General features: G+C 42.4%; 1 protein-coding gene and 1 non-coding gene across 4 annotated transcripts; one reads left to right on the forward strand and one right to left on the reverse strand.

Annotated features, from left to right (window-relative positions):
• The first annotated feature begins 20587 nt into the window (after positions 1–20587).
• On the forward strand, positions 20588–20661 carry trnar-ucu. The gene has a single exon. It is a non-coding gene; the product is annotated as a tRNA-Arg (tRNA).
• An 8738-nt stretch (positions 20662–29399) lies between these two features.
• cadm3 (cell adhesion molecule 3) lies at positions 29400–227121 on the reverse strand. Of its 3 annotated transcripts, none has more exons than XM_039741404.1 (11): positions 226775–227121; positions 219629–219760; positions 90514–90684; positions 87409–87561; positions 80472–80609; positions 40654–40821; positions 40406–40496; positions 33790–33962; positions 32388–32516; positions 31393–31518; positions 29400–30757 (listed from the first exon to the last, which is right to left on the reverse strand). In XM_039741404.1, exons 2-11 carry the CDS (start codon positions 219726–219728, stop codon positions 30639–30641), a joined length of 1368 nt encoding a protein of 455 aa, XP_039597338.1. In that variant the 5' UTR covers positions 219729–219760; positions 226775–227121; the 3' UTR covers positions 29400–30638. The 3 variants fall into 3 exon arrangements, with proteins under 3 accessions (XP_039597338.1, XP_039597339.1, XP_039597340.1); XM_039741405.1 differs by lacking the exon at positions 226775–227121 and adding an exon at positions 225821–225839; XM_039741406.1 differs by lacking the exon at positions 32388–32516 and having other exon boundaries at positions 29401–30757.
• Positions 227122–277209: the final 50088 nt, after the last annotated feature.

Genomic DNA, 277209 nt, shown 5'->3' on the forward strand with positions numbered 1-277209 from the left:
AGAAGACTTATTATGTCCAAGTCTTATTGTAGACTTTCTTCCTGAACAGTTATCAACAGAAGAAATGAGTACACGGGCAATCCTAGCACCGAGAAACGATGAAGTCAAACGAATTAACACGAAAATTGTCAATTGGTTACACAGCAAATTGGTTAAATGCATTTTGCCACAGCTTCCAATGTGCCCAGTGTCAGTCCTGTTATTTAGCTGGCCTTCTAGGAGAGCACATCATACAACAATACACTAGCCACAGAACACTTTTAAAATGACCCCAGCAACTTGTCGTACATTAAAGGAGAGGAGTCTGCTGCTTCTGAACCTTTTTGTAAAGCAGGACCCTGTCATATTTAGATGTCCCCTCAGGTTTTTAAAAGTCTGCCCATCTCCATATTCTCCCCAATTATGGTGACTGATCTCATGGGTTCCCCGGCTCAGTAGCCCCAAATGTTCTGTGATTCAAATGCAGTAAGAAGTTAAGCAAAATGACACCTTTTATTAGCTAACTAGACAGATTACAATACACAAGCTTTCGAGACAACTCGGGCCCCTTCTTCAGGCAAGATGTAATCAAAAAAGTGTCATTTTGCGTAACTTCGCCCTACATCCATAATGGCTAACATGGTACAACACCCTAGTACTAATTCAAATGCCAAATTTAGAACAAATCACATGCAATGTAAACTGAGCAGGACTCTAAGGTATACCCAGTTATTAGGTGCATAACATTGATCTTTGTCTTTAACTCGTCTTATGAATGAGGTCCATTCAGACAATTTGTATGTTTTAATAAATTGTGCCCCTCCTGCCCTTTGGTGGCACTGAAATACAATTCAAGAATTTATTTATTCTAAATTTTGGACAGTTGTGGGCAGCACGCTCCCATGAATAAGGCATTGGATATTAAAGCGCTGCTGGTTCATCTCCACTGCCAACTGCCTGTGTGGCTCCTAGTGAGTGGCTAAACCCACCTGAGCTCCCACCTGTACCCCTGAACCCTAGCACTGTGCCCCGGTAAGGTGTGTGCTAATGACAGAGGCTGCATTATAGAACATTTCTTTGTTGGCTCACCTCCTTTTCTAGATAACAGACCCTGTGGCTCCTTACAAATCAAAGATTGCACCCTGTCATCCATAAAAGAAGATTTGAAACGAAAGGTAGGAGGGCCTCTTTGGTGAGTCACCATAATGCCCAGGTCTCATTTTGATTTTACGTTTCATTTAAACACTTTATTGCACTCTGATGTCGACCTCCAAATGTCATGTGAAAAAGACAATTTCCCCTCGGGGATTAATAAAGTATACCAAATCAAACAGAAAAAAAATTGAGACTCTTACTCAAAGTTAGGGTTATACCAACTGAATTTTAATTATATGATTGTGCTTTATTAGTTTTATTTACAAACGTGTCTGTGAAATGTCTCTTTGTATTAAAGTCCATCCATCCATTGGCTCAGTTCACTTAATTTTGTTTCAAGTTTGCAGGGGCTACAGACTTATGCACAAGGCACCGACCTGCTGACTGCTCCCTAGTGACCCTGAACAGGTCTGGTGGGATGGCACACATCGGGGGGTAATGACCGGACTGCATTCGAAACCAGGACACCAGATGTGTGAGCGAGCTGCACTCCCCACTGTGCCAGGACGTTTGGCGATGGGCTGGATAGACACACGTAGGAATGGTTCTTGTTTTCGTATTTGATGACAAGATTGTTCACAGAAATGTAAGTGGAGAGTTCAGCTTTTCTGTGGCTTCTGTTCTTTTTAACACATTTGATGAAATGGAGAAATGGAGTGTTGATGTGGAGACAGTGTTATAGGAACCTAATACTGTAAGTAATGAAGCGGCTGAAAGACGGGCAGTGATTTATGACAATTGGAATTAGGAGTAGATGAGGGAGACTGTAATATATGCACTTGTCTTAAAAAAAAAAAGATTTATTAAAAGAGCTTCCAAATGTGAAGATTTAGGAGTGGAGGTTGCTGGTAATAAGAGCCGTCTGTAATAGACGACAAAGTGAAATGGTATGGACACATCATCCTGCTCCAGACTGTACTGAATAACGATAATTCAGAATATTTTACCTGAGGGAAATGCTGATAGCTGCAGTAAATGGCCTATTCGAGACACACAACCCCATTGCTCTTTGATGTTGTTTCATTCTGCTCATTTTGCATTGCAGTTCTGGTTAACCACGGGATGGCCTTACATTTACAATTATGTGTTTAGCTGCTGGGCATGATGGCATACAATGGTTAGGCCTGCTGAATTATTTCAGATCACAGCCTGTGTGAAGCCAGTAAGTTTTCTCTGTTGTCTTTGTGGGTTCTTATGTGGAATTTGGTTTTGCCTCTCACATCTTACCAATGTGTGTGTGGTGGATTAACTAGGGACTCTCAATTAGCTCTGCACTCCTGTAATTCACTGGCATACATCTGGGGTTGCTGCCCACATTGTGCCTAGTGGTGCTAGGGTAAGATCCAGCCTCATTCAATGAATGAATGTGTTTAGCATTGTGTTCTAAATTTACAAAGGTCTGCACATAGGCTGCAAATCCCACTGCGGGAATCCATGCGAGTTTTCTGGAAAACTCTGGGTTTGATCTCACAGCCATGCAGCTGATGTTGGGTATAAATCTGCCAGTGTGGGTGGAGTGTGCCCTGTGATGGACTGGTGCCATGTCTCTTATTGGTTCATATGTTCTGCATGAGGCTGCCCAACAAGCCAGGTGTGGAATCTAATGGACATCTATCTATCTATCTATCATATAGTGCCTTACATATCTATCTATATATTTATCATATAGTGCCTTACCTACCTATCTATCTATCATATAGTGTCTTTTGTATCTATCTATCTATCTATTGTGGAGCCGACCCGGACACAGACAGGCGGACATGTTGTTCTTCACCACCACACGTTTTATTTACAATAATATTTACAATAAATGGTCACTAAGACCCAGTCCAAAAGTGCACAAACCCCAACACACAGTCCTGGCCACACAAATGCCTCTTCTTGGGCCGCCTCCACACCTCTCTCGTGCCTTGTTCTTCTTCCACCCGACTCCAGCCCTGAATGAAGGGAGACGGCCCCTTTTATACTCTCCCGGATGAGCTCCAGGTGATTCCTGACACTCCTTCGTTGGCCACGCCCCAGCGTGGTGGAAGTGCCGGCAGCTCTCCGGGCGCCCTTTTAATTCTTCCGCCCAGCACTTCCTGGTGTGGTGGAAGTGCTGAGGTAACAGGTCCCCAAGGCATTGGGGCACCTCCTGGTGGTGACCACGAGCCCCTGCAGGGTGGGGCTTCCATGCCCTCAACTCGTGGCCCCCAAAGCAACCGGGAAGGCGGCCCCCACGTGATCCAGGGTGGGCGCAGACCCACATCCGGTCCATCACGGCGCACCGGCCGGGTCGTTGCCCCTGGTATCCCTGACAGTGTCCCACAGCCAGCGAAGACCACTCGGGAAGAGCGACACGTCCCGCGAGGGCAGCACACCCCCGAAGTGGGTCCTACTCCAGGGCAGCCGGGGTCCGGTCCTGTTCTCCAAACAGGAATAGGGGCGGAGATGCGGCCTGAGCACCAGCCCTTGGTGCCCTCCTGTGCCTCGTGCAGGTTGTGCTCCCCCCTCTTACCGGCACCCCCTCCGAGGCCTCTGCGCCCCTTTGTTCGGAGTCACTTGCTCCCTTGCAGCCTCCTCCAGCCATGGTGGCACCCGCACACCAGCGGAGAGATCTTGTGACAGGCGGTCCGACTCCTGAGGGCAGGTCCCCGACGAAGTGGGTCCTACTGCTTGTCCGGGGTCCGTCCCTGCAACAGAGAGAAGCACAGGGGCAGAACCGCTGCCTGGGCACCCTTTCTGTGCCACACACTGGCAGCGTTCCCCCCTCCATTCGACACCCCAGCACTTGCCTGTTCGGCAAGAGGGCAGCCAGAACCCGGACGCGTGCACCCAGCACCGCGTCCCAACATATCGGAGGAACGGACACTCAGCCTTCAATTCCTCCCATCACTCTGGGACCCCTGATGGTCTGAGACTCCTTATTGGAAAGAAAAAGCCTCTTTCCTGTCTGTGTCCCTACAGAGCAGCGCGAGACCACGGCCGACTCGGGGCAGAGGGCGCTAGGACCCGGGGCACTTAGCAGCCCGTGTCCAGCCAGCGTTGTCACAGACTCCCCCCTCGCCGCACACACAGCCCGTTGTGCCGCACCTACTGTCAGAGGGCTGCTTACTTGAAACTGATCTTTGAAATCACAGCCGTGTTCAGCAGACCCTCCCTCATGCTGTACGGGGACGGCAAGACCTACCTTCCCCGCTGTGCACCTCCGGCTGGAGAATCCAGCGCCGCGCCATCGGATCGCCAACCGTAGCTCCTCTATGGACGCGACTATCTTCCTCTCCAGTACCTGAATCTCTGCCCGGAGGGCACGTAGCACCTGGAACAAATGCTGCTCCGCGGGCTGAAGGCACGCATCCAGCTCCGCCAGAGCAGCCGGCAAAGTGGGGAAGTTAACCGACGCGGAGCCTACCTGTCTGTCAGCCTCCGACGCCGGCAACTTCCTTTGGGCCTCCTCCTCTGGCCCAATCGGGTCTCCCCCCTGCACGCGATGGACATTCCTTGGTCCTGCCTCTATGCAGTCATTGGCGGGCACGCAAGACACACCATCCAATCGCGTGCCTGTCAGGGGGAGGGACTTCTGGTCCGCGGCCATCTTGCCTTCCCTTCTGCAGCGGCGACATGCTTGCCGGCAGCCTTGCTGTTGCCAGCGCCCCTCGAGCTGCTGCGTCTCCTCCTCTGCAGCCCTCACGGCAGCCGCCGTGCTGTCGGAGCCCCGCAGACCGGCATGCGCCCGCCACTGACACAGATCCGGGAAGTCCCTGCCTGTGAAAGAAAAAACACGCCGCTGCCGATAGGCAGGGAACTCACCTCCCCGGACTTGTCCTTATGACTCCGGCCACGGCGCGCATGGTGGAGAACACTGCCCCCTTGTCATGCACGCCGCCCGCCCGCATCAGGGAAAAATGGCCTACTCGTGGACCCTTGGTGGTCCGTGGGGTTCCTTTACCCCGCGGGGCTGTGTGCACGCAGCACCCGCGGCACGTGGGTGGGGTCCCCTGCTGCGCCGGGCCGTCCACAACAAGATTTTGTTTTTCAGGACCCCGCCTTGAAACAGGTGGAGCATCCTGCCGACTACGCCAGATGTGGAGCCGACCTGGACACAGACAGGCGGACATGTTGTTCTTCACCACCACACGTTTTATTTACAATAATATTTACAATAAATGGTCACTAAGACCCAGTCCAAAAGTGCACAAGCCCCAACACACAGTCCTGGCCACACAAATGCCTTTTCTCGGGTCGCCTCCACACCTCTCTCGTGCCTTGTCCTTCTTCCACCCGACTCCAGCCCTGAATGAAGGGAGACGGCCCCTTTTATATCCTCCCGGATGAGCTCCAGGTGATTCCCGACACTCCTTCGTTGGCCACACCCCAGCATTGCGGAAATGCTGGCTGTTCTCCCGGCAGCTCTCCGGGCACCCGTTTAATTCTTCCCCCCAGCACTTCCTGGTGTGGCAGAAGTGCTGAGGTAACAGGTCCCCAAGGCATTGGGGCACCTCCTGGCGGTGACCATGAGCCCCTGCAGGGTAGGACTTCCATGCCCTCAACTTGTGGCCCCCAAAGCAACCAGGAAGACGGCCCCCACGTGATCCAGGGTGGACGCAGACCCACATCCGGTCCCTCATGGCGTCCCGGCCGGGTCGTTGCCCTGGCATCCCTCTATCTATCTATCTATCTATCTATCTATCTATCTATCTATCTATCTATCTATCTATCTATCTATCTATCTATCTAAGCGCTTAGACCTGCAATTGTACTATATATTCAGATATAAATTAATAATAATAGTTATGGAATATGCTAGTGAAATAAATATTACATTTTAGGTAGCTTATTTCACCCCTTTCTCTTTTTATCTGTACAAGTATACTGTATGTTGTATGTACCATCCATCCATCCACTATCCAACCCGCTATATCCTAACCAGTAATTTGTAAAATACTTTGAGCTACATTCAATATATGAATTGCATTATATAAAATGTATTATTATTTTTTTTTTATTATTAACAGTTATTGCAAAGATGAGCAATTAAAGCAGTGTACGTGAATTAAAACATAAGTTTTGTAGCTCTGATTAGACAGGTCAGATAATCAAAGGTCCACCTCTCTGCCTCCTTCAATTGCTTATTCCAGTTCAGGGGCACAAGGAGGTGGGCCACAGCGGGCCAAATCACAGGGTGTACTGTTTCATTTAGGGCAAAATATGATTGGGTACCCTCAAGTGGCCTGCTGTGAGTGAGCATGTCCAGTGATGACTTCTTCCACAGGGTATGGAGACACGAGTCTCTCAAACCAGTTTTAGGCATAAACCAGGAATGCCCGCTCTTCATAGTGCATCTCACGTTGTGCTAGTATAGAGTTGGCAATTAACCTGACCTGCACGGCTTTTGGATATCACATCAAGCAAACTTAGGGAGACCAATGAAATCCCACAAAGCTGTATAACTGAGCCCAGGTCCTTAAACTTACAAGGCAGCACAGTTATAAGTATGGCACAGATGTGTCATCCAAGATCAAATAAACAAATGAGAAGCTAAAGCCGATGTGTACTATAACTGAACAAGACGACTGAGCAGATGGCATAGCGGTTGCAGATAGTGGGCAGATAGTGATCGAGCCGTTCTAATCTTTGGCTTGTCCTCTTGGATGGCACAAGATATGTTTTAGCTGTCTTTCACTGTAGCATTTTGGGATGGCTCAAGATGGCCAACCACATACAGTAGCTCCAGCAGAATCTAGGGGATGATATCAGTCTGGCCATCAGGAAAGAACAGAGAGAGAGAAGGAGAGAAGGTGTGTTGTGTGGAATGAGGGTGAGCTGTGGGAAATAATAATAATGAGTTCTAAATGTCTGCTTGATGGCCTGGACCCTGAAAAAAGGAAGCAAATCTGAAACCATGTGGATAGACTTTTATCTTACCAGGACAGGCCCCGCTCTGGAATTAGAATTCCTTGTGATTCCATCTCCCCTTTCCTGCATGCACAGTTTTGGAATGAAGGTTAAGTGAGACCCACAAATCCTGATCTACACCAAGAATTCCAAGCAATTATGAAAATGCAATTTGGTTGTAAGCTTGACAGCCGCCATCGATCTTCTTTGTTGTCTTTTATCGTCTCCAAGGTCAGCCTGCTGAAGCTTAACATATCCTGGCACAGAACCCAAAATAGGAAAAAAAAAAAACTAAGAGCATAAAGCACAGAATATGAATGACAGAGGCAGACAGAATGAACTCTCAAGAAATAACTAAATCAGAATCTAAAATTAGGCTACACTATTAACTCAACTGTTTCCGCTATTTAGTATATGGGGGGAGGTGAATTGTGGTGGTTAACAGTGCCAGCTTACAGCTCCAGGAAGCGGGTTCAAATCTTGTGTCTGGTAACCATTTCATACCACAACGCAAAGACATGAGTGAGTGTTTAGTGTCAATGACATGTCAAAATTAGCCCAGTGTGCCCCCAGCTGGAATCATAAATAGGCTGGCATCTCGTTCAGGGTCGGGCCTCCCTAACTGTGACTCTGGATTAAGTGAATTCCATTCCAAGAAAGAAACCATCACAGTGCACACTCATTCACGGCAGTCCATCAGCAGGTATCCGATCGTATTTTGCCCGAGGTGGGTCATCAGGTTTTTTTCTCAGTTTCGCTAGATGGCGCTGTACAAATACAATATTGAATTTACGAACTGACATGAACTTCAATCTCCCCGCTCAAAACAAAAAGACACATCTGGAGTTCCGTTTAGCTTTCATTTTCTTTTCTCTTGTCTTCGTTATCAAATGGTCCGGTTCAGTTAGAGTAGGACAGGGCCCCTACTTCACGAATCAAGCGTTCTCTGTTTTCTTTCGTGTTTGACACATTTTGTATTTTTGCACTTTGCTGTTAACGCAGACTGCAGTCAGTGCTGGATTAACCATATAAGCAAAGTAAGCACATGCTTACGGCATGAAGGGTAAAGGGGGCATCACAAAAATTTTTCATGGCCGAATTTATCACATAAATTATTAAATTAATTACATTTATAGCCATTTTCAAAATGTAATGAAAAATGTATAATGCCTCCCTGTACCTCCCTATGCCGTCACTGTTCGTAGATGCCGCCTTACACAGTGCGTTCTGCATACTGGTGCCATCTACTATGGGGAATTCCCGTTTCATGGTGATTCCCTTAAACACCATGTTATGTCAAAATATTGTGAAAATAATTCGATTCAAAGCAATATGGTTTTATATTTTAAAATAATAGTTAATAGTCATTAAAAATTGTTATCACGTAATTGTTGTGTTTCGTGAATTATCTGTTATTTAACTTAAAATAAATTTCTAGTGCATAGAAAGCGTTATTTTCTGTTTTAAGCAAAACCAAAACATCGTCCCAGTTTGAGGAAAAAACATTCTGGTAAGTCTATTTAATTCTATTCTTGGATATTTTTAAATTCATTTACATTATGTAAAAGTGAAAATCGTACAGCTGATTTCTATTGGATAAAATTGTTTATAACTTTTTTACTAATAAAGATTTATTAACAAAATTTTCACAAAATATTCTTCAAATCTTGTACTAAGAATATTTGTAAATAGATTTGCTGAATTGACACAAAAGCCATAAATAAGTTAAACAATCAAAATGGTAAATCTACGGTTTTCATGTCAAAATGTTTTGTTTACTTTTGAATTTTCGATAATAAGATAAAATGTTATTTTTTAGTTTGTTATTGTTTAAATATTTTGAATTACTAGTGTAAGGGGGCACCAAAATTACTTAGTGCTTAGGGCATCTAAGGGTCTTAACCCGGATCGCTACACAGAAAATGAACTCAAAAGAAGGGAGGCCAGTCAACTGCAGGCATGTCATCTGTGAACGTATCCGACGATGTCATGTTTGTCCGGTGTTCAGGTGGCATCATGACGCTTTGTTCTCTCGCACAACCCACGCTCATCAGGTCAAGGTGCCCCCACACCAAAGGCACAGGCAGCAGGTGGACGACGAGACGCACTGGGCGGCGACTTCCAGTTTAATCAGGTCGGCCTGCCCGCAGTACAGGGTGGTCCAGATCTAATTATGCAGATCCAGATCGTCTGGATGACTTTGATTTATGCGCGGACGATTCCAGTTCATCGCGAAGACGATTATTCATGTCTTCGGTTCGCACACTTCTCGATTATCCGAGATTTTCGGGTGATTTTCTATGTAATAAACTTAATAAGTTATAGCGTAATGAAAATTGCATAATTAGATATGCACCACCCTATAGAGAGACGTAAATGCCCGGCACCCACAGTGTGGCTTCGCTTCCAGTTGCTTCATCCTTTTCCAATGATTCCAACATGAATTTGTATATTTTTTTTTCGTTTTAATTCCACAACGATCTGTTATGTCTCCTTATTTTGCAAGTTCGTAGTGACTTCTTCAATGCCTCCTCAATAATTGTGTGACCGAATACTCCTGCTATGCTCATTAGTAAGGCAGATATCAACTGCGTGCCGCTATAAAAGAAGAGTTCACCACCTCATTGAGGACTTCTGTATTAGCCACACTTGCAGTTCTCACACGTTGCTGACATCATGAATTCCAAGTTAATACAGAACTTGCAAAGGTCCACTGGCGATTTGGGGACTGGTTAGGCCAGGTCAGTGGACCTCACTGGGGGCAAGCAAAACAATAATGAGAACAAGGGTAAGGATGATGGATGGTGATGACATCTTTACGGCCATAAAATCTGAAGGCTTTTTTAGTTTGTCCTCTAAGATCTTACCACTGAGATCCTATTTATTTTAGTACTAGCTGTGTGTGGTCTTCGGAACAAAAAACAACCCGATTACTCCCTAGCAATTGTACTACTGTATATTTGTGAACTTGAAGAGGTGTCAGGTAACTCTTAGGAATTAACCAGAGCAGAAGACGTGGACCCACCTCTTGTGCTTGCTGCCCCACTGGCTTTTGTAAGGAGACACTGGCGATACCATATCTTAGCCTTATCTCTGGCACACAAGTCCTATTAATCTTTGTCTCAATAAAATATCCCCAGATAGACAATGTTTAAGTGAAAACTTCAAGCCTTGTACTCTATTGCTGAGGTGTTTCACTTGCACGTTTTTGAGCCGCGGCATTTACTGCTGTAGCAGTAGGGGGCGCTAGTGCTCCCTTGAACCCTCAGGTACCACGCCAAACACCAGGTAAAAGTGCAATAATAATTATTTTATTATAATAATGTGCACTAAGCACCCTCCACTCCACACTATTCATAAATAACCAATAACAAATACAATAACCAATCCTCCAGCTCCCAGACGCGTTGCCCTCCTACCACCCAGCTCAACTCGCCGTCTGAGAGCTCTCCCAGTCCTTTTATATATCCTGACCCAGAAGTGTTCCAATCCCCAGTCCATGTGACTCTCAATCACTTCTGGGTCAAGTACAAGTCCTTTTCTTCTCACCCCGAAAGCATGTCGCTCTTCTTCTGACGCACTTCGGTCCTCCCTGCAGCTCCCTCTTGCGGCCCCTGTGGTATCCAGCAGGGTCTTGTATAAAAACTACATAGTCCATGACTCCCTGCTGGTCTTTGGGGCACCTCCATATGTCAGGGAGGGCTCCATCTGGCGGCTTGGGGGACTTGGCCGGGATAAACTGCCAGGCATAGTCCACACTGTGTTTTGATGTTGTGTCTCTTCATCTGCGTCATTAGTATAACGTTGTTGTTGCGCAGCAGCGTTTGCTACACTAAGGTCTGTCGCAGTGAGAAGTGAGGTGCATGCAAGTGCCGAAAAAATGTAAAAGTGTACGCATGTGCCATCTAGTGGCTGTGGTTGAGTGTGACCAGAGCGGACTGCTCCATACACACACACACAGGTCTTTGAATGAAACTGATGGCCCATTTCACTTCTGTGAACCAGTAGGCAAGTCTGTCCAAATACCAAGGATCTTGTGACATGTGAATCCAGAAGGCTGGTGTCTTCTGTAATGCAATTTGGATTACTGGACTTAATTCACTTTCAGCTTTGAGGCTGCACTCAGGTACAGGATAGATCTAAACATCAGAGGACATTGATACCAAGGCCACACAGATGCTCTTACAAAGTGACCAGTGGATGACAGTGTGAAGGAGAGTGACGGTGGACAGGGACAGCGTGAGCCATTTTGGCCCCAGAGCATTTTGCTCCCAATATTCTTTCAGTGCTCATTGTTCATTACTTTCAATGTGTTTGTTTCTGTGGCACCTGAGCTTGGACTGATGATGGAGAGTCTTAGTCGATGAGGTAGCAGGTCTGAGGGGGACTTGGCCACCACATAGAGCATGGTATTTGCTGCTAACTAAGAATTCAGTTCTCACTACAGTGACAATTTGAGAACTGCATGACGTGTATGTGATTTAAAGATCACTTTAAATTGTGGCAAGGCCATTTAAACCCTGCCTCCTGGCTCCATAGGCAGTGCAGCACCCTTTAAAGATACATGCAAGTTAAAAGGGCAGGACTAAGATAAATAACATCTCAGTGGTAGTGGCCAAGCCAGGAGCTGAATCCTGATCCTTGCAGATGAGAGGTGATAGCAGTGTAGAGTTAAAATGGTAACTAACCATCCATCCATCCATTTTCTAACCCGCTGAATCCAAATACAGGGTCACGGGGTCTGCTGGAGCCAATCCCAGCCAACACAGGGCACAAGGCAGGAACCAATCCAGGGCAGGGTGCCAACCCACCGCACTAAAATGGTAACTAAAATAGAGAAAAAAAAGGATGAGGACACAGCACAGGTAGAGAAACTGAAGTCAGGGGACAGGGCTGTGAGATCGGGGATCTTCAGGTGGTTGGACTTGAGAGAGGTAAAATAAATGAACATTATTGTCAGAATTCTAAAGAAAATCGGTGACAATACAGTCAACTAAAAAAGGCACAGGATCTATCGAAGGCTCCTCTGGCGAGTAAGAGCATCCCATCTCTGTGCTCAAAATTTGGTCAAATTAGCCAATCAGCTTTCTTTCTTTCTTTCTTTCTTTCTTTGTATTGTCATTTAGTAAACAGGAGAAACTGAGAGAAAACAGAAATGAGGTACATTATTGAACTTCCCTTCTAGGATCAATAGACTGTGTTATCTAATCTATCTATCTATCTATCTATCTATCTATCTATCTATCTATCTATCTATCTATCTATCTATCTATCATATAGTGCCTTTCACATCTATCTATCATATACTGTAGTGCCTTTCCTATCTATCTATCTATCTATCTATTGTAGCTACTTCTGTTTGAGGTGTTAGGGATGTGCAAACGGCAGCTTCATTAAAGACATGAAGGTCAGTCAGTAATTATCTATATCCTAACTACAGGGTCACGGGGGTCTGCTGGAGCCAGTCCCAACCAACACAGGGTGCAAGGTAGGAACAAAGCCTGGGTAGGGCGCCAAGCCAGCCAACCGCAGGAAACACACACACGGGACAGTTTAGGATCACCAAAGCACCTAACCTGTATGTCTTTGGACTGTGGGAGGAAACCCATGCAGAGAACATGCAAACTCCACAGGAGGACCAAGGAAGCGAACCCAGGCCTCCTAACTGTGAGACAGCAGTGCTACCACTGCGCCACCGTGCCGCCCCAAGACATGAAGGTCTTTTGTGAATTATGGTGGCAGAGGCAACATTGTATTCATTGCAAAATTGAGGAGAGAATAAGTCATTAAGTAATGAGTGAAATTCAAATAGTGATGTTATATGTAACGTTGCAAACAACTGCTTGGACAGTGTGTGGAGTAGGAGAAGTGTACAGTAGGAACAACGGTGATGGTGAAATAATTTCCAAAATTTCAGACATTTGTTTAAGTCTAAGTGTGGCATAACTCCACCATTGCTGGTCCCAAGCCCGGCTGGAAAAGGAGGAGAGTTCAAACCTTCTATTGAAACGCCAAGAGAATCACAACAAATTCAACTAACCAGCAACGGAGGCCGATCCCCTGTGACACTGCTGGAACAAAGCCTATCTGTGGCCGTCCAACACCCGATGCATGGCTGTCTATTCAATGCTAAGATACTAACACGAATCAGAACATGGAATGTACGATCACTCTATCGAACGGGCTACCTTGCCCAGGTGCTCCGAGCGTTCAATGACTACCACCTCCTTTAGGCCTCACCGAGGTACAATGGACGGGGTCAGGATGCATAATTAATGATGGAAAAACGCTTCTCTACTCTGGCCATAGCACCGAACATGCGCGTGGCGTTGGACTCCTAGTATCACCACCCGCTTCTGATCCCGACAGGTGAAAGTCACAGTCATCCAGGAGCTCCAAGATGAGCTGACGATCACACCATGCCACGATTTGCTCCTTGTCATCGGTGATTTCAATGCTCAGTTAAACGGCGACCGTTCGGGCTTCGAGGCGACAATGGGTCTGCATGGATCAGGCGCTCAAACAAACGACAACAGCGAGCAACTGCGCTCACTCTGCGCCATGAACAATCTATGCATCAGAAATACTTTTTACCAGCACAAAAGGATCCATAAGATGATGAGGCGGTCTCCAGGAGGACTATACAAAAACAATCGATTACATCTGTGTCAGCAAAAGATGGTGCTCGTCCTTGCTAGATGTGAAAAGCTGGAGCGGACCAGACGTCGGCTCTGACCATAATTTACTAGTCACCAAATACTGGCTAAAACTTCTGCGATTGACAACTAAACCTCAACGACCAAGACCTTTCAGTGTTACAAAGCCCAACAGTTCCAACTCGAGCTCCGAAATCGCTTTGAAATACCCACAGAAACAGACAGCGAAGAATCGATTGAGGATGACTGGACACGACTCCACCAGACTGTCATCAAAAGTGCCACAACTACAATCGGTTGAAGACGAGGCACATACCGAGAACGCTGGATAAAAGATAACACTTGGGACCTAATCGGTGCACGGCACCGCTTGAAACAAGATCTCGATTGGGAGCCCCCAGGACCTGGTCTCACCGCGGCAGAGGAGCGCTACCGAGCTGCCGATCGAATGGTCAAACGAAGCTGCCGCCAAGATAAGCGCGATTGGATCGAAAAGAAAGGACATGAGGCGTAAGAAGCCACGGACAGGAACGACATTAAAACACCATACAGGATCGTCTGAGAGGTAAGTGGTGCGCCCAGTGGGAGAGGTGTACCGATCAAAGCAAAGGACGGTCACCTGTTGCTAACCACCGAAGCACAAGAAAAACGATGAGTCAAGCACTTCGCTGAGCTCCTGAACCAACCAGAACCCACATCAACATTCGCAGACGATCTCTTAACACCGGCAATTGACCTTCCAGTCGAAGTTGGACTAATCACACCAGCCAAAACCAAGTCGGCGATTGCAGTCCTTAAGACTGGTCGCACACCGCATGGACGAAATCGCTCCCAAAATGTTAAAACATGCAGGACAATGACTTATAGACCATTTTACATCTCTCCTTAACAGGTGCTGGGAAACAGCGACCGTCCCAGAAGACTGGAGAATTGTAAAAATTCCAAAGAAAGAGAATCTCGCCGACTGCAACAACTGGCGTGGCGTCCTGTCCGTCCCAGGCAAAGTGCTGTGCTCTATCCTGCTCCAATGCCTACGCCAAGCTGTTGACCATCTACTCCGCGAGGAACAAGCAGGGTTCCGTAACGGGAGATCCTGCTCCGAACAAATCTTTGTCCTACGAACAATCATCGAACAAAGTACCGAATTGCAGCAAAAACTGTCTATAAACTTTATCGACTTTACTAACGCCTTCGACAGTATTCACTGAGAGACACTATGGAAAATTGCCAGAGCCTATGGCATCCCAGTGAAGTTAGTTAACATCTTACGAAATATATACCATGAGTCGAGTTGCTACGTACACACGGACTACGGCATCTCCGAGGCCTTCCGGATCGACACGGGTGTGCGCCCAGGCTGTATCATTTCGCCATTTCTATTTCTGCTGGTACTTGACTTCATCATGCGCTACACCCTTGGACACAATGACCATTGCCTTCAGGGCTGCGATGGGAGATGAATAGCAGATCTGGACTTTGCGGACGATATCACTCTACTTGGCCCCACCCAACAATCCCTCCACAATCTCACTGAACTACTACAACGTGAGGCGGAAAAAATCAGGCTCCGAATTAGTGAGGCCAAGAGCAAGGTCATGCACATCGGCTATGCACGTGCAAACATCACGGTCTCCATCGGCCAACAACAGCTTGAGGAAGTCGACTACTTCACCTACCTCGGCAGCACCATGGCACCTGACGGGAGGACAGACATCAACGTAGTCTGCCGTATTGGGAAAGCGTCATCAGTAATGCGACAACTGGGACCAATATGGTGATCCAACGCCATTACACTGCCAACAAAAATGTGACTGCTAAATACGATCATCATCCCTATGGCGATATATGCAAGCGAAACTTGAAATTCATCTGCAGCGATCACGAGACGCCTGAACGTCTTTCAGCAACGCTGCCTACAGTGAATACTGAAGGTCCCCTATCAGGAGCACATCAATAATGATGAAATCCATCAATGAACAGCTACCCAATCTCTAGCGAGCACTGTAGCGGAACACCACTTTTGATTTGCTGGCCACATCCTCCGGCAACCAATACATCGCCTTCCAAAGATCGGACACCCACCCATGATACACAAAAGCGTGGCTGCCCAAAACAAACATGGCAACGTTCTTTCAACAAAGACCTACATGCTATAGACCTATCACGGGATAAAGCCGAAGCCGCTGCCGCTGACTGAATTCGTTGGCGATCTCTTGCCGCCCAATGCGCCACCTGGCGTGGGAGGAACTAAGTCTAAGTAAGGGTGGCATGGAGGTGCAGTGGTGCCGCTTCTCCCTCTAACATCTGGGGTCCTTCATGTGCGGAATTTGCATGGTCTCCCTGTGTCTACATGGGTTTCCTCCAGGTGCTCTGGTTTCATCCCACTGTCTAAAGAACTGCAAGTTAGGTGCATTTTCAACATTAAACTGGCCCTGGTGAGTGTGTGTGTGTGTGTGTGTTTGTTCACCTTGTGATGAACTGGCGACCTGTCCAAGTTACTAGCTGAGATAGGATTTGGTAACCCCCTGCCACCCTGTTCAGGACCAATTGGGTTAGAAGATAACTGTTTGAATTTATGTACAGAGTTGAAAGAAGTGTGTGGTACAACCTCAGTTCTAAAAAATCTGAGACAATATAGAAAATGCTAATAAAAATAACAAGGATTCATTTGTAAATTCCCTTTGACTTGTATTCAAACAAAAACAGTGTAAAGTGAAGGTGTTTCCTGTTTAATGAGTCAGCTGCCTTGTATGTTAAAGCTGTACATTTATTCTGAAAATGGGATTGGCTCCTGCAGACCCCCGTGACCCTGTGTTCGGATTCAGCGGGTTGGAAAATGGATGGATGATGTCACATTCCAGAAAAGCTGGGATGGGGTATTTAGGACAATAGCAAGGTGATGTGAAACAGGTGAGGCAGTTGCATTCAAGTACATAAGGAGCTTCCATAAAAGGTCTTGTCCTTCAAGAACAATAGGTTAAGCTTCGCCATTTTCAATTAACCCAGAATTTTAAGAGCAACATTCCCCAAAGAGCAATCTGTTGGATTTTGGACATGTCACCCTCTAAAGTGTACAATATAATATAAAGGACTTGAAGAATCCAGTCAAATCTTGAAGTATAAAGAGGCTAGGCCAAAAGCCATTTCTGAATGCTCCTAATCTCCAATCCCCTGGATCTCCCTGTCTTAAAAACCATCTCTCGTCTTTAATGGACAGCAGCTGATGATACTCTGCTCTGACCTGTCATTCCCTCCGGAGGACCTCACGGCATTGTCGAGAATCACCGCCCATCTCACTGATATATTAACCTGGATGAAGGAGCACCGTCTCCAAGTCAACACAGAAAAGATGGACCTGCTTGTTCTCCCTGTCTGTTCAGCCTCCAGTCTCTGTGCAGTTTGGTTCCTTATCATTAACACCCTCTAGGATGGTGGGGTGATGATCAATGACCAGCTGTCCTTCAGGGACCATTTTGTTATGGTCTCTTGGTCTGGCAGAATTCACTATATGCAATATCTGCCAAATCAAATGGTATCTGACAGAATATGTAGCCAACTCCTGGCCACCACCTTGGTCTGGTCATGTCTGGATTATCGCATCTCTCTGCTGGCAAAGTACGGGCATGTGCCACCAAGCTGCCTAAAGATGATTCAAACTGCAGCAGCAGATCTAGTGGTCATCAAGCCAAGGTGGATACTTGTCATTCCTCTCTTCAGATCATCAGACTAGTTTTCCGTGGTTCAAATGCTTGATGCTTGCTTGCAGAGCTGTCAGTGGAGTAGCCCCTACTGTATATATATGGAGACACTTTTGAGCTCCAGTCTGCCGATGAACAGCATCTGGTGTTGGCACCTCTGTCTGGTAATAAATCTCAGTCCAGACTCTTTTTATGAGTACCTCCAAGCTGGTGGAACAAATTGCCCACCTGCCTCTGAAATCCCAACTCCCTCGATGTGTTTAAAAAGCATTTGAAGATTCTTTAGTTTGGTGAATTTCTGTCTAACTGGTTTTTATTATCTAAGAATTAGGGTTAGGGTTAGCTCATTTGTATGTCTCTTCGGAGGTCTCTTCTGAGCTGTCTGATTATGGTTACCCTTGACCTGTCACACGCATTCCCAAACAGTCCAAAGACTGATGTTTAATCAGTTATGTTGACCTCTTTAGCAAGTTAATTTGGATAAAAGCACCTGCTAAGCAAATAATGGACAGCATAAAATGGGCTCAGAAAAATGCTTCACTAAACCTTTGTTAGTCAACACCATTTGCTTCTGCATCCATTGATGCAAGTTAACACTTTACTGTGCACAGCAGAAGCCGTACATCAACACTGTCTGGAGGTGCTGCTGACTTCTCTGGATGTGGTCTCATCAGAGATAGAAAGTAGCACAGTGGGATTATGTTTTATGGTCTGACAAGTTGGAGAAAAAAAAAGAAAATAGTCATCATCTTCTGCAGGCCAAAGAAGAAAAAGACCATCTAATCTGTTATCAGCACCAGGTCCAAAAACCAGCGTCTATCAGTGCCCAGAGTATGGGTGACTTGCACATCTGTGAGGCACCATTAAAGCAGAAAGACAAGTACAAATCGAAAAGCAACATATGCTACCATCCAGACGCACGTCTTTTCCAGAAATGTTTTCCAGCATTACAAAGGGAAACCACATTCTACCCAGATTACAAGTATAAGGCTAGCGTGACATACTGGAAGGACCAGGAGAGCAGATGTGTACAGGACACTGCCACACCCAGAGTGCTATATTGGCAGCCCCCTTGGGTTGCAGTGGCGCCTCGGTTTTCTGCAGGGCTCCATGGGAATTGGAGTTTGGCGCAGCCATGTTGGTTTCCCTGGGGGCCACCAGAGGGAGCTGCAGAGCCCTACTTTGGGTTTTACACCACACCGGGGAGTACTTCCAGATAATGCTGATGGGCCGCCTAAAGTGCTCCCAGGTGCAACATAAAAAGGACCACCTCACTTCAGAGTCGGAAGGAGGAGAAAGAAAGAAAGAAAGAAAGTGTGATATTGACTGTGCTGTACATGTCGGAGACTTGGAGAAACGTTTTCCACATCCAAAATAAACGTGTGTTGTGCTGGACTCGTGCCTTGTGTCTGTTGTGTAGGGTGTTTGGGGAGTCGGTGCACCCCCTGGTGGCCACACTGCAGGTACTTAATTGGTCCTCACCTGTGTGACGCATTATTAAGTGCAAAATACCTAAAGGAAGGCTCAACCAAAGAGCTGCGTTAATTGATGAGTGAGAGAAAATCAACCCAACTTGTGCCTTCAGGGTGTTATTAAAAGAAATGGTGATGTTGCAGAGTGGTCTCCTGAGCCAACTTGTTGGAGTATGTTGCAATCAGCAGATTTGACATGGCTGTAATATTTCAAGAAAAATATTAAATTCACACGGTAAAACATTAAATAATGTGTTTTAAATACAGTACAGGTCAGCTAGAATTTGCACATCACTCCTTTTTGCTTTTATTAGCATTTTCCATACTAGCCAAACTTTTTTAGAATTGGGGTTTTATGTGGCTAGAGGATTAAATTCATTCATATTTATTTAATAATATATGCAGAGTGATAAGCAATATTTTATGGTTGTTGGATCTGAAAAAAAATCCTGTATAAATTATATTACCTACGTTATGCAGTACATATTAATGTTTTGGTGTTTGCTGATGAGGACGAATAAATATTATTTCAAAATAAAATATCATATAGTGGCTTGATGCTGATGTGTTTTTAGTTGGCATATGACTCGGATGCCGGCCCGCTTTACGCCAGTGGTTCTCAACCTGTGGGGCGGGCCCCCCTAGGCGGGCGCGAAGTAACAAAAAGGAGGGCGCGAAGATGTGAAAAAAAGAAAACAAGAATTAAAAAAATATGAAAAAAACATCTGTTGAAACCAAAACAAATTAACTTTAAGTGCATTCTGATACTAGAACAATAAATACAGAGTTAGATAAATGTCGATAAAAGTTAAGTAGGTATAATAAAATATGCATCTACATTTCAAAAAAATGTTAGGGGTCGCGATTAAAACTGTTATGAAAACTCGGGTCGCAAATACTTAAAGGTTGAGAAACGCTGATTTACGCTTTTATCGCAGAAACGTTTAAGTGGCACTGGCTGATTTTAAATTGGCCCCGACCGAAGGTGTGCAGGTGTTCGGTAACGGAGTGTCCTCACGACCAGGGTTTGTTGATGATCGATGCTCCAGGAGGCACTGACAGCCAAATAATTAAGCATCAGATTAAGGCAACGTGAGCAGTTCTTCCACACAATGCGCACCTTACATGGACCCCCTGACTTTCACTTGCTTCAAGATATTTAGCGCCGATGATCCTTTCTAATCAAATGACGTTTACGCAATAGTGGAGATCGCCTTAGAAACCGAGCAGATTTGTGCGCGTAATAAGAAATGGCAAGAAATGAATCAAGAAATACACACAGACTGCTCCGGTGGAGTCCTCTATGGCGTGTAGGAGCCACTAAAATGAAAGCAAACAAAACGAAGGGCGAGCCGCTTTTCGGCGTACCGTTAGTAACCGCTCACCACCACTCCCACTGCACTTGCACCTCGCCACATCGAATTCCCATGCTAGTCAAGCATCCATCCGTTCATAAAAAGCAGATTGGCTCACCAAGCGTCTAAAACGTCTAAAAAAGGTTCCGCCCAGGTAACCGACTGTCACCATGCTGCAGCAGTGCGGGCCCGGTCTCGAAATGGGTCACTGAGCGCCATTGTGGCTCCTAGCCGGCCGTTTATATCTCGTTTTTGCATCAAGCGACGGAGCCGAAATGGCGAGCGGCGGGCTGAAGTTCTCGTGCGCGCCTCGTCGCTGGTGCTGATGCTGCGCGTGCACGGCGGCTGAGAGGAGGCAAACCTATACTGATGGATTTGGCGATGTTGTAGTTGGCTCAGTCTCTGTGGCGCAATGGAATAGCGCGCTGGACTTCTAATCCAGAGGCTCCGGGTTCGAGTCCCGGCAGAGATGGGTTCAGGTTCGGCTGAGACCCGCTGGGGGGCTCATATTTTAAACCCATTTACATGCCCTCCCCGTTTCTATTATGTAAGTTTGCTCTTTTCGTGTAAAATTATACTCCGTTTAGGTTAGCATTACGGTGCTACTGATTGACATGAAGATTTTCGGATTTCGGAATGTTCTCAGATTTGATTTTTTGGTGTAATTAAGCCCTGTGAAGCCTGCAAATGGACGACATAAAGCTAATTTCAGAACAGAGATGTTCCCATTACCTGCTTCAACCCCTATGTCTTTTAATGTCTAATTTCACCTATAGTAGCGCATAACTCTTTGATTTCTACCAATTTGGAAAATAAAATCATAACAGGATGAACTACTGTAGAGGAATTCTCAAATCTGGGATACCCTGTCCCAGTTACCTCACGAATATTTAAAATATTCAGCACATGAAAATACAATGAATAATTAATATAAAGAGCAGTGGCCAACTCAGCATAAGCGGATTAATTCACCGGTATAGGCCAATGCAAATGATTTTAGGTCATATTTTTAATTTCTGGAAATTCCTTTTGCAGGCTGAAAACCATTCATTTTCTCTGCCGAAAGAGATTAGAAGATCATGTTTTATTCATCCTGCCTACTCGATTTGCTCCAGTGACAGCTATTGTCAGCACCATTGTTTAAGATGATTAATAGGGTCAGCTATGACTTGGAGGAACTGGTCTAACAGTTGTGACCAAAAGACACCAAACACCCTTCAAGAAGATCTGCGTCAGCACTGCGTATAGTGGCCGCAGCCCGCACATGAACCTTATCGCTGCTTTATTGCTAATACCGTTAGGTGTCCGTGAATTTAAAGGCAAGCGAATGTTCAAAGGTGCAGCTACCCAATGCGTCTTTGCCATGATGCAGCAAATCAAATGTGCCAGTGTCAGATTAAACAGAGACAAGCAAAGCTGCCCTGTGGTGCCAGTTAATGACAGAACAGGAAACACATTTATCAAACCCTTCTGGTCCGGTGTAGGGTCGCAGGGGGCACTTTGGAATATGCAGAATCTGCCTGCACGTCCTCGGTGATGTGGATGGAAAACTTTCACACACACAGGAAGAAGATGCCAAAGCTGGCACAGACAGTGAGTGGGTGTGCAACTCAAGCGCACGATCCTGGATCGGTAAGGCAGCTGCACGTGTCAGTAATAGAGTCAATATTAAAGTTGTAAAAAGAGGAAGAAGGGGACACGTATGAAAATGTGTATCTGAGCATCCTTTTTAAAATTCTCAGTCCTCGAGAACCTCCTTCAGAGTGCCGGCAGATCGGGCGAGTGGAAGGAACTTTTGGGAAGTGCGTGCTTCATGTTTCTGGGACAGCCAGGGAGGGTTTCGGGTTACGTGCTTTTAATCAGAACGCGAGCAGTATTCCATGATGGAGCAAAATTTGTGCCGTGCATATTTCTATGGATATGCTCATAAAAGTTAAATCTTCAGTTTAATTAGTTTTTTATATAACACGCGTCCCATCGGCAAGCTCAGAACACTGTGCACATTATAAAAATACAAAACTGTTCAAGTAAACCCCAAAACACCAGGTAATGTACAGATATAAATAAATATATACATACTCTTCATCCAGAGTTGGTGTTTTATTAGGTTCTAATGGTAATCCAAGTAAATGAAAAAGAAAGCTGGCAACAGATGAAACACAAAACTAAAGGGTTTAGAAAAAAGAAACCACGGGCCGGCTTACAGTTCTTATAGGATAAAGCAAATCAGACTTTGGGGAAGGTGCCCAGCTTGCCACATAAATGCCCACAAATCCAGTGGAATATGGCAAAAGACCAGCAGGAAGGCTAACATCACCCTTTAACTGGGGGCTCCAATTGTAAGGCCGGGGGGGACAACCTGAGATCAAGGAACAAAAGAATGAGGGAGACCTGAGATCACCGTGAGGATGACCATTCATATACCGGGCCATGTGAAGGAGACACAGGTGGGGAGAGGTAAATTCACAAAGTTTCAATAAATTAAATGACTATTTATGAAAGCTCATTCTGAGCTCTGCTTTATGCTTACATTATTCTGTGCAGCAGCATGGATTCTTCATTTTTGCTATGATTCATAAGCTAGATTAGATAGATAGATAGATAGATAGATAGATAGATAGATAGATAGATAGATAGATAGATAGATAGATCGATCTTTAGGTTCTGCTTTCCTCATTAGACCCCGAGTGCACGTGCCCACCACTTCTTCTCCAGTGCAGAATGAATTCGTCCACGACTCTGATCATGCAAATCGACTCCCCCGGGGTACTGTTATTATGAAATTTTGCTGCCATTTCTAATATTGTGTGACTGCAGCTATCGAAAGCGACATTCTCTTGGGCAGTATGAAATCAATCTCCATATTTTGCGGCGCATTTGAACTTGCTCACTGATAAATTTGATCTTAAACGGCATAGATTTGACGTAATTACAGAATAACAAAAAGGCAAGCTTAAAAAGAAAACAACACTTACCGTTATTTCGAAGATATATGACAATGGATATGTTCAATTTATTTCTGTCTGTGCAAAATAAGATGCTGAATATGACAAATCGTGTAACTGACTGTGTTGTTTTAGGGAAAAAACTGTTAAAAAAAAAAACACCCGTACGATTCCATAAATTAACTAGAAAACACTGACAGAATAAGAGTTACTAAATGGCAGTGCCCATTAAACCGGTACTTAGCTTCATTAAATTTATAGGTTTGCATTCTTTAACAATCGGTAAACTGGCTGTAAATCTGCAGAAATAACGCTCTTGAAATAGGGCGAATTTCAAATGTGATTTCTAGTGCATTTTCAATTTTCTTGATGTCTGTTTATTGAACGCATCTTTGGCTTGACGCCTGGCACAGAGGAACAACGCACTTCTGGCAGGCACGACATGCTTGCTTATGAACTTCTTAACAGCCTTTTGCTCTTTAGTCGTCAAAGTGGACACCGATTGGTGGAGAATGTAGCGATGAAAACTCCTGCGCGTGTGTAAAATAACCGGACATGTAATTCGCGGCGAGTCTACCAGCTCCACTGCCATGCCTTTTAATAAAGCTATTCACTTTAATGCACGCTTAACACATAGAAAAGAAATAAAGGAGCCTGATAAGCATTGCATTATTGTGTCTCTCGTATAAGGTACCATCATGCTTCGTCCTGGGGTATCTTCCAGTTTTATTTCACAGCTTTCTTGCTTTTGCTCAAATATCCACATCCACATGTTAAACTTGTTCTTTCTAAATATTGCATTCCAGTCAGCCGCCCGCACTGTGCGGTTAGAAAGAAAAAGCCGCTCAGCAGAGGTTGACTTAAGAGCTGTCCAGGGTGCTGACTGCTGAATTCAAAGGACAGGATACGAAAACAACGCTCCACGTCCACTGAGTGCATTTGTTGTTTATGTATATATGGACATTATATGGAAATTTGTGTACAGTATTTTACATATACAGTATATATACCACTGTTCAAAAGTTCTAGAACACCAAATCTTTTTCAGTTTTAATTGAAATGTAAGCAGTTCAGGTCTAGCGAATAACCTGAAATGAAACAAACATAAGGGGTAAACTGCCAGAATTAAAATAAAAAAAAATATTTAGGTTACTAAAAACTGAAAACGAATGTAATTTTCAGAGTTTTACAAAAAACTTTTAACAGAGAACAAGTAATGGTGTGTGTGGCGCAGTTGGTAATACTGCTGCCTCGCAGTTAGGAGACCCAGGTTTGCTTCCCGGGTCCTCCCTGTGTCTGCGTGGGTATTCTCCAGGTGCTCTGGTTTTCTCCCACAGTCCAAAGACATGCAGGTTAGGTGCATTGGTGATTCTAAATTGTGCCATGTGGTGGGCTGGTGCCCTGCCCGGGGTTTGTTTCCTGCCTTGTGCCCTGTGACCCTGTAGTTAGGATAGAGCAGGTTGGATAATGGATGGATGGAAGTAATGGGGTTGATAACTTCCAGCTTTTTGGACCAATGGAAGTTAATTAAACCTTGCAAGTGGATTCAAACAATTTCTCCAGGTGTCCCACCTTGTGTGCATTACTTACAAACCCTCTGTCTGTATAAAAGCAACATTGGAACAAACTGTGTTGCTATGCCCCCTGAAGCATTACTTTGACAATATTGCATGGTATATATTGCTATCATAATGGCGGGGAAGGGGCATTTAACAAAAAAGGCTGCCAGACCATTACAACATTTAGAAGTGTCACTCTCCGTTTTAGAACAATGGCAAAGAAGGCCAAGGTGTCTGTGAGTAAAGTTTCCTGTGCCATCGGTTTCAAATGGAACTTGGCTAATGGAGAAAACTCTGACAGAAACTTCGGGCAGACCCCCAAAGCCACAGCAGAATCAGAAGACAAGTTTCTGAGAATCAGCATCTTCCAACACAGCTTAACAGTGGCTGAAGCAAATCTCATGTTCTGTGCTTTAATTTCAGAGTACACCGAGATATTAAATTGCATACATTTCAATACAAAGGGAGAAAATGGTTCGAACGTTTGACCATTTTAGCAATGGCTTTCCTTGTTGCCTCTCAACCTGTGAATCCTGCAGCTTGAAGTCTTCTCTTCACTGTTGAAGGTGACTGTATGACTAGAACCACAAAACTGAATGAGGACGCTGTACATGGAGAACTGACACACCACCTCTTGGGGATGAACAATGTTGTGCTTGAGATGAGCTGCCAGCCTGTGGAAAGAGCAGGTCAGGGACCTTCAGATGGCAAGAATGGCACATGCAGCCTGGAGACTTTCTGTGCTTTACTCGATAACTGGTGGTGTTATTTTCCATTCTAAGTGGCACTGACATCTGTTACAAGCTTCTCCATCACAGTCTGGTATTGCAATCCCTCTGCCAAGGACAGGGTGCAGCTACAAGGGCGGTGTGTGTACCACTGCTTGTGGACTTTTCTCAGATGAGGATTTCTACCTTATGCTGGTAGTCCTGTTTCTGAGAGCAGAGTGTGGTGGGCTCACTTATACATGTAGTACAGGAGGCAGCAGCGTTCATGGATGTTTAACTCTTTAAGAGATTGTCAGGCAGCAGGGGAGTGTTGGCATTATGACCTGCCAGAAAGCTCTTCACTATGTAAGGCTCACCTTGTCCTTCAAAAACAGCAAATGTCTAAAGGGATTTAAAGGGTTGTCCTCACTTTGACGACACAAACATAATCTTCGAATAAATTTCCTACAACAATTAAAAATCAAATTCAAATAATAAGGAAAATACCGTGACAGACTGTTGAAGTGTTGACCTGACATGCCCATCTCCAAGTGGTGTGCTCTGTGCGTTCTTCTCACACACACACATATAAGAGCATAAGAAGGGTGTTGAGAAGTGCAGGGCCCAAAGGTCACATTTCATGGCCAAATCCTCATCTGTCCAGCACAAGTGGCAAATGACGTTCAGCATCCACTAAATAACGTTGTTTGTCTGGGAAACACCCGTAAAGGTTGCGAATAATTACAATCCCTCGAGACTTCATGAAAGCCAGGGAATGTCTGAAATACATCAGGAGTTCAAGGTGACTTGGTGTTTAGCATACACCACTTAACACATATTTTCAAATTTCACAAATCTTCTTCTTTCGGCTGCTCCCGCTATGGGTCACCACAGCGGATCATCTTCTTCCATATCTTCCTGTCCTCTCCATCTTGCTCTGTTACCCCATCACCTGCATGTCCCCTCTCATCACATCTTAGGCCTTCCGCTTTTTCTGTTGCTTGGCAACTCCATCCTTAGCATCCTTTTCCCAGCATCTCTCCTCTGATAAATTAATTTCAAATATTGAAATTCTGCTCAGTAAATGAATTTACACTGAATATCACTGGTTATCTCTCCATTTCCCTTGACACCTAATGGGTCATCCTTACCAAGATGAATGTCCTAAGAGCTATTTGTTAGTAAGAAGGAGTGACATGGTGGTCCAGAGGCCCCAAGACCCCCGGGTTTCAAACCCCACAGATGTAAATTGGTGACCCTAAACTGGCTTGGGATTTATTGGATGGGGGTTGAATTTTGTTTTTGTATTTCTATTTTTATTTATTTTATTTTGGACTATCAGTTATGATATGTGAATGTGATGGTGTGGGTCAGCTCCACACTTCCTGTTCCTCCTCTTGATCCCGGATATCTGATAGTCGTAATCAGGCAAATGAGGACACACATATAGCAGCAAGGGGTAGGCACATAAAGTGATTAATGCTTTCATTAAAATCCAAAAATGAAAACAGGGCAGTGCATCAAATCATCTTATAAATAAAGAATCCATAAAAAAGTGAACTGTGGAGGTTAAAATCCAGAATAAATAAATCCATCAAAATGAAGCTAAAATCTCTCCCAGGAGGCTGTCCTTTAAAATCCCTGAGCCCTGGTGCTTCCCTTTAAAACCGACGTCTCTCTTCTGTCTTTTCCTATTTGTAGCACACAGGCCCGTCATCCAATGGGCACAGACCACCCTCTGTTCCTGCTCGTGTCCCATGGCGTTCCATGGGGTGCTGCTGAGCCTTCACTCCTTTGACTCCTGCTGCCATTCCCTGGCCTTGTGGGGGGAGACCCCCGGAGTATTGTGGGTGCTCCCTCCCTCCAACCTTCAGCCACATACTCCATCCCCGGGGCTCCACTCCCATCTGCCCGCTCACTCACTTTCACCCCGGCTCTCTCTCACTCATTTCTGCTCTTCTTTCCATCCTTTAACCTCCTCTCTCATTCTCTTTTGAACCTTTTTCCTTTGCTTCGTTTCGTCTTTGCCCTCCTCCTGCATTGGCTCTCCCTCATATGCCTCGATTGGGCGCAGCGCCTCAATTGTGTGCCACGGGAAGCCAATGGAACAATCAAGGGGGACCACACCCTCACTTGCAGGCGCGTCTCACCCCATTTACTCCACCAACCTCCTGCAGCGGCGTGAGTGCGCACACCCACGGAGATCGAGCCGGCCATTCAATTATTTCTGTATTTAATATCCGACCACTCGCTACTCGATGGACCCTCCACTCCACATGGTATTATATGCTTTATCTTGAAAACAGAGTAAAATATTTCAAACTAAATAAATAAGCAGGTCTGACATGTGTGATGCGCCCATTGATGTCATGCCCTGCCCATCCCAGGCTTTAGCATCATGCAGGGCGGTCTTAGCACACGGGCATGCTGGGCAGTTGCCCAGGGGCCCCATGCTAATCTACGTATGTATTTACATTTTTATTCCTGTGAGTGGTTGTGTAGGTAGGGGTCCCAGTGCACTGCTTTGCCCGGGGGCCATTAATGCTGTTAAGACACCCCTGGCAAACTGGAATCAGCGTCATGGCTGCTGTGTGTGACTTTGAATGCTGGGTGAGTTTAGGAATCTCAAGAAAAAAATTGGGGGATCCACAAAAACAAACCATTTCAAATGTGTTTAGTTTCATAAGCAATATGGCTTTTATTTGTAACGTTGTATTTGTTTGTTTTTTTCTATACATAAAACAGAAATTACAACCAGATTGAAAACAGGAAAAAAAAATAAACTCTTGCGTGTGTTATTTTACATAGGTCAAACATAAACCATCCAGATGATATGGGCACAGGAGGAAAAAGAAAATGAACATTTAAATTTACATAAAACACCAGGACGTTGAAAACATAACCTTTTTCCTCAATATATAAAGAAAGGGTCAAATACTGAGGTTCGGACATTATTATTTAGGGTTTTTTTTTTTTCCCCTTTGAACTGCCAATGCAAACACGGAGTCCAGTTAACGTCACTTTATTTGAATCGTCTGATGGGACACGAGGCCTCTGCGGCCTGCTCGGTGACAGCGTCTCGAATTCATTAAACGTCGGGACAGTTCACTGTGGATAGAGGAAGAGCTGTCATAGGAAGATTATTAATGCAACGTTCTTAAAATGAAGGAACAGGTTTTAATCAACACAATGTAATAATTAACAACAAAAATCTCTTTAAACAGGCATATATGACACAGAGAGAGCGACTTAAAAAAATATCAATCAAACTGTACAATGAAAAATGTCCAAAAGGTAAACATCACATACAATATTCTTGGGTCTAACTGCTAAAATGAACAAGTTAGTCATACAGTAGATATTACATTTCGTACCACTTTTAGCCATTTTTGGGTGTTCGGATAAATCTTGCAATTTAGGCTTGCATTACCTAATGACGCTGCACCCATGCTGATGCAAAGTTACAAAACCACCTCAGTGTTTGGCTGTTGATTAAAGAAATGAAATATAGTCCTCATGATACAGGTGTGTGTGTATATATATATATATATATATGTATATCTATATATATTGAAAAAGGAAGACTGCTTTGAGAAAGAAAGAAAGAAAGAAAGAAAGAAAGAAAGAAAGAAGATAGGAAAAGGTCTTTGACAAACTTCTAATCTTCAGCCAAATCAAGCACCCACTCACAAATTATATAACACAACAATAAAAATAATAACTAGACTAAATCTAATAAAATTATTTGCAGTAGATAGTTTTTGTTGAATAATTTCCAGATAATCCATTTAGATATGTAATAAAAAAAACAGGCAAGCATTATAATATATACTTATATATATACTGCGTTACCAAAGGAAGAGATTAGATAGATAGATAGATAGATAGATAGATAGATAGATAGATAGATAGATAGATAGATAGATAGATAGATAGGAAAGACAATATATAATAGATTTGGAAAAATTAATATAATAGATAGATAGATAGATAGATAGATAGATAGATAGATAGATAGATAGATAGATAGATAGATAGATAGATCGCATATTTACAGTAACTGCCAGGACATCAAATTGTCTTTTGTAATACAAAGTTATGTTGTATACAACATGTTTTTCCCGTCCACTTCTCCAGAATGCCTCCGACCGGCATGGGAATGTATCATTTTTAGTATTTATGTTCCTAATATATGTTGAAGCCATTTAGATGAAAGATTGTGCCCTTCGTGACATCACAAGGAGCATCCCTGCTTTCAGCTGGCTCACTTTGAAGTATGATCCCGAGACCTAGGCAGACATTGGCTACTCTGTATGAATGACCCCTCTAAAAGAAGACATTCCCCTTTTGAAAACAGATATCGCTCTCCTTCTGTGCCTGTCAGACAGTTAGTAGATGATCCTCGTTGCCACGCTGCAGAAGCTGGTTCTGCGTGATTTGTTTGCAGATATGTAAGACAAATGCAGCTGAATGGGGAGGGGGAATAAAAGTGAGACCTGCAGAAGGGGCACAAAAGGGCAAATCCCATGCATCTCTACAGAACACAACAGGTGGATTTCCTTTCATTGGTTTCTTTAATATGCTACTTCTCATCTACTTATGGTCACCTGTGGGACTCTTGACAGGCCACCTGAGCCACGCTTATCTTTGCTTACCCGCCTGACATCATGCTGTGATTTTAGGCAAAACTGACGGCATGGCTTCAGGGCATCATAGTAACGCAAAGATGTGATAGAGTTAAGGAGGATAAAAACAGTTTGGTCCAATCTGACTGCCCCCAGCAGAGGGGAATCAATACATTTGAAATTGAGGGCTGCCTGTGTCCTGTTTGGGTTAAATCTGTTGGCAGCCAAGCTGGCAAAGATCTGAATGTTGTGTCCATAAGTCCGTCTCGTACAGGGGAAGGTAGTTCAAAAACAATGAAGAGTTAGTTGCATATGCCTCGAAAGACAGACAGGAGATAAGAGATTGGATAGATAAGATAGATAGATAGATAGATAGATAGATAGATAGATAGATAGATAGATAGATAGATAGATAGATAGATAGATATGTTTGTTGACCAGCTAATTAAGGACCGACACTGCACCCCCAACCCCCACCCCCCCATGTTTGACTGTCCTCGCCCATTTCTGGCTTATTTCATGTTGTTTCAATCTCCTCTTGTTTTGTTTGTTGGTTGTTGTTGTTTTTATTTATCACACTCCTGTTCCTTCCTCCCTTGCCCTCTCCAGTTCCTTAGATGAAGTACTCCTTCTTGTCCTCCACACCAGCCTGTCCCCCTTCAGCATTAATGATGGCCGTGTCTGCGTCTGCGGCGTCGTCTGAGCCCTTCGCTTCATGCGTCAGGTAGGTGCCTGTTGGAGACAGAGAAGGTAACAGCAAGTTAGTCAATCAGGACCCCCAAACCACCCCACTCCCTGCTCTCACTTAAGCCAATATTCAGCATAGGCAGGGTTTATCAAGAGGAGGACAGTGAAGGCCATTTACAATAGGAGGGTATGTCTCTTTTGTTGGAAATGCTGCCCAGCTTGTGCTGTGGTGTCTTTCTCACCCATTCTGGGCACACGTGACAAGAGTGCTGCTAAGTATGAGGCCTATCCTCATACTTTTTGGCTTGGAAAGGCCATTTTAAGCTGGTCAGACAGTTTTAACAAAGGCATTTTAGGCTTTTATCAAAGTGATTTTATAGGTTCAAGATGGACGCCCTGTCCAGACAATGGGGCAGTGTGACTTGTCGACAGCCTGCATGTTAGTTTAGCCGCTGACCTCATGCCAGTCTGTCATATTCACACTGTAGTCATCGCTCAGCACAACACCAGTGACCATTTACTTAGTTTTTATTAATAGGACACAACAATTAGTAGTGCAAATGGGAGCCACATCTCCAAACCTAAGTGTGAGCATGGAAGTTCAGTGCCAGGGGTGAAAGAAGTCATGTTTATGAGGAACGTACCTCATGAAGGGCCATGAAGGACTCAAAACAGTTTACCTTTGTGTCTGATGAGGTATCGCCCCAGCACTATGAGAAGACAGAGCAGGATGAAGACAATGACGGCCACGACTCCACCGATCACCGCGTGATCTATACTCGAGGATGCAAGAATGGCACTGGGATCTGGCAGAGACAGACAGAGCAGTCAGCGGTTGTCTCATCTTACAAAGACAGTACCTCACAGACAGAGAGAGACAGAGAGAAATCCGGGAAAACAGTTTTAGACTCACAGACAAATACAAACAGGAACAGGCACAAGGAACACCTTAGACAAAGATAGACAAAGAGCAAACCAACAGCGAGACAAAATGAAAGTGATAAGTAAATAGGTACGAGCCAGTGGAGACACAGAGAGGTAGATGCAATGGAGAATGGTACCTGTGACTACAGCGGTGGCATCTGACCGGTCAGTTGGCATGAGCAAGCAAAGGGGTGGGAGAGAAAGAGAGAGAGAGAGAGAGAGAAGGAGAGGGAGGGAGGGAGGGGAGGTGGGAAGGGAAAGGACGGGATGGTGGAGTGGACAAAGCATCAAGGATGGTGATGGGTGGGTGGATGGATGGGGAGAGGGGTGACAGAGGCAAAATGAAACATCTGATTTCATATGTCAGACAAAATCAGAATCAACAATAAGAGACATCATGGAATGGAACAAGCCGGGCACTCATTCGGTCTGCCTGCCTGCCTGCCAGTTATGTGCATGACATGACCGCTTCTCTCTCCCGTCACAAAATGGTTCTTTCAGGTTGCCATCCAAATTTTACTTGACTTGACACCCTTTAATGGCTTTTTCTTCTGTTTCTTTTACAGCACTTCCAGCACAACCTTAACACGGCTCAGGGGCTCCATTCCTAAAACACCCAAAGTGTGACCGCTAAGGACCACAATCGCTACGCACACAGCAAAGAGCCACTCGGCCTTCCCATTGCTTGACTTCAACCCTCTTCCTTTTCTCATACACTCTCTCATTCTCTCTTTCGCTCTCTCCATTTTACCTGCTCTCCCAATGGTATTGCTCCTGGCCGAGCTGGCAGTGGGCGAAGGTGACTCCCTGGCTGGTGGAAGAGCGCTGTTGACACTGGTGAAGGGAAAGAGCGAAGGGCGAGAGAGGGCAGCATGGACATCTGGGAGTTGGAATGAAAAACAATGAGATGGAGGGGGGTGCACAGACATGAGAGGGTGAGCAAATTAGAGATAGATAAATAGATAGATAGATAGATAGATAGATAGATAGATAGATAGATAGATAGATAGATAGATAGATAGATAGAGTATGAGTGATGGATGCATTGACACAGCAGCGGGAAAAAGTAATCAGTTACATGGGATGAAGACCACAAGGAAGGGATGGTGGGTAAAAGAGCAAACAGAAACATAACCAAAATAAATTAAAATGAAATTGTATGAATTCAACCAACAAAAATCAAGAAGATGGAACAGAGCAGCTTTATTCCTTCATCTTCCTCCTCCTCCTTCTCCCCTCGCCCCTGATCTCCCCAAGTTCGTCCTTTAGTTTCCCCCTTCCCCTCACCCTGACTGACCCATAATTCCTTTGGGCGGAGGGGCTGGGGTTTGTTCATTGGCTCAGTGAGGATTACATTTTAGCTTTCAGGGCTCCCTGTATGACCAGTAGTTGACCAGTAGTGGCCTCACTTTCGGATACTGGGGTCAGAGGAGGAAAGAGTGAGAGTGAGAGAGAGACAGGGATACAGACTGAAGGAAGTAAAGAGATCCGTGATGGACAGAAGGGGATGAGTTTGTGTTTTCGGGTGTGTAGTTCTGCTTATACTGTACAGTATGTTTGACTGACCACACCTGCTGCCCACCTGCAGACCCTGTCCCCATTTTCTCCATTCTCTCTCTCACTCTCTCTTCTTTTTCTTTCTCTCTCTCTATATATATTCTCTACTCCTCAGAAAGTCCTGGAGTCTGCCCTATAGCGCTTTACATAACTCATGATCCAACCTGCTTCTCTGGACCCTTCCTTTCATCTCCAGTACTTCTGTGCTTCTGAAAAAGGAACCAGACAGATAAATTGAAAGGCAGTGAATGGGACAGAAAAACAGACTGAGAGGCAGACAGAAAGATAAATGGACAGGCAGGCAGACGGAAAGACAGAAAGAGCGCTTCAGGCAAATTGCCAGATAAATCTCAGAATAAGCAGCAATGAGAGGAAAAAAAGCATTCGGGCAGAGAGAGAAAGAGAAAGAGAGAGAAAGAGAGAGAGAGAGAAAGAGAGAGAGAGAGAATGAGAGAGAGTCTCGAGAAAAAGGACTGAAGTGCGACTGAAGCCCAGAGAATTTCAGCCAGGAGAGCGGCCCTCGGAGCGACCGAGCAACCACCGGTGCTTCTCATCTGGAGAAAGTCACGTCACGGCCACTTAGTAAAAAGTCGTACCTTGCACGTAAAGCTTGTGTTCTGCTGATCCAGAGCCCATTGAGTTGGACGCCTTGCAGACGTAGACGCCATTGTCAGACTTGTTCAGAGCTTCAAATCGTAGAAAGTTATCGTCTGCCTTTGCTAGCACTGGAAGCACACTGTCCTGCTTACTCCACTCAAATTTGGAAGGTCTGAGGGGAAGAGATAGAGAGAGACAGAGCGAAGGACAAAGAGCACAGTTTTAGTTTTTATTATAACAAGCTCTCCAATACACTGTCACGTCAAAGCTTTTGGCAGCCATTGAAGTCAAGCACTGGAAAAAGCAGTTATAGAAACGATTAATGGGGAATCAGGAGTACGGCGCCAACTCCTACCTGCTCTGTGCCATAGAGTCCCAGCTCTGAAGGTGTTTAATGAGAACAGATGGACTAGGATTTGTTTCATTTCCATCTGTATCACTAACACTCTGCATCACGGTTGTCTGAAGATGAAAGGCGGTAATAACAACAATGCTAATAATAAAGGCTGCAGAAAGGCAGCAGTGTTATGATTATTCTTAATAAATACAACAGGCTGAAGAATGATAACAATGCAGATTAGAAAGCAACAGCGGGCAGAAGAGGGCAGGAGTATCTAAAAAGTAATACAGTCCATGGAACAAATTCAAGGAAGAAATGGCAACAGGGCCTTCCATTAATTACATAATAATATTAGTAGGAAATATTGCAGGCTGAAAAAACGCTGCACACAACGGCAAAAAGAGCCAGCCAACATACTTACTATAGCAGTCAGGGTATGGTAGTGCAATTCACAAGAGTGATAATCGTGAATATCTAATTTGAAGGGTTTAAGCCTCAGCTTGATGTAATTGGCATGAAATTTGGTGTTAATTTTAGGCACTAATTAAGTTTTAGTTGGCACAGATAGATAGATAGATAGATAGATAGATAGATAGATAGATAGATAGATAGATAGATAGATAGATAAAGGCACTATAGATAGATAGATAGATAGATAGATAGATAGATAGATAGATAGATAGATAGATAGATAGATAGATAGATAGGAAAGGCACTATATAATAGATAGATAGATAGATAGATATGTGAAGGTGATGTATTACAGAAAGATAACAATGAAAGGCACTATATCCATCAATCCATCCATCCATCCATTATCCAACCTGCTATATCGTAACTACAGGGTCAAGGGGGTCTGCTGGAGTCAATCCCAGCCAACACAGGGCACAAGGGAGGAAACAAACCCCAGGCAGGGTGCCAGCCCACCACAGAGGCACTATATTAGACCAACAATTATACAGTAAACTGGTACTTTATTGTAATAATCACACGCACCAATGTGTCTGATTAATGTAACACATACACCTTTAGGATTTAAGGTAACCAAAATATCTCACTCCAATTATATTTAAAATGGAACCTTTTTACCGGGTGACACAGTTGCTTGGAATTTGGCTTGGTGATACATCATGGATATAACAAAAAATTTAATCTAATTAACAGCACACTAAACAATCTCTCACACGGTCACAACATTATATGCAGCAGTGGTGAATGATAATATTTTGCACAAATACATAAAACAATTTGGCAATGCAGGAATGTATTCATGATCAGTAATATTTAGTATAAAGTAACCGTATTGAGAATAAGCAGCCCTGAATACTGTAATGTTTTACTGCCTTCATTCAAATCAGGACAGCAAGGACAGTAAAACTAAGAAGTAAAATTCCAGTCCTTAAGTCACTACAATGGCTTCCAGTTCATTTTATGGACACATTTAAAAAGCTTGAGTTGGCATATAATAACAGCTATTACCTTACCCGCCTCACTAATGCCCATATTCCATGGCATACATTGTCATCAAGAATCAGGCCTGATTATAATTCTAAAAACAGATAACATTGATGAAGTGTAAGAGGCACTAAACATGAGGCCTCCAAACTCTACAAACTGATCATTAGAGACTTCAAAAATGTAATCCATGCTTAAAGACCCTACTGATTTGTTTACCTGTATTATGTAAGTTTGTATTTATTTTTTTGTAATTTTTTATTTGTTTATTTTTTTCTTTGTATTTTTTTCTTTTAACGTCTTGTAAAGCACTCTGGGCTACATGCATTGTATGAAAATGTGCTACATAAATCAATGTTGTTGGTGTTGATCTAAATTTGGAAAGGCCTCATTGGCCTTAGCATCTAAATCAACATTGAAAATGCAGTTTTTCCACAGAGCAGACATGACACTAGCATTGCTGCCAAGGCTTCTTATTCCTCTGGTTAACGACTGTAGCAGACATTTCGAGTGAGCCTTACCAAGTCTTTATCATTCTCTTCCTTTTCGTCCTCTCCTTCTCTTGACATGATTGTCCTAATCTTGCTCTCCGTCCACTTCTTTCCTATTCTTCACCAAACCCATTGACGTTTTGCTGCACCTCACTGCACTGTGGGAAGCCCTCAGAGGAGCTGAATGACCACTCGGCCATACTAGGCTCACCCTGACTTGTGCCCCAGGGGTTTATCTTTGTGGATCTGTGTAGACAGGAGTTTGTTTTTTTCTGGCTTGGCATAATTTATCATCTACTTACTAACTACAAGCTTTCAGAAACCAGGGGCACAACTGTACAAGGGCAAGGAGTACATCATGTAAGCGGATCTGTGTACTCCGTTCAAAAAAGATAAAGTTCTGCATTTTAATACTTTCTTGTTTATCAGGGTGCTGGAGAGTGATGTGACAGTAACACTGCTCCTACATTTAAGCACTTTAGGAATCCAAATAAAAAAGGTGTGTGTCTGTATTTCTGTTTGCCTCCTGCCTACAATTTCTATTGTTTTTGTTTTTATTGTGAAATATTTTGTGCTTAATGGTTACAACGCAATACAGTTAGGTCCATAAATATTTGGACAGAGACAACTTTTTTCTAATTTTGGTTCTGTACATTACCACAATGCATTTTAAATGAAACAACTCAGATGCAGTTGAAGTACAGACTTTCAGCTTTAATTCAGTGGGTTGAACAAAAAGATTGCATAAAAATGTGAGGCAACTAAAGCATTTTTTAACACAATCCCTTTATTTCAGGGGCTCAAAAGTAATTGGACAATTGACTCAAAGGCTATTTCATGGGCAGGTGAGGGCAGGTCTGTCGTTATGTCATTATCAATTAAGCAGATAAAAGGCCTGGAGTTGATCTGAGGTGTGGTGCTTGCATGTGGAAGATTTTGCTGTGAACAGACAACATGCGGTCAAAGGAGCTCTCCATGCAGGTGAAAGAAGCCATCCTTAAGCTGCAAAAACAGAAAAAACCCATCTGAGAAATTGCTACAATATTACGAGTGGCAAAATCTACAGTTTGGTACATCCTGAGAAAGAAAGCAAGCACTGGTGAACTCAGCAACACAAAAAGACCTGGATGTCCACGGAAGACAACAGTGGTGGATGATTGCAGAATCATTTCCATGGTGAAGAGAAACCCCTTCACAACAGCCATCCAAGTGAACAACACTCTCCAGGGGGTCGGCGTATCGATATCTAAGTCTACTATAAAGAGAAGACTGCATGAAAGTAAATACAGAGGGTGCACTGCAAGGTGCAAGCCACTCATAAGCCTCAAGAATAGAAAGGCTAGATTGGACTTTGCTAAAGAACATCTAAAAAAGCCAGCACAGTTCTGGAAAAACATTCTTTGGACAGATGAAACCAAGATCAACCTCTACCAGAATGATGGCAAGAAAAAAGTATGGAGAAGGCGTGGAACAGCTCATTATCCAAAGCATACCACATCATCTGTAAAACACGTTGGAGGCAGTGTGATGGCTTGGGCGTGCATGGCTGCCAGTGGCACTGGGACACTAGTGTTTATTGATGATGTGACACAGGACAGAAACAGATGAATGAATTCTGAGGTGTTCAGAGACATACTGTCTGCTCAAATCCAGCTAAATGCAGTCAAATTGATTGGGCGGCGTTTCATTATACAGATGGACAATGACCCGAAACATACAGCCAAAGCAACCCAGGAGTTTATTAAAGCAAAGAAATTGAAAATTCTTGAATGGCCAAGTCAGTCACCTGATCTTAACCTAATTGAGCATGCATTTCACTTGTTGAAGACTAAACTTAAGACAGAAAGGCCCACAAACAATCAGCAACTAAAAGCCGATGCAGTAAAGGCCTGGCAGAGCATTAAAAAGGAGGAAACCCAGCATCTGGTGATGTCCATGAGTTCAAGACTTCAGGCTGTCATTGCCAGCAAAGGGTTTTCAACCAAGTATTAGAAATGAACATTTTATTTCCAGTTATTTAATTTGTCCAATTACTTTTGAGCCCCTGAAATAAAGGGATTGTGTTAAAAAAATACTTTAGTTCCCTCACATTTTTATGAAATCTTTTTTTTCAACCCACTGAATTAAAGCTGAAAGTCTGCACTTCAACTGCACCGGAGTTGTTTCATTTAAAATTCATTGTGGTAATGTACAGAACCAAAATTAGAAAAAAGTTGTCTCTGTCCAAATATTTATGGACCTACTGTAACTGTATTTGCTCAACGTCAGACTTATTTGGACTGAAATAATAAAGTATTACTATACCAGAAAAAGATATCACTAACCACAATAAATCTGCACTAAGAAAAAGCAAACAATATGAGGAAGATCATTACAATCAGATACAGAACAGTTTCAGTACCATATGGCTACTGATCACAAGCATATCAACAATAAAAGTAATACTGCTACTATTGAAACACAGATATTGTGAAAAATCAAAAGTGTCAGTACTTTCATTCATTTCATTTCATTTCAAAATTCAACAACATCATCTCCTGACCCTAAGTGGGACTGAACAGACCACAAAATCTGCCCTAATATTATTAAAGCTGTACTGTATTTGCAGCATTACTACCACAATTTTTCTGTCCCAGAAGTCTGTCTCTTAATATAGAAAGTTGCTATAAAAATAAAATGTATTATTATTATTATTATTATTATTATTATTACAGGAAGGCAGCTTTATCAGATTATTTTCTGGCACTATACAAAGCTGCCAGTAGAGGGCAGGAGTAAACTAAGAAAAACTGCTCAAGAGGAGCTCAGAAAGAGCTCAATGAAGACAGAGCCCCAAAAAAATCAGAAACAAGCCTGCCTTTTAGTTGGAAAAATCCTTCATTTGTATTCCATAATTTAGGATTATCAAAGTGATAATAAATAATGAGCCTAAAGCCTAAAACGTAATACAAAACTCCTGAATGAAAAGCTGAAAGCAGCTCCTCATACAAGATGCGCACACATCACAAATCCTCCAAACTCAACTTGTTGTCAGAACGTCTAAAATAAATCATGTCAGCTGCAATGCGGCTTACCACAAGGGGTACATATGATGGAAACAAGGAAACACTTCTTCACACACAGGGCCCCCGGACTTTGGTTCAGGACAGGGCTGTCTTAACGTATAGGCACAAAGGGCACTGGCCAGGGGCCCCAGGAGTATAGGGGCCCACGATGATTCTGTTATCTATGTACAGTATGTTTCTGTTTTGCTATCAAAACAGGGGTCCCTAGCGCATTACTTTGCCTGGGGGGCCTATGATGCTGTTAAGACAGCCCTGTGACTCCAGCCATGTTACTAACGCCAGCTGCATTGGTTGATAAATGAACTGAAGGATAGCTGGAATGGTGAACCTCCTAACCCTCTCCTTCGGGACAAGTGATCTTTGTTAACTATAAAAAAGCCATTTCTGCCCCATAGAAGAAATAGTGAACTTCAGTGCTACTTGATCGAGATGAATCAGATTCTACAAACAAAAACCTGCTGTGTAGAGGGATCATTGGCAACACCTTCCAGTTAAGCAGAAATACGGGTGAAGTCTCCTGCACATTGAAGAGGGCAGGGATGGCTGATAGAAAACTGCATGCGATACAAGAATTTGGTTGGGGGTGAAACTGCCACCCAGGAGGTTCCAGTGCTCACAGATGTAGCAGTCAGCAGGACTTTACTGGGGCTCAGTGACAAAGTGGCTAAGCTAAAGTGTTGCTGTGGCATCACTCAGATGCCTATTCATTCGATGGCCTGCCGTCTTACTCTGCTCTACTCCTTGGAGTCTCCTTCACGACTAATATCAGCCACTCTAGATGAGGTCACCTTGTTCCTGACCATTGTCATTCTCACCCTCCAATAACTTTCTGAACCTGTGCCAGTGGAATACACCTGACACTACTTCAGCTCCCGGATGCCCCACCACCAAAGGACGTGGATGCGAAAGGCAAAAATGCAGAAGAGAGTTGGCTCTCTGCCTCTCTGTTCACCTTGAAAAGATTACCACAGCCGTTCAGCCTAATGTGGAACATCTTCAGCCGTATCATTCAGTGAGTCCCTGCAGTTCACTGAGCATTTCCAGATAACCACACCGGAGATGGTGTCTCTGATCCAGCTTTGATATTCTTCTTCCCAAGTCCACCCCCACCACACACTCAAGATGTAGTCATATGGACCCTTGATATCCTCTCCACAGTACTCTACTGGGCACTCACCTTTACACAATGAAATAAAGCAAACTTTCTAAGCAGAATACGATAAAAAGTAAAAGATAATATAATAAAATATTAAACTCGTCTTACTCTGGGTTGCCATAGCCATGGCATCGCAAGTAGAACTTCTCCCCCTCACGAGGCATGGTGGGTTCTGGTTCAATAGTTACTGAAGGCTTGTCTGAGGAAGAGAGAGAGAATGGTAGGCTGTAAATATGGAAAACCTCGACACAAGTTGCAAGCAGGCAAGTAGCTGACAAGACTCAGTATCAGATTGGCTAGACAACTAAATGAACCCCCTCCACCCCCTCGATAATGACAAAGAAATAAGCACTCACATTGAACCCTAATGTTCTGCTTGCTTGTCTTCTCAGCCTGCTGCAAGGATGGATGATCAACAGAGCAGGTGATGTCCACATTGTCGTCTGCCTGAGTGACGTTCAGCTCAACATTACTGATCACGGTGAATGTCCTGCCATTGGAGTCTTGTTCTGTATGACTTTTGCCTAAAGAGAGAAGATATTGAGACAAACCATATACCGTAGATTCAAGTCAGTGAAGCCAAGGGACACCACCCTGTGTGAAACCCAACTGCACTGAGGGCCACACACTCACTGCAGGCTGATTTAGAGTCTCGACCTAATCTTTATGGAGTATCGAAAGGAACCCAAGTGTAATTCAGAACATTAGAGTAAGTGTCACGAGGAGAGGTTCTTGAGCCCAACAATCTTGACATTTCTATTCATCCAATTTCTCCAAATGAACATCAAGTTAAGATTTGAAGATCCCTAAAGTTATACTCTCTACTACACCACTTGGTAATTTATTCCATATATCCATGGTTCTCTGCGTGAAGAAAGACCTCCTAACATTGGTGATAAATTTGCCCTTTACTGGATCCCCCGTGTTCTTGTTGAAGAATTCCTTGTAACGTAAAAGCTGGGATCTACTGGACTAATTCCCTTCATCATTTTAAAAACTTTAAACATGTCACCTTCTAATCTTCATTTGCTTAAACAGAAGATTCAACTTCTTCAATCCCTGCTCATAGCTTCATACCTATCTGTCCCAGAATCCTCCTAGTCTCTCTTCTCTGGTTTTTTCTAGCGCTGCTATGTCTATTTTGTAATATGGAAACCAAAACTGTACACAGTACTCCAGACGAGGCCTCGCCAGTGCATTACGCAGCTTCAGCATAACCTCCTTGGACTTGTACTCCACACGTTAGGGGTGCTAATGTAACATAACATCGTATTAGCCTTCTTGGTGGCTTCTGTACATTGTCATGACGTAAACAGTGTCTAGTCCACTATGACTCCCAAGTCCATCTCATAGGTCCCAGTTTTAGACCTTGCACTATACCTTAAGAAGAAAGGTGCTTAGTTCAGTACATATAAAAACACTTTTCCCCCATATTTTCATCTCGCCAATGCGGAAACTACAGTTCCTATTAGGCAGCAGGAGTGCACTGGGGATGATGGGAGGATGCCTCTATCATTGTGCACAAAGGTTAAATATCACTTGAAAAAGTGGGATCGAATCTAAGGCTGCAGCTACAGCGTTTTCTTCTCAGCTAAGTTACACTACCTGTACATTATTTGTTAATGTATAAATCTATAAGTCTTTTTGTCTCATCATTGAGTTGTGTTTAGCCATGTTGAATTTTCAAAAGACACTGGTCCCCATTTGGTCCATTTCCTGAGATTTGGAAAATCGCATGTGAAACAAATTCTGTCTGTAACTGTATGTGACGTTACATTTTTCATAACCAACACTGTGAGTTTCAGGCCAGGTGAAGACAGTGACAACCTGCTCTGTGATAGATAAACGTGTCGATAGCAGCTTGATTGCACTGTGTGCGTGTGACACTAAATCTGAAATTAACTGATGACACAACATTTTTATCAAAGCAGCACCTTATACATTTTGAAAAATCCAACACTGTTGTACACCTGCATATCGTTACTAAGTGCATTAGAGATACGCCTTGATGAAACATAATGAAGCGTGACTTTCAGAGCATGTTGCTTTTCAGAACGGTGGATGGCGTACTGATTCTTTCTGGCAGACATTTACTGATGTCCATTTCCTGATGAGGCAGTTATAATATTAGAATGTGATATACAACACTGTGGACTGAACAGACTTTGAATGATGTTATAATATTATCAAATGCTGCTACTGTCTAATAATATGGAGCCGTCCTTCCGCTATCACCCACTAAGGATGCTGTCACGCCTCAAAGCACACACTGGCTGGTCCTGTAGGTTTGCAAGTAGATCTTGTGAAGGACAGCCATCTCAACCAGAGCTTCTTCCAGCTTTGGGTCTGTTGTTGCCAGCTCCAGCACCCTACAATCCTCTTAATCTTCATTTGCTTAAACTGAAAAGTCTCAGCTTTTTTAATCTTTCTTCATAATTCATTTCCATGTAGCCCTGGAATCAGCCTTGTCACTCTTCTCTGGAGATTTTCTTGTGCTATGTTCATTTTGTAGCCTGGAGACCAAAACTGCACACAGTACTCCAGATGAGACCTCACCAGTGTGTTATAAAGGCTGAGCAGAACCTCCTGTGACTTGTACTCCACACATCAAGGCGCTATATAACCTGACGTATTGTTTGCCTTCTTAATGGCTTCTGAACACCATCTGCCAGTTGATAGCTTAGAGTCCACTATGACTCCTAAATACTTCTCATAAGATTCTCAGACCTCCCATTGTGTATTCAAACCTAACCTTTACTTCCTACATTTACTTACATTAAATTTTATCTGCCACAAACCTGCCCAAGCCCGTGTGCTGTCCAAGTCCCTCTTTAATGATTCAACAGAATCTAGATAATCTGCCAGTCCACCTAGCTTGGTATCACCTGCAAATGTAACCAGATTGTTGTCGAAATCATTTATATATATTTAAAACTAGCAAAATACCCATCAGGCAGATTGTTGTCGAAATCATTTATATATATTTAAACTAGCAGCAGAGAAGTAGTGTGTTAAAGAAGTTATGAAAAGAAAAGGAAACATTTTAAAAATAACGTAACATGATTGTCAATGTAATTGTTTTGTCACTGTTATGAGTGTTGCTGTCATATATATATATATATATATATACACATACATACATACATATATACACATATCTACATATATATATACTGTATAAAGCAAAATCCCCGCGCTTTGTAGCGATGAAGAACTGCTTTAAAATTTTTATTAAGAAGAAAAGAAAACCTTTTAAACTGAGTGAATATATACCAATCGGAATATATACATATATATACATATCTACATATATATATACATAACATATATACACATATCTACATATATATATACATATATCAACATACTGTATATATACACATACATACATACATATATACACATATCTACATATATATATACTGTATAAAGCAAAATCCCCGCGCTTTGTAGCGATGAAGAACTGCTTTAAAATTTTTATTAAGAAGAAAAGAAAACCTTTTTAAACTGAGGAAAAATATACCAATAACTATCTGTTAAGGATCTCTTTGTATACCATGTTGTCAGTTCAGCAGTCCGGTTGTAATATGACCAAGCTGTGCACTGAGCTTACTTTTGAGAATGCAACGTATAGTTGTCCAGGAGAAAAGCAATGTTGCCTCAAATCAATGGCAACCTTTTGTAGGGTCTGTCCCTGAGACTTATTAATTGTCATCGCGAAGCAGAGCCTTACTGGAAATTTGAGGCATTTGAATTGAAATGGGAGATCAGAGGGTATAACGGGTATGCAAGGAATATATTCAGAGTGGGGCGCTCAGCTGTTTTTTTGTGTAGCTGCCTTCACACAGCTTCTCTGCTGCTTTATAAATGAACGCCATATTAGGCCATCGTTTCTCCTTGCTTCGCGGTTCTGTACTGTTTTATTGTTCGTTTATTACGATTGTTACAGTTATTATGTAGCTATTCGAGACTTACTTTACTGTTCAGGTACCCATTTCCTTTATTTAATCCGCGGCTTGTACGCTATTTTTTGTTCGTTTATTACGATTATAGATATTTATTGATTCCCTTCTTTAGCTGACTGCCTGCTCATATAAGGCGCTCCGCTGGTTTTTTGTGAAGCAGCCTTTACACAGCTTCTCCGCTGTTTTATAAACGAACAACATACTGTATAAGGCCATCCTTTTTCTTTGCTTTGCCAAGGAAGCTGCCTTTCTATTTAATAAGGCCATTGTTCGTTTATTACGATTGTTATAGTTCTCTTTATATAGCACATTGTCAGTTCAGCACTCTGGTTGTAATATGACGAAGCTGCGTGAGCTCACTCTTGAGAATGTAACGTATAGTTGTCCAGGAGAAAAGCAATCTTGCCTCAAATCAATGGCAACCTTTTGTAGGGTCTGTCCCTGAGACTTATTACTTGTCATCGCACAGCAGAGCCTTACTGGAAATTGGAGGCATCTGAATTGAAATGGGAGATCAGAGGGTATAAAGGGGATGCGAGGAATACATTGAGTGTGGAGAAACTCTAGAGACAGCGTGTGTATTAACTTGTGGATTTTTCTGTGAGTATTTGGTGGCAATTTGACGAAGTTGTTTCCGCAAGACGGCGTTAGCTGTGGAGCTCAGCTCGGAGCATATTCTTTTCCTACCTTGTCAATTGTGTAATGCGTTTTTTGAACAGGTTTGATGCATGGAAGTGATCACTCGTACTGCGTTCAGTCAGTTCACATGAGCTGCTCTCTTGTGTGATGTTGCGATATCCACGGCTTTATTTAATGTTGGCTAAGACCCGGCACTTAAAAGTTTCTCGCAACAGCAATTTTAACTCCGTTACAAAGTGATCCAAAGTCTCGTTTATACCTCGTGTCTTCTCATTAAACTTGTATTTCGCGAATAAAGTATTCGTCGAAGGCATGACAAACGGCAGCGGGACCGTGTCTATAAACTTAATTTAAACTTACGGTTTACACCGTGCTTTGTTTCAGCAGTAGCTGCACTTATGAATATGCTTGTATGCGGTTTTTCTTCAGCGCTCTTTGGAGCTCTTCCTTCTTTTCTACGCACTGCGTTCACAGTCAGTTCACGTGATTACGTGGGAGGTGTGATGATGTGACACACGCAGCTCCGCCCGCCACGGCCATCGAGCTAAAGTCCATTACAGTATATGGAGAAAAATAGGTTCCAGTTATGACCATTACGTGTAGAATTTCGAAATGAAACCTGACCAACTTCTGTAAGTAAGCTGTAAGGAATGAGCCTGCCATATTTCAGCCTTCTACCTACACGGGAAGTTGGAGAATTAGTGATGAGTGAGTGAGTGAGTGAGTGAGTGAGTGAGTGAGTGAGTGAGTCAGTGAGTGAGTGAGCGAGTGAGTAAGTGAGTCAGTGAGTGAGTGAGTGAGTCAGTGAGTGAGTGAGTGAGTGAGGGCTTTGCCTTTTATTAGTATAGATAACAGCAGCCCTAGCACCGACCCCTGCTGGACACCACTCTTAACATCACCCTCTGCTTCCCGTGTCTGAGCCAATTTTATACCCATTTACACACAACACCCTGAACTCCCACTTCTTATAGTTTGATGCCCAACCTCTCAGTCCAGATAAATAATATCATATGCTCACGTTGATCGTGTCCTTTTGTTGCTTCCTCATAAAATTCCAGCATGTTAGTAAAACACAACCTCCCTCTTCTGAGCCCATGCTGACTGTTTAGTAAAAACTCCTGTTCTTACCAAGTGTTGCTCAATCGTATCCTTTAAAATTTTTCCCATTAATTTTCCTCTAATGCACGTTAAGCTTACTGGCTTATGGTTTCGTGGATCTGCCCAGTCACCCTTTTTATTTAACAGGATAATATTTGCCATTTTCCAGTCCTTCAGAATTTCCCCACTGTGCAGTGACTTCCTAAAAATATACGTCAAAGGTTGCTATCTGTACTTGTTAGCCTCCTTAAGAACTTGAGGGTAAATATTATCTGGTCCTGGTGATTTGTTTGATTTCAGCCTATTTAATCTGAGCAGCACTTCACCCTCTACTATTTCTAAATTATTCAGTACCTCCTTAGTAGTCCCGTTTACCACTAGGAGGTTGTCTACTTCCTCACTTGTGAAGATCTCAGAAAAATGCGAGTTAAGAGCATCTGCCATTTCACTGTCTGTATCTTTTAATTCCCCTTTATTATTCCTGATGCACTTCATCTCCTCCTTGACTAAAATAGTGAAAGAATCTCTTTGGGTCATTTTTCACCTTATCTGCTACATTCTTCTTTGTCTTTAAGTCACCCTAATATCCTTCTTAATGGTTGCCCTCGTGTTTTCATATGCCTTACGGTTCACATTGAAGTTATTAGTCTTATATGCCTTATTTGTCTTTTTTGTTCCTTTGCATCTTCTTTTTCAACTCTTTATCAACTGACTGCGGAGTTTTTTGTTTTTTTATTTCCTGCTAATTTCAGATTTAGGTATGTACCTGTCCTGCATTATATGTAACACGTTTCAGTCTCTTCCTAAACACTGACCACTGTATTATATTATAATCACTTGACCCCAGTGGCTCAATCACCTCTGCACCCTCAATTCTGTCCTTATTATGTCCAGTTATTTTCCCAAACCTGCTAATCCAGATGTTGTAGCCTATCCCAGCAAGCATTAGCACATCCATCCATCCATTATCCAACACGCTATATCCTAACTACAGGGTCACAGGGGTCTGCTGGAGCCAATCCTAGATAACACTGAGTGCAAGGCAGGAAACAAACCCCCGGCAGGGTGCCAGCCCACCACAGGGCACACACACACACACCAAGCACACACTAGGGACAATCGCCAATCCACCTAACCTGCATGTCTTTGGACTGTGGGAGGAAACGCAAGCAGACACGGGGAGAACATGCAAACTCCACGCAGGGAGGACCCAGGAAGCGAACATGGGTCTCCTAACTGCGAGGCAGCAGCGCTATCCACCGCGCCACCGTGCTGCCCGCATTAGCACATATACATTAAACTAATCACATATGCAATAAATATATATTGTTTCGTTTTATGTAAAGAACAAAACATTTTGACAAAATACAGTTCGATCAAAAAAAAAAAACAACTGTAATAAATTTGCACAGCAATCCATAAAACTCAGCACTCAACCCTCATCTGACTGAGAGAATTGTGCAACAGGAGACTCTGCTCCAAAGAGTTTTTTTGTATATAATAAAACAGAAAACAAATGAAAAGGTTTATTTAAATAATAATACTGGTGACAAACTACGGCCGTCTAACAGATCCACCGCCCAGGATTTGACTTGCCGACTCCGATGTCGTCTGGGTGGAGTTTGCATTTTCTCCCCATGGCTGGGTGGGTTTTTCTCCAGTGACTCATAAAGATGGCAAGTTAAGTTTGGTTGTGCATGAGGGACAATATGACCTGTTTTCGGTTGCCAGGATGGGATTTGGCCCCCATGACTGGTATTTTGAAGGTTTTGTTTATATGGATATGTGGCACTTTGGCTGATCCTTCAGTTCAAATCAATGCTCTGTGGGTCAGGTATGGCACAACAGAGATGTGTCTCATGTGCACATTTAAATCATTCAGTTTCAGCCAGAAATACAAAAAACATAAATAGCACACAACTGCGGATTTTTAATTTTTTTTCCACTGGGATAGTTAGTGGATGCCAACTTTAACACTGGCACTTTAATTGGATTAGCTTGAGGAGAATCTCTTCATTTAATTAATTCTACCTACATCTAAAATTCTGGCAACAGCTGCAGTAGACATGGCTCTTATAAATGATGGAAGCTTCCCGGCACCAAAAACCGTATTCAAATGCTGCATGAAAAACGGGACTCGTCGAGATGAAAAAAAGATTTTCATAGGAAAGCAGAAAGCGTATGAAAGATAAGCTAAATGGATGAATGCCTAGAGCTGAGTCAGATCACATTCCCCAAAACAAAAGGACACCAACAGAATACAAGGAATGACTTTCTAAAAATAAATAAATAAAACAATTAGAATGAATGAGTTGTCTGATTTGGTACAAAATATTCTCCATCCTTGATGCCTTTTTTTTTCTTTCTTTCAAGCTTTGGTGTCTGCAAGACTCTGGAAAGCAGAGGGAGACAGCTGTTTGGCACATGCAGTAATGGATGTGTAGCTTCATTGTGACTAAAAGCAGTTGGGGTGATCGGAATGAGGAGCTGTTAAGTTAATGGACGACACTGGGTAGTGGAGGTGAATTGCCAGTGAAGAATTAATTCAAAGTAGAGACGATGCAATGTTACTCAACGTTACCCCACCAGGAAGTCTAAAACCTTCAAATGTTATATACTGCTCAAAAAAATTAAAGGAACCCTTTTGAATGAGAGTATAGCATCGAGTCAATGAAACTTGTGGGCTATTGATCTGGTCAGTTAAGCAGCAGAGGGGCTTGTTAATCAGTTTCAGCTGCTTTGGTGCACTAGAGGGGCAACAATGAGACGACCCCCAAAACAGGAATGAATGGTTTAACAGGTGGAGGGAGGCCACTGACATTTTTCCCTCCTCATCACTTGTTTTGTATTTGGCTACAGTCAGTGTCACTCCTGGTAGCATGAGGCCATACCTGAACCCTACAGAGGTTGCACAGGTAGTCCAACTTCTCCAGGATGGCATATCAATACCACGTGCCATTGCAAGAAGGTTTGCTGTGTTTCCCAGCACAGTCTCAATGGCATGGAGAAGATTCCAGAAGACAGGCAGTTACTCTAGGGGAGCTGGACAGGGCCATAGAAGGTCCTTAACCCATCAGCAGGACTGACCAGCATCTGCTCCTTTGGGCAAGGAGGAACAGGATGAGCACTGCCAGAGCCTACAAAATGACCTCCAGCAGGCCACTGGTCTGACCAAACAATCAGGAACAGACTTCATGAGGGTGGCCTGAGAGCGCAACATCCTCTAGTGGGCCCTGTGCTCACTGCCTGGAGCTTGATTGGCATTTGCCATAGAATACCAGAATTGGCAGGTTCACCCTGAGCACATGTGACAGACGTGAAAGGGTCTGGAGAAGCCATGGAGAATGTTATGCTGCCTGTAACATCGTTCAGGATGACCAGTTTGGTGGTGGGTCAGTGACAGTTTAGGGAGGCATATCCATGTAGGGATGCACAGACCTCTATAGGCTAGACAACGGCACCTTGACTGCCATTAGGTATCGGGATGAAATTCTTGGACCCATTGTCAGACCCTATGCTGGTGCAGTGGGTCCTGGGTTCCTCCTGGTGCCTGACAATGCCTGGCCTCATGTGGCGACAGTATGCAGGCAGTTCCTGGAGGATGAAAGAATTGATACCATTGACTGGCCCCCACGCTCACTCACCTAACCTCAATCCAATAGAACACCTCTGGGTGTGACATTATGTTTCAGTCCATCCAACGACGCCAGGTTGAACCTCAGACTGTCCAGGAGCTCAGTGATGCCTTGGTCCAGATCTGGAAGGAGATCCCCAGGACACCATCCGTCGACTCATTAGGAGCATGCCCCTCAAATGATGTTGTCAGGCATGTGAATTTCCCTTTGGGATTAATAAAGTATCTATCTATCTATCTATCTATCTATCTATCTATCTATCTATCTATCTATCTATCTATCTATCTATCTATCTATGCATTCAAGCACACGGGGGCCATACAAACTAATGAGTACGATTTGGAGTTGCAGCAATGAAATTTCGTCAAAATGGACTAGCCTGCCTCAGTGGCGTAGCGAGGGGGGTGCCGAGGGGCCATTCCGGCGGCGATCAAAAGGCACGGCAATCACCATGATATTTAAATTTTAAAAAATATAGGTATATTTGAAACTGCAAATCGCGCACCGCGCTGATTCAAGCCAAGCAGACAGCGCGGCTACGGAAAGGGTGGCAGGTGAAGCAGGTGGTGCAATAGAAATTTTCTCAGACGTTTTTACAGCGCATTGTAGAGTCAATCTACGACAGTATCTAGTGACGATAAAACCTACCTAAGTGAATTTTCAATAGACAGAGTATCTGCTGAAATTCGAGAAAGATTCCAACAGTTGCAAAATCTAGCGCAAAAATATGATTTTTAAGACCTGAAGTGATATTGAGCAGGGACGAGCTTAACTTAGACCAAGCTCCTCAAGACATTAATAAAGAAGAATTTCTACTTGAGCTGCGACGCCTACAAGCTTTTGTAGCTGCAACAGACCCAGACTGTAAAAGAACTCATTAGGTCCGCTCTCTGAGTTTATTAAAATATATTATTGAGTCCAAACTTGAAGATGGTTTACCAAACATTGTCATAATGTTGAGAATTTTTTTAACACCTGCCATTAGTAATGCTAGTTGCGAGAGAAGCTTCTCTAAGCTCAAATTAATCAAAAATTATCTCAGATCAACTATGTCCACGTTAAGGCTAACAAATTTAGCTATTCTGGCAATTGAACATGACATACATATTGATATTGACAATTGTATAAAAGATTTTGCTATTAAAAAAATACGAAAAGTAAATTTTTAATCAATAAAAAAATTTAATGCAGCTTTTTTTTATTTTGTCTATTTTTTTTAAGAATAACTAAATAGAGGGGCGGCAAATTTCCGGTCGGCCCCAGGCGACGAAAGCCCACGCTACGCCACTGGCCTGCCTACCACCTCATTTTTTCACTTTGATTTTCGGGGTGTCTTTGAATTCAGCCCACTGTAGGTTGATCATTTTCATTTCCATCAAATGATGTGACATCCTTTCGTTGCTAACACATTACCCAGTCGACATCAGAAGAGACTGACAGCAGGATTTTTTCTCCCATCGAGATCTGACGTGTTTTCAATGTGTTCCTAACTCTAACCCTAACCCTAACCCTAATTTTTTTTGAGTTTATTAACAAATCTTCACACTTAAATTAACAAAAACACCACATAAGAAAGTGCTTAACCAAAAAGGAACTCAACCTCAGTTACAAAAGACGCTACAAAGGTGAGTCCTGATAGGGTGATAGCCAATCAGTAGTCTGTATCAGCCCTAAAGGAGTTTTGACAATTAGCTCTTTGATATGCGAACAACACAGGCTGACTAACAAAGTTTCAAAGAGGCCAAACTGCCGGTACATTGTTCATAAACATTGTTACACGTATAAAGGGGATCAGTCTCAAAATTAATGTCAGCATCATGTAAAACACAGGCAAACTGCATCAGCAAACGCAAGTTGAAACTCTCTGGCAAGGATATATGGACTCTTCACAGAATAGTTGATATTGCGCAACAAAAGTGCAGTGTCAAAAATGATCACAGAACTGAATCAGAACCGCTTGGAACCACCTTCAACAAAAACTGAATGTCGCAAGCATAACAGACATCACAATTAATGCAAAGGCTAAGCCACAAAGATGCAAATCCTGGTGTTAAAAGCCCAAAACCTGCACTCCTGAACAAGTAAAAAATATCATCTGCAGGCTCATCTTGCTCCCTATCTCCTACATTTGCATGGGTTTATGTCTGGGGAATTCAAAAGGATGGTTTTAACTCAAAACATCTTTTGCCAATTGATAAACGTGCTGTTTGATCTGTAATGGTGTGTTCAGCCATTCTGTGTAATAAGGTGTGATGATTGCTCTACGTATATGGAAATAAAATGCCCAAAGAATATGCAGCCATTTTACAGGACCATGCGCTCCCTATTTATTTTGTAATGGAACTGTGAGTTTTTATGTGTTTCACAAATCCAATAATTGAACATAATATTGTACTGTGATGATCACTGAATGGTTTAAACTTACCTGGCAGACTCATACAGTACTTCCAAAAAGGCCCACAAAATAAGCAATGTGCTGTATATAAAATAAATATACAAAACTGACAAGTGACTAAAGAGACAAATTTAAATTACTGCCTGCTAATATATTACTGTAAAGTTACAAATACTCCCAGGGCTAGATAAAAACTAGAAGCCTTGTTGCTAGCCTTACTGCTATATTTGTGTACATCCCATGGAAAGTACAGAATTTTTAACCCATTTTCCATTATGCAGTTTTAATGTGAAGCATTTAAGTCTCAATTATTGCCTTTCCTCACAGTCTGTGTATGTATATGTGTGTGTGTGAATGTATTGTGGACTATAGTGGGGACTACAGCTCCCAAAAACCAGCACAGAGAGCCTCAGACACTGGTATAAAATGAATAAAGAGATGTTATTGTGGGAAACACTTCCTCTGTAAGTATTTCCCACCACAGCCACAACTACAAACACTGTAGCAAAGGCACAATACAGCCAGAACACAGCATCTCTTTGTCTCTTCTTCTCTCTCTTTCTCTTCATCACCTCTCTGCCTCCTCCACTCCTCTTAGCGAGCTTTGTCCTCCTTCCTCCCAACTCTGGCTCCCCAAGCAGTGGTAAGCAGCACCCTTTGAGTAATCCCTAGAAGTACTTCAGGTGTCCCAAAGGCTTGGCTGAGGAAGTGAGAGCTCCATAAGTAGGGTTCATTAGTCCCCACAGAACCCAACAGGGCTGAGTTGAACAATTTCAATTCCCATGGTGCCCTGTGGGAATCCTTGGCGCTGCCGCAATCTAGGAGAGCTGCCATCTGGCAGTCTGGGGGAGACACTGTCTTCTGTATGCCGTCTTCCCCAGTTCCCAGTTAAAGGCTTCCTGGCTAGGTAAGAATCCTTGCCATTCCTCACAGTATCTATCTATCTATCTATCTATCTATCTATCTATCTATCATGGGGTACAGCCCGGACACAGACAGGTAGACATGCTGGTTTCACCACACACACGTTTATTTACAGTCTTATTTACAGTAAAGTGCACAAACCCAGAGCCTCAGCACCAATCACCCCTTTCAGTCCTGGTCGCACAATAATGCCTTTCAGTCTTCAGACCGCCTCCACTCCTCTCCTCCGAGCTCCGTCCACTTCCACCTGACTCTCGCCATCGAATGGAGGGAGGCGGCCCCTTTTATGCACCCCCGGATGGGCTCCAGGTGCTTCCTGAGGAGCCTCCGCTGACACACCCCCGTGTGGCGGAAGCACCAGCTGTGTAACCGGAAGCCCTCCTGGTGTGGCAGAATTGCTGAGGTCCAGGGCTCCCAAGGCATTGGGGCACCCCCTGGCGGTGACCACGGGCCTCTACAGGGTTGGGCTTCCAAGCCCTCTACCCGTGGTCCCCAACACAACCAGGGCGGTCGCTCCCTCGTAGTCTGGAGGAGGCACAAGCCCTCCTCTGGTCCTCCTGGGCGTCCTGGCTGGGTAAAACCCCCAGCCGTGTGCCACACTATCTGTCTATTGTCACACATGCACGCATGGGAGGCAGCAGCAGGGTCTGGTTGATTCAGAAGTACCGATATGTGGGGCTAATAATGCACACTAATGCCTTTTCTCCTTCCTTGCAGGAACAAATAAGATCTCATCCACTTCCTACCAGCTACAAAACACACCCCTGATAACAAAATTTCCTCCCTCCTTGTCTAGACGGTCCTCCTCTTCCTTTCCTTCAACTATAAAAGAGCCACCTATTCTTCCCTGTGGCAGTCTTGTGTTGGACTCAGTCCAGTGAGGCTACTCTCATCTAATGTTTGTTTTCTTTATTACAGCGAACATTACAATATACGGGGCAGATCCCCCCCAGATCTTTATCTTTTGTCCTTGTCTTTCTACACTATCTATCTATCTACACCACTAAACATGGTTTACAAACCATGATAATTAATATAATAAGATGCACTTGAGCCAAAATTCAAATGTCACAGCACAAGGTCTAAATACTTTTATTTTATTTTATCTTTCATTTTTAATAAATTTGCAAAAGTTCCTAAAATCTTGTTTTGGGAGGCCTAAGACAATGGACTGACTGGCATGTGTTCTTTAGCTTTGTTGTTACTGTTGTTTGTCTCACTTCTGCCTTCCTGGCATTGCCGGACACAGCATGTGTGCCAGTGATAGCCTCTTGTTACACGACTGGCTTTGTTAAAGCATTTCTTGAAGTAAAAAATACTGAAAGAGATCGATTTTGTTTTGTTTTAGAAAGGATCTGCAAAGGCTTTAAAGTTGCGCCCTTGTTAGGAAGGAGGTTTCATTTCTTACGTGAAAGGAAATGAATAGGTTAAGTGTTAAGGTGGAAAAAGAACAAATGAAAACCTTGGTGTTGTATGAAATAAAGAACAAAGGAAAGGTTTGATGTGATGTAGGAAATGAAAAAATGGAGAAAAGAGCAAGAAATGCTGAAGTGATTGGCAGGTAAAGAAGTAAGGGAGAGTGTGCTTACTTACATCGTCTTCAGTGAGGAGTGCAGTGAGGCTCAAGTGGGTGGTCTCAAGGGGTCTTGGCTACTTTGCTGAGGTGAATCAAGCACTATAAATATAAAGCATGAAGGATAATATCTAAAGGGGGACTTTGATCGACGATACTCCTTGGAGCAAAGAAGGAGAATTGATTTGTTTCTGATTATCAGGCAGCCTTCCAGATGTGTCTCTCTCAAAGTGTTTTAGGTCTTCCTTGGCACAAGCACACTGATTAAGGAAGATTCTCTGGCTCTGACTTTGGTCTATCATTGACTCATTGTGCTTAACCTCTGCCACTTCTGTCCAACGAAATTGTAAAAGTGTGCCCTATGAAAGGTTATTATTAGCAAATAAATATAAGGAGTAAGCAAACAGGTTTGTAAGTCAGGAGGCTAATATGAAAAGAAACTAACTTGTTGGGACGGAACATGAAAAGCGAAAGGAAGCAACACAGAGGTAAGAATGGACAGACTTCTATATGATCTCTTATGGTACTCAGGCCATTATACACTACACTGCATATCTGATGACGTGATTTCCTCCCTCCTCGTCTAGATGGTCCTCCTATTCCTATAAAAGAGCCACCTATTCTTCCCTGTGACAGTCTTGTGTTGGACTCAGTCCTATGAGGCTACTCACATTTAACGTTTGTTTTATTTACTACACTGAACATTACAATATATATATATATGGAACTCTTATGTTACTCTGGCCGTTACACAGAATGGAAATAAACCCTATACACTATTCTGCATATCTGAATCGGGTCACCTCCATTACTCAAACCTGCAACTTCATATGTCTTCGACAATATAAAGTGCAACAGATAATAAAACCACAAATATTTAAGCTGTACACATGATGTGAAAATGCAAGCGAATTAGACTTTAGACCTTTAGAATTAGAATTCGACCTTAGTCTACTGAGATCATATTGAGAATGGCTCCGAGGCTAAGGATCTGCGCCGGTATCTAGAAGGTGGCTGGTTCAAATCCCTGCTAATGCTAAAAAAGATCCTTGAGGAGTGCACTTAACCAGCACTTGCTCCAGGGGCGCTGTACAATGGTTGCCCCTGCACTTTGACCCCAAGAGGTATGCGAAAAGTAACAAATTCCTAATACAAGAAATTGCACAAAGAGAAACGAAGAACAAACAAACAAGAATTCATGTCACTTTTTTGTACAACTTCCACTAAACAAACATATAGTAAATCCAAAAGCCAAAATGTCCACCATTGGTTTGCCAATGTTTGTGCTGTGGTCATCTGCAGGGTACCTCAGAATTCAGGCCTAACTTCTTTTACCAGACCCAAACATGCCTGGGTTCTGCGTTGACCAACCTCTTTGAAAGATTGGCATGTTCTGTGATATACCACCGCCATTAGTTTTCACAAAAGGAACAAAGATATGCAGAGACTGACAAGGGAACACTAGACATAAATTAGGCAATGGGATAAGTGAAATATCATGCCAACAATTTATACTGGTCATGGACCAAGTCACTCTAGAAGAAAGCAAAAGACAGATGATGACCAGGAGGGGTTTTTTGCCTGCCATCTGTATCATTACAAGACCTAACACTGTAACGAAGAGACCTTGTCTAGGGTGTATTATCTTGACGTAGTGAAAGTGTAGCAGGGGGTTGTTGTCACAAGTCTTTCTGCTTTTTCTTAATTGACTCCAAAGAAGTACAAGTTATAAAGCCAGGGAGACTTTCAGTTGTAAAGTTGTACGTCAGGAAAGACATTAGGCCCACAGGAATCCAGAGAGAGACAGTCATCACTCTTTTTCAGCCACATCCTACCTGAGGGTCTACCAAAGCCCAACTCGTGTAGTTCACGTGTCTAAGAATTAGGGAGCCTACCCAAGAGGCAGTGCTAAATACACCGAAACAGAGAATACATTTGAATTGGAAAGGCCAGCAAAGCCTTTAAAGTTGGTTTTCATTTAACCAAATTGGAAAGAACATAATGCATTATGTTTGTCTAGGGCTTGGTTTATTTTTATTTGATACCAGCCATCCCCCGTGGCTCCACCCGTGTAGTACTGAAACAGGACAAACTTTAAAAGTCAATACACAAACAGGCATCGCTAGCTAAGCGGAGACAAGGTCCACTCTAAAACGTGGCCAGAGGTAGAACGATTTGAATGGAGGCTGGCACGTGAGTGAGGCTGGCCATGCCCGGCTCTCCACTCCTGACGTCACGCTTCCCCATCCTCTCTGCCCTTAGCCTCTGTCTTGGATTAGTGCAAATATATCGCTCCTGCATACGACGCAAAATCAACTGAGGTGCTCAAGCAAATTATAGAAAAAAGCCCCATCTAAATCCGTTAAGTAGTTTTCTCGTTTGCTAGCTAAGTGGAGGTAGGGTACACCCTGAGGCTGGCGCGTGAGTGAGGAGAGCCCCGGCCACCTCCCCTCGGCCCGCTGTGTGTTTCTCGGATTCGCACAAATAAATCTGCACCGTAAGTAGTTCTCTCGTGAAAATAGGGCAGACTTACAGACAGACAGATGTTCGATTTTATCTATTGTGATAGAAGGCCGGCAGCTCAACCCGGGCGGGACGCCCACAGAGTGGAAGGATGGGTCAAGGCAGCCTCTTTGGGACACTACTTCCCCCAAGACGCTAGATGGCAGCCTCCCTGGATGGCAGCGGTGCCCTGGTTTCCCGCAGGGCACTACAGGACATGCAGTTTAATACCACAGCTCTGCTGGGTACCATGGGTTCTGCCAGGGGATGCTGCAAAAGAACCTGGGGAGTCACGTCTCACCCATAGCCTGCAAGTACATCTGGGCTTTCGTCCCCGTGACTGGGCTGAAGAAAACTTGAGTTCTCCTTCTGACCTGGCAGTGCTAGCAAGTCACGTGAATGGAAGGACAGAAGCACTTCTGTGTCGAGGACAATAAAAAGGACTGCTGTGAGTCGGGTGGAGGTGGACAGAGCTTGCTGGGAGGTGTGAAGGTGAAAATAGAGAGAGAGAGATTTGTGTATTGTGCTTATTTACTTGCCTGTTTACTGTGGCTGTGGTGCTTGGGGGGGCAGAAAAGAATTAAAAATACTTCTTCGTACTTTTAACATGTGTCCTGTAAATCTCTCTGTTGGGTTTAAAGGGGCAACAGCGACCCCTAGCGTCTTACAATATATAGAGATACTATAAAATAACGCATCCTGTTGTTTTTAATAGGTGTATTTAAACTGGAGGATTGTTTCTAATTGCTACCTGGCTAAAGATTAGCTTTATTTCCTCATTTAACTTTAATTCACATGGCGTTATGATCTTCTTACATTACAGTCGTTTTTTAATTTAACTCAAGTATGAGCCAGTTATGTTGTATGCTGGTGTGTGTATAGGTGGTGCAATGGCTAATACTGTTTCCTCATATATCCAATGTTTAAGATTGAACTCCTGCACCAGGTTGTGGTTTATGTGCAGTTTTCCTATTCTCTTTAAATCTTTGTTGGTTTTCCTCCAGGTGCTCTAGTTTTTCTCCCACAACCCAAAGTCACGTGTGACAGGTTGATTGGTGACTTTAAAACAGCCCAATGCTGGTCGCTGTTGCTTCACCTGGGGTTGCTTTCTGCTTTGCACCCAGTACTGATGGGATTAGCTTAATGCACTGAATTAGACAAGCTGGAGAACGCTATGTAGTATATACATGCACATGTCTATATATATACATATCGTGGTGGACAGCCAGGGCCCTAACCTGGTCGGGATGTCTTTACAATGGAAGGTTGGGGGAGAGAAAAGGCAGAAGGCATTACCTCCACCGGAGCACTAGATGGCCTCCCCCCTGGTTTCCAATGCTGCCTCGGACTCCAAAAGGGCTTCATAGGTTCTGGAGTTCGACGAAGCCCTTTTGGGTTCACTGGGTGCTACCAGGAGGTGCTGCAGGAGCTGCAGAGCTCTACTACATTGGGCTTCCACCACACTCATATTGGAGCAGCATTAAAGGGACCACCTCACTCCATTCATGGAGCCAGAGTTGGGAGGAAGAGGGACAAAGCTTGCTGGTGGAGGAGTGGAGAAGGAAGCAGAGAGACAGAGAGAAAAAAGAAGAAGAAGAAACGGAAGTCCTGTGTGCATTGTAACTGTACTATAAAGGCGGTAAACGATTGAAAGAGTTTCCCACAATGGAATAAAAGCCTGTGCTTTGCTGGTGGAGGAGTGGAGAAGGAAGCAGAGAGACAGAGAGAGAAAAGAAGAAGAAGAAACGGAAGTGCTGTGTGCATTGTAACTGTACTATACAGGCGGTAAACGATTGAAAGAGTTTCCCACAGTGGAATAAAAGCCTGTGCTTTGCTGGAACTTTTGTCTGCGTCTGTCTGTGTCGAGTTTGGGGAGCTGGGATGCCCTCTGCAGGCCATGATATATACACATACATACATACATACACGCATGGGGGACAGCTTACAGGCTTGAGTAAGTGTGATTACCCACCGAATGAGGGGTTGGCCTTGTTCTCTAATCCTTTCTCTCTTTCTCCCTCTTCAGACCGGATGACTGACATCCCCCTGATGTCACATCCTTGACCTGCACCTTCCTGTTGTCTCTACTCATAAGCCAACACTCACCTTCCTTCCATCAGTTCTGCATTGGACTCGTCTCTGTAAAGATGTGTTATTTTCTCACATCCAAAACTTCAAGTATACGGGGTTACCAAAGTGGTACCCCAAATGTTTTTTTGTGTTTTGTCTCCTTATTAAAATATTTACAGAGTGTAAAGTTGAATAACTCAATAACTCACTTAGCAGCAAAAGCACTATTTACTACATTAGTTAAAAAGCTGAAATTTGGTACAATTGGACATCTAGGCCAGTAGATATCCACTAAGACAGGCCATTTTGATATTTAAATATTTAAGGGTAAATCCCACCGCAGTAGAAAAACCAAATACGCCAAGATCTCAAAAATGCTTCCACTCGAAATGTGAGGATATTATAGAAAAAGGAGAATTACCCAAAAGTTTTTTTGTCAATAATTATTAATATTATGTTAACTGACATTCCCTGTGCTACATTTAGAGGTGACTCATGCAAACCAAGGATGTAGCAGAAATGATTGACATCACTACTAACCAGTAGAGTGGACGGATGACTGAAGAGGAGGCAGTGTCCTTGACAGGAAATAACAGATGCAATCGTGTTGGCCGTGTACAGTGAGGTTTGAAATGGACAGTGAAAGCTCAGAGAAGCTCCCGGAAGATGTGAACCTCAATGGTGCCAGACACTCTGGTTGTGAATGTTGATTTTGAGTCACTAGATGCAAAAATAGCGGGTAGAGAGAAGTGGTGCCCTCGGATCCAAGAGACAGCACCAGTTTAAACTTCACAGACAGGTCTATACTTCATGAATTTTGAAAGGAGACCCCCAACCCTCTAAAACTGTTCACATTTACACGAGCATCTGCTTACTTCAAACAGGGATGCCCCCCATCCCAGGCAGTCAGTTGTCATCCAACACGCTATATCCCAACACATGCCAATCCCAGCCAGTACAGGGCACAAGGCAGGAACAAACTCCGGGCAGGGCACACACACACACACACACTAGGGACAGTTTAGGATCAGCCTAACCTGCATGTCTTTGGACTGTGGGAGGAAACCCACGCAGACACGGGGAGACCCCCACCCCACCGCACCCTAAATTCTTTAAATATATACACACTTTAAACAGTGACATCCAACTGTGTAAGAAGCATCCATTGCATAATATTGGGAGTTATTTTCTTTCACTTTAAGCACTAGAGGAAACAATCCCAAAAGTAAAAACATTCAGTTCATTACATGGGCCTTCTAAATGGGCATCCTGTAAATGTCATTGCTGTTTGTAATGAGTTACATTAAAACATAATTCAGTGGTAGAGCTTTATTGTCTGCTTATGTCTATAGTAAAAAAATAAATTCAAGCTTGAACATACAACTGATGACAAACACGAAAAGAAAATTCACTGAACGCAAACAAGCGAAAATCATGAACATCTACAAATGACAGTAATATATATTTAAATCAGTAGGAATAATGTAAAAACACTAATACTACTAATATACTGTTTCAATTAAAATATTTCCTGTAAAACTGTTTTTTGCAATGACCACAAACAAAAGCCAAGTCACTAGGAAAGGAAGAATTGATACAATGCAGAACTGTTTTACTCATGTGTAACTGAATAAAGCATGTTCAAGAGAAAGGCAGCTCCAGTGACCTAATAATATTACTATTTCATGACTGACACCTTTATCCAAAGCGACTTACATCATTTGAGATACAACTGGTTACATTTCTTTTGTATTTCCAGTTGGAGGACTGTCAGGTGAAATGACTTGCTTGTGGTCGCACTGTGTCAGTAAGAGGATTTAAAGCTACAGCCACTGGGGCCAAAGCCTTAACCACTAAACCACACCACCTGCCAATAGGTTACGCCCTTGGTAAAAAAAAAAAGAAAACATATAGAAAAGTGTTCAGTTAGTTACATATTAATTCTGATATTCCCAGTTAAATGATGCCAAAGCCAGGTAACGCAGCTAGTAACTATATATACCCCAATGATAGATAGATAGATAGATAGATAGATAGATAGATAGATAGATAGATAGATAGATAGATAGATAGATAGATAGATAGATAGATAGATAGATAGATAGATAGATAGATAGATAGATAGATAGAAAATTGTGTTCCCAGAGGGAAATTTAGCTTTTTACAGAAGCTCTTTAAATAAATGCATAAATAGGCAGATAACAGAATAAATAAATAAATAAGTACACACACACAATTAGATCAGAACACACACCAGAATGACTACAAAGCAAGAAAATTAAAAAGAAAGAAAACTTCTGACTTCCCAGTGAGGTATTATGCAGGCACATTGCTGTAGATATAAAGGAGCCCCCATTGTGTTTCTTGACATGCTTCTACTGAATAATTAATTGGCTGAAAGTCCTCAGTGTGTCGGTGCTTCACAGACAGGATGTGCAGCATTGTTCATAATGTTTATTCTCTCATAACTGAGCTTGCCCTTTTAATTAGCTTGTTGATTCAGTTGGCCTCTCTTGAAGAGAAGTTACCAGCCCAGCATACCACAGCACAGAAATTGGACTGACCATCACAGAATTATAGAAGATGTATCTCTTGAGGGAAAAGAGCCTGCTCTGCCCTTTCCTCTCAAGTTCCTCTGTGTTCCAAGACCAGTCCAACCTGTCATTAATGTGGAACCCCATGTACTTATAGGAGTGCACCACTTCTACATCCACACCACAGACACTTAAGAACTCAAGGACAGACTCCGTCTGGTCCAGCAGCTTTTCCTTCACCTTTCTTGGCCTTCATTTATAGACTACACATACTGATGGTCATAGGTGCATGTGTCACTGGCCATTACAGGTCACGTGGTAGGAGTTGTTGATGTAGTAGGGATAGTGTGGAGACAGTATGATGGGAAATCTATTAAAAAATTTCTTCAGTGCATTCACTTTGTCAACATCCCCTTCTAGCATCTGAGCCCTGAATGACCGCTCTGAGGAACCTTCCCTTCTTCCACAAAGTTGAGGACATCATCAATATTATATTGAGCCTCCAACTTGGGAAAGGAGAGGTGCACCCCAGGGACAGGGACCGGTTGATGTACTCAAAACACCGAGACCCGTACGGTATACAATGGCAGGGTGACTGACGCTAATTCTGAAGACTCCATCGGACATCCCCCTGAAGAGATTCTTGCCATCGTTGATCTCGCCTCTGGAGGCACAACACAATTTCCTGCCGGAGGAATTTCATTTCATCATTTATATATTCTTTGATCTCCTCCTGGGAGCTGCTGATCTGAGCCTGCAAGGCATCTTCGCACCCACGCACACTTTCTGCAACCTCGTGGACTTTCTCGTCCAGCCAGGTGAGTTGTTGTGCTAGGTCTTCCCACGGAGGGAAGACATCCTCCAGACATTCCTCTTCAGGTTCATGATGATCTTCGAGGTACAGCGACTGTAATGGATCCACCATCGCCTGCACCCCTGAACACGCTCTGACCGTGATGTACCGTGCCCTGGCTACTCCTTCCTCACACCGTGGTGAAGCAATGGTGAGACGCCTGCTTTGGTTGTGCTGGGCAGATAGCTGAAGGGTCCACTTGACCGACTCCTTCCCAGAGCCCCTAGTCCAGAAACCAACATCTACAATAATCTATTTAAGCTTGAGGAATTGCGGCAGAGAATCCAACAGAGGTTGGTGAGTTCGACATCCAGATACGTCAAGTTATATAATGCCTGGTTTTAGGAGGTGCACTTTCAGCCAGATGATTTGATCTGGGTTAGAGTTCACCATCTCTCAGATGCTTGCAAAAAGGCCTAAATGGTTAGGTTAGGTCCAGCGCAAATTATTTTGCAAACAGATTCCGTCAATTTCCAGGTTCAGAGGGGTATTGGCACTAACACCAAGCTAGATACTGTTCATGTGGCCAATCTCAAGCCGTACTTCGGCCCTCCCTTGTCCAAGGTTGGTGGGGGGGGGTGTTGCGGGGCTACATAGTAATAGTATATTCTATGTGTGTGCTGAGTGCGTGTTGTTTTCATCATCCCGTTTACTGTCCATTATGTGTATATCAGTTAATGTTGTCCCTGTAAGTGCGGAGGGGATGGATGATGGAGAGAGACCACAGCCCAGGACGGATATCACCTGTTTACACACCAGTTTACATTTAAAAAAGAGGAGCGAGAGGCGACAAGGAGAGGCAGAGAGAGAGGGGAAAAGAAAAGAAGACAATTATTTATCCAACCATCTACAAACTCAAGACTGCTATTCATTGCTTTATTCCACTGCCTGCTTTTTCACCTACCGATAATTCATCATGACAGCCAGAGCCGAGAAACCCTGGGGTTGAAGTCGTTCCAACCGTTGCCAGGATGTTTACCGTGAAGTCATTTTGTTGTGGGGAGGAAGCATCATAACACCACAACCAGTTTCGATACTGCCGGACTTTATTTTGGGACACATTGTTTCACCACATTTGCAACTGCTGTGTTTTTCATATCTATGTTTGTATTTGTGTTGTGTGCTTTTGTTAATTGTTTGGGAGCAAGGGAGGGTTTATTATAAATATTTGTGTTAATGTATATATTAATTAGTCACTGGTGTTTTGGGGATAAGTGGTAATTTGCGCACACTTATACATATTTATATATTATTGAATATTTTTCTGTCTTTTACTTTACAATATATCTGTGTTTAATTTGACATATCAGTTTACTGTCTCTGGTTATTTCATCGTGTCGGGAAAATAAAACATCTTGTAAAGAGTACGGCTTGATATTAGAGCAAGGCATTCCAAGTTATAGTCTTGGTAGTGTAGTGGCCGGTGTGGGTAAGGGGTTGGCCGTTCCAACTTGAGTCCAGTAATTTATACCCAGTCCATTCCTGACATCTTTCATGTTTTTCTGAGTGAGTTTGTTTTCTATTTTAGCATTGCAAGCGTCCTTTCCTTCCCTCAGCCTTCTTTTAGTGCATGGTGTATGTCATTCAGAGCCTCTTTGTCACTGGGTTTGAATGCTCTCTTTTTCTCATTTAGAGGACCTTTAAGATCTTTAGTAATCCAAGACTTGTTGTTTGGAAAGAAACACACTGTCTTTGTGAGTGCAACTGTGTCGACAAAGAAGTTAATATAGTCTGTGATGCAGTGGCTGAGTGTCTCGATATCATTCCTACGTGACTGGCACATCATTTCCCAGTCTGCCATGTGGACGCAGTCATTCAGAGCCATTTCACCCCCCAGGCTCCACTTTCTCGGTGTCCTGGTGGTAACAGTTTGCTGTCTAATAACAGGCTTGAAGCTGAGAATAAGATGAATCAGGTTGTGGTCAGATTTACCTGAAGGTGTCAGTAGTTTACATTTAAAGGTGTCTTTAACATTTCAATAGAGCAGGTCCAGCTTGTTACTTTCTTGAGGGGTACAAGTCACAGACTCAAAGAAATTTGTCATGGCTCCTTCCAAGTCGCTGCAGGGTCGGAGTGAGTCATCATTATAATATTGGTGACAGAATGAATCGTTTCTATTGCTAAGTCCTCATTTGCAGAGGGAGGAATATAAACATGCTTTGCTTAGGATACATGAAGGTAATAACTTTTTTGCTAAAACAAATTTGACAAATCATATCAAGCAATGATAATGCCCTGAAATCGGGGGAACCATGTATACAAAGTGCTGTAATTGTTGCCATTTCTACATCATGTTATCGAACTGTATGCAAATATCCTTAAATGAAAGTCTGCAATGTGCACTTTAATTATGTCTGAATTGTTTTGATTTGTAATTTTAAACTGTGGAGCAGAGGGGTAAATCATTGCCTCTTTGTACCAAACATTATGGAGACACTGTATATCTATATACTAGCCATCCCCCGCGGCTGTACCCGTGTAGTAGTGAAACAGGACAGTGAGATTGGTCCTGCCCGGTACCCCACTCCTGACATCATGCATCCCCTTCCCTTCGGCCCACTGTGTCTCTCTCGGATTAGTGAGAATATATGGCTCCTGCAAGTGAACTATGATTCTAAGTGTGGTGACAGAAGTCGCAAAATCAACTGGAATGTTCAAGCAATTCCAGAAAAAAACCCGATCTAAATCTGTTAAGTAGTTCTCTTGTTTGCTAGCTAAGTAGATGTAAGATACGCCCCGAGGCTGTTGCATGAGTGATGAGGGCCCTGCTCCCCTCCCCTTGGCCCGCTGCGTGTCTCTCTTATTCGTGCAAATAAATCAGTACCACAAGCGAACTATAATACTTACCGCGATGAGCGAGGTCGCCAAATCAACCAGCATGTTCAAGCAAATTATAGAAAAACACCAGATCTAAATCCATTAAGTAGTTCTCTCGTGAAAAGCGGACAGACAGACGGACCGACAAACAGACAGACTTTGGATTTTATATATATAGAGATATATATTTATATATAAATGTGTATGTGTGTGTGCGTATATACAGTTTACATACTTATGTGTAAGTATCACAGAAGCCAAATTTTGCAAACATAATGTCCCTGCTACACTCTATCTAGCCCATTGGGTTTGTCTGCACTCAAACAAGGACAATATATTCTGCTCTCTATAATGCTGGTCTGAGTAGAAAGGATGTACCCATTCCCTCTAAGGCACCCATGGTTTGCCCATTACTGCTGCTTTTCTTTCTCTTATTTGGCAGTTTTGTTCTAAAATCTTCCGGAGTGCATCATTTGCAGCACAAGCTATTCACCTCAAATCTTTATAGACTTAATTAGCTCAATCTCTGATGTCCTGCAAGCTCTAATTAACATCGTGCAATCAATATTTAATGCAGTGGACTGCACATGCCAGGTACATGGACACATACATTTGTGCCATTTTCTTTTAATTGAATTTTTTTATCTGATCTGTATGTATTTTAATTGTGTAATGAATACTTTTCTGATTGCAAATCATGGGTGCTAAGGCTTAAATTCAAATGCTGAATCCTAACCTTTGCCACCAGCAGGCAGAGCTGACAAGATGGCAGGGGAGTTGGTCATGTGCCACTGAGAGGTATCACTGCAGCAGATGTTCTGTTATAGCAGAGAGGCCGACATGCCGAACTTCATGAAGATCTTGTCACTTGACAGCGATTTAGAGCTAATCTAGCTAGCCTACAATTTCCATGTGACAGTCCTAATGATAATCTCTCTCTTTTTGTATAAATAAAAACAAAAGCTAATCACGGGTAAGTCTAAAAAAACAACAATGTCTTCAGGTTTGCTTATGTGCACACACTGCTGCTTACTCAGTTCCCATGGGCGGCAATACAGTCTGTCGCTCCCTGGCATGAAAGTGAAGCTGATTCTGTTTGACATCGAATGTCGACACTCACGCATGCCTGATGGAAATTTAGCATCGTCCACCCCGCCCCCATCAAGGCAGCTCTTCGTGCAACACTTTGGGTTCTCTGGAGACATTTTATGGGGAGCTGGTGGCTTACGTCATGTGGGAGTTGCCAAGAAGGAAATCTGAGTGAATGAGAATGGTGATTTAACGCAGAAGCATCCAAATACAAAGGCTGAGGATGTTGGCAAACAGAGTAGATGAAATCCTGAAATGCAGGCTTATAGGTGGGTCAGCAGTCCGGTAGAGTGGAAAAAACTAAAGCACAAAAAGCTATGGTCTTACACCAGCAACGAGACTACTAGCCTTAAGGAGTGTAGGACCCACTCAGGCCAGCCCTCCCATGAGGCAAATGTCATGTCATTTCCTAACCTATGCCTAACCCAGTTGGCATAGGGCACAAGGCAGCAACAAACTCTGGACAGGGCCGCCAGTTAATGGCAGGGAGAACACATATCCACACACTAGTGCCAATTTAGCATTGCCAACTCATCTAACCTGCATGTCTTTGGACCGTGGGAGGAAACTGGAGCACCCGGTGGAACACCACGCAGACAATATACGTTAGGCAAGGCAGCAGCACTACCTCTGCCCCACCATGCCACCCAAGTAACCCTGATATTCTGTATATGCATTTTTGTTTTGTTTTTAGCATGGCTCCACAATCTGTACTAACCCCTACTTTCTCTGCTGTTCTTTTTCCAGTTTTCTTTGGTGGCGATCTGCACCACAACCACCTGATCAAAGCGCCATCCAGTCCCTACATTGATGGATTGAAGGTCCACATAACCATCTTCATCTGATTCTTCCACGTGAAGCCTGTAAACCATGAGGACTGACTGAGATCATTTATGTTATGTAGAATGCCCAGTAGGGGCTGGGTGGTCTCCTGGCCTCAGAACCCCTGCTCATCGGACCTTACTTTATTCTTTGTTACTTAGTGTTGCCTAATCTATTTTTATATTTTTCCTTTTTTTCTTTCTTCATCTTGTAAAGCACTTTGAGCTACATTATTTGTATGAAAATGTGCTATAGAAATAAATGGTGTTATTGTTTATAATTCAGTTTTTTTTGTTTTATGTTGATCCTACATAAAACGAAGCATAAAGACAATACACACGAGCACTCTGGTGAGTTCAGCAGCCAGTGGTCTCTTTAAGTGAATGGATTAGCCCCATCACTATCTGTGCACAGTTGCCATTTTCTTCTTGTATTTTTTTTGGGAGTGTGGGTGTTTACGGCCTTGTTCCTCATCCATGGGTACACTCTGCTCAGAGAAGCTTCTTGCTTTGTACCTGAAACTGCACCTGAAGGCTCCCCTTGACCCTAAATTAGGTTAGGTGGGCTAAAGAATATCATGCTATGTCACTTATTTGGTAGCAACCTACTATATCCTAACTACAGGGTCATGGGAGCCAATCCCAGCTAACACAGGGCACAAGGCAGGAAACAAACCCCAGGCAGGGTGCCAGCTCAGTGCAGGACACACACACACCAAGCACACACTAGAGATAATTCAGGATTGCCAATGCACCTAACCTGCATGTCTTAGGACTGTGGGAGGAAACCCACACAGACACAGGGAGAACATGCAAACTCCACACAGGGAGGAGGAGGAAGTGAACCCAGGTCTCCTAATTGCGAAGCAGCAGCACTATCACTGTGCCACCCAGTACCCATTTCTACAACTGATTAGATGCGACTGAACCAGCAGCTTTGAGTTTTCCAGCTCAACAACATTTTCTTCTTTTTCATTCAAAATTTGCTTCCTTGTCTTGCTTCACCAACTCCTGCCCTCTGCTTGTGTTTTTCATTAAGCTGGTCTATTGCATTTAGTTCGGGGCAAAGCCACAGTGCCCCAGTACACTGAGAGTCCATTTTATTGAGGATACTTACTGGTTGCTTACTCAGGGATGACCTTATCTTCACATTGACCACTGCTTAAAGCAACGGTGTGCATGCAACTCAGGCAGAGAATGAGAAAGAATGAAAATTTAAAATCCAGCTTTTTTGTGGGAACGAGATGGCCCACCACAACTGGGAACAGCAGCCCAGTAAGGGTTTACGCTCAGGACCCTCTCATATGTATATTGAGGAAGGACTAAAACTCGCAATACATTCACCTTATGGTTTGAAACATAAACTCATGACTCTTTTGTATAAAGTAACCTCTGTTGTGATCTGAGTATTCAAAAATGAATTTCAATTTTTACCAATTTTGATGTCCTTGCAAACACTATTCTTTGAAGTCAGTCAGAAAAATGCATTTGCAGAGCTACAGCCTGTCAACTAACGACCGTAGCGCTGAATGTCTAACTCATCTTGCCACATCACGAATGGCAAGTGGGAGCCAAAGACGTAACCCAGTTTCAATCCTGTCAATCAATAAAACAGAACGAAGCAGTAGTAGCAGGCTAAGGTAGAGAAAACCTGAACACTGGAGTGAGAAACATCACCCGGTGTGATGAATCCTGTCATGCTAATAGGGGATCCAGGATATGGCACCTCACCCTATGAATCTGTGAGCAATACACACACACACAAAGTGTCGGACATGTAGCCATAGTGGCATAATGGCAACAAGGTACCCATCTGCGAATGGACTTAGGTGAGGTGTACACTGCGCGATTTGCTCAGTTGTTACGGCGTCGGGAGTTCAGGTACCCTTCACCCATAGTGACTCATTAGGAATGACTGTCAATCGAAGGCTGCCATACACTCTGTCATTTTATGAGCTGTCACGCATGTGCGCATGGCAGGCAGCTAAAAGGCTCAAAAGCCAGTAATTCCTCTCCAAACCAGGGCATGGCAGAGTGCTTTTCCATTAACAGACCAATCACGGGAATTTCCGCTGGGTCTGATGACATCACTTCCGGGTCTGGCTCCAAGGATGTCACTTCCGGTTCCGACTATGCCACTGTAAAATGATCCAGACCACACAGGAAAGAGGTTTGCAACTGGCTGCCAAAATTGTGTTCAAGGTAGTACAATCAGTCCATAACAAAGTACCACCAGCATGTGAAAACATGACGCTTATAAATATGGCAGACACGCCGCTTTCACATGCTAGTTGTTCTTTGTTATGGACTGATTGTACCACCTTGAACCACAACTTTGGTACAATTTTGGCAGCCAATTGCAAGTATATGGGCGGCTACCCCCAAACCTCTTTCCTGTGTGGTCTGGATCATTTTACAGTGGCGTAATCGGAACCGGAAGTGACGTCCTCAGGGCCTGGACTGGACGTGACATCTTGATATCGGCACCGGAAGTGATATGATCGGACCTAAGCGGAATTTCCCGTGATCGGTCTGCTAATGGAAAAAGCAAGGATTAGTGCAGAATTGCCGTCTTCTGAGCCTTTTAGCTGCCTCCCATGCGCACGTGCATGACAGAGCTCATGAATGACTGGAAGCCTTTTGAACAATCTTATGGAAATGTGTGGCGAGACTATTGGGTGACACTGTACAGTATCCTCGCAATTTAACATTGTGAAGAATTACGTGATATTTCCTGTATCTCTTTTTTAAATACATTACAACCGTCAATGACTATGTCATAATTTTGTGGCAATTAAAAAAAAAAACAAAAACACTCAGGGACTCACAACTCGGGTTAAAATTTCACAGCATACACTCACTCTTATTCAGGAGGATAAAGCTTCATACCGCAAGGTTAGGGCGGTCATGGTGGAGCTCAGAACATAACAGTGAATTCAGCTTAGTGAAATGATCAAATGTCAGGGTCTGACAGAATTAAATATCAGGGGTCACTCTGAGGCATAGGCCAACAAGCCTGTGGTAGATTTGTTTTTTCCGAGTCTATGATCCAGTGAATTCAGATGGCACATGGATTATCATTAGTAAGTGTAGCTAATGAAGTGTCCACACGACATGCAATGTAAATACTGACCATGTCCTCTAAAATAACATTTAGCTGAAGTGTCAGTCCCTCCACATGCCTGACAATTACATTTGACTTTTTTGGCCGTCTGTTTTACTTTGACTTAAATACTTTTCTTGGTTTACCTTTTGTCTGCCTTGCGCGTTGCCTTGGTTGTTCTTAAAGCATTACCTTTCGACAGCCAAGACTTTACTGCATTAGCCCCTCATCTCACTGGGGACCAGCCTTACTGTTAATATCATTAATAAATCATGTGTTCGGTTCATACAGATGTGCTGCCTTACTTTTCTATTCATTGTGTCATGCAATGTAGGCCATATATATATTTTATAGCTGCACTCGTTTAGGCTGGCTGTTGTTTTTGACTTTAAATGCATTGATAACTCATCTATGTCATTTTGAGATGGATAATTGAGGATGAATAATTTACTGGAATTTTTCAGCTTTACAATATATCATCATCTTCATCATTAGAAAACGTCCTTGCAATGTCTCTGCAGGAAACTTCATACCTCAAGTCTCTGTTCACACTCTTATTACTCCCGCCATGCAATCCTCACTTTGTGATGAAGGCACTGCTCTCGCTGTGGGTAAATGTTTTTTCCATAACTAGCAGTATTACAACAAGCACCTGAGGCCCAAAATGGACACAATAGCTGCGTGTAATGCGTCTCGTAGCTCTTACACTAATCATGGCACTGGAGGGTAGTGACATGTTGCATAGCACAATTTCACTGTATTCTGTACTTTTGACAATAATGACCCAATAATATTCCTGTCCATCCAGTCATCTCTGTTTCAAGCTCGCCTTGTCCATGAAGGAGTCAGATAGGAGTTCAGAAGGGCATTGGACTCGAGCCCGGAAACAGCTCTGGCAGTGATGCCAGTCAAATGCAGGGCACACTCCCTCCCATACCCACAAATTAGAGTCACTAACCCACGTAAACTACACATTTCAGATCTGGGAGGAAAGTGGGATAACCAGAGAAGAATCCATGAGGGCGCAGAAAAAAGTGTAAGGTCCACGGTTCACCGACAAAAGCGCGATTGACAAACTCGCTAACTGGTTTTCGACAAATGCGCGCCGACAAAATCGCCATGACAAAATCGCGAGAGAGGCCAACAGAGTGGGACGCGTACGTGCACATTATGTACACTGAGTTTCGTTCCTCCGGAACATGTTGGGTCCGCTTACGATGAACTGAGCGAGAGTAGACCCGACAATCTCCAGAATGTTTATGATTACTGGGAGGACACTTACGTTGGTCGATTGAGATGCAATCGACGAGCCAACCCGTTGTTTCCTATCACCATGTGGTACATGCGAGAACGTGTTGCTGATGGCATGCCGCGAACAAATAACTCAGTCGAGGGTTGGCATAACGCATCGTGGAATTACCAGCAGTCAGGCAGCCAGCAAGTCTAAAAACGCTCAACTATCAAGACGTCTTGCTGCAATTCTTCCTACATATGCAGGGTGTGATCTTAAGAATATCTGCGTGCCGTGTCTCATAATATTGACTTCTAAAATTAACATTATTATATATGCTTTAAACTAGCAATTCATATTTAATGAAACTTTCGCGATTTTGTCTGCGCGATTTTGTCGACGCGATTATGTCTATCGTACAAATGTCGGGTCACTAAGGTCCACAGAGGCCAGAATTTGAACCATGCTCCGAATAGCTGTTAATAATCACTGGCAGCACTGTGCGATCATGGCCTTCAAATACAATCAAAACAATGTTTAATTTAACTTGACCACAAAATCTGAAAACACAGGAATGAAAATTTCCACACAGATTCATCCACAACAGCCCACACTGCATGGCTATTGTGTGTCTGAGAGTCACATGATCAACCCATTGCTTGCAGGCATAGAAGTACACCAAACCATAAAAAACGTAATGAATTCAGTTGTGGATGCTTTAGTTTTTGCTGCAAAATACTTTTGTCTGCCCAGAAACAGTGTGTCCTCCAGAGCGCCAGCACCTCATGCGGCTTTTCAAATGGCCACCATTTCCCTTATTTATTTTCTTACTTTTTCTTTTCTGGTATGCAGTAGAAGGCCATCCTTACCAGCAACTTTTTACCTTCTAAAAGTTCTTACCTTCCCATCTTATGTAGAATGGAAGTTTTATGCCATCATGCTCCAGCAGACCCCCGTGACGCTATTCGGATTCAGCGGGTTAGACAATGGATGGATGGATGGATGTTCATTCCCTAAAGGCCTGATGGCTAAACACCCTGATTCCTTCCCAACTCCACAAGTTTACCACATCAGCCCCATTTTGATTTCAAAACGAGCAATTCCCTCGACCAGTGCTCTGCAACAGGAAACATGGTCACAGATTCTATAAACTAATAACAGAAAAGAACAATGGCTTTTACAGGCATCACTGAACCTCTCTTTTACTTAAGACTTCTGTAACCCTATGCAGGGGCATCTGCACCTAAAATGTTTTTTAAACTGTTGAAATCTACCAGGTGGCACAGTGGTTAGATCTCACAGCTCCTGGGTTCAATCTGCAGGGCAGTCAGTGCTCGGACAGGTTTTATCAGAGGATGTTCATTGGGGAAGAGCAACAAGTGGTTGTGGGATCGGGTCCTCTGGTGGACTGCCATCCTCTGCAGGGTTGGGTCTTACCTTACATCCACTGCTGCCAGGCTTGCCCCTCAGCCCTCTCCTGAAGGAAGCAGGTTCAGAAAGGACTCAGGGCTTTTTGATGCAGCTTTCCTAATCTACCTTAGCTCTTTCAGGGCGGATGTCGACTTTTGTCAAAATTCAGGGGCAAAGGATGGTGATCAGCTGTAAAATGCGACAAAACTCACCATTACATTTTAGTTTGACTCTCTTTGCTAGAAGGAAAGATGATTTGACCTCAATTCCCTGTACGTGCATAAGTTGCAAAGAGCAAACAATCTCTAAAATGGCACTGACATCTGGTAAGAGACCAAAGCAAATGCTCAAAGTGCTCAAAAACACTCTGACCTGTCAGACTCCGATTTTGATGCAAGTGATCTGGAGATAGAGATCGAAAATGAAAGTGAGGTACCAGCTTTTGGTGATAGGTTCCCAGCTGATTGTGGTGCTGAACACGTTCGTGTAGCTGATGCGCTGTATGCACACTCTTAGCCAGCTTCTTCAATTCCGGCACTGATATCAAAACGGACTAGCGATGGCATTTTTCACCCAGTTGCTTAAGACGTACCCAGACTTAACCCTTAAACTGCCACATACTTGGGGTTAATGCAACCCTGGACGCCAAATACTTTTTTGCTGTACTTTTTGCAGCCGGAACTGATCCTTGCCTAGTAATTGGGTCTCCTGTAAAAATACTATTTTAACATTTAGACCTGAGTGAGAGAGTGAGAGAGTACTTTCTTTCTCTTTAATTCGTGATTCAAGCCTTTAACATTCCAGCTCACGAAATTAACTGTCCCATCATGGAGACATTGACTCTGAGTTTTTGATGTTATTTTATAGTCTTAACTGAAAGTGAGACAGCTTCGGCCTTAATTTCCTATTTCCCCTAGAGTTGTTGCCATGTAGCTTATTATTACATTGGTAGTTATAATTATAAAGATTAAGAGGATAGATTAGGTATACTGTAGATCAAGCCTGCTCTCTTTCTCCCCCTTTTTGCTGTACTTTTTAAGGAAACGTCTCAATTCACCAAGAAAAAGTGAAATTTTAAAGGAACACATATTTTCTTCATGCAAACAACATCACAATTACTGCAACACTGATCATCTGATCATTTCACACACTGCTAATGAACTGTAAAAATGCCATTGATGAAAATCAGTAAATCACTGAGCCAACTGCGCTTCAACTGGCGGCACGTCAGCACACAGAGGCCATCGCTGATGCCAGCAGGCTAGTCTAGTGCAGCGGCTGAATCCCAAGGACAGTGATGTCGATTTGCTAGGGGGCGCCAGTGGTCACAAGTTGGCTACTCAACGAATGTACGCCACTGACTGAGCAGCTCCAGCATGCTGGCAAATTGCACTGGGAATTGACTAGAGCCAGTTCAGGCGGTTAAACGACGAAGGTCACATTATTCACACATTGTGCCAAACGTCAGGAGGTGAAAAGGAGAAGGACTTCAAACTCCATCCACAATTATGAAGGTAAGATATGGACGTATTAGAGTCTTGTGTCTACTATGAACTTATATGGGATAAATATATGATTAAATTAGGCTTCTTTAAAAAGCAGAATTTCAATGAATAGTCATTAAAATGTATTCTGGGACAGATGAATATGTATGTAAACTTAATACATAATAGTAAGAGTCTGCTGGACATGTTACATTGTAAAAAAGCAAATGTCTCTGTCTGAGCCAGCAAACCGGTGAATGCCAAACCTCTGCTTCATTATAAGGGGCTCAATTTGTTTCCTCAGCTGGAGGATCTCCCCTCTGAGTGCCATGTTTTCATCAAGCACTAGGTTGACAACTGCTGGATCCAGAGGCGAAGCGTAGTTGTGGTCTTTGAGGATTTTATTATCCTTCTTCTCGCCCTCTGTTGGTCGCTTTCTCCTCTCCCAAACCCCCAGTCGTGGCCCTGTCTCAGACCCTGACTCACGAAAACCCTCTTTTTTAAAAATGCCAGTTACAAAATTAGGTATGGGGACTAACCTTAAAGCTCTCTCTCCAGATAGCAGCGATCCATTAGATCAGGTTTCCCATCGGAGGGAAATGCATGAAAACTAAGTACCTTGTTGTACTTACTTGACGCTCATCAGAAAGGTACACAACAACGTTCAGCTGTAGAGCTCTCTGTTTGCCGAAACTTAAACTTCTTTTTCTCTGACATTCTTGCCATTAACCAAAAATCTTAATTGCACTGAACTGACTGACTGACATCAGCACTAACGCATGCATATACCACCTATCAGTACACAGTACTTCATCCTTTGGCACATTTTGAATAAAAAAATCTGTCACCTGCTGGTAGCCCAGATTTGGGGGTATCAACTGGCCATTAAAAAAACAAACCACTGGAGAAGCAGAAAGCAAAACCCCACACCAGGAATCGTTCTGAAAACTGTGCAGTTGGAAAGCGTTTCATAAATTAATTGTGACCCGACATTTGCGCAATAGACATATTAGCGCTGACAAAATAGTGCTGATTAAAACGTTGTGTCAAAATCGCACAGACAAAATCGCGAAAGTTTCATTAAATATGAATTACTAGTTTAAAGCATATATAATAATGTTTATTTTAGAAGTCGATATTATGAGACACAGCACGCAGATAGCCGAGGATCAGAAACTGGCTCTTGGGACGTGGAATGTCACCTCTCTGAAGGGGAAGGAGCCTGAGCTAGTGCGCGAGGTCGAGAGGTTCCGGCTAGATATAGTCGGACTCACATCGACGCACAGCTTGGACTCTGGAACCAATCTCCTTGAGAGGGGCTGGACTCTCTACCACTCTGGAGTTGCCCCCGGTGAGAGGCGCCGAGCAGGTGTGGGCATACTTATTGCCCCCCGACTCGGAGCCTGTGCATTTGGGTTTACCCCGGTGGACGAGAGGGTGGCCTCCCTCCGCCTTTGGGTGGGGAAGGGTCCTGACTGTTGTTTGTGCGTATGCCAACAGCAGTTTGGAGTATCCACCCTTTTGGAGTCTCTGAGGGGTTGCTAGAGGGCATACCTTCTGGGATTCCCTCGCTTTGCTGGGAGACTTCAATGCTCACGGGCAATGACAGTGAGACCTGGAAGGGCGTGATTGGGAGGAATGGCCCCCCCGATCTGAACCCGAGCGGTGTTTTGTTATTGGACTTCTGTGCTCGTCACGGATTGTCCATAACGAACACCATGTTCAAGCATAAGGGTGTTCATATGTGCACTTGGCACCAGGACACCCTAGGCTTCAGGTCGATGATCGACTTTGTGGTCGTGTCGTCGGACTTGCGGCCATATGTCTTGGACACTCGGGTGAAGAGAGGGGCGAGCTGTCAACTGATCACCACCTGGTGGTGAGTTGGCTTCAATGGTGGGGGAAGATGCCGGTCAGACCTGGTAGGCCCAAACGTGTTGTGAGAGTCTGCTGGGAACGGCTGGCAGAGTCCCCTGTCAGAAGTAGCTTCAACTCCCACCTCCGGCAGAACTTCAACCACGCCCCGAGGGAGGTGGGGACATTGAGTCCGAATGGGCCATGTTCCGTGCCTCTATTGTTGAGGCGGCTGACCGGAGCTGTGGCCGCAAGGGGGGCGGGGCCTGTCGTGGCGGCAATCCCGAACCCGCTGGTGGACACCGCGGTGAGGGATGCCGTCAAGCTGAAGAAGGAGTCCTATAGGACTTTTTGTCCTGTGGGTCTCTGGAGGCAGCTGATAGGTACCGCAGGCCAAGCGAACGCGGCCGGTTGTTGCTGAGGCAAAACTCGGGCATGGGAGGAGTTTGGAGAGGCCATGGAGAACGACTTTGGACGGCTTCGAGGAGATTCTGGTCCACCGTCCGCGTCTCAGGAGGGGAAGCAGTGCAGTGTCAACACCGTATATAGTGGGATGGTGCGCTGCTGACCTCACTCGGACGTTGTGGGTCGGTGGGAGGAGTACTTCAAGACCTCCTCAATCCCACTAACATGCCTTCCACGAGGAAGCAGAGCCTGGGGACTCTGAGGTGGGCTCTCCCATCTCTGGGACTGAAGTCACCGAGGTGGTCAAAAACTCCTTGGTGGCAGGGCCCGGGGTGGATGAGATACCGAGTTCCTTAAGGCTCTGGATGTTGTAGGACTGTCTTGGTTGACACGCCTCTGCAACATCGCATGGACATCGGGACAGTGCCTCTGGATTGGCAGACGGGGTGGTGGTCCCCTCTTTAAAAGGGGACCGGAGGGTGTGTTCCAACTATAGAGGGATCACACCTCAGCCTCCCTGGAAAAGTCTATTCGGGGTTCTGGAGAGGAGGGTCCGCCGGATAGTGAACCTCGGATTCAGGAGGAACAGTGTGGTTTTAGCCCTGGTCGCGGAACAGTGGACCAGCTCTTCACCCTTAGCAGAGTCCTGGAGGGTGCATGGGAGTTTGCCCGACCGGTCTACATGTGTTTTGTGGACTTGGAAAAGGCATTCGACCGTGTCCCTCGGGAATCCTGTGGGGGTGCTCGGGAGTATGGGGTACCGGACCCCTGATAAGAGCTGTTCGGTCTCTGTACAACCGTGTCAGAGCTTGGTCCGCATTGCCGCAGTAAGTCGAGCCCGCTTCCAGTGAGAGTTGGACTCGCCAGGGCTGCCCTTTGTCACCGATTCTGTTCATAACTTTTATGGACAGAATTTCTAGGCGCAGCCAGGGTGTTGAAGGGGTCCGGTTTGGTGGACTCAGGATTGGGTCACTGCTTTTGCAGATGATGTTGTCCTGTTTGCTTCATCAGGCCGTGATCTTCAGCTCTCTGGATCGGTTCGCAGCTGAGTGTGAAGCGGCTGGGATGGGAATCAGCACCTCCAAATCCGAGAGCATGGTCCTCAGCCGGAAAAGGGGGGAGTGCCCTCTCAGGGGTGGGGAGAGATCCTGCCCCAAGTGGAGGAGTTCAAGTATCTCGGGTCTTGTTCACGAGTGAGGGAAGAATGGAGCGTGAGATCGACAGGCGGATCGGTGCGGCATCCGCAGTGATGCGGGCTCTGCATCGGTCTGTCGTGGTGAAAAAGGAGCTGAGCCGTAGGCAAAGCTCTCAATTTACCAGTCGATCTACGCTCCTACCCTCACCTATGGTCATGAGCTATGGGTAGTGACCGAAAGAACGAGATCGCGAATACAAGCAGCTGAAATGAGTTTCCTCCGCAGGGTGTCTGGGCTTTCCCTTAAAGATAGGGTGAGAAGCTCAGTCATCCGGGAGGGGCTCAGAGTAGAGCCGCTGCTCCTCCGCATTGAGAGGAGTCGGATGAGGTGGCTCGGCATCTGATCAGGATGCCTCCTGGACGCCTCCCTGGTGAGGTGTTCCGGCACGCCCAACCGGGAGGAGGCCCGGGAAGACCCAGGACACGCTGGAGGGACTATGTCTCCGGCTGGCCTGGGAACGCCTTTGGGATTCTCCCGAAGAGCTGGAAGAAGTGGCCGGGGAGAGGGAAGTCTGGGCCTCTCTGCTTAAGCTGCTGCCCCCGCGACCCGACCTCGGATAAGCGGAAGAGAATGGAATGGAAAAAAAATGCAGCACGCAGATATTCCTTAAGATCACGCCCTGCATATGTAGGAAGAATTGCAGCAAGACGTCTTGATAGTTGAGCGTATTTAGACTTGTTGGCTGCCTGACTGCTGGTAATTCCGCTTTGTATACGATGCGTTATGCCAACCCTCGACTGAGTTATTTGTTTGCGGCATGCCATCAGCAGTTATAACAGTTATAACCTAGCACATAATGTGTACATAATGCGCAAGTACGCGTCCCACTCTCTTGGCCTCTCTCGCGATTTTGTCGTGGTGTTTTGTCGGCGCGCATTTGTCGAAAACCAGTTTGCGGTTTTGTCGGCGCTCATTTGTCCGTCGCAGTTTTGTCGGAGCTCATATGTCTATCGCGCTTTTGTCGGTGAATGGAAATTAATAAACATCAACACTTTGACACTTGTTTTTTTGATTTAACTTATAAAATGGTTTTGAAAGAACACATTAAAGAGTTTCAATGGAGGTGCCAAACAATATTCAAAGGTTGTAGTCTTTGGGGAGCACATTACCAAGGTGTAGGTAAATGGAAGGGTATGTATACTTGACAGTACGCTAACTGCCAGAGGGGTAAGTGGACAGAAGGAGTGAAATGCAATACAGTACAGAATAATACAGTCTAGTGCCACTCGGTGCCCACTTACGTTCATGGTGTGGTTTGTCCATTTCCCACTCTAACTAATCACAAGTCACTTACCCTTACTTCTCAGACCACCCTGGCCTCTCTTCCTCTCTACCTCTCTACCATGTTAGCACTTGCAGCTTATACACCCAAATCCAAATTTATAGAGAATATTTCCAGATTGGATCATGTGTAACCAAACCCCTTGACTGCTCCCCGTTGTAAAGGAAAAGTGACCCATTATTTCTGATCTGTACCCTCACCATAGAGTTGTACTGCAGAGGAATTGAATTGGCTTTTCTACTTAATATACTTGTAAGGTTAAAACCTGTTGTCCTCTAGTGCCTCTGGGAAAATCCGCAATAGGATTCCTCCTGTTTATTCTAGGATTTGATAAAACTCAATTCTGTAATGGTAGTAACCCCATTTGGGGAAAGATGGTTTTGCAGATAGTGTCTGTTTTTATAAGATCTGGAAATAAAAATGAAATGTGCAGCTATACCAGACAAGAACATTCAGAAAAATAAAACAACCAAAGATGTCAGGCCAGCCTTTTCTGTGTCCTTGGAATACACAAGGTACATCGATAAGGTCGCACCTCACCGAACTTGCATGCTTGAATGAAAGCCCATATGCAAAGGCGTCCTTCTCTGCTTTCATTTCAGAAGAAAGCCCTTTTTTTCCCCTTGATGAAAATGAGTCTGCATCTCAGAGGTCACCGGACTACCACTGCTTTCTCCTGATTTTCAAGTCCTGTGTGATTTGAGCTTTAGTAACACCCTGCCAGTTTTCGTCAGATAGCCTTAGGCCTCATTTCTCTCTTTAAATAGCATTTTTCTTCAGATCCGGAGGAGAAGGCTTTTACAAGTGCAAGCTCCTGAGGAGGAAATTTAGGTTTTTGTGACCACTTAACTTACATTGGAAGCATTTTTTCCCTTCTGCTAAAAAGTGGTGGGATAATGAGACTATATTTACTGCTGATTACCTCGACTAATTTCGTTGCCACTGGCTGTTTGGTTTGATACGAATGTACCCAAAACGTTCCACGAAAGACTACACATCTAAAACTATAGGGTGAGAAAACAACCTGCCAGTAATTCTATAAATTGCTGCCCAGTAGATATGAATGGCTACAAAACAGAACTATCTTTTATGAATATGGCCCACAGTGATTTAGTGCCTATTTAGCTGAGTGATTAATGTTCAGATGACTGTGATATTTAGCTAATAAGGCATAAACATGCTGGAACCACGATTTAGTGTTATTAGTGCTTAGCTTAGCTTGCTGAGCAATCCTTTACAAGTGTGGTCCCTCCCTGACAAATGAAGACAGATGCGTCACCATGTCTCCACTCACCCTGTAGCTCCTCGAGTCCTTTAAACCATCTCAGTCTTGCGGCTGGTTTGCTGCCATGGGTCAGACAGGTCAGGTGTAACACCTCGCCCTCCTTCACTGGGCTGTGGTAGCCTGAAATCAGAGGGTTTTGTGGCACCCCTGCAAGAAAGAAAGAAATTCATGAGTGTAAGAATACCATTAGGCCGACACAGGCTCAGCTGGAGTCATCGATTTTACAAATCTTAACCTGTTAAGTGACACCACACACTGACCTAAGGAAGGCAGCAACCCACTCTGAAGAGTAGATGGGAAAGAAAAACAGATATAAATTTATTTTCATGTAGTACTTGAATACTTTTTTAATGTATACAGTAAGGCCTTGCTATCCACGGATTCCATTCCCGCAGATTCACTTATCTGCTACTATTCAAGTGTAACCCATTTTGTGACGCCCGCAGTCTAATCACATCAGGGGTTATATTCACAGCCACACGCAGTTGAAAAAATAAACTCTGAGAGGCCTATCGCACATGAGATGGAGCAAAAATCGGTCTGTGATGCCCTTAGATGTCCGAGGCTGCAAGCGTGCAACACTGAATGGATCGATGTGCATCTATCTGGTGCCAAGAGGTGTGATTAAGCTGTTAAACTCCATTCATGAAGGGGGCTGGAGCTTGCAATCGTTCCACAAGAATGAGGAATTCCCAGTAAGTGTAGGTCATAAGTGCACCAATAAAGTCCTTGCCCATTGTACACACCACCTGTCCCTGCTACCGATTGGATGGTTTGGTGAAGTCCTCGATTGGTGCCCTGCTGCCGTCGAGCACGGCCTCTGGCGGAGAATGTAGGATGATTGAACTTGACTATAGAGGAAGTAAAAGTCATAACATGGTTTTCCATGGTTGAGCTTGTGGAAGGAGCCTCAACATCATCTACCATCTGCCCAGTCCCCTCAGTCCCCGAGCTGGGGTCCCTAACCCTAACCCCTAACCTAACCCCTTTTTTCCAATAGAATCATTGCTTCATCTGTGCTTTCCGTATCTGCTGGGTTTATGAGGAATAGAACCCCTGCGGAAAACAGGAATTGACTGTTTTTTACTTTTTGAACTTATACACTAGAAGTGAGGCATTCATACAGAGGCAGACACTAAATCAATATTCATGTGGGTAATTCTCCAATGCTGAACACTCAGTCTTTACTTCATATAGCTCATGTCTAATGCAAACACCTCCCAAGCCACTTTTTCATAGTATAATTATTCTGATAATTTTTGCATTGTTGGAGTGCTGTCAGTTGAAGTGGCTTGCTCAAAGTGACACGGGAATTCAATCAGTAACGCTATGGTTTAAAGTCCAAGGCCTTAACTGTGGTAAGAAGCCCAAAGGATGGCTGATAAGTCATTCTCCAGACTGGATGTGAAAAGTAGGTCTGTCTAAAAGAGATTCCTATTTAGTTAGCATGTGATAAGCAGATGAGAAGTGCCTTTCGGCTCACCGCAGATTATGGACACCGGCAGGCTAGGCATGGACCACAGCAGGGGTCTGTGTTGCTTTGGAGGAGTGAAAGCTCAAACATCTGTCTTAGGTGATAGTGAGAATATAATAAGAGAGGATTGCCTCTGATTACAGGACTGTATAAATATGTACACATTTAATGAAGGATAAACCGCAGATCACCCAAGCAGAATAATAATGTGATGACAGGTCAACAAAATGTGTGCGCTTCAGTGTGTGAATTCCAAGGTCTGCTGCTAGATATTACAGTGTCCTTAATATGCTGTATAATTTGTTGAGATGCTGTGAAGATGGTCATTGTCTTGTCAATAGTATTATTTGCATGCTGCATGGCCCAAAAAACACCACACATAGCTGGTGAACATGCTGGGATAGCTAAAATGTACACCAATCCGCCGAGACATTAAAATCACTGACAGGTAAAGTGAATAACATTGATTATCTTGTTACATTGGCACCTGTCAAGGGGTGAGATATATTAGGCAGCAAGTAAACAGTCGGTTCTTGAAGGTGATGTGCTCAAAGCAGAAAACATGGGCGAAAGTAAGGATCTCTGCAACTTTATCAAGGGCCAGATTGTGATGGCTAGATGACTGGGTCAGTGCATCTCCAAAATGGCAGGTCTTATTGGGTGTTCCCAGTATGCAATGGTTAGTAGCTACTGAATGTACTCCAAGTAAGGACTAGCACCAGGGCAATGGGCGCCCATGGCTCACTAATCGGAAGTGAAGGTCAGCCTGTCGGGTTTGATCGCACAAAAGAGCTACTGGAGCAGAAATTGATGAAGATGTAATGTTGGCCATGAGAGAATGGTGTCAGAACATATAGTGCATCACAGCTTGCGGCATATGGGGCTCAGTAGTCGCAAGACAGGTCGGAGTACCGCCGTCCACTGCCGAAAGCACCAACAATGGGCACATCAGAACTGGACCAGGGAGCAGTGGGAGAAGGTGGCCTGGTCTGATGAACCATTTACCTTGCAGTGGTAAAATCTTGCTTTTTCCAGTTGAGGTGGCTGTCAAAAATCAAGCCTGTTTTGTCTAAACGCAACCTTGAAACAGAGATACATGCTTTTATAACTTCTCGTCTAGATTACTACAATGCGCTACTTTTTGAAATTAGCCAGGCCTCTGTTGCTCACCTACAGTTGGTGCAAAATGCCGCTGCTCGATTTTTAACTGGTACAAGCAAACAAGCGCACATTACCCCAATTTTGACTTCCCTTCACTGGCTTCCAGTTCATTTTCAAATTCATTTTAAGATTCTTGGTTTTGTTTTTAAATCCTTTAATGGTTGTGCCCCATTTTATCTGTTGGAACTGCTGCACCCATATGTACCATCTCGCCCTCTCAGGTCAGCAGACCAGATGCTTTGACTTGTCCCTAAGACATGATACAAACTTAGAGGTGATAGGGCTTTTTCAGTTGTAGCTCCAAAACTCTTCAACTATTTGCCATTGCACATTAGGCAGGTTCCTTCACTTGCTTTCTTTAAATCTTATTTTAAAACATAATTTTACTCCCTTTGACCCAATGTGAGATATTGACTGGGACCTTAGTTGACTATCTGTGTACTTTTTAATTATTAGGGAGCTTTGCCCCCTGCTTGCTCTGCTCACCAATTCCCCCCACCTGTGCTACTTTCATCTTCACCAAACAACAAAACTTTTAATTCTCGCGGATACGCCTCTTCATTGGGAAGAAACACTACTTTTCCCTGATGGCAACACGAATTAGACGATCTACAAGTCTCTGAATTAAAGTTTAAAGCCAAACAATATCTACATACTGTGGTGGGCTGGCGCCCTGCCCAGGGTTTGTTTCCTGCCTTGCGCCCTGTGTTGGCTGGGTTTGGCTCCATTGGACCCCCGTGGCCCTGTGGTTGGGATATAGCGGGTTGGATAATGGATGGATGGAATATCTACATACTTCTATCATATCCCCTATGTCAATATATTCAATCTCTTTTCGCTTTTACCTTTTCATCAATATCGTATTGAATTTTGATTCAATGTCTGGAATTACATCGTGACAATGCAACATAAAACTGCCCGTGAGTGAATATCGTTTCTTTATTTCTACAAGAAATGTGTCTGACAATAGCATTCACACAAATTAGAATTGATTGAACAGTGTGCGTAGTTAAGTGGGCAGCACTTTTCCAAATCTCTTTGCATAAGCTCTTGTCTCGCGGGGCCTCAAATTTTCTCTCGTGGGATTTCACTTTCACCAAACAACAAATCTTTTAATTCTCACAAATACGCCTTTTCATTGGGAAGAAACGCTACTTTTTTATCCTTGATGGCAACACGAATCTGACGATCTACAAGTCTCCAACTTAAAGTTTAAATCCGAACAATATATTCGATCCCTTTTCACTGTTCCACTATTTCACCAAGTAATAACTTCTGTTTGTTTGCGCTAATGCGATATTTACTATTATTTTTTTGAGACTTTCGAATTTTCATACTTCCATTCCTGCTCTGCATGATTAACCAATGTTTTTGAACCTCTTTACAAGGTTCTACTTTGTCATCTACTCTTTGTCTTTTATTTCCGTGGTTAAATCTCTTGGCACAAAGTCTTGTCTCACGGGACATGAAAGTGTCTCTCTGAGAAAATCACATCTCGTCTCCTTCCAAGATTTTTTTTTATAATAGAGAAATGAATTTATTTAGCTCATATGTGTTTCTTTTATCCTTTTGGTTATTGTGTGTCTTATACACTCACCTAAAGGATTATTAGGGACACCATACTAATACGGTGTTTGACTCCCTTTCGCCTTCAGAACTGCCTTAATTCTACGTGGCATTGATTCAACAAGGTGCTGAAAGCATTCTTTAGAAATGTTGGCCCATATTGATAGGATAGCATCTTGCAGTTGATGGAGATTTGTGGGATGCACATCCAGGGCACGAAGCTCCCGTTCCACCACATCCCAAAGATGCTCTATTGGGTTGAGATCTGGTGACTGCGGGGGCCATTTTAGTACAGTGAACTCATTGTCATGTTCAAGAAACCAATTTGAAATGATTCGAGCTTTGTGACATGGTGCATGGAAGTAGCCATCAGAGGATGGGTACATGGTGGTCATGAAGGGATGGACATGGTCAGAAACAATGCTCAGGTAGCCCGTGGCATCTAAACGATGCCCAATTGGCACTAAGGGGCCTAAAGTGTGCCAAGAAAACATCCCCCACACCATTACACCACCACCACCAGCCTGCACAGTGGTAACAAGGCATGATGGATCCATGTTCTCATTCTGTTTACGCCAAATTCTGACTCTACCATTTGAATGTCTCAACAGAAATCGAGACTCATCAGACCAGGCAACATTTTTCCAGTCTTCAACTGTCCAATTTTGGTGAGCTCGTGCAAATTGTAGCCTCTTTTTCCTATTTGTAGTGGAGATGAGTGGTACCCGGTGGGGTCTTCTGCTGTTGTAGCCCATCCGCCTCAAGGTTGTGCGTGTTGTGGCTTCGCAAATGCTTTGCTGCATACCTCGGTTGTAACGAGTGGTTATTTCAGTCAAAGTTGCTCTTCTATCAGCTTGAATCAGTCGGCCCATTCTCCTCTGACCTCTAGCATCAACAAAGCATTTTCGCCCACAGGACTGCCGCATACTGGATGTTTTTCCCTTTTCACACCATTCTTTGTAAACCCTAGAAATGGTTGTGCGTGAAAATCCTAGTAACTGAGCAGATTGTGAAATACTCAGACCGGCCCGTCTGGCACCAACAACCATGCCACGCTCAAAATTGCTTAAATCACCTTTCTTTGCCATTCTGACATTCAGTTTGGAGTTCAGGAGATTGTCTTGACCAGGACCACACCCCTAAATGCATTGAAGCAACTGCCATGTGATTGGTTGATTAGATAATTGCATTAATGAGAAATTGAACAGGTGTTCCTAATAATCCTTTAGGTGAGTGTATGTTGGCTTTTATTGTACAGCACTTTGGTCAGCCCTGATGTCGTGAAAGTGCTTTAAAAATAAATAAACAAATAAATTTAGATCATGTGGATGGCCGGGTGTGTGTTTGTGTTGTTTACTCAGGTAAGAGATGGCAGCAGGATGCACTATGGGAAGAAAGCAAGACAGCAGATGCAGTGTGATGCTCTGGGCAATGCTCTGCTGGGAAACCTTTGGATCCTGGCATTCGTGTGCATGTTATTTTGACACATGCCACCTACATAAAGATTGTAGCAGACCATGTATATCCCTGCATGGCAACAGTATTTACTGATAGCTGCAGCCTCTTTCAGTAAGATAATGTGCCCTGCCACACTGAAAAAACTGTTCAGGAATGACTTGAGGAACATGACAAAGAGTTCAAAGTGTTGACTTGGCCTCCCAATTCTGCAGATATCATTCCGATTCAGCATCTGTGGGATGTGCTGAAAAAACAAGTCCGATCCATGGAGGTCCCACCTCACAGCTTACAGGCCTAAAAGGGTCTGCTGCTAACGTCTTGGTGCAGACACCACAGGACACCTTCAGAGGTCTTGAGGAGTCCATGCATCAATGGGTCAACATGATGGGGACCCACGCAATATAAGGCAGGTGCTTTTAGCATTGTGGCTGATCGGTGTATATATGAGCAACCTGTCTATATTGAAAAAACATTTTACATAAGACCTTTTTCTACAGTAAACGCGCACACTGTGCATTTTAAATGTTTATGCCCATAGTCTTCATATTTCTTTTGACACATGATGTGACCCACTTGGGTTACAGGCAGTGTAGGAGGGCAGGGACTGCATGGTTATTGTTTCACAATGCTTTACTTATTATTAAAATACATGCCTACTTATCAGTGGAGTAAAAAGACAAATGGTATTTTCATTCTCACGACTCCATAAAGCTTTGCTATGACTATTGAACTGCAATGTACAGTCACTTATATGCTTGACAAATCTCTTTGATAGTGGTCATTTGTTTAATTGGATTTCATTTTATTTTAAACGATTAGGACCTCATGTCTTTTTTGCATCAGAGCCCTTCAAATTCTAGTTCACAAAAAATTCAGTAATTACAATGAACCATGAGGTGGCGGCCAGTAGACCACACTTTCTGTGAGATGGCCAGAAGACCATAAGACACTTTAATCATGCAGGTCTGATGTCCCTCTGTGGGCACTTGTTTTAAGTTTGCTTTCCAAATTTCTCGTATTTCAGTGTCAGGCTGCATAATCGGAGATCTCAGACACAAGCCACACATGCAGTTCTCACAGAGTTGGCACTTTATTAACCATTAAGCTGACAAACCTCTCTTTAAAATGCCACCGAAAACGAAGGTCAGGAAATCAAAATGACATTAAGCTCTGTTTTATATTTTTTCCACTTTTTTACTACATCATCCTCTTTAAATCCATAAGGCACATTTGAAACCTGTCCTACTGATGAACTGTCTGAAATTGGCTGACACAAATTGCGCTTACCTAGCACCGTGACAGTGGCCTTTGCTGTGTGGACTGGCATCGTGAAGATTGAGCAGGTGTATTCTCCCTCATCTCCCAAGTGTACACTTGAAATGCTGATGGTCAATTCAGTAGGAGTGGACTCCACCAGCTGGATGCGATGATCTCTCAATGCTGGGAATGAAAGACACAAAAAGAGGAGAAAGAAACATGAGAGACCATTTAAAGCAGAGAAGAGACCATTGACCTAACATGCAGAAAATAAGGCTTGGGATGGATGGATTATGCATGTTTCATTCCACCATTGGCATTTAAAAGGCACACAATAAACAGATGAACTTGACGACAAATAAACAAGTAAAAACAAAAGTAGGATTGAATTGGACAGCTGGTGAGGACTGTGGATCCCTAGAGTCCACTAGGAGGCTTTTAACAGGCCCTTGGGTAACAAAATTAAAAGGAACCAAGAGGCTGGTCTGTGCTGAGAGCTGGAGCCTTGGGTTCGGCTGTCTCCAAGGTTTATACCAACACATGTACAGAGTGCAGTGAAATTCTTACTTGCATGTGCTGAGTCCTTACTGCCCACCAGTATAGTATGTCTGTCCTGCTAAGGAGTAACCAGGCAGACCAGTGACATAAAGCACTGTGCAAAATACGGCCAAGCTTTGGACAGACAGGCCACTCATGGGGTTAAATAAGCCCATGCATGAAACACGTTTTACATGGCAACAAATAAAGTGGAAACAAGTTAAAATGTCTTGTTTTTATCAAATAAGGCTTCGTGTTAAGGAAATATTGGTGCTAAGAATCAAGACTAGAGGGCACAAAAAATATGAAGGTGCTTTGTCTTATTTTTGCAAATCTTATTAAGATCCAGTAATTATCCTCCACTGTTGGCATATAATATGGATTGTATCATGTAGAAAGAAAACTGTTCAGTTCTGCTTTATGTTTTCAATATGCTGATATCAGCAATGGGGAAAGACTAGGGTGCAACCTGGTGGTCTCCAGGCTCCAAGACGAGGTGCGCAAAGCACACCCAAGGTCCAGTTCTTGCAGAATTCATTTAATGTAATATGCACAGACATAGAGCCAAACAAACAGAGAGGGGGGCTTGAACATCACATGTGGTTCTCAATAAACAGCCTGCCGTATGTGCTGGAGTGTGGACATTGTCCAAGTGACCACCAGTGAAAAACTGCAAAACTTCACAAGAAGATGGATTTATATGACTAGATATAAACTGCTCAAAAAAATTAAAGGAACACTTTGAAAGCACATCAGATCTCGATGGGGAAAAAATCCTGCTGGATATCTCCACTGCTATGGACTGGGTAATGTGTTAGGAATGAAAGGATGTCACATCATTTGATGGAAATGAAAATCATCAACCTACAGAGGGCTGAATTCAAAGACACCCCAAAAATCAAAGTGGAGAAATGATGCGGCAGGCAGGCTAGTCCACTTTGATGAAACTTCATTGCAGCAACTCCAAATCGTATTCAGTAGCTTGTATGCATGTCTGACAACATCGGGGAGTTCATGCTCCTAATGAGACAATGGATGGTGTCCTGAGAGATCTCCTCCCAGATCTGGACAAGGGCATCAGTGAGCTCCTGGATAGTCTGAGGTGCAACCTGGTGGCATCAGAAGGACCGAAACATAATGTCCCAGAGGTTGGATTTACATCAGGCAAGTGAATGTGGGGTCCAGTCAATGGCATCAATTCCTTCATCCTCTAGGAACTGCCTGCATACTCTTGCCATATGAGGCCGGGGATTGTCGTGCACCAGGAGAAACCCAGTACCTAGTGCACCAGCATAGGGTCTGACAATGGGTCCAAGGATTTCATCCCAATACCTAATGGCAGTCAAGGTGCCGTTATCTAGCCTGTAGAGGTCTGTGCATCCCTCCCTGGATATGCCTCTCCAGATATATCATCACTGACCCACCACCAACCTGGTCATCATGAACGATGTTACAGGCAGCATAACATTCTCCACAGCTTCTCCAGACCCTTTCACGTCTGGCACATGTGCCCTACTTTCATCTGTGAAAAGCACAGGGTGCCAGTGGTGGACCTGCCAATTCTGGTATTCTATAGTAAATGCCAATCGAGCTCCACGGTGCCGGGCAGGCAGTGAGCACAGGGCCCACTAGAGGACGTCGGGCCCTCAGGCCACCTTCATGAAGTCTGTTCCTGATTGTTTGGTCAGAGACATTCACACCAGTGGCCTGCTGGAGGTCATTTTTTGGGTTCTGGTAGTGCTCATCCTGTTCCTCCTTGCCCAAAGGAGCAACCCATCATGCTGATGGGTTAAGGACCTTCTGCGTCCCTGTCCAGCTCTCCTGAAGTAACTGCCTCTCTCCTGGAATCTCCTCCATGCCCTTGAGACTGTGTTGAAGACACAGCAGACCTTCTGGCAATTACACGTATTGATGTGCCATTGTGGAGAAGTTGGACTACCTGTGTAACCTCTGTAGGGTCCAGGTATCGCCTCATGCTACCAGCAGTGACACTGACTGTAGCCAAATGCAAATGAGTGACAAAACAGATGAGGAGGGAAAAATGTCAGTGGCCGCCACTTGTTAAACCATTACTGTTTTGGGGGTCGTCTCATTGCCGTTCTAGTGCACCAAAGCAGCTGAAACTGATTAACAAGCCCCTCTGCTACTTACCTGACCGGATCAATAGCCCACAGGTTTCATTGACTTGATGCTACACTCTCTTAAAAAGTGTGCCTTTAATTTTTTTGAGACATAGAGTATATGTAGATAATACATACCAGTCTTATATTTTGTTTGTTTATTTATATATTTGTTATTATGTTAAATGTAAATATACAATGAAACACATAACAATGACATTCTATATCAAATGTTCAACATACATACTTAAATATAAATATGTATGGTAGGCCAAGTAAAAATAAACTGAGTTGAACCAAAGTCATGAAGAGGCAAGCAGAATGTAAAAGTAAAAAATTCAAATATTGCCTACTGACCACTTTTTGCTTTGAGGTGGTGAACAATCGTCATGCAGGAGCAGCAATGGAGACATTTAGGATAGGAAGAAGACATTAATGAGACAATGAGAAAGTTGACTAGATGGGCATGCCAAGGTACCTTTCTTCTCGCCAAAATACAGAGTCTGCTGAGTTGGGTTGGACCACTGTAGGGATGAGTTATCATTTCTGGCCACCCGGCAGGTCAGCGTAACTGTTCCTCCAGCCACCACTATCTCATCCGAGGTTACTGGCTGGAAAGTTTCATTGTTCGTCACTGAATTTAGTTGACCTAAGAAGAAAAAGGAAATGTCAGTCACTGGGTGCAGTCCATCCTCGTCCCTCCAGCTCATCCCAAATTACTCAAAGAAATAACCCCGATCAGTGTTACACAATGGCTTGCACATCCTGAACTCGACAATATGCGTTCTTATAGTCAGATCTCAGGTATGTTCTGTGTCTTGATGAAGGTCACCCATTGAGTTACTGGCAGGTTTTGATAGCAAACATCAGCTTCCTATACACCATGTGAAGTTCTGGTCCCCACACTACAAAAAAATGTAGGTGTGTTAAAGATAAGAGGATAAATAAAACATCAGTGGGAAGATGAGCCTTCAACTATGAGGTCTCGAAGCTGTGGAATGATCTGTCTGCCCCTGAAGAGATGCCCCTTCAGGCTCAGCTTTTAAATCCAAGGCTGAAGACTTGCTACTTTAGTCTGGCATACACTGATCAGAGTTGCGGATTAGCCGCACATACTGCATCTGTTTGTTAGCCATTTGTACAAAAGCGCAATCTTAATCCTTCTCTGTTCTATTCACCTGTTGGCATTTAGCTGTCATACTTGACAAAACTGCTGTACTGCTAACCCGCCAGACCTGCCTATGGTATGTGACACCACAGATTCTAGGAGCGTAAAATTCTTATATAATTGCCCAGGATATATTTATAATATAGAAGAATTCCCAGGTGATGGATGGCAAGTTGGCCTAGGTCATCAGAACTGTGGCTTTGTCTCTGGACCCCCCAGATATATATACTTTTAATCTAAGAATGTTTTTCCTTTCCTCTCTTCAATAGTCAACTATCCATAACTCAGTTATAATGTCAATTGCTTAACACTATCATTATTTTGTGTTAATCAAATTCTGTGTGTTTTACCTAATGTATGTGTTATCGTGATTAGGAGACAGTTTACGGGTTCAGATACTGTAAGTGCGTTTGCCTGCCGCACTAGAGGTTGCCGATGTTCTCTAACTCTTTCTCCTCTCGCTCTCTACAGAAAAACAGAAGAACCCTCAGGCTAACCATCACTTCTGGTCCCCAGACAACATCACTGCCGGTTCTGGTCTACCAGATCACACTCCTTCTGATGTCACTTCTGGTTCCAGAATGCCACAGACTTATGATGTCATTTCCTTCAGCCAACCATATAGAGTATACCGCCTTCTCTTTGCTGTACTCAGTTCAGTTTTGGACTCTAATCTGTAAAGACATATTTCACTTGCCTGACTCCTACAGTATATGGGGGGGGTCCCCCAAACCTTTGACGTTGTCTCTGTGTTTAATTTACAGTGTTCACGTATGCAAGTGAGATACGGTTTACAGCATTATCACTGTACACTTGGCACACAGCACTCTGCACTCAATGAAGAGTGCTATATAAAAAGAAAGAGAATTAAAAAAGAGATATAACAGCATTAGAGGAGTACCCAAGTGCAGGACTAAAGGGCATGTGCTACTCAGAAAATCAAAGAGAATTAAACCTTTTTAATCCTGAGGTGGCTACATCACTGCATGACACAATCCAGGTCTTCAGAATTCACAAAGAAACAGGTAAACGTAATTCAGTGAAACAGTAAATTACACAATTATGGTAATTAAGAGAAATTTCAATTACGACAGAAGCCAGAAAGCACTTCTTTAAACAAACAGTTGTGGCACTCTGAAACAATCTACAACGTCATCTATTGACAGCTTTCAGAAAGTATCTGGATGACATACTGGGACAACTTAACTGTTTTTAGGCAAATGAGCTTGATGGACTGAATGTTCCCTTCTCTTTGTCAAATCTTTTAAGTTCTTAATGAAAAAGAGCAGACCAGAAAGGCCAGCACAAACACACAATGGGAACAATGCCCTTTATAGCATTACGGAATATAACAATGAGAAATGATGTGTCCACCATATGACTTTCCCTACATTAAGATGCAACTTTAGTAGTAAAATATTGCAGGCCAATATTTTATTATGTTGAAAGAAATTAAACAGTATCGGTTGTTGAAAAACGATACAGCCTTCCTCGCCAACCGTGCACAAAATAATTATCTACTGTGATTGCTGATTTGGGAGCATAATCTTAGTCATACTGAGAGCACTACGTGGGTGACCCATGGGAATCTAGCCAGATTTGGGAACCCAAATGAGGAAGCAAATCTCCAAAACTGTAAGCAGCTCATTGATTTGACTGATGAGGATTGGGAAGCAGCCCAAGAGAATCCAAAACAGGCCATGAATTCTGGTGATGAAACCTGACCAGCTCATCCTCTCTGCAAGTGAAATTCCAAAATCTGAAGCAGTCCACCAACGTCACTGAAAATGGGAGCGAGACGGCGACTTGCAAAAATCTAACAATATGTAACACATAGAAAATATTATTTCTGAGTGGCGCATGTCTTTAATACCCCCATCTTTGGGATTTGAGATGAAAAAATGATTCTTAATGGAGGGAAAATTAGCAAGAGTACACAATGGCAGGGCCAAAAATCAACGTCAAGGACCTGGAGCAGTGATCCCTGCCACACGGCCACAGATTTCAAAAGAACATCTTGATCAATACATTGGTGAGGTCAGACAGGCCGTGGAAAGACTGTCCTTGAACCAACAGACAAATGACAGGAGCTGATCATTACTGAGCACGCTCACACACAGCACTTGGAAATTGAGGTGCCAACCAACACAACAGCATGTGAAAAGTCCACAAAGACCGAGAGTTTATCACAGAGTGGGCACTCCCGCCATGAACTGAATGAGCATGCAGGCTCTGTGAGGTTGGAAAGCTGTCCACCATGCTAACTGAATTAATGTACTCCTTTTTATATGTCTTAGTAAATGTTTCGTTTTAGAATTTAGCCATTCAGTGCTTTAATGAGGAGCTAAATGTAAAGTAGGAACTGTCCAACTGTTAAGAAAATGGCTAGACTGAATGCGTTCAGCCATGGATGTTCTCCTTGAAGGGGTCCTTTTCTGTAATGGGGAAGATGCTCTCTTAAAGTCTCTGGTGAAGGGTTGAAAACCCAGGTATGCACATAACTAAATTCTTTTAACAGGTACAGTATATATGCATAAAATATTTAATAGGTCAGTTTTTTTCCTAATGTTGCAAAAAACATCACATTTATTGTTTCAATGCTTTAATTTTCTTGTCTCCCAATAGGGTCATTCACAATATACCAGCCTACCTTCTGTGCTCTCTTCCAGTACAGCAGTATTGTGTAGAAGGACTTTACAAAAAATGAAGTCTGCTTCTGTAAGGCACATGCAGATCACACTCGCCAACAAAAGGTAAAGAACATTCAGAGCAGGCCCTCATAGTCAACTTCCCTACGAAAAGGGTCACACAGTTGGACTGGAGCTTGGCACGCCATGCAGAAGTGCACATTGTGGCAAACACACATGACAAAGGGTCAAATAAATGTTTTGTCACTCCAGTCCAAAATCGAAAGAATATTTAAAAAAGAAAAAAACAGGAACGAGTCAAATGACACAAACCGCACAGTATAGGCAAATGTATCCAAACGACTAAGGAGAAGATGCAGAATCCAAAAGACGAGCAAAAGATCAAAAACACTACAAAACACAAAGACAATCCAGAAGGACAGGGAGCTACTAGGCCTTTACAAAGACAGTGTGTATAATTCTAGAACAAAATGCTTTAAACAAGTTCTCTTTTATTTTTATTGCCCCCCCCCCCCATCAAATGATACAGTTCTAGTGTAAACATCGCGAATTCGGGAGGCAGAACCTCTGTGGTTTTCCCAGTTGATTCTGGGGTTTGTCAGAGGTGTGTTCAGCTCCTACTCTGTTCAATGCTTGTATGGACTGGGTGTTGGGCAAGGCTGTGGGGTATCTGTTGGTGAAGAAAGATTCACGGATCTTGACTTTGCGGATGATGCTGTGATGTTCGCGGAGTCAATGGAGGCTCTGATCGGGGCTCTTGAGAGACTGAGCGAGGAGTCCGAGTGTCTGGTAAAACCCAAGATCCAAGCCTTTAATGACTTCTTGGGCACGGCCATCAGCAGTGTGTCTGTCCGCGAAGAGAGGGTCGACCTCAGCAGTGACGTTCATGTCTCTGGTGACTCTTTTTATGAAGTCAGTAGACGGATTGGAAGAGCATGGGGGATCATGAGGTTCCTAGAAAGGGGTGTGTGGCGCTGCTGATATCTATGCAAAAGGAACAAATGTCCAAGTTTTTAGAATCCTGGTGCTTCCTGTCTTGCTATTGTGATAGACGGCCGGCTGATCAATCCGACTGTGACATCCCAGAACAAGAAGAATGGAGGAAGCCAGGATTTTCTGGATAATGCCTCCCCTGGGATGCTAGGTGGCAGCTCCCCTGGTCGTCAACGGTTCCCCGGATTCCCTCAAGGCATCCTAGGACATGGAGTCCGTTTCCTCAGCCCTTTTGGGGAATGTGGGTCCCACCAGGGGGAGCTCACAAAGAACCTGGGGTCTTGTATTGTTACTACAACCCGGAAGTACTACAGAGTCACGAGGAAGGAAGCCCACAGTACTTCCGAGCTATTTGAGAACTGAGGATTGGGTGACGAAGCTGCTGGGAGTGGAGGATTGTTTATTGTTATTGTATTTGTGATTATTGATTTGAGAATTGTGGAGTGTGCGGTGCTTTGTGCACTTTATTTGAACAAAAATATGAAATATTATACCGAGTGCTTTTACACGTGTGTCTTGGACGTCTGTCTGTTGGGTTTCATGGGGCAACAGCACCTCTAGCGTCCACACTATATGGTTGCGAGACATGGACGCTATCCAGTGACATGAGATGAAGACTGGGCTCTTTTGGTACTGTGTGTCTTCGGAGAATTCTTGGGTACCGCTGCTTTGACTTTGTATCGAGTCCCGAATGAGGCACATCACCTGCATTGTAGGGGAGCGTCAGTTATGGCACTATGGCTATGGACCAATGTAAGCAAAAACAGCATAACATTGCATTCTCAGTTCAGATTAATTTCATTCAGGGTCATGAAGGTTGCCAGGCAGGAGGTAGCCCTGGACATGAGTCCACTTATCGAAACACCAACAGAGGGCCAATTTATGGTAGTTAATTAACCTAATCTGCATGTCTTTGGAAATGTCATGAGATGGAAACCAGAGTATCCAGAAGAAAATCCACATTGTTATGTTATTTACAAGACTGTTATCAGTAACCAACCTCTTGTCTTTTCCCCAAATCAGCCCCCTTGTGTAATCTTCTGGCAACGAGTGTTGAAGAGCAACTGCTATTATGTTCAAAGAACCTCAAAAATCAAAAGGAAGTTTTTTCCCAAAGGCTGAAACTAACATAAAAAAACAGGATGAAGCATCTTATGAGGGTTGGGAGTTATTTGTCAAGCCAGGTGTCATGAAACTGGGGAGTTCTGAAAGCACAGGTATCAAAACATGTTCAAAGGTTGCCCAATAGAGGGGGGAAAACATCATCAAAAATCCTGACTAGAAACCCAAAAGGGCAGAGACAAATCTTTATTAAAAAAAAATGAAAGGTTTATTTTCACCAAGAGCGTGCAAGCACCAAGCTTCGAAGAACACAAGAGGATGCCTGAAGAGGCAAGCAAACAAGTCCCAAATCAGAATCCAAACAAACTGAAAACAGAGCAGAGGTTCACAAATCAGTAAACACGGTCCCAATACGAAATCCAGAGGCGCAGTAAAAAAACAGAACACAGGTTCAAACTCCAGAAAATCAAAAGGCAATAACTAAGACAGTAACTTACTACAACTCTCTAGTCCCTAGAACATTTGATATGAACCTCCAGGAAGTATGGAAGGCCCTCCCATAAATAGGGTGGAAGGCCATTCCTTTGGGGGACCACCCACAAAACACAAGGGACATAACCTAGGACATTATTACTTACAAATTAACACAAAGAAAAATGTACATAATAATAATCCAAATAAATGACATACAATTAGACACAACAGACCCGAGACATGACTTTGAATTCCCAGCCGGGGGTGAGATGCTGGCTGAAACATGACACCAGGAGGTGTAACTGTAATCGTAGTCGAACAAGAATTGCACAGTTGTAAACCAAAATCCAATTACTCAACCAGAGCCAAAACACCAACCTGAAAACTAAGTCATGGCAAAACCAGAAAATCAAACTCTGGACTATCTAACCACACCTGATCAGGGGATTCCTGCACTGCACTGTAATTTATTAACAAATCTTCATGACGCAAGTCTGGGGCCTGTTAACGGCAAGCTGTCTTTTTTCCAATGCTCCACCAATGATGAAATAATGGAGTCAAAATGACTATGAGGACCCTCTTCCCAGGGACGATGAATTAATCAATTCTCGCATCAAAACCAAGAGTGAGAAATACTGTGCTGCATTAAACGACCCGGTGTCTGCGCGCTACATTGCTAAAATTATGATCAATTTTCTGTTAAGGAGCTAACTCATCCAGGGGCCCATGGGAGTCTTAATCCAGCCTTGGTCAGGGAGGAGATCCTTATCAACCCCTTATCCACCCATAGCAGATTCTAAAACGGCAATGTAATACATTTGAAATTTAAACAAAAGAAATCTGAATTTCCTCAAAGAAAGAAATAAAATGCAAACTCATATAAAAATAGGGCTCAAAAATTAAGCTTTCAAAATACAAAACTCTCATGAAGCTAAAAAAGCGCTCTAACTTGCCAAAAAGGGTCTTCCAATGTAGGACACACAGGCCCTGAAATAACATGCAGACTCCATATAAACAATAACCAGATGCAGAACTCAAACCCAAGCAGCAGCATTTAACATTGCACCACCATGCCATCTTGTAAGGAAAATAAATATGAAAAATGATGTCCTTCTAGCCGCCTCATTATACTGGTAAAGTTGTTCCCTTCACCCTCACTCTGGTCATGTCAGTGATTGTGGACTCCACATTAAAAACCAAAGAACACGAAGTCAACTACAGAGAGGGACAGAAGTTGTATACGAATCTAAAAAAGTCAACCAGGCAGCACTGTTCAGAAACACCATGGTCACCAACAAGATACACCTAACAGCTTGCTGCTACTAAGTCTCTTTGTGTTTTGTTGTGATCTTCTGCCCTCCTCAGTAAATCTGTTATTCTTCATCTTGGAGTTTTCCAAATTTTTTCTTCTACTGTGTACAAATCCAGATATTATTCAAATCTTCCATGACTTCAGATACATTGACTCCACATTATCTCCAGATACTCAGTCAGCTTACTTTCTAGGTTTCCTCATTTTCTCATCATCTAACCTCCAGTCTTTTATTCTTTTTATACAATCGCCTCCCTGTTTTACACTCCCTTTATTTAATAGACCCTTTTAAGCACCACTGTCCCAGAGTCCTCCACTTCACATCCTCCTTATCATCCAATGCAGCAAAACACCTCTTGGCCTCTCTGCTCCACTGTGACAAATATCATCGATCTGGCAGTGCCACTCAAGACTGTTTGCAAGTAACTGCTCAAGTTCCTAAAGGATTGACAAACTAAATGAGCTCAAGACAATCAGGTGCAGGTTGGGACAAAAAAGGAGACTGTCTGGCCTCTCCATCCAGAGCAAAATTCTAAACATATCACCTTCGACTGTACCTGCAGCCAGAGCAAAGCACATCTCTCAGGTGATCCATGAAAGACAAGGCAATCCTAGTATCCTACTTGATATGATCACCCGGAAAACAGGGAAGGTTATTCACCCAGTTAGATCTGCCATGAAGATGACACCAACCTTCATTCCTAAAGTATTCTTGTTTCTTGTCATCCTTTCCCAATGTGCCTCTTCCTCTTAAAAATTTCCCAAATCCTGCTGCCATCTATTTTTGTTTAAAACCCTGATTATTCTCTAAACTCTTCTCTGGTTGCTGTAAGGGTTCAGCTGGGGTTCTCCCCCAGTTAGGGTTCTAATGTCTTTTTTGTGTTTTGGGTGGCTCATCACCCTTTAAAGGCTGAGGAAAGCCAAAGTCCCTTGTGGTTCATTGAATGTGCTCATGGTGTTGTGAGTTCCCACTCTTCTTCTTTCTCTGATTATTTTTTTGACCTAATGCTCTGTTTTTTATTTTATATTCTGGATTTGTGATTGGGATTTGTTTACCTTGGACTGCCATTTCCTTTTCAGATATCCAAAATGTGTCTTTTGTGCTCTTTGGAGCTTCACTGTTAAACAGGGCTTTTGTTAAATCTTTTTATTTATAAAGATTCTTCATTGTCCTTGCATGAGTAGCCATGCTTTGTAAGTTTTACGCAATGTATTGGGCATTTTGAGTCATTATTCGGGACTATTGAGCATAGGAACTCTTTAAGTCACAACCGTTCCAAACTGATGGCCCGCTCTCTAGATTCAGTACCCATTCATCTTCTCAAGACTTGCACGGCTGATGGTACTCCACTCATAATGTTTAAATTCATTATATTCCTTCGTTCTGGCTCTATTAGCTGCTCACAATCTTGTTAAAGCCAGTCGTTGATTCTTCTATTTTGACCGACACCACTCCAATTTCAAACCTTTTTTCAAAACTTTATATTTACTTCACGCTCAACTAACTCAGCGCCTCTTGAACAAATGTCTACTTGAATCCCACCAGTCAGGATTTTGCCCTCATCACGACACACACTCTTGGTGACTTCCTCCTTGCAGCTAACACTAGATTTCTCTCTCTCCTTCTTTCCTTCTTCTTCTTGACCTAACTGCTGCCTTTGATACTGTTGGCAAAAAAGCACTCAACTTATTGGGACCGCTCATTCTTGGATATACTCCCTCTTCTCTGGAAGTATCCAGCCAATTGCATTTAACACTGAACTGAGCTCTCTAGAGGTTCTCTCCTGCATTGTGCCTGAAGGCAGAAGTGTTTGGTCCACTTCTGGTCTGTAACTTTACACGCCAGGGTGACACCATATTTCATTTGCATATGGATGATGCTCAGGTCACTCCCCGTAACATACCAGACACTGACAAGTTCACTGCCTGCCTCCACAGCAGCAGCGTAGTGAGGTCAGCTAACATGAACTAAACCAAACTGCTTCTGTTCAAGTCATAAAGCTAAATCCCTGCAAACCTTTTCCACTGTCTAGTAGCCTTGGCATCATTCTCCATGGCACATCTTTAGCAGTCAGGTTGTCTTTCCACTACTCACATAATGTGCATCATCAGACACTTAGTCACAAATTCATCACCTCTTGATTGGACTACTAACATTTACCTTCCTACTCCAAGAATCATCTTGTTAGAACAAATTCAGATTGCTGCTGCTAGAGTTCCGATAAAAACACATCAGCCGAGAAATTCTTTTCTGATATTACAAGTTCTCTTCAAACATCTGCTTTGGTTTACAAAGCTGTTAACAGCAGCACCCGAGATTACTTGTGATTGTCACATGCCTCGTACTGGCCTGCTAGACTCCAGAGTTCCTTTGATGTCACACTTTTCACTGTTCTGGAGCTTTATTATGCAACTTCTTGTAATGGTTATGCTATAAATCGTAATGTTTTATTTTTTTTACCATTATTTACTCCATTGTTGGTGAGATATTCAAGTGACACCATTTTCGTATTTTAGCTATCATGCTGTGTATCACCAAGGAGATTGCGCTCTGACCGGGTGCAAGCACACGGTCTTGATGGCCATCTTATTGAATTTCACTAATTGTCTGCATTTTATTTTTAATAAACACCCTCTTTCTAGAATCAGTTTATTTGAGCGATGCAACGCCACAGCTGCATTAGATGTGCAAATCCATTTTAATGTCACCAGACTCAGACTTGACTTATCATTTTCACAGTCACCCCTGGCATCACCAGTTTGGCTGCAGGCACACTTATACCCCTTCTCCTTTCACAGAATTCCATCTCTCCATGTTCATGCTCATCGGTCCATGTTGTTTTCTAATGTCTTTAATTTTCGACGTTGAATAAGCTGCATGATACTGTATGGGAAAACCTTACGGTATGAATTTGTGAAGTGCTACAAACTGTGCCTGCCAATTTATCTAAGACATTCTGTACCGGTTGTAGCCAGAACAGTTTCTAAAGGGGATGATGAGATAATGACAGCTAATTCTATTTCTTTTTTTCTCTTTAAGAATTTATATATAAAAAGTCCTTTAAATGAACCAGATATTTGCCAAAGACTTTAAATGGTTTTACTATTTTGGGACCTTTAGATAATATAAAGGGATAGGAATGTTAGAAGAATATACCATTTATCTGTATGTTGATTGGTGTAAACTGAAATGTTTCTTGACTTTGCTATGCAAATGAACCTAACTCTTTTAGTCCCACTTCTTTGTTAGATTAATCAGTCTTGTCACAGTGTACCATGTACTGTACATGGTGGGCTCCATCAGGCTTGTTGTAATAAAGGACGTCCATCTTTGGAGACATTGTTAACGGTGACTCATAACTATTTATTTATTTACAGGGTATTTTTACTAACAGACATCAGTTCTTCTTCAGAAAAATATTGCTGGTGGGACTTTACTTTCTCGGCCATCTCACCAAATAGCCTCCCTTGTGCTTTCTAATGTCTCCTTTCATATCTTCTGTCAGTCGGTGTTACCTAAGATGTGTTCAATCTTTACTGAGTTGTTGAATTACCAGATGTCAAACCTGTAGCTGGTGTAGACTTCTTTCAGCACTTGTGCACTAGGGGATGCAGACACCCCGACAGAAGAATTCTGGCTGCAACTGAATGTTATGTATATGCTACAATCCTGCATATAAATGATCTATTATAGGCTGTTTGGGATTCAGCTGTGCTCGTCTTATCATACTGCACACTACTGATTTTTTATTAAGGTGCTGCTGCTGCTGCCTCTGCCAGTAAAGGTCATTAAATGTACAGCTAGTTGCTGTGAGTTTTACTTGTGCAAAGCCAAAAACAACTAAATCTGGAAAGAAAAAAATATCACTAAGCTGGTAATACTAGCCCTTGAAACCCTGCTACTCCAACCAACCAAACCTCTTCGTCTTCTGTAAAAGGTCACAATGACAGGCGGCTGTTTGAGGTGTCACAGGTCCTCCCCATCGCTAATACTAGAAAGTGTTTCTCCTGGGGAATTTCCATGTTCCCAGTAGAAATGAGTGACGTAGTCTCACCATTTTGCCCTGTGTCTTCTCCTGGGGCTTCTTCTAGTGTGCTGAGGCCATGACTTTTCTAATGGGGCATCTTCACAAGGTAACCAGACCACCTCAGCTGGCTTCCAGTTCTATCATGAAATCTTTTTATACCGTTGTGAACACCCAACCCAGCAAGGATGCATTAATTTTGACAGCTTGCACCCATGATCTTATTCTTTCTGTCAACAGAGATGGGAGTAGATTCATACAGTTAGGTCCATAAATATTTGGACAGAGACAACTTTTTTCTAATTCATTGTGGTAATGTACAGAACCAAAATTAGAAAAACGTTGTCTCTGTCGCAATATTTATGGACCTAACTGTACCTGGTGGCATGGATCATGGACTATCTTACAGACAGACCTCAGTATGTGCGTCTCGGGAACTGCAGGTCTGACATTGTGGTCAGCAACACGGGCGCCGCAGGGAACTGTACTTTTTCCGGTCCTGTTCAGCCAACATACATCAGACTTCCAATACGACTCGGAGACTTGCCACGTGCAAAAGTTTGCTGACAACACTGCTATCGTGGGCTGAATCAGGAGTGGGCAGGAGGAGTATAGGAACCTAATCAAGGACTTTGTTAAATGGTGCGACTAAAACCACCTACACCTGAACACCAGCAAAACCAAGGAGCTGGTGGTGGATTTTAGGAGGCCCAGGCACCTCATTGACCCCGTGATCATCAGAGGTGACTGTGCAGAGGGTACAGACCTATAAATACCTGGGAGTGCAGCTGGATGATAAATTGGACTGGACTGCCAATACTGATGCTCTGTGTATGAAAGGACAGAGCCGACTATACTTCCTTAGAAGGCTGGCGTCCTTCAACATCTGCAATAAGATGCTGCAGATGTTCTACCAGAAGGTTGTGGCGAGTGCCCTCTTCTACGCGGTGGTGTGCTGGGGAGGCAGCATAAAGAAGAAGGACGCCTCACGCCTGGACAAACTGCTGAAGAAGGCAGGCTGTATTGTAGGTATGGAGCTGGACAGTTTGACATCTGTGGCAGAGTGACTGGCACTGAGCAGGCTCCTGTCAATCATGGAGAATCCACTGCATCCACTGAACAGGATCATCTCCAGACAGAGGAGCAGCTTCAGCAACAGACTGCTGTCACCGTCCTGCTCCACTGACAGACTGAGGAGACCCCACACTATGCGACTCTCGAGTTCCACCCGGGGGGGTAAACGTTAACATTATACAAAGTTATTGTCTGTTATACCTGCATTTCTATCACTCTTTAATTAAATATTGTTTTTTATCAGTATGCTGCTGCTGGAGTATGTGAATTTCTCCTTGGGATTAATAAAGTATCTATCTATCTATCTGTCTATCTATCTATCTAATATGAAAAGTCTTTGACCATTGGTCAGAATGAAAGCATACTGTAATTGGAATGGTAAGTCAAGATCTTCATATAAGACTTTCACTCCTACTTAACCACCACCACCATCATGTTTCTATTATAATGGCTACTGCAGTACTGTCACTACCAGCCTTGTGACTCTCTAGTCAGAAAAAAACTTCTCCTCCACTCCTGCAAAGAGCAAGCAACTCTTTTCTGGGATAGAGTGGTGATCTCAAATGTAGAGGTGCTCATCCTATCCTTGCCACATTCAACTGCAATGCAGAGGCCAAGTAGAAGAAGGTGTTATACAGTAATGTTCAGGGCCAACAGGCAGCTAACTACACCCCAAAATGGATACTTCCTGTCTTGATTAGCTTCACTTGGAAACCATAAAGCAAAAGGGAGACAACAAGCTCAAGGTCCCCTACTTCTTGCCTCGTTCATATCTCCCCTGCCAGAAACCCCAGGTTTCTAGATGAATGAAGTGGGCAACTGTCTGTATTGTGTTCTGTTTATGGCGCTGTGTGGCAGCTAGTTAGTGGCCCTGCTTGATTTGCAGTAGTGTGCCCAACGGTAAAGGCCCACACAATCATTGTAGATGAGTTAATAGGATAAGCTTGTCTTTGCCAATCGATAATCACTTAGACTTTGATGCCGCCACTTATAGGCTATGTAGATGAGCAATTAGAGTTTATCTGATCTTTGTTCATCGCTATTCACCTACAACTAAAGAAAGGCTGAAATATCTGCAGCGATGAGCGATGAGCGTGGAGCTGAAAGTGACTGATGATTATTCATAAGTGTATTGATACAGCTAAATGGCTCACTACAATAAGCGGCTGATGCTCACTTGGCCTTAACTGGTCAACCGTAAAAAGTACTGTACGGGTGAGCACTGTAAGGGTGAAGAGGGATGAAGGTACTGACTAGGGCAGTCGTAAGAAATTAGAAAGGGAATAAGGCAAAAAGAACAGAAGGGAATGATTTGAAGGAAGGGGAATAAAGAAAGGGAAGAAATGAAAGACAAAAGTTATTGAAGATGACTGCGTCTCAGAAAGAAACGACAGTAGCTGTGGCGGTGGTGGTTGTGGAGGGAACGGAGGGAGGGCTATCTGGATAATGATGAGAACTGAAACTCAGCTCTGAGAGGAAAATGCTAAATATTTTAACAACATTATAAAATAATGATCTGGACATTTTTTAGCATCGTAATGCGGAAAAGTCTCTCAAGGCAAAAAGGAGTGGAGAGTGTTTTGAAACAATTTTGACTGGGGAGGATGAGGAGGAATAGTTGGGGGGTGCTGGGCTAGGGATTCATCTGACAGCTTGTCAAAAGTCATTTTACCATGGAGGAGACAGAAAGGTGAAGAGAAATGAGGCAGACGGACGGTGGGGTGAAGAGAGCAGAAACAGAGACGCACCAAAGAGAGCGAAAGATGGAAAAAGACGCAGACAGAGGGAGATGGGGGAGGTGGGAGCAATATGAATAATAGTTAAGGGGGCATATATGAGAGAGATGGCCAGCAGAAGCACTGGATACAATTTACAAAGACGCCTGTCAGTTACAAGCCAGTTCCCTTGGAGTTACATGCGACATGTTTGCAAGCTATAAAGACTGCTCGAAGCTCAGAAGACAGTGTTGGTGGTTTGTAAAGCCTGTACAGTAATCTCTATAATGTACTGCTTCACACACAGACCCACCCCTTAATTCTTCTAGAATGAAACTGGAAGTGAAAGAAAATCTCCATGGGGAAGGTAACAGTCCTAATTGCTGTAAATGAGCCATCATTCAGGCCTTTATTTAAAAAAAAATGATTCACAGGGGAGCAACACTCTCCCCCAGCAACAGAAAACCAGGTGGTGGTGGTGGCGGTGGGGTGTGAAGCTGCCTACAAATCTGGGCCACTGCACATAGAACGAAAGAAAGAAAGAAAGAAAGAAAGAAAGAAAGAAAGAAAGAAAGAAAGAAAGAAAGAAAGAAAGAAAGAAAGGACTACTCCTCTAAATGCTACAGCAATAACACCAACAATACTTCAGTATAAAATCACAGAGGTGAGTGAGAATTTTAATTTAAAAGGACATCATTTGAATGATGCTGGACTTTCATGGTGTCTGCATTGTCCAGCAGACATGTAATAATTGTAAGACACTATTTTTTTTAAATTGCTAAAAAAACAGGGCTTTATTACTGCAGTCATCTTCCCTACCTAAATAGCATCTGCAGAGTCACAGCAGGAATGATGGAGCAGAGTCAGACTTGGAGAAAGGGAGGCAGCGACATGAAAGCAAGGAATGGAAAGACAAGGATGTGAAAAATAAGAAAAGTGTTAGGAACCAAAGTAGTCAGAGATAAATTGAAATGAAATAAATATTCGTGTGTGTCAGCATATTACACATAGGGCCCCATTGCCAGTTGATCCATCCATACACTTAATTTAATTCACGGTCACAGAGGGCCAAAACTATCAAGTGATGGGTCACCAGGCCATTGCCGGGCACTCTCTCTCTCTCTCTCTCATCACCGTTAAGAACTGACAGTTAAGCTAACAAATATGAGAATAAAACTATTCCCACAGCTCTCTATGAGCTGACGCAAGGCCAGGGTCCAATCTGAGGCTTGCTGGCTACTGAGCATTCATGCCAGTGGGCTTCAGTAGCCAGGAGAGATGTTCAGTCGCAGTGCTCTTCTAAGTACTGTGTCCAGGTCCTCTTACCTGCCACTCAAGTGCTGCTTTATAGGAGGTGCAGCATGACACCCCCAACCCCGAGGTCTAAACCCTAAGCTCCTGGATCAGAATTCATCTCCTGGAGTTGTGAGGCAGATCCTTCATCTTACTTCCTCCACATTATTCTACTGAGTGGGGAGCAGTGAAGGTGTAGGTGAATTACTCATCATGTAGTAGGCTGTTCACTTCTAGTTCAATTATAAAACAAATTGCACCTTGGTGGCACAGTGGTGAATGCTTCTCCCTGGGATCTACCAGAGACGATATCTGTGTGAAGTTTGCACATGCAGGTTAGGTTGTGTTGCGGATTTAACTTAGCCTGGTGCAAAAATGGGTGTGTGTGCCCTTCAGTGGACTGACACTCCGTCATGGGAATTTTAAGAAGTTTTGAAGTTTTGGAAGGCAGTCAAACATGTTCTTGAAGTCCCAGAGTTCCTGTGTCTCAAATACAACAGAGCATGGGTCAATGACCAGTGAAAGAATGAAGAAACAGGGGTCTCAATAAAACTGACAAGAAGCTCCACTCTGATAACCACTGACCACCAACTGTACAATACAAGAAGAAGCACTGAACAAAGATGTTACTACCATGATGGGGTTCGAATAGACTGGACTGCAAGAAGAGCTGGTTCAGTAAAAGTGCAGTGGCCAAACACTCAAAACACACGTTCACCCTAAGACACATTTGTTTGTAAAAGAGTTCAGAAGATGTTGTCATGCCAGTAATTAACAGACATTAAAACACATTTGGGGTTGCTCCTAACACCTGTCACCTGACAGCTCAGAGGTGTTGTCCTCCATGTATAATCTACAAGAATCAAAAGCTGGGAAGTGACAAAGAAGAAAAGAGACAAGAAAGCAGGGCTGTTGTTTATTATAGGATTTTTTTTTTTTCATCAGCACTATATTCTTTTTTTTTCTTGCTTAGGTCAGTTATGCTACTTTCATTAATGACAATGTGCATTGAATACTTTGGCAAGACTGTGTGCTGTATATGAACAGGAGATATACAGATGGAAGATGACAGAAAGTTCTGAAGTGGGAAGGCTGAGCAGCCATAACAAGCTAGCAGCACCGCTTTACTAGCGTTTGGTGATAACTCCCTCGCGGCATGTCTCCACTCCTACATGAGCCATAGATGTTCTTCTTCTGAGCAGAGGACGGGCATTGGGTGGAAAACAAAAATAGAGCAGAGGAGAAGAGAGCAGAGGAGAGGAGAGACAGCTTCAGTTCCTTGGTCGTCTCTCTCTCTCTCTCTCTCTCTGTGGCTCTACAAGGTTATAAAACTATTTATATCTCAGAAGCTGTTCACTGAACGTGCATCTCTCTCTGTCTCTCTCTCTCTCTGCTCCTGGGTCTTCCTTCACAGCTCATCAGTATTCCTGCCCCTTCTCTCACTCTCACCTTCTCATTTTATCTCATTCTCTTCTCCTTCATAAATTCTACTATTTGCTCTAAACATAACTGTCTGCTTCATCTTCATATCATATAGCGCCTTTCTTATCAATCTGTTTTGTATTCAGTGCCTTATCTATCTATCTCTATCAAAAATATAGGAGAGTCCTGTGAACACTGAGAGGAGCAGCAAAGCTAGGCACTACCCAGAATCACATCCATATCTCCACATACTTAATACAAGGAGTGCAAAGCCTGTCTTAGTATTGACTGAAATTCATCACACCAACTTCAAGCATGGGAAACAGACATCAGGAAAATATAGCAGAGCCAGTCTTCACTCTAGCCACCTAGAACAGACATGTAAACTACTGAAATTATGTAATACCTCTAAAAATACATATATTACATAAACATTGTGTATAGGGTGGTCCAGATCTAATTATACAATTTTCATTACGCTATAACTTATTAAGTTTATTGCATAGAAAATCACCCGAAAAATCACTGACGACATGAAGAATCATCTTCGCGCTGAACTGGAATCGTCCACGCATAAATCAAAGTCATCCAGACGATCTGGATCTGCATAATTAGATCTGGATCACTCTTTATATTGTTTGTAAGGTACTGGTTCTTGAACTTTGTGTTTAATGTTTTGCACTGTTTTATTTTATGTGTTGCTCCAGACATTTATCTAGCTACTGTATCATATATTGTCATTTCTATCTATCTATCTATCTATCTATCTATCTATCTATCTATCTATCTATCTATCTATCTACCACCTCAATTCCAATGAAGTTTGCGACGTTGTGTAAAACGTAAATAAAAACAGAATACAATGATTTGCAAATCCTTTTCCACCTATATTCAATTGAATACACTACAAAGACAAGATATCGAATGCTCAAACTGATAAACTTTATTGTTGTTTTGCAAATCTTCACTTATTTTGAATTTGATGCCGGCAACACGTTCCAAAAAAGCTGGGACAGGGGCAGCAAAAAACTGGGAAAGTTGTTTTGAACATTCCACAGGTGAACAGGTTAGTATCTATCTATCTATCTATCTATCTATCTATCTATCTATCTATCTATCTATCTATCTATCTATCTATCTATCTATCTATCTATCTATCTATCTAATTGGAAACAGGTGTTTGTCATGATTGGGTATAAAAGGATAATATAATATCATCAAAAGATTCAGAGAAATCTCTTCACGTAAGCGGCAAGGCCGGATACCAACACCGGATGCCCGTGACCTTCGATCCCTCAGGCGGCACTGCATTAAAAACCGACATCATTCTGTAAAGGATATTACCACGTGGGCTCAGGAATACTTCAGAAAACCATTGTCAGTTAACACAGTTCGTCGCTACATCTACAAGTGCAAGTTAAAACTCTACCATGCAAAGTGAAAGCCATATATTAACAACACCCAGAAACACCACCAGCTTCTCTGGGCCTGAGCTCATCTGAGATGGACTGACGCAAAGTGGAAAAGCGTGCTGTGATCTGACGAGTCCACATTTCAAATTGTTTTTGGAAATCATGGACGTCGTGTCCTCCGGGCCAAAGAGGAAAAAGACCATCTGGATTGTTATCAGCGCAAAGTTCAAAAGCCAACATCTGTGATGCTATGGGGGTGTGTTAGTGCCCATGGCATGGGTAACTTGCACATCTGTGAAGGCACCATTAATAATGAAAGGTACATACAGGTGTTGGAGCAACATATGCTGCCATCCAAGCGACGTCTTTTTCAGGGACGTCCCTGCTTATTTCAGCAGGACAATGTGAAGCCACATTCTGCATGTGTTACAACAGCGTGGCTTCGTAGTAAAAGAGTGCGGGTACTAAACTGGCGTGCCTGCAGTCCAGACCTGTCTCCCATTGAAAATGTGTGGTGCATTATGCAGCGCAAAATACGACAACGAAGACCCCGGACTGTTGAGCAACTGAAGTTGTACGTCAAGCAAGAATGGGAAAGAATTCCACCTAAACAGCTTCAACAATTAGTGTCCTCAGTTCCCAAACGCTTATTGAGTGTTGTTAAAAGGAAAGGTGATCTAACACAGCGGTAAACATGCTCCTGTCCCAGCTTTTTTGGAACGTGTTGCAGGCATCAAATTCAAAATAAGTGAAGATTTGCAAAACAACAATACAGTTTATCAGTTTGAATATTTGATATCTTGTCTTCGTAGTGTATTCAGTTGAATATAGGTTGAAAAGGATTTGCAAATCATTGTATTCTGTTTTTATTTACGTTTTACACAACGTCCCAACTTCATTGGAATTGGGGTTGTATCTACCTACCTACTCTGGTATCACACAGAGAAAGGAGATGCCCTGAGCTGAGCCTCACCAGGACATGGACGAGGCAGGGGGACAGTGCACAATAAGCCCTTCATTTGATGACCCTCAAGGCCCACAAAGTTACCTGACAGGCACGAGTGATCATTACCAGGCTACAAGGTCCCTGCACCTCACTCATTGAGTCTTCCAGTCATTTTCAATACAATGTGGCACTCTAGGAGTTTTTCCACCGCACCCAAGACACGTGTCAAGTTAATTAATAACTCTACAATTTCTTTCATATAAATCAATATGCTTATGGAATAGAGTGCAATTCCATGTAAGCCAGAAAAAACAGAATTAAACAGATTTGATAGTAAATTGATGATTTTGAAAAAAAAACAATTGATATTGATTAGTGGGCTGTTAAACTCTACATTAATATGCTGTCTATACCCTCTGTAAGAATATAAGTTTATTGTCATGTTTACATTGTACAATGTGGTTCCTACATACATATCTAACACAGAAAAGTACCAGCAATGTAATACCAAAAACACACCATACTATAAACACAACATCAGAAAACAGACTCATCACGAGATATGGAGTTGTCACAAGTAGTGCCTCTTGTCCAATTAATAAAAACTGCTCCTCAATCTTGTGGTGTGAGTTCTAACAAATCAGAACAGAGAAAGAAAAAAAGTGACAGCACAGGATCACTGAGGCCTTTAATGATACCATTTGCTTTTCTGAGGCAGTGAATGTATATATATGATCTATATACCATGAACAGAAGTGTGCCAGTGATATTTGGTGCCACCTACACTGCCTTTTTGCAACCTGAGCTGATCAGGTAACAGAACCTGGATGTAATGCAGCCAATGAGGATGGACTACACTGTGCACCTATTGACGTTGGTGAGACGTCTGGAACTTCCCCAGTAGTCTGAATAATGAAACATTTCGAAGAGAAGAGTTTGCCACAGTTTGCCAATTCCTACCCACATCATATTTCCAAAATGTCATTGTCTTATGGCTAAGTCTGATATATTCACAAAAGCATGTTGTTAGTTCAAATACTACTTTTTACAGATGCTGTCACATTCAGAAAGTCACATATAATGCCTGTGCTCCAAATGCATACATTTTATATAAATAAAGGTGTGGTATGCTGACTTTGTAATTTGCCTTTGGAGAAAGGCATCAACCAAATCTCTAATGATAAAAATAATCACCATAATGCTTTCTTTAAACTATATCATTGGTGTCTTCTCCATATATCAACAATTATTACCTAATGAGTTTGTTATCACTTTACTGATTTTACGTTGTTAGCGGTGATCAGACCCAAGGAATGGGCTTGTAGGTATCTACTGAAAGCTTTAGCAAGATTATCATTAGCGATTCATTGAGCGACAGCAAGCAATAAAAGCTTTGAATGGATCTACGTGTGCTTGCTGAAACACTGTTACTGAATATGTATAAAAACAAAACAATGTCATTTTGGAAATACTGAACAAGAAGCAAATATATTAAATCTGCCAGGACATTAGATAGGAGATTCTGGCAGTTAGTCAAACTTTGTAGTCAGGAGGAACAATGCAGGATCTGTGCTAGCTGTGGAACAGCAGACCTTTTATCTCTGAAAAGAAGCTGAAGGAGTTTAGCAGTTCTAGGTACATATGTGCATGTAGAAATGGAGAAGGACGATGGCCACATATTCCTTGGTCTATTGTTGACCGTGATGCAAGAGAATGGGGATCCAGTCTGCTACCACAGGCCATTCATTTTGTTTCTTTGCCATTGAGTTGTGTTCAGATGCTTGTTAAGACAAGTCAGTTTGAATTGGGTAGAGGGATTTGTTAAGGGTCTCTTCTGGAACATTGAGAGTCACATCTCTACTGCTTGAAGATGATGTTGTTGTCTTGGTCTAAACAGACCCTGATTTTTAGACCTACAAAAGTGTGGGGTGGGTTTGGAACTCCAATCTGAGGCCACAGTTCTCACAAGAAAAGAGTGGCTATCTCTTTGCATGTTATTGGGTGGGATGATCAGGTACCCTTGTGTCTTATTCATGAGAGAAGTGAAATAAAATCATGAAATTAAAAGAAAAGTCAACACAGTAGAGGATGTTTAATGAAGATTGTAAAGAACCATGGTGACACAGTGGGAACTAAGTCTTTGGATGAGTGTGTGCCCCTCATCCTCACCTATGGTCATAAGCAAGAAGTAGTGAACAGAGAAATGAGTTTGTGAGAAGAAATTGTCAAAATGAAAACAAAACAACTGGGTATGGAGCTCATAAATGCAAGAGTACCTCAGAGATAAACTGTGGCTAATCTGCATGATAAGAAGTTACTTGAGGTAGTTTAGGCATACTGTATAACTACAGGATAACACCACCGGCCTGTGATGGTAATGCCCTTCTTCCAGATGTGCTGAACAACTTCTATGCATGGTTTGAGGCATAGAATGACGTGGTGGCAAGGAAGACCTCCCCTCCTCCCAACAACCAAGTACTGCAGCAGACATGAGGAAAACTCTACAAAGTGTCAACCCACAGATGGTTGCTGGAGCAGACAATATCCCTGGCAGGGTGCTCAGAGAATGTGCAGATCAGTTCACGGATGTTCTCAACAACATCTTCAACATCTCATAGCTTTTCATAGTTCATAGCTTTTAGTTCAGCATTCAACACAATCATTCATTGGTACCTGATTAGAAAGCTAAGCTTGCTGGGCTTGAACACCTCCCTCTGCAACTGGATCCTAGACTTCTTGACTGAGAGACTTCAGACAGACAGGATTGGAAACAGCATGTCCGGCATCACTACACTAAGCACTAGTGCTCCACAGGTCTGTGTGCTTAGTCCACTTTTGTTCATTTTACTGACTCACGACTGTGCAGCAATGCACAACTCGAACCACATCATCAAGTTCACTGATGACACGACTGTGGTGGGCCTCATCAGTAAGAACGATGAGTCAGCATATCGAGGGGAGGTGTAGTAGTTAATGGACTGTTGGAAAGCCAACAACCTGTCTCTGAACGTGGACAAAACAAAGCAAATGGTTGTTGACTTCGTGGAGATCGTCAAGAGCATCTGATTCCTTGGTGTTCACCTCATGGAAAACCTCACCTGGTCTCTCAGCATAAGCCAAGAAAGCCCAGCAGTGTCTTTACTTCCTGCGAAGGCTGGGGAAAACCAACCAGCCATGCTCACCACCTTCTACAGAGGGATTATTGAGCAGCTGTATCACTGCCTGGTTTGGGAATTGCACTCTCATGGATTGCATGACCATGCAGCCGATAATGAGGATAGCTGTGAAGATCATTGGAATCTCTCCATCACAGACATGTAATACAAATGCTGCATCTGCAAAGCCACCAGCATTTAGGAGAACCCTCACCCCTCATATAAACTATTCACCCTCCTGTTGTCTTAACAAAGGTACCAAAGCATTTGGGCCTTCACCCCCAGTATGTGTAATAGTTTCTTCCCTCAAGCCATAAGACTTCTAAACACTCAGGGACTGGACTGATAGCACACACACACACCTTCCCACTCAACTGGATCATGTCTTTATATTTATTATTATATTTATTATTACACTGTTACCTTCTTCCTACTTCCAGTGTCATGTTTACATCTCTTGCTTCTATTAAGATATTGTCACATTTAGGCACAACCTGCTACTTTCTTTTGTACCTTTAGATATCATAAATGTGTACTGGTCAGCACGGCACTGTCTTTGTTTGTACCACTGTCTGTCTTGTCACTGTCCTGCAATGTTTGCACAAGCATTTACATTGTCATGTGTAGCTTTTTCTGTAGTCCCGTGTTCTAGGTAGCACCGTGCTCCTGGAGGAACATTGTTTTGTTTCACTATGTATGCTGTGTATAGGGTCGAAATGCCAATAAAAAGCTACCTGACTGGCCTTGACTTGACTTGAGATAGGATACATACGATATCAGGCCTGGAGAAAGACTCAGGAGCTGACATTGTACACACTCACCGATAGCCTAAGAGCTCCTGGGACATACTCAGAAGTAACTGGTCACTGATGTTACCAGTAAGGTAGTCTGCATATTAATACCATAAAACTTATTTAGTCAGAAAGACAGAGTGAAGTAAAGAAAGGCTGTCTGTTTTCACAGAAACCTGTTTTCCTAAATAGGCTTTATTTTCAAAAGCGGTTAAAGTGAGGGTTAAAACACAAAGTTAGAACACTTTCTTACCAGTTAGACTCTAACAGCAATACCCAGAGTGACAGTGGTGTTATTTATTCATCTGTCATTGCTTACTCACTCTTAATGTACGTGAGCATTGCTACCCATCGCTAAACCACTAATAGTGAATCACCTAAATGTTTCTGGGGGCTGTTTAAACCTGTATGTGTGCTATGTGTTTAGCCATGGCAGAAGTGTGCAATATTCCCAGAGTACACTTGGAGAAAGGCTGTCTGGAAAACTGGCCTTCTCATTGAATAGAAAGTGAGGCCAGGTAGTAAACACCAGAGACGGTAGGACCAAAGGATGTAAGGACCAAAAAAGGAAATGCGTGGGTCTGTGCCCTCCACCTTAACGGTACGTAGTGGCAAAGGAGTGCAGACAAAGCAGGAGCCACTAGGGGAAGCTCTAGCCTGGTGTCTGTGGATCAAATGGAAGGCCGTCCCCTGATTGTGACAGAGACAGGTCTGAAGGGGATGGAGGGTATACACATCACCCTAGTAAAAAATGAAGTTCAAGGTCCACGGAGGCAGCAAGGCTCTGATTCTGTTGTTTATTATTACTTTGAGTTTTCCGTTTTCTGTGCCATATTTATTAACCTGTTGCCTCCATCATATTTTTTCTGGCCGCAGATGGGCTCCTATGAGGGTCATCTCCTAGCACAATTTTATCCTTGATAAGAAACACATTCGCTGCTGCAGGACTATGTGAGGGCATACTTTCTACCATTTTTGACAACTCACTCATAATTTCCATCTGTGCCTTGTGTCTCTGATTGGAAATTTATGCAAAGCAGCAGGTGCCATCAGGCCAGCTAACTATGCTTACAACTTCAAACATCTCTGCCTTGACTGTTATTTATTTTGGTTTGCTTATACCGATAAGATCCCACTTTTGTAAACTTTCCTTATAGCCTAAACCTCCACATTTCTCTGGACTTCACCCTTCTGAAATCTCACATAGAATTACAGATGTTGCCTTAGCCATAGCCTGTTGTGTTCTGTTTACAAACCAGTTGTGATGGTAATAACTCAAAGAGGTGACTACCCAGGTGTGTGGGACCTGTGATTTCTCATTCCTTGAAAGAAAGAAAGAAAGAAAGAAAGAAAGAAAGAAAGAAAGAAAGAAAGAAAATTTGGTATAGTTGGCAGGATTAAAGAAAGAAAGAAAGAAACAAAGAAAATTTGGTATAGTTAGTAGGATTAAAGAAAGAAAGAAAGACATTTTGTTATCTTGTGCCTAATACTATCAGAAACAGAGCTAGGGATTCTCTGACTCCATCATGGATAAAGTGGGTTCAGTCAGTCAGTGGATGTCCCAGACCCAATTGCTGAATCCCTAAGAATTCTCTAGAAAGAAAGAAAGAAAGAAAGAAAGAAAGAAAGAAAGAAAGAAAGAAAATGGATAAGTTGGTAGGATTAAAGAAAGAAAGAAAATGGATTAGTTGGTAGGATTAAAGAAAGAAAGAAAGAAAATTTGGTATAGTTGGCAGGGTTAAAGAAAGAAAGAAAGAAAGAAAGAAAGAAAGAAAGAAAGAAAGAAAGAAAGAAAGAAAGAAAATGTGGTATAGATAGTAGGGTTAAAGAAAGAAAGAAAGAAAATTTGGTATAGTTGGCAGGATTAGAGAAAGAAAGAAAGGACTACTCCTGTAAATGCTGCAGCAATAACACCAACAATACTTCAGTATAAAATCACGCAGGTGAGTGAGAATTTTAATGTAAAAGGACATTTTTTGAATGATGCTGGACATAAGCACCACATAATATGTTGCTGTCTCCGTAGCAAGAAAGAAAAAGAAGGAAAATCAATTAGCAGAAGCACAAAGAAGAAACGTGAACGCTGAGCGGCTCAGAGGCGCATGGTGGTTCAGAGACATAAAACGTAAAATATTTAAAGCAGCACTTTCAAGACAAGCATCACCGAGTTCCCTAGAGAAAGACAAGAGAGAACGAGGGAGTGGAAACGGGTGAGCAAGTGGCATCAAAAAGGGCAGAGTAAGAGTGATGACAAGGAGGAGGACAGGTGCAAGAGAATGAGGGGAAGAAGCGGTATGAGAAAACGAGGGCAGGAGAAGCCATGGAGAGAAAGGCGGTGCAACCTCAGAGACAGATGGATGAAAATGTAGAGTGGGAGGAAGAAACGGCGTAGGAGGGAAGGAGAAAAGAATGGGTGGAGGAAAAGAGAAAGAGAGAGAGAGAGAGAGAGAGGCAGCTGGACAAAGAGGGAGTGAGACAAAGAGTGGTTTGGTGTTTTTTAATTGTGTGTGTGTGTGTTTTGCTTCAGTCGCCCAGCTTTATCAGAGCGTTGCACTCCTCTCAGCCCTCTGACCTCTAGCCTTGGTGCTGGGGTTGGAAGGGGGGAGGGGGGGTCAGTAATTACAGTAAAGCAAGAACTTTGGTTGCTTAGCAACCAGACTGGAAGCAAAGTGTTAGGGTCATGACCTTAGCCTAATCGCCGAAGGAAAATCCGCCTGAACAGCAGCTCATCCCTGCTGGTTTGTCTGTCTGCTCCATTTTTGTCTCAGTAGAATCTTGAGAAGCAGCTGTTGGGGGAAGCATTTTGTGTGGCGCACGACTCTGATCAGTAACATGTTCATCTTGGAGGCACGCTGAGGCCAGCGCTTGTCCAGGTCAGAAATGCGGGCGGAGGCTACAGATGGCCTCCACCTGCATTTGTCACTAAAGATTAAGGCCATCTGCTCCACGCAGCCACTTCTGCCACGCGTCCTCTCTCTCTGCCATCCCCTTCGTCTCCCTTCATCTCACCTTCTTGCTTTCGTTCCCACCTCCCATCAATACTTCTTCATTTTCAACTATAAATATATTCTCATGTTTATATTTAGAGGGTGAGAGTGGCAGATAAATAGACCGACAGGCGCATTACTTTGCTCCTCACTTTTTCTTGTCTTCTTCCTGCATGTCCCAGCATCTGCCCCCCTCCCCGCCGCCGCCACCACCACCACGTGCCCAACATGTTTCTCTCTCTCTCCCTTCTCCGTGTTTTCCCTGCTGTGCTTCAGTAATATGCAGACCGCATAGATTAATTAACTAATTAGGGTCAAGCAACATCTCCTTACCAGCAGACAGGAATTACCAGGGAGGCATACGACTGTTAACCCTTCACTTTGCAGCTCGATTGGCAGTTACGACATTATAACCGTGGGGCCTGACTGGCAAGGTGTCAGACTGTTTGCATTCTGCTGTGAAATGTGTTTTTTTTTTCTTTTTTGCATCCTTATCACATCTCACAATGTATGAATATTTGCATAATAGTCGAAAACAGAAAAAACATGCCACAGTAATAAAGCAGTGGCAGGGTTCACCCTTTTCTCTGAATGAATGGCACACTTAGCGAGCGGTTTAATGGCTATTCATCATGTCAAACAGCTCACACCACCTGACTAAAGGGAATAATTACAAGGAAATTAACCCTCTATCTCCTTATTTTAGAAGGGCCTTGATTGGAAAACATAAGCCCCTGAATGTCGACGGTCTACTGCAATCTCACAACTGCCCGCACTTCCTTGGAAAGCACATTGCCTGAGAGGCATCCATTAACATTCTGTATCAGGTGTTGCTGTGATATCAGGATGAGGCCCGACTCTGACAGGGCTCAGTGCGGCACGGCTGGCCAAGTGAGTCGGACGCTGGCCATTGACCAAACATTTGGTGGTGTGCAGCTGTCAGACTCCATGGAGCACAAACGCAGGACGGTAAAAGCCCACTTCGACGGAAATGAGATTGCAATAATCAAGATCCCCAACTTTAGCAGACCGGCAGTAAGTTCCAGTGCCCAAGCAGCTGGACGGAGGCTCAGATCTCATTGCAGCAATCCATTATCCTGGCCTGTCCGCACAGTGCATCAGGATGACTTGGTGTACGTATACCAATGCCTGCATCGAGTGCTATGAAAAACACACAAGTCTAAATACAAAACACAAGAAATTGTCATCAGCTTTACAAAGCTAATTTAGTTTTAATTCATTTAACCAGACGGCACTCTCAGTGTATCAGTATCAATGCCAAAGTTCACGTGGGCATTTCTGAGGAGTGTGATTCACTGTAAATGAGCATCCTAATCTAAGTTTCAACTATGTCTGATATCAAATGTGTTCTAGCTGTGCTATCATCTCAGTCTCAGGGTCTTTAAATTTGACCTGGCAGTAAGTGTGACGTTGATGTTGATGAGACAACATTGGATTGTTTAAATCACACATGATGTATGATACTCTATTCTACTCTGCTCTGCTCTACGCTAACATTGCAGACAATGATGATGTCCACAGCCGACAATTTTATCATAGTTTATACAGGGTCGTTATTGTCACATGCACAGAGCACCTTCTAACTTGCATGCAACCTGTGACCACTCTCCACAGCCATGATTACCTCAAAACTTCTGTCTTTCTTATACTATACTAGCAGAAATACCCAGCGTTGCCCAGGAGGAAAATAAAGTGTTTTGTTTTTTTTTTTTAATTTTCTGGGATTGGCTCCAGCAGACCCCCGTGACCCTGTAGTTAGAATATAGCGTGGCTGGATAATGGATGGATGTTTGAGAAAAGTAGAATTAAAAAAAAACACAACTTTAAAAATAAAAATAAATTTTAAAACAATGAAGATTCACTAATGTGCTTGTCTTGCGGTCTTGTATGTATGTATGTTATCATCCAGTTGACACTCGGAATTGGCCAACTCTTATTTAATTTCAAAGCTACAGGGGCGCGGTGGCGCTCAAAAATAAAGAATGCTGGCAGTCACCTCCAGTTCGCCCTCTGGTGGTCGTTCCGAGTGTCAACTGGATGATAACATGCATACGATACCGCAAGATCACCACCCACCCTACCCAGAAGGGGGTGGGTTACGGTTGGTTTCACCCTGCAGTATTTATAGTCGACCAATGAGGAACATGGGTACCAAGTTTCATGAAAATTGCTCCAGGCGTTCGGACATGATGTTGGAACATACATACACACATTGACTTTTATATATATAGATATACCATCCAAATACAAATAATACAATATCAGTCTGTATTGTATCTTTGCCACAGTATACGAGGGGGTACCCGAAAATAACCGAAATCTACCTGGCGTGCAATCTTGACTTAGTTGCGAATTTCACTGCTAGGTGTAGCCTACTTGCAGTATTCTGTGGCAGTCAGCCGTTGCTCTGTATTGCTTGTATGCCATTCCGTGTCGGTTTTTCATGGTGCTTATTAAACGTGTTCTGCAATTTTTCTGATGGGTGATCATAAAGAACAACAAGTCTGCGTTAAATTTTGTTTTCTCTTAGGGAAAAAAGCTGTTGAAACTGTAGTGATGTTTGAATCGGCTTTAAAGAGGAAGCTTTAAAGAGAACACAGGGCTGAGGAAATGTCACTTGAATACCAACCAAGATCTGGCCGACCTTCCACAATTGGGAATGATGAAAACCTTGAAAAAGTTTGCAATGCAATTTACGAAGATTGTCGTCGGACTATTGAAGAAGATTTCTGAATTGACTTGTGTGTCTTGGAGTTCTTGCCACCTTCGCTACTCGCCTGATGTTTGCTCCGTGTGACTTTTTCTTGTTCCCGCATATGAAAAAAGAACTCAAAGGAAAGTGTTTTTGTGCCATGGAGGAAGTTAAAGAAAAATCAATGCAGGCACTGGACAACATTCCTCTTCAGCAATTCCAAAACTTTTTCCAACAGTTGCGACAAGTGCATTCATTAACATGGAGACTAAAGTTTCAGTAAGTAAAAATTATTAAAACTATTTTTTTTTTTTTCAATTCCGGTTATTTTTGGGTACCCCCTCAGTGTCTGATGTACCTATACTGTATACAAACCCCCAGGAGATCACGCTCACACCATGTTGACAAGCACTAAACAAGCAGATCTTGTTGTGCTGGTATTGGTGTGAGCACATGAATGAGGTACTCTACCTTTCCATCAAGATCATCTTGCCATCAGCATTAATCTTTGTGATTCATGGCTACTGATGGTGAAGGCTCAGCTCTTGATCTTGAGCAGTCTCCCGTCTCTCCTGCGACTGCACAGCTCCAAAGACATCCCAACATCAGTCTTCAGCTGGTGCCAATTGCCTGTATCATCCATTCATCCATTTACTTTGCTCACGTAACTGAACAATGCACAGATCTAGAGCCCAGTAGCACTGGCTGCAAAACAGGAACCAGTCCTAGATGGGGTGCCAATCCATCATAGAACACATTCATTTAAATCTGGCCAATCTGAGCTGAGTTAAGCTAAACTGTCCTTACGTAAGCAAGATAACAAAAAAGAGAGTGACCACTGCACCACCATCTTGTCCCATTCCTTATATTATTTTTATTGAATTATTTCATTGTTATATGTGATTGAACCCCAGTTAATGTCCAGTTCTCTGTAACATTATTAAACAGTGCGACCAAAACTGCCATACGCTTGAGCAGCCGGTACAGTAGGGTTTGTCCCCACAGCTCGGCATCTACATAAAATTTTGAAGAAAGACAAAATGAAGAAGAGTGTATCTGCTCATTTGAAATGGCACATGAAACAGCAAGGTGCATTTCAAAGCCTTAATACAGTCACGGAAACTGCCCGTCCCTGGTTCTATGCAGCAGTCTGGTGGGAGTCATCATTATCGGCGGCAAACAGAAACACATTGAGAGGTTCCACTTGCTACAGTTGACATTGATGAAGAGTGGTTGAGGTAAGGACCCTGAGGAGACACATCTGCATTTATATTTGTATGTACTAGGGGCCTGCGGTGGGTTGGCACCCTGCCCAGGATTGGTTCCTGCCTTGTGCCCTGTGTTGGCTGGGATTGGCTCCAGCAGACCCCCGTGACCCTGTATTCGGATTCAGCGGGTTAGAAAATGGATGGATGGATGGATGTACTAGGGGGCTTTGCCCCCAGCTCGGTTCGCTCGCCAACCCTCCCAGGCTAGCGCTACGTGCCAGCCACTTCGCATCTCTGCCGCTCGCGTATGTGGATTTCACTTTCACCAAACAACAAAACTTTTAATTCTCGTGGATACGCCTGTTCATTGGAAAGAAACGCTACTTTTCCCTGATGGCAACACGAATTAGACGATCTACAAGCCTCCGACTTAAAAGTTTAAACCCGAACAATATATTTGATCTCTTTTCGCTATTCCGTTATTTCATCGAGTAATAATTTCCGTTTGTTTGCAATATTGCGACCTTAACTATCATTCTTCTGAGACTTTAGAATTTGAGTACTTTCATTATCTCTAACCCACTCTGCATGTGTACCATGCCAACGTTTTTGAATTCTTTACAACGTTCTACTATGTCATCTACTCTTTGTCTTTTATTTCTGGCCCCGGGCATGGTTAAATCTCTTGGCACAAAGCCTCGTCTTGCAGGACGTGAAAGTATCTCTCTGAAAAAGTCACATCTCGTCCCAGGCTAAAAAGTCTCGTTTCGTCCCAGGATTTTTATTATTATAATAGAGAGACATATAGTATGGTGCTTTTGTTTTTTTGTTTTTTTGCGTGATGTACTATGCAGTTTGCCTTTTAATTATTTCAATTTGTACATTGCTCTCTTTGTAGGGGGTCCTTGCTTTGTACTCGCTGCTACACAGACAGGCTTCATCCTCCAAAGTGGATTAGGTAGGTTCAGGTAATGGATGGACAGATGGCTTGAATACAGCAGATACAGCTTGTTCTGCGACTGACTGCCAAGCTATTGCTGGGGGCCAACAGAGGGCTAAAGCAATTGTGTGGAGTACCCAAGCTAATTTCCAAGATAAGGGAGTGGAGTTCGACTTCAAGAGAAAGACATTTCCTCAGGAATGAGTTCAGTGGCTGAATGCGCTACAATATACGAGCCACCGCTAAACAATGAAATTCAAAATGATAAATAATCGTGCAGGCATGTGCCTTCTGATCTGTCTGCATTTCAATACACATCCACAGATCAGAAATTGTGAACAGCTCTAATTTGTTTTATTTATGTCTATCGCAGACTGTGATGTTCGCCCCCGGGAGGAAAGCACAGGGGGTGGATGGACTTTTAGTATTGATGCAAGTTCACATTAGGCACAAATCTTTCTTTTTTTATTAACAGATCGAAGAAGATGTTGATATTTTTTTATTAGGTTTCTCATTATTGTAGTGAAATACAATTCAAGTACTTGAAGCAATTTAAATTTAATCCATATTAGGAGGCAATGCAGTCTGAAGCGTTTCCCATAAAACAGAAGTTATGCTTGGCATTCTCTACCGATATACAGCTTCAGATAGATAGTAAGTATTATGGACTCTAAATTGTCAGCTGCTTTAACCTACTAGCACTCCAAATGTGAAAATGTGTAAGCTACTACAGTATACTGTGCACTTGTGCTTGGCTACTCGCTTCCGATAAATAAATGCATTTGCTAAATAACTTCAATGTAATACACTGGCCAGCACTGGGCTGCTTAATCAGCATCCTTCCGACTCACAAAGACATCTCGGTTAGCCTAATTCTAAATCAGAATCAACATTTCAATACCTAAATGAAATATTTAAAGCCAAACAAAAAAAAAGATTACCAATAAGTCATCACATATTACTGTTTTGTAAAATTGCTCCAGAGCAGCATGGCGTTCACTTCTGGGGTCTACCATAAACCTACACAGACTCTGCACAGTCCTGTTTCCTCTCTTGACATAAAGGATCAATTGAGCAATTCTGAATGAGGGTTATATCTAGATCATTTGAAAATGTCTTTTTCATAAATGGCTATTTGACTTATTATTCCATTATCAAGGCCGTATTTGACACTGACACCACGTGACATGGAGGGGTAGCTGAACCAGCACTGTGGGGTACAAATGCACTGGACACATAGCGTTCCATTGCAGGTCACAACTTTCATTCAGCAGAGATCACAACAATTATTCTTGGCAAAGAAGAGCAATTTATGACAGCTCTGGCAGCCAAAAGCCCCCCTCAGTTCCCTTTAGCTTTACTGTACAAACCCTTCAATCTGATTCCATAGCTTTATTAAACAGTGCATTAAAAGGTATCCCTGAGTGACACCAAGTAAAATGGTTTTCATTATGATATTGTTCAGACGAGATAAAAAGTGAGCTTTATCTCAAAATACTCCTAATTTGGCCTTGGACCTATAGCAGAATGGCAAAGTTCAGTTCAATTCAAGTTTAGTTTTCTATAGGATGCTTCACCGAGGGACAACTCCATGATTAAATTGCAAGTATAGATTTGACAAATTGCTAAATACAGAATTACTACACATAAAGACATGGATTTGTTTAAACACGTAGAAACAAAGTAGAAACAGAACAAGTCAAGTCAAGTCAAGTTGGGGAGCATGCGATGGTACTGTGTGTTGCCGCACCCACTACGTGACGAAACAACTCGGGATCCCGGTTGGCAACCCCCCAGGCAGACACGCGGTCCAGTCCCGCCCTCCAGAAATGACCCTCTATCTGCCGCAGTAAGGTGTAACGTGGATGACCCCTTGGCCTGGTCCAACCATTTGGGTCCCTAACAATTAGGATCTTATGAGCTGGATCACCCTTGGGGAAACGCGCCACATGGCCGTAGTGCCGTAACTGACGCTCCCTCAAAATGCAGATAATGTGCCTCATTCGGGACTCCATGAGCAACTACTCATTCGACAAAGTCAAGTCAAACCAACGGTAACCAAGGTTTTTCCGGAGAGACGCAGTACCTAAGGAGTCCAGTCTTTGTCTCAGGTTACTGGATAGTGTCCACGTCTCAAGACACGAAGCACCAGGACTCTAAAGACTTAGACCTTCGTTCTTTTCCATAGATATCAGGAGCACCACACACCCCTTTCCAGCAACCTCATGACACCCCATGCTCTCCCAATCCGTCTACTGACTTCATAGGAAGAGTCACCAGAGACATGAATGTCACTGCCAAGGTAAGCAAACCTCTCAATGTGGTCGACACTCTCTCTGCAGACAGACACACTGCTGATGGCAGTGCCCAAGAGGTCATTAAAGGAATGGCTCTTGGTTTTTATCACAAGCCCAGACTCTCAGACTCCTCACTCAGTCTCTCGAGCGCCCCAATCAGACCCTCCATTGACTTTGCAAAGATCACAGCATCGTCAACAAAGTCGAGATCTGTGAATCTCTCTTCGCCAACAGATGCCCCACAGCCGCTAGACCCCATGACCTTGCAGAACAGAACAGATTACCATAAATGGAAACCAACAATATATGTCTATTAATTACTTGTTGAATTGTGGCCATATGACCACAGAGGAGAGGAATAAAAAAAACAAGTCAACAGCACCCCTGGAGAAAGTAAACTTCTGGGGTGTCCACGGTCAGTTATAAGAGACGTACAGAGAGCAGGGATTCCAGTCCATTACAACACACACCTCCAAGTTTAATTTTCATTTTATTAAAATGTTTAGCTTATGGAAAAAAATCTAAAAAAAAAAAAAAAACAAGACTTGCGAAACTAAATTCAAGATCAAAATATAACAATGACACTCTGGTTCTGCTGTACCACTTATGAAATCCCATAAAACAATACAAGGAATTTAAAACAAGTAGTCCTTAGAATCACATTACATTCTCATTTTTTTAATACTAGTTCAACATTATTCATTGACCCTCACACCCACATAAATTCTACTGATCTCATAAACATCTATTCAACTGAAATAGAGCACACAGAGATTGTTAAATTTTGGGATGATCCAGATAAAAGGATGGCAGGACCTCTCCTTGGTTGCTACAGACCAGTAAGCTTTAAGTGTCTCACACATAAATTAATGGAAGCATTTGTTAAGGAAAAGATCGAGCTTCAGGGGGCAAGAAATATCTGTACAGTCTTCTCTATTTATCCAAATTTTCTTTATCCAGTACCAGCCATCCCCTTGTGGCTGCGCCCGTGTAGTAGCAAAACAGGACAGTGAGGAGGACCCTGCCCGGTTCCCCACTCCTGACGTCACGCTTCCCTCTCCCCTCTCCCTCAGCCTCTGTCTCGGATTACCGCGAATATATCGCTCCTTCAAGCAAACTATGATTCTTAACGCAATGAAATCAACCGGAACGTTCAGACAAGAAAAACGTTCAGTGGTTCTCTCGTGAAAAGCGGACAAATATACAGACAGACAGACAGATGCTGGATTTTATACGTATACAGATTTTGCTAGAATAACTCTTACTTCTTCCTACCACATATTTCGGCATCCAAACCATTGTTTTGCTGTAAGATACATTTCATCTGTCATGCCTCTAAAACAATTTTGAGTTGTGTTGCCCAGTAAACTTACTGCTCTTGGTATCCACATATACTGCTGGTTTTATGCTTTTGTTCTCTTCACTACAGCATGCACTGGGTGCGTTTATCACCCAATATCTGTGTTGTATATAGAAATGGTGCAAGAATTTGAAAGTGTAGAGTAATTTCTTTTTTATTTATAGCTACATTTTGTTCTCAGATGAGTCCACCATGCTGGTTGGCCTGGGAGTGGAGCCTTTCTCAGTGAGAGCCATTAAGACCCTGGTTTTTCACTCGATCCCAAGCATGGGTTACTTTGGAAAAATATTCCCACTGATGACTTCATTAACAGTATCTCAATTAGGTAACTGATGAATACAATTTTAAATCAAGGAGAAATCAAATATTGTTGGTTATATAGGTGTTTACAAGTGTTTCAGTGATATTTGGAGAAACTGGTTTGGTGTTTTATGATAAGCTACTGTAGACCACTGGGGGTGCGTACAGCCACCTTAACTCCGACACAGACAGGCAGGACACAAATTACCACACAGCACACCTTCATTTATAGGTGTGGGGGGCACTTTCTTCACTCCCCACAAGAGCAGAATTTACAGAAGATAAAGCACAATCTTTTTCTTCTTTTCTTCTCTCTCTTTCCACCTCCACTCCTCTCCTCTCCCAGCAAGTTTCGCCCACTTCCTCCCGACTCTTCAAATGGAGTGAGGTGGCTCCTCTTATTCAGGTCTTGGGAGTGTTCAAGGTGGCTCATCAATATTACCTGGAATCACTGCCAGGTGTGGTGGAAGTCCACTATAGGGCTCTGCAGCTCCCCCTGGCGGCCCCCATGGAAACCACCAGGGCTGTGCCAAACTCCAAGTCCCAGCATGTGAAAATCCATGGAGCCACAGCCACCCAGGAGAACTGCCCGCTAGCGTCCTGGGGGTAGCGCCTCGGGTATGCTCTCTCCCCTACTGGAGTTCCTATGAACACGTTATCATACCTTCCATTTAAAATAATAGAAATTAGTTTTCCAATTTTTCATTTTCCAGAACAGATCAAAATTTGGTAATGAGTAAACATGGGCCAAGGCAGTGGTGATCGTAATTCACCAATCTGCATAAATTCTATGAGGAAGTAGTAGTAGCATTTGATCAGTGAGGAACATACAATATCAATTATTTTGATTTTCAAAACGTTTTTATAGTTTACCCAATAAGAGTCATCTTGTGAAACTTAAAATGTTCAACGCATAGTACACAGATGGGTTCAAAACTGGATTAGACACAGGAACCAAAGGGTTATGGTGTGAGGAACCTTGTCAGAATTAGGTGATATTAGAAGTGGTGTCCCTCAGGGGTCAATGCTGGGGTCACTGATATTTTTAACATATATAAGTGATCTGGATGGAATATAAATAACATGTCGATTAATTTTGCAGATAAAAATAAACTAGTTGGAACAAATGGTAATCTAAAAGTAGTCAAATCTTTACAGAGGGACTTGGACAGAATACAGTCTTGGCAAATATATGGCAGATGAAATTTAAAGTAAGTTAAGTGTTACAGATGGGAAAAGCCATCACATTGGACCCTCCAGGTTGGAAAAACGTCATCAAGGAAGTTTGATTCCCTGCGGCACCCACAGCAGTGTGCGGACTACGGAGAAGACGCAAATCCGTCACCAGCTAGGGACAAGAGAGACAGATCTGAATATACGATAGGAGGTCAGAAATTTGGAATAACGGCTTTTGAGAAAGGCCCAGGACTCACCATGGACTTGTCTCAGTCCACATCCAGACAACATATGGAAGCCATTAAGAAGGCTAACGGGATGCTGGGTTATATCGTGTTAAATACAAGTCAATGGAGGTTAGACATTAGCGACACAAAGCATGGGTGAGGCCTCATCTGGAATGCTATGTGCTGTTCTGATCCTTGCATTACAAAAAAAGACATTACAACTCTGCATCACTTTATTCAGCACAACTAACTAAAAATAAATTTCTTGTCAACATACTCCATTTGCGGACTAGCTATTGCACCTGTGTCCACGGGACATATTCTCTCATTGGGATATGTCACTTGAATAGAACAACAAAGGAAAGAGCTGGGCAAATGTGCTGAATTTTCAACAGAGCTTTTTGATAAAGGCAAGCAGTCGGTGTCTGGAATGATGGATTTGGTCCTCAAGTCGTGGATGTGAACGCTGGAAACAACTTGCAGCACCATTAAAGGCCGCAGTTCAAGTACAGGATCCTGAAAGATGATACTAAGAGGCGTATTATCCTCAAGGTGACATATAAACCACATGACAATAATGACCAGCTGAATCCAGCAACACACAAGAAATGACCACAATCAGTAGAGGTGGGCAGAGCTGTTTACTTTCAAGGTCTGGTCACTGAGAGTCATATCCTATACAGGACACTCATATGGATCAGTCTTTTAATATTCTGATACACCTTCAAGGAGAACTGATCAACAAATAACACAGCAAAAGGCCACCCGAAATAAACTTTTAAAGCTCTGACCTAAATCATGTGGGCCAGGAGTTATCTCAACATCAGCTAAATCAAGTTATATATCAAATATAATAAAAGGCTACCCACAAACAAAGAAGCCTAGGTGGTCTCCCTGAGGCTAGCGATCTGTGCTGACATCTGGAAGGTTGCTGGTTCAAATCCCTTTACTGCCAGAAGAGATCCAAGTCCATTGGGCCCTTTTACCCTAAAAAATGACTCTGGGGTGCTGTAAAATGGCTGACCCTGCGCTCCGACTCCCAAACATTTCATGTGAGAAGACAATTTTCTCTTTTGGGGATTAATAAAGAGTGTCATATCAACGAAACGCAGCTCAATATGGCTCAGAGAATTAAAGAGAATGACGCCTGACTTACATGAAATCAGTTCTGTGCAGATCCTTGTCATTTACTGATTTTGAAACGTCTAGCAGAAATCACTTCTCCGGCAACAGTTTGGCACCGTGGAGCACTTCATCACCTAAGCTGTCACTGGAGAGTAACCACGTCCCTGGTTACACAGGCAGTACTAACAATTAATTATCAACTGTTAAGTCTCTCACACAAATAGCAAACATGCAATTTTCGCATATCATCAGTTGCAAAGTGCTTTTAAAATTTTCATGACGTTTCCACTCTTTTCACGTTATCAGTCATTTACTTTTTAAACTGTAGCTTTGTCAGACGCAGCATCACAATGCATTTTACGCAAACAGTTAAACACAACTTACAGAGGTGCCATTAAGAAGGAGTAAAGAGAACTTTACGTGACCTACAGGGAGTCAGAGGTGAGGTTGGGTAAGGAATGTCGCTTAAAACTCGGAGCAAAGGAATACAAGGAAATACAAGAAGTGGCAGACTTTTAATAACGATTGGTACTGGAGTTGAATTCCATTCTTGCCTTGGAATAACCACATTGTCAGACTCAGACTCTGGAGAGCTTCAAATCCACACTGCAGGATAGAAGCAAATCAGTATTAAAGGGGCAGCTATCACAGGCTGCTAAGCCTGGAGACAGAAATTAGATGCCACATACAAGAGTAAAAGGGTGGAGTGCCCTCTCAGGGTTGGGGGAGAGATCCTGCCCCAAGTGGAGGAGTTCAAGTATCTCGGGGTCTTGTTCACGAGTGAGGGAAGAATGGAGCGTGAGATTGACAGGCAGATCGGTGCGTCATCCACGGTGATGCGGGCTCTGCATCGGTCTGTCGTGGTGAAAAAAGAACTGAGCCGTAAGGCGAAGCTCTCAATTTACCAGTCAATCTACGTTCCTACCCTCACCTATGGTCATGAGCTATGGGTAGTCACTGAAAGAACGAGATCGCGAATACAAGCAGCTGAAATGAGTTTCCTCCGCAGGGTGTCTGGGCTTTCCCTTAAAGATAGGGTGAGAAGCTCAGTCATCCGGGACGGGTCAGAGTAGAGCCGCTGCTCCTCCGCATCGAGAGGAGTCAGATGAGGTGGCTTGGGCATCTGATCAAGATGCCTCCTGGACGCCTCCCTGGTGAGGTGTTCCGGGCACGTCCAACCGGGAGGAGGCCCCGGGGAAGACCCAGGACACGCTGGAGGGACTATGTCTCCCGGCTAGCCTGGGAACGCCTTGGGATTCTCCCGTAAGAGCTAGAAGAAGTGGCCGGGAGAGGAAGTCTGGGCCTCTCTGCTCAAGCTGCTGCCCCCGCGACCCGACCCCGGATAAGCGGAAGAGGATGGATGGATGGATGAATGGATATATAGGAGTACCCAGTAATGCTCGAGGTGGAAGAGAATGCTGGCGACAAAATCAATTCCACAAAGGAAAAAAATTGGACCCCAAACCAAAATTTCACTGACTTTAACTATCACTGGGAGTGCATTTGCATACCCGTGACAAGTCTCAAAAACTAGGCTCCCTAGTTTTATGAATTAACATTCTCATTAAATAACAACTAATGCGCACAGTTTAAGCACTTAAACATTTCACATATTAACTGAGGTCATCTTACTTATTTATGGAATAACTGGTTAATGCTTAACTGGTCAGTCCTGGAGGGTCACAGTGGTTGCAAGTGTTCATTCCAACCCAACTGCTTAATTAGAAGCCAATGATTGCAAGTCTCAGACCTTATTGAATTTTATGGCTTGTTGGTCTGCAATGTTAGGTTCTTATAGCGTAATTTTTTTCCTTTTCAAGGATAAAATCCAAATGATTTGAAGCCTCAAATGGATCATTTTCAGTCTGTCACATTTTTCTCTTAAGTCAGGGGTGTCCAACTCCAGGCCTGGTGGGCCGCAGTGGCTGCAGGTTTTCATTCTAATCCTTTTCCTAGTCAGTGTCCAGTTTTCACTGCTAATTAACTTCTTTTCCCTTCATTTTAATAGCCCTGGTTTTATGGATTCAGTCCTCTGAGTTGATTCTTTTCTTCTTTAAATGACAGCCAAACAGAAATGAGACGTGAAACGAGCCAACAGATGACCAGCTAAACTGGAACGTCCAACGTTCACTCCAACCAGTTTCTTAATGAGAAGCCAATCCTTGCTGTAAATTAAAGCTGTTATTGAATATCATGACTTGTTGCTGCTCTCATTCCGACACAGCAGACTGTTGATTTTCTGTTTTTTCTAAGACCACCGTAAAGATGTTTTGGTGACCTGAGCAGACCAACATGGCCGAGACACCTTCACCTTTCTTTATTTTCAGGTGAGCTGGTCATGTGGCGGCTTGTTTTTTTGTCTCATTATGGAAAAAGAAAGAACTAAGGGGTCTGAGTCACATCAATTAAAACTAAGACAAAACAAGTTAATCAGCAGCAAAAAATGTCTCACTAATTAAAAAGATGGTTAGAATAAAAACCTGTAGCCACTGCGGCCCACCAGGACCGGAGTTGGACAGCTGTGTCTTAAGTGATTTATTAAACCAAATAGTGCATGATGAACACACACAGGTGTGAATGGAAACAAGTCAGATGGAGACCCACTGGCACTTTTGTCATTTGCATCTTATTGCTAATAAGGAGCCATTAAAGACACTGAATGCAGCTGTTTAAGACTGAAAAAAGCAATTAAGAGGAGAGAAACTTAACAAGCGAGACCACTAAAATGAACTATCAAAATGTCACCTGAGCAATAAGTGCTTCAACAATTGACCTCTCATTAGGAAACTGGGGTGGAATAAAACCTGCAGCCACTGCAGCCCTCCAGGACCGACATTGCCCACCCCTGCCCTAAATGGCTGCCAATACATTATCCAGGTGGACGCTACACATTAGTGGTGGTTGAAGTGACTCCTTACTCAGTATGAAAAGTGCTTTGAGATGCTATATAAATGTAAAGAATTATTATAATCATTATTATTAACTAGAGCGTTCCATGAGTTTATTATCCAGTAGCTATTTCATGAGATAAAAGACACAGTCTCAAAAATGTACACTCTAGACTGTGTGGACGTGTGCCTGAGTGAGCCCTATAGTGAACTGAACATCTGTCCAGATTTGGCTCTACGGTGTCCATGCAGTTGAGTCTGCCAGGATGCAAGGTCATTCTCCCTTGAGACAATCAGCCTGGTGGAGAAGATACAAAAAGACCAATCTCACATATTATTGTAAAATGTACTAATAATCTTTAACTGCTTTCAGATTTAGTGACTGAAAAGGGCTTGACAAGTTGACATATTGTTCATTTACGGGCAGGACCAACTAGGTAGCAAAGAATTACTGCAAAATGGGATGGTGACGGCACCGAATGTTCAAAAAGGAAGCTAAACCTCTTTGACATTTGGTCATTCTTTTTGAAATTGCCTGCTTGCACCACACACAGAATTTCAAAATTAATTGCTTTACAGCCGGTTATCTGTTTAGCGCGTGTCATGTTCCAGGACATGTTCTTACAAACACAGTTGTCTTTTTTGGATGATGTCCTTCCCTCTGATTTCCAGATTAAATAGCCTTAAATGCTGTTTCTCGTCAAACTAAAAGTCAAGCTGTCTTTGTCACTGTGCATCTGCCAGCAATCACATTTCTCTGAAATTCACTGAGGTCTCAACCTCTAGCCATCTTAGCCATAATAATAGGCAGCAAAGCCTCATCAAAATTTTTATACATAAGTATGAGCCTGCAGTAATGTTCACTGTGTCAGGAACCTTTGGAAACACCATCTGTCAAATGCACTATGATACGTGCCAGGAGGTTACCAGCAGAAAGGACACCACGAGGATAGCACCCAAATCATTTATAAAGCCTTCACATGCCCAGTGTATGGAAACCCCTGCAGGTGCAGGAATTGCAAGAAATTTCTTCAAGGGAAGCAGAAAGAGCGAGAAAGAGCTGCCAATGAGTTTGGCAAAGGGACTGAGGGAATGAGGGCCAGAAGAACCAACAAGGGTCTAGTCACTACTCGTTTAAAATCAGACGGAGCAGCACACCATTCCCAACAGGAGCAACCACTGCGTCATTTTAAAGCCAGGAGCCCATAAGGTCCCCAAGTCTCTATAAATGGATTAAGTAAGTTTGGAAAGGGATAGCTGGGTCAGAGATCAACCAGGAATTTAAGGGATATCAGGGTCCAATAGAGGTATTCTAGTCTTCTGCCCCTAAACTACCTCTGGTGCTGAAAGTGATTCTGGGGCTTGGATAAACGTAATCCCTCGATGATCCCTTCCACCTCATGAAGACACCACATCGACTCTGCCATTTGGATCGGAGGTCCGTATTGGAGAAGCACTGACGGAAGTAAGAATGAGAGTGAGAGACTGATAGAAAGTGAAAAGGAAAATGATATTTGAGAGGAAGGCAAGAGGGTGAGTCGACCCTTCTGACTGGCATGAACATCCTGTGTTACACAAGGCCGCCCAGAGACCAATCGGAATATGGACTGCAAGTTTTTTTGATGCGCAACCCCACTCTGTGTGTTGTAATAAATAAGCACTCCATTTTTAAAATGCATTACCTACTTTGGCATGAAGATGCCATTTAACTGCAATACACAGTGCTGTGTCATTTATTTACCAAAATGTTTCCAGCTTTGCAGACAGTACCTATGTGTGTGTGTGTGTGTGTGTGTGTATGAGAGAGAAGATGATGTCCTTATAAAGCAGAACTAATGCCACCCCTACTGAACAAAATGAAAGCATGCAAAAGAAACCTTCCAAATAGGCCAATGCTGAGAGCCCCACTCCATTCTGTTTCAACGTCCTCTTGTCCGAAAAATGCCCTGTGCATCCCACCTTCAAGTATGGCTTGTAAATAAAGAAGGCCATTCAACATTTTAAAATCATCAGAGACGGTGAAAGGTCCTGCTGTCCAAAGGATAATGAGGAGGGGAGCGTTAATGAAGCACAGTGGTGAGCAGGCGGCCTCTCGCTCTCCCGCAGGTCACTTCACAGGAACACAGAGCAGTTCTGTCAAATTTCACTGCACTAATAGTCAATCGCCAAACAGTTTTGCATTGCAGCTCCTGGAGAGATGTTTCTTCTGCATCACCATCTGAACAATTTTAAGGGCATTTTCTGCTTTTATATACAGTATATATATATATACAGGCCAAAATTGAATCAGTCTTTAAAACACCAAACTCAGCAAATGACAACATACACAGAATAGAATGCATTTGCCAAGCGCTATTTAAAAGCAAATTAGACCTTCCAGTCTCCGAGATAAGCTTTCAACGACAGCTTCAAACCCCACATTTTAGGTCTCTCTCTTTTTTTTTACTTTTTTTCTTCTTCTCATTTTTCTGAACTCTCTTCATCAAAGCCAATAAAAATTTATAAGCATCAATGCACGGCCCTGGTTTGGAATTGTGAAATCTCCAGCCGTGCGCTCTTTTCAGTCCATTTCAGTTGTCAGATTCCCAGTTGTTTTTTAATTAATCCTCAAGATTAATAATAAATAGTGGCCCAGAGAGCTAATTGGGGACAGTGGTATCGTAGCACCAGCAGGTTGGCTTGCACCTGGGCAGATGCCAGAAACACTCCACTGCTGCTACAAACTGATTAAGCTGATTGCTCACTGACAGCCAGACGCCCCATGCACATTAGACTAGTAATGTTAGGAACCTAGGATATTCATACACTGCGACAAACTTATACAAAATCGAACACAAATTGAGAAGTCTGCATGTCTGTTGGGCAGACAAGTTCTTCAGAGTCTGCCAGGTATTTTAAAAGCCAACCTGCGGACTGGTAGGTCTTGTACGGCTGGATAACAGGCTACAGCTTCATGCATCAGATTTTCTAAACTGACATGGGTAGGCAGCGTGAGGAATGGAAGCTTTTTTTAGACATGGAAGGAAAAGGCAGTCAGCTAAGTGTTAATGCAAAATAACAGTCATCATCCTGAGGCCACAGTTCCATCTTTGTAGGTGACATGCTGTTGCAAGCCTCTGTGCGTATATATATGAAAACCTTAAACCTCATACCTCAAGTGTTCTGATTGCCCTGTCTGATGAGCTCACAAATGTCCTTCCAATGCCACAGGCCATTATTTCATTCTGGATGACAGAGAAGGCTGAGCTGCACTTGGGCACCTAGCAGCACTTCAGTCTGATATGGATGCCAATTGATTAAGTGTCACAGCCAGGTGGGCACAATAACACAATTTAGTAATAGTAGCTAACAAAAGAAACAAAGGATTTTTATCCTAAATAGCATATTCCGCTATATTTACTGTAAAGGCTCATAGGGATATGATTGTCACGTGTACAGAGTACAGTGAAATTCTTACTTGCATGTGCTAATCACCATGCAACATGTCACCATTCTCTGTCGTCGTGATTTTTGAGTATGACAACCTTATCTGAAGCCCGACAAATTCTGCTCTAGACCAGTGGTTCCCAAAGTAGGGGTCGTGAGACATTGGGGAAGGGGGTCGCGAGATGATTTCCAAGAAATCAAATACTTTTTTTAAACTTTTTAGAAATTAATTAATTTAATTTTTTAGAAATAACATTTTATCCATAACTAACAAAAGATAAAAACTAGTAGTTAATAGTTACATTTAAAAAAATCATGCAAATTAAAAAGCCATCAGCCTTTCAAATTTCTTTCCGTTTGATCGCGACCCCTGAGGTGATTACGACAGTTTAACGACACATCAATGGCGTCAGTTGCAGCAGATCAATTTACAGCACCATGTTAAACATTCCGACATGTGCACGTAACGTGTAGGTAATTTTCATCGATTTATGCTTAGGATATTATTTTTGTTGAAATGAAACATTTTTTTAATATCCACCAATGACAACACAGATAGGCCAGCGGAGGAAAGCGGAGAAGCACCACCGTCAGAAAGCTCATCGTCCTCAGGTACGGAAAGACACCGATAGGACAAGATAGGATATTTTGTTGAAATTAAACAAATGAGTAAATTACTATTAAAAAAAATGATATGGTTGTTAGACCATTGTGTTCTTTCGTGTTGTCATGTTCACGTTTGGATAGGCCTGTTGGCGCATGTGCACCGTTGCGCGCAACATTTGTATATTTTAACCACTTCCGAGGATAGTGGGGGTCACGAGTCACTGGCACGGTTATTTTGGGGGTCGTGAGCTGAAAAGTTTGGGAACCCCTGCTCTAGACCACAATGCCTACTAGCCCAGCTAACCACGTGTATCTGGCTATTCAGATCAGATAATTCTTAAAAGAGGGCACTACAGACAGAGACGCTAAATACAGAAGCAGACACTTCATTTGTGTCGAGCGACTTAGTCTCAGATTCAGTTGAGATATATTGAGCACCGACATTAACAAGAACCTGCTGTCCACCCTTAAGACAGCTGCTGTAACCTGTAAAGACAGCTACAAAATATATCCAGTGCAATGTTTATTCAACTAATTATTAAGAATTCAGTTAGAGAAGCAAACAAAACATACGAACAGCCGAAATCCTCTGAAGATTTCCCCTGACTCAACAAACATTAACTAACCACTTTTATATACTGCACATAAGAAAGAAGGAAGCGTCAAGAAAAGGATTGACAGCCTTTAAAGCCCAGTAAGGTGAGTAGGGATTGAGAAGCTGCAGTGTGTTAGGCTGAACAGCTTGTTCTTTACACAATTATATGACATCTTTTCCAGAATATTCTCTTTCTCTATGAACACTTTTGGTAAATACCGCGATTTAACTGTCTCTTACTCCATAACTGAAAATCTCGCCCTGCCTCATCGATAGTCTTAGCTGACATAGGCTTTGCATATGCCCCCAGATCAGACTCCCAACCCCATGGTATTATCTTCTACCCTCTTCTTTCCCTGTTCTGAACTGCCGCCTGTCACTCTGTTGCACAGAGAAACTCCCGTGCTGACAGGCATTGCTTTATTTTTTAATTTTCGATTCATTTTTTTTTTTTATTTTCAAATATGCGTTTCATCGGTGGCATTCTGAAGCAATAAAACAACTCTGCTGTGAGCTGCTATTCCATTCACGTCAGGTCCTCCCAGTTAATGACATGTAAAGACGGAGAATCCACTGGTAGAACATGATGAATTCAACTCATTTGAAAAGATCTGTTGCATTTACTTCTGTTTCATGAACTTACAACCTTTGCGTGGCTCTCCTTAAAATAGGATTTTCCAAGTCATTTAGTTTTTTGACAGCTTTTTTTTTGTTCAGTCCCGTAATCATTGTAATATGCATCCATACACTTTAAATAGATCTATGTTTCATTATCATTCCTCACGTCAGGCATGGTAAGACTTCTGTTAGATCCTGTGGAGGAGACGCTTTGTAGAATATAGCATTTGTTGACATTTTACTCAAGAGCTATCAAAAAAAAGGAACCAAAAATATCTCTCAAATAAGACCTCTCTGATCATGTGAACTTCCGCAGCATCTTTAGACGAAGCAAAGATCCTGCAGAGGTGAGTGGGAGATGACACAATTCAGTAAAAGCTACGCCACAACTTCTAAGAAAAGTGGTTAGGAAATACGATAGCAGTGGCAATTAAAGAATTACTAATAGGACACGTCATGTAAAGTACACTTACTTGCAGTCCCTAGCTTCATCTCCCTGTGCTGTAAACTTTGCTGCAGGGAACATAGACTATTAATAAAGTCTTCAATAATGGCACTCTGCTTCATCCGTGGTCATGACTAGAGGTGTTCTGCCACACAGCTCAGGATATGTGAGTTTTAGCATTGAAGTAACATAATCAGTGTGTTATTCCTTACCAGTTGATAAATATTTATGAATATAATTAAAGCTAGCAATCACATTTGCAAATGTATTTCCTAGTTCTAGGGGATTCTACTTCCGGTGTGTTCGCATTCATGCAATATACATCAGGACTAATGCAATGCATGCTGGGTTGTAAAAGCCCAATCTCTTAGTGAACAATGCGCACAGAATTGGGATGTCTGTTCTGTGGGCTTTGCACTGAACTTACAAGATTAAGAACTTTCTATTTGGAATCCGCTATGATGGAATGTTATTTTAAGTAGAGTATAGTCCATTTAGGGAATTAGAACACGATAACTAATTTTATAAATACATTATGTGTGCTTATATACTGTATATTCATATAGGAGTATGGCGGACGGCCGGCACCCTTACCCAGCCAGGGCACCATTGTAGTGGAAGGACCGGAGGAAAGAGCATTCACTGGGTACTACTCTTTCTGGATTCCTAGATAGCAGCCCCCCTCGGCTGCATTAGATTCCCACAGGGCATCACGGGACTTGGAGTTTGGAGCCCTGTTGGGTTTCATGGGTGATGCCAGGGGATGCAGAGCTCTACTTTATTGGGCTTCCATATACCCGAAAGTGCTTCCAGGCCACCAGAAGTACTCCTGGGTGCAGGATAAAAGAAGTTCGCTGCCTTCATTCCAAGAGCCAGAGTTGGGAAGAAGAAGGATGAGGCAGAGAGAAGGAGAGAGAAAGAATAAGAAAAGAAGACAAAGTGATATGTGCCTCTTGATACTGTGCTGCTGGAAATACTTAAGGGAAGAGTTTCCCAAGACAAAATAAAAGCCTGTGTGTTTCTGGACTTGGGCCTGTCTCTGTCTGTGTAGGGTGTTGGGGAGCTGGAGCGCTCTTCAGGCCACGATGAGAGAGGAACGACATTTTCACTGCTGCCAATCTCCTCCTATTTAGTCACACACTTAGAATGAACACCAGAGGGAGATCAATCTACTGAGATAAAATGAAGGAATGTGCTTTTAAAGGTTTCATGTCAGGTCACAGAATTTGTAAAAAAAAAAAAACTGTCAACCTGAAGTGCAGACCAGCCTCACATGCTGTGGGAGATAGGAACCTGCCACTGTTACTTCCCCTCCCATGATATTTACTACGAGAGAACCCCATTCCTATAGTCATTTTGTTATCTGGTTTTGCATAGTTATAATCTTGACCTCCAATCCTTTACAGCAGACGAACGCGGTATATTTACCTACTTTTCAGTTCTAAAAAACACCAACTGCTAGACTAGAATTACTTAGAAAAAAAAAAATGGGAGTGTGCCCTCCTCGACTTTCTCGTATACTGAGATAGAGGAAAAGGTCATCAGAGCCACTTCTAGTTGCGCAATATTTCTTAAATATCATATGGCTTTGTTTCTCATCATAACTAATTGATAATATCAATACACAATCATTTATCTTTATTTATAATCACACTTTATATTAAAATGATATTTTCGCACTTAGTCAGGTCAAAAAGAGTAGTGGAATTATTTCATGATTACATATGCATTACTTAGATTACGTGCAAAGTAAAAAGAGTTATAGTCACCTAAAACATAGAAAAAGTGTAAGTATTATATAATACTTGTTGTAATAAATTGCTATAGGTAAAACTGCAATGAACTACCACTAATTATGATAATGATGGCGGAAATAAAAAAAAATATCTAAAATTAAATGTATTACCAGGAACACGACGGGGATGTAGCAGCTTATTGTTCCCATTACATCTTTATACTATACAGGGTGGTCCAGATTTAATTATGCAGATCCAGATCGTCTGGATGACTTTGATTTATGTGGGGATGATTCCAGTTCGGCGCAAAGATGATTTTTCATGTCGTCAGTTTGCACACTTCTCGATGTTTCGGGATTTTTCGGATGATTTTCTATGTAATAAATTTAATAAGTTATAGCGTAATGAAAATTGCATAATTAGATCTGGACCTCCCTATATTTACATGGCATGTTCAATGTTTACATGTTATTGTTAAACTGATGATGTATAAATTAAAATAAAATTAAGAATAGTTACTGAAAGAATATCCATCCATCCATTTTCTAACCCGCTGAATCCGAATACAGGGTCACGGGGGTCTGCTGGAGCCAATCCCAGCCAACACAGGGCACAAGGCAGGAACCAATCCTGGGCAGGGTGCCAACCCACCGCAGGACACACACAAACACACCAAGCACACACTAGGGCCAATTTTAGAATCGCCAATCCACCTAACCTGCATGTCTTTGGATTGTGGGAGGAAACCGGAGCGCCCGGAGGAAACCCACGCAGACACGGGAGAACATGCAACTCCACGCAGGGAGGACCCGGGAAGCGAACCCGGGTCTCTTAACTGTGAGGCAGCAGCGCTACCACTGCGCCACCGTGCCGCCCACTGAAAGAATATGCGTTATATTAAATACAGTTTTTAATATCGTGTACACATTTATATTTCCATGATATAAAAAATTTGGATGGTTGTTTAAATAAAATGGCTGAATAATTTTTCTCAAATTTAATCACTGTTTGCTTTTTATCATTATAGATATCTATACAAAATTTGAATCATCTCTCTGTAATGATAACCATAGTTTTACTTGAAAATTCGCTACAGTATTCAGAAGTATGCCAGAAGTGGCCCAATCGTTGAGACGATTCCTTATTTTTGATATAAAGCAGGTGTACAAAATCTCATTGACTGCAGTCAAAGCGTTTTCGAGTTATCGTGTTTACGCACAGACAGACATGATTTCAAAAATGGTATTTTCAGACTCAAGAAGTTCAAAAAACGTCAAATTCTGGAGGTTGGATTTTTTTTACGATTCCTATACTTTCTCTATACTATGTATACGAGAAAGTAAAAAATAAAAAGAAAGAATAAGAAACAGCCTACAGTCCAATAATTTGGGAGAAAGTGGGGACAAACTCCCATTTTCTGATCCTGCATTTTGTCATTGCTATGTCACAAGAAGCTTAACACAATACGTGTAAGACAAGATTTCAGTTTATCCATCCATCTTTATCTTGAGTCAACTTATATCAATACATGGGGTCTTTGGGGTCCTGGACCTACCCTAGCAGTACAGAGTACAAGATAGAAATGCATTCAATTAATTTTAATTCATTCTTCTTTATTGTTCTTCACTGAAGAGAACTGCATAAACAACGAATCATGTATGTGTATGTAGGGATCTCTATGCTCATTTTCAATCACCTCTTCCATAAAGATGGAACTTAGGAAACTGTCATTTACTAAACATTGCCAAAGCTTAAGCAGTAGATCAAATATTAAGAAACTGCCAGTGCAGACCCTGATGCTACTTCGTGACTGAATATTGCAAAAAGCAGGTTCAGCTGATTAAAGAGAAGGCCATTCCTGCCAGGGACAGGAAGCCATTACATTGTGGTGTCTGCTGACTCAGACCAGGCGGACGTAAGAGTCACCAAATAAATGAACATCTCAGTGACCATGAATTGGATTAAGCGGGTTTGAAAATGTTATGTTATTAACCTAATGCAGATATATTTGGGATGAAGAAAGAAACTGGACGACATTGAAAAAATCCACACAGACTCAGGAAAAATGGGTGAACTCCACGTAGATACTGACCTGGCTGTGCCCCTGCAGTTACGAGGAAACAGTGCTAAACTGTGCCAAACTATAAAAGTGTAATTATTGAAAAATGAGGATAGTTTCCTTACAATCTTAATTCTGTTTGAGGCACAATGCTGTACATGAGAGGCCTGAATAAAACAAAATGAGCTGCAGGGGAAACTTTGAAAACTTTTCAGAATCTGCAGTCTATAATATGGAGGTGGCATTAGGTACTTGTGAGTCTGTGCATCAACACCAATAGATACTAATTTATTTGGTACAGTATATAGATTTGTTTACCCCGGCACTAATTTTATTTTAAACTGAGTTCATTTAACATTATAATTGTAAAAAATGTTTTTTCAATTTGCAATTTGCCTAACAGAGATTTGCAAAATTAATGAGAGCCACACAGTCCTCAGATATTTAGCTGAGCAATAATTATTTACAAAAGCAACAGCTTTGCAGTGACAATTAGATGTAAGGCATAAAGCAAAGATTTTCCTTTCAGAGGAAACTAGCAATTTACGAATGCTTGTGTTAAAACATTTAATGTAGTTACAGAAATCTCAATGTCATGCTCAGTTATTGTGTTTAAGACCAAAAGCAGATCTTACAATAGATAAAGTAACTGCATAGAAAGATGAAGCTGACATTGTATGTAAAATGGCGCAGTGAGGAAAGAGCATTCACTCTTAATGACCCTTCAGTTAAGCAAGATGCAACAGAAGAACAGTGATGTCCACTGACACCCGAGTCAGAACGACTGAATGATGCAGTCTACGTTAAGCAGGACCTAATGCACCAATATCCCCCAAGTGGCTCACTAGTTTGGGGGGGACGTTTTCACTTTAAACACACAATTTCAAGTCTCTGAAGCATGTGTGTGCTTCACTTTAACTGGACACTGGATGAGACAATAATGAAGACTCAAATTACAGTATGAGGTATGAGGGTCTTTACACTGAAGGGCAAAAGTGTAGTCTTCTGTTTTAACCAGAATTAAATCTCTTGTGTGAATGGCTAGAAATAGGAACAGGGCTTGATCTTCCTGTGTAGTTGTAGATCCAAAGAAATACAATATAAGTTTACTTACTTATAATATTCCTGAGGCATATATATGTTGGTCAGAATAATTAAGTAGTTTAACATTTTGCTACCTTGTGCTTAATACTACCAGCACAGAAACCGAGATTCCACTGTTTTGTAACAGATAAGGTGGGTTCACTCTGTGTATGTATGTGGACCTACAGTACTGACACAATATTAGCTTTGAAACCAGACATAACTTGGTCTCAGGGTTTGAACATGTGTTCAAATAAGTGTTCAATAAATAGGAAATGCCTGCACTTTTTTGTTACAAATGGGTGGTACAGCTGTGGAGTATAAGAGAATATTTCAGACAAAATTTAACAAACTAGGAAACACATGGACCTCAAGTCCTTGAACACAGCACCTCAGGTCAATCCGCCAATCAGTCAGCCTGCGCAATGTCCTTCACCGCCATTCCATGTCATCACTGCCATCCGGTGCTCATGCCGCCTGTCTTTTCTTGTCAGGCAGGTGAATGATGTGGCGGAGGGCGCTTGCTTGTCAGCCAGGGCATATGGCCCTAAAACACAACTCGAAACCCAATGACATGGTCACGGTAGCCTGCCCCTCCAATTCTTGGCTCACATGACACATATCTAACTAGTTTCTCTGCTGTTCTTTTTCTGGTTTTCTGTGATGGTGACCTGTAAGCCCAGAGGACTGATTTAGATCATTGATGTTAAGTAGAATGCCTAGAGGGGACTGGGTGCTCTTGTGGCCTCTGAACCCCTGCAGATTTTGTTTTTTTCTCCAGCCGTCTGGAGTTTTAATTTTTTTTTGTTTTTTTCTGTCTTCCCTGGCCATTGGACCATAATTTTATTATATATTAATTAGTATTGCCTAATTTTATTTCTGTATTTTATCTTTTTTCTCTTTCTTTATCCTGTAAAGCACTTTGAGCTACAACATTTATATGAAAATTTGCTATTAAAATAAATGTTCTTGTTGTTGTATCACATCATAAGCCCTTGATTAAGATCAAGATCAAGCTTCAAGGCCTAGTGGTTCATGAGTTTCTCAGTGACAGATAGACAGCCCTTAACATTTTACATAGATAGATAAATAAATAAATCCATCCATCCATCCATTTTCCAACCCGCTGAATCCAACCACTGGGTCACGGGGGTCTGCTGGAGCCAATCCCAGTAAATAAATGTACTGTAAAAAATAATATGTGAGCATGAATTGAAATGTCATGAAACATGATTTTTATTGCTCATCTCTTCATTTATTTTTGTCATTTTCACTTGTCAAGTTTGAGTGGGCACCATCTAGCACAGGGTTGGCCAAAGTCAGTCCTGGAGGGCCGCAGTGGCTGCAGGTTTTTGTTCTAACCCGGTTGCTTAATTATAAAACAATCCTTGCCAATAATTGAATGTCATGGCTCGTTAGTGCTTTAACTCTGCCATGTTGGATCACTCTCATATCCTAGATTTTTTTTTTCCTTTCTAAGGATATCATCCAAATGATCTGAAATCTAAAACAATAATTCTCGGTCCTTCACTTTTTTCTCTTCATTTTCCTTCATTAAACCAAATAGTGCACAGTAAATACACACAGTTGTAAATGGAAACACGCTAAATTAAGAACTGCTGGTCTTTTTTGTCATTTGCATATTATTGCTAATTAGGAGCAATGTAAAAACCAAGAATACAACTGTTTAAGACTAATCTTATTGAGCGATACAACTAAAGTGAAGCAGAAGTGTTACTTGAGCAATAAGTGCTTCTTATTAGGCAAATGGGTTGAAACAAAAACCTGCAGCCACTGCGGCCCTCCAGGAACGACTTTGCCCACCCCTGCTCCAGCAAATACTGGATGTTGAATGGTAAGTTGTTTTTGAAGCGCATATGCAAAGTTGTGACAGTGTGTGCATGTCTGTGGCAGATATGAGTGCAAGAAAAGCATTCTTGTGCAAAGTGGCTACTCTGATTCAAGAAACTGCGGATTCAATATCGGAGTTCTGTATCTGATGGCACTTGATGGCCAATGATTTATATCCACTCTACTGACGACTCACCACCCAAAACACAGCACTGGGTGAAAATGTCAGATTTCATGTTGTATGCGGTGCAACCGAAATAAGTTAATGAAGAAATAAGTAATTAAAAACATAAAGAAATAAGCAACAAAAAACATATTTCATAACATATTTAATTATTTACACCTACATATCATTTTGTTACTATTTATTTATTGTCATACTTTATAATACATTTATATATTTGAACTAAAATGGAGATTCAAAAATCAGAAAGACAAAGGTACTGAAAGATAATAGATAATAGGTCCATCATGTCAGGCGATGAGTCAGAATGAAAAGCAATTTGTCAAAGGTCAAGCCATTAAGCAAGAAGTTGTGACACCCGTGCAATACATTTAGCAAAGACATGTGAATTTCACAGGGGGACTCAGTGGCACAATGCACAGCATTACTGATTCACAACCACTACACTCCACTACACCCCACTCCACTCCAGATGCATGGAATTTGTAGTTTCTACAGGCATCTGACTCTGCCATGACGGAGGGAAAGCTACTGCTTAGATTAAAGATTGGGAGTCGTCTCCCCTTGACTTTCTCATATACTCAGATAATGGAGATGGATATTTGAGGAGTAAGCCGCAAGACAATGATTATATTTTTATATTTTGTACATTAAAGAACCATCAACAACAAATCAAATCAAATTAATAATACTAGCCAACCCGCGGCGTACCATACGCCGCATAATCAGGCCGGTTTTTTAATAATTTTTAAGCACGGGGAGAAAATTAACATTTGAAAAATCGGTAATGTAATAAATCAGCAAGGAAAGCAACATTGTAACAATGCACGGAACAAACCAACACACAATCGTCCGTGCGGCGCACAGGCGTGGAGGGTGGAACGGGAGGAGAGGAGAAAGATGTCCACTCACTCCCTCCATCATGCTAGTCTGCTGATTTCTCGTCCGGTATGCACTGCCTGCTCATGTGGCCACCTCCAACTCGTCACTCAAGTCGTTGTCGTCTTTGTACAGTCCAGATGCACCTGTGACTCACGTAGACTTTTCATTGCTCTGTGCGGTTTCGGCTGCCTTTCTATATATAATCCACCAAGACACCCGACCACGGTAGTAGCGAGGTGGGAGGGGGGTGTGTACAAAGTGCAGGAGTATCTAAGAAGATGCATGTTTGTCGCGGATGCGAATTGCTGTATGTAGTGTGTAAAACAGTTTGCTATGGTGCACGCGGTCGTGCGTCGTAACAGAAAACTCGTTTTTTAAAGACTGCTCACTTCATTGTGTTTTAACCTCAGTTGTAAAGGAATGTTTTAAGGATCCCATGGGATACCCCTCGCAAACAGTTTCACACGCTGCATATGGCGATTCACCTCCGCGAGAAACATGCCTCTATGAACAGTCAACGTGGGTCGGAGCTGCATGTGACCTCTACGACAGACGAATATAAATGACGGCGGTTTTTCTGTGGCGTCGCGTCCGAGTTGGTGGGCGTGGCTCTGTGAGTTGTCGTCGTATCCAATGGTCTTGGAGTTGGTGGGTGTGGCTCCCTCCTGTGTGCGCCATAGGTGTCTCACTTGTCGGCGGCGTAGTGAATCCACGCCCCTTCTGCATGCTTTCCATGGTTGTCTTGCCTTAGTGAATTATATATATAGATATTGAACAATTACTATAAAAATAAAGTTGAATAAATCGATCTCTGTAACTGCATGAATAAAAGGTAAAGTACCACTTCTGGTTAGCGGAAATAGCCCAAAAGTTGATAGAAATCTACGTTTTGTACCTAATACTTGTATGCAAAATTTGGTTGACCGAAGTGAAAGCGTACTCAAGTTATTGTGTTTGCACACACACACAAACAAACAAACACAGACATAATTCCAAAAATTTTATTTTAAAAAAATGTTAAAAAAGGGAGGTCTAAAATATCCAAATTCATTAAAATCTCGAAAATGAAATTTTCAGACTATTCCAATACTTTTCCTATACTTCGTATACAAGAAAGTCAGGGAGATCTTAAATGTCAAGATTCATCAAAATCTTGACATTGAATTTTTGGACAATTACAATACTTTCCATGTACTTCGTAATACGAGAAAGTAAAAAGGCTCAAATTTAATAGACTGAGTGCTTAAGGAAGTTAGTGAGCACATATAAAAACCCTTGATACATATTTTTCTAGAACCTCTGGGAAATTTCTAAAGACTAAAAGCAAGTAAAATATTATCCTATTGTATAAAAAAAGAAATTGCTCTAGTCTAAGTAACTTTAGGCCAATAAGCTTAGCATGCATCATGGGAAAATAAATGAAAGCAATTAATACGGAAAAGATCAAGCAGCACATGCCAAGAACAGTTTATTAGTAAAAACTCAGCATGGATTCAGACAGAGAAGGTCACGTTTCACTAATATGCTGGAATTCTATGAGAAGCAACAAAACCATACAGCCAAACAATTGAATATCAAATTATTTATGTTAATTTTCAGAAGGCTTTTGAAAACGGTATCACATGAAAGATTAGTGATCAAAATGAACGAAGTGGGAATTTAGGACACGGTCTGTCGGTGGATACAAAATGATCTCAAACACAGGAAGCAAAGGGTTATGGTGAGGGAAACTGTATCAGAATTAGGTGATGCTAGAAGTGTCCCTCGGGGATCAGTGCTGGGGTCACTGCTCTTTATAAAGTACACAGACAATCTGACAATAATCTAAACATTGGTCTGGTTAAATCTGCAGATGATACTAAACTAGTAGGAAGGGGAGATAGTGTAGACTCAGCTCAATTGTTGCATATGATAGGTACAGAACACAGGCTTAGACAGGTTTGTGGCAGATGAAATTTCACGTAAGTAAACAAAAGGTATTATATGTAGGAAGTGTAAATGATAAATTTTATTACAGAATGGTTGGTTTGAAACTTGTAAGTACATCTTACAAAAAAGGATCTAGGAGTCACCGTGGACTCTTCACTATCAACATGAAGACACTGTACAGGAGTGAGGTTTGGGTAAATATCACAATGTGTTGAGTACAAGTTCAAGGAGGTTATGCTCAAGCTTTATAACACTGGTGAGGCCTCATCTGGTGTTCCCATCAGCATTTAGACGATAATATACCAAGTAATATAACAAGTGTATCTACGTTTGGGCTAAGCAAGTATCCAGTGCAATTTAACTTAGGGATCCATCTTCACAAAAACATGATAGTATAAGATGCTGCAGATGTTCTACCAGACGGTTGTGGCGAGTGCCCTCTTCTACGCAGTGGTGTGCTAAGGAGGCAGCATAAAAAAGAGGGATGCCTCACGCTTGGACAAACTGGTGAGGAAAGCAGGCTCTATTGTAGGCCTGGAGCTGGACAGTTTGACATCCATGGCAGAGCGATGGGCACTGAGCAGGCTCCTGTCAATCATGGAGAATCCACTGCATCCACTGAACAGGATCATCTCCAGACAGAGGAGCAGCTTCAGCAACAGACTGTTGTCACCGTCCTGCTCCACTGACAGACGGAGGAAATCATTCCTCCCTCACACTATGCGACTCTTCAATTCCACCCGGGGGGGTAAACGTTAAAATTATACAAAATTATTGTCTGTCTGTTATACCTTCATTGTTATCACTCTTTAATTTAATATTGTTCTTTATCAGTATGCTGCTGCTGGATTATGATTAATAAAGTATCTATCTATCTATCTATCTATCTATCTGTCTATCTATCTATCTGTCTTTCTATCTAGTAAAAATGGCCGCAACATGATTTAACTCTCTGTGGGTCCCAGTGGGCCAGGTTTGCCATTGGATTTGACTAGGATATCAAGTTTGGCTATTAAACAAGGGCATATCTCTTGTCAGAAAATGGTGAGAATAAAAAAAAATTAGATTTAACTCATTAGGCGCATGCTAAATACCACAGTCCATCAGTGTAGAGAAGTGAGTTTGCCAAATTTATCAGGGAGGTAACAAATGAGTGTACCCGCATTGGACTGGGCAAACCACATGTAATCAACATGTGAAAGATGAATTCCTTTAGTAACATATGCGAATAAGGAGCTGGCTGTGAGCTAGTAAGTAGCTAACTAACCATTTCTTTTCGCTACACCTTAGTGCAGTGGTTAGCGCTGCTGCTTTGCGGATCCAACGATCTGAGCTTGAAAGTAGAGCCTTCTTTTATAAACTTGCCGATACCCATTTTGGTGGAGCGTAATTGTGTGAGCAAAACATCATCAAACTGTTTAGCGGTATGTCCTGTTTCCAGAAAATGATGTACAGTTGCACTCTATGGTATTTGATGCTCATCTTAATGTATGCAGCGTACACGCAATAATAGCTGGTGCAACCTTAAAGTACCTGGTGCAGAGGTCATGGTAAGTGGTGGGCACGACATAGTAAGCACTGGGATCGAGATGTAAGTTGTACACCACAAAATGATTTCCAGAAAAACAAAAATTAGACTATGTCTCCTCAGGGGCTCCTTACAAGTGTGCAAACTGGTAACAGTAAACATAAAGCATGTATTTAAACCAACCCACACTCCTTTAATAGATAAAAGCCCACCCGTCTGCTTTATATATCACAAGAATCGGAAGTTCCGTCAAACTGAAGCGTTGTGGCCGTGGTACAGTCATAATTAGGTAGCCCCGAAGCGCACCTTTGTAATTTTTAATCTGTCTTTATCTCATAAGTACGTAAAAGAACAAGATATTTTCACAAATGTACAAGATTAGGGTTATCCTATAATTTTTTTCACTGTGCGGTTCAGGGCTTCCGTCATGCTGTATTTGTTGACAAGCAATTAAAATAATGATAAAATATGAGACTATTTATTACCAAAATCCATAATAGCCATAAATAAAGCAAAAAATAAATTAAGTTCTGACTCATCAAATTGAGACTTGAAAAATAAGCTGTCTACTTGACCAAAATAAGTTAATGTAAGTTATTGCTCTCTGGTTAAACCATCGCTTGGAGGCCACAGAAGGTGCCCAGAATTAACATTGGCGTATGGAGCAGAGTAACTGAATGTGAGGAAAACGACAGGATTGTCCCGCACGTCTCCTGCTCCGTTGGCTGTGATGCATTCGCCACTTACTGTGGGTTTCCACTGAGAGAAAGTGCGCTTCATCCTTCATTTTGTCTTGTATATCGCTGAGTTTAATCATTTATTCTGGCAGTTTACTGTTTCACAGTTATTTGGCCTTATAGCCGCGTGCATGTTATAAACACACCCCTGCCACGTTGTATTGTCTGCTGATATACATGGTGGAAATATGAAAACCTGTGCTGAACTCCTAGCAAATGTTCTTAATTTTACCATTTTTAATGCAGACTGGTGGTAGAGCTGCAGGGCACAAAGAGTGGAGTGATAAAAGCAGAAATTCAAAAGTCATAAAGACAAAGATGCTAGAAACCTTAGATAACAAGGTCCATCATGTCAGAAGATGACTCAGAGTAAAAAGCAAAGCGTCAAAGGTCAAGCCATCGAGCGTGAAATGTCCAGCTGACCTTCAGAAAATAGCCAATCCACCGAGCGGGTTCCTTTGCCCTCTGGAGATTATTGCTGTAGTCACATCTGCATCTCCTCCTCATAATCATGATTTGTCTGTTACATTGGGAAATGATTTCAGTGCAGGAGACACCTCCCACGCATGCACACCATCATCATCCATCTTATCGGCCCATTGTTTGATCTTCCGCTCACACTTCGGGATAGAAGCAAAATTAAACAGCTGTGTACTACTGCTAGAAAGTCAACTGAATCTAAATCATTTATGGTCCCATTACCTAAAGTCTATACATTAAAAGATGTCTTGCATAACAGCAGCCAGGCAGCTTAGGAATTCAAGTCAGAAAACAACAACGTTACATAACAATAACAGCCAAAACAGCACAGTACATAACCAGTGATCAGTTTAAAAAGAGGCAACATTCAAAAAGTTGTTATATTATGTATAGTATATTATACTGTGCAGTTATTATATAAGTACTTCTTGAAATATAAGTTAACTATGGTTCAGATATTTATGTGTGATATATTCTATGTACATAGGATACTTATAATTGGTCAGCAATCCTTTAGACGTGACAAACACAACAATTTTTCTAGCCATTTCAGTCCACCCACAGCACGAGGACTCATTCACATCAATGCAAATTCTTTCAATAGCATAAACCTTTTTTGTCACAATTGTCCAGTTTACAATTCTAAGCAAAAATAGCTGAGTACTTGAGCGAGACATACTGTATCCTTGTCCACATTAACTACTGCAATAGTACTGTGGATTTAGAAGGCCAGTAAACAAAACTGTCCTCTAGCTGAGTGACTAAATACGTCTACTATTTAAATAAACTAATAGCACATGATATGCAAGGAATGAGAAATATCAAAAAGTAAAAGAGCAACCTTCAAAACACTTTCCCAAAAAAACTCCACATCAATAAAAATATCACATTCCAAATACAAAACATGTACACCACCACGATACCGAATTCATTACATATATCATTGTGACAGCAAAGTCTCTAACTACCGTACCATAAAAGTTCATACAGAGTAAAAGAATATATTCTCTTCTTATTAACTTGCGTCCATTTTTTTAATCCAGTAATTCAAGGATGACACATGACAGGAGTCAACCCCGTGTTGGGGGTACAAGCCCATCACAGGACAAAGAAACTCACCAGACCAGAAGCAACAATAAGCTGAACCTTCTTGTGTTCAGAATGGAGGAGTAAGCCGAGAAAAACTCACACAGGCACATGGAGAACATGTAAATTTCACCAGGCTGGTGTCACTGACCGTAAATTCAAAATATTCATATTCAATTAATAATACTGTTACATTCATGTTTATAATGACACATTAAGATTGCATAATGGCACAGCAGTTAGTCTGAACATTAACACATGGGTAGATAGAAAGATGAATAGCTGGATGATTTATTAAATTGTACAATGCATAAATATTGTAGACCATACTGCTGTACGACATGCTATATTATACCATTTTAATATTTATTATGATTTTGCACCATGCTATATTCTTCTCTCCATAAGACAATAATAACCCTATAAACGTTCATCATGCTGTGCTATATTTAGGTTACAATACCCTGGTATGCAGCGTTCATTAGCCTGGTGTCTTACCTACAGTGTCTCAACAATTCCACACTACTAGAATTAACATTTGTTCATGTTTATACAGCTGTTTGATATTGTGATCTTTCAAGCATACTAGAACGGCATATTTTTATAATATAAGGACATTAGGCAAGTAAGTGGAAGGTGTTACATGTCTTCTTTTTCTTCTTCTTCTTCTTTCAGCTGCTCCCATTTAGGGGCTGCCACATGGTCATCTATCTCCATCTATCCCTGAGTTTTAATTCATTTTCTGACATACTGATTGCTTTCATGTCCTTCCTCACCACATCCATAAACCTCCTCTTTGCCCTTTCTCATTTCCTCTTCACCTGACGGTTCCATCGTCAATATCCTTTTCCTGATGTACCCCCTCATCGCTCCTCTGCACGTGCTCAAACCATCTCAATCTAGCATCTCTCACTTGTTCTCCAAACTGTTGTACCTGTGTTGTCCCCCTAATATTCCAATTGCTAATCCATTCTACCCTTGTTACCTTGAGTGGAAATCACAGCATCTTCACCACTGTCACTTCCTGTCTCTGTCTTTTCGTCAGTTCCATCGTCTGCAAACCATTCAACATGGTTGGTCTCCCTACTGTTTTATAGATCTTACTTCTTGCAGTTGCCACTTTTGTCCATCCAGTCCACTCTGCCTGCACTCTTTTCTTCACCTCTCTGCCGCACTCTCCATTGCTTTGGACGATTGAACCCAAGTATTTCAATTTGTCTGCCTTCAGCACCTCTGCTCCTTGCAATCACACCCTTCCTTCACCTTACACACATGTACCCCATCTTATGCCTACTGACTCTTATTCCCCTTCTCTCCAGTGCGTACCTCCACCACTCCATGTTTGCCTCAATCTGCTGTCTATTCTCACTACAGATCACAATGTCATTCACAAGCACCATAGTCCATGGATACTCCTGTCTAACTTTGTCTGTCAACCTGTCCACCACCATTGCAAACAGGAAAGGGCTCCAAGCTGATCCTTGATGTAATCCCACTCTCATCTTGAACTAGGATGTCATCCAACCACACCGTAGTCATACTGTCTCCATACATTTCCTGTACCAACCTCACATACTTTTCTGCTCCTCCCAACTTCCTCATACAGTACCTTAACTCCTGTCTTGCCACCCTGTCATACACTTTCTGTAAGTCCACAAACACACAATGCAATTCCTTCTGACCTTTTCTGCACTTCTCCAGCAACACTCTTAAAGAAAACATCACATCTGTAGTATTTTTTCCTGGCATGAAACCATATTGCTACTCACAGATTGCCACCTCTCCTCTCGGCCTAGCATCCATCACTCTTTCCCATATCTTCATGGTGTGGTTGAACAATATCATACTCCTTTAGTTACTGCAGCTCTGCACATCTGCTTTATTCTTAAAAATTGGTACTAATATACTTCAACTCCACTCCTCGGGCATCTTCTTGCTTTTCAAGATTTTGTTTAACAATCTAGTTAAAAACTCTAAAGCCATCTCACCTAAACATCTCCATACCTCTATGGTATATCAACTGCTTTTCCACTTTTCATCCTCTTTATAGCTTCCCTCAGTTCAGCCTTGCTGATCCTGGGGACTTCGTGATTTTCTACCTCCACTTCATCCAACTTACACTCTCTCTCATTTTCTATATTCATAAGTCCTCCAAAGTACTTCAACCTTTTCAACACACTCTCCCCGCTTGTCACCAAATTTCCATTTGCATCCTTTGTCCATAGCTCATCACTATCAACTTCCAGACAGTATCCAGAAGTCTTTAAAGAAGGCTAACAGAATGTTAGGTTGTATAGCATGATGTGTGATGATGAAGATAGCACGATGAAAAGTACAAGTCAAAGGAAGTTTTTTTTTTTTCAGCTTTCTAATGCAAAACTGAGAACGCACCTGGGGACTCATTTATATAGCTTACATACACTCAAAATGAGACTTGAAATGTGTGTACACAACCTCCCACACAAACTTCAGGATTAATAAAATAAAACTACCTGGGGAAACATGAGTATAATAATAGCAGCTCTGACCCATTTCGGAGAAACTGGTCAATGTCGATACCTTTAATCAAGTAGGGAAATGAAGTCAAACCAGCTAAATAACAAACGGCACGCATAATAATAGATATATAATAATACATATTGCCAAGCCGTTATTATAATATGTGTTGATGTGACAAACAAATAACGCCCCAAAAGTGATGAATATGATGTACAGACTGTATTTTAGTTCTATTTTAAGAGGACCAATGCTGTGCATTTGCACTGACAAACTTTTTTGATTATTTGTCATTTTACATTGGCTAACTGTTGTGACTTCTCAGGGAACTGGCTTCTCAGGGAGTCAAGCTTCATTCTGTTATGTCCACATAGTGACCAACCAGCAAGGTGCTACATCTAGTTTTTGTATTATGTGGGTGCACATATATAAAACATAATGTGTGTTTGCCAACATAAAAAGCTAATTTGCAGCAGTGTGTGGTTCTCCTAATGTAATCAGGGCAATATACTGCACTTATATTACAATAAGGGCACCTAGCAAGAAAGATGTTCCTTTTGTTAACTGTGAGCAGTGACATTTCATTACCACACACGTCATCTGTGATGCCAAGATGAGACTGACACAAGTCATGGTTCAGTGGCCTGGTTCAGCCCGTGATTCATTTATCCGTCCATCCATTATCCATCCCGTGATATCCTAACTACAGAGTCACGGGGGTCTGCTGGAGCTAATCCTAGCCAACACAGGGCACAAGGCAGGAAACAAACCCTGGGCAGTGCACCAGCCCACCGCAGATGATTCATTTATTTTGAGGCAAAATAGCTTTGACATACATGATGACTCTGTACATGGTGGCTGGCTTACTGGTAAGGTAACTGGCTTAACTTACAGTTTTTCATATGACGGTAATATTCCTTGTAACAGCAAACATGTCATTATATGGGCTGGGTAATAGTGGCTACCCACTCAGAAGCTGGTGCCTTAAATACAGAGGAGAGGTGCTATAAGGCCACACATGATCCTGTGCTCTCAGGAGAGGAGTGCAGCCAGATGCTCTTGAATGCAGGTGATGGTGTCTTGATGTGTCAGGGGGGAGGCTCCTCTACCAGCCAATGAAGATCTGCGGCATTCTGTATGATTAGCATGCTCCATATATGGATGTTCCAGGACAGCGTTCAATGTACACACATTTACAAGATTTACAAAGGTAAATTGTGTACAAATGTGCATATGCCAGGTCTTATGAATCTGATTTTTGAATTTTGGAGAGTGTATATCCTGTTTTTTTACCATGTACGTATTTTCTTACTTGAATTCACAAAAAGGTTTATAAATGCGGTTTCTAGACCACAATGTGTAGTTTTACTCTCTGGGCTGTTTAAAAGACAAGGCAGTGCTAGAAAAAGTCCATTGAGGAGCAACTAGACAGACTCCAGGTATGAGGTATGAGGACAGACTGAAGGAGTTGAGCCTTTTCAGTTTAAGCAAACAGAAATTAAGAGGAGACATGATTGAATTGTTTTAAATTATGAAAGGAATTAGTCCAGTGGATCAAGACTGTTACTTTAAAATGAGTTCAACAAGAACACATGGGCACGGTTTGAAACTTATTACACGTACATTTTATACAAATGTCAAAGCGTTTTTCTTCACACAGCGAACTATAGACACATTGAATAAATTACCAAGTAGTGGGGTGAACAGTAGGGCTCTTGGGATATTCTAAACTCAACCCGACGTTGTTTTGGATGAATTAGGTGGACTGGATGGGTGACCTTTGTTGTGCCTAATGCTTTTTCTTATGTTCTACAAATTTCTGTTCACTGCTTTGCTCTAAATTGTTTCCATGCATGTGTAATGGGACAAAGAAAAACCAATGAAAATATAAAGAAACAAAATATTTTCAATCATTTTGAAACTGTACTCTCAGCTTTCACCCATGGCTTTTTGTCCTTGGCGTTATTCCATTGTGAATTCAAATGATTTCTATCACTAATCTATCTCAAACCAAAAGTAGTGGGAGTTCAGGGTGATGTTTTTAGATGGGTACAGAATTGGCTCAGACACAGGAAGCAGAGGGTGATGGTGTGAGGAACCTCATCAGAACTGGCCGATGTTAAGAGTGGTGTCCAGCAGGGGTTAGTTTTAGGGCAGCTGCTATATTTAATTTATATAAATGATTTAGATAGGAATATAAATAACAAGCTGGTTAAGTTTACAAATGATACCAAGATAGGAGGATTAGCAGATAATTTGGAATCCGTTATATCATTACAGAAGGACTTGGATAGCATACATACAGGCTTGGGCAGATTTGTGACAAATGAAATTCAATGTAAGTAAATGTAAAATATTACATGTAGGGAGTAAAAATGTTAGGTCTGAATACACAATGATGGTCAGAAAATCAAAAGTGCACCTTATGGGAAGGATTTAGGAGGCCTAGTGGACTTGTTACTATCAAATGCCAGACACTGTTCAGATGCCATTAAGAAGGCAACCAGAATGTCAGGTTATATAGCGCCCTGACGTGTGGAGTACAAGTCCAAGGAGGTTCTGCTCAACCTTTATAATGCACTGGTGAGGCCTCATCTTGAGTCCTGTGTGCAGTTTTGGTCTCCAGGCTACAAAAAGGACATAGCAGTGCTAGAAAAGGTCCAGAGAAGAGCGACTAGGCTGATTCCAGGGCTACAGGGGATGAATTATGAGGAAAGATTAAAAGAGCTGAGCCTTTACAGTTTAAGCAAAAGGTGACATGATTGAAGTGTTTAAAATTATGGAGGGAGTTAGTACAGTGGATCGAGACTTGTATTTTAAAATGAGTTCATCAAGAACTTCGGGATGCAGTTGGAAACTTGTTAAGGATAAATTTCACACAAACATTAGGAAGGTTTTCTTTACACAAAGAACGATAGACACTTAGAATGAGCTACCAAGTAGTGTGGTAGACAGTAGAACTTTAGAGATTTTCAAAACTCAACTTGATGTTCTTTTAGTAGAATTAAGTGGGTAGGACTGGTGAACTTTGTGGGGCTGAATGGTCTGTTCTCATCTAGATTGTTCTAATGTGTCCTCTAAGGTGGAACTGCGTTAAAATGAACAGAATGAACTCCATTAAGCTTTTTATTGGCTCAAACTCTGCAGGCCTGGAATAATTTTAATAGCTTTTTTATATCTAGTGCTGGACTCTAAACCAGGTGTTGTTCATTCAGTTCCCATATTTGAATCACTTTGTGATCCTGAGCAAGTCACTTAACCTGCTGGTGTTTAAAATAGTAACAGTTTTATGCATCTCTACCTTGGCCTTGGGGTGTGCTCACTACAGAAATGTGCTGTCAAAAAAGTTTTTCTGATTGTAGAAAACAAACTAACCCACTGACGTCAATGTGCTTCAACAACAAAACCAAATCTACTAAACCTGCTGCTCATTATTTGTAGTTCTTATGAATGTCTGTGCTAAAAGGAAAAGCAGAGTCAGTACTTTAGTAAACTACAAATGGCACGCAAGCTGAAAAATGTTTTTTTGCTTTGTGCCCTCCCCCACCATACCCCATCATCTATGGAGGAAGAGTGAAAACTTTAGATTCGTCCAAAATTTTGATCTCCGGTTATTCAATGGATCTCGACATTTTAGGTCCCCTGATACCAGAAACATTGACATCTTAATGATGGGTTTCTGTCTGTGTGTCACAGTTTCTTGAAGATGGTCTAGAGCTGAAACGGCTACACGGAAAATCACCAAACTCGATACTTTAGCCTGTTATGAGAAGACGATGTGCTGATTAGTGTTTGAGCCAAATTGTGCAAGAGAAAGAGGCATTCTAGAGGAACCCTCAAATACTGTAATTCTGCAATTAATTAGGAATTCTTCTTGTCCATTGCTATCATAATGACCTATTTTATTATCAGAAAGATCAGCATCAGAGCAGAAAATAATTAGTGAAATGTTAGAGAATAGTTCGGGTAACTTGGTTCCTAGGGTGCAAAGCCTACTGACGCTCATGTCTGAATTTTTTACTTTTCAGATTTGAAAACTAAATTATAATTTGTAAATATTGTGTTTTTAAATACTTAAAATGTATTTTAAGTGGTTCTTAAATTACTTTGTCAAAATTATAGCACATTTTAACAAAAATGTGGATCAAACCTCACATTCATTCACATCAATACCAGAAGAAATCCTCAACTGGTGGTTCAAGGAGGAGGGGAACACCTGAAAATTGACTTCATGACCCACTTCACGAAAGTGTGCAATGAGTACATCTGCATATCTGGGACCCCTTAGATCCCCAAACTCGACACCACAAATGGCCCTTTTCCATAAGTCACTTTTAATTCTCAGTATTTCCTACTTGAATGGTGTTTGTGCATGATTGAGACCCATAAATGAATACCTTGCAAAAATGTCATGACATCAGTTCACTGAAGATACACACGGATAAATCCACAAATATGCCCGTCTGCATATCATGCTTCCCCTTCTTATATTTGTGCCAGCGTGAGCCACCAGAATACAGAGCCACACATGTAGGAGATAAGCGTCGGTGGTGGAGGAATCAATCACACTTAAACAGGACTTCTCAAATAACTATTTAATCACAGCAAGCGGAAGCCCTCCTAATTGTTGAACTGCTGCACATCTCCTCCACCGGTCGCAGCCGGAGAGAGCGTGTGGTTTTAAAGGTTCAACAATCTGAAAGCAAATTATAGGAAATGGTTGTGAATTTGTGCCATTGACTGGCGTCTTCTTTGAAATTAATATTACTTTATGTGCAATTTGGCTAAAAAAAACTCTCCATAGGACAGGTCAGTGCAAATTTCTGCTTCCATATTGTGAATTACGCTCTACTTCTCCAACCATACTCCAATTTCAGGAGGGAAGTGACGAATTTTAGGGCTCAGGTAGAATAAAATCTCAATGAACTCAACTATGAGTGAGCCTGAGTCCCGACACACTTGAGGTGACCTCCAGTCTCGTGCTCACAATTTACAACCTTGACCACCATGCCATGCTGTCTGTCACAACGTCCAGTATACAGAAAACAGCCTGCTTTACAACGGGATCACTCAACCTTCATTTTATACAGCTCCATTAACACATTACACGTGTTTCACTTTTGAAGAACAAGAACTCGGCCCAACTATCCCTATTTGCCTATCATCTGAAAAATATGATGAAGTCAAGATCTGAGATGTCTCAAAGTCCCGCCATACCACTTGGTAACTTATTCTGAATATTTACAGCACACTGTGTGAAGAAAGATTTCATAACTGTTTTTATTTTTTCCCTTAACCAGCTTCCATCTGTGCTCCCGGGTTCTAGCTGACAATCTAAATTGAAAGGAACAGCTGGCATTCACCATACTAATGCCCTTTGTCATTCAGAACATGTCCATCATTTCTCCAGTCACCTTCCTCAGTCTTTCTTTTTTGGCTCATACTCCGTGTTCCTTAAATACGTCCAGTTGCTCTTCTCTAGACCTTCCTTGTATTACAGACACCAAAAATGTATACCATATTCCAGACAAGGACTTACCAGTGTGTCGTACAGCTTAACACTCTTAAAAATAAAGGTGGTTCTTCATATAGGGGAACCACTTTTGGTTCCCAGAATACCCATCCACATGAAGGTTCCAAAAAGAATATTTATTTATTTAGATCCGTAACAGGCTCCATAACAGTACATAACCGTCAGGAGATGATAAAAGATTTGTGAAATACTAATGGGTCTACATTCAGGTTTTCTTAATCTGTTAGCATCCTGCAGCCATCCATACAAAATATTGTTTTTTTTATTTTTCTGTACGTATTATGATGTTCGTTAAAGCACAAAATAAAAAACAACTTCATTTGCAAAGAACCCTTCTCAGAATTAAATGGTGCTTGGTCAAGCAATAACTCTACGGGAAACCACACAACCCAGTAAAGAACTATAAAATACCATTAAAGAATCATTATTTTTTAAGAGTGAAGGGTAACCTCAGTAGACTGCTACTAAACACGCCGTGCTGTATAACCGAACATCCTATTGACCGCCTTAATCACTCCTGTACACCATCTGCATGTGGGCAATGACATAGCTGACCTTTATTAGTACAGCAGATCGGCCGTTTAAAAGGCCAGGGAAATTCCGTCTACTGAGATAACTTCACACATCCACCCACCTAGCAGGGAGATGTTTGCAATGAAGCACCTTAAATAAGCCTGAGATCCACTAAATTCCGACCTGCTACCTGCTATGAAAGGCACTCATGATTACCAGCGTGTCACACCTCATAGCCACCGTTCCCTTACTTTTACTTTCAGAACTGCATAATAGCATTAAATAATAGCAATGTTTGCTCCCCAGGGATCTAATTGTTCACAGACTCTGTCACTAATGCTATCGGACTGCTTGGCAAACCCCAATGTTAAATGTTTCCATAAAAAACATTACCTATTTTTATTAAATGTATTGTATTATTTAAAACAAAAATCCAGAATCAGCTTGCCGACACTGCATACAATCCCAACTCCGGACTTACACACTCCTAGAGCTAACCAAGCCTCTTCTAATTTTTGAGGACACTGCTCTATTCAGCTTGCACCATTTTTGCTTCAACTAGCATGTTCCATCAAATAGAAATTACAATTAGTTTTCCTTTCCTAGCTTTTTTTTTCCAGGTCGGTTAAAAGAATAAAGTCTAAGCCTTGTCAGCCATTGTTTATTTGCTCAGGTAAAATGTTACAAACATCCTGGCAAACATTTCTGGTGCCAATTAAGCAAACAAATGACAAGTGTGAAGCCCACACTTCTCGAAACTAAAGGAACACGTCGCTCACATGTCTCCACCTTGAACTCTGTTTGTGCACACACTGATTCAAATCGGTGGTACGGAGTGATCAGCACATTCCTTCCCCAGATGCTGGTGTTCATTCTGGTTTGTCGCCAAATCCATTGCAGGTGTCTGGTACACCACAGGCTTCTCCCTAAACTGCAAATACCCGTTAAAAAATAAATAAATAAAAAAAGCTCAGTCATAAAAATCAAAGGGTATACTGCACTCTGCTTTCATTGACTTGTCGCCTCAGGTTTGTCTGTAACATTTTTTTTTTAATTTTGTTTTCCACCTTTCAGGTTTAATGAATGTAAAAAAAACAAAAATGGCAAAGGATCAATATCAGCATGATGCACTCCGAGGATTCTCTGATGTAGTTATAGGAATGTACTTTGGCAATGTAATTGGCCGAAGCGTGTCGCTAAAACAGAAGACCACCACCGCCCAGGTGCATCAGTGATGAGGCCTCTCGTCTCAGCACGTCTCCAATGCTTTCAATTTGAAAAGTCTAGCCTTGTGCAGATGAATGATTTCTCCTGGCCCTGCAGCGAGCTACAAACAGAATGTGTTGCCACAACGCTCAATGTGAATTAAACGGCTGTCACAGGGCACTGCAAAGGAGTTTCAAAAAATCATAGAAAGGACTCGCCTGACCTCTCATGGAATGCTACCATGCACTCAAATGACGAGGCTGTCCTAACCCATGCACACTCTTTAGTATTATGGGAGTGCTGGTGAGCAATGACTAGACACAGTGTGTCAGGTGCTGGGTGACACCTACTGTCTACTGCTCTGGGATGCTACTTTACACACAGCAAGCAACGCTCCACGTGTGACAGCAGGTACCCACTGGGGGCCGATTCAGGTGATCAGGTGAGTGTGTCCCAGATGATGTTCGGACTAACAACATGAGTGATACAGGTTCACACCTTCATTATTTTCACACGTTCAGAGTGAAGTGAAATTCTTACTTGCATGTGCTAATCAACATGCAACACATCACCACTCAACGGCACCACAGTTAGTGAGCATAGTAGCCTTAGATAGATAGATAGATAGATAGATAGATAGATAGATAGATAGATAGATAGATAGATAGATAGATAGATAGATAGATAGATAGATAGATAGATCTGAAAGTCAATATTAGATAGATAGATAGATAGATAGATAGATAGATAGATAGATAGATAGATAGATAGATAGATAGATAGATAGATATGAAAGTCACTATTAGATAGATAGATAGATAGATAGATAGATAGATAGATAGATAGATAGATAGATAGATATGAAAGTCACTATTAGATAGATAGATAGATAGATAGATAGATAGATAGATAGATAGATAGATAGATAGATAGATAGATAGATAGATAGATATGTAAGTCACTATTTGATAGATAGATAGATAGATAGATAGATAGATAGATAGATAGATAGATAGATAGATAGATAGATAGATAGATAGATAGGAAAGTCACTATTTGATAGATAGATAGATAGATAGATATGTAAGTCACTATTTGATAGATAGATAGATAGATAGATAGATAGATAGATAGATAGATATGAAAGTCACTATTAGATAGATAGATAGATAGATAGATAGATAGATAGATAGATAGATAGATAGATAGATAGATAGATAGATAGATAGATAGATAGATAGATAGATAGATTCAAAGTTGAAAAATAAGCTGCAAAGGGAAAAACAGTGAATTGTAAGGCATATGAGAACATAAGGGCAACCATCAAGAAAGATATTAGGGAAGCTAAAAGAAAGATCAAAGTGGATAGATAGATAGATAGATAGATAGATAGATAGATAGATAGATAGATAGATAGATAGATAGATAGATGTTTGTAGCAACACAGAAAACAAAACAGTGCAAAACAATAAACACAAAGTTCAAGACCCTTCTACAAGTGACATGCCCCGGTGTTTATATTTATAGTCTGAGGTGTGTGGAGTGAAGAGAAAAGGAAACAGGACAGGTCCTTGTGGTGCTCCAGTGTTGCTCACACAGTCCTCGAGTCTCACCAACTGTGGTCTATCTTACAGATGGTCCATTATCCAGGACACCGTAGGCTCATCCACCTGCATATCTCCGAGTTTACCTTACCTGAAATAACTACCTTTGCTGAAACACCAGACCTGCTAGTGAGCATCTCCACAAGATGCCTTGCAGGTGCCGAGTCATTGCACAATTGTCTAAACAGAGGTCACTGTTTTAGGATCAACTGTAGGTAACTCTGGAATGGATCTTAAGGTTTTCACTTAGGTTCCTAGTGACATTTGAAGTTCATCGTTGCTCTTCTGTCATTTTCCTGTAAGATTTATCACTCTTTCAGCACTCAGCTCTTTAAGCAGTGTAATATACGCTGCTACATCTAACCTGCGATGGAATCGATGTGCTAAAGGATTGCTACATTAACTTCTTGACACAGCAAGTACTCCTACTGCATTTAACAGCTGCCTTTGGGACAGTGAACTAGAATATCATTTTAGGATTTCTGGAGTAATCTTTGGCTCCTGGTTTGAATCTGCTAGTGGTGAAGGGGAGAATGATTAAAAGAAGACTGACGGCTGTACTGAAGAAGCTCAACTGGAAGGCAGCACCAATAAAACAGACTGTGCAGGGTGCCAGTGAGACAGGATTTTGTGAACTTGTAATCAGTGTAGCTGACTCACTGTTGACAGGTAAGGTTGTCATGGATTTACACTTGGGCAAGTGTCACAACAAAGTGAGTGGGTAGGGTGAGAAGAATCAAAGCAACACCATTCCAATATTTGAGATGTGATCATCTAACAATGTTAAATGTCAGGAAAATAGGAAGAAAAAAATCAATTTTCATTTTGCCAGCAAGGACTCAATAGCAGATATGACCATCCATGTGAAATATCCTGCACCAGGGGGCAAACTGCTATCTTTCCCAGCAGTCCTTACAATGCACAGGCCTGTCCTGGAGACAAGTTGGTGCTTTGTTATTTTTAAAGAGGTGAATTACGTCTATTTACCAGTGAGAGCCAACCTCCTGTGTGCCCACATAAACATGGCAGTGGCTAGTCGTAGAGCCAGTGATGTTCTGATCAGTGAAGGTGCAGCATCAGAAGAGATGCGTGAGGGTGAGGACCAAGGCTCCATAAGGTAATAAGTGATAAATTTTGCAAATACTGAGCTTCTGCTTATTAGCCCTTGATAAGCAGGTTGTATGAAACCCCCACAAAAGAAGATGTTCTGGGATTGTTTGAGCTATTATGGCATTGGTTACTTTCACCGAGTCAAAGGCACCATGATACGTTGAACTTCTCTGCAGAAAAGTTGTTCCAGAACTGAAAAAGATATTTTCCAATGGATCCAGTGTTTTCAAACAAGATCTGGCCCCGTGTCTCACATCGAAACAGGTGAAGAAAGTTTTCAATGAGAATCAAATGAACATACTGGAGTGGCCTGGAAATTTTCCTGATCGGTGCCTAATTGAAAATTTGTGGTTCTCTTTGTAAGCAACTGCACAACCTTGGAGAAGATGATTCTGGCCCTAATCCAAGTCTGGTACAGCGACCCCAAAATCAACCAAGACTGTTCAAAATTGGTGGATTTCATGCCAAATCGCACCCATTCTCAAGATTCCATGAGTTATTCATAATAAAAAAAAAATGAGCAAAACTGATTTTTGCTGTTTTCAGAGTTTATTACAATTAATTTGCACAAGGATGTATAATCCTGTTCATAAATCTAAAGCCCCACATTGTGAAGTTACACGTTTCTAATGCACGACGATACCTCCTGCATGCCCAAGACCAAGCCGGCGCACATTCATTTGCCGCTCATCAAGCGAAATGCGCACTAACTTGTGACTGCGCGCGCACGGACGCACGCATTTAAAACCTCAGCCTGGAATGCACACGGGGGCGCGCACGCAAAGCCTCAGCCTGATATCCACAGGGGGGCGCGCACGCGTATGTTGTAAACAGCTAGTCGTGGTTCCAAAACAAGGTATCGCATTTGGCTCCTTGCCTCACAGTCACACATCGCTTCGTTGATGGCGCAGTGCCTACTTGGTCTCTATGTCTCTTTTTTTTTAAGTCGCGATTTCCCGCTCTCGCTTTCATTACAGAGTCTGCCAATTAACTACATTGTCGCCGGCACTTTTCAAAGGACCACCAATTTGTATTTAACTCCGCTGCAAAGGCACGCTTTCGCATGTAATTTCTGTCGTGTACTGCACAGGTTTTATTCAAAGCAGAATAAACACGGAGCTCATCATTTTACCCTTTCAGCCGGCTGTCTTCAGATGCTGGCAACAAGAAAATAATACCTTCACGTAAATTAGTTGAAATCTTGGCAGCAATTAATTTTCCTGCTACATGACATATTTCACACCACTTTTTCATTTTTTTGTGGGATTATGCGGGTTATGATGGGAGAAGTCTATAAGCAGCGTTTAATTGAATTTTCAGAATTAGATTTTTTTTTTTTTTGCATTGAAAACAGGAATCAATTAGAAACCCTTAGCAACATCAGAAGTCTCTCGGTTGTATTTCACGCATTAGTAACACTGTTGCTGCTCAGCTTTGTGCTTTAGATAAAAAAATAAGGTTTGTGTTTGCATTTTACCTGAGGACTTGGTGAAGAGGGCTATGCAAGCATACACTGAATTGAATCTCAAAGTATGCTCCTCCAACAGATATGTGCAAGGAAGGGATGCAGAAAATGAGAAAGAGATGTACGCACAAAACAAAACCTGTAGTGTCATCATTAGCCAGATCTGGACCCTACCTTGACCTTTATTCCATCCACAGTCAGGTCAGCTTATTACATTGCAAAACATAGTGGCTTCTTCTCCATTCGCTGTCCTTCACTAGATTTCTTACTCCTTTGATATTCAGAAGCCCTGCAGTCTTTCAAAGCCTTTCATGAATAAAAGGGACAGACATTTACTCTCAAATACTAGATCTGTTCAGGAGTGCATGTTCACAATTGAGGTGTCTCTTTGAGAACAGAAACACAATTAGATAATGGAACGGGTAACCTGGCGTCTCACCAGGCGTTCCTCACTTATCTTTGGCCATGCTGCGTCAATTTCCTTTTGAGCACAGAAGACATGAAGTCTTCAAGCACTGGACAGATGGACGTTCTGAAACTGCAACTGAAACTTGCCATGTTGGCTTTGCGAAATACCTTGTGATGGTGTCTTCTTTGTTAGATTCAATTGAGATTGGTTCGTTGCTATATCATTGCTCCTTGTAATTTTTCAATTCAAAATATCCACAAAGGCCATCTGATGCAGTCCGTTTTGGGTCATACGACTCAGCCCGATAACTTTGTTAAAGTGACACAATGTCTGAGACAACTGCCACTCGTGCCTCTCAGTGACATCAGCTGGTAGTGCACCCTGACAATGTCAATTATTTAAAGGGCAAGGCGGATAACTCCCTCATGTTGTCTGTCCTATCTTATGGCCTTATGGTCTTAATATGCAGTATGTGACCGCCCTGTAAGTGTCTAATAGTGGAGAGGAACTGAACCAAAACCTAGGATTGAAAATGGGACCCTCAAAACCTTGGCAGTGCATACATATACTGCAACCGAAAATATGACATATACAAGGACAGTGATTTTGCAGCATTTCGCAGTACAGCTAGAAAGATTGTGGAACCTTATTCACTTTATTCACATTAAAATTTACTATAAAGTCCTGCTGAACCAAAAATATGTTCAAAAAGATTAACAAAGTGCATCAAATCAAAAAATCTAAATATAGGAGAGACCTGTGTAAACTGTGAGGAGCAGCAAAGCCAAGCACCACCCAGAATGACATCCATATCTCCACATACTTAATACAAGCCTGTCTTAGTATTGACTGAAATTCATCACACCGACTTCAAGAATGGGAAACAGACATCAGGAAAATTTAGCAGAGCCAGTCTTCACTCTAGCCGCCTAGAACAGACACATAAACCACTGAAATCATGTAATACACCTAAAGATACATATATTACATATAGATTGTGTATACTGTTTGTACAGTACTGGGTCTTGAACTTTGTGTTTATTGCTTTGCACTGTTTTATTTTATGTGTTGCTTCATATATTTATCTGTCTACTATATCATATGTTGTCATTTACATCTATCTATCTATCTATCTATCTATCTATCTATCTATCTATCTATCTATCTATCTATCTATCGAATCCTGCCTAGTATGCTACAAATATCTATCTATCTATCTATCTATCTATCTATCTATCTATCTATCTATCTATCTATCTATCATATAGTGCCTACTATACTACAAATATCTATCTATCTATCTATCTATCTATCTATCTATCTATCTATCTATCTATCTATCTATCTATCTATCATATAGTGCCTTACCTATCTATCTATCTATCTATCTATCTATCTATCTATCTATCTAATCTATGCCTACTATACTACAAATATCTATCTATCTATCTATCTATCTATCTATCTATCTATCTATCTATCTATCTATCTATCTATCTATCTATCGAATCCTGCCTACTATACTACAAATATTTATCTATCTATCTATCTATCTATCTATCTAATAGTGCCTACTATACTACAAATATCTATCTATCTATCTATCTATCTATCTATCTATCTATCTATCTATCTATCTATCTATCTATCGAATCCTGCCTACTATACTACAAATATCTATCTATCTATCTATCTATCTATCTATCTATCTATCTATCTATCTATCTATCTATCTATCTATCTATCCATTCCTTGAACAACAAGAGAAGTATCTTAGAGAACATTCTGCTCTCCAAAATACTGAGATGCTCAAAATGCCAAGCCGGTGTCGGAGCTCCGAGATGCTTGCGTTTCCTCTTTACGCAGTTCTCTACTCACATTCCTGATTGCATCTTCTAGATACTAACAAACCGTCTTTCCCCAGTCGACAGCCCTAAATATGCTGAACTTGCTAATGGCTTGATTCATTTTGGCAGTCCAGAATGGAGTCATTTTGACATCATTATTTTATTTTATTTTGTTTCCCATAGGCTTACTGTGTCAGGTAGAGAGGCTGATTTTTTTAAGCCCCTCCATGTTGACAGGTTTTGTTTGCGGTTTCTCTAAACGGGCTGTATTGGCCTCTTCTAGTTTAGACAATTATTGATTCTGGATGATACAGTATACAGTGTGTATGCATCTTAACATAATAATTTACAAAGACTAAAGATTTACAGAGCTCACAATGACACTTCTGAGGCAAATAAGGCTGCAGCCTTCCTGTAAAGTACAGTATATATAAAGGTGACCCACTTTAACAATATTAAGATCAATCCAGCTACTGTAATTATGGCATGAATGTGTGACAAATGTTTCAAGAGGCTGTACTACACACAAGCTCCTTATAATTGTTTTTCTCTAACAATTCCTTGATTACAAATCACCATCCACCCGTTTACCTACACCTGGCACACTGGCAGGTTGAGTGCCTCACTCTGGGGCAAACAGTAAATTAGTGTCAGTTAGCATTATTTTATAGTCTAAAAATTTAGCTATTAGACTTGACTGCTTATCTAATAGAAAATATCCTCCCTATAATTCACACATGCAATATTTGTAAAAGGTAGTGATTTTCTAACCCACTTAGTCATGAAGACTGCGGTGGGTTGGCACCCTGCCTGGGATTGGTTCCTGCCTTGTGCCCTGTGTTGGCTGGGATTGGCTCCAGCAGACCTCCGTGACCCTGTGTTCGGATTCAGCAGGCTGAAAAATGGATGGATGGATTAGTCATGAAGAGGGGCCACTGGAGCCTACCCCAGCTAGCATAGGGCACAAGGCAGGAACAATCCCTGGACAGGATGCAGAGCAAGCACACACACACACACACACACACACACCAGGTGCACACACATGGACACGCACACACACACACACACACACACCAGATGCACACACTAGGGCCAATTTAGGACCGCCAATCCACTTAACCTGCATATCTCTGGACTGTTGGAGGAAACCCCCACAGACATGGGGAGACCTGAGATGCAAACCCTGGTCTGCGTACTCCAAGGCAGCAGCGCCACCCAGTATTTTAAAAGTACATCATATTATTGTTTGCTTATTAATGTATATCAGAATGGTTGATTGATAATACATTTCATACGTGTATAAATTACACTCTCAAACTCACCTAATGTAATTCCGTAATGTCAGCCTCGCCATCACTGGGCACAAAGTAGAAAATAACACTGTTCAGGGCACCAGCCCGTTACTGGCGGTACATATGCGTACAGCTGTACCCACCATCACGTGGGTTAATTTATTGCTGCCAGTTTACCTAACCTGCACCTCATGGGGGAAAGCTGGAGTACTTGAGGATGGGGAGAACGTGTTAACTCCACACAAGTGATCATCAGGTACTGAATTCAAAGCCAAGGTCACCAGTAACCACTGCATGGCCGTGTTACCCCATGATAAGATTTCTGAACAATGTATTGTAAATATGAAATATTGTTTTATATGCAGTATTGGGACAAGAACAGTAACCCTATTTGGAGTGTAAATTGTTCTCCTCCACACCAGTTTCTTATTTTATTCACCTTTACCACGAGTAATGTTTTTATGCTGCTAAATTTGTAAACTGTTTTTAGGGATATCACTTTGATAAATGAATCGAGGAAGGTCTGAACTTGCCTGCTCGATTATCCAGCCGACGATGACATTATTTCCTAAGAAGTGAGAACTGTCAGTGGAGTGGGCAGGTCATCGTCCAAGAAAACAAATGTTGAGCCAGTTGAGGTGCCAGGCAACAGGCAGCATTTTAAGACATGTCAGCATGCCAGTTAAAGGAGACGTGAAGTTTTCTACCGAAGATGCTTTGTTTCCAAAAAAAGTAAAAGTCGAGAAAAGTGTTTGGAGCTTTGAGCACTTCTAACCTGTTAAGCCCCACTCCCCATTCCACAATTATTTTTATATCAGAAAAGATGCTAATAAAGCAATTAGCATTCACTTCACGCACCAGCAGACTTCGAAGGCTGTTTCCAAAGCATCAATATCATAATTCAGGCGTGCAAAAACATTTTGGATCTCGCACCCTCGGTGTGAAAGTGTGCATATGCTTTTCACAGGCAATGATGTCTACAACGCATGAGGAGTACAAAAGCAGCTGAACTGTCAGCTCATTAGTAAACCTGGTACGTCTCGGATCCAGAGTGAGGGCTGGCGCCGGCACCGTTGACAGGAAGTGCCACACTGGCCTGTGACCTCCTGCGGCTGCGGAAAGGAAAAAGCAAAATGAGGACAGCTCGACTTTGTTTAGGCGGAGAGCAGCTCAGCTGAGTCTATTCAGACACCAGCTCATTTGCATGTGCGGGAATAATGAAATGCTTCAGTTCGGTCGGGGGGGATAAGAGGAAGAGCTGTGGGCAAGGAGAAGACTGTAAAATGTGAGATAAACTGCATTTTGAAATGAAAACCGAAGAAGCAGGTGCCTAGTAATGTCACTCTCCTTACTCTTTACCTTAAACCTCACTGAGCTGTACCCTCATGTAAAGACGCAGAGCACCTGAGCCCAGTGGGCTTGACTTGAGACCACCTCCTCCTCCAAAATACTACCCCTTTGCTTTATTCAGCTGTACACAGTGCTGGCACTGCACTCAACAAAGTAGAGGGCATTACACATATTTCTGGCTTGGGCTGAATGTGATTCTCCTGTAAACCGTAACAAAGCAGAAAACGCACTTTGCAAGCAATGAGAAAAAATGCAACCTTTGAGTAATGACTTTATATGCAGTGTCAAAACAATTTAGCAGAAGGGCTGTCAATGATATCTCATTTCTCAAGGCTCACTTCTGACTGCCAATATCAGCCTCGCAATTTCTGAGATATTGATATAGTTACTCATTATACACTGGAGAGCAGGCCTAGCATCAGCTCCGTAGCCCCAAGGTGAGGTGAAATGGAGAATGCTGAACGGGCTCATAAAGAACGGCCCTCCGGCCCATGACATCTGGTCTGTGCTGTGGGAACCGCTGCTCCAAGATGGCGCCGGCACCTTCAAACAGAACTGCAGGTAGCGGCAGTGAGACTCGGTAAGGCAACCACCTCACATATAGAAAATTCATAACCCATATAACAAAGAACAAATTAGCACCTGCCCAGTCAGGACGGCAAAGCATGCAAAGGGTGGCAAGGGTGGCACAACACCAAACACTGCCCTACAAACAGGATTTTTGAGCCACTTTGCCATCTCTCCTCCGTTCAGGACCATTAGCACATGTATCAGTAGATTATCCACAAATCATCGGGCTATTCAACGACACTGACAACTGCATGAGTGATCCCTGTATATATCACCTCATATTGCAATGAGTGTTTGTATTTATTTGCCTTTGGTTTGGTATTACTGCCTTTAGACTATGAGAAACACGCAAGGAAGAATTTCATTGCCTCCTGACAATATTTTCCATGTGAAGTTGAGATTTGTGGCTGCATTTTTTGTGATTTGTTAGAAGGAGAGGACAACAGGATGAAGTTGCATAAAAGTGGGAAAGCAAATGTGGGAGGAAGACAGGCGTGCTGAGCGGCCTACCCTTGCCCTTCTTAGGTCGACATTGCAGAACCCATCTAAGAAAGCAGCCAACAGATATTTCATTGCTTTATAATCTTGAAAATGAGTGTGTGTAAGAGCAAAAAAAAAAAAAGAGTCTCTATTCTTCATACTAGCTGCTTTATTTCCGCACATAAAATTTGGAAGTTACTTTGGCACCAGATTACCCATACCCAACTGGATATAAAAACCAAGCTTGCAAAAGAAAAGCCAAACCAAATGAAACTGATCAACACAGCAGCCAAATGCCACCTACCACCAGGCCCAGTACCAAACCCTTTTCTTAATCTTCTGCCTTGCCTTGAGATATACGGTGCTCTGTGATGGTGTCTGCAGGAAAGACCCTGCTGTAAAGATGGAGACGGTCTGCAGCATGGCGTGCACTCAGACACGTGTAACACATACTGACTGGGAGACCAGCCTGGTAAATTATGGACAGATCTCCAGAAATAACTATTCTGGGAGGAACAAAATAAGGGAAGGATACCAGGAGACAATCTGTTATAAACTACAACACACACACACAACTACCCCCTACATTAACACTTTCCTCAGGAACTGACATCAGCCAGCTGTAGCCACCAGGGGGTGTACCAGCTCCCCAAACTCGACACAGACAGACACCAGGCCCAAGTCCAGCAACACACATGGGTTTTATTTTGATGTGGGAAACGCTTCCCCAGTTTCCCACCAATGCCCAGCATAGTACAGTCCAATACACACAGCACTTTCTTTTCATCTTTCTTTCTCTCTCTCTCTCTCCATCTCTCATCTGTCTCCACTCCTCTTTCCAGCAAGCTTTGTCCCTCTTCCTCCTGACTCTGGCTCCTTGGGCAGTGATAGCGAGCTCCTTTTATCCAGCATTTTTGAGTACGTCCAGTGGCCCATTAACACTTCCGGGTGAGCCAAAAGTCTGACAAAGTAGGCCTCCACAGTCCCTGCAGCATCCACACAACCCAATAGGGCTGAGCTACCAAACTCCAACTGCCATGGAGCCCTGTGGGAGTCCGAGGCACTGCTGCCATCTAGTGCTCCGGGGGAGATAATGCCCTGTGTATGCTCTCTCTTCCCGGGTGGGTAAGGTCCTTCACATGGCTTTGTATCTATACTAATAAATGGCAAAGCCCTCACTCACTCACTCACTCACTCACTCACTCACTCACTCATCACTAATTCTCCAACTTCCCGTGTAGGTGGAAGGCTGAAATTTGGCAGGCTCATTCCTTACAGCTTACTTACAAAAGTTAGGCAGGTTTCATTTCGAAATTCTACGCGTAACAGTCATAACTGGAACCTACTTTCGTCCATATACTGTATAGATACGGCCATATCCTTCAGCTCAGTCGCCGTGTGAGGCAGAGTTGCGTCTCGCATCATCACGCCTCTCACGTAATTGAGTGCCTGCCCATATAAGGTAAATATTCACGGGTGAAGGACTGTGCTTAGCATATTCATAAGTGCAGCTACTGCGGAAACCCTCCCTCAGCGAAAGTGCGAGAGAAACTTTTAACTGCCGGGTCTGAGCTAAAATTAAATAAAGCCATGGACATCGCAAGATTGCACAAGATATTCGCGAGATACAAGTTTAATGAGAAGATGCAGGGTATAAAGCCTCAATGCTAAATACCTGGCGAAGTCATGGAGAATATGGAAGGACGAGTTCACATTATATACAAAACTTGCAATGCCAGAGGCAGAGGAAAACACTAAGGTCAGATTATTCTGTTATCTTATTGGAGAGAGAGGCAGAGAATTGTGCCAGGCGCTGACCGGTGATGTAAGACCTGATGAGTTATGATACGTAAATTTGATGAACATTACAACCCGAAAATAAATTAAATTGTAGAGAGGTTCAGATTATACTTCTCCCAGTGCGTCTCTCTAAATCCTCCGTGCGGGAACATTATCATAAGGCTTAACAATCTTACTGTTACACCTTCTACATGCACCAAACCATCCTTATTACGGAGTCTTCCTTGCTTTACCGCTGGCTGCTTCTTTCCATTCACCTTCCTAGCTCTTTATTTAAACAGTTTTCCTTCTCACTTTTTGGCTCCTTCGCTGTCTTCTCCCTTTTCGTTCAAAATACGCAACTCCTTGATTTTTTACAGTCAGCTCACCTAACGTCACACCATGGTACGTTTAGCACAAGTTAATACCGGGAATGCCAGTTAAACATCTTACATTCACGAGTACAGATCTGGGTAGTGAACACTTTGATGAATGAAACCTGTTATCTTTACAGTGGTTGACAAACACGGAATGTAACTTCAAAACAACACGTCCTCCAAATACGAACCTTATTGAAAGAAATAATGATAATCAAATCCTTGATGACAGCAACACTCATAACAGTCACAAAACAATTACATTGACAATCATGTTACGTTATTTTTAAAATGTTTCCTTTTCTTGTTCATAATTTCTTTAACACACTACTTCTCTGCTGCGAAGCGCGGGTATTTTGCTAGTACAACAATATAAATGAATATACTAATAACTTGTTATTTCAGATTTATCCAAAAATATAATAATATGTGGTATTTATTACTTCCACGCCTCACTCAAATATTCTCAATGGGCCAATTTGGAGTTGCTTTTATTCCTAACATGTACTTCATCGGGATGCTGGACAACCCCAAGAATGCCTACACAGACACACCGAGCCCACCAAACTCGAAACCAACCCATGTCTCTAAAAACGTGCAAATGAGCCACCTAGCATATTATATACCTAGCAAAGATGACTTATTTTATAAACTAAACCAATTGTGTTGAACGTGTGAGGAAATGAATAAACAAGCAAAACTGTACATTTGTCCATTATGTACGCTTTGCTGCATATCCTAAATATGGGGGACCTGGAAAGGCTGAGCTGTGTGCTGCAGTAAGTCATAAAAAAGAGATGTGTTGATGCTAAAGTTTCACTTTATAATCTTGAAGGGCTGTTTCTGTCTAATTAGTACTGTTATAAAATTCAATAATTATTATGCTAAAATGATCGGAGTAATGAACAGTAATTATTATACTACTGACACAGCGCATTTAAAGATGCAATTGCCACCTCCTATTTGTGGGTTTGATTAAAAATCAAACAGCGCTCAGTTTTGATCAGCTTGTCATTGAAATGTTACGTCAAGACATCATCTACCACATATCTGCATAAATCATTTAAACATTAAGGGCCGAGGCACAATAAGTAAAAATGCACTGTTTAGATATTTGTTCAACAGCTAATTTAAACATGTAAAAATACAAAACATGGGAGCTTCATTTTTAACGCAAGATCAAGCAGTCACTCCGGCCTCATTCATGTGAGAAGCCCGCTGTAGTTGTACGCAAGCAGAGGGGGAGACGTTCTGCTCACACCCACGTCGTCCTTACGGTTGTGGTTTGGTCATGCCAGGTGGAATACGAACGAGGCCGCTAAGTCAAAATACTGGGTGCCCTGTCCCGTCACGAAATACACAGTGCCCATAAAAAGTATTCACTCCCTTGGAACTTTTCACATTTTATTGTTGCTGCATACAACATTGAATCACAGTGGGATAACGTTTGGCTTTTTTAACATTTATCAATAGAAGAAAACATCTCTTTAATGTTAAGGTAGAAAACATTTCGGAAAAGCCGTCTAAACGAATAACAAACATAAAACTCTAAATAACTAAATGTTTAGTTCCTAAAGTCAGGATCTAGTAGGTGCAGCCATGACAGCCTTGTGTCGGTGTCCACAGGCCTCCCTCTATCAGCTCTGCTGTTTTTCCATTCTTCTTTGCAAAACCGTTGAAGCTCTGTCAAATTCCGCAAGTCCAGCCAAGTTCTTAATTCGACTGGACATTAACATTTTTGGTTTTAAGCCATTACTGTGCAGCTTTGGCTTTATTTGCGGGATTATTGTCTTGCTGGACAACAAATCTTCACCCATGACGCAGGTTTCTTATCAGGTTTTGCCCATATGTCACTGCATTCCTTTTACCCTTTACCCTCACAAGGCCTTACAGGGACCCCCTGCAGAGAAGGACCCCCACAGAATGATGCTGCCACCACCATGCTTTGTGGAGGGGGATAGTGTGTTTATGTTAATGTACCAAAAAACATGGCATTTAGTCAAAATTGGCCAAAAGCTCAATTTTGGTCTCGTCAGACCACAGAACCTTGTGCCAGCTGAGGGACTTCTGCTGGGATGTCAGGTGCACTTTCTCTTTGCCACTTTCCCATAAAGCATCCAGCCAGCAGTTGTTCTCCAATCTCAGCCATCAGAGCCTGTACCGTAATTCCTTCAGACTTGTCACGGGTCTCTTGGTGAACTCACTCAAAGATCTGCACTCAGAGTTTGTGGACAGCCTGCTCCGGCAGGTTTACAGCTCTTTCCATTTTTTAATGACTGATTTAGCTGGGCTGTAGGAGATATTTATCCATCACCTTTTCACAGAGTTGGTCTTTTTGTCGTCATTGTGTAGGTGAGGCCACCATACTGAACTTCCAGATATGGTACATGTACTCCTGCTGAGTCAACTGAACCCCCAAACAGGTGATCTCCAGTGAACTAATCATGTGACTTCTAAAATGGATTGGCCTCACAAGTAATAAGTTAGGTGGCTCGTAATAAAAAGGGGTGAATGTGTTAAGTAATCCGTTGTTATGGTGTTTTATCTGTTATCACTTTGACCTCAAAGAGTCTTTTTTGTTCGTTAATGTAAAAAAAAAGCCAAACTAAGGCCACTGTGATTCTCTGTCGTCAAACATTAAAATGTGAAAACTTCCAAGGGGGTGAATACTTTTAATAGGCACTGTTAGGTTAAGCCATGCAGGAAAAGTGCTTAAGACAGCGTTTCTCAACCTTTAAGTATTTGCGACACGAGTTTTCATAACACTTTAAATCGCGCCCCCCTAATGTTTTTTTGAAAGGAGCCCACTAATACCAATTTGTTCTTTTTTAATTAATGATATATCATAGATGCATATTTTATTATACCTACTTAACTTTTATCAACATTTATCGAACTCTATATTTATTTTTCTAGTATCAGAATGTAGTTTAAATTAATTTGTTTTGGTTTCAATAGATGTATTTTTCATATTTTTGATTCACACCCCCTTTTTTTGTTATTTTGTGCCCCCCTAGGGGGGCCCGCCCCACAGTTTGAGAACCACTGGCTTAAGAAGACATGAAGGAAAATCACAAAATGACAGAAATTGAGTTGGGATGAAAGAGTAACAAGAAAAAGAATAATAATAAATGTACCATTGTAAGTATTCCCACATGTCAGGCACATCAGTGTGATTTCCTAATGGTGGAGGTGCCCGTGCCAGAAGAGGTCATGCTGTGTGCAGTTAGCTACTTTTCTGCCTCACAGCTCTCTGGCCGCAGTCTTTAATCGTTCCACATGAAGCTCAGCTTCCATGTTTTCCAATTCTTTACCCAAGGTTTTACCTACTGTTCACACAGATGCTGCAAACTCAATCAATTCTGGTTCAATTTATTTTATTTAGGGTACATTATGGTCTTGTGACTACTACTGCTGGGACAGGCCCTGACTCCCCATGACCATGGACAGCCAAATCAAATCAGAGAATGAAAGCATAAAAATAGCTGGAATCATCATGCTCATCCTTATGATGATGGCCTGCAGAGCCTTCATTTTCAAGGCCTCTTAATTGGGAAATGTGAGGAGTTCCTCATTTGAAACAAGGCTGAGAACGCACTTCTATATTATAACCTCCTTCTATTTGAGCTTCTGGCACAGAAGTTCATGAGGCATGACGTCAGTTGCATTTGTCTAAATCATCTCTTTGTTTTATTGTATTCACCTGCTGGTACTAACTCACTCTCGATGGTCCGAGTGCCAGTTGTATTCTCAGGTAAGTGGCCCCTGCCAGTCATGAGCCACCAAATCATGTCAGACTGACTCCAGCTCCTGTGCCTTTGACAGCCTGTGCAGCCATCTGAGATGCCAGGCTACAGAAATGTTAAATGAAGTAAGCAGAAACATCTGGAAGAAGGGTGGCACAGTGATTAGCTTTGGTGCCTCACAGGAATGTCCTAAGATCCTCAGGTCAGCTCTTTGTTAAGTTTGTGAATTACTTTGTGTAAACCTTTGTTGTCTTTCGATTTTGAGTTGTATTCTGGTGTGCCTTGTGGTGGTTTCCTCCCTAACATTTTCACGGCTAAGTAATTGCTTCGCTTCTTTTAAAATCCGTGCAGCAGTACTTTGAATTGTAGGCCTGCATGATTTGTAAAGTACCTTGTGATTCTCAGCTTCCATAGAAGAGCAGGCTGATTAATGAATTCTTTCTTTCTTTCTTTCTTTCTTTCTTTCTTTCTTTCTTTCTTTCTTTCTTTCTGTACCCATTTATTCACAATGTAAGACTGAAAGAAATTATTGTATTGATTAGAACCAAGCACTGTTTACATTTCATGTTATAATTGTGGCCTACGATAGACTGATGATCTACTCAGGCCTCCAACCTTCTTCGTGCCCAAGCCAAAGGAAAGGCTTCAGCTCCCTGTGAACCTCCATTAGAATAAGCAATAGGAAATGCATGGATGCGGGTCAGGTCAGGTTGGGGAGCATGCACTGGTACAGCGCCTTTCTGCTCCCACCACACGACGACACAGCTCAGGATCCCGATTGGCAACCCCCCAGGCAGACACACCTGTATCAGTAGCTTTAAAAAACTCCCCCATTTTACTGAATAAAAAAATACTACACTGAGGTTTTGTTCTCTGTAATATTTATATCAAAGGCACTGGAACTGAAAAATTAGTGATATATGTGTGACATATGTTAAAAAAAATAATAATAATGAAAGAATAAGCTACAAGAATAGACTGTCAAATGGGTTATGTAAATGTGGACATTAAAAAAAATTTCCAACCCTTTTAATGTTTCCCAGAGGCATACGATAACAAGCATACCGTATATGCTCCAATAGAGGCCCCCGGCGTTTATTTGTAAAAGTAGAACTCGGCTCCCGGCGCTTAATAGAGACCGGCGACAATAAGAGGCTTGGCGTTTATTGGAGCATATACGGTATGTTGCATTTTCTTACTCTCTTCAGACAAAGAAATGGTCAGGTCAGGTCAGGTTGGGGAGCATGCACTGGTACCAATCACGTTGCACACACCTACTACACAACGAAACAGCTCAGGATCCTGGATGGCAACCCCCTAGGCAGACACGCGGTCCAGTCTCACCCTCCAGGAATGACCATCACGTGGGTTTCCCCTAGGCCTGGTCCAGTCACTTGTGTCCTCAACAATGCAAGTCAGATCACCCTCGGGGAATTACACCACATGGCTGTAGTGCCATAACTGACGCTCCCTCAAAATGCAGGTGATGTAAATTCATTCGGGACTCTATAGGCGCTTTTCCACTGCATAGTACGGCACAGCACGGTTCAGTACAGCTCACCTTGGTTCGGCTCAGTTCGGCTCGGTTTGCGTTTCGACTGCAGTTTAGTACCGCTTTAGAGTGGGTGGGATTATTCACGTGTCGTTAAAGTTGTGCCGCCTCTACTGCCGTGACACCGTGGAACTTTTACAACAACACGCAGACAACGACAACATTTTAGCTCGACGACGCGCAAGGATAAGTATCTAAAAAAAGCACATCACTAGCTAACTTTTATCACTGTTGCAAAGCATAAAATGAACTTAACGGCCAGTGTAACATTAAAATGCTGATTCTGTATATTACAGATCTTCCACATTTTGCAAAAAGTCGCAACAGACCATCTGTTTGGACATTTAACCGTGCTTCAGAGTGGTGGGATGTGATTGTTCCCGGTTTTACAAACACTCAGTGGCTGGAGAACTTTGAAACTTCCGTGTGTGTACCTTTAAAGAAAAGAATAGCCAGTGACGCAGTAATGACGATTTTCTCCGGCCAATCAGTGACCAGCAGAGTTTACACGTCACATTTTGGTAATGGTTCAGCACGCTTGGAACCTCGGCTGAGGTGGTACTAAAAAAAGGACCAGGTACCAGGTACTGTTCCCAGTGGAAAAGTGAGCTGTACTGAACCGTGTCGTGCCGTACTATGCAGTGGAAAAGCGGCGTATGAGCAACTGCTCATTCGCACAAAGACAAACAAGTGGTACCCAAGGATTCTCTGAAGAGATACAGTACCAAAGGAGTCCAGTCTTCATCTCAGGTCACAGGATAGTCTGCCTCACAACTATATACGTAGTAAAACAGGAAGCACCAGGACTCTAACGACTTGGACCTTCGTCTTTTAGTATAGATATCAGGAGCACCACACACCCCTTTCCAGCAACCTCATGGCGCCCCCATGCTTTCCCAATCTGTCTACTGACTTCATAAGAAGAGTCACCAGAGACATGAATGTCACTGCCAAGGTAAGTAAACTTCTCAACGAGGTCGACACTCTCTCCGCAGACAGTCACACTGCTGATGGCCGTGCCCAAGAGGTCATTAAAGGTCTGGATGGCTAAATATTATAATCGTAAGAAGCCAAGTTCAGCGATTATTGTTCCACAGTACCTGGGGTCTGAGTTCAAATCTCAGCCCACTCCATGTCTTATGGAGTGTTTACGTGCTCCCTCCACATTCACAGTATTTTTCCCCAGTTAGTTCACTTTATTAACCCTTTCGGCCCTGGATTTTCTGTTTTTATGGGAAAAATAATTTTGTGACATATTCTACCTTTTGGATATCTAGGAAGCTCACAAATGAAAGAACAAAAAATTATCATTATTATTATACAATAGCTGAAAATACTTCAGTCTTCTTAAGGAAATAAAATTGAAAGTGGAGCTGCTGTACTAAGTGGTGCGCCCAGTCCGGATGAGTTCATTTTCACTTCCATATTTCACGGACTGTATGCCAGTCTCTCTAGTGTATGCTAATAGTAGCACGCCAACAGCTGCAAACGTACCAGTTCTTTAAAAAAACGGCTGCGTATTTATGTACTAGGAATAGGATGTGAGGGCCGAAACGATGTACAGGTTACATTAAATGGTCATGGTATGCCCAGATGTTCTCTCAGATAGGTACAGTGATGCCCTCGCCCAAAATTGCTAATGCCTTGTGTCCAAAGCTGCCAGGATAGGCTCTAGCTTCTTGAGATCCTGTAACAGTTCATAAAATGGATGGATGAATGAAATCATTATTGGGGAAGCATATAATAAACTTTATCAGCCATGCTGGCTTGGAGGTTTAAGTGCTACTTTGCTCATCCCTGTCTCCACAGCATGCAGTATATGTAATAAATGACTTGATATTTTGACACAGCAGCCCAGGCAAGGTATTCATAAGACTGTACCCCTGGGAAATGAGGTTCCACGAGAGGACACACATACATGAGCTCACAAATACACGTCGGAGAAATTTAGCTGCACCAAATCGACCTAACAGCATGTTTTTGCATTTTAAATCCATCTGAATGTATTCTGCATAATGCAGACTCTCATTTGTTTGAATGAATGCTGCGACACTGAGAAAACCTTCTCCAGGGCAACATTTTATATCAGGAAGCCAAGCATAAAGAAGCCGGTGAATTGAACACCTTGTGTCAGTTATGGTGGTCCTATTATTGCAAAAAAAAAAAAAGTCAATTTGCAAATGAACCTGCCAGATTTTGAAGAGACAGCATTAGCGATATGACTTCTGAATGAATGTTGATGACTTTGTTATACATTTTTCAATGCACATGATATTTTCTAGATTTTTGCTCTCTCATTCTGGGCACATTGCTTTATCCACATCGATTGAATTAAAATCCCTCAAGCCTGCACTATACACCCATTCAGAGACAACAGAGGTGTGCAGAGACACGTGAATGGCACCCTACAAGACAGACAACAAAGCAAACACATTAGCAAAGGGAAGGGGAATAACTCTTATTTTTTTATTGTTACTAGGGGGCTCTGCCCCATGCCCGCTTCTCTCACAAACCCTTGGGTGGGCATTACACGTTAGCCACTTCACGGATCTGCCGCTCACGTAGGGGGAAACGGATGTATAATTTAAACAGATTGTTAGTTACATATTCATAATATAACTATTTTACATTGTAGCAAGTAATTAACCATAGTAAAGAATAGTAAACCATAATAAATTGAAAGAAAATTATGTTTCATGTTGCGTTAGAGGTATTCGTTGCGTTATACGTTTTCGTTCTGTTTGGCTTTGAAATTAACATGCAAATACTTTTTAAACTTACACTTTTACTGTAAAACTTCGGTAAAAACAATTTTATGAATTAACTTTTTGTCAAAATCGCATTGAATTTTGATTCTCTGTTTGGACTTACATTGTGACAACGCAACGTATACAGTATCTGCCCGTGAGTGAATTTTGATTCGTTCTCTCTAATAATTAAACCGACTTTTTTGAATGTTTGTCCCTGTGATTTGTTAATTGTCATAGCAAAAGCTATTCTTACTGGAAACTGGAAACGTTTTAATACGAACGGCATATCAAGATCTCCTTTGATGTCTAATGTTATCTGTGGAAGATGTACTACATTACCTTTCTTGTTGCGTGTTAAAATTTTACGTTAGAATTGTTCGACCAATTCTGAATACAACTAATCTTGTCCTAATGCATAGCCCATCACTCAGACATAAATTACACAATAACATTACGATACATCCTTCTTTCAACAGTAATTCGGCCGGTGGAAGTCCAGACGGTGTTAACGGTTGTAGATATTCTTCGTGATATTGTAAGCTGATGTTTTCATCTTCCGCACGATCACCACCAACTGTTTCAGCATAGTCTATTGATATGCATTTAACCAATTTGCCGTGTAACCAATCGACAGTTTTTGCGTTATATCATTTGACTTCATTGCTTTTTGGTGCTAGGATTGCACGTGTACTCATTTCTTCTGTTGAAACCCCTTCAGGATGAAATTCTTCAATAAGATTTGGACATAATAAGTCTTCTTTTATTGGGAACTTAAAGTGAGGAACAACGTAAAAATTTATAAGAGCTCAGAGAGCAAGAATTGTGTCTGACAAAAGCATTCACACGAATGAGAGGTTGAAAATGGTTGAGAGGAGGGCGGGATTTGACAAAATCTCTTGCCAATTGTCTCTTGACTTGACTTGACTTGAAGAAAATCTCATGGCAATATTCTTGTCTCAAGATTTTCTTTTATAATAGAGAGATATGAAAATATCGGTTCATGTATTTTTTTTTTTTTGACTTGCTAACCTCCATCAAGTATGTCAGAATACCACAATGGCTGCAGCATTACCCAATGCCAGTCCACCACTGCCCCAACTTGCAATGAAGTGATCTTGACCTGCACGCTGGTGCTGAGCCTCAGTAAGAAACTAAAAGAACATGAGGGAGAACAACTAAACTACAGGACACACAAGGCACAAGTAACCTCAGAATCAAACAGGGAGGCAAACCCATCCCTGTATCCCTAGGCTGCATTGTTAATTAACATCGTGCAGGCCTCGGTGCTGTCCGCTCTCCTCAGAGCAAAAACCATTTAACTTCTTGGGCTCCAAATGGCAATTTGTGTTGCCTACAGCAAGAAACGGCACTCTGCATCCTCGCCTTGGCCATACACTTGAAGGTTTTTGAATTCTTACAGGAGATAAATGGACGAGTGTCGAGTGATGTTTTTAGCTGCCCTGGGTGTGTTAAGCCTAAATCCTTGCCATTAAAGGCAGGACAGGATGACAAATGATCTGTATGTTGGAAAACAAAAAAAAAAAACTAACCTGCAGTTGTTCCTTGTACAAAAGGGAAATCTGTGCAATATTTGGTATGCAGATTTTCATATCAGAGAAGCACACATCGAGCGTCCCATAATACATTGTGATTTTACCCTTCAATGCTGCCTGAAAGCAGTACGATACAATCAACCAGCAGTAAGCAAGCCCATGCATGGGGCGAATCTGAGCAGGTGACCTTGAGGTGTTTGCCGTGTTATCATGTACTCCTCATCACTTTAAGAAGCAAGTATTCAGGATCTTCTCACATTTCAGCTGGGATAAACACAGGGTGCGCTATATCGCTACCGCCTGGAATTCGGGAGAGCATACCTGACCCTGACAAAGAAACAATCAGCTGCTTTCTTCTCGCTGCTCTCCCCAGCACTTCACACAATAACTAATTAAACGATATCTCCAGAAAGGCGGGAGGGCAGCTTTCAGCTCCTCTCTCCCATTGTACAGATTATGGTTTTAAATGCTTTCTCTTCCTACTTTTTTTCTTCTCATTTTTACATTTTTTTTTCTCCTGCGCTTCCACCACCATGATGCTGTTTTCACTGTTCAAAGCGAGTTCATTTCATTGGCATTTTGTTCAGTGACCTTGCATCTTTGTAATTTATTGTTCGGCTGTTCCCGTTAGTCCCTACAGATGTGTGTTAATGTATGCAGTGCAAAGTAAAAAAAGAGCTCTCGTCTACCATTGTGTTCTTAATTTATACGCTTTCCTTCCAATCACGACTGGAAGCATCACAGACTGAGAAGTGCTGAGATGACAGGATATTCACAGGCTTTTTAGGAAAACAGACCTTCGAAGATGCAGATGCCGGAAATGGTAGTGAAGAGAGAATTCAGAAAAAAACAAATAGACTAAAGGTCAGACAGTTCACCCACAAACAGAGCTTTCATGAGCTCATTAAAGGAGACGGACAGTACAGTTGTGCAGCCGACTGCTATACAAGTTTACAAATGTGTAGGCATACTGTACTGGGCACAGAACGTCAGGGAGACAGTGCACAATGGTGCCCCCACATCACAAGACTTAGAGGCTCATAGAAAAGAGCTGGAGCGCACATTAAGAACAGTAGCCGTATCATTCACCTGTATTCCTCAATCAATCAAAAACAGCGTGACACACTACAGCCAGGTACAAAGTCCAACGTGCTCAAAGACAGGTTACCACAGGGGTTCTGGAAGTTCAGGTTAGGGTTTCAATTTGCTGCTAGAAACTTGACCCATGTCATGCAGCGACATAGCATCATGAAAATGATCAGACATGATTTACACTGTTCATTATCAGATATTGGTATGTTGACCATGTATTCACAATACATATTGTCACACAAGAGTGAATAGGAGACAGTTTACAGGCTCAAATAATTGTATTTGTTCACCAGACCAGGGGTTGGCACTCTACTCTAACTCTTTCTCCACTTTTCTCCGCAGAACAACTGAAGAAGCACCCCAATAAAAATCATGTCCAGCCTATGATGTCACTTCTGGTTCCACCCCTTAAAGTCCCACTTCCAGATGATGACACTTCAATCAAAGAATGCCACCTGCTTGTTACATCACTTCCTGTTGTACCATTATATATTGCCGCCCACTATATATATATATATATATATATATATATACAGTATATATTGTAAGGTATGTATACTCATTTGGGACTCCCCTCAATGGTACAACATGGCTCACATTGAGACTCAGTCTCGTGTTTTGGGGTGCAAGACAGGCAACCCCGATCTTTTAGGATTTGCTTACGCAGCCTGTGGTTGCCCTGTCCCGCCAACGGATAAATAATCTTCCACAGACGAGGCAATCGTGCTTTGGGACGCACTTTGGCGTGTTGTCCCATTGGGTAGGGGGAGGGGGTTCACAAAAGAGTTCAGAAACCTCACAATTATCATTTTCCTCTAATGATGACCTCTGATAGGTTGTTGAAATCTTAGGAATAAAAAAATATTTTAAGATATATAACTAATTTTCTCCGTTTGTGTATTTCTAGCTATTGGTACTACAGTATCACAGACCATCGCTCCCATAAATATATATATATATAAATATACAGTATATATATACAGTACATATATATATATATATAAACAGTATATATCTATATACTAGCTGTCCCACGCAGCTCCATCCATGTAGTAGCGAAACAGGACAGTGAGGATGGCCCCTCCCGGCTCCCACTCCTGACATCACGTTTCCCCTCCCCCCAGCCTCTGTCTCAGATTAGCGCAAATATGTAGCTCCTGCAAGCAAACTATGATTCTTAGAATGATGAGAGAAGTTGCAAAATCAACTGGAATGTTCAAACAAATTGTAGAAAAAAAATCCGGTAAGTCTCGTTTGCTAGCTAAGCAGAGGTAAGATATGCCCCGAGGCTGGCACATGAGTGAGGAGGGCCCTGCCCCCCTGCCCTCGGTGCGCTGCGTCTCTCTGGGATGCGCGCAAATAAATCGGTACTGCAAACGAACTATGATTCTTAGCGCAATTAGAGAAGTCGCAAAATCAGCTGGAATGTTCAAGCAAATAATAGAAAAAACCTGATCTAAATCCATTAAGTAGTTCTCTCGTGAGAAACGGATAGACATACAGACAAAGAGACAGACAGATGTTGGATTTTGTATATAGAGAGAGATATATGTCTATATATATGTATATATATATATATATATATATATATATATATATATATATATATATAAAATGACCAGTAGGGGGCACTGCATTCTCCCAAACCGCAGGTACAATACAGCCCAAACACACTTTATGCGCAAAATATTGAACCTCCAACCTTCTCCACAAGAATAACCAACAAAAAAACACACCAAGTACAATTCCCCTTCCTCCTCCAAGAGCGTATCCCACTGCCTCCCAACTCCGACTCACTCAATATAATTCAGTGGGATCTCTTTTAAAGTCAACTCGGGAATTGCTTCTGATCTCCTCTCCAGTCACCCGGAGTAGTTCTGGGTAGTGTGAAAACCATGGCAGTTCTCCTCAGGCAGTTCCCCGACAGGGTTGCATTTCTGGACTCTATTTACCGGAACCCTGCGAGTGTTCTAATCGGATTTAGCTCTGCCACCTGCCATGTGGGGGAATTACCTGCCCCTGGTGACCCCATTCTCTCATTCCTTCCATTACGGCCTTCTGGCTGGGTATGAAAGCAGGACACCTGTCATTGTTTCTGGTCACCCACAATACACACACACACACTTGGCTTCCTCATTACTCCAGTCCTGTGTTAATTTAATCCTCACCCAAACACTGTCTGTGTGGACTTTATACTTTCTTTCTATGTCTATGTGGGTTTTGTTCCCATATCCCAGAGAAGTATGGGTTAGTTAAAGTAGTACCCCTAAAGTGGCCTGGTATGAATGACTGTGCCCTGTAGCAGACTGGCACCTCATCAGACGAAGCTTTCAGCGTGTTGAAGTAGTATATAGTGGAATGTCTAAGAGAACAATAATAGCAATACTTAGTGCTGTCATTTATTCTTAAGGCAGTCAAATATGCTGTCTTTAGGTGTGAAAGAGTAATTATCCCTCTACTGAACTCAACCCAATAAAAGGGTAATCAGAGTGAGCTCTATGAACACTTTTGATTACAAACCAGGCTTGATTTAAGCCAGACCAGCTCAACGTAAATCCAGAGCTGCATTTACACTGCATATCACTCTGATGTGACCTGATTCTGCTTTTTTCCCATGTCTGTCACAGATGAGATTTGGTGTAAATACCCAAATATCATATCCAGTTTCTGAGGTCAGATGCAGGCCACTTTCATTTGTGGTACAGAATTTCATTTAACATCCGATCATCCATATCCAATCTGAGTTTAAACAGTCAGCAAGGATACGGCTTGACTACATCACTGTGGAGCAACATGTTAAAAGGAGAGAAAGGCACAGCGAAAATAATTCACATATATTAAAATGTTATTTGATTCAATCGAAAGTTCTTTATCCATTGGGGTTCATCCAAGCAGTTAACAATACACTCTCGACTATTGTTGTGTATCCATATTCTCCCCTGAATGGAGATGGAGGAAAATCCTGAGGCATATAATGCTATAGCCCATCTACTCTGACTCACCATATCTGAAGAAATGAACTCTGCTTCTAAAACAGAGAAAACCGAAAGCATCAGCAGAAAGTTACTTGGGAGGATCCATGTTAGCTCGTTAGCCATGTCACTACATTACAACACACGCACTGTGAATCCACTTCACATAAGCTGAATGTGTATGCACACACTCAAGCCACATGTCAACTGTGTGATGTATACAGCGCAGATTTAACAATTCTGGTAAGGGCAACAAGCCCTGTAGAAAAATGGCAGCCTAATGTTGCCCTACACCATCAGAGTGAATTTAACAGCAAGGCCCTTCACCTCCAATTGTTCTGTCCTGGGTATGACGTTAATCTACAAGCAGGTCTTCCAACTTACAAGGAAAATGTGGAGGTTGGTGGCAGGACTGGCACTCTAGCCACCATAAAAACCTCAGCCTGTGTCAGTGTGGTGCTGAGGTGTCACCCGTTGCACTCGAGTCCCAATCCAGGTGGTTCGTCGTGTAGTGGGTGTGATAACGCCCTATCAGCTCCCAAACCCTCTCTCTCTCTCCTTTTAGAGGCACATCAAACAATAAATTTGACCAATGAGATCTTTTTGCAAGAGTGTTTTCTGCTCATTCTGCCAAGGGTTCAAAACAATTTGTAATGATCTGTAGGCTGCACATTCATATTATGATTTGGGAAACATGCTTAATTCTTTCTATCCTTAATACATTTGATTTGACGTTGAAGTGTTTTACACTTTAAAGAATTCAAATATACTCTCTGTTTATTTCACTCCTTGTTAATTTCATTGCAATCGTTTGAACAATTCCGCAAAAACACAATTTTCTTGAGCCATCACTATGATGGTAGGCGGCTTGGTCATTGAAATCACATGCAGTTGTGTCATCGGGCCTACCATATAAATGAAGGATAGCGTCACGGGCAATGCTCTGTCCCAGATTTGAGATTCTTTTTAAAAGTGTATTTCTTTGTTTTTTTGATAAATTAGGGCTACTATAGGGTGGTCCAGATCTAATTATGCAATTTTCATTATGCTATAACTTATTAAGTTTATTACATAGAAAATCACCCGAAAAATCCATGACCATCGAGAAGTGTGTGAACTGATGACATGAAGAATCGCCTTCATGCTGAGCTGGAATCGTCCCCGCATAAATCAAAGTCATCCAGACGATCTGGATCTGCAAATTAGATCTGGACCACCCTGTACTTAAAGCAGTTTTTCCTAATTTACGATTTGTTTTTGATATTTAATGATTTAAATTTGATTTAAATTTAGACAGCTTTTGAGCCTGCATAAACTTTGACTTTGATTTTTGCCCATCTCCTGGTCCTTTTACATAACAACCTGCGTAAAATTGTGCAACCAGAACAATACCACAGTCAGGTCCAAAAGCAGAATGTGACGAGTTAGGCTTCCCAGGAGCAGCGATCCTGCCAAAATCCCTTCAAAAGCAATCTATAACATTTTCCAAAAAGTTCACATCAAAGGACCTGCAGGAGTTCTTGTCTTTTTTTAAGGTCAGTGTTTGCTAAATATCCAAGGTACAGAGCACAGCACACTAAGAAGAACGTTAAATGAGCAAAAACGCTCTTGAAATCTAAGAATTCTCAGCCAATCTTCTTTTGGTTCCAAAGTGGAACCTTTTTGACTGTCCGTTGCCTCGCAATGTCTGTGGAAAAGCCAACGCCGAATTGCACCGTAAGAGCCTCAAGTGAGGTGGTGCTGCTATAAGGATGTAGGGATACTTTATTACTTCAGTACCAGGATGACTTGACATCTTTGAATTTGCCATGGTTTGTGGTCTGTATCAGAGAGAAGAATGTTGAAGTTACAGGTCTGTGAACTGACAATGAAGTGCAGCTAATGGAATTTAAAGAAAAGCTGAGTCAGAGAAAGCCCTAATCAAACATTCTGTTCATGTGCAATAAGAAACATGAGCTTCCCAGGGGGATATTTTACACGGAACACCCTATCAAGTGGTAAGCTACCTGGAGGAAAAGTTCAGGGATAACATTTTTGCCCGGATTCACTGAGTTGCAGTGTTAACACTGACCATTCCCCTCCTTTCAATATATTGTGGCAGACGGCTGTGGGACCCGGAGAAGGACTATACCTCCCCTGGACCACGAGAGGGCAGGTTTGTATGGGGGCCCCAGGAATGGAGCATAGAAGCTCAACCCTATTGGGGCTCGTAGTCAGCAGAGGGGGGGGGTGGGACCCGCAGGATTGTAGAGCCCTGGATGTCAACACTTTCCATGCACACTAGGAAGTGCCAACGGAAGATCGTCAAGGAGCACCTGAAACACATCTGGGTGCTTATAAAAGAGGCCGCCTTTCTCCACTCGGGAGCCAGAGTCGGGAGGAAGAAGACAATGCTTGAGAGGAAAGGAGTAAAGGCGGACGGAATATGAAGAGTGAAGGAAGGAAGAAAGGGACTGAGTTTGGCCGGATTGGAGCACCGTGTTGGGTGTAGGACATTTATGTAAATAAACAGTGTGTGTTTTTGGACATTCGGCGTCTGTCTGTCTGTGCCCGGGGGTTGTTTTATCAAAATATTACAATAAAAATAAGTAATAATACGCTCATCCATTTGTGCTGTATTTGGAGACAATCTATATTTACTTAATCGTGCATTTTCTTTACTTTACATTATTAAAGAAAAAAAAAAGACAAGACTTAATCCTATATGGCCTTTTGTTCAGATCTGGAAGCAAATCAGCAGAAACCTTGAACCAGAAATGTACATGAAAAGAACAAAGTGGTAAGGCATAGGGTCAAAAATGGCAACTCTAGCAGGGGTAAACCCCATTATGAAGCTATGGGGGAACCACAAAGGAGCAGTTTAATGTCTAAAAATGCAAAAGTCCCAGAATTCTCACACTTCTGCAAAGAGAACTGGCGCACAGCAATTGTGTCCAAGGAGGGGGGGGTACTTTTTCCACACGACACACTGAGTGTTGCATAACTTGACTTAAGAAATAAATGAGAAGAACAATTTTGGACGATTTAGTTGACTCAATGACCTTTTTATCTAGCATTAGGTTTTGACTGAAGTACTGATATCATTTACTGTGAAAAATTTGCCGTTATGCAGAAAATCAGATACTTTTTCACAGCACTGTCGATATGGAATTGACTTTTGTATTGTTTTACATATGACGAAATGCACTGTTAATGTTTTGTTTTATTTCATTTTTTTTACTTGTTTCTTTAGTTATTTTGTTTCCCATGCTTCACTTTCTTGAAACCAAGCCTGGCATAGTGCCGGTTTGCGTTGACACTGCCATTCCTACAATTGCCTGCTACTCAATGGCTTGCACATCAGCCCCCAGAGGATAAGATAGGAGGCATCTGTTCTCCTTTGGTCACATCTGGTCAGCACAGAAGTGCATACAGTACCTCCCAGCGGACCCTCGTGACTGACGCGGCACATTCAGCAGACCTTGGCTTTATCCAGCCATTGATACTACTGGGATTACTTTACAAGTTATTTTGAAAAGCATGACAATGCTACAATATGCCGTGACAAGTATAGTTTGTGTTTCCATGCATAAGAACAATGTCAGACATTAAGGTCTTTGGCCTGTTGTCCCTTTCACAGCAAAAAGCCCCCTCTGGTAACTCTGGATTAAATATGGAGAGACAAGATTTGCCTTGTATTGACACCAAACCAGCCATGATATTATCACCCAGGAGTTTTAAGAATCTGTTTCCCCAATTATTATGGTTGCCAGTCTGGGAAGATTCCCAAACGTTTCTGTTAAGTCCACTCACTGCTGCTGAAGTTGTGTCCGTCCATTTTTGCAGAGAGCTCAAATTGTTGAATGGGTGCAAGTGGACGGCTGCTCTCCGACAGCAGCCAGGGATTGACAAGGTTAAAATTACCGCCGGGGCGATGAGTGCAGTAGACTTCCCATCCAAACAGAGCATCCGCGTGGATGGCTAATTTGAAAGCATCCTGCCTATCAAAGTGTCTCACTATCCGGCTGCAATTCCTCCCCTTCCCCCTCCGACCCTTGATTGCACATTTCTCTTCCGTGTGCACCCACCCGCCCACCTCTCTCTGTCTCTCTCTCTCACTCTCCCAATTTCTCCTGCTCTCCTCGGTCTATGGGGACATGGCCTGCTTGTTTCAAGAGAAAATGAGCTGTCAGCTAGAATTACTGGGGCCTGGGAATGGATAGTGGGGAGAGGGAAAAGAACTGAGAGAGAGAGAGAGAGAGAAAGCATCAGGCAATAGACAGAAGAGAAGAGAGAGGGAAACACACGCAACAAGCACAGAGGCCTCACTGCTCACTCTAATCCCTTCTCCTTCGACCCCCCAATCGTCAGTACGGCATATTTCACTCTGCTTCTCTCTTTCAGTCATCAGTCTCCCTGCACCTCTCCAACTTCTCCCCTCTGACCACTTAATTTCCTTCATATATTTTTCTCTTGATTCTCCCTCATGCGCTTCTCCATCCTTCTCTCCTAATCCCAGCTCTTTCTTCGTTTTCCTCTGTCATGCATTTGTGCCTTCCTTTCACCGCATCTCTCGTCAAATCAGTTCATTTCAAAGCTGCTGCAGACGAGTGACATATGTAGAGTGCTGTCAAAGCTTCAGCAAATAAAATGCAACGGTAACAACATTAAGTACAATTAAATATTTACACAAATAGAAATTCAATACATAAATAATGAATTCACAATGAATAATGAAAGAAAACAACACTATTAAATGTTATAAAATATTCATAGAAATATATAAATAACTAAATATATCATAATAGTATTCCAACAAACCTTTATACGCACTTGTCACGCTGCTGTGGCAATATTGAGCAACCTGTGCTGTCTTCTGCTCCTGCTGTCCAAGAAGGCTTCAAAACATTCAAATAGCCATCTTGAGGGTCGCAGGCAGCCAGAGACTAACACAGGCACATGGCACTGAGGAGCTCTGGATGGGGCACATGCCATCCTTTCTGTGCCAGTTTAGAGGGGTTTTGGGAGATGGGAGACAAAGGAAGAGCAACCAGGATTTGAAGCTTCCATCTGGGAGGCTTACCACAAGAAGACGTGACTACATTAGCTGGCGTGTTCTTCGCTCAGGTGCTGTTTTGGGAAGGATGACGGGAAGCAAATCTTTCTTTCTCTAATCTAAGTGTTTTAAGAGTACATTAAAGTGTTTGACTGGTATGTTAAAGTACTGTCTCATTAGAATGAGCTATAAAAATCCTGATAAATATATTCTGTCTGTGGTGATAATCACAGCAGAAATCAAACTACTTGTGATAACAATATTGTGTCTAACCTAGACAATGAAGACAAGAGGAAAAGTGCATGCAACTCCATGAAAAAGTGATTGAAAAGCAAAATTTGGGGATGGAGACAACAAATCATCCAAGTCACTGAATATCCAGTTAAACTAATAAATAAGAAAGAGGCTGGAAGGAGAATAGCATAGCTATTAATCTGCCTGGTGCAGGTTAGGTTAGGTTGGGTACAGGTACAGCGAAACATGGCTAAAACAGCTCAGGATCCCATTTGGCAACCCCCTAGGTAGACAAGCGGCCCTCCAGAGATGGTGGGTGTTCCCTTGGCCTGGTTAAGCCGCTCGGGTCCTGAACGATGAGGATCCGGTGAGCCAGATCACTCACAGAGAATCGCTCCACATGGCCGCAGTGCAGTAAGTGATGCTCCCTCTCAATGCAGATAATGTGCCTGGAGCAGGTCATCCACAAAAAAATTAAGTGATTGTGCAAGAAGAACATTAGTGAGGGAAGCGGCCAAGAGACCTCCTATAACTCGGAAGGATTTATAAACTAGTAGCGGAGATGGGAGAGACTGTGCAGACGGCAAGTGTTGCTTGGGTGCGTCACAAACTGCAGATTTATGGAATAATAGAAAAGTGACAGCCACTGTTAAAAAAAAAAAAAATGTGACATCTCGGCTAAAATTTACCTGGAGGTACATGGGAGACTGTGAGGTCAGATGGAAAAAGGTTAAGTAGTCTGATGAGACCAAAATCGAGTCATTTGTCCATCAGGCGCATCGCCATTTTTGGCATAAGCTAAACACAGCATATTATCATAACCACTCCATCCCCATCTCTCACCATCGTATGTGGATGATTTTCAGCATCAGGCCCTGAAAGTCTTGTGAGGTTAAAGGGTAAAAAGAATGCAGCACAATACTGAGAAATTCTGGATAAAAACCCTGATGCAGTCAGCAAGGAAGTTTTGTCATGAAAGGTCTTCCAGCAAGACAACAACATAATGCCAAAGCTGTACTGGAATGACTTACAAACAACCATGTTCATGTCCTGGAGTGGCTGAGTCAGAGTCCAGATGGCTGGCTGTCCACTCACAATCTAAATGCAACCTGACAGAGCTTGAGGAGTTTTGCAAAGAAGAATGGAGAAATATTGCTGTGTCCAGACATGCATAGCTGATAGATAGAGAGACCTATGCACACAAACTGAAGGCTGTCATGGCTGCCAAAGGTGCATCTACTAAACGCGAGGTGGGGGATGACTTATGTGGTCAGTTATTTTGTGTTTTATATTTGTAATTCATTTAGACTACTTTGCAGAGATCTGTTTTCACTTTGACATTTAAGAGTATTTTTCTGTTCATCAGTGTCAGAAAGGCCAAATTAACTCCATTGCAATTCGATGCTATGTAAAAATAAAATGTGAAAACTTCCGAGGGGGTGAACAGTTTTTCCAGGCAACATATATAAAAGGAGCTCTATATATAAATGCAGACTTGTTCATAATGGATTGAAATTGAACCTAATAATGTTGCCGAATGGCACAGCCAAGCCAGATGACATTTTGCAACATTTAATGGCAGTTGATAAAGAAGACCCCTGGTAGTGGTCCCAGCCACTTGCTGAAGGCACCCCTCTGGTTTACCCTGGTGACATCTAGAGGGTTTGAGGCATTTTTCATGATAGCCAGCAGCTCAGTCAACATTATTTTGTCAGCTCTAGCCTCCAGGCTGGTACATGTACCCTGAAATGAGCCAATCTTTCTGATTAACTTGTTAAAATGTTGGTGCCTCCTTTTCTCATGATACTGCCCCACTGCCACCAGCAAGATATCATTCGAGGACCCACTTCTCCCCGTTCTATGCTGGTTAAGATCTCAGGGCCTTTGTGTCAGACAGCATCATCTTACCCAATTGAGCTAAGGGGCACTTCCCTTGTACTGAGTCAGCAAATTGGGTGCTGACTTTTAATTAAAAACGCAAGGGGGTTAGACTACACAGTAGGCACTTCAGCCTTGCTGTCTCTTATTAAACCCGCCATACCACCACATAACAGCCAGAACTAACTTGTAGCCAAAGTTGATAAAACAAAAATAGACACAGAATCTTAGCCTCCTCTTGACATACAGTCAGCTCTGGCTATCATTGCAAATGGCTGCTTTCTTTTCAGCCCAAACCTGACTTCTGGTATTGACCCTGCTTCTCAAATAACTCAGTTTGCTGATCCAGAAATGAGGCAGGAGAACCTTTTTTCTTCTTCAAGTCCACCACCATCTTCTTGGATCTCCTAATATTATTCTGCAGATGGGTCAGCCTGTGCCACTTAAAGAAGTCACTCACTCAGCCTATGTACCCCTCTTCCTGTCCACTCGCTCTACAATCCATAATTGTAGAGTTGTCTGAGAACTTCTCCTGGTGGCATCTGTCAAAATTATATTTAAAGTCCGGTATACATACATAGGGCCAGCAGAAAGGGAGCTGGGGCAATTCCTGGCTGAACACTCATTCTGACACCCAACTGTATAGTTTCTCAAAATATGGGCTGCCCATAATGACTAAAAAAATTCAAAAACATGATTGCCAGCCTTAACCAAATGAGCCAGCAAATGTAAGAACTCTTTAACAAAGAAGAAGAAGAAGAAAAGAAGAGCAAGTGTGTTTTCAGCAAGGCCAGTCATGCAGCAAGCAAAGTTTCGCAATATGGACAATTATCCAGCATAGCCAGGAGATCTAAAAGTCACTCCTTGTAAAGGTCATCAATTTTAAGAAAGCGTTTGACACCATCCACTGGGAGTCACTTTGAAACACTGCACAGCTAAATGGCATCCTTGTGCGGTTTGTCAAAATCTTGCATAAACTGTATCAGGAATCCAGCTGCTGTGTCAAGAAAAGAGGATGGAAACTCCAACTTTTTCACCATTAACACCAGTGATCATCAGGGTTGCATTTCCTCTCCATTCCTGTTCAAAATAGTTATGAACATTACCAGAAAGCAGTGGCACAATCCACCCCTGGAGACCTGGGCAGCAAAGTCATGGACTTGGGTGTTCATGACAACAGTGTGTTGCTGGCAGAAACCAAGAAAAACCTGCAACTATCATGACCAGACTAGAGACAGAGGCCGGGAAAATTGGGCTAAGAATCAGCATCAAAGGCCATGGGCGTCAATCACTAGACGAGGAATTGGATTAGGCCTGGGCAGCAAGTTTTCATTGATGTTCACCAGGTTACTTGTCTCGGGCAGTGTTGTGGCTTGTGACAGCAGAACTGGTAAGGCATCTACAGTCTTTAAGCGACTTCTATAGGTAATGGGGGCTGGGTGGTCTCTTGGCCTCGGAACCCCTGCAGATTTTTTTTTTCTCCAGCCCTCTGGAGTTTTTTTTTTCTGTCCTGCGTGGCCATCGGACCTTACTTTAATCCTTTGTTAATTAGTATTGCCTAATTTTAGATTTATATATTTTCTTTTTTCCTTCTTCATCGTGTAAAGCACTTTGAACTACATCATTTGTATGAAAATGTGCTATAGAAATAAACGTTGTTGTTGTTGTTGGTCCTCACCTTCGATTAGCCAGCCATTAGGATATGGTTGTGCACCATGATCGTTGCCCCAACAGCCATCCATGCCAGTGAAACTTGTAAGACTACCAAGCGAGTTGCCCAGAAACTGAATGCCTTCCATCAACACTGTCCTCGCTAGATACTCTACATTTCTTACTCGGATCATATTATCAGTGAAGAGATCCTGCAACGGAGTGCCTTGAGAAAGTTACAGGATGTCATCACAGTATGCCGAATGTGACTGGCAAATTCTGCATCTCTCAGAAAGGCAGGAGGAAAGTGGACAGACCGACAAAAGCATGGCCTGCGACATTTCAAGAAGATCTGCAATCTCTCAAAGTGGATGACACACAAGCTTCAGATCGAATCTGACGGCATGTATAAGTTGCCCAATGCACCAGCCAGCACAGAAGGACCAAAGTCTAAGTTAACCAGATGAGAGTAGGCCGTGTGTAGTGACTAGATGATGGAGTCATTCACCCCAATGTGTGCCCATTCTGAAAACTCAGCCTCACCTCCTATTTGATTTCCCATCCTCTGAGTAAATGGCCCCACTTAACTCCCTGCAGTTGATCCTTTGCCCCAACTCACCTCCTGATTCTAGACTCAAGAAGCCATTTATAAGCCAGCTAGTGTTCATTTCTGGAGGAAACGCTGATGTCCTTGGGATATCTTAGTATGATTTCCATTATTTAAAGGGTCAAAATATTGCAAACCATTTCTGGATGGCCTGCCCCCTGCTACACGGAGCAGTGGCTGACTGTCTCGTTCAGGGGACTCTTTGGTCCACCAAAGAAAGCTTTCACCATGCCCGTCTGCCGCTGCTTTACCAATGTTCAGTTACCAGACAGAATTCTCCTCCAGTTAAGACATCCTGACCTCTTCTTCCTTTTACCAACTCTAAATCGGCCTGGTAAGAGTGGGTGTAGTGGAGAGTGACTGTGCCCTGCCCTACATCGATGCCATTTTAAAATGATTCTTTAAATGCAAGATAATAAGAAGACACAGTGGCATATATGGAGCTAAAAATAGACTTTATAATAATTACATTATGATGGATAAATAAACATTCACCTCTTTCTCGGTATTGCCACCTTGTTCAGTTTCAAACCTACTAAATATATCACTGCTAAATCTTTGCACAGTTGGAGAATAATTTAAAATGAACAAACAAAAGAAATTATACTAAATGATGACACAAAAGAATAACATGAAGGCAAACAAAATCATATAATTGACCAATTAATATCAAACAGCGATGAACAAGTGGCTAGTGTGTATACACAGTGCGCCCCTAAAAATTGATACTGCTGCTTTAATCAGAGAGGTATTGAGACGGCACGGCGCAGCAGGATCTTTTCACATGTTTTACATGCCTTTTATATTTTTGTACTGCAACCTAAGCATTGCTTTTAACAGACATGCTGCCAGTGTTATGAAGGAGCCACGTCTCACCAAAGCATTCCATTGAGCAAACTCACAGCCCCAAACTAAAGTAGCACCAGTTAGCCTGAATAAACCTCTTCACGTGGTCTGAGACTTCAGAGTCCCCATAAAGGAATGTGTACATGGGGAAAAGAAGTAAACTGAATACAATCGGCACTCCTGCGTACAAATTCCAAAAGCAGTCCTCCACAGCAAGACTCCTTAGTGATGGTGGCTTACATCAGTGGTCTGTGGACATCACAGGCCCAAAATCTGCAAACGAAAACAACGTCTACCCCTCAAGATGAGTCTGGAGGGACTAGAATTGGAATCATTATGGCAATTTGGGAGCCAAGCCTCCGAAATTTGACAGGTATTTGGGGCAGGTAGCTTCTCTGTGTTTCGTCCTTCCCAAGATCACAAAGGCTGCTCAGCATCTTATCTCCTGCCAGACATGTTAGTCGCAGTCAATTCCTTGATCGCTGCATCTGGACTTTGTCTAGTGGTCTTTCTCTTTTCTATTTTTATGACATACAGTATAGTTCTGTACCAGCTAACTGTCAGCCAGCTAAATTTGCCTTAATTTTCATATCACTGACTTTGAGCTTTTAAACGACATTTGGAAGATTTTTGTTGCAGTGATGCTGGAGGTCCTAATATATTGGCCAGACTGGGTTCTTCAGCATCATTTCCTTTTCATTCCACTCTTTATTTGTTATGTACTGCCCACAGCCAACTGCTCCCTTGAACAGCCATTCTTCTGACAAGATTCATTGCGTCCCTGCAACAATGGTGTCTAAAACCAAGGTGGTGTGGTTACAAGGTGAGGCGAGTCACAGCGCCGAGCAGAAATTGCATTGCATGAAAATAAATAAAGAGAGACAAGCATAGGCGAAAACAGAGAAAGAAATGATATGGAGAGACCGAGAAAAGCAGATAGATTAAAGAGAAGGAGGGGAGAAATACTAACACATTCAGATAATGAAAGGGATAGATAGATAGATAGATAGATAGATAGATAGATAGATAGATAGATAGATAGATAGATAGATAGATAGATAGATAGATAGATAGATAGATAGATAGATAGTCATTAGCACTAAAACATAAGTAACATGATAGTTATAATTGAATACTAACCCTCACCTATTCTGTTTCTGTTTTCGGTGCTCAAATATGGCAATTGATGCCTTGGCCCGCCTGCCAAGTTGTTGTGCATGCTTATGGTAAAGTTATCCCTGATGGAGGATCGCAGGAATCATGGGAAAGAGGGGTCCTTTCATCGGATTGTCCTGCCCAGCTGTTTCAGCCGTGGATTGGCCAAATGGGGGAGGCAGCTTGATGGATGAGGTCTCCAGGACTCTAAAAATTTCCAAATCTTATTATGTGATATCATCTACTGTTAAATTCTGCTCCGTACTTCTAAAATTTTTATTTTTATGCTGTATTAAGGATTTGTTCTGTTCTGTGTATTGACCCCCTTCTTTTGACACCCACTGCACGCCCTACCTGGAAAGGGTCTCTCTTTGAACTGCCTTTCCCAAGGTTTCTTCCATTTTTCCCTACAAGGTTTTTTTTGGGAGTTTTTCCTTGTCTTCTCAGAGAGTCAAGGCTGGGGGGCTGTCAAGAGGTAGGGCCTGTTAAAGACTATGTGATTTTGGGCTATACAAAAATAAACTGTATTGTATTGTATAGATAGATAGATAGATAGATGTGAAAGGCATACACGTGTGATTGAGAGACAACAGATGCTTCTGGCTTCTTCTTACAGGGCAGCACCACCATCTTGGTTCCAGTCGCTATTTTGACTTGTATCTGAAAAGACCTAATGTGCTTCATTTACTTTTTTTTAATTTTCCATCCAGATTTACAAGGTGCCCCAACACTTGTGTTTTCTTACAACAGATGATAGATAGATAGATAGATAGATAGATAGATAGATAGATAGATAGATAGATAGATAGATAGATAGATAGATAGATGTGAAATACACTATATGATAGATAGATAGATAGATAGATAGATAGATAGATAGATAGATAGATAGATAGATAGATAGATAGATAGATAGATAGATAGATCATTTTTTTCCAAGTTATTGTACATTGTATGCCCTATAAATAGCCCTACAGCATTACACAGTTTCTCATATCCGTACATACATAGCTTACATGCCTAGTGAGACACAGACAGCCAGGTGTAAGGATGTGGAAAGATATTTTTGAACAAGAATAACACTGTATTTGTACTATCTTCTAAAAAAAGAAGCAGAATTACTGGTTCAAGTGAAGACAAGTGACATGATGCATTAAGGCCACGGGAATCACCAAGTCTGCACAGTGTCAAGATTTCCACTGAGATTTCAGAGTACCTCAGAAAGCACACAGTATTAGGTCTAACATCTTAGCTGTGCCAGAGACACTTTTTAAAATGCAAATCCAATCCAATTTAAGGCATACAACCAATTAGAATAGATAGATGGATAGATAGATAGACAGACAGACAGACAGACAGACAGACAGGCAGACAGACAGATAGATAGATAGATAGATAGATAGATAGATAGATAGATAGATAGATAGATAGATAGATTGTTCTTATGTAGGCACTCAGAGTCCTTCCATAGACATCGAGTTCTCAGTAAACACTTCATCTGCTCACACGCAATGCCTTCGGCCATATCCTGCCACAGTTAGTCAGTGCGGCAGTTGGCCAGTGTTTCTTGGCTCTTGTACACTATGCTGCTCCTTCCTATCCTTTCTCCTCAGAGCCCGAGTGCATTTTAAGAAGAAGAAGTCTTTTTTGGTGTACTGCCATGGTTATAGATAGAATGCACTGTATTCTACAATAAAGTTCACCTCCGGACTAACTGTGCACATTAGGAGCCCACACAGATATGAGCTGCCTACAGTCTGTGTTGATCTTGACAGTCAGTGTGCCTCATGGGACAGAAGTACCACCCATTGAATAAACAGATTAATGCAGAGTAAGCCCCCCTAAACAAAAGGATCTAGGTCATATTAGTCCATAGTCTGGACAGTTTGGCTATTATAGCCTGAAAGCAGAAAGAATTAAGAGACCACATAAGCCATTAATGAGATGCAGACTGTATTGTGCAAAAAGGTACAGCCTTTGAAGCAATCAAGTCAGATTCAGAGTGTAAGATGGAACGTTAACACTAAAAACAGTAATATCATGCAGGGTTAGTGGCCTTCTAGACTGATCCTGTAAGAAACTAGACATCAGCTACAGATATAGCCAGTAGAAATATGCCCCCTGCACTCTCCTCTCGCAGAAGTGAATGTACAGCAGGCCAGACGCAGTAACACCACAGTCCATTAAAGGCACAGCAGACACTACGAGAAAGCCAGACAAAGGTAGACAGTGCACGCCACTCAACCAAGCCTGTCATTCACTCTTCACTTAATGGTAACATGTCATGAATCCTACAAAGTAAGAAAGGATAACATCATGCAGATTAAGAGGAAATCCAGAAAACTACACCCAACCACTTCACAGGTCCTGTATCAAACTATGGCTAACACGGTACAACACTCTACTTCTACAGGTCCTTAGAGTCAGACAGTGGAAAACCAGAAATAGTTTATTTTTTTCCAGGTGGCTGGTAAAACGAATTCCTTGCAATTTCACCTGACCCCTGTGTCTTGGCCACTTTAATGCCACCTTCACATTTCAATAAAAATCTCTGCCAATTCATGGTATGGAGGCCCTCTGAGCGTAGCGAATAGGGTTACCCACCTCAAGACAGAGTCGAGGACAATCTAGTAAATTTCAATTTATTGTCATCATACTGTACACTGCAGTAAAAAAAGTAAAAGTGCTCTGAGGGTCACTGAAGGGGATAGGAAACCATGAGTCACAGACGCAGTAATGGCATATGAATGAGAAAGGGGAGATGACACCGCAGGTTTTTAACACAATACGTGTCTCAGCATAGGACGGTAAGAGCTGTGCCAACTAAGATTAAAGGCCCACCTCTCAGCTCAGGGCGGCACCTTTCATCACACCTCACATATCCTCTTCTTTGAGCCTGATTCTGTACTGTGGAGGCTACCAACTTTAAAGAAACGAACAGACCAGAGGCCAGGGTTCAGCCTGTAGGTGGCAGCAAGTTGTGGTCATAGACGCTCAATTATTTTATTTCCCAAAACTAGATTTGTTTTATGTCCCCTAAGATTTTGTAGCTGCTTTTTAACAATGGCATCCTAGCCTGGACAAGAGCGAGCACATCAACAGTGGCCACATTGTCTTCTCTAACCTATATTTCTCATGCCCATATTTTCCGCCCATTTCTAATGCCTTCAGACCACAATGGTGTGTCAGATTTTCTGGACGGTTCCAGCCAGCCTTTAAGCCCCTCTAAAGGCGTGCGAGCCTACAGTTGCTAAGAGTGGTGCCAGTCAGTAGAGCCACGCATGCATCACTACATTAAAACTGTGCCATTATTCTCGTGATTAAAATGAGGCCTTGGGGCTATTGATGTATTTTCTGCATGAATCCTTGTTTGATTTTCATCATGTTTTTTTCCTCAAATCTGAACTGTGAAAAACACTTCCATGTGCTTCTGTGCAGATTAAGTGAATGGCTTGCACTGTGTGCCTCAATTAGCCATAGCCCAAAGCTCCCTTTTTATGCTGCTCCCGGGGCGTTGGAGCTAATGAGAGTTTATGAGTAAGTGTCGTCTGTTCTCTACTTCAATGGCTTGTGCATGGTGATTCATACTTCCACCTCACTCCCACCCCGATGATCATCACCAGCCCAACATGATGACCACACTGGACGTCCTGTACTGCCTGGCAGCAGAGCTGCTTCATTTGACTTCTTGTCTTCTTGAACGACTGAGGAAGAACTAAAGTCCAATCTTGAAAAAGCACCTGCTTACCCAGAGTGTGCATGGGTGTGGAAATGGCAGACTCTCTCCCAGTGCAATTAGAAGCTATTACTAAATTATGCCTGATCCAGAGCTCTTTGAACTAATTTGCTTTGTGGATAATTCATTCAGAGCCATCAAGGATTACAAATAATTTCTATGGCTGTAGAGTGTTTTGTTTGTTTGTTTGTTTGTTTAAGTATTAATGCGTTAAAGCTAAAGCTAAAACCTACCCCTTGCTTTCACAATTCTACTAACATCCTCCCCCCCGCCCCCTTTATTTTCTGCCTTCATTTTTTTTCCTTCCCCTAATCAGCTTAGATGATTTCTGTTTCTCAGTCTGCATGCCTAGGGCTCAGCAAGACCTCTTTGTTTGGAGGAGACAGGCAGATGGGGGGATTATAAACAGTTAATATGAACTAACACTCCCCAATTCCTGCTGCAACAGATTAATGAGACCAGAGATAAAATGGTAGTGGTAACAATAGTAACAGTCTCCTTCTGAATCGGTGCCCCCATTCACGATCTGCTCCTGTCTTATAGCTCTTATCATTATCATCGTTATCATCAGTCATCCACTTTCTGGACACATTTCTTCCCATCGAGAGTTTCAGAGAGCAGGGAGGAACAAGGTACAAACCAACACGGGATGCGGACACAGTGTAATATTATCATTATTACAATGAATGAACCCAATTTTCCATTGCATGCAATTTCCCATTACAACTGTGTGAAAAGCCCAGGGGGAGTGTGAGCCTGTCCCATCCACAACAATTGTTAACGTTATAACACGCCACACAATGACACTTACCTCAGGGAATGATGACCAGTCAGACTAATTGGTTGTCTCTCTCTGCATTGTGAGAAGAAACTAGAGAATCATCACACACACACGCACACACGCACACAAAGACATATCGTACACTCAGATTTGTGTATGAGACCCGCTAAAACACCCAGAACAAAATTTACAAGACCTAATGCAAAGCACTTTGTAGTTTTCTTTCTTAATGGTTTACAGTAATGACTACCTCTCTGCTTTCATATCAAGATTCTGACTACCCACATAACATACAATATACCTTATATATAAACGTCTACACGGGGAAGTGTGTGTGTCTGTCTGTCCGGCCCAGAAGCGCAAGGTTACAGTAGGAAGCTCAAAGAGCCGGCAAGGCAACCCCAAGTTAACGAGTCGGGAGAAGAAAGAAGTACGAGGATACAGCATGAAACTGAAAGAAAGTGAAACTGCTGACGAAAGACACACTTGCTTAGCTACTAATACACAAGCGAGGCGAACACATCAGAAAAACGAAACCTTCAAGGAGAGAGAAACTCGGTTGGCCGCTCATAGACAAGGACAAGGTGGCGAGCACGTCCACAAAACAAAATTGCTATATTCTGTATTTCAATTTTTTTTCTGACGGTTTCAATAGTTTCTAGGAGCCAAGGATTTTTACAGCAGAGGCTTACACATCTAGTTTTATGGGAGACGGTTTATGGGCTCAAATAATGTTGTTTCTCAGCCAAGCCAGGGGTTGGCGCTTTCAGCTAATCCTCTCTCCATTTCTACCCATGCAGACCAACTGAAGATCCCTCCCAGTAAGGTTGCATTCTGGCTACAAGTCCTACCTCCAGATGACATCACTTCCTCCTCCTACAGCCCGCCTCCTGATGACCTCACCTCGGGTTCAGGTCCCTTAGATTTCCCCCTCTTCCTGTCTGCCACATATGAATTGAACTGCCCTCCTATTGTTAGTCAGTTCAGTTGCGGACTCCATTTTGTAAAGACGTGTTTCATTTTTGCCACACTTTCAGTGTACAGGGTGGCCATCCCCAAACCCTTTTCTGCCTCCATTTGTTTTTTGTGACAGATCTTACACTAGAAAATACTTTTCTTTCTTTCTTTCTTTCTTTCTTTCTCCCGAACGCCTTGTACTGCAATTTATTTAAAGTAGTGTGTTAAAGAAGTTATGAAAAAGAAAAGGAAACATTTTAAAAATAACGTAACATGATTGTCAATGTAATTGTTTTGTGACTGTTATGAGTGTTGCTGTCATCAATGATTTGATTCTCATTATTTCTTTGAATCAGGTTCGTATTTGGAGGATGTGTTGTGTTCAAGTTACATTCCATGTTTGTCAACCATTGTAAAGATAACAGGTTTCATTCATCGAAGTGTTCACTACCCAAATCGGCACTCGTGAATCTAAGATGTTTAACGGGCATTCCCGGTATTAAGTTGTGGATTTGCCTGCGAATATTTAGCGTCAGCGTGTCTATGAACTTAATTTAAACTTAAGCTTTACACCTTGCTTTCCTATTGCTATGTCTACAAAGACTTGTTCAGCGTCAGAGGGTTGTTCCTTTCTTACTGTATCAATAAACAGCTCATCTTCCTCTTATCTGAGACATCACACACTGCATGCACGGGTTTACCTTTCCCAGTCCTGCAAACTTTAGCGAAGTGGTTCAATTTACCACATTTTTTGCACTGTCTTCCTTTAGCTGGACATTGACTTTTTCCACCGTGTGCTCTGGTTCCGCAGTAGCTGCACTTATGAATATGCTTGTATGCGTCACTCGCTTCATATACTTTTACTGCCTTCTCAATTGTGTAATGCGTTTTTTGTTCAGCGCTCTTTGGAGCTCTTGCTTGTTCTCTGCGTACTGCATTCACAGTCAGTTCACGTGAGCCGCTTGGAGTACATCGGCAGAGTGTCTATTGGATTGCTGCTGATGGACGGCCTTATATGGGCAGTCAGTCAATTACGTGGGAGGCTAGGGGATGGGGGACGCAACTCCACCTCACACGGTGACCGAGCTGCAGGCTATGGCCGTATATATGTACGTAAGTAGGATTCAGTTATGACCGTTACGCATAGAATTTCGAAATGAAACCTGCTTAACTTCTGTAAGTAAGCTTTAAGGAATGAGCCTGCCAAATTTCAGCCTTCTACCTACACGGGAAGTTGGAGAATTAGTGATGAGTCAGTGAGTGAGTGAGTCAGTCAGTCAGTAAGTCAGTGAGGGCTTTGCCTTTTATTAGTATAGATTAATTATCATGTGTTGTGTTGACCAACTTATGTTTGAGTGATCTGTGAAAGGAGCTATATAAATGACAGATGATAGATTACATGTGCTTCACTTGCAAGATTGGTTATTGGATGGCGTGTTGCATTAGTGGAGACATGGGAGCAGCTGCAGGTTTAAATGGCTTTCATTCTTTTTCTTTCTTTTTTACGTTTTTCTGATTTTTTTTTTTTGTCATTTCATTGAGGGAAGGACACTGAATATCTTGAGGGTGGCAGCAATGGCCTTTTCTGTGAGTACCAGTTGCCCCAGGAGAGAAATTTGAATCTCTTACTCAGTAACATGGAAATAAAATTACACCTGAGTTTTCAGTTCTCAAGGGGAATGTGTATTGATGAAGGGTTCAGGTAGCAGGTTATAAGCACATTCAATCTGCTTCACAAATAGGAGCTGCCATTGGTGGTTTTTAGACTCCAGTGATTTTGTAAGTCTGTTTAGAGGAATTTTGCAAGTGAGGTCAGCAGAATGGTGAGGATGCGTTGACTAGAGTTGGCAAAGGTGGATGAGTTTAAATACTTGGGATCAACAGTACAGAGTAATGGGGTTAGTGGAAGAGAGGTGAAGAAGAGAGTGCTGGCAGGGTGGAATGGTTGGAGAAGAGTGTCTGGAGGGATTTGTGACAGCCGGGTATCAACAAGAGTGAAAGGGAAGATCTACAGGACAGCAGTGAGACCAGCTATGTCATATGGGTTGGAGACGGTGACACTGACCAGAAAACAGGAGACAGAGCTGGAAGTTGGCAGAGTTAAAGATACTAAGATTTGCATTGGGTGTGACAAGGATGGATAGGATTAGAAATGAGGACATTAGAGGGTCACCTCAAATTGCACTGGTTTGGACATGTGGAGAGGAGACATGCTGGGGATGTTGGGTGAAGGATTCTAAGGATAGAGCTGCCAGGCAAGAGGAAAAGAGGAAGGCCTAAGAGAAGGTTTATGGATGTGGTGAGAGAGGACATGCAGGTGATAGGTGTGACAGAGTAAGATGAAGAGGACAAAGAGATTTGGAGACAGATGATCCACTGGGGCAACCACCAATAGCAGCAGCCAAAACAAAGAAGAAAAAGAAGCTAAAAAGATCACTCTCTCAAACATTTCTTTTTTAACTCTCTAATTAAATACGGCAGAAGGAATTTGCCACTATAAGCCACGTAGTGCCCAAGATTAGACAAATCCATTTGGGTTTTAAAGATCATTGGTTAAAATGCTTCATTTCTTTTCAAAGACTGGTGCTTATGATATTGAATGTGTTAATAAAGAGCTTAAGGTAGCTCTAAAATTTAGGTTTGATAATTTTGAGTACATTAGTTTTGTTACATTGAAGGTGATAAAATGTTTTAATTGTGGCAGCCCTGGACAATTAGATTAAAGCCGCACTAGAGTTAATCATGAAGCTGCTGATTAAAGTAACAAAAAGTCTGTAGATGGTCCCTAGTTACATAATCCCACTGAAAATGTGGTGGCACCTTCAGGAGAAGAGAGTAGTCAGGGAAATGTTCAGGCTGTAGATTAGGATCAAATCCAGGGAGAACCTGAGAAAAGCAAGCTAAAGGTGCAGCAAAAGACTTAGATGGCAGCGAACAAACCCCACTGGAGGAGTAGGGAGGTCTGCTGTAGAGAGTGTGGGGAACAGGCTGGACATAACCCATGCAGAGTCAGAAGGGGTTTTTAAAGTTCCGACAGTAGTAAAAAGTCATATGGAAAGTGCAGAAAGTTCAGAAAAGAAGCACCCGGCACAGGAGGAAACAGTTCATTGATTCAGAAGAGTCCTCATCTTCAGACAGTGTTAAAGATAAAGGAGGATTCACTGACTTGTTCTTCCTTCCTTAGAGAGGAATCAGGAAATGGAAGAAGGGGTCAATTCTCCTGAATAAAATCTTTTTTGACTGAACTGAATGGTGCTACGGTTCAGATGTTTTGTTTTTTTTTCCTGATGTCCAGTTACTCAATAGGTTTAAATTATTTATAAAAAGGTTTACCAAGAGAGAAGTTTGCCATCTCAAGAGTATTATTAATAAACTGCCTAATTGTATAATTGTTAATTAAATTAGATCTGTAATGAATCTGAAAGTTATTTCTCATTAGCTTCCTCGTATTGTTGTTTATTGTCTCTTGTGTGTTTCTTTCTCTCATAAAACAAAACAATTCAGAATAGACCCCTTTAACATCAGTCAGTGCAGAGATGAGGCAAAGAGGCCTGCGCTGTTCAAATTCCTTATTGCAATGGCTTTTCCCCAGCAGATGTAAAGTGATGCTTGTCTGGAGTCACTGTGGATGAGGACACGTTGGTGGGGGGTGGGATGGTTTTTAGCCATTTTGGGATAGCAAGCCTCTTACCTGGACACCTGAATCCTGCCTGTGTGTCAGAAACCTGAAGGGCCAACTGCTATTAAGAGTCATCACTGAGAAATTCAATTTTCAATTGATTTATATGTCCACATCACAAGATGGTAAAGAATGACTAGACTGTGTTGCTATGTTCAACAATACAATAACATCAAATTGGTTACGGGGGATTCTAATTGTACCTTGAACGATGATTTAGACAGGGGGCACCTTAAGTCTGGTCCACCATTCCCTCGAGCAATGCAACAAACCTGTGAACAGTATGAGCTACAGGATGTGTGAACGGCAAATCGTGGATGGGGGCACCAGACAGTATAGGTGGGTGCAGGTGAGGGGGTTTCTCTCTCTCTCTCTTTGTCATGAGGCTGAAACTACAAGCGTCTTCATCTTTGAGACATTCATTGGGCACATCTGCTAGTTCTGTCAACAGTTCACCTCAGATGTTACCAGAGCATAAATACATGCACCCATATTTTAGAAAAAGAGAATGTTGAGCTCCAGCAGATCCTGGATTCTCCTTCTTCTGATGATACCCTGGAAAGCTTGAGAAGGAAGAAAGTGGCACCATTGATCTACTAGATAATAAAGTCCATGAGAAGGAATAAAGTGGCACCATTGATCTACTAGATAATAAAGTCCATGAGAAAGAATAAAGTGGCACCATTGATCTACTAGATAATAAAGTCCATGAGAAGGACGAAAGTGGCACCATTGATCTACTAAAGTATAAAGTCCATTAGAAGGAAGAAAGTGGCACCATTGATCTACTAGATAATAAAGTCCATAAAGTGGCACCATTGATCTACTAAAGTATAAAGTCCATGAGAAATAATAAAGTGGCACAATTGATCTACTAGATAATAAAGTCCATGAGAAGGAATAAAGTGGCACCATTGATCTACTAGAGTATAAAGTCCTTGAGAATAAAGTGGCACCATTGATCTACTAGAGTATAAAGTCCTTGGGAATAAAGTGGCACCATTGATCTACTAGAGTATAAAGTCCATGAGAATAAAGTGGCACCATTGATCTACTAGAGTATAAAGTCCATGAGAAGGAATAAAGTGGCACCATTGATCTACTAGATAATAAAGTCCTTGAGAAGGACAAAAGTGGCACCATTGATCTACTAAATAATAAAGTCCATGAGAAGGACGAAAGTGGCACCATTGATCTACTATAGTATAAAGTCCTTGAGAAGGAATAAAGTGGCACCATTGATCTACTAGAGTATAAAGTCCTTGAGAATAAAGTGGCACCATTGATCTACTAGAGTATAAAGTCCATGAGAATAAAGTCGCACCATTGATCTACTAGAGTATAAAGTCCAATCATATCTTCTCCATTCACATTTTCAAAGCCAAAATTAATGGCGATCTCTCAATTAAATGGTCCTCTACTTTCGCGTCACCACCACCTGATGTGATGCATGAAATAAAGCGGGTGCCCCACAAGACCTACTGCATCAGATCCTCTGAGGCAAAGCCTGGAAACAATGAGTAATGACCCAAGTACACTTATGTTAGGTAGAATGTTCAGCAAAGGCTGGGCGTTCTTTTGGCATTGAACCCCTGCATATTCTTTTATTTACAGTGAAAGGTTTGTCTATTCCTGTGTCCCATCTGCCTTTTCAAAAAACAAAATACTCAGGTGACATTATAGTGCTGGTGGGAAATCACGCAGACATTGACGGTATGGTGTCCATTTTAGAAAACAATCTACAAGTGCTGTCTGCAAAGATTAACTTAAACAAGAGCTCAGCAGCATGGTTGGAGAGATGGAGTGAGTTACCTCTGACAAAGGTGGCAAATGGTGGCTTCAGATATCTGGGAATGTCTTTTTGGATGAGCCTGAGAACGAGGAAGGCGTATTTACATATAGTGAGAAGTCATTTAAAGAACCGGTAGTGGCTGCTACCATGGTGAAACAGCTTTGATTATCAATAACTTTTCAATCTCAGCCCTGTCACATGAACTGCCAGAGACTGAACCTCCTCTTGCATTTTTATTTTTATTCCCATACAGGAAGGTTTCCTTTTTGTAATGGAATGCACTCGCTTAGACAGTTTTTGCCATATTTGCCTGTGGCTGAAGGTGGCAAGGACTGATTGATGGGTGCAGCTGAAGAAACGCTTTCTGGCTACAGGTTTTATAAAATCTTTTGTACGGCTGAGAGGCCTGTCCTGGAGGCCACTTGCCTGGGCCTTTTTGTACAATAAGTGGGAGAGCTTCACATTGACAGGGCCCTTCTTAATGAACAGCAGGATTCTATCTACTTCTGGTCTCACATCCTTTTACCATGGCTTACTGACAGCATGGCATCTCTTTGTGCCCCATGTTGAATGAAGTTCTGCCAGTGTCTTTTAGGCTTTAGATCATGGACATTGTGTGTTCAGTCCAGTATAACTCAAGTTCACTACTTAATTGACACGGATGAATGCTGCTGGTATTGCACTGAGAAGATGGTGGAACAGTTGGGATTGCACCCTTTGAAACAGGCTTATCAGCTGTCGTAGATCGAAGCCAGCCTCCCTCCTGTCAAAGACACTAAAGTTGTATGTTGTAGCTGCCATTTCGGAAGTGGAAATCACCAAAGTAATGCACGCACTCTGTCAGCAGTCAATATGTGCATTGGCAAGTCACTGGGAATAATGGGATGAGCAAACCTGGCAGCAAGAGATGTATGGCGCTTGGCAGAATTTGTACAAGAGAACTGGAGACTTACAGTGGCATGTGCTGCATGGCATTGTGGCCGTTAAGGGCTATAGCCCACTCAATGATCCCTCTGTTATTGACAAAAGTCCATTCTGTGGGTAGCAGGAGACCACCTTTCACTGTTATCTTTTCTGTCTTAGAGGTTGACCCATGTTACACGTTGTTAACTCTGTGTTTCTGTCCTTAATTTGTCTTTTAATGATTGTACTGTACAATTATTTATGGTTTTCCTAGGACCGAAGTTAATCATCCTGTATATATTATTGATTATTCCCTAACTGGGCAGGCAAAGTTGGCTCTTCATAAACCTAGAAAATGAAAAATCATATCAAACAAGCAATGTGATTTTCTTTCGTTAAGGGGGGGGACTTTGTAAACTGGGTGGCGCAGTGGGTAGCGCTGCTGCCTCACAGTTAGGAGACCCGGGTTCGCTTCCCAGGTCCTCCCTGCATGGAGTTTCCATGTTGTCTGCGTGGGTTTCCTCCCATAGTCCAAAGACATGCAGGTTAGGTGCATTGGCGATCCTAAATTGTCCCTAGTATGGGTGGGTGTGTGTGCCCTGCGGTGGGCTGGTGCCCTGCCCGGGGTTTGTTCCTGCCCTGTGCTGGCTGGGATTGGCTCCATGTGACCCTGTAGTTAGGGTATAGCGGGTTGGATAATGACTGACTGACTGGCTTTGTAAACTTGAAATGGGAGTTGAGATTGGTTTGTCATTTTATTTTGTGTTGTTCTTTATTACCTTTTTACGTTTTTAATGACTTTTCATTATTAAGTTGATTTCAAAATCTTTCTTTCTTTATGTCTAGTTTGCGTCTTTATATTAAATTAACCTCTGACACCCCCAGTAAAAGACCCCCACTGAATTATTGTTGCTGTTACTGCCGCCACATACAGGTGGTTAGCAATTTCTCCATCTCTCGAATTCATTGCCGTACTACTAAGATCAAGATTACTGGAAGACTTCCCAAAGAGGAAAATGTATAAAGGCAGACTCGATAATAATGTCTTCTTTGATTCACTTCATCTTTCAAACATGGAACTGTTGTAAACAAAAGGCTTTCTAACTCTGGGCACCCTTCTATCTATTCTTCCTTAATTCCCCCCGCCACTTGCTTCCAGCATTGCTGTGCAGAGCCAGAGATATAAATTGCTTGTGACGGGGCCAGGAAAGCAGACAGGGAATAGGTGGGTTACTCCCGAGGCAGGCATGGATGTTGACAAGGGGCGCATGCTAAAAGCTGCTCTGCAATCGATGACTTTCCAGCTAGAGTCAAAATGCGGTTTTAAATATTTAATAAATGGGGAAAATGGCGTTGTTAGCAATAGCGGTTCATTAGCAAGTTAACGAGCATTTTACGAGAGTGGGGAAAAACATTTACACAGACAAACGACAATAAAATAGAGTGCTTTCAGTCAAAAAATCGACCGCAAGAAGAACTAAAGAGCAGCATCCTAAAATGAAATTCTAATATACTTTTGCCTTTAGCCTGCTGCGTAACTCCTAAATGGCTCGATTATGTAAGGCCTGTGCGCGCACACACGTATTCATCTGCATTCATACACACATTATTTGATCACAATGCCGAGCTTGGTGGCCTTTTGCCTACTCCGACCCTGCACTAAGCGTCTCTGTGCCTCCAACAAGCATGCATCTCTCTTTCACACGCTGCCAAACGTCCCACACAAACCTGCAGCATCTGTAATGTCAGCCGCTAACTACAAAAAAACAATCTGTTAACATTTCACGGTTGCTGTGAATGAAAAAGAATAATAAGCAACAACCTGTTCTCAGCTTTATTTGAATCCAGCAAGCGATACAGGAGGAACAGGGGCCATCAGCTCATGATGCAGTGCTGGTTCAAAAAGGCTCCTGACTAGTAACACGCGGGCCAGTCAGTAATTATACAGACCCCGAAAGCCGAAACCCCAGCAACTATGGCCCTGCTTTGTGGGACCGATTGGACAAAATGTTTAATACATGATGGCTGGGACCAGGCCGAGGAAGAGATGTATGGTCAGTCAATATCTCACAATCCCAGAAAATCCATCAGCTCCGTCGTATTCAGATGTTAATGGCCATTTTAAATCAGGCACCTGACAAAAAAAAAATGAAATCTGGAAAAAGCCGCACAGCACCCAAGGAGCACACATTAACCCTGTATGTCCCCGTTTCCTCACAAAGGCACGCTCAACACCGAGCTGTGCTGCTGCATCCTAGTGGGCATTTGTGACCTAAACGTGCGTCTTTCTTTTTATAGTTTCCATTTTACTTCTTTTGGATTTTAAATGCAAATGGAAAAGAAACTGTGACAAACAGTTCCTTCATTAAAAGTAGTAGAGTGCACAGCGCAGCATATTCACTGTCAAGTACCTCGTGGACGACCCCTTCAATACAGTAAGTCGAGTGCTGCACTGCAGTAAGCCAACGGCCGAGATATCTGAGCGCTGCACCGTCCGAGTTATCGGGACAGTCCAGTGGTGTTCGGAAAGCATGAAAAGAAAAACGTGGCGCTTCTGGCCACGCTGAGTCTGGAGCTGGGAGTTAGAGGGCCTGTGATCGAAATGTACCAAGCTGATTGACTGTTTTTGAGCCCCTACCTGATAATGTCCTCTGCGTGTCGGATGGGCAAGAGCAAAGGGCGCTGTGTTCTTTCATGGTTCGTTCAGCCCTTTCAATACCATCTTTAACTCCGCTGTTGTCAACTGGCCATGGTTCAACAGTTAATTAATGGGCAATTAATGTTAATTTCCATTTATGTTAATCAGTTTCTGTGTGCTTTAACAAATCTGTACCTTTACGTGTTCTAATTCTGCATTTTGTAAATTGTAAAATCTATACGGGTGGCACAGTGGGTAGCGCTGCGGCCTCGCAGTTAGGAGACCTGGGCTCGCTTCCCGGTTCCTCCCTGCGTGGAGTTTCCATGTTCTCCTCGTGTCTGCGTGGGTTTGCTCCCACAGTCCAAAGACATGCAGGTTAGGTGCATTGGCGATCCTAAATTGTCCCGTGTGTGTGTGCTCACCCTGCCCAGGGTTTATTTCCTGCCTTGTGGCCTGTGTTGGCTGGGATTGGCTTCAGCAGACCCCTGTGACCCTGTAGTTAGGATATAGCTGGATGGATGAACTGCAGTTTACGTGAGAACTTGCCACAGCGCTCTGTGCCTGCACTCACTGAAATAAGCAGAATTGAACTGAATGTATGAGACGATCCCACTTTGCTGTATTCATTTGAGTTTACAGCTGGCACTTTGAAAGAAACACACAGTTGATTCTGTTTTGTGAATAAATAAGAAGTCAAGGATTACCTCTTATCTTTTCCAAAAAAAGATAACAATAAGTAAAATGTACATGTCAACTCCACTAATATGGATAGCATTGGCGTCTCCACATTGTCCAGCTCAGGCCACCCTTGTGAATGGCGCTGAGAAGCAATTTTCCTCTAGAAAGCTCATATATGCCAGCTGTCCTGTAGCACATGAGCATGTCGTGTTTCTCATCATCTCACATCAGTATAATATTATTGTTACTGTTCCTCTGTGTGGACAGCAGGAGGCAACCCTTGAGGGCAAAAACAGCCAGACTATCACCTGCCTTGCAGGGTTCCCTGCTCTGTTTTGTAATAAATATTTGCAGAGTCCCAAAGAAGCGAAAAGAAAAAGAAAACAGCGGACAAGTCGCTCTAGGGAGTTGCTTTATTTTTTTACTTTTCGGATGTGGCTAGAGAAGATTTGGTCTTTTGCTTTATAACTGTTCGATAGTACCCACTCTTCTAAATTGTGAATGTCTTCTAAAGAGTATACTTTAGAATTCTAGCAGATGAGACAATGTTAGGAGAATAAAATGTTAAGAACAAATTGGGAACTTCTATAAAGAAACTGGAACATCAGCTGACATAAACATGGAAGGCAGCCTCTCAGCAACCATTAAACAAACAGAAAATAAATACACTCAACAATGCTTATTTTTTCAAATAAAAGATGCATTTGTCAAATACACAGATTTCTCAGACTTGTTCAGTTTGTGATATGGCTGTGGGAGACCAGTGTCTATCCCAGCTGCATTAGACCAGGGGGGTACGAGGTGCCAGTTCTTCACAAGGCCCACTCACACATCCACATGGGTTAGAGAATTAAGAATGGCCAGTTGATCTAATATACACGTCTTTGGGGAGTAATAGGAAGATCAAAAACCCAGCAACACAGGGAGAACATGCAAACCCTTCACACAGACTTACTAGGCATGTATTTCAGGCAACAGATATTACACCCTTTACAGCTACCCGCTGCACCACCGTGCCATCCACTGCTAAATATTCTGCCTTTTCAATAACTGTTAAGTGAAGATTGGGTTAGTATTAGCCAATAGTAATTAGTAATAGTAGAGTATTTTCTAACATCAAGTGGAGTTCTGCTTTTAAAAAATGTTAAAGATTAAAGTAAGATTTTTTTTTTGGCAGAGCTGAAATGAAATTCGAATGTTTATTTCCCAAAATAAGTTCACCGCGGAGTGTTTATTATTTAGAAGAACTAACTTCCATCCATCCATTATCCAACCCGCTATATCCTAACTACATAGTCATGGGGGTCTGCTGGAGCCAATCCAGGCCAACACAGGGCACAAGGCAGGAAACAAACCACAGACAATGTGCCAGCCCACCGCAGGGCACAAACACACAATTTATGATCGCCAATGTACCTAACCTGCATGTCTTTGGACTGTGGGAGGAAACCCACGCAGACACGGGGAGAACATGCAAACTCCACGCAGGGAGGACCCGGGAAGCCAACCTGGGTCTCCTAACTGTAAGACAGCAGCGCTACCCACTGCACCACCATGCTGCCCAAGAACTAACTTGTGTTCTCTAATTTCATGACAGTTTTGAATTCCATAACCAGGCCCTGCTTGAAAGTTGACAAAAATTATGTATCAGAAAAGGGACATCATTCATAGCAGGGCACACTCAGATAACCCTCACTCATACTGGGCCAATTTAGAGTCTGCACACATTTAGGATAATGGCAAAGACCTACACAACCTACACAAACAGTAACGGGACTAGGAATGAAATTCAGGTCCATGGGGTTGTGAGGTGGCAACGTTGACACATCATCATAAACCAGAGATGTAACCAGAGAGTCTTTTGTCAGTGGGAATCCACACAAACCTAAACCACCCATCCATTTTATAACCAGTCTGTCTGTTTCAGGATGGTGGGGAACTGGGGAGATCATGCAACATTGGCAAAGCTTGGCTTAATCTTGGCAGAATCGGGTACCCTGGACAGGATGCCAGTCTTTTGCAGAGCGACCCTCCTGCACTCACCTACACTCACGCCCTTTCACACCAGGCCAGTGTAAAGCATCAGTTAATATAAAGTACTCATCTTTGGCTAGAAAGCAATCAAACTCTACACAGACAACTGGGCAGAGGATTCAAACCCGAAAGGCCTGAGCTGCAAGGTTGCAGCGCTAACAAATTCCCTACTTTACAAGGTAAAGGGTATTAAATTCAAAACAATCAACATTAAATACATTTGCAGCAAAAAATCAGGGAAGATGACGAGGAAGTGTAGTAGTAAAGGAGAAGATTTAAAATAATGCTTCATACAATACTAAATCATTTCATACTACAAATTACAAGAAATAGGAAAACTAATAGGTCTCCTCAGTGGATGAGCAAAGTAATAATAAGAAATAATGAGGAAAAGGCAAAGTCATTATGTGCAACTGAACACACAAAGGAAATTATAAACGGCAAAAGGAAGCTGAAAAAGAATATTATTAAAAAATGAAAACACCAATACTGAAGAGTTTTTTGTGTACTTCATCAGTAAGAGAAGAGTGAAAGAGCCGCTGACGCATGGTCCGCCTTCCACAGGTCAAAAGACAACGTAACAGCCGCTCATACTGACAACTGCATGTTTCTCGTGACCGTCCTGTGATGTTTTATTTAATGTACGGTGATGGTATCGTACTACTAATGTGATTAGTCTGTAGAAGACACACAGGTTAATAATTTAAATGTTCTATATCCACAAGACAATACAGTACATTTAAGCTTGAACGTTACATGTGCCCTCTAAAGAATTTAATTAGATGGATAGTCCAGACAAAAATGATCATTTGTGTATGTTACTTGGCCCCCTTTGTTTGTAATTATGGCCAACTAAATTGTTTATTATGTTTCCATAGAGAATGAAGATATCAAAATTCCCCACGAAATGGGCTTTAACGGGGACCCATCTCAAACAAGAGCAAGCAAAATCAAAACATCCTTGAAAAAGAATCTCAAATTATTCCTAAATATCAGGTATCCTGTCATATGCTCACATTGTCCTAATGGTGTATTTTGGTTAAAATCCTCTTAAAATAATGTACTTACAGAAAATCCTTTCATGCATGATAGTGAAGAGCAAAGGAATGAGAGCTGAGGAGACGGCTCCCCACCTCACTCATGGCCAACTAATTGATATGGATTAGCAAAACGATTTGCACCAAACCGAATTTGCAGTGAAATTTGCTGCTTCAAAAATACAAAATAAATTGTGTTTCGCTTCCACAAGAAGACACAAGAAGATAAGCAATTATTTCCCATGTGTATTTCGATACATCAATTCTATATGTCTCTATCTGTTATTCTGTAGTTAAATATAAATGTCTTGTAAAAAAAAAAAAAACATTATCAGACTTATTTCCTGTCACATGAAGATATTCTGTTGAGCCGCCGGATGTATTCTAGCAGTGTGATGAAAATGTTAAAGATGCATCCGAGATAAAAGAGAAAGTTGAAGCTTCACAGTGCTTGGATCGTGCATATCCTCAAACCTATTCTGCACAAATCAAGAAATGGGGAAGAGCAGTTGCTAGGTAACAGTGGGGATAGCTACCTGTGTAGGGAGAATTTCCTTTTGGGAAAACACAGTATTTTCCACAACAGGGTGTTTGGGTACATCTTCATGTGAAAAAACGCACTGCACCTTGGCAGTGATGAGAATGACAGGCATAAATGGAATTGATTTGACAGGTGCAACAAATTACATGCAGTACTCGACTGCAGAAACGAACACAGTAAACACAAAAGTGTGAACGAGGCCTTAAGGAGCAACATTCCCTGTTTTCCACGCTAAGAAAATTCGGACAAGAGCTTCAGTAGGCTGTGCGCCCTAGAAGCCAAGTTACCTGAACTATTCTATAACATTTCACAAATTATTTATCGCTCTGATGCTTATCTTTCTGATCATAAAATCGATTAATTGCATATTTACGGTATTTGAGGGTTCCTCTAAAGTGCCTCTTTCTATTGCACGATTTGGCTCAAAAACTAATCAGCACATCGTCATCTCATAACAGGCTTAAGTTTTGAGTTTGTATTTTTCCGTCAAGCAGTTTTAGCTCTAGACTGTCCTCGAAAAAACTGTGACACACTGCCACACACCCATTATCGAGATATCAAAGTTTTCAGTATCAGGGGACCAAAAAACGTCAAGATCCGTCGAAAACTGGAGATTGAATTTTTTGACAAATCTAAAGCTTTCGCTCCTCCCGTATAGACGGTAGGTTATAGTGCGGGGAGTGCGCAAAGCAACAAATACTCCGAACACTCTTTCTAGTGAGTTTCGTGTTTTGCATCAGTGAAATCGCCTGAAAAGCAAATTTTTGTGTCTGTTTCGTAAAAACTGTAGGCAAAGCGAAACTTGCCTGTTTTACGCATCACTACTCACCGGCTCACCGGACACTTCACACATTATTTTACTGCACAGCTTTTCATGTGCAGTTGAATCGACTTTATACTTGTTGAAGTATCTGAGATGTGCACAAGTATGAGACGTACCTTTCGTCTCATAATGTCTTCTGCGTTAATCTCTATGTGGGCCTATAAGACCAGGCCCTGGTCACAGCTATTACAACAACATTTATTTCTACAGCACATTTTCATACAGACAATGTAGCTCAAAGTGCTTTACAAGATGAAGACAGAGAAAGTAAAAAGATAAATATATTAAATAAAATTAGGCAATATTAATTAATATAGAATAAAAGTAAGGTCCGATGGCCAGGGAGGACAGAAAAAACAAAAACTCCAGACGGCTGGAGAAAAAAAATAAAATCTGCAGGGGTTCCAAGGCCACAAGACCACCCAGCCCCCTCTATGCACTCTACCTAACATAAATGACCTCAATCAGTCCTCATGGTATTCAGGGTCCTCACGGAAGAACTTGATGATGGTGGTCATGTGGACTTCTGGGCAGGACCCTTGCCAGTGATTTAGGAGAGAGGTAGGTGTTCAGTTCAGCTTGATTTTTAGGAAGAGTTCCCCTAAATGTGTTATTTAACAGTCTTAACGCAAAAATGTATGTGTTTGGGACGTTGTGAGTACATGTATAGGATATCTGACACTTGGATTATGCGACATGAGTAATTTCAGGTTAATTTCATGGAGGTGTTGACATTGTTTACTGCTGTCCAGGTAGTGTTGTGTAGGAGTTAAGGCTTTAGACTCTAATCCCTGAGCCTGTGGGTTCAAATCCCACTACTGACCCCGTGTGACCCTGAGCAAGTCACTTGACCTGCTTGTGCTCCAGTTTAAAAGCCAAAAGAAATGAAACCAGATGTATCATAAATGTTGTAAGTTGCCTTAGATAAAGGTGTCAGACATCAATTTAAATGTCCAATATGAATGCCCATTGTTATTTCCATTATCCATGAAAACATGACATTACATTTTTTTCTTAGGCATCACAACAAACAATGCAGGGCGAGTAAAAGATTCAAAAAGTATTATTCTTGGATTAAGTATTTTTTTAATCTGGTTTTAGGTATGCTGGGAGGCCGAGGCCCACATCTGCAGTCTAAGGCACAAGCAGCGTTTGAAGTGGGCCAGTACACCTCCTCAAATTTCAGCATCGAGTATCTTTTGCCGATCTTCACAGAGGACCGCTGATCACCATAAAGAAAGTATCCCCAATAATTTGGCTCCACTTCAAGCACTGGGCACAAGTAAGTCAGAAACCCATCCCGGACAGGATGTAACTGTAAGCAGCACAAAAAGAACATTCTGAAACCTGTTTAATCCAGTTCAGGGTTATGGGGCCTGGGCAAAAATGAAATAAAAATATACTGATAAGGAAATAGGAAACACTCTTAAGTCTAACTTAATTTTCCAGGAATCACAGGGTGTGATCAGTTCAGATTAAGATTTATAACGAGTGACAGGATACTTTGAATAAAAAGGCTTAAACCTAATAGATTACAAGGAGCAAACAAAAACAATGTTTTATTCATAAAATACTGTACACCAAATAAAAGAATCAGTTGGTGTAAATATATATTGTATGCCTCATGACTAATCAGCCATCAGAGCTGAAAATCAACAGAATCCTCTAATTAGCAGTGAAAGTGAAAGATTCATAAGGAAGCATGCAAAGGCTGTCAGAATGAAAAGCTTTGGCGTATTTGTGTATTCTGTGTAATGCGATCAGAGGTTAAGAACTGTCCTAGAGTGGCAGGACATGGGCACAAATTGACTGGAAGAGAAGCGAGACTAGGTGCTACTTTCCTAATAGTGTACCCCAAAGGGGACTGTTTGTCAATGCTTAAAAATATCAGCTTCAGCTTGTACTACCTGAGCAGGGTGGCAGGCAGTGCTGGACAGAGCCTGGCACTGGGCACTCTCCCAATGTGTATATTTACATGAATTCACATCTAATATGAATGTGTCAGGCTGCACATGCCCCTTTGCACATTGTGCTCTCAGCTGTGTGTGCTGCCAGGCAGCACAAGGCATGCCGTTATATCGCATTATTTTCACAATGCCTCTTCCTGGCAGACAAACGAAATCAGAAAGAACCAAGAATGCGTGACTAACGATAGCCTATGATTTGCACCCTCTGCCTCCCTCTGTCTCAGACTTCTACAATATCCAACACTGAACAAGAACGGAAATCAAATGAGCCACCAGTCTGTTTGACTTGAAGATGCAATGCCCATTAGGTATTGCCTCGTGACTCACTGGCATTTTTGAACCAGTCCCACTGGCACTCATCCCAGCTCCGCTTTTTCACATTGCTTCCCCCCCTGCACTTATTTAAGCTACCGGATTGAGACAAGCAGAGAATGATGAGCAGAGAGACAACGGATTGATCAAGCAAAGACAGACTCCAGAGGAGAGACAACGGCACGATGGCATGACTCGTAAACGACAAGGGTCAGATACGAAGACAAATAGACCGGGGCCCTGGCCTTTATACAGTTCAAGGGATCACTGCGTGAGAAGGACAGACGGGCAAGCGGATCGCCATTTCTCCCTGTGCTGCCAAACTCCTGTATTTGTTATCCCTCTATCTGTAACACTAGCACAAGAGGCCAAGGGGATTTCTGGGAAATCAATAAGAGAAAATTGAGATGGATGGGGGCAGTGACTCGAGCCGCATGAGTGGAAGGGAGGAATGGACAGATGGTGGGAGGGGAGAAATGGAGAGGTGCGGGGAGGGGGGGGGACTCTTCCATATACCATCTTCCCCTTTCTACCCTTCGGCTCATATAAATATCAAGACAAGCTGCCCATTTGCTTCGGTTTAACAGGTGACGTAGCCTCTCTCCATGGAGCTGCCAGAATTCCAGCGGAGCGGATAGCGTCACTGAGAGCCACTCACCATTAACGTTGCCTTGCACCAGTAGGACATGCAGGGAGCAGGAGACCCACAGTGTGAGAATCCCTGACGCCATTGCAGATTGCAGTGCCCCTCTCAGCATCTCGGTGGGGATGGAAACGTCGCCTAAAATCCCTAAGTGAAAGAGAAAAGAAAGAATTAGGAACCCCACCTCAGAGAAGAGAATCGTGGAGGATTAGGTTAAACTGAGTAGGCTTTGTCAGGTGCAGGATACTGAAGCACCAATTGTAACCATCAACGAACTGGAAGACATTTTGCCAGTGCATAGGAAATATCATTAGGCCTTGTTGACTTTGGAATTCCTGCCAAATGTTGCCCATACAGTTTATTAGATCACAGACAGAAAAGAAAGAAAGAAAGAAAGAAAGAAAGAAAGAAAGAAAGAAAGAAAGAAACTCATGATAAATGAGAACCTTTTATTATAATAACTACAATAATTTCTCAAGAAAGAAAGCCGTACTGCACTTGCATTTCTTCAGTAATTACATGTCATCCTTTACAAAACGGCCGTTTGGTTCAACGTGCTGCTAGTTATCTACTGATAGTCACCATATAGATCAACAATGAAAGACATGACTGAATATTCAGAATAATGATAAGAACAATCTATAACACTTCACACTGGGTCACTTACAGACAGGGGGGCATCACATAATATCTGGACGATTTTAACAATTGTTGCCTCTCCATCACCCTGCACCTCCCCATGGCATGTTTTTCCAGTAAAGCCCACCACAATCCAAGCATGCTGGTCCACCGTCACTTTGCTACCATTTCTCCATACGCTGGTTCCCCCATTTTGTACTCAACTGCCCCCTTGAATGTTTGAAGGGAACTTGTTTGTCACTAAACGAGGACCTTGTTGACAGGCCAGCTTGTTTTCGCTCCCCATAGGCACTTCCATCCGTCTGTTTTGGTAGAATTGATATTTAAGAAGCAGCTAGACATTGCCCTGAAGCGATCAACGTGTCTAGTGGAATTGGTGCTTTAGGAGATGACAGACCCAGCGAACTTTTCATGGCTGCCCTCACTGTATTGTATGTTCCTGCGTGCACATGACGTTACACTTGTCACTCACACCTGACAACATGCTAAGCTGCCAATGATAGACCTAAAATAAATAAATAAATAAATATATATATATATATATATATATATATATATATATATATATATATATATATATATATATATATTTTTTTTAACTTAAATATATGTTATCATGAGGAAAAAAAGGCAATATCTACAGTAATCCTGTCAGGCAGCAAGAGCCGTGAGGAGATGATGGGCCCTTCAACAAGGAACATTGTAGCCCCCAGGCAGAATTTATTTTCAAAACCTTTCAAATGAGATTGTTTGATTCAATACACAGGTGGTGTACACTGGACATCCAGCTGCAACCCGTGGCCAAAGGCGGCATCCACTCAGACCCAGCCATGTTTGTGAGATTAACACTGATTTCAGACAATACACAGACACGGGCAGGAGGCATGCTGGGGGTAAATGGTTCCTATTTCACCACCCCCTCTAACCAATTGTTGGCATTAACACTGGAGCAGATTCCCACTGAGATGTCAAATACAGATTTACAACACCATTACATCTACAATGACTCTGTTTTAAAATATTATTATTACATACCAGATTGTTGCTGCCAGGACAGACTCTAGCCCCCAGGACGCTAACTTGGCGCAAATTTGAGGATGTTATGTTCTTAGAGACCTTTGTCAATGTTAAGCTATGTAAATGTACAGGTTATATTGTATATGCAGTGGTCAGCTTTTACCCTTCTATCTACCTTCCTTTTCCATTGTGGGGAAGGGGGGTGCTCCATTGGCAGAGGGCAGGATTATAAAAGACTAAAGAAGTCTCCAGTCATGCGAGATGGCAACATTATGGACATTAAGCAGGGGCACCAGTACAAGGAATCGTTAAAAAGTGGGAGAGGATAGGTAAAGCCCCTCAAGACACACATGGGTAGGTGACAAAAGAGATGGTTTGGTCAAGAGAGAAATGTCAACGGTGGCTTTACATCATGGCCACAAAACGAACACATGAATCAGGAATTGGGAACATAGCAGGCAGCAGTGGGATTTCAGAACCTTTAAGGGTAACAGACAAGATGTCCGCACTGCAGCATGCAGAATGAGGAATGCCTAAACGTGGACAGGGTTAATTTTTAACTCCACGAGTAATTCAAAGATGTCATGTGTTTCCATCCTGCCAACTACGCTAGACATTAAAGATGTGAACTGGATGCAAATTATGAAAATTGCACGTTTATGTAACTTTCTTTACTTAACATTCATCATAATTTCAGTCAGATAACCGTCCCACAAGCCCAATCTTAACTATAACGTAAACAGGTGTATCGTCTTTACAGTCGCGGTTGCCTGACAGCCATCACTACCAACATGCAGAATGGGGCGTGACTGCTGTGGATTGTGGGTGGAGTTCAAAGTTCAACTTGACTCAGGTTTAGCCACACCCCTTTCCAGCAGCTGCAGTGAGGTTTATTTGCAACAGAGGGCTCAAGGGTGCAGGGTAAGTGTTCCTAGAGCAGAGGGAAAGCTGCCCTGACCCAACAAAATGATTTGGAAGGATCATCCAGAATTAACCTGGGTGGGCTTATATGGTCACCACTTGACCGAGAGCCTTCAAGTGCAATGACGAGAAGAAGAGGAGGTAGGAAAGATAGGAGGCAGGATAGGTTATGGAGTGGTACATTTTTAAAAACATGGGGGAGCAAACTCACTAAAAACTGGGGTTCAGGACCCTTCAGAACCACCTAGGGATGCCACAGGGTATTCAGTTCTGTTTTTCTTTTTTATTGTTCATTCTTTTGTGTGTCCCTCCTTGGACTATTTCTGTTAAGAATACCTTTTGCCTCTTCTGTGTATGTCTGGCTCTGCCACGACGGCTCCTCCATTATATTGTCGTGTGCCAGCCTGGAACGCAGGAGACACAAGTAACAAGTGCAAGTAGATCCCCTGCTTAGCCACTATGCCACTGGATTTAAAACTGAAAGCTGAGGAGCAATAAACTTCAGGGATTCTGCGTCTTCTGCTGGGATTGGCATTCGATCCCCATGACAAAAAGTGTGTTCCACAAAATGGCCCGATGTTGTGTTTTGGTTGGATTGCACAGTAAAGGTGCCCAGCGTGTGTAGGTGGGAATGATCAATTCTGCCCTGTGACTGACTGGCCCTTGCGCAAGTTTAGGTCCTGCCTTACACCCCTTGCTTCACAAGGCTCGTGAAGACCCCGTACAGGAATCTGTAAACGAATGAACGAATCACAGCAGCAGTCGGAGCGCTGGAAATTCCTGACCCAATGTTTGTGGGGATTTCGTGTTCGGCTTGAGGTTTTGTTTCCAGGTACTTCGGGGAGCTCACAAATGAAAAAGATGTGTGTGTTTGTGCCCTGTGGTGACAACTCCAAAGCCATCCGGACTGTGCGTCTACTGCCTTGTGCTGTAATGTTGGGCTTCACTTTCCTGTACCACTACAATGAAAAATGTGGATTCAGGAAATGGATGGATGGACGAGTGACTGGGTGGACAGTGGTTTATTGTTTCACTTAAAGTCTTCTACTGTTATAAATTACACCAGCAAGCAGTAGATCAATCATGGTGAGCCCCTCATGGAACTTCGTGTTCTAAATTACGTTGTATAATTGAGCATGTGTACAGTATAAATCAAACTGTTACTTTCTTATTAAGCATTATATCTTGCAAGTGGACTTGTGTTATATCATTAATAAAAAGATTTTCAATCAAAGTCCACCATTCACAGTTACTATTTAACAGTGCCGCTGTTTTGATCTTCAGGGACTTTCAGTTTCAGTCCAGTTGGTTCCCTGCTATTAATGAATTTGCCATGTAATTTGCGCATGTATTGAGTTTTTTAGCCGGTGTGGGCCGCATTTTACGGAATATTTTAGAGCGCCGGTAATTATTGTTACCTTTTGTTGTACAGTTACCATTTTAATTCAGGTCTTCTCTCTCTAACCTTTAAGCCTTTATTGTCTCATTGACTTTATAATATAATTATCGATATTATGAATTTCTCCACTGTTTAAATGGACTTGGTTTAGGACTTTCCCATTTTCAGACTGCATAATGATTTTTATTATTTTTTTTTTTACTTATATCTTTATGTAAGTTGGCTATCTTTTCAGACCTGCATTGAAAGGGTTCAAGTCAAACTCTTATATTATTGAAAAACACTTATAATGCGCTTCAGGAAAGCAACCTTCTGCTACTTTCACGTGTACCATTTCTTCCACACATGTCCTGAACCCCCTTAATCCAATATAAAGTCCCACCGGGCTGAACTCTATCCCAAAAGCATCAGGTGCAACACCAGAACCAGCCCTGGAAGGAGTGGAAAAACCATGGCAGGGAACACACACACACACACACACACACACTTGGGGCTGTTAACCTAACATGTACATCTCTGGGGTGTGACACAAGCACCACATATCTGAAGGGGGGAAGACAAGAGCCCCGGAAATAAATTGAAAGGACAGGAGTTCAAACTTGGATTTGCAGAGCTACAAATCAGCAGTGCTAGCCACTGCACCGCCACACCACACCCATTCATCTGTCCATTTACTTACTGAATGGCTCAATGCCCAGAAGCACTTGGCACAAGACGACAACCAATCTTAAATTGTCCATTGCAGTTCCCCTTCACTTGCCCACCCACACTCGTTCATATGATGCCAGTTTAGAGTTGCCAATTGACCCTACTTTGGGAGGAAAACTGGACCACCCAGAAGAAAACCTGACAAAAGCACAGGGAGAGCATTAAACCTGGACATAACTGGTGACAGGACAAAGGTGATTGATGTCAGACAGCAGTGCTAATCCACCCAACTAAACGTAATATAAATATTTCATGTTATACTCAGACCTGCCTAATCCAATTCAGGAATATAAATACTAAATATAATTTCTAAGCAATAAAAGTCAAGTTTTAATGGAAAATGTGAATTCTAAATTGAAAACGATAAAGTTAAAATGGTACCATACGGTAGCATTATCAAAGCTGCCTAAACCGATTCTGGGTTACGGGAGGCCAATCCTGACAGCACATGGCTCAAGGCTGGAAGCAAACATGGAGAGAGCGCCAGTCGTTCCCATTAAAAAAAAAACAGAAACATAAATTGGCATCAGAAACATCGTGGACCCCTATGCCCCCCGACCTGTGCCCACTGTGCCCATACGTTAAGACGGCCGTGCCTCACCACACAGTGTGACCCTGAGCCCATCATTTAGGTACACAGCTCGTGTTCCTACTTATAAGAATAACTTTGAACAGGCGTAACGTATCCTGATTTCATAAGTCACTGTGGATAATGGCGTTAGCTACATTAAAAAAAAAATTAAATTAAAAGATTTTTGGCTCAATTAAGACTCTTGTGAAGTCGTGGGCGATGCAGTGAGTGAGAAGAGTTACTAATAAAGCTCAGAATTGGAATTGCCAACTCCACAGAGTTGACACAGAATTAAAGAAAATGTCAAAAACTGAAGTGTCAAGAGGTTTCACGTTTTCAAACCTGCCGAAATAAACTCGCTGTTAATTGTGCACTAAATGTGAGTTTTTCAGCGCGGCTATATTGTTGTTAATGATGAAATTATGCAAATGTTTCCTAGTTATCTTGTGGTGTGTGCCGTCGTGCCTAATCAGTGAAGTCGAATGTATATATCGCCTTAGACTCACTCACTCGTTTGCCTTCCGGGCACTGCCAGCCCCCCGTGCTCCGTTCTTCACTCCGGTCATATTCTTCAGATATTCACGGTGGCAGCGCACATTCGTATTTAAAGAATAGAAAGTGCGGAGGGCAGTCCGGCACCGTTGCGGTGGTATTTTGGCTATGAAAGTCGGTCGTGCTAAAAAGAATATATTAAAAGGGAGAATACTTCAAAGAGGTTCAGCTCGGGATTATAATGCGCGTATGAAAGATCTAAGTAGATGCGCTGCTGGCGACGAGCGGATTGCGCGTGCAGCCGGGCGCAGCCAACACGGCTTCGTTTTCACCTGCGGCCTTTCCAGGCAGAGCTGCGAAACACACGAAGACCTAAATGCATGACTAACGACAGCTCAGGACTAAAAAGCCCCCCTGCCCCGTCTACCCTCCCCCCAGTTCTAGAAGAGACGGCAGGTACCCGAGAGTGGCGCAGCACCGTCGTTCCAAACTCAGAAGCATCCATCCCCTCCTTGGAAACGACACGCAAGCCTCCTGATGTATGCGATTGTCTGAACGGAAGATAGCGGGACGGACGACTGTTCGGCTTTTTCGAACTGATGGGGAAAACTTGCGATTTGGGGGGGGGGTCTTCTCCTTGTTGATATCCTGGCTATTTAAAGATTGCTTCGAATTTGGCGTAAACCAAAGCGCAAGTGCGAGAGCGCAGCAGTGTGAAAAATAAGCAACAAGAAGTTCTTGTTGAGAGCGGCCAGCTCGGCAGGTGCTGATCGCGGGCTCCCTAAGGCTTCCATTGCTATTTTTCCGTTGCGCTTATGACTGTAATCGCATGTGTGTAGGGTGCCCAGGCGTTTATCGGAAACAGAAGATTTTTTGATTTCACTTCGAACAAGGGCTCGAGCGTTTACTCCGCGTGAATTGATGCATAAGAGCACGAAAAAGCGCCTAGTAGAAATGAGAAGACAAAAAGGTGAGACGAGGTGTTCACCGGGCGCCTCTCGCATCCCATTGATAAAGCTGCTGTATCTGGAAAGCAGTAATATTGGCTACAGAAGGGAGAGAGAGGTGGAGACAATCGAACAAGAATAAAAGTCTGAAAGAACCGTTATTTGGTAAACAAAACCTAGAAGAACAGCGCTCGCTATTTATACCCCCTACACACATACACACACGCCACTCTCTTTATTTCCCGCTTCCAAGAAATAATAAGCATATCGTCAGTCAGAATAATGCATGTCTAAATTATGAGCAAAATATCTTTAATGTTGTGATCGCTATTCGTTTCTTTACTGGCCGATACAAATGTAATTCATCTTAGCACTAGCGCATAAAATAAGCGGAGCAGCATCCCGCGCTAGACGCTGACAGATAACCCATTTCACCGCATGCAATGCTCGAATTCCCAGCACTGTACCTGTTTATCCTTCCCTCTGAATAAAGAGCCCGCAGTGGCTCCGATCTCCTCGCTCTCTTCTCCTGTCTTCTTCTCTCTCTTTCTCACTCAGAATTTTTCAGCACCAGAAGGAGCGAGGCGGCGACGGCGCTCGGCTCAGTCGTGTGCCAAACGGGGGAGGGTATTATTATTAGTATTGATAATAATAATAATAACAGTAACGTGATGTAAGAAGATAAGCGTATTGAAATGAGCAAAAGGAAATCGCGTGAAGAGCAGAACCCGCCTTTTGATCGGAAAAGGGGCAGGTTCGACAGAACCTCAGCTCTGATGCTTTACAAATTGAATCCCGAATTGAACTGCGCTGTATTTCCTCAGTCAATGCCCCCACCCCTCCATCTCCACGCCCCCTCCCCTCCCCTCCACTCCCTCCCCACTACATATCGCTCCTTCTCTCCCTCTCTCACTTTCACACACACACACACACACATTCAGCACCCCCTCACCCCCACCCGATGAGCCACAAATATGTCTTAATAGCCTCCCAGATAGACCGTTAAATGCCCAGATCGAGAGGCATTAGTGAAATGCTTTGATTTCTAACTGTAACGTGCAAAAGTGTATTCAGAGACATGATGAGACGGCCATGTGCGTGCCCGGTGGACCCTCATGAAAAGCAAAGGTACCTCGATTACCAAAATACTCAGGTCGCTTTTAATGCGAGGGTCCCGTCTTTCCAATGCGACGGAAATTGCGCTGCTCAGGCTCGGCCCTGTTCTCGTTCTCTCTCTCTCTCTCTCTCTCTCTCTCTCTCTCTCTCTCTCTCTCTCTTGTTTTTCTAATAACGCCGCTCACTGCAGCAAAAACAGGCAATCTATAGAGGAGGGGGAGAGGGGAGCGGTGAGCGGGCGATTTTAATACGACCTGGCCCATACCATTCTGGCACAGGGATGACAGCCGGCGAGCTTCTCATAGCGGCAATCGGCGCAACAGATAGCTATGGCGTGCGGGAAGCGGACCTAGGATCGTGGCGGCGGCGGTGAACAAACTCGTGCAGGAATGGGGGAGGCAGCCGGCTCAGGTGTACCATAACAGCATCATCACAGAGAAACTGCCGGGTAATTTTGAAGAGGATGCTTTGTTTTGACGCTTTGCGAATGGACGAATCAATGAATGAATGCGTTTAGAAATAAGAATTTTAATAGGTCACACAACGCCAGAATATTCCCCATCCAGTCAGGGCCATCTTAACAGCATCATAGGCTCCCTGGGCCCTTATTTTGATAGCAGAACAGAAACATGCATAGGCATTCGAAACATCGTGGGGCCCTATGCTCGTGGGGCCCCCTGCCACTGCCCATACGTTAGGACGGTCCTGCATCCAGTCCATTTCTGGGTCATAGCATCCTGTCAATATGTATAACATGGCTTTCTGCTGCATCATAGATCCAGTGCCACGGGTTCAAATCAGATGGTCATCCCTGTGTAGTGTTCATGTTTTCATCATGTCTATTTCTTCCCACATTCCCATGCAGATCAGATCTAAATGGCCTTTTTTTATATGTGTATGATGGACCAGCACTCTGCCTAGGGCTATTTCCTGCCTTGCAAATAAAAGAAAAACACCCCCTGCTGCTGGGATAAACTCCAGTCCCCAGTCACCATGACGTTTATTAAATCGGCTTGAGAATATTATGCTGTGCTTTATTTTTTTTATAGACAGGTGCATAGATTACTCAGTAAACTGGGGTCTACCATTGTAAGAACTTGGTTACACTTATTATTCACTTTTTCTTTATAAAACTCCTTGCAAAAGTGTAAAGGTTTGCAATTGCAAGTTAAGTTTTGATCCGTTTCAGTGTAGCAAAGACTGTGCTGCTGCTTGTCAGCTTCCAAATCCTGGGTTTAAGTACCAACCTCTCAGTGTCTTGGAGGAGTTTTCTGGATTGATTGAGAGTGCCCTGAGATGGACCGGCACGCTGTCTAGAGCTGCACCCAATGCTTCCAGGCCACCTTGTCACTATGGCTCCTAAGGTGGAGATTAACTATCTTCTTGTGTTATTTGTATGATGAACCTTTCCAGAGTTACAGTAAATACTAGATGACACTTTGCTGCACATTCTGGGAGTGTAAAAAGTTAATGAAGGTCATCAAATATGTCTGTAATAATGTACTGTACTTGTTTGGGTAACAAATGAGTGGAGGCCAAACACAATCATTTTTAGTCCCATTATGACCATGGCTGACAATCATTCAGCAAAGCAAGCGCAGTACTGACAATGCCAGGCATTCAGACCTGTCGTCTAGATTGTGGCTCTGTTCTCATCTGCCTTCCTACCTTTCAAGTCAGGTTGCCCATTCCATTCCATTTTCTTTGAAATATAATATTAAATTGTAGAACTGGTCAAAAACTTTATTCCAGAAACTCAAATTTTCTACTACATTCCAAAGTTCAACAAATCAGATGCCTCTTCATTTAATGACTTCACATTCTGGACTATGTGAGTCCTCTTGTCAGAGAACACTTGGATCCACTTCCATTTTGCCTACGAGACAAGAGTGGAGTGGACAGAGATGACAATTATAGGCTATCAGCACTGTGAGGGAGATCATGGTTTTTGGTTTCTCCAGTACCTTCAGTACCTTCCAGCCATCTCTGTTAAAGGGTAAGTTCAAGGGTATGCTATGGTGTTCTGCATAATGTCTGGTAGATCAGAGTTTGTGAGGGTTAAGAACCATGTGAACAACTCCAGAGCACCACAAGGAACAGTCCTGTCTCCTTATCGCCTCACTCTGTTCACCTCGCACTATAAATATAAAAATAGGTCATGTCACTTGCAGAAATCCTCAAATGAGTCTGCATTAATGGAGGTGGAGGAGTCAGAGTATAGGAGTCAGGTGGAGAACTTAGAAAGCTGCCTGCAACTTAATATCTACAAAACCTAAGAACTCCCTAGTGACTTTCAAAACACCAAAGAGCCTTCATATTCGGTCACTGCTCAGGGAGTGGATGTGGTGCATTACTACAAGGACTTGAGGTACCAACTCAACAACAGGCTGGACTGGTGTAGTCACAGTATAAGAAAGGATCCTTTACACCTAGGAGACTGCGCTTTTATAATGTGAACGGTGACATCCTTTACATATTCTGTCTATAGCTTTGTGATAGGCAGTTACATTGTCTATGCTGTGGTGTGCTGAGACGGTAACATCACTTTAAGAGAAGCCCACCCAATCAACAAGCTGATTAAAAATGCAGGCTCAGTTATGGGAAGCAATCTCAACCCTCTGGAGCTAATAGGGGAGGAGAGAATGACGACAAATTGACAGCCATTATGAACAACGCTGCAAAACATCTCTATGACACACCAGCGTTCAGGACTTTCAATCAACAAATTATTCAGCCAAGAAACATTATGGGGGCTCCTTTATAACTACGGCATTACACCTTTATAATGCCATACTGTAATTGGTCTCTTACCTTTTGCCAAGTCAGAAGTTTTTATCGTAATTCTTTGTGTATATTTGATCACAATTGTTGTTGTTGATTGTTATAACATTTCTTAAGCTTCTGTAAAAAGCTGAGTCTCCCTCCTATCTATCTATCTATCTATCTATCTATCTATCTATCTATCTATCTATCTATCTATCTATCTATCATATAGTGCCTTACATATCTATCTATCTATCTATCTATCTATCTATCTATCTATCTATCTATCTATCTATCTATCATATAGTGCCTTACATATCTATCTATCTATCTATCTATCTATCTATCTATCTATCTATCTATCTATCTATCTATCTATCTATCCACTTTGATCTTTCTTTTAGCTTCCCTAATATCTTTCTTGATGGTTGCCCTTATGTTCTCATATGCCTTACGATTCACTGTTTTTCCCTTTGCAGCTTCTTTTTCAACTTTGAATCTATCTATCTATCTATCTATCTATCTATCTATCTATCTATCTATCTATCTATCTATCTATCTATCTATCTATCTATCATATAGTTCCTTACATATCTATCTATCTATCTATCTATCTATCTATCTATCTATCTATCTATCTATCTATCTATCTATCTATCTATCCAATATAGTGCCTTTCATATCTATCTATCTATCTATCTATCTATCTATCTATCTATCTACTTTGACCTTTCTTTTAGCTTCCCTAATATCTTTCTTGATGGTTGCCCTTATGTTCTCATACGCCTTATGATTCACTGTTTTTCCCTTTGCAGCTTCTTTTTCAACTTCAAATCTATCTATCTATCTATCTATCTATCTATCTATCTATCTATCTATCTATCTATCTATCTATCTATCTATCTATCTATCTATCTATCTATCTATCTAGAAAATTGCACTGGCCATCACATCCATTCCCTGAATAGTGACCCAGCATAGAGGCTTTTTGGTGCATTGAAAGTCAATGACCAGTTTCTTGGTTTTGCTGATGTTAAGTTGCAGACAATTCTCTTTGCAATAAGAAATAATCATCTCCGTCTGACTCTTCTCCTCTGTCTCACCCCCCTTATCATTACACGTCATAAGTGCAGAATCATCTGAGGATTTCTGCAAGTGACCTGACCTGCTGTTATATTTAGAGTCGGAAGTGTACAGAGTGATGGCTGAGTGTTTCTGTTATAGCCTTTCAGTTCAAACCCTTAACCAAATTTCGAACCTGGCAAGCTGAGTTATTCCAGCATGTCAGCACTGGCTTGCATTGCTTTTGGGATCACGGGAGTGTATTTACTCAGGACAGTTTTGACCTAAGCTTTTGTGATGCGTGGACAGCACTGTGAGTCCAAATGAATTCTTTATCACTCACCCCAGGACCCCCTCATCAGAAATCAATTGCTTTATGCGATCTTTTTAGGAAGGACTAACATGTTTCCCTGAGAGGCTGTGCATGAGGGTGCCCTTCAGTGGGGTGGGTATCTGTCTTGTGCTCAATACTGTCAAAACAGGCTCAGACCCCTCATCCCTGGAAGAAAAAGAATGTCATGAATCACGATGACAGCTGCAATTTGAACAACAAATCTGTTCATAGACTGAATTTAAAAATTAGATGAAGTCCAAATGGGTTCTTTTAATTTTGGACACCTCAAGTGTTTATGATTAGTAAATTGTTGGTACGTGTTATTCTTTGTTTTTAAAACATGTCATGATTTCGCATCCTCATCCCTCACTCCACCTCTCGATCACATAGGCCTTGAATCGTTTCTTACTGTCTATTTTATGGACTCCACTAAAGTGCAGATATGAACATGCATTTGCTGTAGAATAGTCTTCTCTTTGAAATTAGATCAGTCCCCTCAGTTGGTGATTTTAAGTTCCATCTAAAGGTCCATTTTTATTCATTTGTTATTTTAGCGCTTCTGAAAATGATCCAGTTTGGTCTTTTCTTATTTGTTGTACTTTTTTTGTATCTATTTTATTTTTTTTCAGAACATTTGGCGGAAGCTGTTTTAAATGTGCTTTACAAATAAAACTGACTGACTGGCTGATTGACTCCTCACGGTCTGAATTTACCCAGTCGTGCCATAAGCAGTGTGAACAAAGTAAGAGAGATCCAAACTCATTCTTGTTTCTCGTCATATGTTGATCAATTAAGTAGTCGTCCATCTATTTTCCAACCTGGTAATGAGCATCCAGCGCCCATACTAACAGCACTGGGGTCAAAATCTGAGCCATCCATATATGGAGTGATAACATCATAGACATAATGGTCCCAGACCCACTTGATCCAGTTTAGGGCAGTGGGGGAACTGGTGACTGTGCCAACAGAACTGAGTGTAAGCCAAGAACCAGCCCTGAATGTGGAGTCAGATCATCACAGGGTGTGCTCATCATTATTGACAAAACTGCTACTCATTTTAAACGATAGCATTCAAAAGCTCCAGCGTCACACATCTCTTCACAAAAGCAATGCTTGTTATTATCATAATTTATATATTTAATTCAGTTTATTTTTGTATAGTGCTCGTCACAGTACAGGCGCCTATCATGGTGATAAGTACTGTATAAATTTAGTATAAAATAAGTATAAGTATACATTTTACAAAATACTATTTACATAATGAATACAAATAAAGGCACAGATTTGCTTAAATTAATAGGAAAATAATAGTTTGAAATTGATTAACATATCAATTATTCATTATTGAACCATGGACTGCATATAGGGTCTATAAAAGTATCCTTTGTGAACAACATGTGTCAAGTCCAGCCACAAACTCACAATAGGGCCGAGATCTGGAGCTGCCTTGGTCACTCCAGGACATTAACGTTGTTGTTTTTAAGCCATTCCTGTTTAGCTTTGGCTTTATGGTTGGGGTCATTGCAAACAAATCTTCTCCCAAGGTGCAGACTATATTAAGATTTCCTCCATGATTTCCCTGTATATTGCTACATTCTGTTTACCTTTTACTGTCACAAGCCTTCCAAGGCCTGCTGCAGAGAAGCATCTCCAGAACCTCATGCTTCATAGTGGGTTTAGGGTGTTTGACAATACACAAACATGGCATTAAGTCTGATGGCCAAAAAGCTCAAATTGGGTCACACCAGACCATTGAATCTTCTTCCTGCTGACTTGCAAGTCTCCCATGTGCCTTCTGCCAAGATGTCATGTGCAGTTTTTGTTTTATAAATGGGTTTCTCTTTGTCACTCTCCAAACTGGGACTGGCAACAAATATCGTTTGCAGTCTCTCCAGTCTGATTCAGTGTAGACTGTAACTACTTTAGGGTTCTCATAGGTCTCTTGGTGGCCTCACTCACCTCATCTTCTTCTTGCACAACCACTTAGTTCTTGTGGACAGCCTGCTCTAAGCAGATTTACAGCTGTGATATACTCTTTCCACTTCTGAATGATTGGTTGGACATTAAAATATTCAGTCCAATGAGCTTGTCCTTCCCATTCATTTAGATAGACCAAATAACATCAAGTTGAGATTTGATGGTCCCTAAAGTCCTACTCTCCACCCCTCTACTTGGTAATTTATTATATGTGTCTATTGTTCTTTGAATGAACGCAATCTTTCTAACATTTTTGTGAATCTGGTCTTAACGTGTTTCCAGCTGTGCCCCCATGTTCTTGTTGAAGAATTCATTTTAAAGTAACACTTGAGACTACTGTACTCATTCTTTTTATAATTCTATAGTCATGCCCTGTTTGCCAAAACTAATAAAGTTCAGCTCTTTCCAACTCTCCTCGAGGCTCATACAGTAGCCTTTCCCTGGTGCTGCTATGCCTTTTTCGCAATATGGAGACCTAAACTGAACGCAGTACTCCAGGTGAGTGCACTTCCCCCTAGTTTGGTTTCTTCTGTAAACTTACCTAGCTTACTGATTGTATTTTGTCCAGATTATTTCCCAGCACTGATCCCTGATTGACACCACTTTTATCATTACCAAACTCTTATACAGTTCCCCTGACCATAACCCTTTGCTTCCTGTGTTTGAGACAATTTTGTGTCCACCTTCAGGCTGCACCCTTAGATCCAACTTCTTTTAGTTTGCTCAGTAATCTTTCACATGGTACCTTAAACTCGAGGTTTGGGGCAGCTGGGAATTTAGGACAGGCCAGATTTTGAATTGCACATGGAGGGACAAACATCCATCCATTTTCCAACCCGCTGAATCCAAACACAGGGTCACGGGGGTCCGCTGGAGCCAATCCCAGCCAACACAGGAACCAATCCCAGGCAGGGTGACAATCCACCACAGGGCGCACACAAACACACCAGGGCCAATTTAGACTCACCAATCCACCTAACCTGCACGTCTTTGGACTGTGGGAGGAAACTGGAGCGCCACGCAGACACGGGGAGAGCATGCAAACTCCACGCAGGGAGGACCCAGGAAGTGAACTCAGGTCTCCTAACTGCGAGGCCGCAGCGCTACCACTGCACCACCGGAGGGACAAACAATTGGGTAAAAATAAATACAGCATACATTGGAATGTAAATTCTAAACTAACGTTTAAGTGCAAAAGTAAAATAACTAGCACATTAAAATAGCTTGCCTTAATGCTAGAAGTATCAAAAAACAAAACAGCTGAGTGGGAGTTTTATGTAGCTGAGCGTAACGATACTATAGTAATAGCAGAAACCTGGCTAAATAACAAAGATGGAGATGAGTATAACAAGGATGGGTGCACAATTTTTGGGAAAGATAGACAAAACAGAAAAAGAGAAGGAGTAGCCATTTATATTAAACAGAATTTGAATTACTCTCTTCTTCAGTTAGACAATGAGCTCCATCTTAGTGAGGACATCTGGATTCATCTGGAAAGCATGAGGGAAAAAGATTTTATTTTAGGAGTGTGTTACAGACCTCCCAATGCATACAGTAATTTCACTGCACATCTTTTAATTAATATTAACAAGGCAAGTTTACAGAGGGATATTATAGTCATGGGCGGCACGGTGGCTGCTGCCTTGCAGTTAGGAGACCCGGGTTCGCTTCCTGGGTCCTCCCTGCGTGGAGTTTGCATGTTCTCCCCGTGTCTGCGTGGGTTTCCTCCCACAATCCAAAGACATGCCGGTTAGGTGGATTGGCGGTTCTGAATTGGCCATAGTGTGTGCTTGGTGTGTGGGTGTGTTAGTGTGTGTCCTGCGGTGGGTTGGCACCCTGCCTGGGATTGGTTCCTGCCTTGTGCCCTGTGTTGGCTGGGATTGGCCCCCGTGTCCCTGTATTCGGATTCAGCGGGTTAGAAAATGGATGGATATTATAGTCATGGGGGACATGAACTACCCAATTATTAACTGGGTTAACTTTGCAAATAGTAGAGCACAAGAGCAGGGGTTTATAGAAGTAATCGGTGACTCTTTTTTAACACAGTATGTTAAAGCACCAGCGTCAGGGAGCAGACTGTCTAGATTGAATGTTTTGTAATAACCAGGACAGAATTCTGGCTGTGCAGGTGACTGAATTGCTAGGGTCAAGTTAAGGTTGGGAGCATACACTGATACAGCGTGTTGCTGCACCCACAACACAACACATCACCTCAGGATTCCAGATTAGGACCCGAGTGCAGACATGCAATGGGTGAAACCTCCACACCACACTAGAGTCAAGTGACCATAATATAATACAATTCTAAGCAGTTTGGAAGAGCACAAATGCAAAGACCAAAATTGTTAAGTTTAATTTTGGTGGGGCAAATTTTGAACAGATATTTAATCTCTAAAGGGGGCTGAGTGGAATAAGCATTTAAGTTTAGAAACAGCCGAGGAGTGATGGAACAGGTTTAACATTTTACATTTAACATTTTAAAATGCAGGACAGGTACATCCCAAGATTAGAAATTAGTAGGAAAAAATAAAATCAATGCTCTGTAGTGGGTTAACATAGCAGATAAGGCGACAGGTGACCCAAAGAGATTCTTCCAGTATTTTAGTATTAAAGGAGCAGTCAAGGAGAAAGTGAAGTACATCAGGAACACTAAAGGGGAATTAAAAAATACAGGCAGAGATACAGGAGATGATCTAAAATCTTGAAGTCTTCACAAGTGAGGAAGTGTATAACCACCCAGCAGTAACAGGGACTACTAAGGAGGTACTGAGAGATTTGGAAATTGTAGAAGTAGACGTACTCCTCAGATGAAGTAGGCACCTAATTTTAAGTCATTGTGAAATGGGGAAATTCTGAAGGACTGAAAAATGGTGAATATTATTGTTATATAAAAGGAGTGGCCAGATCAGAAACTTTAGTGTACCTAATATTCTTCATCTCCTCCTTGACCATTCTTTCCCTACTAAAATATTGAAAAAATCTCTTTGGGTCAACTTTTGCCTTTTCTGCAATATTTCTATACACGCGCCCTTTAGTCTTCCTAATATCATTTTTAACTGTTGCTCTCTTGGTCTCAAATGCCCTATGATTAGTTCTGGAGTTACTGGTATTATATGCCCTATACATCTGTTTTGTCCTTTGTTACTTCCTTTTCAGTCACTTGTTGTTCCACCCCTGAGCTTTCATTAATTTCTTATAGCTTCTATATTTTGAGATGACCTTGTCCTGGAGTCCTTGTCCTTGACCCTGTACATTGAGGCTGCAGTGGGCTGGCACCCTGCCTGGGGTTTGTTTCCTGCCTTGCGCCCTGTGTTGGCTGGGATTGGCTCCAGCAGACCTCTGTGACCCTGTAGTTAGGATATAGTGGGTTGGATAATGGATGGGTGGATGTACATTGAGGTCACTACCATCCTAATGGTTCAATCACCTTAGCCCCTTCAATTCTATCCTGATTATTATAGAATACTAAATCTGGACAGGCTTCCCCAGGCATTGGTTTAAAATCTGTGGTAAAAAAGTCACTGATTACATCTAAAAACTCTTGTTTGTGCACTCCACTTTTTATAATACTAACTCAGTTATTATTAAGGTAATTAAAGCCCCCCATTAAATAAAATATCTCCAACAACAATTGCCATTTTAATGAAAATGTGAAACTATTGTCTACATGCTCGGTAAGCTGTGGTCTACTTTCTAATTGAAAAGGCATTGTATTTAACATCAGTTTAACATACATGGTGACCTCCCCACCTTTTCATTTCCTAAGTAATATCTGCCTGTCTATGTTATACTTCTCCAACACTAAGCAAAGTTTCGATTATTCCTATTTTATCGAAGTTATGTGCAGCTTGTGGCCTGCAGGGTGCGCACCAAGACAGACACCAGGCACAAGTTTCAGCACAACACACACTTATTCTCAATGGGAACTTTTCCCTTTAATTCCCACTTGCACAGCACAGTATACTTTACAGCACTTTCTTTGCCTTCTTCTCGACTTTCTCTTGCTCTTTCTTTCTCTCTCCCACTCGGTTGCCTTCACTCCTTCTCCAGGCAAACGTTATCCTTTCCCTTCCGGCTTTGGATCCCCGCATAGTGGCAGCTGGCTTCTTTTAAGTCACTCCAGGTGGCCCACTACCATGTTCTGGAAGTACTCCCAAGGTGTGGTGGAAACCCGACATAGCAGGGCTCTGCAGCCTCTGCAGTTCCCACTGGCAGCACCTACGAAACCTAACAGGGTTGCAGCGAACTCCAACTCCCAGCATGCCCTGCCGGAATTCGTGGTTCCCTGGAGATAATGCCCTGAATACACTCTCTCCCTTAGTCCTTCCATCCACCTGTTGTCCTGGCAGGGGAGGGCTCCTGGCCATCCACAGCAAGCTACATACAATTGCTACTCATTTATTTTATTCATAATACTCCTACCACTGAGAGAAGAAATTTTTAATGCGTCAAGTATTCTACTATGGCACTTTAACTTTCAGCTGGAAATTAAGGTACTGTGTGTGTTTGATATTACATTACTATTCTAACTTTATAAAATTGGATTGCAGAATTGATGGCCTACCCTTAAGTTGTCATTCATTCCAAACTGGACAATGACAAGTGGATCCACCCGACTCTGGCCTATCTACCCTTCCAGTGAGGTCCCCTACACTATACAAGACTCTCTGTCTCCAGAAAAACCTGCGTCTCAATCCCCCTAATGATTTATTCCCCCACTATCACCGTGTCAGATTTTCTGGGGACTGGTTTTGAGGTGATCAGTTGGGGCTTTTCATCCCTACTTGTCACCTGTCACACATGTGCGTTTAGGGGGCAGCCAAAGGGCCCAAAAGAGTGTGAAAGAGCAAAAGATAAGGGATTGGAACAGAGTGCTAACGCCTTTTCCCCTCACCTCAATCTCACAGCAATAAACCACTTCCGGCACTCCATAATAACTCCACTTCCAGTTCCTTTTGATGACTTGAAGATGTCATTTCCTGCCAACTCATTTCCACTTCCTCCATATTGCATTTCCTGTCATTAACACATAAAAGTCCCGCAATGAAATCTCTTCTTGTCAAATGTCTGTTATACAAAACATTGACTGCAGTTTCAGTCCTTCATGAATACTCTACAACCAACGGCATTATACGGGGAATTCCACCAACTCTTGATCTTTTTGTTGCAGTGTTTATTCTTTCACACACCTCAGAGTTATCAGAACCACCATCCAGCTTAACAAGGTTCTGAAAAAGACTGCAGACGTCAGACTCTGGGGTTGTTCCACCTAGACCAGGGATCTCCAACACATCGCTCGCGAGCTACCGGTAACTCGCAACCGCTTTCCAAGTAGCTTGCCAAAGGGTTAATGAATCCTACATAAATTTGAAAACTTGATTAGTCAAATTAGGGATGGGTGATCTTTCCAAAAAATCATATCACGATCCACAATCTGAATTGCAATCTATCTTTTCAATGTGGCAGACTCTTAAGAGAATATCCAGACTCAAACTCATCAAGACCTAAGTAACACTTTATTTTAAGTATCAAACAAAGTTGAATTCAATTGTTCACTTGTTCGCTAGCTAAGCGGAGTTATAGGAGGGAGTGAGTGAGGAAGGCCCCTCGCCTTGGCCTACTGTGTGTTTCTCGGATTCGTGCAAATAAATCGTTACCACAAGCGAACTATGATACAGAGTGAAATGAGAGAAGTCACAAAATCAACTGGACTGTTCAAGCAAATTATAGAAAAAAAACGTTAAGTAGTTCTCTCGTGAAAGTGGACGAACATACATATAGACAGAGAATTATTGGATTTTATATATTATATTTTAGTAAACCTTCAAAATAATGTGCAGTCAAAGTCCAAACAGCATTCTCTGCATTTCTGAAGCTTAGTAGAGCTTATTACTTATTACTCTATTCATTTTGTAAAGCACTTTGAGCTACATTTTTTTTTGTATGAATATGTGCTATATAAATAAATGTTGATTGATTGATTGATTAGTAGAGCCAGATAACTATAAGAATCTTCACCAAGCAGCTCTGAAAATGTCTGCTTTGTTTGGTCTCCATACCTCAGTGAGTCTGACATGAATGTCATGAAATCAAAGTTCAGAACACGACTGAGAGACGAACATTTAAAAGACTCCATAAGCGTGAACCTAAGTGGCTCCACTCCAACGCACACCTGCCTCTCTTGTTGACTCCATGCAGTGCCAGTCATCTGACTAACTAAAAAACACATCACACATGTGAATAAAGAGAAACAGTGACATGTGACAAAATGACAAATGAAGAAGTCATATCTGTGGATTAATGCATTAAAATCTGTTTTAATGCAAAATGTGAGTTGTGGACACCAACATTTTGTAAATGTTTAGGCAAAACAAGCTTATTTAGTCTGTTTGGGTTGAAATAAGCAATGAGAATAAACGTTAGAAAACATGAGCAGCTCTCGGTCATTTTCATTTTGTAAAAGTAGCTCTCAGGGGGATAAAAGGTTGGAGACCCCTGAGATAGACAGTGTGCACCTCCTGCCTTGTGCTTATGTCTGACCTTGACCCACTTTGTGCCACTTTGGGGTGTACACTATCCCTCTAAAGGACATCTGGGCAGGATCCGTCAATTCTTTACTACTGTGCCAGCTAGCTCAGTGACCCTGAACTCAAGGTGCTCTGTCAGCTGGCATCTTCCACAGATGCAAGATTCCTGGAAGCAGACTTCATCAAAGCCAGCTTAAATTTCAGTTTAAATTCTTAAACTGAATATAATTTAATTGTGAATTTAACAAAGTACAGGACGTTTTTAGTACTCATCGGCCCTCTCTTTGCCCCTGTATTAATTGCTTAAGATGCTCTAACTACTAAATGCTTTCAGCCCTCTGACCCACTTAAGCGATCAGCTGATTGTGTTTTTATTTCTTACTAGATTTTTCCCTTAAGCCTGTCGGTTTCCCAATGTAATTCTCTTTACCATTTCCTTACTTTTTTAAGCCAGTGCTACTATAAATACTGTGACACTTTAGGCAGCCTCTTTTTTAAATGTACTCTTTATTCCTAAGTTTCTCCTAGTGTCAGTTCTCCCCAGCCTGCACTTAATACTCGTGAAAAGATAACAAAGAAACTTGAAACAAATGTAAAAAAACAACAATCAAAAAGGTCTTTACAGACTAAGCTCAGAACAGAACTGAATTACTGGCATCAAGATGGCGTTTTTAGAAATGCGTCAAAGGAAGTGATATCATTGGGCCCAGAACCGGACAGGATGTCTATGGGGCTGGAACTGGAAGTGATGTTGATAAGCTCAGGTGGGATTTCCCTCAGGTGGTCTGCAGGAGAAAGAGAGAAAGGGTTAGTGCATACCAAGGTTATTATAGTCAACGAAAACTAAAATTAAAACTGAAACTATTATTAAAAAAACATTTTCGTAAACTGAAAATAATTAAAACTGAAATGAAAAACTAAAACTAAACAAAACTATTAAAATAGCTGGAAAGACTAACTGAAATAAAATAATAATTTACTAATATAATTTTAGTTTTCATTTTTGAATGAATGTTCTTGCTGTTAGTTTTTAACCCTTATAACTTTTAACTTTAAAACTGAAAGTCATCCACCATGAGCCGCCCGCACATATTGATCCAGTGGACAGCAGCTGGTGAAGGAGGGCAGGTGTTCACACAGCGTTTGCAGTGACAGAGCGAGCTGAATACGCGTGCGTGTAAAGCCTGTGGAAAAGAAATCGATTTACACTCCGCCTTTCTTTGCACTCGTTGTATATCAATATGTAGGTCAAATGCCTGAAATTGGAATGTGCTGGTCAATAAAAACTTTACCATATGGACAGAAAAGTCACGACTGAGTAACTTTTCAGTTTATTTCACAGGTGCCTGCTTTTTTTGACAATAATTCGCCTGCCACTTCACACACAAAGTATACGAAGTATAGTAATCATGAAAAACATCAGCCTCGAGATTTTGATGAATCTTGACATTTTTTTGGAACTATGTGTGTGTGTCTAAACACGATAACTCAAAAACACAACTAGATAGATGGATGAAATTTGGCATGTGTTTGTTACACCAAAATCATAGATCTGTATTAACTTTTGGGCCATATCCAACAACCGGATGTGGTACTTTACCTGAACACATTCTCGATTTATTTTTTTATTCATGCAGCTGCAGAGTCTGATTTATTCAACTTTACTTTTATAATAATTCCATCCATCCATTTTCTAACCCGCTGAATCCGAGTACAGGGTCACGGGGGTCTGCTGGAGCCAATCCCAGCCAACACAGGGCACAAGGCAGGAACCAATCCAGGGCAGGGTGCCAACCCACCGCAGGACACACACAAACACACCCACACACCAAGCACACACTAGGGCCAATTTAGAATCGCCAATCCACCTAACCTGCATGTCTTTGGATTGTGGGAGGAAACTAGAGCGCCCGGAGGAAACCCACGCAGACACGGGGAGAACATGCAAACTCCACGCAGGGAGGACCCGGGAAGCGAACCTGGGTCTCCTAACTGCGAGGCAGCAGCGCTACCACTGCACCACCGTGCCGCCCCTTTTATAATAATTGTTCAATATATTTTTGATTTGATTTGTTGTTCATGTTTCTTTAATATACATAATATAATCATTGTCTTGCGGTTTACTCCTCAAATATCCATCCCTGTATCTGAGTACTCGAGAAAGTCTGGGGGAGAACACTCCAGATTTTTGAAAATAAAACGGCACTGATCGAGAGACTGACTAGGTCATCATTGGTCGTTGCTGACCAATCACTTTTTCTTTAAAAACGTTGTTTAACAACGAAGTGATACAAACCTTGTAAAGTAATTCAGGACTTTAGCTTTTTTAGTTCATATTCACAGCTCAAAATACCTGATATTATTAAAATAATCCAGGAGCAGAATTATGTTTTAAAATGTCTGTCCCCATTTTTTCAATGTTTCTTTCTCTCTCTCAAAATAGATAGTTGAAATATCATATTCTTTTTGTTCTTAACATCAGCCATATCATACATATTGCATACCAGGCTCCAGGTTTCCTGCGATCCTGCTCTGGATAAACAGGTTTAGATAATGTCACATATATTGTTCTTAATCTCAGATTCTGTCGTTTTGTACCCATCCATACTCCTATCACCTGCTCTTGCTCTGCTCATTATGGGTTTACTGTTCTTCTGGTGGGCTATTCAAGTCTCACTGCCCTTAACCTTCACACTACATGCTTGTTTTTCTTTGTTTCCCTTCAATACAGCTAGGTGAGGTCTGCACACTGATTCAAGCCTAAGACCCCTGTTCTCCCTAAGCCCCCATGATTTGCATGGTCACACCTGTCAGAACACAGTAGATTCTGTTTTCTAATGTTTGATATCTGTTCAGGCCTGCAGGTGGCAAAGTTCAGTCTATAAATTGCCACCATGCCGCCCATAATATATAATTTAATACATAATATATTTTATTATTAAATTATTAATATTATTATTATTATTTTTATAGGGCGGCACGGTGGCGCTGTTGCCTCGCAGTTAGGAGACCCGGGTTTACTTCATGCATGTTCTCCCTGTGTCTGCATGGATTTGCTCCAGTTTCCTCCCACAGTCCAAAGACATGCAGGTTAGGTGCATTGGCAATTCTAAATTGTCTCTGGTGTGTGCTTGGTGTGTGTGGGCGCGCCCTGTGGTGGGCTGGCGCCCTGCCCGGGGTTCGTTTCCTGCCTTGCACCCTGTGTTGGCCCTGTAGTTAGGATGTAGCGGGTTGAATAATGGATGGCTGGATGGATTATTATTTTAAGTATGATATATGGTATACATACTTAACTTGCTATAAAATGTAGCTTCCACCCCAATATACAATGTAGTATAGAAACATTTATACACACATTTCCAGGCCAAGTTCTACATGTGCAAAGCATTCAGTCATTCAACTTAAAATCATTTATCGTGCACATTTGTCTTGTTAAGAATTGTCCATAATGTTTCCAGGGCAAGATCCAACCTGCAAACATTGCAATCAAGCTCCATCCTCACTTGGCCACTTGTTCTGGTTGTGCACCCAATTAACATCATTCTGGACCAAAATCTTTAAATGCCTTTCAGACACCCTTGGTGTCACAATCCCTCCTAATCCACTAACAGTTGTGTTTGGTGGGCTCACAGATGGGCTTAAAATGGAGAAGGACCAACAAACTGTGATTGCCTTTATGACCTTATTGGCACGGAGACTTATCTTGCTCAGCTGGAAGAATCCTAACTCACCTCTGTTACGTCAGTGGGTGACTGATGTTATATACCACTAGATATTGGAAACAAAACATCAAATTCTCACTTAGACTGTCTGTTCAAAACTTTTTTTTAAAATATGGCAGGATATAATTGATAACATTTTAGAATAAACTTCAATTTTGGGGAAAAGGATACCCTTCTTTTCTTGCCCCTTTTATAGAGTAGCTGTGGTTGCTGGATCCTCTCTCTGTCTTTTGGGTGGGGGTTGAATTTTGCTTTGATTTGTTCCGTTTGTCTTGACTGTATGGAATGTTACCTGTTTCATATTTAAAATCAATACAAATATTCAAAATAAAATAAAAAAATTAAATTACATATCCAGGCCAGAGTGAAGCCTTTGGAAATGTACATTATGACCCAGATCTTCAGTGGGGAATGCTAATAAATGTACATCTTCCGGCAGGATGTAAGGCAGCATGCGGATGGCTTCTAGCTTCTCGGTGATTCTTTTCCAACATAAATACTCACATATTTGCATATTCATTGAGATTTAACCTAACATAACTTGCCAGGTATGGTTATGCTATGTACTGTATGGACTGCGTACTTCTGAGACCCAGCTGGCACACAGTCACTCATGGCCGCTGCCTAGAAAGAACTATTCCTGGGATTGCTCACAGAGAGAACATTAAATAGAAGACAGGGGCTGCAGGGCCATCTTACCAGCATCAAAGACCCCCGGGCAAAGTAGTGTGCTGGGGCCGATGTTTTGATAGCAAAACAGAAACATACATAGGCATCAGCCCCTATGGCCCTGGGCCCCCCTCCAGTCAGTGCCCATTGTGCCCATATGTTAAGATGGCCCTGAGCCTCTGGCTGTTATGACCAACTAGGGCAACTAGCCTGCCTGAGTCGTCTTCCACCTGTTTACGTCCATCTTTCTGTCAGGTTCTGTATGTCAGCTTATTTGGATTGTTTTAGCTTTATGGCCTAATAACATAAAGTGTTTGGAATAAAACTTCCCAGATCACAGTGGCACATTTCCAACCTTTTGCTACACACTGTATAAGTAATAAAGAGTAATGGTGCTGATGCCTGCATCAGAGTAGGAAAGGCAGCAATGAGAATGACAATCAAGCACAGTGTGGGCTGCCATTCCATCATCCTAATGGGCAGTTTCAGCGCTAGCCGCAGGGGAGCCTGTAAAGGGGACGAGCCAGCCACAGTCACATGATCATTGTTTTAGGCCCTTCTTATGATTACAAACTATCGAAACACACCAATGAAATGAGCAGCACTGCAGAGAACCATAAAGTAAAGAGGTTTCCAGCTCCAAACTTTAAAAATCGAGGCTCCTGCTCAAACTTGGCTGGACAAAATAACTGAAAACTTAGGTTGGAAGGATGATTCCCCACAACACAGGAAAAACGAAAGGGGGTATTTTTTTTGCACTGTGATAACGACTAGCTTCAGATAGTTGTATCCACCAATCTTTTACCCCATTAACTTAACCCCCGATTAGCAGTCATTAGCACAAGAAAGCACTGGGTCATAGCGCCTGCAGTTTCTCTTTTTGTGGAATAAATAAATAAAAAAACTAAAAAATTAGCATTGACTTCTAAACTCGGTTATGTTTTGATGTTATGCTGAAGAAAGTTTTTTCTTTCTCCCTTGATCTCTTTATTTGTCGGCTCCGGAGAGACTTTGCCGACCAAATGTTGCCTGTGGCCTGCAAGTCAAAGAGCCTCATCAGATGGCGTTCATCTACCAGCACGAATACTGATGTGACTCTTAAAATCAGTCTGTTTTGTAACCTGCGGACTGATAACGGCCTTCACAAGCGGTCCATCTCAAAGACGGCCTGAAATGTACCTCAACACACGGCTGAGCTCCTCCACACTGCCTTGCACTTGGCTGCACAGATTGTGTTTATTGTAACTCCGATATAGAGTGATAGGAGTCTGAGCAGAGGAAAATTGGTTATATCAGACCTCTGTGAAATCAGCTGTCAACGAGTGGGAAAGTCGATTCCTTTTTTGAAATTCACAGGCTGCCTGATTTTTTTTTTTCCCTCAGACTGGCTATAAGGCTTTCCAGTATTAATGAATAATTAAATGATTGTGCTTTGGATGTGAATTTGTTGTGATCTACTAATATTTTGTAATTGCTCCTATTATGAACATGTCATTCTATACACCTTTAACCAAAGTTAAATTATAACTGAAGATACTATGCACACACACACACACACACGCCCATCTACACAAGGAATGAGTGAACACAAAGGAAAGCCATTACAGCGTATGTGGCATCATCACATGTATGTTCCCTACTTTAACCCAATCTTCTTCTTCGTCTTTTGTATGCTCCCATTAGGGGTTGCCACAGTGGATCATCCATGCCCCCTCTCACCACATCCTCTTTTCCTCTTCCCTGGCAGCTATATCCTTAGCATCCTTTTCACAGTATACCCAGCATCTCTCCTCTGCACATGTCCAAACTAATGCAATCTCACCTCTCTGACTTTGTCTCCCAACTGTCCAATTTGAGCTGACCCTCTAATGTACTCATTTCTAGTCCTATCCATCCTCATTACACCCAATGCAAATCTTAGCATCTTTAACTCTGCGACCTCCAGCTCTGTCTCCTGCTTTCTGGTCAGTGCCACCGTCTCCAGTCCATATAACATAGCTGGTCTCAAAACCATCCTGTAGATCTTCCCTTTCCCTCTTGCTGATACCCGTCTGTCACAAATTACTCCTGACACTCTTCTCCACCCATTCCACCCTGTCTGCACTCTTCTTCACCTCTCTTCCACAATCCCCATTACTCTGTACTGTTGATCCCAAGCATTTAAACTCATCCACCTTCACCAACTCCCTGCACCCTCAACATTCCACTGACCTCCCTCTCATTTACACACATGTATTCTGTTTTGTTCCTACTGACCTTCATTCCTCTCCTCTCTAGAGCATATCTCCACTTCTCCAGGGTCTCCTCAACATGCTCCCTACTATCGCTACAGATCACAATGTCATCAGCAAACATCATAGTCCACGGGGACTCCTGTCTAATCTCCTCTGTCAACCTGTCCATCACTGTTCCAAATAACCCAATAAAATCACTAAAGTAGTTCACAAGTGGTATATTCAATGTCTCTTTAGTTTGATTTTGTTTGTTTAAAGACCAGTTTATATCTGCATATACTTTCATGGGTTGGCATTCTTATGGAGCTCCTGCTCCTTGGAGTCCTGAATTACTGTAAGCCAGTATGAAAAATAATGGAAGCTGTTATTGTGCTCACATCAAAAACACAGCTCATCTATCCAGCCATGTGTTCCTTCATCCCTGATGAGAGTTGTGGTGGTAAAAATGCTACGCTGGACGGAGCTGGCTACTCCATCTTTAGCAGCATCTACCAGCTTCCCCTGGGAAAAGCCGACATTTAAAGATTCTCCAAGTTGTCCTGGATCTTCTCTCATATGGCCATACGATAAATGAGTCCTGTAACGGGCACTGGGAAGCATTCTAACAACATGGCCGAACTACCTCAGCTGGCTCCTTTTCATCAAGAGTTTTAACTAAGAAAACGTTTTTTATCAACGATCTTATTAGTGATAAAAAAATAGATTTTATTGCACTAAGTGAAACGTGGCTTAACTCAGACGGCGCGGCTGTTTTAATCGAATCTGCGCCTCCGGATTACAGTTTTACTCGGGCAGACCGCCAGGGAAAAAGGGGAGATGGTTTGGCAAACATTTAGTCGAGCCGGTTAAAATGTAACGATGTCAGTTTTGGTAAGTTCAAGTCCTTTGAGTATCTCGCCGTTATTATCCATGGAGATTCTCAAGTTCTAGTATTATCCGTGTATAGAACTCCAAATATTAACGCGCTTTTTGAGGAATTCTCTGACTTAATGTCAATTTTAATTACTAACTATGACACACTCCTAATAGTTGGCGACTTTAATTTTCATATAGATAATCAGTGTGATCTAAAAGTAAAAGAATTTATGAACCTCCTGGATTCTTTTGATTTGAGACAACTCATAAATCAGCCTACACATAAAGCAGGTCATACGTTAGACTTAGTGATTACTAAAGGACTGAAAGTTGATATAAAACAGATCATTGATCTGGTCTATCAGACCATTTTCTTCTACTTGTTAATATAGAAATAATGATAAAAAACACTCATGAGAAGCATATTGTTAAAAAACGCTTCTTTGACTCAGCAGCAGCTTTAAAACTTACAAACATTCTAAGCAATCAGTCCGTTTATAGTGCCAGCTATAATAGCAGGATAATGTAAATAGTAAGGTGGAAAGATTTAATACTAAAGTGAGAGCTGCACCTGAAAAGACAGTGAAAAAATCTTCTAGCATTGTTATACCATGGAAGACCCAAAGAGTGTCTGATTTAAAGAGAACATGTCGTAGAGCTGTGCGTAAATGGAGGAAAACTAAACTTACTATCCACTATGAAATATTAAAAGTCAAAATAACAGAATACAATAACACTGTCCGTCTTGAGAGGCGCTGCTATTTCTCCAAGATTATAAATAACAATGCTAGTAATCCCAGAGTCTTATTTTCAACAATTGATCGCCTACTAAACCCAGGTAACTCAAAGGAATGCCTCCTAAGTACTTCCAGTGAAACCTGTGAGGCTGTCGCTGTATTTTTCAATCAAAAAATTAATGATATTAGAAATAACATAGTATATCCCTCCAACACTAAGGATCCTCCTAAACCCCAGCATCCTGTTATAAACAAATTAAACTCTTTCACTAGGATAGATTTACCTGATTTACAAAAATAATATCTCAATTAAAACCCTCCACCTGCGTCCTTGACCCGATACCAACAAGGTTTTTCAAAGAAGTATCAGGCGTGCTAATTGATAATGTTCTGACATAGTAAATTCGTCATTAGATACGGGGTCTTCCCAGACTGTCTTAAGACTGCTGTAGTTAAACCCCTACTTAAGAAACATAATCTTGACCCTCAGCTCTTGAAAATTTTAGACCCATCTCTAACCTGCCTTTCTTAAGTAAAGTTCTGGAGAAGGCAGTCATTATGCAGTTAAATGACCACCTCAATAAACATGCTATTCTTGATAAATTTCAGTCAGGTTTTAGAACAAATCACAGCACAGAAACTGCACTCGTTAAAGTAGTAAATGACTTGGTAAATGCAGACAGAGGCCATTTATCTGTTCTCATCCTCTTAGATCTGAGTGCTGCATTTGACACCATTGATCACAATATTCTTAGAAATCGCCTTAGTCAATGGGTGGGCCTCTCTGGCAGTGTCTTAAATTGGTTTGAATCCTACCTGACAGGGAGAAAATATTTTGTTAGTTGTGGTAATTACAACTCGAAGACACATGATATCCATATGGTGGTCCACAAGGCTCTATCCTGGGTCCGCTGTTATTCTCAATCTACATGCTTCCGTTAGGTCAGATTATCTCAGGGCACAACGTGAGCTACCACAGCTATGCTGATGACACACAGCTGTACTTATCAATAGCACCTGATGACCCTGATTCTCTTGATTCACTAACACAATGTCTGACTTGTATCTCAGAATGGATGAATAGTAACTTTCTCAAGTTAAATAAAGAGAAAACTGAAATCTTAGTGATTAGCAATAATGGATACAATGAGGCTATTAGAAATAAACTGGATACATTAGGATTAAAAGTCAAGACGGAGGTAAAAAGCTTAGGGGTGATTGTTGACTGTAATCTGAATTTTAAATCACATATTAATCAGATCACTAGGACAGCATTTTTCACTTAAGAAACATAAGTAAAGTTAGACCTCTTATATCACTGAAAGATGCTGAGAAATTAGTTCACGCGTTTGTTTTCAGTCGACTAGATTACTGTAACGCACTCCTCTCAGGACTACCCAAAAAAGACATAAATCATTTGCAACTAGTGCAGAATGCAGCTGCTAGAATCCTAACTAGGAAAAGAAAATCTGAACACATTCTCCAGTTTTGATGTCACTACACTGGTTACCTGTGTCATTCAGGATTGACTTTAAAATTCTGCTTATGGTTTATAAAGCCTTAAATAATCTCGCCCCATCTTATATATCGGAATGTCTGACACCTTATATTCCAAATCGTAACCTTAGATCCTCAAATGAGAAGAACAAGAACAAAACTTAAAAGAAGTGGTGAGGCGGCCTTCTGCTGTTATGCACCTAAAATCTGGAATAGCCTGCCAATAGGAATTCGCCAGGCTGATACAGTAGAGCACTTTAAAACACTGCTGAAAACACATTACTTTAACATGGCCTTTTTATAACTTCACTTTAATTTAATCCTGATACTCTACAGTGGTGTGAAAAACTATTTGCCCCCTTCCTGATTTCTTATTCTTTTGCATGTTTGTCACACAAAATGTTTCTGATCATCAAACACATTTAACCATTAGTCAAATATAACACAAGTAAACACAAAATGCAGTTTTTAAATGATGGTTTTTATTATTTAGGGATAAAAAAAATCCAAACCTGCATGGCCCTGTGTGAAAAAGTTATTGCCCCCTTGTTAAAAAATAACCTAACTGTGGTGTATCACACCTGAGTTCAATTTCCGTAGCCACCCCAGGCCTGATTACTGCCACACCTGTTTCAATCAAGAAATCACTTAAATAGGAGCTGCCTGACACAGAGAAGTAGACCAAAAGCACCTCAAAAGCTAGACATCATGCCAAGATCCAAAGAAATTCAGGAACCAATGAGAACAGAAGTAATTGAGATCTATCAGTCTGGTAAAGGTTATAAAGCCATTTCTAAAGCTTTGGGACTCCAGCGAACCACAGGGAGAGCCATTATCCACAAATGGCAAAAACATGGAACAGTGGTGAACCTTCCCAGGAGTGGCCGGCCGACCAAAATTACCCCAAGAGCGCAGAGACGACTCATCCGAGAGGTCACAAAATACCCCAGGACAACGTCTAAAGAACTGCAGGCCTCACTTGCCTCAATTAAGGTCAGTGTTCACGACTCCACCATAAGAAAGAGACTGGGCAAAACGGCCTGCATGGCAGATTTCCAAGACACAAACCACTGTTAAGCAAAAAGAACACTAGGGCTCGTCTCAATTTTGCTAAGAAACATCTCAATGATTTCCTAGACTTTTGAGAAAATACCTTGTGGACTGATGAGACAAAAGTTGAACTTTTTGGAAGGCAAATGTCCCGTTACATCTGGCGTAAAAGAAACACAGCATTTCAGAACATCATACCAACAGTAAAATATGGTGGTGGTAGTGTGATGGTCTGGGGTTGTTTTGCTACTTCAGGACCTGGAAGGCTTGCTGTGATAGATGGAACCATGAATTCTACTGTCTACCAAAAAATCCTGAAGGAGAATGTCCGGCCATCTGTTCGTCAACTCAAGCTGAAGCAATCTTGGGTGCTGTAACAGGACAATGACCCAAAACACACCAGCAAATCCACCTCTGAATGGCTGAAGAAAAACAAAATGAAGACTTTGGAGTGGCCTAGTCAAAGTCCTGACCTGAATCCAATTGAGATGCTATGGCATGACCTTAAAAAGGCGGTTCATGCTAGAAAACCCTCAAATAAAGCTGAATTACAACAATTCTGCAAAGATGAGTGGGCCAAAATTCCTCCAGAGCGCTGTAAAAGACTCATTGCAAGTTATCATAACGCTTGATTGCAGTTATTGCTGCTAAGGGTGGCCCAACCAGTTATTAGGTTCAGGGGGCAATTACTTTTTCACACAGGGCCATGTAGGTTTGGATTTTGTTTTCTCGCTAAATAATAAAAACCATCATTTAAAAACTGCATTTTGTGTTTACTTGTGTTATATTTGACTAATGGTTAAATGTATTTGATGATCAGAAACATTTTGTGTGACAAACATGCAAAAGAATAAGAAATCAGGAAGGGGGCAAATAGTTTTTCAAACCACTGCTATATGTTCAATTTCCTCATAATAATTACCCATGGTGGCTCTAAAATCCGTACTGACCCCTACTCTCTCTTCTGTTTCTTTTTATGGTTTCTTTGTGATGGTGGCTGCGCCACCTCCACCTACTCAAAGCTTCATGATGCTCCAGCAATGATGGATGGATTAAAAGGCAGAAGTCTACGTGACCATCATCATCAAGTCCTTCCGTGAGAACCCTAAATCCTAAGAGGACTGTTTCATTTATGTTAGGTAGAATGCCCAGAGAGGACTGGGCGGTCTCATGGTCTGGAATTCCTACAGATTTTATTTTTTTCTCCAGCCTTCTGGAGTTTTTTTTTTTTGTTTTTTCTGTCCCCCCTGGCCATTGGACCTTACTCTTATTCGATGTTAATTATTGTTGATTTATTTTGTTTTCTTATTGTGTCTTTTATTTTTCTATTCTTTATTATGTAAAGCATTTTGAGCTACTGTGTGTATGAAAATGTGCTATAGAAATAAATGTTGTTGTTGTTGTTGAAGAGAAGCAGAGTTTCAAGTTTGAGATCCTCAAGTACTGCCTTACCCTGGAGTGAGCCTAACAACCTGTGCATGACTCCAGTTTTGGTAATCTCCTTAATAGGCAGAAAGAAGTTGCACTGTGCATTTTTGAATCTGGAGAAGGTGTCCAACAGGCTGCCATGAGAGGTGGTGAGAAAGTTAGATATGGATGAACGAGTGGTGTCTACAGTGACTTCAACATATGAAGAAACAAAAACGATGGTCAGAATAGCAGATGGGGATAGTGAAAGTTCTGAGGTGAATGAGGGGCTACACTAAGGACCTGTTCTAAGTCTGTTGCTTTTCATGATAGTGATGGAAGTGGTGACCACAGAAGTGAAGGACTGTCATGGGAGGTCTTGTAGGCTAATAATCTTGCACTGATGACAATAAGTGAAGTGGAAAAGAAGGTGAACATGCTGAAATGGAAAGCTAGTCTGAAAAGTAAAAGAGTGCTAGGTAAGTGCGACAAGACCAAGGCGATGCTGGGAGGCAAAAGGGCAGGAGGCATGGAAGAGGTGGGTGCATGTGGCATGTAGAATGTGCAGTAGACGTTTTACATGAAACTTAATACAATGCATGGGTTGTCAGAATTGGGTATAAAAATGAGACTGTGAAGTGAATAGAAGTCCACAGTTAGCAAGTGTAAATTGTTTTGGGGAATGTTGATGTTGAAAGTGTAAGTCTAGATATCAAAGTAGGAGAGTTTGACTACTTAGATGACATGTTGAGTACAGATAGAGGTACAGGCACAGCACTGATTGTGATGGTGAGGGATGCATGGGGAACATTTTGGGAGCCGTCTGCCATTCTGTCTTCTATAGGAGTCACTCTGGGATAGATGAGAAATGTTTATGAAAGTTGTGTGAATAGTAGGATTCTGTACAGGAATGAGGCATGGCCAGTGAAAATGGAACATGGACCAAGGCTTCCAAAAAAAGGGATGAGAGTGATCATATGGATATGTGGAGGGAGAAGAGGATGAATGTAGTTAAGAGAAAGACTTGGTGTCGAGGAGATCAGACAGGAGAAACACACTTAAGGTGCTTTGGACAGGTGGAGAGAAACACAGATGATAACTGGGTGAAGAGGTGCACCAGGATGAAGGTGGACGGGATGAGGCCAAGAGAGAGGCCTCCTGGTTATGGTGTTAGATGATATGAAAAGAATGGCTCTCAAACCAAAGAATACCTACCACTGTGAAGACTGGAGACATTAGGGTTAGGCTTAGGGTTACATTTTGGGGTACACATAGAACATGGCTGTTAAACCAGTTGTGGTGGTGATGATGATGATGATGATAATTACAGTGTTGCTTTTGATGATATTTTTGTTAGTAATGACCAGCATCCAGCTTTACTGATATTGTATGTTGGCTTGACACCTTTATCTGAGGGGATGTGCAAGATTGGGATAAATTTCAACAATTTACAAGCATTTTTTTACATTCCTTGCACACACCATACATGGAATACAGTATATGGGAAAGTGGCTCCACAGGATCTGATTTTAGAATGAGTCTTATGTGTGCTTGTGTGTGTTTGGCCACAAGTCAGTGGGTTCAAACATTCACTAAAGCTCACTCAGTCAGAGAGAAGCTTGGTTCAGGTATTAGCTGTGTAAAATACTGCAAGCCTGTTGATTTGTACAAAATATCAGCCGAGTAGATTTAGTTCTAAAAAGATGATACTTGAGCATTTGTTTGTATATTGGTCTCCAGAAACATGTAGGGAATGTGCTGGACCCATCAGGTTGTTTACAGACGGGACACAGGCAGGTTAACAGACCTGAGTCACACAGCGAGCTGGGGAGCTTACTGGCCTGCTGAACTTGTAGTTTAAGCAACAACAAAAATAATATTTATCTATATAGCATATTTTCATACAAACAATGTAGCTCAAAATAAAATAAAAAAGAAGTTAATATATAAAACATAAACAAACAAGATTAGGCAATAATATTATACAGTATGTAACAAAGAAAAGGGTGAGGTTGGATGGACATGAGGACAGAAAAAAAAACTCCAGCTAGGCCGGAGAAAAAAACAAAATCTGCAGGAGTTCCAAGGCCTAAAGATCGCCTAGCATCCATCTACCTAACACAGACGGTCTAAGGGCACACTCACACCAGGCATGTTTGTCCTGTACCGTGCCCAAGTGTGATTGTGCCCCCTCCCAACTCACCCTCTGGCCTGCACTCACACTGTATTTAAAGTTCTGAGCCCGGGCAAGCTTCTGTCAAGACCATGCGACTTTGTTTAAAGCCAAAACAAGATCCAAACACAGAGTGAAAACATGCACGTCAAAATGATTTGACTTATTTTGTGGTTGTTTTGGAGTCGTGTAGGACAGGATAACGCTCTACCCTCTTACAGGTTTATTGAGTGTGCAACGCAGCGTTTTGCTATTAATCGTGCTGCACATATGAGAAGATTTTTACAGAGATAAATGATGTTAAGGGAGGAATCTGCAGCTTTTCTTGCCAACTACAATTCACTTCCATGTGTAAAGTGAGAAGAAAAACCTGTTTTTAACTCAAATGGTATTGAATGAAATGAGAATTGCACTATCTGACTTGTCACATCATTGACATTATATCTGTTTGCCATGCTTGGGCACGTTTAGCGATCACAATGTTCCCAAATGCTACTGAACCATTTCCAGGCACACCACATCCAAGCAGGCCAGGGGATGGTATGGTTGGTCTGGCGGGGAGCAATCACACTAGTCAAACAAACTAGATTTTGGAGGGTTACATGTGGAAAAACATGCTCAGGCACAGAATAAATTGCCGGTGTGAGTACACCTTAAATCAATGCTCATGGTTTACAGGCTTCACATGGAAGAATTTGATGATGATGGTCATGTGGAGTCCACTGCCTTGGCCACTACAATACACTGCCTGCCTATATAATAAATAATAATAATAAGTAGGTTAGCATCATGCACTGATACAGCTTGTTGCCAGACCCACCACATGACAAACCACCTTAGGATCCCAGATCAGGACCCGAGTGCAGCCATGCAACGGGTGACACCCCAGCACCACACTAGTTCAGATGGAGTGGAACCAGTGGGAGGTTTTTTTTACAGCAGCTGGAGTGCCAATCCTGCCACCAACACCCAATGTTCCTGTACAGGTTGGAGCGCCTACTTGCAGATCTGGATGCAGATTAATGTCATACCCAGGATGCTCTGAGGCCCAACGGAGTAGAGTCACTTCTGGTGTTTACAGGATTTGAACTGGCAACATTCCAGTTTCCAGTGCAGATCCCTAACCTCAGAGCCTCCACTGCACCCATAATAATAATAATGATAATAATCACCATGATCATCACCATAATAAAGTTATATTCCTCTAATAATTCTTCACTTCCTGAGCCCTATTATTTTCTTAAGGGATGTTTGGCTTGTTGAGCCAATGCCAGACTCACTGGGCTCAGGGCAGGACCCAAGCCTGGGTGGGCAGCACTCACATACACACACACACACACATTCACTAATAAAGAAGCAAGTGAAGGTTGACCCCCATCCTAATAAGTACATGTTTAGCCCACTGGACAGGCACAGTGTGTATACTTCACAGAACACTGTACCACCACAGCTCCAAATACAGAGGTCACAATAATGTCACCAACACAGAAATAATGCACCCATTTACTTACCCACTTGTCAAGGTTTGGTTTATTGGGGCAGAAACAATTTACTTCCACAAAATAGCACAGGGTTTGAGATTGTAATGCTCTTGCACTAACACAAAAAAAAAACACAAAACCACAAAGCTGGAGAGTAATGGAATTTATCTTAACTGCTTAAACCCACTCGGGTGAGCAGAACACAATGGGAAGCTGCCACATACAGTTTGAAATGCGGGGCCAGCTCTTTCACCCTGGCCACACTGTAACAAACCAGTATGTATTACATGTGTTCATCTCCAACTGCTGTCTGAAGCAGCTGTGTCTAACTATGGGGGATGCGGGATGTGTAATACCCCATTTTGCACCCAATGCAGAGGGTCCTTCATTTCACTAATGCTCTCCCTTATTATTAAAGAACTGGGCCAGGCTTATGTCTCCTGACGACTTTTGACGTGATTCCTGAAGTGTCAAGCCGGTGATGGGTGCCCATCTGAGAAATGTGCTGCTGCAGGCAGCTTATGCATAAGCACAGGTCGCTCTGTACAATAATGCAGGCTTGAAGTCTGCTAATCCATGGGGCCCAGCAGGCAGCAGCATCTCCACACCACGTAAACGCTGCATGACAGCACAATAAAATGTGCTGAAATAAGCCGGCGAGGGTAACAAGATGTTATACGGTGTCTCTGTTTACTTTGTGTCACCGCTTGATTCACAGATGCTCGCCCCCCCACCACTGTGTCCAATTGGTTTATTCCAATTCTGTGAGTACCTCTCTGGAAGAGACATCAGGGAATTGACCAAAGAGATCGAGGGACAGAGAGCAGGAGCAGAGAGAGCCATGGGAGAGGTTGGGGGAAAGAAAGAAAAAAAAAAGAAGGGGAGGCATTTTAAAAAGGGAAAAACAAGACTGTGTGAGGGAGAAAATGGGACGCCAAAGACACACGCAGACACACACACACACACCGAGGCAAGGTGCATTAGGGAAGCCCAGAGCAGATGGTGTCTTTTATTCTTTGACACACGACACACAGAAGGTGTTTCTCTCTCTTTTTGTATCCAATTTGTGGTCTCGTCCTTTAAGTTCTGATCCCCTCTTCGGGTCCACAGGGTGCTACCAGGTCTACAGGATCGTTCTTTTCTATTTTCCCAAAGCAGCAGTCCCCTACCGCCCACACCCTGCTTACCTCCCCCACCACTGCTGAGCTCCCCTGGCAGGGGGCCTGTCCATTAGCTGACACAGGGCGCATTGATTTTTCTCCACGTGCCTTTACTGCAGATCTGATAACTTACTGTTTGTGTGATATAACGTCATTAAAGTGCTGTCTCATTCTTCCCATTCCCTTGCTATCTCTCTTCTGTGCCGTTCTTTCCACTTTCAACTGAGCCATCAGGCCCGGTGCCCTTTCCTCTTGTTTACGCCGCATCTCCTCTTAGAAGGGGTAAGCCATGAGTATATTAAAGTTCTGCAGCGACGGTCTGAAGAAATGACTGATTTAAGGATTACCAGGTTGCTTGGCGACTGCATGCCTTAAAATTTTAATGTTGTGTGGCAACAATGTGGGGGCAGAGGCTGATTTTACCAGGGTGACTCCAGGCTGTAAAGAGATTGCAATGCGGCTTTGGAGGGGACTAGATGGATGAACCGCGAATCCAGTTGAGGGACTATTTACTGTTCTGTGAGTTCAATGAGTCGGCAGTCACATCTTGAGACTAACACCGATTTAAAGGTTTGTCTGAGGCGCCAGGCTTACGTCTCCCTGCTGCTTCCACCACTGTATCATTTATAAAGTTGAAGAGGCTCTGACATTCTCCTCTCTTCAATCTGAGTCCACAGATATCATGGCCTTTGCATTACAAGATCAAGTGTACCAATAAAGGCTTGAAGGATTTGAACATGTCGGCCAAAATAAATAAATATTGAATTCAGAAAACAACTGAAAGAAATGTATAAGCAGAGTGGACCTACAGTAAGGCCTGTTTTGGTAAAGAGCCACATGAGTGTGTGGTGGTTACTCCACTCAGGCTTTCAGTAGACCCCTACAGTTGCTAGAGCATCCCTCCCACCTTAAAACATCTCTTGCTCCTCCATTTCTGCACACCTCGTCTCCAGCCTTTAGACATCATCATTTTTGTTGTTGTTCTTCTTCTTCTTTAGCTACTCCTGTTAGGGGTCCCCACAGCGGATCGTCTTCTTCCATTTCTTTCTGTCCTCGTCATCTTGCTCTGTCACACCCATCACCTGCATGTCCTCTCTCACCACATCCATAAACCTTCTCTTAGGCCTTCCTCCTTTGCTCTTTCCTGGCAGCGCTACCCTTAACATCCTTTTCTCAGTATACCCATCATCCACTGCACATGTCCAAACCAACGTAATCTCGCCTCTCTGACTTTGTCTCCCAACCGTCCAACCTGAGCTGACCCTCTTACACCCTTATAGTACACTCCTCCAGAGAAAGAAGACACATTACTGGGACACAAAATTTGTCTGAGTAGCCTGCTGTCTTCTGTCAGCCCCAGCCATCAGGTTTAAAGGAGCAGATGCCCGAGCATCCTTGTGGGCTCTCATCTTCTCCAATGTGTTCTCTTTCTGTGAGGCAGAGACCAGGGCAGATCACATACTGACCTTCTCTTTTATTTACTCAGAGGGTCCCAACCATCTCTGTGGTGGCCCCAGGCTGCCCACATTGGTTTCTGGAAGGGTTATGTCAAGTACAGCCCCCAAACACACCACTTTAGTTACTCGACACCCAGCAGCCATCGCTTTTCAGAAGCTGTCAGTCCGGTTTTCAGAATCAATGAACAAATTAAGCAAGGATCATTGTTCAAGAAGCAGGGAAGCAGATTCTGTCAGCACGATGCTGTCCATGCGGTCTGCAGCCAACGTAACTTGCTGATTGTAGCGTTTTCTGGAGCCAGTACTTAAATTCCCCAAAACACTCATCCAGGGTCATGCAATGGAGAAGCAACCCAAATTGCTGATCGAAAGCATGAATACCAAATGGCCTTGTTAGCGGATGCTGCTGCTGCTGCTGCTGCTGCATTAACCTGCTAAATGCAAAGGTTAGTGGCAGCAGATTCCAAGAAATGGAGCAGAGGATGATCCAGCCGGAGACAAGGAGAGTCAATACGATCTGCTGCTCCACTCACCTGCTGCCCACGGAGCGCTCTTGGCAGTTAGCCATTTCCACAATAATGGAATGCAAATTCCAACAAAAAGCTGTAATGAAACTGAACAGGCACTCATCTGGGATTCTGAAAGGAAAAAATATTGGAGTGCTAAATGCAGATGATTTTATGCCAACTTTCTTAATATAATTCTTTCTTTCTTTCTTTCTTTCTTTCTTTCTTTCTTTCTTTCTTTCTTTCTTCATCTTATTTACTCTCCCCAGTGGAACACTGGGGCCATAATCTGGTGTCAACTGATTAATAAGCTTTAACCCCTAAGCAGAAGAACACAGAGCTCAGTATTTATTTTCAATTTTTTTTTTTCAAGTCTATATTTTCGCCGTTCTGACAAAGCGCTCTGCGAATCGGCTCTGTACTCTGCTGGCTCCTTCCTCCGAGCAACTGGCCCAGAGCCCAGGAAATAAACACACAAGCCTGACTCACTGCATTTCTCTGGGAGCTCTAAATTAACTGGGAGCTTTTCAGCATACGACAGGAGTTTGTTCAGTTCAAAACACAAGCCAAGTCGGTCTCTCATGGTCTGTTTTTGTTGAAAGACAAAATCTGAAGGCAATGTTGCTAACAAAAAAAATGACGTTCATTCCATCCACATCTGTGGCCAGGCATGCCATCAGTTATCAATACACAGGAGGAAATTTGAATTCCTGTTGCTCACCACTGCTTTAAACCTTATCTGAAGTGGTACCTTGCTTTGGAGCAAAGCTAATCTTACTTAATGTCGGTTGAAACATGAAGAGATGGCCTTGTACTTCTCTTCTGTCACTTAACTGCTCTCGAATTTGTCTTTGTAAAGCTTGGAGGGAGATTTGTGGCAGCCATAATGGTCTTGTGGAAGACTAGCGTCTTTGTAGACTGACAGGCCTCTTATTGCCCCCATTTGAGTTATACATCTCAAGTGTGTATGAGGCTTGGAAGCTAAACAAGCTTCTTCATCAACTGAGGCCAGGCTGGAGGGACGGCTTCCCAGAATGTGCCTAAGAATCATCACTTCACGTCATAAAGGCTTTGCGTTTACTGAGATGCCTTCAAAGCTCTGTTTCTGCAAACTATTACTACCCATTCAATGGTACTAACCGCTTATTCTACTACAGAAAATGTTTAAATAAGAGACAAGAAAAAGAGAAATGTGTCAAAAATGTGCAACCAGGAATTCAGAATAACCGTCACGTAAAAGTTTTTGTGTGATTTTCAAGTATTATTTCACATATTTTCATGTATTTTCTGGTATGCTTTTAAGTATGTCCTGTTATTTTATATGTGCCTCCATGCCTTGCACTTTGTGGGTGGAGACCCAGGAGGTGGGGCCACCATGACATCATCACTCCTGAGCCCGCCCTTTAGCTATTTAAGCCTGAGTACTGAAGGCTCAGATCAGGAGGACGTCATGTTTATTAGAAGTTGGTGGGCATTTTTATTATCTTTTTGATTTTTTTTTTCTTTCTCTAACCTTCTTGCTCCTGTCAAATGATAATGTTTCAGGATTAGAGTTTTAGAACGCATATGCTATAGGATTGATTGTCTTTTAGGCAACTTCTTATTGCCTCTCTTTTTGCTCTTTTGTGCATTTTGCTTTATTTTCTATTTTGTGTCAAGTAAGTCTTTTATTTATAAAGATATTTTGTTTGCCTCATTGTGCACAAGTCTTGGGTTTACAGTAATCCTCTTCCTTGAGGGGCTGTTGCTTAACTCTAGGACTTTTCCAGTTCTTTTGCCAGCCCTCCTTGTTCGAGGCCTGCTTGGCCAGAAGCCTACTGCTGTTGATGGGAGTGAGCTGGACGGGGTGAGCCTTGCTTGGTCCTGGCTTTAGGAGTTTCTGTTGGAGGCCTCACATCATTTAGTCATTTAGTCACCATTGACTTGGAAACTCCATTTCATAACAAAGTCAAAACCCCAAATCTTAGTAGAAAAATATGCACCATTGAAATTGTTTCAGGAACCCTAACTAAATAAGCACATGCTAAAGTTTCTGTTCTTTTATAAACATACATGAACAGGAAGTCCACATTGTGACAGTTATACGTATATGGCAAAGATGTCACTGATGGTGCATTGTTTCTAACAACTGCTCCACAAAATTAGCACCTTCTATAAACAAAATGGTGATAAAAACAACTCAAAAAATAATTCAACTATTTTAAAGGAATTTTATTTGTAAAAAAAAAGTATGAGAGAATTGAAATCTTCATGTTCAAAAACCTACCATGAGAATTAAAAGGTTTATCAAAAAACTGTAGGAAAGTGACAAAAAAATTAATTTGTAATCAGATTATAATACCGCTGAGTTTTTCACAGCCAAAAAGCAAGACAAACGTCTCCGTAATACAACAATGGTACAGTTTTACAATGGTAACAAGGCCAGCAATACACCACTGCTCAGAGTAATGAATCGGATTCAAGCTTTGCCTTTAAAGACCATCATTCTAAGGTGTAGGACCTTTATGCACAAGGTGATGATATGATATGATATGATATGACATGACATTAGAACATTAGAACACTCTAGACGAGAACAGGCCATTCAGCCCAACAAAGCTCGCCAGTCCTATCCACTTATTTCTTCCAAGAAAACATCAAGTCGAGTTTTGAAAGTCCCTAATGTCTTACTGTCTACCACACTACTTGGTAGATTATTCCAAGTGTTTATCATTCTTTGTGTAAAGAAAAACTTCCTAATGTTTGTACGAAATTTACCCTTAACAAGTTTCCAACTGTGTCCTCGTGTTCTTGATGAACTCATTTTAAAATAACAGTTTCGATCCTCTGTACTAATTCCCTTCATAATTTTAAACACTTCAATCATGTCACCTCTTAATCTTCTTTTACTTAAACTGTAAAGGCTCAGCTCTTTTAATCTTTCCTCATAATTCATCCCCTGTAGCCCTGGAATCAGCATAGTCGCTCTTCTCTGGACCTTTTCTTGCGCTGCTATGTCCTTTTGTAGCCTGGAGACGAAAACTGCACACAGTACTCAAGATGAGGCCTCACCAGTGCATTATAAAGGTTGAGCAGAACCTCCTTGGACTTGTACTCCACACGTCAGGGCGCTATATAACCTAACATGATATGACATGATATGATATGATATGACATGACATGACGTGACATTATATGACATACAGTGGTGTGAAAAACTATTTGCCCCCTTCCTGATTTCTTATTCTTTTGCATGTTTGTCACAGAGAATGTTTCCTACATGGCCCTCTGTGAAAAAGTAATTGCCCCCTGAACCTAATAACTGGTTGGGCCACCCTTAGCAGCAATAACTGCAATCAAGCATTTGCGATAACTTGCAATGAGTCTTTTACGTCGCTCTGGAAGAATTTTGGCCCACTCATCTTTGCAGAATTGTTGTAATTCAGCTTTATTTGAGGGTTTTCTAGCATGAACCGCCTTTTGAAGGTCATGCCATAGCATCTCAATTGGATTCAGGTCAGGACTTTGACTAGGCCACTCCAAAGTCTTCATTTTGTTTTTCTTCAGCCATTCAGAGGTGGATTTGCTGGTGTGTTTTGGGTCATTGTCCTGTTGCAGCACCCAAGATTGTTTCAGCTTGAGTTGACGAACAGATTGCCGGACATTCTCCTTCAGGATTTTTTGGTAGACAGTAGAATTCATGGTTCCATCTATCACAGCAAGCCTTCAAGGTCCTGAAGCAGCAAAACAACCCCAGACCATCACACTACCACCACCATATTTTAATGTTGGTATGATGTTCTTTTTCTGAAATGCTGTGTTCCTTTTACGCCAGATGTAACGGGACATTTGTCTTCCAAAAAGTTCAACTTTTGTCTCATCAGTCCACAAGGTATTTTCCCAAAAGTCTTGGCAACCATTGAGATGTTTCTTAGCAAAATTGAGACGAGCCCTAATGTTCTTTTTGCTTAACAGTGGTTTGATTCTTGGAAATCTGCCATGTAGGCTGTTTTTGCAGAATCTCTTTCTTATGGTGGAGTCGTGAACACTGACCTTAATTGAGGCAAGTGAGGCCTGCAGTTCTTTAGACGTTGTCCTGGGGTCTTTTGTGACCTCTCGGATGAGTCGTCTCATCGCTCTTGGGGTAATTTTGGTCGGCCGGCCACTCCTGGGAAGGTTCACCACTGTTCCATGTTTTTACCATTTGTAGATAATGGCTCTCACTGTGGTTCACTGGAGTCCCAAAGCTTTAGAAATGGCTTTATAACCTTTACCAGACTGATAGATCTCAGTTACTTCTGTTCTCATTTGTTCCTGAATTTCTTTGGATCTTGGCATGATGTCTAGCTTTTGAGGTGCTTTTGGTCTACTTCTCTGTGTCAGGCAGCTCCTATTTAAGTGATTTCTTGATTGAAACAGGTGTGGCAGTAATCAGGCCTGGGGGTGGCTACGGAAATTGAATTCAGGTGTGATACACCACAGTTAGGTTATTTTTAACAAGGGGCAATTACTTTTCACACAGGGCCATGTAGGTTTGGATTTTTTCTCCCTAAATAATAAAAACCATCATTTAAAAACTGCATTTTGTGTTTACTTGTGTTATATTTGACTAATGATTAAATGTGTTTGATGATCAGAAACATTTTGTGTGACAAACATGCAAAAGAATAAGAAATCAGGAAGGGGGCAAATAGTTTTTCACACCACTGCTATATGTTCAATTTCCTCATAATAATTACTCATGGTGGCTCTAAAATCTGTACTGACCCCTACTCTCTTTTTCTGTTTCTTTTTCCGGTTTCTTTGTGGTGGTGGCCTGCACCACCTCCACCTACTCAAAGCTTCATGATGCTCCAACAATGATGGATGGATTAAAAGGCAGAAGTCTACGTGCCCATCATCATCAAGTCCTTCCGTGAGAACCCTAAATCCAAAGAGGACTGTTTCATTTATGTTATGACATGACATGATATGATATGATATGATATGATATGATATGATATGATATGATATGATATGATATGATATGATATGATATGATATGATATGATATGGGGTAGCACAGTGATTAAAGTGCTGGATTTGAATACCAGCATGGGAATTGCCTGCCTGGCCTGTACTTCTCTTGATTTTGATGAAGCTAGTCCAGCACAGATGATTTACATTATTTCAGAATCCTGTGTCTGTTTTCATCTCTTTGTCCTGATTAGGATCATCTCATGCAGCCAATATTTTGTATCGTTCTTTTCTTTTGGTTTTGGTGGTTTGTGATAGTGAACAGCTTTCCCAAAACAAACCAGCAGCAATTCTGACATAAATACTTATTCCATATTTACATAAGTAAACCAGCTGAGCAGTCCTCAGAGCTGCTTGAGGGGATACAGGCCCCCTTATCACACTTTACCAGGGAGTCTTAATCCCAGTGAACAATCTAGATGAGAACGGGCCCAACAAAGGTTGCCAGTTCTATCCACTTAATTCTTCTAAAAAACATGAAGTCTAGTTTTGAAAATCCCTGAAGTCTTACTGTCTACCACACTACTTGGTACCTTTTTCCAAGTGTCTGTGGTTCTTTATGTAAAGATAAACTTCCTAATGTTTGTGCAAAATTTACCCGTAACAAATTTCCAGTTGTGTCCCTGTGTTCTTGATGAGTTCATTATAAAATAACATAAAATCGACCCAATGTACAATACTGGATGAGGTGATTAAGGGCGGGCAGCACATCATCCAGGTACCTTCTAGCTGTTCTTTTAGTCCATTTGAACACTTCATCTTAACATACTCAAATCACTTCCTTCTGGCTTTGCTATGTTTCATTTAAACTTAATGTAATCACATTTTAAATTCAAACATTAGAATACCACAATGAATCTATGGGATCTGCTTTACTGTTTTCAATAGAGTAGCATGTACTAAGTGTATTCATTCCTTTATTTATTTATCCTGTATACACAGACACATCAACAACATGCAGAAACCAACGTGATAACAAACAAACTGGGACGGTGGATCCATGAGTCAGCAGTACCAACCTTTGCACCACCATGCCATCCCAACACTCGTATAGTACACCAGCCATCAATTTCTCAGGCAGGCTGCTTTGTATTCTAGGCTGTGTAGACTTCTAAAGTGAGATCACACGTTAAGCTGACTGAAGTGGCAGCCCATCTGTGTGTAGGGGTACGAGCTTTCATAGCCAGGACTGGTAAGGCACCCCCTTAAATCGCTCCAATATTCATGTGAAGGGGTTCAGAAAGTCATTTAATCGTATTATGTGATACCATCTACTGTTGAATTCTGCTCTGTACTTGTAAGATTTCTATTGCACTATTATATTGTATTGAGGATTACTTGTGTTCTGTTTTGTGTATTGTGTTGTATTTACCCTTTATTTACACCCACTGCACACCCAGCCTCCCTGGAAAGGGGTCTCTCTTTTTGAACTGCCTTTCCCAAGATTTCTTCCATTTTTTTCCCTACTGATGTTTTTTTTGGGGGAGTTGTTCCTTGTCTTCTTAGAGAGTCAAGGCTGGAGGGCTGTTAAAAGGCAGGGCCTGTTAAAGCCCATTGCGGCACTCCTTGTGTGATTTTGGGCTACACAAAAATAAATTGTATTGTAGTGTAATGCATTGTATTGTATTGCATTGTATTGTATTCTATTAATTGAAAATTTCACTTGAATAAATAGGACCAGCTAGGTGTGGACTATACAGTATGCTCCTTGCTCCTCATATGCCAAGTTGCTTTGTCAGAGTTCCTAAATATTAGGCTTATACAGACACTGGCCACTAAACTTTAGTTATTTATTTGTTGTTACTTATTGCCTAGTTGGCCATTAATCTTGTGCTTTTTCTTCTTGTCTCTCCCCTCTTACCCTGCTTTTTTATTTTCTTAAAGGAAGCCTGGCGCTCAGTCTGGTATCACTTCCTCGTCTGGAATCACTTCCTGGAGTAAAGCCAGTTAATAACAATTAGTTTCCACTGTAATCAAGGTGGAGTAGAAAGTTTAATTCAGAGAGGCTAAGAAAGTCGAAAACGAAAGAGTTCACCAACTAAGCTGTCCAGTTCTCCCCCATAGTGATTGACTTAGAAACTGCATGATAAAAAGACATAGTGAGGCCAAATAGTTCATGCATGTATGATTTTGAATGAAAAGTAAGATTTAAGACAGTTAAATCAATGTACCCCTCCAGTCTGCTCCCACTTTGTCGTGGATGAGTCATTTACAGTTGAGTTTCCAGGTTGAGAGGTGTCTGTCACCCCGGCCCTTCATGTCGACTGATCCTCTTTAAAAATTCCATAAAATCTAATTCCAAGTAAATGATGTGACAAATCTTTACAGGATCGTCGCTATGCCACAGATTTGATGTCGCACATTTGCAGTCGCCTCAAATTCCCACCCACGCAAAAAAAAAAAAAATTCGTCCAAGCTAATGAGACAATAATGTAAGGTATACAAAGACTGTAAGCATCGATATTTCCCATGTAATTACACAAATACAATAGGAATTGAGGCCATAAATACTATTTAAAATAAAATGCATGCCGCCTGTGCAGTTCCAGTGCTGGCAAAAATAGCCAGGAGGCCGAGTGAGAAAGTCTGGGATTCATTGCCGCATAGCACATGGCTTTATGTAATTAGAGAAATGGGGGATCCAGACTAGATAAATGGTGAGAGAATTGGTAAAGGGCATTTCGCACACAATTTCCACTTCTCTCTAGAGCACTTTATGCCATTTGGGGTAGGAGAACCTGAGCCATTCTAACAGCAGAGGACGGTACGCCAGGATGTTCGGGAAATCGGTCTTACTAAAGTGAAAGCGATGGGGAAAATCAAAATAATTAAGCCAGCCGACTGCCGCCTTTTGTCTGGAACCGTTCCCGGCACACCTTTTCACTTCTCATCTCCTGTCCCAGGCTCTGTTGTGATGTCGTGTCAAATGCGTGGACTAGCTGCTTTTCCTTTTTCAGATCCTAAGTGTCAGTTGTTTCTCTGATTGCCCAGCTCCTCAATGTAAGTCGCCATCCCAGGATCAAACAAGTCGCGCTGCCTTGTACAGTTAACCGTCTGACTCTGGGCGAGCGAGCATTTTAGTCCGCGCGTAAGGATCTGCTGCCCCCTAATGGTCAGTAAAAGAATAGCGCGTAATGGCGGAGCAGCAAAATGTTGCATGAACTCTTAAGTGTTCGTGTATGGAAGGTAGGATACGTCCATAAAACTATGCACAAATGTATTATAAAAGTGGCGTTTACTGGTGGTCTAACCCGGAGGCACTGGCGCAAGGTGGGAAAGAGCCCTGGACGGGACGGTGGTCCACTATGCGACACATACGCACCTGTGCACTGGGGCCAACTTTGAGTTTATAGTTCGTCATTGATTGACTGATTGATTGTCTGACTGATTGATAGATAGATTTACTTACTGGCGTACTGAAATCGTCCTCGGGTGAGTGGCATTAAGAAAAATGTCGGAGTGGAGAGCCAGTATGAGCACCAGTCAGCCCTTCGCTTATTTATTTGGAAAAATCGGGAAGCTGGGAATTGTTTTTAGACCCGTTCGTTCTATCGTGGTGCGAGTGTGACAGAGAGAGAGAGAGAGAGAGAGAGAGAGGTGTGAGGGGCGGGGTTTATATTACTGCTTTATGAAGGCTTTGACTTCGTAAAGTGAAAAGGGGTCGCCGAAGGACATCCAATAAGTGGCACTTTTTGTGCCCCATTTTAATGGGATAATGAATGGGGTATATTTGGGGAGCGCCGTTCTGCTCATTCTACTTTGCTTTTGTGTATCTAACATCGTCCATTCATTCACTCGCTTCCTTCGCAGTTTATCCGGTTCGGGGTTGCGGGGTGCCGGTCGAAGCAGCCATGCGTGGAGATAACCCAAGTGATAATCTGAGTGCCTTATGTTCATTCAGACTCAGAGGCTGCCGATAACCTTACGGACCCTCTTCTGAGTATTCAGCCCCAATGGAATGATTCTGCTAGATACGCCTTAATTCGCAACGTTTACAAAAAATGAATTATTTATTTTAACTTAAAAGGACAGCTCTGTATTTCGCTGCTGCCTGGCTCACAGGCCGCAGAGCTAGCGAAAGAGGAGCAGCTCATCGCGATGCACTTACTTCTGTTCTCCAGACCGTCCGTCTCGGGTCCGCTAACACAGTTCAGGGGGCGTGGAGCCAAAGCCGACAGGACCGATCGTGAAGCAGGGACCACCTCAGAAGGGACGACCTCGAGCTCACAGCGGATCACATTAGAATGGCCAGGTAAACCAGCAGGCCTTTCTTTAGTATTTTGGGTTCAATCACGCCGTACATATGACACGGAGGGAATAAATCTAAGTGTAAACTGGATTATTTGAATTTCCCCTTGGGATTAATAAAATATCTATCTATCTATCTATCTATCTATCTATCTATCTATCTATCTATCTATCTATCTATCTATCTATCTATCTATCTATCTAAAGAAGGCGCAGTTACCCTTTATTCTGAAGTCACTTTTTCATCAATAAAAAATTAGACACCTACATGTTTCTTGTATTTAAACATAAATAAAGGAGGGTTAATTACAGGGAGAACACAAAATTATGAAACAAATAAAGTTCAACCCCCAGCGAGCCACCATGCCCCGTCGGGTTAGTGCCAGGCTGACATGGGGTAGCGCCGCATTGCCAGTCCCAAAATGCCAATGCCTCTCAGTGTCTTCTCCTCCATCTCCGCATATGCTTTACTGACCTTAATCCTTTCTGCATCCCTGCCAATGCTAGACCACCACCTGCGGTTCTCCAGTTTATTCTGACAAAGAACGTCCTTTCCAATCATCTCTGAAAAACATTTCGTCGGGTCAGCAGCAAAAATCGCGACCCCTGCAACTCCAATAATTATATTCTTAATTAAAGGACTGACCCCTGTGCTCCACCAGGAGGCCTCAATTTGGAGGGTGTATGTTGTGTCTTGGCAGCCCCCTAGACGCAGGCGGTACTGTGCAGCTCCACACATGTGCGCAGGAATGAGGGGCTGGGGGACCCGCTTTATTTACTTCCCCTTGGCGGCTCTGGTTTGCCGATTCTACTCGTCATCCCTCCCGTTATACTCGCCCATTCTGCATTCGAATTCATCCCAGTATGTGTGACTGATGGTCAACCCGTGCTGAGTTCAATACTGTATGCTGAAAGATGCTGCCAGCCATGATGGTCGAGAAGAGGCAAGCAAAATATTTTATTATGTAGATTCATTTTTGAGAGGTCCTTTGAAGGCACACGATTCAGCTGGGAGGATGAATGAGATGGTCTCCAGAGTCGTCGGACTTCTTCTCTTCTCCTTGTTTTTGAATTTTTCACAAGCGAAACAATTGACGCGAGTCCGGTGGGCATTTGCATCCTGTAGAGCTGGCATTCGCGTCCCAGCACCTGGCGATCGCGGGATAAAAACTAGAAATAATTGATGAAATAGTTATATGTAATAAATTGATCAAAAAATGCCTGGGGGTGATCAAATAACTTACAGGGTGCGGGTAGCGTGGCGGTATTGTTGCCGCTTTTACCTGCAATGAGGCCATCTCCAGACCTGAAGCTGTTAGGCGGTGGGAATTTAGGCGGAAGACTACTACATATGTTACACGTGTATAAATAAAAAAAATAAATAAATAAATAATCCATCCATTCATCCATTATCCAACCCGCTATATCCTAACTACAGGGTCACGGGGGCCTGCTGGAGCCAATCCCAGCCAACACAGGGCGCAAGGCAGGAAACAAACCCCGGGAAGGGCGCCAGCCCACCGCGGGGCGCACACACACACACACCAAGCACACACTAGGGACAATATAGGATCGCCAATGCACCTAACCTACGTGTCTTTGGACTGTGGGAGAAAACCGGAGCCAACGCTTTAAAATAACTTATTAAAACGGGTATATAATCTTGATTACTCAGGAAGACTATACACACGCACACACACACATATATATATATATACACGACTGTCTTTTCACCATGAAGAGCAGCCGCCGAGACCCTATTAAGATCGTCTTTGCTTTCTGATCTTCCCCACAGCAGAGCCAAACAGACCGAGCAGCTCGGGGATCGATAAGGACACGGCAGTTCAGCCCTCGTCGTTTGCAGTTCGGCGACCACAAAGCGCGGAAATCCATCGCCTCAATTTACTTCAACACTTCTGCTTTCTGCTAAGAGCCATTTAGCTGGCGCGGGTGCCGCCCCCCGCACTCTCCGATGCCCTCCTTGGTCTACTTAACTTTGTGAGCTGCGGTTATACACTTGGCGTCATCCCTCGATGCGTTACCTACTGAATTTGAAGTATTTCCTTAGCTTCTGGATTGGACGCGCAGCACTGTACAGTGGGATTCACACGTCTGTGCGGGACAAGCCCAGTGCGCCGCTTTACACTTCGGCAGCAAGTTATTTGACCGAGACCGTTCATTTACCAGATAAGCCAGTTGTGTTCCCTGCCGCGGAATTTAATCTAAAGAGTAAAAGAGGAAAAGAATGAGACCGTGTTCTTATAATGTGGCCAGTGCTATGGAAACGTGGCTGGACATCCCTCACGTCTGCTACAACTCTGTGATAACCTGTGCGATTTTCTACGCTGTGGTGTGCTGGGCTGGTATTTTAACTTCAAGTGAATTAGCAAACTAATTAAATGGGCCGGCGAACTCTGGACCCCCTGCAGGTCGTAGCAAAAAAGAGAATAAAAACAAAAGTGAGTGCCAATATGAACAATGATGCACACCCTCTCTCTGACACACTAGCATTAAGGACAAATTATTCATTAGAAGTGTGTCAAGAAACGTTACTGACCTCCGTCATAACAACAGCAATATGCTTTTATAACGCCCAGCTGGGACTGCTCTCTCATCTTCAGTTTTTTCTCCTTTTTTGTAATTCTTGTGTTTATTTGCAGAGGGTTGGTGTTGTTGATTAATTAAGTGCATTTTTTTATAACCTACTTAAAGCACTTTATTTAGACACCAGGGAGCCACTTCAGCTGATGTGATGGCAGCCAGTCTTGTGCCAGTGCGCTCACCACACATCAGTCATTAGGTGGCGAAGGGATGAGACAGATAGTTTACCAATAAGGGATGGGGGCAGACGAAGGGGCCAGAATAACCAGGCAGTGATGGGCAATTTAGCCAGGATATCAGGAAACACCCTACTGTTTTCAAAAGATGCCCGCAGAACTTTAATGACCACAGATAGAAAAGACCTCACCCAAAGGACGGCACCATCTTACAGCACAATGTTTCTGTCACTGTATGGCGGTATTGGGATACTCAGACAGGCCAAATGCAAGAGATATTTTGCTGGACACACCAACAACACTTTAGGGAGCAACCAAACCTATGATGGTCTCCCATCTAAGTACTGACTGGACCCAAACATGCCATGCTCAGCTTCACTAACTGGGTGGCACTTCTGAAGGGCAGGCAGGTGGTACGGCTGCTGGTTTGTTATAACACTTCTTGAGGCCCATTGTGTTATTGCAGGCGACCACAGCGTAAGGCTTAGTGATTATTATTATTATTATTTCCCCCGACAAGAACATTGACAATTGCTGCCTTGTGAACAGTGCTTGGGGGGGCCTGGTAATGTCTTTCTGTCTTTCAACTTGATCACAACCTTTTCAACTCTTTACCTTCCACACACCTACCGACCAGGGTGAGCCTTCAGCTGACTGAATTCACCAGGCATATCACGGCAGTTGAGTCGTATGCATCGGTTTTCACTGTCCGTGACAACATCTGATGAGCAATTCACATTGTCATCACTGTCACTTGATTAATGACTTAATGGTTCGGGTTACATGCTTGTTTCATTGACAGCTCCACGACACTCATGAATGTTGACGAGTTACCTTAGATTGGAAAAACACATAGAACTATTCATAATGTTTTTGCAGCATAATGTTATTTTATCTACTAGATCAGGGGTATTCAACTAAAATCTAAAGAGGTCCAATTAGAGAAAATTTCTCGAAGCAATGGTCCGGAAGATCACGTTGTCTGACTATTTAGTATCATATATATTAAGTTGCCTAGTAGTTGTAGCAGCATCTGCATGTAATCAATACCAGACTTTCAAATCTAATGAATTCAGTACAATTCAAAAACTTTTGGACAATATTTATTGTCATGTAACACAGTACTGAACATGTATGTATGACTGCAGATATGTATAATGTTCCATCACAGTATATAATGTTCTTAAATTTACTAAAAGTAGGGCTGCATTTCAAAATAAGACAAACTAAATAAAATGTGAAAATTGTGCATGTTTAAATAAACTGCTTAACTTCCAAAAAATAAAATAAATGGAGAAAAAGCTCGAATTTCCCCTTTTTTTGTTTCACGTCTTGACTCAACAGTCTCAACCAATTTTACAGATAATAAATCTCAACACATCTTAACAATTACACGGTTTTCAATGCTCACTTTCCTCCCCTCTTATATTCATCGCCCCACTTTTTTGCTCAGTGAGAGAGCTGAGCTCTAGCTTGTCCTGCCAGGATTGTAACATTGGGTTCATTTTCTGTGATCTCACTTCGGATTTGAGTGGGTATGTTTGTTCGAAGCCTTTATGTTTCGTTTCACATTGGCACTTTTAACAAGTGCCACGGTTTCTGAACATATGAGACACACTGGTTTAGTCCTCCCAGTGGGAAGTATGAACAGAAATGAGTTTGTCCATTCAGGATTAAATGCCCTATTTTCGCTGCCCACTTTCCTTTTTTTGGAGAGCACCATTTGTTCCCTTTCTCCGTCTCACCCGTCTTTTCTTTTTCCAGCGCAGTCGTCTGTATCTGTCACTTCCTTCGGCTTATTTTTCCGTTTGTTTTTTCTACACGTATCGCTATCTTTCTTTTTCTTTCTACCGTCTCTCTTCCTTGCCTCTAACTCTCTCATCTGTCTGTGCTGTAAAGTAAAGTAAAACAATGTTCACCACCTAGAATCCACAGACTTGATTGGCTGAGTGGTATCATGTGAAATGGCTTAACGCGCATACAATTGGTCTGTGCATTTCCTCATCCACTAAAACATTACCGTAAAGACTGCAAAAGCTGCGCCGGATAAAATAGAAGCGCCCGTCAGGTTTTAAATCATAACCTGTTTTGGCTGTAAGTCTGGGTCCGTATGAGACAGCTTCTGGGTCCGGACCCGGACCGCGGTCCACCTGTTAGTGACCTCTGTACTAGATGGTAGCAGAATACCATTCTGAGGGTTATTTGGGGTTAACACTCTAAAGGAGATTATTAGCCATCATCCTGATTCTGACTCGGGTTTAACCGTACTGACATTGAAGTCTGAGCCCAAATAATACTCGAGGTTAATGCCAAGAACATTAATCTTAATGACAAAAATTTAATTTTTGTTTTTTCTTAAATTTTCATTTTGTCATTATAGGTGATTGAGTGAGGATTGTTGGACAAAAATTGAAAACGTATTCATTCAAAGATAAATCTATAACACAATAAAGTGTGCAGAAAGTAAAGGCGCTTTTCCACTGCATAGTACGGCACGACACGGTTCAGTTCAGCTCACTTTTGGGGGTTTTCCACTGGGAACAGTACCTGGTCCTTTTTTTAGTTCCACCTCAGCCGAGGTTCCAAGCGCCGAACCATTACCAAAACGTGACGTGTAAACTCTGCTGGTCACTGATTGGCCGGAGAAAATCGTCATTACTGCGTCACTGAACTTGCGACACGAGACACAACAGACCCGCTAGATTTTTAGCACAGCCAGCGAAGGTTCGGACGCACCATTTTGTTTTAACCAAAAATGGCTGTTTCGTGGTCTATTGAGGAAGTACAGATGTTCCTCTCGTTGGTAGCCGAGGAGCGGATCCAGCGAGAGCTGGATGGGGCGACGCAGAATGAAAAAGTTTTTCAGGAGGTCGCTTGTGGCGCGTTTACGATGATGTCACGGCAGTAGAGGCGGCACAACTATAACGACACGTGAATAATCCGCCCACTCTAAAGCGGTACTAAACTGCAGTCGAAACGCAAACCGAGCCGAACTGAGCCGAACCAAGGTGAGCTGTACTGAACCGTGCTGTGCCGTACTATGCAGTGGAAAAGCGCCATATAAGGGCTCTGAAGAACCTTCTGAGCTCAGGGCATGCACAGTGTACAGACGCACATTACCGAATGCATACAGAGATTTTATCCGCCAACACATCCCCCTTAACTTGTACATCTTGTTCACCTCTGACTAAATCTGACTATGTGGCCAGATAGAGCTCCAACCCCATCATTAGATCTGTTTATGACACCACCATCATAGGCGTGACCACCAACAGTGACGAGACAGCTTATGGATAAGAGGCTCTCTGCCTTAATGTCACTCACACCACAGAGCTGTCCTGATGGGACATGCAAGTTAGAATCTCCTTCTACTGTGTACTTGTGACAAAAAACTGGAACTTGAAACCGAACCGAACCTAACCTAACCTAACAAAGGCCATGATAGATGGTCCGTGGCTTTAGGTGGATTTTAAATAAATAATTGTGGCCTATGATGCATAGGCTCCAATTGGGGGTGTGGGTGGGTGTGCATGTTCACAGTCATGGGATGGTGGTGATGCCTGACTGATCGAGAGTGAGAATCAGTCAGTTGTCTCATTATTGCCGTTTCCATTAGGAGAGGCAGAATAAGGGGGATCAGAGAGAGAGAGCACGAAAACAGAGAGCTATGAGACCAGCAAGACAAGCCCGGCAACCAGTGTGGGAGAGGTGGTACAGTCGTTGGCCCAGCAGAGAAGTGAAGTATCGGCAGTTTGTCCCCACTGATTTTTGGTGTTAGAGTGGGTAATACTGAGGTGGGCTCCTGCCCCAGGGATCCGAGGTACGACAAGGGAGTGTGAAGGATAACGGGAGGATAATCGATCCTGGGGGTCTCGCCGGAGTCGCTTGAGGTAGGTAAGCTAGGGATCAGGTGGTGAGGTGGTGTGGTGTCTCCGCTGGCTGAGCAAGCAATGGGTGAGCCAGGGAGACGAAGATGGAGATGTGCTGGACTCATCTGGCGGAACATTAAGGACCCAATGACTGTGTTGGTTTTACACTCATTTTAATTCTAGATTTTAACTCTCAGATCGTCACCATTTATAATGGATCATTTATGAAGATTGCACTGCACTATTTAAACATGGTTTGTTTTTGATTGTTTTTATAAAAGCACATGAGCACTGTCACTCCTACCCCTTGCGATGTGAGTGTCCTCATTTGCCCGGCTCATCCTTGGTTAGGTTATCGACGGTGGCGAGTCCTAGAGGCTCCCAGATGGTACACGTAGCACCGTCACAAAGGGCGTTTTGTAAGCGTCCCCACTGTTAAAGAAGTTCTGCTTTGGGTATCTTAATTGGATACACATAAGTGCTGGTGCCCTCTACAAGCACGAGCTTCATGATCCAGTGGCATTCATTCAAAAAGAAGGGTGAGATGGCCCACTTGGAGTCTTGAGCAGTGAAACTGACTATTAGGTGAAATGCATTTAAAGAGTGGAGGTTCACAGCTTGTTATATCCCACGCGCAGATGTGGTCATACGGTTTAAGGGCTGTTTGAGCAAACATCAGGATGGACGAGACCGTGGCATCAGACATGGCAGTTCCATCATTTTTACACACAGCTGCTGTTTGGGCTCTCCTTGCACCACATTCAATCGTGTGACACATACAAAAAACACCAAATAATCAAGAGTTATGTGAATGAGGGCGCTTTCAAAACAAGAATGATTCTGACTCATTCAAGCTAATGGAGAGGCCACAAATGCTCCATTAACATCTCCTTACAGCAATGGCATGCAGAAGAGCCGCCTCTTGAACGCACACTCCATCAGACCTTAACATGGATGGGCCTCAGTGACCACAAACCATGCTGGAATCCACTCCTGTGAGAAGAACATAAACGATGATGCAATTTTTTTTAATCATGAAAAATGATAAATGATAAAATAATCATGAAATATGTCAAGTTTTCTTTGTGGCTCAACGTGCCCAGAATCCTCACCAGGAGGCACATACCCAGGCCAATGGATTTAAGCAGTGGAACAGGTCTTGGAAGTGCCATTTGTAAGTGCTTGATCATCACACTCACAAGCCGCACATGGCTCCTCATGTCTGACACCATCTCCAGGTCCACAAGAACTTTCAACTCAAAAAATGCCCAGAGGCCGCGGAGGTGGATGTGATGGGTTTCACCTCCTTGCTCTTTGATGCTCTTCTGGCATCCGTGAAAACCAAGTACTACAGTCAGTCCAGAAATATTGTAAGATGGCCGACATTGCAAAGGATTTTTAGGGTTGATTTGAGTCGACTCAGATGTTTCCTTTCCTAAACACAAGGCAGCGGGGTGAGGTGGTGGTGTCCAAGCAGGTGCCAGAACTCAACTACACTACTTTATTCTCAAGGTTCTTCCTTACACTGGGTACCTGGGAACTTAACTGAACAAGTACTGCAGAAATGGCAAGTAGTACATGAAGAATGTCGATTTGTGTCTTCTATAAAATCCAAACATTTTGATATTTGATCCGGGTACTGGACAGTGGAAACGTCAGCAGTACAGACTGCTGGTGCTAGCATAATAGTGCACACATTAGGACTTTTAACATCACTTGATCGCTTGCCCGTCACAGCACACTCAAGCTCTCCTGCTGCCTAAATGTGTCCCTTTACAGCTACAGCCTACCCTTTTGAAATGAATACTTTCAGCCGACCTTGTCAGAAAGCCGTGAGCTCAGGTGACTTCAGGTCACTCCTACGCCCTGCATAGTCGCCACCGCTCAACCCAATACAAGCACCCTCGGGCAGGGATAGAACAAGAGGCACAAGTGTGTGGCCGAAAAATCTGCAGGACCTGAGCGATTCCATCAAGTCAAAATTCTTAAGGTGATGTTCTCAGTGCCGTCTTAAATCTAGGCCACAAATACTTCGTAATGTTTTGGTGGGAAAGGAGATGCCTAGCCAGTACTAGCTAAGTGTACCTAATAAAGTGAGCACTAGGCACGAGGTATCTACTTTACGGTATATACATATCCAAAATAGGAATTTGACCTACTAACGTCTACCACCAGGTATAAATCAATCACGGGTCAAACCGCACTTTTCTACAGATCCCTCTACACTTCATACAAGGCAGGCAGACGGGTGTGCATCGCTTCACAATGGCTGACCTAACACTGGCA

The sequence above is a fragment of the Polypterus senegalus genome, chromosome 18, assembly GCF_016835505.1.
Source record: "Polypterus senegalus isolate Bchr_013 chromosome 18, ASM1683550v1, whole genome shotgun sequence".
In the NCBI taxonomy this organism is placed as follows: domain Eukaryota; kingdom Metazoa; phylum Chordata; class Cladistia; order Polypteriformes; family Polypteridae; genus Polypterus; species Polypterus senegalus.

Coding starts and splice junctions, on each gene's coding strand:
- cadm3 (XM_039741404.1), bottom strand. CDS start 219,728: ATGCTGAGAGGGGCACTGCAATCTGCAATGGCGTCAGGGATTCTCACA. Junction 80,610..87,408: donor GGCCACTGTCACGGTGCTAG/GTAAGCGCAATT, acceptor TCTTTCTTGCAG/GGGTGCCACAAAACCCTCTG. Junction 31,519..32,387: donor CAATACCATTGGGAGAGCAG/GTAAAATGGAGA, acceptor TGTCTCTGCCAG/ATCCCAGTGCCATTCTTGCA.